The sequence below is a fragment of the Vanessa atalanta genome, chromosome 24 (assembly GCF_905147765.1).
Source record: "Vanessa atalanta chromosome 24, ilVanAtal1.2, whole genome shotgun sequence".
Classification (NCBI taxonomy): domain Eukaryota; kingdom Metazoa; phylum Arthropoda; class Insecta; order Lepidoptera; family Nymphalidae; genus Vanessa; species Vanessa atalanta.
In genome coordinates this window covers 3,714,638-4,002,995 of record NC_061894.1, presented here as the reverse complement: position 1 = coordinate 4,002,995, position 288,358 = coordinate 3,714,638, and the positions used below count along the sequence as shown (strand labels likewise).

General features: G+C 31.4%; 14 protein-coding genes across 17 annotated transcripts in view; 7 read left to right on the top strand and 7 right to left on the bottom strand.

The window, feature by feature from the left end:
• Positions 1–102,436, top strand: part of LOC125073555 (transcription factor Sox-17-beta.3) — a 112,451-nt gene extending 10,015 nt beyond the window's left edge. Inside the window, exons 2-5 of one of the 2 annotated variants that reach the window (XM_047684417.1) lie at positions 1–77; positions 19,631–20,019; positions 100,282–100,875; positions 101,128–102,436. The exon at positions 1–77 is cut by the window's left edge and continues 143 nt beyond it. In XM_047684417.1, coding sequence (XP_047540373.1) covers positions 1–77; positions 19,631–20,019; positions 100,282–100,875; positions 101,128–101,522 — 1,455 coding nt within the window. In that variant the 3' untranslated portion in view covers positions 101,523–102,436. Of the gene's footprint in view, positions 78–19,630; positions 20,020–100,281 lie in introns of both variants that reach the window. The other variant, XM_047684416.1, reaches the window with a different exon arrangement.
• A 35,453-nt stretch (positions 102,437–137,889) lies between these two features.
• Positions 137,890–145,567, top strand: LOC125073453 (BSD domain-containing protein 1-like). Its single transcript, XM_047684289.1, has 9 exons — positions 137,890–138,025; positions 138,706–138,805; positions 139,429–139,545; positions 140,320–140,377; positions 140,639–140,736; positions 141,184–141,395; positions 142,240–142,362; positions 143,238–143,317; positions 143,398–145,567. The coding sequence occupies exons 1-9, from the start codon at positions 138,015–138,017 to the stop codon at positions 143,733–143,735; spliced, it is 1,137 nt and encodes a 378-aa protein (XP_047540245.1). The 5' UTR covers positions 137,890–138,014; the 3' UTR covers positions 143,736–145,567.
• A 1,394-nt stretch (positions 145,568–146,961) lies between these two features.
• LOC125073448 lies at positions 146,962–152,770 on the bottom strand. The gene is made up of 10 exons (XM_047684285.1): positions 152,703–152,770; positions 152,000–152,170; positions 151,402–151,479; positions 150,793–150,934; positions 150,058–150,289; positions 149,397–149,586; positions 148,852–148,951; positions 148,454–148,579; positions 147,634–147,758; positions 146,962–147,155 (listed from the first exon to the last, which is right to left on the bottom strand). Exons 1-10 carry the CDS (start codon positions 152,766–152,768, stop codon positions 146,982–146,984), a joined length of 1,404 nt encoding a protein of 467 aa, XP_047540241.1. The 5' UTR covers positions 152,769–152,770; the 3' UTR covers positions 146,962–146,981.
• A 1,832-nt stretch (positions 152,771–154,602) lies between these two features.
• LOC125073404 (vesicular inhibitory amino acid transporter) lies at positions 154,603–157,756 on the top strand. Its single transcript, XM_047684222.1, has 4 exons — positions 154,603–155,126; positions 155,579–155,738; positions 155,827–155,956; positions 156,291–157,756. The coding sequence occupies exons 1-4, from the start codon at positions 154,988–154,990 to the stop codon at positions 157,473–157,475; spliced, it is 1,614 nt and encodes a 537-aa protein (XP_047540178.1). The 5' UTR covers positions 154,603–154,987; the 3' UTR covers positions 157,476–157,756.
• Positions 157,757–160,704: 2,948 nt separating this feature from the next.
• LOC125073388 lies at positions 160,705–167,821 on the top strand. 2 transcript variants are annotated; one of them, XM_047684201.1, is made up of 10 exons: positions 160,705–160,763; positions 161,143–161,313; positions 162,250–162,327; positions 162,754–162,886; positions 163,565–163,796; positions 164,334–164,523; positions 165,040–165,139; positions 166,060–166,170; positions 167,125–167,249; positions 167,634–167,821. In XM_047684201.1, exons 1-10 carry the CDS (start codon positions 160,749–160,751, stop codon positions 167,778–167,780), a joined length of 1,302 nt encoding a protein of 433 aa, XP_047540157.1. In that variant the 5' UTR covers positions 160,705–160,748; the 3' UTR covers positions 167,781–167,821. The 2 variants fall into 2 exon arrangements, with proteins under 2 accessions (XP_047540157.1, XP_047540158.1); XM_047684202.1 differs by lacking the exon at positions 161,143–161,313 and having other exon boundaries at positions 160,715–160,763.
• LOC125073390 (DNA polymerase interacting tetratricopeptide repeat-containing, protein of 47 kDa) lies at positions 167,813–171,257 on the bottom strand. The gene is made up of 3 exons (XM_047684203.1): positions 170,926–171,257; positions 170,055–170,245; positions 167,813–169,091 (listed from the first exon to the last, which is right to left on the bottom strand). The coding sequence occupies exons 1-3, from the start codon at positions 171,076–171,078 to the stop codon at positions 168,281–168,283; spliced, it is 1,155 nt and encodes a 384-aa protein (XP_047540159.1). The 5' UTR covers positions 171,079–171,257; the 3' UTR covers positions 167,813–168,280.
• A 1,332-nt stretch (positions 171,258–172,589) lies between these two features.
• Positions 172,590–179,177, top strand: LOC125073387 (N6-adenosine-methyltransferase subunit METTL3). Its single transcript, XM_047684200.1, has 14 exons — positions 172,590–172,611; positions 172,683–172,924; positions 173,265–173,457; positions 173,810–173,934; positions 174,204–174,295; positions 174,377–174,503; positions 174,600–174,759; positions 175,073–175,161; positions 175,695–175,790; positions 176,605–176,749; positions 177,104–177,251; positions 177,411–177,522; positions 177,851–177,917; positions 178,896–179,177. Exons 2-14 carry the CDS (start codon positions 172,726–172,728, stop codon positions 179,020–179,022), a joined length of 1,680 nt encoding a protein of 559 aa, XP_047540156.1. The 5' UTR covers positions 172,590–172,611; positions 172,683–172,725; the 3' UTR covers positions 179,023–179,177.
• Positions 179,178–179,323: 146 nt separating this feature from the next.
• LOC125073565 (dual specificity protein phosphatase CDC14A-like) lies at positions 179,324–189,340 on the bottom strand. The gene is made up of 16 exons (XM_047684428.1): positions 188,923–189,340; positions 188,673–188,848; positions 188,458–188,596; positions 188,241–188,370; positions 187,924–188,049; positions 187,735–187,787; positions 187,472–187,659; positions 186,802–186,877; positions 185,281–185,404; positions 185,117–185,203; positions 184,869–185,037; positions 184,183–184,356; positions 181,176–181,315; positions 180,703–180,770; positions 180,060–180,146; positions 179,324–179,456 (listed from the first exon to the last, which is right to left on the bottom strand). The coding sequence occupies exons 1-16, from the start codon at positions 189,297–189,299 to the stop codon at positions 179,360–179,362; spliced, it is 2,211 nt and encodes a 736-aa protein (XP_047540384.1). The 5' UTR covers positions 189,300–189,340; the 3' UTR covers positions 179,324–179,359.
• On the bottom strand, positions 182,691–183,903 carry LOC125073566 (protein NDUFAF4 homolog). Its single transcript, XM_047684429.1, has one exon. It carries the CDS (start codon positions 183,753–183,755, stop codon positions 183,102–183,104), a length of 654 nt encoding a protein of 217 aa, XP_047540385.1. The 5' UTR covers positions 183,756–183,903; the 3' UTR covers positions 182,691–183,101.
• A 230-nt stretch (positions 189,341–189,570) lies between the features above and the next one.
• On the top strand, positions 189,571–192,568 carry LOC125073498 (40S ribosomal protein S12). The gene is made up of 6 exons (XM_047684352.1): positions 189,571–189,594; positions 189,729–189,766; positions 190,357–190,491; positions 191,196–191,298; positions 192,052–192,153; positions 192,457–192,568. Exons 2-6 carry the CDS (start codon positions 189,750–189,752, stop codon positions 192,517–192,519), a joined length of 420 nt encoding a protein of 139 aa, XP_047540308.1. The 5' UTR covers positions 189,571–189,594; positions 189,729–189,749; the 3' UTR covers positions 192,520–192,568.
• LOC125073497 (zinc finger MYND domain-containing protein 10) lies at positions 192,568–198,177 on the bottom strand. The gene is made up of 10 exons (XM_047684351.1): positions 198,074–198,177; positions 197,622–197,730; positions 197,142–197,255; positions 196,503–196,642; positions 195,846–195,968; positions 195,602–195,756; positions 195,129–195,280; positions 194,751–194,912; positions 193,378–193,616; positions 192,568–192,929 (listed from the first exon to the last, which is right to left on the bottom strand). Exons 1-10 carry the CDS (start codon positions 198,175–198,177, stop codon positions 192,860–192,862), a joined length of 1,368 nt encoding a protein of 455 aa, XP_047540307.1. The 3' UTR covers positions 192,568–192,859.
• A 333-nt stretch (positions 198,178–198,510) lies between these two features.
• Positions 198,511–202,258, top strand: LOC125073382 (60S ribosomal protein L7). The gene is made up of 7 exons (XM_047684190.1): positions 198,511–198,584; positions 199,202–199,349; positions 200,046–200,165; positions 200,712–200,801; positions 201,327–201,470; positions 201,609–201,758; positions 202,091–202,258. The coding sequence occupies exons 2-7, from the start codon at positions 199,206–199,208 to the stop codon at positions 202,229–202,231; spliced, it is 789 nt and encodes a 262-aa protein (XP_047540146.1). The 5' UTR covers positions 198,511–198,584; positions 199,202–199,205; the 3' UTR covers positions 202,232–202,258.
• A 510-nt stretch (positions 202,259–202,768) lies between these two features.
• LOC125073380 lies at positions 202,769–205,927 on the bottom strand. Of its 2 annotated transcripts, XM_047684189.1 has the most exons (3): positions 205,212–205,381; positions 203,667–204,748; positions 202,769–202,975 (listed from the first exon to the last, which is right to left on the bottom strand). In XM_047684189.1, the coding sequence occupies exons 1-3, from the start codon at positions 205,234–205,236 to the stop codon at positions 202,865–202,867; spliced, it is 1,218 nt and encodes a 405-aa protein (XP_047540145.1). In that variant the 5' UTR covers positions 205,237–205,381; the 3' UTR covers positions 202,769–202,864. The 2 variants fall into 2 exon arrangements, with proteins under 2 accessions (XP_047540145.1, XP_047540143.1); XM_047684187.1 differs by having other exon boundaries at positions 203,667–205,927.
• A 2,436-nt stretch (positions 205,928–208,363) lies between these two features.
• On the bottom strand, positions 208,364–278,551 carry LOC125073399 (transcription factor AP-2-epsilon). The gene is made up of 11 exons (XM_047684214.1): positions 278,354–278,551; positions 263,328–263,444; positions 223,667–223,810; positions 223,147–223,305; positions 220,736–220,849; positions 220,268–220,322; positions 217,613–217,802; positions 211,680–211,798; positions 210,945–211,087; positions 210,508–210,675; positions 208,364–209,924 (listed from the first exon to the last, which is right to left on the bottom strand). The coding sequence occupies exons 2-11, from the start codon at positions 263,385–263,387 to the stop codon at positions 209,817–209,819; spliced, it is 1,260 nt and encodes a 419-aa protein (XP_047540170.1). The 5' UTR covers positions 263,388–263,444; positions 278,354–278,551; the 3' UTR covers positions 208,364–209,816.
• Positions 278,552–288,358: the final 9,807 nt, after the last annotated feature.

The following is a 288,358-nucleotide window of genomic DNA, read 5'->3' as shown; positions in this document are numbered from 1 at the left end:
ATGAATACACTCATGCTGACGACAGGTACAGTAGAAGATCAGCCCATGGACGGCAATATGCCATTTTCTTCTTACAAGTAAGTATAACATATATCACAGACTTATAAAATTTCAATAATAGTAATGCTGATAAATTGCATTCTGTATGAACTTAACATACATAGAAGTATACAATAATACGTTTATAATTATGTATAAATCAACATACGACACATACCAACAGAGAAATCTCAACATGGACCTAATTAAGACAGCCTAAATTATAATGACGATCGTCAACAAAAACGCTAGCTGCTTTCACATATCATATTATTAATTGATCAAATGCTTTGTTTTTCAACAAAGTCCATGTAAAGACATCATATCCATAACCGAGATGCAGTACCGTACGATCGAATGAAGACATTACGAAAAAGCGCAGGCAAGAACTTTTGTTCAATCGATGCAGAATTCGAATGATTACTTATACTTGGAAATTGTGACCGGCTTCGATCCGTCATTAACAGCATTATCCGAATTAATTAATCGCTTTTTACGTAACAACTATAATTCGGATAGTGAAAATTGTATCGAGTTAGATAATCGATTCTAAGTGGAGGATTTATGTTTAAATGTAGCAACGGAATCTTAATTTTAGTATAGGAGAAGTTGTTTTAGGTTGGTATCAGTCACTTATCTTTTAGTCCACCTTAACACATATTAGTATTCAGATTTGGCAGAAAAAACGAGTGATATATAAACTGGTATTGTTTTTGTTATATTTTCCAAGATGATTCAGTTTATGACTATTGAATTTTAAAAAGTTAAATTCCTAGGCTTGTTTGTTTGATTGGTATTTTCTTGGGCTCAGTCGAATTAGCATTTCCCTTCGTTTCTTGATACTCAAAAATATGACTTTTTAGTCTTAAATTGTCAATTCTTAATAATTCCTTTGGTATTTTATTAATTGTATGAAATTCTCGCTTACATCCGGCATGTATTTTTTGCCGTAATAAAGTAATTTGCGAAATATTTGAAGTCTGCAAAACATTGTAGGTACAATAAGTTAATTACTCGACGACGAAATGTTTTCGAGAGGTTTGATTCGAGTGAATATACGATTATCTTAACAGTTATTATATTTATTGTTAAACTGACATTCGCCATAAACGTTGTTGTACACTTAAGGATCTAAAAATTGGGTTTCTTAAAAAATTGTGCGATTTTTTTATAATGTCTGAAAAATATAGGTACATATATTTAATATATATACATACACTACATATTTAAGGGTTGATATAACATTATTACTCCTTGTGGGGGTGTTTAAAATCCTATATTCATAAACGCAAAGAGTCAGTTTATCTATCATAGTAAGATGTATTTTTAAATGAATATGTTACAAAACTAAGCAATTTATTGCATTATAATAATAGTTACTGTTAATATAGTACATCAAAAAGTAATAATAGTACCTTTGAGATTTAAATCGGTCGTGGAGTTTATTTGCGGTTTGACTGTAAATAAATTTTATAACCAACTGCTGTCCATGGTTGGTACAAAATGAGCTCAGACACATAAACACTTATTTAAAGGTCACAAAATTCATTCAGCAATGCAAATGTATCAATTAATTTCGCGATTTCAAGTAAATAAACCCACAGCAATTACGGGACGTAAAAAGCCGTTGACCAATGAATTCGTCAGGCGGTTACAGTCCTCAATCGGGCACCTTTCATTTTAAAAAAAGAACCATACGCCATTTCATGTCAATTTTTGAATAATTCATCGTGCGAATGCGCGAGCGCATCGATTGATGCAAGCAAAAAGCGCGCGCTCGCTAATCTTCGCCGTCTTTCGCGTCGCTTCGGCCTTCCTCGGGACCCAGTGCTGCCAACCGAAGCATTTATTATTCAACTAGTTTTTGCAGTCACGCTGAGCAAGGACATAACCGGGAATGCATTTATTTGATAAATGATGTTTTTTTTTTTCTAAGAACCCAAACCGGAGGTTTTTTCATATAATTTTTCGGTGTCAACATTGAAAGGTAATTTTTTGTTGTAATCTGTGGGAATCGTTCACGTGGATTCAATTAAAAGAGCGTTATTAATATTGTCTATGTTTTGATTTTGATTGAAATGTTAGGAATAACGATCCATTTAATTGCAAGTTTTGTGTACTGAAACATCCTAATTGGTGCATTTGTAAAATAGATTACGATCAGGCGTGCGCTGGTATCTTTTAATGATTCATTTAATACTATAGAGTAACTTTTTGTCGACTTAGCTTCTAGCTTAGATACGGTATGATATTATTAATGGTAATTAATTTAATTCTAAATTCATTGTCGTTGGCCGTTAAGCCAATTACAAGTATCATCATGATGCTTGGAGTGCAGAAAAAATATAGTATTCGAATTTCCGAGCGTTCATCCCCCGCGCCCGCACGTCCGCCGCGCCTCGACGCCGCGTCTCGACTGTACGTGATTGGTTTATTAATTAGGCGAATCATCGTCGGGTTCCATTTTTAAAAATAGGCGGGATTCTTGCTGTGCGACTTTTCTTTTTAATTTTGGCCGGCGTTGCACGCAATTAGAGTTGCCAGGATACTTTTTGTCTTAATTCCGTTTCTGACGATAAAGGTCATTATAAAGTCTGTTTAACATACCTAATTAACAAAATAATCTTGGACTAGTTTTGATTGCTTTCTAATGCGTTCAATTATTTGAAGATTCAAAGTATTTAATCTTTGATCTAAAAATGATGAATTAATAATTATAACATGATTTATATACTGTGTTTTGTACATTTTTTTTTTATTCCATGAGCTCTGAATGACCTGTTATTTTTACGTAACAATAAGAGTCTCATATTATCCATAATAACACTTGAAACACATCTGTGAAATTACTTTAGCTTTATGACAATTTAATAGAAATAAGTTGCTTGGCAATTGATTACAATCCTGCAGTTACTCGATGACTACACTCGGTGACATGCTTCAAATGAATCATTGATTTTGTAAATACGAAGTGATATTTTTTTCTTATTAACAAATACAACCTCTTTTTTGTTTAAATATTTGCTTAAAGTAAACGCATATAAAACTCCGATTAAAAAGTTAACATTCGAAAATCGAACGCGACGAAGTGAGGTCAACGTAAAAATAATATAAAAAGTTGTGTTCGCGGTCCGTCCGGAGTTATGTCTCCTGGTGAATACCGTTAGGATGCCTGCCGGGCCTAAAATGAGATGAAAAAAACCGAAAACTATTCCAATTGCCAGCGTACGGAATTCGTTTTGTCTGCCATAAAGTTTGAGTCGCTTTTTCTAAACGTGTTTAAACATTAGAGTTTACACTTCAAAGACCATTGACAACGGTGATGGGGATGGCAAAAATGTCTATTTAAACATGTCACGCGAAATGTTACATCAGTCTGTTACTTATGGTTTACAATCCTTCCCTTTGGTAGAAATAAATAGACTAAATGAGTTTTAGATAAAGGAAGTAGACAACTTTGGCGATATAGAGCATAGCTTCTCAAAGGTTTGAGAAGCTCCCCCAGTGGATGCTAAAATCTTTTCATTTCTAAAAGGAAATATTATATAGTATTATATGTAACAATTGTCATTATATCAATCCTGTCCTGAACATCTTATTAATATTATTAATACAAAAATTTGGATGAATGATTGTCTGTAACTCAATCACGCCAGAAAGGCTTTAAATGAAATTTCGCACAGATTATAGTCTGGAATTGCACATAGGTTACATTTTATCCTGGATAAAAATATCTAGCTTCTGCACCCTCTGTAATCTGTATGTCAAATTACATGCAGGCGAAGCCGTAAGTGGAAACTAGTTTGTTAAAAAAGGAGAGAGGGCGACAGAGTTGGGGAGGTCTAGAAATGTTTGGGAACCTCATGTAAGTGTCGAGAAATGGATCTCATTTATTATGCACTTTCGCAAAAAGTTACCTTATCCTTAAAATACCTTTACACCTTTTCATCCCTTTGAGTGAGTGGCATAGTAGGGGTCTATCGTTATAAAATTAAAATCGCGATTCAGTCAGACTTTGTCTAATCTATTCGAGAGACAATGACCATTAACAAAACATGTATTTAACATTAAAGGTATCAATAAGGTTCTTTATAAAATTAAATAATACACAAGTCTTAATCGTGATGGCGGACTCGAATCCGGACAAATACCACTGAATTTTTATGAGCTTAATTATATATGTAATTCATCCTGTGTTCGTCAATGAAGTGAAAAATGAGGTGAAACCACTTTAGGTTCTGTTTGGTATAGGAGGCCTGAGCCCAGCAATGGGACATTTACAGGCTTTTGTTTTATAAGAACTTAAGGCTTTTTGGGTGGTGCTGGTGATAAATGACTGGATATTCAACCACAAAATAAGAATTGTTATTGCTAAGCGATGGTATGGAGGATTATTTACCCAGTTGATTTATAGGCAATGATCAAATAATCCTATGAGTGCCTTTCAAATATCGATGTAATTCGATGCTTAGACTGATCGATAGCCTTCCTAAAAAGCCTTAATAAACAAATTTCCTCTCTTAGTACAAAAATATTCATCTTCATATAATTGACATTCAATGATAATTCCTAACCTCTAAATATTTACAACAATTCACGTCATTAATGGGAATATTCTAGCGCCAATTGCAAGATAAACCAACAGCCACGAATAAAAAAAAATGCTTTTTTTTTTAAATACTAATCCTGTAATTAATATCAATGTTAAAGTAAATGTCATTTTATATATTATATTGACAAGATTTACTTACGTATTATGTAGTATAATTTAAAAAAAAATTAACTGTCACAAAAAATTATATAAAAAAATGTTATATATATATATATAGATACAAAGAAAATATATCAATACAAAATTCAACGCAAGAAAACATTTCGAAGCGGGGCAGACAACTCGGCTGACCGCTACTAAGTAAGACGGGACATAAATTCTTCAAAGGCTAAACAAAATAAAAAATCAGAAAACCCCTTTAAGAGAGCTACCGAACTATAATTTATGGGCGGCCCAACGGCCATCGGTCCAAATAAAAAAGTCCACAGAGACGCAAAACGGTGAAATTGGAAATAATTTCGCGATAGCATCGTCCACTGGTAACTTTCAATTTTACGTTTGCAAATTTATACTTTTTTTATTATTTTACTTTGGATCGTAAGTTATGGGACATCGCTTTAGGTAGTAGGTGAAAAGTCTTTATTTCTTTGAAAATCGAATGTTATTGATTTTTAATAGATTAGATAAAGCGTTAACGAAAAAATATTTTATAATCTGTTACGGCAACTAATATTACCATAAACTAATTGTAGCATAAAAAAATAAATTTAAATATGACTATTTTTCTTATATATGTTCATAATGTTAGTTATTTATTTACTAACTAAGTACGAAATGACATAATTAATGAAATCAACTTTTTCTAAAGATTTTAAGTTTGTACAAACATAATTTCTTACATTTAAATAAGTCAACAATGGCTGCGACTTAATAAATAAACGTCAAATATGCATAATGAATAAAGCTCAGATTATAAAGTAACACATTTAATTCAACTTTAATTTAATTCATAAGAATAGACCCGTATGTACATTGGTACGTATTTAGTTTCTAATTTTGTTCCATATTGACCACAGATTAGGCAATAAACTCATACATTACCAAATCGACAGGCCACTATTGCTCCAGATAATTGAAGTCGAATTGCGAAGAGTAAATTAGAAAGCTGATTTGACTTTAGATAAATATTGTCTAAAATACATGTTGTATAAAATATTGCAATTGAGTTGATTAATTGTTTTATTATTAGATAAGGTTTAAATTATATAATAGATAAAGATTTTAATTTTAAAAGATATAGTTTTTCGAACCCAAGTTCGTTTTTTAAAACACATTTGACGTATTTCTTAAACATCGAAACGTCAACGACTGTCACTGACTGTGAACTGTGCAGCCTTAAATTTTTTTTATAATATTCTAGAATTAAAAAATGAGTATTTTAAAAAGTAGCTTGCGATAAGTGTTGTCGATTATCAACAATCATCAAAGATAGAAACACGATCGAACATCTTACATAATTTAGAATTTGATAGAAAACATTAAGTTGATATGTGTTGATGATAAAAGAACACAAGAAAACGTGTTTCTAGTAACAGCTATAGTTTTAAAACAACTGTCCTAGATCATAGATAAGATTGGCACATCCTGCGTACAAACAGATAAATAATTCATACTTAACACGGCAGATGTATATTAAAACAACTATTTTAATTGCCATTATTTCTTGCACTGCAACTATAAACAAGAGATATCTGTTACGTTAAAAAGAAAGTTCTGGATACAAAGTCGTAAATATTATCTATGTTATAAGTGTCACCATTAAAAGTCATAAAATTTTGTTTAAAGTTCATAATTTTAACAAATTTACAAAATCAAACGCTCCATCGAACTATTGTCGCAACGTAGTCACTAAAATACCGGTAGGGTTACAAAATTCTAAGCCTCATCATGCTTTGAAGACAAACTCACTTATAGATGCATCATCTTATCGAACACACACACACACACACACGTACACACAAAATATATCTCATGCACATGTACAATACATGTAAATAATCTACGCTTGCTTTAATAGTCGAGATGACATCGTAAGGAAACGCATTTGTCTGAAAATGTGAAGATTTATTTTAATTTTTCCGTTTTTCTTTCTTTTTAATATTTTTGATTTTTACATCGCATCGAAATGAGTTTTGTTCTGCATTATAAGTTCTGTTTATGTAAACTTAATAATAAAACGTGATACTGATTTTTTTTAAGAATAGGTTTGCGATTTGCTCCTTTTATAAAAAATCGAAAAAAATCGTCTGTAAATTTTGAGTCAATAAGGTTGATAAATTGAACAATCACAACTGAATGTGTGAAATTATATTTTCCTATTTATATAAAAATTATACGAAGACATGATCCGCTATTACTTTGATTTACGATATGATTGCGTCACGCACGTCCCATACTCACGAACTATCAATAACGATTTGTCAAAATCGTCAGCTGACCAGTTCAGTCAAGGCTGCAGCAGTGGAGTATTAATTTATTAAAACAGTAGCTAAGAAACTTAATGACATTTTTATGTTAAGTATCTGTGACATCGTACTTTTGATATGAAAAAAAAAACTAATCTTGAATCAGTATAATCAATAGCATTTCTTCCGTAGATTTCGATAGTGCACTATTGTAATATTTTTATTGATAAAAAAAAGTAAAGTTATTCTATTAGATAACGGGAGCTTCAGTGCGACGTTAGGAACACGTAGATCTATTCTGTAAGAACGAAATGTATACAGTGAACACAGATTTAGTAAACGTGCAACGCAGTGCTTGGCTAGATTTAAAACCGCTACATTTGGTTAAATATCATAACGTCTAAACCGAACTTAGCTTCTGTCTTGTCCGGTTAAAACTACCACTTAACAGCGCGTTAAAGAAAATCTGTAATGACCTTAAGTTTTGCATATAAATTTAAATTGTTGCTGTTGTTGCTGTAAACATAGTAATTGCCGGCAGTTTCAGTGGAAACGCAAGATGACATTAGTTCTTAACTATAGATTACGTAATATATATGTAAATCCATTCGAACGCATCGCTTTTCGTAATCAACGTTAACTGACTGTTAATTGTACAAACTGCAATATAATAAAAACCTGAAGTTAGCGATAATTACCGTCTCTCTGGACCAGATGTGGATGATTGCAATAATTGCGTTAAATAAAAACCGCATTGTCAGTAAATACGACGTAATTTTTTTTTCATGATCTTATAATTATTTTTATAGTAGCGTTAAGCTGTCATAATGTAATAATAAAATAAACTCATACTTCCTCTGGACGTTGGAATTGTAAATATGGCCGTTTATTGTTAACGTTTCACAGATTTTTATTAGTATTTAAGTTGAATAGTTGTGTAATTGATAATTAACTTTTTTCGAAATAATATAATATTTTAAGTACATATATGTGTTTTTCAATAATAATTTTTCGAAGACTTTTCTTTTTATTTATAATGGTTAGAATATGTTAGACTTATTAGCAAAAGGACCACCTGTCATTATCACATCGAAAATGCACCACCGACATAGCGAACTCAGATGTTAGTTAGTTTTAACACGGTTTTTGGGTCGAATATGTTGAGTGTGCGATACCCAGACAGGGTATAGAGCCTTACCACTTTGGTTGACGTAATATTCTTTTTTTTTTTTTAATTTATTCTGATCTATAACAAAATACATTGTCATTTGTATTCATTCATATAGAACACTAGCAGATCCGGCTACGCATTGCTGTGGTTTCATTACACTTTGAAATATACGGTATGATAATGTTTTGCTAAAAACCTTCTCCGTAACAAGCTGCATATAATGAAATTTCATGTGATAATAATTAGCGTCTTTTGCGAGGTGCGCGCTAAAACAACATCAACCTTTTTACAGATATACTAACTGCTCGTGCCGACTTCGCTCGGCTATGTTACAGATTCTGTCAGATATGATTGTGCTTATATTGGTCGTAGATGTGGAGTCTATAGCATACATTTTACATACATTAGCAGCCTGTAAATTTCCCACTGCTGGGCTAAGGCCTCCTCTCCCTTTGATTAGAAAGCTTGGACCACATTCCACCACGCTGCTCCAATGAGATGAATTATAAGCACAAATTAAGTACATGAAATTCAGTGGTGCTTGCCTGGGTTTAAACCCGAAATCATCGGTTAAGGTGCACGCGTTCTAGCCACTGGGCCATCTCGGTTCTTTGGCAGCCTTGCTGTTAAATGGGCTATTTAACACTGAAAGATTTTTCAATAAGAGCAGTAGGTTCTGACATTAGCGCGTTCAACCATACAAGCAAACTCTTCACATTTGTAATATGAGTATGAATATAATGCATTTGGTATTCATTTGTTTTATTCTGACCAATTAGTATATATCCTACTTTATGATCGTGAAACACATAAGTGATATTTAATAGTAAAAACCGTGACAAGGGCCTATTTTTTTCTCCCTTATTATGAAGGTATTTTGACGAAGGATCACCTGCTGAATAGCCCCGCCCACCTGGAGGCAATTATCCAATAATAAATTAGCATTATTGAGGATTCCTTACCGTTATACAAATGTTATTTATGTTTTTAATTGCTTTGCCTTATAAATATTTTAAAACTGGAACGTATTTATATGCAACTTTTCTATACGTAAAACGTATTACAGAATTGTCTTTACATTATAGTAAATTACAGTAAAGTAACAGGGCCCCAAATCTACTAAGAATATCGTAATCGTTGCCGTTCAAACGTATCCAGTTGCGGTGCTGTCTAAGTTTCATCGGAATATAATCGGGATTTTCTCGTAACCGATAAATAAGAAGAGGACCCACCTCAGTTACGATTAAGTTTAGATCTTTTTTTTTTGAGGAATAGTCGAAGTTCGACAGGAATAGAATCGGATATGTATCATTGTTATAGAATTGGATCCCTGTTACTCCACTCCTTTTTTTGGATGACACATGTGGACTACTTTCATTCGATACATGTAATTTCTTCACCACCGAGTACGAGAATTATAAACACAAATTAATTAATGGATGTAATTACCCAGATTTGAACCCGCAATGTTAGATAAACATGCAATGTGTTCTACAAAATGAGTCTTTAGCCTCAACTCAACTATGATAGACCCAAAGTTCTACAGAATTTATCAAATTATTTGTTTTCTTCGTCAAAAATAAGAGTAAATTTAACAGAAGAATTCTTGATGGAATCCTTAAGTATTCGTGATTAAAAGATGTGTCTGGCTCATTAAAAGCGTCGCAGTAATGCAGTTTATATGTTAGGTAATACGCTATCTGTGTATCCTTATCAATATCGCTGCAAGTGCGTCGTCCTTACATGCCTGATAAGAGATTTGCAATACAGTAAAGATAGTGTTAATCATCTAAAACGCACGTGGAATTGTTGATTTTTGCAATATTTTATAACTTTTCCTTTGTTTTTATTTTCATCTTTTGTTTTTATAAGCACACACACACATGCAACAGAACGCACACGCACACTGGCTCATATCTTTGTCTTACATGTAACCATATTTACTTTTAAATTTTAAATATCTATTGACTGCCTCGTTCGTCTAATGTCTAGATATAAGGCCGCATATCAAGACTCCTGGGTTGAACCCCTGTTCGGGCCGATATAAAGTTATTGGTTTTTGTATCGAAAAATTTACACTAACAACTAGCGGAGTCTGTATGTTTGAAGTGTGTACTCTGTACATGGGAGTGCCTCGGAGAGCACGTAAAACAGTTGGACCTGCGTCTTAACACATTCCTCTCTCTCAGTCTCATACTGATACTTTCGGTAGTTTTCACGTGATTGACGCACAAAGGAAATAATCATTATATATACATACATACTAATATTATAAATGGGAAAGTGACTCTGTCTGTTACGCCTTTATAGCTAAACCACTGAACCAATGGTAATTTAATTTGGCAATAAGTAAGCTGGAACCAAATAAGAACATAGGCTTTTTTACACTTAGGGGTAAAGTAGAAGTAGATAAATTTCACACGGGTGACGAGTCCGGTTGAGCCAGTAACATATAGACGTAAGTTACAAATTCGATCGATTAAATTTATCGTTTCCGAGTTATTTCGTTAAAATCTTGTAATCACTAAGCCTTGTTATATTCCGAGTAACGTATATTTTCTCAGAAGTGATTGTTTGCCGGCCGTGTGTGATGTTGATGATCGTTGACAATGCGTTGTTTCCACAGCACTGTTAATTTTTACTTGCGTGATTGTTTGATGTTTTAACATATTCGTTTGTAAATATCAAGGAGGCTGATGATAGTTTCAATTAATTCTTTTTTTTTTTATTTAATATTTAGATACGTTCTTCTTTTGAATCGTTGTTTGAAATATTATCAAATTTCTCTATTATTGATATTGTTCATTATAATATTATTTATATTAGATCTCCCTTTATATTAGATCCTTAAAGGTTATGGATTTTAAATCGGTTTCCAGAAATGAAAGGTTCTATGGTTTTCACGTTTGTTCGTGTGTGTGTGACTTTGTTGGAAACTACACGATCGCTTATTACTCATTCACTGAAATAATCTGAAAAATGTTTATAAAATCTATGCATATAATAAAATTGGAGTGTCTGTTATTAATATTAAAAAAACGTATGTATATACGGTACATAGATCAAAATGTTATTTTGTTCAATTTTTGTCTGTTTATTCCGGCTAATCACTGGAACGGTTGGACGGATTTCGACGGGAATTTCACTGGCAGATAGCTGATGTAATATGGATTAACTTAGGCTACAACTAGAATAATATTCTTTATCCCGGTTGCCCATTAATAAATTTATATCTTGTATAATATATTGAAAACCTTATTCATTTATTTTTTTTATTTTTGTATCGTTATGGCCTTGATGATAAAAATTCTTATGTAAATAAAATATGCATACATTAATATATCGTAAATACATATTAATTTTTACATAGTAATTACCATTTAATTCAGAAACGAAACTCAGCTATAATTAGTTCTTGTCATTATAAAAACAGACATGACAATCAAAACATTTATGTTTTGAAAATAATCGTCAGCTTCTAAATAAATGCAAAATGTTATAAACACTTACTAGATTAATTCAGTAAATTAGTCTTAAACTGAACCAATGCAGACATGAGCGAGCTGATAACGTATCTGATAAGCGATCTTTATCGGATGCAGCGGAGCGAACACTTAACAGAAATACCTTGTGATATTATTCTATTTTTTTTTAATTGCACATTTTTATATTAGGACAAGGTAGGCATTATTAAAAAATAAAAAATAAAGCATTGGTAACAGTAGGATATGTGATAGGATGTTTAAAAGATAACAAAAAAGTTTTATTTAATTTACACTTGTGACGTCATTAGAGAACTTTTAAGCTTGGTTCAGTTCAGTAGGCTGCAGAGCCGGATTTAAAGGTCTGGAGGCCCTGGAACCACAAAGGAGTGTAGGCCCTTTAACAACAGAGGAGTGAAGGCTCTAACAATTTTGTTATAAATTATTTGGAACATCTTATATCTGTCCGTCAGGTTTTTAAAACATATATTAAAATAACATTAAAATTGTTAACTCATCGGAATCTTTATAGGGGCTAATCTCTTATGGATGACCTAAGGCAGTTGCCCCGGTTGCCCTCCCCTAAGCCCAGCACTGGTAGTTTAGTAGAAATGAAGTAGCCCATGAACAGTCAAAATAAAAAAAAAACTTACCTACATTATGATAAATAGACAGAAAGACGTCGAGAAACAACATGTCTCATACTACTATTAACTATAAGAACCAGTAAATATCCCAGTGCTGAGTTAATAGTTTTCTCTCCCCCTGAGGACAATGTTTAGGCTATTTCTATCACGGCGTTCTAAGCGGATTGGTGAATGTGTCAGAATTACATTAAAATTAGATACAAGCAAGTTTGCTTAGGTTTATCTTAACCGTCGAGCACGAGCTGAATTATGAACCCAAAATGCTTGCCTAGGCTTGAAGGCATCGGTTAAGATACATTCTAACCTCTGAGCCATCTCGGTTCGTATTATAACATCCGTATAAAATATATATAAAGTTTTTCTGGCCTTTTGTTTTTCTGTCCAAAGTGAAACAAAGTCATCGCAAATATACGACAAACGTACATATAAAGATATAATAATTAATTATAATTTTCATCGATGTCATAATTACAATACACACAATATTAAACTTCATAATTTAACAATGAGTCACATTCCCATCTTATTTCGTGAAACGAAATCTTCGGAAGTAGGAAGCGGTCATCAAATCGATTGTGAGAGTAATCGTCGATACGTTGTTAATGCGAATGCTGACGTTGTATCGCTCACAATGGGCATTGTCTCGTGATATTTGAAAATATTCGACACATCATCTCTTGACGATTTAAATATCGATTTTTTTTTTCATAGCCAAATGCTTAATCACGTTTTTTATATCGAAAATCGATTGCTCGCCGATAATAAATCTAATTGACATTTAAATTATTTCATTATATGTTAGATTCATAAGTTTACGTCACTATCAGTTGGTTCAGGTTATTCGTAACCTCCTGAACCATTCGTTAATTACGGTTTATGTAAGCGGACGAGCAAATGGGTCACCTGATGTGACAAGTGGTCACCACTACCACTGAAAAAAAAATTAACCATTCCATTGATAATACGCCACCAACCATGGGACTGGTTAAATTACGCTTCAAATACAATACTAACACAGCAATGCTGAGTACTGCTGTTTGGCGATGGAATATGGATCTGATGAGTGGGTGGATTTACCCAGACAGGCTTGCCCTACCAACAACTAAAAGCATTAGTTGCTTCTGAATCACACCTCATATGTCTGCTTGAACCAAATCTTAAACCAAAACGAATCGTTTCTAGAAATTACTCGGTTTAATATCGAATAACGATATCAGTTGATTTAGATTAAATCGATTTCTGATTTAAAACTGTAATCATACTTTATGTTTAAGAAGGACAGTTATTGAGTTTTCTTATTAGATTCGCTTTATATAATTTTAATCGCAAATCTCAATACTCTGTATCGCTTTATTCTAGAGCCTGGTTACAATGTACTAAGCATAATTGTTGTGACGTTACTACGTGTTCATTGAAATTCTAGTATCTATCATCAACTTACATACTACTTTTTTCTTTTCCGTTATTAGTAGCCCTCTAATCCGAATGGCCAGTCTTTGGTAGCCTCTCAATCAAGCCTCGTGGAGAATTTTACTGTCCTTAAACAAAAAAAAAAACAAACTTTTTTTTTTAAATAACCTATTTGATAACAATTTTGAATATGAATTGTGATTTAGATTTTTTTTAAATTGCCTAAAGTAGATGAGACAAACATTGAAAACAATACTTAGTTTTTAATTTACACTAATAATATATTTAGTTTGTATGTATGTACATACGATCTCCGGACTAATGATCGAATTATAAAAATGTTTTCACTGATAGAAAGCTATATTATTTTTAAGTACTATATAATACATTATATTTATAATATAATGCCCACGTGCGAAGCCGGAGCAGGTCGCTGGTACAGTATAAAAATACAACATTTGTACATATCTACCAAAATCAATTACAATATATTTTCATATAAATCAAGATTCAATGGAAGCACGATATAAAACAGCACGTGTTAATAAATATAATATATTTTGAAGTCAACGCTTAATTCCATAAACATATCTACATACATATGTTTTGTTAAATGATTTGTTTTAACAGTTCGGTATGCGTTTTCTAATGAATCGGAACGATTGTGCGATCATATTTATATTTACACGAGAATAGAGAAAAACAATGGAATCTGAATGATCAACTGTTTATCTCCGTTGGTTATAAATAAAAATATCTTTGTTAGATATCATTCAACGTATCGCGATAAATAAAAACCGAATACCTCTTACCGGGGCCGGATTGAGTCACGTAGAGGCTTCTAGGCTGTGCAGTTCTATGCCCTTGTCCCTTAATTTAAAAGTCAAAAAATCCTTTACTAACACAGCTTCGGAATATGGATTCTACCAAAAAGAACCACCAAGAAAATCAGTAGTTACTATACGTTTTAGCATTAAGAGTACTTTGGTTTATTTTTCTTGCATACACACAAAGCAACGCCGGTCTTGTAAGCAGTATTTAATGTGGTCCATATAATTATCCAGATTGGATTCCAATGGTCGGAACGATAAATAAAAAAAAATGGAACGTTTAATTTTAAATAGATACGTAAAATCAAATGGTTTAATAAATATAAAATTAAAATTGTTTCATTGATTGTTTCATATGCGAATACTCGAGTGTTTTGTTCTGCGTACGCTCGCTATACTTTCTGACTTAGTACCGTCAACATAAAATAGGTGTAGCCCGAATCGTTTCCAATAATTATATACAAGAATAATTGAAAATTAACTATTACTATTATTTTATACAATTAATTATACATGTATATTTTAGGCCATATGTCAATGATATTACTTAAACGAATAGCTGAATTGAACGTACCTATATAGAATAGCATGCATGTACGATATACATATATATTTAACACGAGGCATATTACGATCAAATTATATAGCACTCATATTATCTCATGAAGGGCTATAAATAATAATCTTTGTGGAGTTTGACATATGCATTACCGATCGTCACATATTTTGCGAATATTATGATAAGTTGTTTTGTCATCTCCGCGTATTGTACCGTTAGCATCTAAAAGTTGACATTTAAATTTAATAGTATTTGTTTTTTTTTCTTTATAAAACGAAATTTTAACTTTGATTGATTTTTTATACGTTTTATTTTATTAAAAAAAAAAAACGGAAGGAATATTTTTAGTAATTATTAATTTTAGTTAATTATCCCTCTGATGATAAAATCCCTTTTAAGCTCAGTCAAGTTTGAGTTTGCGATTCTCACGTCGCTAGTTTTAGTACCGTTAGCGCAACAAGCGACCTGCAAATAGTATTCTACCATATTCCCGAGAATTCAGTTTGAAATTTGAAAAATTTAAATTCTATATTTAAAAAAGTTAGATCGCATTGTCATTTTTTTTATTTACATTGATCCATAACATATGGAATAGTTATAGATACGTACGTAATGTTGCTCCTAACCGTACGTACTTAGATAAACTCGTTAAACAATATACATGTTATTGATGACATTTTACCATAACTCGACTGTTAAACTGTATTGAATATGGATTGATTTGCATTTTAACCGTTAATATTGAGATAAGCTGTTCGTCAAATATACCGATGTTTTCCATCTGTAATTCATTTGACGTCATTTAATCATTGGCTGCAGTAATAAGTCACAGAGTGCAATTCAGGTTTAATAATTATTTTATTATTTACGTTCGATAGTTTTTATAACGCTTGTCTTAATAAAGGTATTTTAAGCGCCACTTAACAGTCTCTAAGTGACCCATAGCTCAGAAACAGGATGCCTCTCTCGATCAGATGGATATTGAACCAAGTGTGAATATGTTAGGAGCGAAGGCATATTTCTTCACTTTTACGTAAATTTGAAAAATTTTTTTTTTTTTTATTGAAAATACATCCTAAATAGTTGACAGAGTAGCAGATGTACCACTTGATGGTAACGGCACTGTAAAATTAACTATGCATTCCATAATCAATGCTCCACCTTGGAAACGAAAATGTTATGTTATTTGTACCTAATGTTACACTGGTTCACTCACCCAAACTAGAGGACAAAAAGTCCCGCCCCGAAGATCTCAGGACATAATTCATATTATACAAAGATAGAGACTCTTTTACTGTACACTACATAAGTAAGTAATACTCAATATACAATATATATTTGTATAATGAGGTTTCCTTATAATGAGTATTTTCTTCCAGCGACCTTAGGGTTCGAATTATGTAATGTAAAAAATGGGCAAGGTAATTGGTTCTTAGACTGCGTCCACCGACAAAACATATATTATATTTAATGGAATAGATAATACTCACCACATCTGCAACGCCATTTTTTTAAATTATTCTAATATTTTGCGCCCCTTCCGTTTTATGTTGATGGTACTATAAGAGATACTTTCAAGCAACTATATTGAACACGAATAAAAAAAAAGGCTTAAATTTTAATCTTTTATTTCGTTCACATTCGATTTAATTGTATAAAATCGAATAGACGTTTCGAAATTTAAATTGTTTTGAAAATTTAAGAATCATTTTATAAATTTCAGCACAATTTAAAATCTTGATTTAATATCTTTGTTTACGTATAGGCAAAATAGTATGCAAGTATTATGACAGACGAGCTATACTATAAAAAGCAACCAGTTACCGACTTTCTGATGCCGTCAAGAAGAAATATCAAAGAGAAAACGCTCCAACAATACCAATGTTCCCACAGTGGCGCCACTAGCGGCGTTCTTAGAAAACACGGTGTCGAATGCGGCGCCGGCGCGCTTTCCTTTAAATTTGGAATCGCGTAACGCGTCATGTTACTCTATGTGTGGCAATGTTTACCAGTAACATGTGGTAGGTATAAGGAAATGTGTGGCCTCTATTCCTAGAAATTTTATTAACGTACTCTAGGTGTTATTTTTATAAACCTCTGCAAACTAGTATATCACATTTTTAATAAAGATTGTGTTCATTATTGTACCAGCCTATGCATATTATCTTAATTATCTATTATTTTCAATATAAACGTATACATTACATTAGGAGCCTGTAAATTTCCCACTGCTGGGCTAAGGCCTCCTCTCCCTTTGAGGAGAAGGTTTGGAGCATATCCACCACGTTGCTCCAATACGGGTTGGTGGAATACACATGTGGCAGAATTTCGTTGAAATTAGACACATGCAGGTTTCCTCACAATGTTTTCCCTCACAGCCAAGCACGAGTTGAATTATAAACACAAATTAAGCACATTAAATTCAGTGGTGCTTGCCTGGGTTTGAACCCGAAATCATCGGTTAAGATGGACGCGTTCTAACCATTGGGCCATCTCGGCTCATAATAAACGTATATCATCCTTAAAAATATTACGATAAAGGGATGAAGACAGAAGTTTATCATAATCCAAATGTTATCATCATAATCCACTTACCCTGTTATTAATCTTTTATCTCAGTTACTCAATCTTATCTCAAGATCTGGCCAAAATGTTGGTCCAACCAAACTTTTTTTCATAACATAAGCTGACGTGCTATGCCACCTGATGGTAAGTGGTCACCACTGCCTGTTGACATTGTCACCGTAAATAATTTAAGCCATTTCTTACGTAACTAAGACGCCACCAACTCAGACAACTGAGATGTTATATCCAGTGTGCCTGTAGTTACACTGGCTAGCTCGCTCTTCAAATCGGGACAAGAACAATTCCAAGTATTGCAATTTGGAGGTACAGTATTAATAATAATAATAAATAAATTTGATATTTGTAAATAAATAAAGTTTACTTCACACCAAACTTCATCAAATTCGGTACAATAATTTGTCCGTGAAGACAGACGGACAGACAGAAAGGCAGACATTTGTAATATTAATATAGATAACAACATCAATGTGAAAATAATAATTGTTATAAAATATTATAAACAATTTTTTTTATAAAAAAATTGTTAACTTTTCTTCTTAAGTAGTTTTAAAATTAAGAAGCTTAAATTTACGATTAAGATTTTGATTGTTTCCTTTCTGTGTTCTTCTTCAAATAATTGTGAAACTTAGAATAGAATTATACTTTTGTTATATTATATTATTTTAATCAGTGTACACATTGTTGAAGAACCAAATAAAATAAATATAAATATAAAAAAGGTTACATTCAAATCAATTGGTCCCAAGGCTAAATCGGGCTCAGGCGTTCTTTTTGAAAATCGATAAACACTTGGTGGTAGGGCTTTGTGCAAGCCCGTCTGGGTAGGTACCACCCACTCATCAGATATTCTACTGCCAAATAACAGTACACTGTATTGTTGTGTTCCGGTTAGAAGGGTGAGTGAGCCAGTGTAATCACAGGCACAAGGGACATAACATCTTAGTTCCCAAGGTTGGTGGCGCATAGGTGATGTAAGGAATGGTTAATATTTCTTACAGCGCCTTTGTCTATGGGCGGTGGTCACCACTTACCATCAGGTGACCCATATGCTCGTCCGCCAACCAATGCCATAAAAAAAAACCACTAACTCGATTTTTTCGTATAGACAATACATCGATTCACAACTCAATGGCTAAGTCAAACTCAGTAGACTTAGTAACTAAGCTCCAGTATCGGGGATCAATTAGCCGGAGTCATTTAGTTCGTCTTACAATGTTTCCTCATATCGTTATATTCTCACTACACGATGTACAAGCGAATTGACACCAGGCAGAGATTTCACAAATACTCTGAATAACTCGAACATGCTTTCTTATCGTGTAATAAAATGCCTTCATCCTTTCTAGTTCTGAGTACGTGATAAGAAGTGCTTAATACGTGTTTTTTTTTTGGTTTAACTGAGTACTATTGTAATTAACTTTGAAGATCTTTAATCAGTTTTTGGAGATATTTCGTATGTGGTCGATTCATTTGTCAAGAAAAATTGATTCGTATACGGTAATTTATTAGTGCCACTGGTAACATAGTGGTTGATATTCGACCATAAACACTATTTAAATTTGAGGAATACGTTGTCTATTTTTATTTCTAATTTATTTTAATGATAACACTTAAGCTGTTCAACAGCTATTATATAAAAAAAATGATTTGTTTTTGTTTTTGACCATATTTTTTATTTATTCTATCGAGTATATTATTTATATTAATAAATATATATACGTTATAATTATAGATTTTAATTCTTTGAAGATTCAGAGCTAATTAAGAATTAGAGGTTATTATAAAATTTAAACTGTTGAAATCTTAATAGTTATTCGTGCAATGGTTATATGATATACGAGAGTCTGATTAAATCTAAACATTTTATTGATTTCTGTCTTTGTTCACAGCATGATGGACTCCGGAGGAGCAGGTATCGAGTCCCCACCAACATACCACCGAAGTTACGAACAGTACGTTCAAGGAGCTGTGGAGAATAGCACCGATTCAGTACAAGACCAGACAACTCCAGAGCTGGTCGTCTGGTCTACGCTACCATACGGCTTGGATTACAGGGCGCAATATGATTACAGAAGCCCCTACGATACATCAAGGGATTATTCCTCCCAGCAATACGCAAGGGCGCCGTTTACCACGAAGATGGGTCAGGCCAAAGCGCTAAAGGAAGCCAGAATACGAAGACCCATGAATGCCTTCATGGTATGGGCGAAGGTAGAGCGAAAGAAGTTGGCTGATGAGAATCCTGATCTTCACAATGCTGACTTAAGTAAAATGCTAGGTAAGTTATTTATACATCATTTTATTTTTTTTCTTCAGAAACTTATGTTGGTATATGTCCCTAATTTAATTTTCATTTTATTATTATATGTGTATTTTACACGGACATTTTGTCCGTGCCATTGGTGTAATCTTTATTTTTTTTCTACGTATTTTTATTACCAGTCAATATCACATTTTAAATGAAGATTAATTGTAATTAAAAGAACTTTCTACAGATCTTTCTTAGATAAATTGAATTCAAAAACGTTTGACTGATCACAGTGAAAGTTGGGGCATATAATATGTCTTAGTTCATAAAGAAGAAGGCTCTCACCTCACTCGTCTTCTATACCGTAAAACCGATCGAAAATACTATTGGTATATAAAAGTTAGACATCAGGGTTTTACTATTTTATTATAAATAGAAGCAAAGTTTTGATAATTTATACATATACCTATAGAAAACTAGTTATATTAAACGAAATAAAAAATCACAGGAAACCAACCCTTGCCCGATGACTCAGCGTAAACAGGCAATCCTCACTACGGAGCATTTGAAATTCAAATTAGAAGCGACTAGTTAAAAAAATAACATCTATCATACCGAGTTCTATTAGCATAAAATTATTTTCTATATTTAGTAATATTCAATTTACACGCGTCGAGTTTTTAGGTAGTGTTTTGTTTTTTTTTGTTTTTTATTTTTAAACAGGAATTGACATTTATTTAGATTTAATGTTAATTCTTTGAAATTTATTTACAAAAACGAAATATTTCTTGTAGAGTAGGCTCATGAAAGCAATTTAAAATCGTTATAAATAAATAAATAAATATTGGACAACAACACATACATTACTCTGATCCCAATGTAAGTAGCTAAAGCACTTCTGTTATGGAAAATCAGAAGTAACGACGGTACCACAAACACCCAGACCCAAGAAAACATAGAAAACTAATGAACTTTTTCTACATCAACTCGGTCGGGAATCGAACCCGAGACCTCGGAGTGGCGTACCCATGAAAACCGGTGTACACAATACTCGACCACGGAGGTCATCGTTATGTTACGGTGTTAAATTAAATGTTTGGAAAGTAGACTCTACCGAGAAGAACAATAAGTAATTCAGGGGTTTCTCTTTTCCACTATTTTAATTATAGGGTATCTTACCAAGAAATATACCTAGAGCAAGTATATCGATATAGTAGTACCAATATATAAGAACTTATTTCGTATATCGCTTGGGACAAACATTGACACGCCATTTTGATGCCTGTATCCTAGTAATACTATAATTATTAATGTCAATGTTGTATACCACAGTCGGGTAATTATTAATTGTCATCTGCGGTGAGTTTCTGGATTACAACTCTACGGGAACCGACTCCATTATTTTTTTTCGCTTAACTTTTTAGTCTTGTCAAAAGTGTTACGACTGTGTGCATTGGAATTATCACACACATTACTAATTGATTGATGTTGATTGATTGCTAAAAAATCGTTTTCTTTTCTTAAGGATACATGTACTTATATATTTTTTAATATCGTAAAAAACAACCAGCTTTCTTTTAAAATAATATCGTAATATCGTCTGTACGACCAAAATTAATGCTATATGACATAAGAGAAATATAAAATTACTATATTATATATACATATATTTGAAAAAAATGACTAAAAAAACAAAAATGTATAAGAACGTCCCCCTCCCAGTATGGCCAAAGTGAAACTTTATGTCAGTACATTACATATGGAAACGTTAAATAAACAAATAAGTTATCCCATTTAAAGAAAATTGACAAAAACCGTTTTTTTAATTCTAGTATAATATAAATTTTAAACTTCTTTAATTCTATTATTTCACCTCTGATATACAATGGCGGTAGAATATGTAACCTATCCAGGGTTTGCACAAAGTCCTATCTAGTAAAAAGCTTTTCGTTAAAACAACAAATCAATTTATTTAAAAGAAAAAGTCGAAAGTGTTTGAATATAACATTTCTTGTATTCCCTCTGCGACTTCATTGAAATTAATTATACATGGACGCTTTACAAAAAATCGTATGAGATGCCTGGTAATCCCTTATTGGCCTTAAATAACTTTGTCACATAGTTTTACTTACATGGCCAAGCGACATTACACTAACAACTCAATTAAAATGTACTATCTGAACTACGGTATGCACTTATTACAATCGGTCAAGTGTGAGTTCTTTTAATGTATATTTTTATTTTTATTATAAACTTTTTATAAATATAATTCGATTTTTTATTAAAGCTTACACACATACTGTGTTTATGTACGTCACAAAAAAGTTTATTCCAAAAAGAAGGAAACTATAAAAATAAACTACAGATTTAAATTCCATGCGGTTTGCAAATAACACTGCTATGTTATGAACGATAAATAGTTGTTGATAATAGATCTCTATTTACGATACAACATATAAAACTTTATATTCTCAACTTTGGATAACGACTTCGTCATTATTTGCAACGCCATTATTTTGCGAATATTAATAGTCATCTTAGATTACTAATTGTTTTTTGAGGCTTTTATTTGTACGTTATCGAATGGCATCACGTCAAATCAATGTCAAAATTGTTTTCGCCTTTACTTGTCCTGAGGTTGGAGTAGATTAAAGGTGTTACTTGTTCCAGGGGGGCTAAACATTTTTATTTTCAAAAAGTAATCGATATATTATCGAGATTATGAACTTTGTTATTGGAATATTGTTCAATAAATACGTCCATTTTTGGTCAAATAATTTTATCTACTTTTATGAATACTAGCTAAACCTGCGGCAACTTCCGTTTTACCCCCTAGGGGTAAAGTTTCATATCGTGCCAAATTTTAAGTTTGTAGGTGTTATAGATTCGGAAAATTCGTAATTATACAGTGATTGTTATTTCGCTCATATAAGTAGGTATATATAGAGACTATTTAATATATTTTGACCTTTGTACAAACGAAACCGATTATCGCTATTTGACTTTGTCTGACTATAATTCAATCGACAAACTATAGTTTGAGTAAATGAAATGAGACAAGGCAATGTGTTGATAACAAAAGTAACCTTCGTTTTTAAAGTCGAACTATACCTCATTATTGAAAAGTTATCATCAACCTTCCACACGATTTACTTATCTATGGTAGTGCCAATAATATTAATACGGTATAATTCTTTATGATTAATAGCAGTTTGTCCCGACTTACAGTTATTACTAACTGTATAATTATAATTTCTGAAGTAAGTTGTATATGTCATAGAATCTTATATCATTGCAATCTATCAGGTCTAAGCCATTGAGGAACACAGATAAAAAATAAAATTAAATCGGTCCAATCGGTAAGGAAGAGTTCAGCAATATATACGAGTGTAGAATCATGGTGATGCCGATTTTGACCGTTGCGGCCAATCTCAAGGGAGACCAGCCAACTTCGCAGGACATATTATCGTGCACAAGCGTATGTGCATGCACGCACTTGTGCACAGGTGCATTCTCTATTCCCTCACTCTTATAATACGATACGACGTCATATCCGACAGGACCGGAAAGAGTTCAGGCTCAGCACCAACTATACGCGCTCTTTGAAACACGGGACACGCACTTTCACCACCAGGCTGTTGCTGAGATTATTTTAAGGGATTATTGTCCGATACCTTAAATGGCCCGAATAGAGGTTTGAACCTAGGACCTTTGAATCCACGGTCATGTATCTAGCCACTAGAACAACGGGGCTGTCAACGTATATAAATTATATATAAAGATAAGAGCCGAGATAGCCCAGTGGTCAGAACGCGTGCATCTCAACCGATGGTTTCGGATTCAAACCCAGGCAAGCACCACTGACTTTCCATGTGCTTAATTTGTGTTTATAATTCATCTCGTGCTCGGCGGTGAAGGAAAACATCGTGAGGAAACCTGCATGTGAATTCTACTAACCCGCATTGGAGCAGCGTGGTGGAATATGCTTAGGCCTTAGCCCAGCAGTGGGATATTTACAGGCTGTTAATGTAATGTAAATGTATAAAAATGGATGGGCCATACTTAATATTAAAATTTAACTAAATGTATCTCAATAATAAAGGTATTTGATATAGTTATATTTATAATTACCGCGACCTTTATGGCTTTCTCCAACCGGGACATGAACTCAACTACGCAATGACTGTAATGTAACCCGAACAGTCGTGCACACAAGTGCTACAGAATAGTATTATATTTTAAAGATATTTTTATATTATCAAAGTTTAAGGGACACATCTTAGTTTCCAAGGTTGCATTTGTAAAAAGTGGTTGATATTTATTACAGCCCCAATGTTGATGGGCGATGACGGTCACTTATCATCCGTTTTCCGTTTAACAGTCTGCCTTCATATTTAATTAAAGAAAAAAGTATTATATTAAAAATCAATGTTTGACGGATTTCGGTGCAATATTTAAGTGAAATTGTCCTGACACAATAATGTGCCACCATGTGCACTGTGTTTTCTCACGCGTACGTAACACAGTACGCACCTGATAAAACATGGATTTCTACCACATTGGTTATTTTGATATAATATACAGTATATTATGAACATATATAGATTAGAGAGATTATATATAGCAGATATATTGTTATTACAGAAAAAAAAAAACATTTTATCACAGACTAAACATATACTTTAGTCTGTGATATATATATAGATATATATGTTATTCCAAGTAAATATATTTATATGTACACGAGAATTAATTATAAATAATACAATAAAGATATGCATCAAATCGCATTTGTCATAGTTCGAATTAGAACGGTAACGGTACCTTTTGTTGGCGACTGTCCCACCATAGGTTAGATATGGCGAGTCATTATGGCGCACCGGCGTGGGTGGCTGATCGTATCATTCTTAATGAAATAAAACTCGTATAAAAAGTTGTACCCCTAAATAGTAGTTTTATATTGAGTAACTAGACCACGCTTTCTTATGAGTGATCCAAGTAACTTATCGTTAAGAATATTTAATGATCGTGCCTGCAAAACATCACAGCTGGGCTTTTATTCTTCAGCGTTTAAAGATTTTTCCACGACGCTCAAATACTATCCACCAATTTGCCCACCAATCAAAACTATTCTATAAATCCCTACACGTGCAGGTTTCCTCACGAAATTTTCGAAACAAGATGATATACTCCCAAATCAAGTACATGATAATTCAGTGCTTATCCGGAAATTTTTGGTTAAGATTCAACCACTTCGACCTTTTAATGTTTTTTTTTTTTTTGAATAGACAAAAAGTTTAACTATATTTAAAACAAACAAAATCCTCTCTTACGCATAGATTTATATTCTTGTACATTTAAAACGATTAGAGTCGTTTTACGTTACATTCATACAAACATCAAGTACAGATGGAAAATGAAACACAGTACCTTAGTACCTTGTAATAAGGTCGTGAATGGTTTATCAGCGTATAGAGAGCTATGTCGTATGTTGGTACGCGACTATTATTCATATGGGTATGAGTAATGCGCGTAAGTTATCGGCCAAAATATGGAATTACCGATGGCTTACGTGTCGTGGTCCTTGGTGTTTAATATTATATCGTTTGCCATATTATGGTTTTGCGTTTATTGTGTGATATTATTACTAATTGTGTTTATGTCTGGATCAAACAAGCAAGCAGACTTGGGGTCTTTTTATACATGAAGGAGACACACAGAGTACATACTGAGACAACATTAATACTTTATACACAACAAGCAGTGTTCTGGCGATCTCTCCTACCTCATTGTAAGAGACTTGGGACAAAGCGCTGGTCCAAAATAAGTATGATCATCCAACGTGTGGTGCCCCAACGCGCAGTGGATTTTGTTCCATCACCTGTAGTGTAAGACGATCCTGAAAACATTAAACGTCTTATATAATAATGTGATGTAGAAATATGACAATTAAAAGTATATTTTCATAAAGTGTCTCTGGTTTGATCTGCGTGGATCCAAAAACATATAACATACAAAACTCTGATATATTTTATTCGTGGGTTCATTAATTTTGAGTAAATAATGATTAATGATGTACTTGTCAAAAATGATGTTCGTGTAAATATTTACATATAAATATAAACTTACTAATGAAAAGACGCCAAAAGAGGTTTAACAGATTTGGACTTCAAATTATGGAATAATTTCAACCGCTTTCAAATTCGAATAAGCTAGAGTTAGAAATAAGTGTTAAGAGAAAGCCAGACAGGTGTTAGGTAGCCTACACACTTTTTTGTACCCCAGAGAACGGGTATGCAAAATTGAAATTTTATGATCGGTTGAATAGTTAAGACGTAACAGAGTAAAAATTTACTTTTGAATTATAAATTCAGTTACGATGATTAGAATGGATTTTCCGTTCTTCTGCGTCTACGGAACCCTGTTATTTCCTCCGTCCGATAGTCGCTTGACCGAATTATTGTAAATAAATACGTATATGTTATGATTGTGTATATAATTGTATCTTTTATGTAATTGCTCCAGCTAGTGGGAATTCCTATACTGACGTAGATCACGTAACACTTAGTTTTAAGATATATTATTGTGGTATTAATTACATCGAATTTAGCTATAAATATACTATGTTTATATATTCGTTATATGCATCATACAATAACATGACGTCTATGTTTTTAATAGATTTTTATTGACTGCTTATTAGGTGAAGTTATTCGGTCACCTTAATCCATAGATACTGGAATTATATTCAGTATAAATAACTCCATAGAATATCAGATTTCCACTAACCGTCAGATCTAATATGTAATAATATATATATACTTGTAATTACGCTGGCTCACTCACTATGAACTGGTGATAGTGATAGTGACGGATACATTTAATATAATCTTGTGAAATTAAAAGTAAAAGGTTCCCCTAAAGCCTACTCGAATAAAGCATATTTTTTGATTTTGACCTCTCACAATTTCTCCGGTCCATCTCTTTATTTAAACCTTACACACAAACCAAATGTTATATCAATGTATTAAATTATATATTTGATAAAATCAATAAATATAAAAGTTACAGAATTTATGTATAGTAAGTATTAATTAGGAATTATTACTATACATACATAAGTTTGAAATTTTAGTTTTTAATTTTTTAATTACAAAAGTCAGTAGCTTTTTTAATTTGTAAATAATACATGATACATTTACATAAGTGTATTTCTAGGGTGGATGAACGAAATCAGTCATAAAGATTATTATTTCTAAGAAAATATATAAAAAAATTAAATATAATTTTCAAGTCAATCAGTTGTATGGAATCGGTTTAATATTCTAAGATTTGATCCTCACATACGAACAGATGAAATTAATTAAACGCGTTTAGTTACTGCTTGTTTTGCACTTATAAGCGTCCATGCATCGTTCAACGTATTGCGTTGAAACTTTCTACAGCTGTTACTGGAATTTATGATGGATTCTACGATAGACACCGACGTACAAAGTACGTCAGTACGTAAAATGTTTCTATAATAAACTCATTTAGCAAGTCAATATTCTGGGTAATGTATCAAAACAGGACATCGTAAATTACAGTTTATACAAATATATGTAAGTATATATATATATACATATTTATTATTTATGATTATAGAACATAATAGTTCTTCTTGTAATATGAATCGTATGCCGTAACGACAAACGGAACACCGACTTCATCACGTTTACCTACTATATGTTCATTGATATGTATTACATTAGGAGCCTGTAAATTTCCCACTGCTGGGCTAAGGCCTCCTCTGCCTTTGAGGAGATGGTTTGGAGCATATTCTAACACACTGCTTCAATGCGGGTTGGTGTAATACAAATATGGCAGAATTTCGTTGAAATTAGACACATGCAGGTTTCCTCACGATGTTTTCCTTCACCGCTGACAACGAGATGAATTATAAACATCAATTAAGCACATGAAAATTTAGTGGTGCCTGTCTTTGTTTGAACCCGAAATCATCGGTTAAGATGCAACGCGTTCTAACCACTGGGCCATCTCGGCTCTGATATTTATTATTATAATAATAATAATAAAGTATACGTATTTTCTATCTATGTTTACAATTATTATTTCAATAATAATCATTGTTAACGTTTAACGTAACCGTGTTAACTTAATGACTTTCCTCCTCCGTATCAATATACATATAAAAGCGGAATACCACTCACAGATTTATCAAGTAATCTCAGAAACTTACAAACTTGAAATTTAGCTGGTAGGTTTCTTATAGGGTGTAGACATCCGCTTAGAGCGAAAGTAAAACGGGGGTTGGAAATTTGTGTTTTATAAATTTCGTGCGTAAGTATAAATTTTAGTTGGTATATTTGTTTGTAATTCTGCGTCATCTATTTTTCTATTATAAGACCCCTTTTGATTGTCTGGAAGAATCTATCATTAAGATTGGATAAAGACATAAATAAATTCTAAGTATTATTTTGTAACATTTTCTTGCGGTTACAATAATAATAATAAATACACGATTCTCCTTTACTTTATTATAATAGAATAAAAAATATTAAGCCGCAGAATTTAACGATATATAATAATAGCTGACCATTGTTTTGTAAAGGAATTAAAAAAATAATTGCAATAAATATTACAAATATCAAATAACAATGTAAATGATTTAACTGAATTATTTAATTGGTAATAAATGCCTGGAGATGGGGTTAATTATTTTAAATGTTATTTTGAAATAGGATTTAATAAACTAACTGGCAGGTTTGAATATGTTTAAATAATAATTGATATTTTAAACGAATAATCGCTTGTAAACAAACAGAGGGGTTCCCCAAGACTTATCAGCTCGTTCAATATATGGGTAATTTATATATTTTAATAATTTTAAAAATAGCTTTATTTAATGTGTAATCTAAGTATATTAAAATAATTAATTTAAATTTTTACACATTACTTAGTTGTAAAAAAATTACGGATTAAAATATGTTGGTATGTTTTTATAAATGACGCCTCAGAGCGTTGTCGGCCTTTGTGTCAAAATCATGATTAACGCTATAAAGCTAAAACGTCTGTCAAAGAAGTTTTTTTTTTTAATGTAAAAACATTTAAAAAAGGCTCTGATATGAAAAATAATAGTTATTAAAAAAGAAAGATTTTTATTTTAATTGGACGAATAAATGGGCCAACTGGTAAATGGTCACCATCACCCATATACAACGGCACTATAAGAAATGTCGCCAATGCGCCACCAACCTCCGGTTTAAATTTAAGTAATAGTTCTATTTATACGGGTTATATTTTTAAATCGGTTAAACATAATTAGTTGATTTTGATGTAACGGTGATAATATCGTAAAACTTAATATCTTAACAATAAATTATTGTTATCATCGAAGCTATATCAAAATTTAACATAACCTCTCAAACATATCAACGCTCTCAATGAATAGAGACCAAGTTAATTTGGACATATTAATTAAGGAAGTTAATACGTTCTGTGATGAAAACAATGGGTTCAATTATAATATTATATAAGTTTTAACTATATGTAAAGTCTAATCATTAAATCATAGTATCCTTGGATTTTCTTATCATTAATGTGTTGAATTGTATAGGAAACGAACATAAAATAGGTTAATTTAATAGAAAAAAATATACAATATTTTATTAATTATCGAACATATATATATATTGGTGACTCTAATTGTTATAATATTGGCGAGTCTAAAGGTTCCTGTTAAACCGGCAACGTATTTTCAGCTACTCTTATGTTGGAGACGCCTTTAGACGTAATGATGAAATAAAAATGAATCTTAATTTAATGCATTAAATTCAGAATGTAGATTATAGCACAACAAACAAACACTTACTGTTTTATACTGATTGTAATATATCATCAGGGGAAGTATGTATACCATGACGTGAAATTGGCTTTGACAAGACTTTAAAGAATTATTCTTCGTACGCCTAAAAAGGTTCATAGTAAAAAAGATCTATATATTTTCAAAGCCGGGATGGATGATTAGTATAATATTAAAATTTAAATAATTAAATATCGTTAGGTAAGTCTACGGTCATAGTTCTGTTTTAGTTTAAAATTTATTTATAATCTGTATAATATGTAATTAATGTTTATTTTTTTTTTATGTTTTAATTTTTTAATTACTAATATTAATTGATTTTTTAATTCTTTAAAAAACTATTCTAGTCCTCATTACTTCCTGCTTCTAATTTGTAATAGATAACAGTGGAAACTTGATTGATTTATGTATTATTTTATTGTTTTTTTTTTCATATTACTGTTCTATTGTACTGTTTGTTTCCCGAAAAAAATAAAAATAAAAATAAAATCAACGGAGAACACGTCGATCGAGAAACTCGACGTGTTATTTTATCTCCGCTTTTAATTATAAATAATGTTATGGTATTACGAACAAATAACCCACAGGAAAATCAATACATTTCAACACATTTTATCACTAATTAGATATTGATTAGTTACTTTGTGTTTAATTTGTAATATATGTTTAAATATGAATAAAGATATTACCCAGAGATTATATAAGAAGAGCCGAGATGACTTAGTGGTTAGAATGCGTGCATCTTAACCGATGATTTCGGGTTCAAACCCAGGCAGGCACCACTGAATTTTCATGTGCTCAATCTGGGTTTATAATTCATCTCGTGCTCGGCGGTAAAGGAAAACATCGTGAGGAAACCTGCACGTGTCTAATTTCAACGATACAGCCCGCATTGGAGCAGCGTGGTGAGCATTTCTCTGATCCCAATGTAAGTAGCTATATCACTTGAGTTATGGAAATCAGAAGTAACGACAGTCCAACAAACAGACAGACCCAAGACAACATAGACAATTAATGAACATTTTTTACATCGACTCGGTCGGAAATCGAACCTGGGACCTCGGAGTGGCGTACCTATGAAAACCGGTGCACACTACTCAACCACGGAGGTCGTCACGGTGTGTCTGAAATAAGCTGGGCCTGAGACTGTTAAGATGTTTCCATATTTCTATTTAAACAGAAAAGTAATTAAATCAATATTATTACTAATGGTACATTTGTTATGTTTGTCCGTCCATCTCAGTACCTTAACTAGTATCCGTTTGTAATTTCCATAGCATTGTACTATCTCATTTAATTAAGTGCACTCAGTATGAGCGGTGGCACGTGGTGACCATCGTCGTAGCGGCCCGCCTTACATGGTGTGCAATTTAACCAATTAACGGCGAGGAGAACCCAAGGCCGAGACGTGTTACGCCTTGACTTTAAATCAACATCTCGATTATCACTTCCTATGCACATTTGAAAGATGTAATTACTTAACCCGTAAATGTTCGGCCTTCAAGGGTAGAACTCCTATCCGGTTAAGGAGTTCACTTTGAATTAGCAAATCAAGCGTGATATGCTTGGATGTAATAAAGTGATCTTCAATTCTAATCTATATTTTTAACCACGCAACCTCCTCTCGACGCCTTAAAAGTTTACCAATGTCCTTCTTATATACATTACATTTTTACATTAGCAGCCTATAAATTTCCCACTTTTGGGCTAAGGCCTTCTATCCCTTTGAGGAGAAGGTTAGCAGCATATTCCGCAGCGCTGCTCCAATGCGGGTCGGTGGAATACACATGTGGCAGAATTTCGTTGAAATTAGACACAAACAGGTTTCCTCACGATGTTTTCCTTCACCGCCGAGCACGAGATGAATTATAAACACAAATTAAGCTCATGAAAATTCAGTGGTGCTTGGGTTTGAAACCGAAATCATCGGTTAAGATGCACGCGTTCTAACCACTGGGCCATCTCGGCTCGGAAATTGTTAATTCATTTTATTATTCATAAAATCAATGATGCTTAGAAACATTTAATTACATATATATTAAAAATTGTCTTACAAACTAGAGGGTAAGTGAATATTTATAATACATTTTGATTTTGATTTTGAAAGAAATATTATTTAGTACATACTTCTAAAGCAACACTATCTAAAATAAACATAACAAGTCTTATTCATAACAGTTATTTCGGTAGTTCGTTATTAATAATAAATAAATTATGGAGAAAAAACTAAATAAAACTGTTTAAAACTAATTCAGTTTTCGTACGGACATAAAGTACAAGATAACTCTATGGTGTATGCACTGAAGTCTATTAAATTCAAATAATTCATTCTTGAATTTTAAATATGCAAGATATTATTATTAAATATATTAATATTTATTGACATTGTAACACTTTAATTGTTGTATAGTTATTAATAAATATGTTATTTCTAGTTGCAACCACAATTTATAACCTCATTTTAATACATTATTTATGTGATATAATCTGTGTACTATAAAAAAGCTTTTTTTTTCTTATGGCAATAATCTCTACTAATATTATTAATGCGAAAGAATCTTCGTCTATCTGTTACTATAAAAATCCAAACCACTGAACCGAACTGAAGTTCAAAAGCTTGAACTCTAAAGACCTTTCCTTGGCTACTTTTTATGCCTAACATCTCAAACGCGCTCAAAGTCGCAGGCGACACCTGGTATTATATACATACATAATGATAATTTCCAAATTAAACGCGTGATACAGCGAGACACGTTTTTATTTATTTTTCTTATTTTTTAACTAATTTTGTAAATACGAAAGTTTAGATGAAACGACGATGGACAAAACAGCAAATTAGATCTAAATTAAATTTGACACAGAGGTAAATTTATAGTCTGGAACAGTACATAGGTTACATTTATCCCAGAAAAATGTATCAAACACCTGAGCCCCTTAGATACACGGGAGGAATCCGCGTACGGAGACAAGTTACTATGATTGTTTTATAATCTGTCGTATAATTATTAATTCTTATTAAGATGTAACAATTATTATTTTCTTATTGACGTGTTATTTTTTTTTTATTATTTAACAGGAATCTATTTCGATTGTGGAAGAGTAACAGCCTGCCTTCTAATGGGCTAATCTAAACTAATAATAGATGTTTAACCACTACGACTAAAAATGCGAATGAAGTAAGGAAAATTAAACTTATGCGAATAAAAATTCACCCAAGAATACACATTGTAAAAATTCTTGCCATTTTAAAAGCACTTAACTTTTCTATAGGCGAACAATGTTGTCCTTCCCGATATTGACATATCTATAGTTATCTGCCGCAAAGTAATATGACGTGGCAAAAAATTGTGCACATCAAGATAGTGACATTCGAACATAAAGAAATCTTAAGGTAGTCGCATATATCACGAATTGAAAGTTAATCCGCTTGATAAAATATATAATTGTTACTTGCATTGAATAAATATTTGTTAGTTGTGGCAACATTGTTTCGCAAATATCACGTAATATGGAAAATATTGTTGCTATTCAATTAACTTATTCATTCTTTAGAGAAATAAAAATAATTATAGTGATTTAAAGTGTAATTTATGACGCAATTTACAAAATAATATTTCATTTCTAAACTCCAAATTAAAAACATTCAAGAAAATTTTGTATAGTGTAATTAAAAGAGCGATTGTAATTACTCCGAGTATATTTTTTAAGCTAAATTACCTTTTACTTTTAATGAAAACGGCAACTCGTTGGGTAATTAAAACGAAGTAGCATATCTTAGATATTTCCCAGCAGACTATTTTCGGCTTATCTGTGGTAAGCGCCAACGTTTTTGGCAAAAGACAACTTTTTACTCTGTGCCCAATATGGCCGCTGTCAACTTATGGTAATATTATCTTGATGTGTGTATAATAAAAGGCATAAATCATATTTTTTATCTGTCAAATGACTGAACTTAAACTGTTACCGATTAATTTTGAGTATTTCAAATTTAATGTGCATTGGCACTTAATTTTAATTTTGTTAAACTACAAAAAAAAACACATTGAATAAAATTCAAAAACTTGTCAAAAGAAATTTTTTACGGCCAAACACTATTGAACTTGTACTATTTTTTTTATCTACATCTTAGAATATCCCGTGAATGGTTGATGGCGTTGGTTACGAAAACTTTCTAGAATTGCCTTTATCGGCTTTTACGTCACAACATATAAAGATCTAGATTCCGTTAGCGCATATACGATATACGTTTATTGATAACTCATTTTAATACTTATAATGTCGATTATATAATATTTTCTTCTTTCAGTCATTAAGACTCGTAAACATCCGGTGAAACTCTATAACTTTTTACGATTTGAATTAATCTTGTGTCATAAGTTCTAAGCTACGTTGCGGAATAACATCCAAATGTTCTGTTAAGGCCTTAGCCAAGCTGTAGGACATTTACTTCACTTCATTTTATAAATTGATAAATGAATTTGAAACACGTTCTAAATCGCCATTATATATATCAATGCACATTGTACGTGTGAACTCGTTCGAATTCCAGACAAGACGAAAAAACGAGAACCTGAAACGCGTTCTGATCGACAAACAGTATTTTCGAGTAATAGCTAAGAAACCTAGGCAGGTAAGTCGATTTCCACGAACGTTACGTACCGAAATCCATATAGAATAGCACGAAACTGTTCTAAGAAGCCGGACTAAAAGCGACCGACGCGCTTATCAATATTCTAGTCTTGTTCTCTATAATAATACAATTAATTCTGTTGTCACATCTGATAACGAAGCCGCATAGTTTACAACTGCACTGACAACATTCGTATTACGTTAGGGATAGAGTGCAGATTTGCTTGAAGCAATTGTTTAATAAATTTGTAGGACTATATAAGAAAATGAGAAGTGGGGGTCATGTCGACTTGGGAGGTGATCCCAGAGGAAAATCGCATCTGCGCAGATCGAATGATATGATATTGTCAAGATCTGTCAAGAGAAAAAGTATGATGGATGTTAGAGATGATTTCGATATGCGAATTTCAAAATGTTCTACTCTAGCTTTTTGTCGCGGATTCCCTCGATTGAAATGTGTATAACGATTTAATATGGAATTAATACTTCTTAATGAATATAACCTTCCGTTACCGATTTTTAATTATTTATATGTACGAAATTCGAAACGAAACGAACAGATACATTCATTATTGGTGGTTGAGTAGTGTATGCAAAACTTTTGTTTCCTCATAACAAGTATTTATATAAGCCGTTAGACTTTAATTTAATTATTTCGAACGATTATTCTAATCAAAATCAAGATCAAAAACATGCTTTATTCAAGTAGGCTTAACTGTCAAACTTGTGTATTTAAAGTATCATTTGACAGGATTATGTCACTAATACCGGTAATGATCGGCATTCGTTTCACTGGCTCTTTAATATATTTATTGTTAGGGCCTGTGCAGGCTTGTCTGGTTAGGCACCCACTCAGCACATATTCTAACTCTAAACAGTAATACTAAGAATTGTTATGTTCCGGTTTGAAGGGTAAGTGAGCGCGTGTAACTTCAGCCACAAGGGACATAACATCTTAGCTCACAAGGTTTTTTCGCATTGGCGATGTAAGGTGCAATCTTTTTTACAGCGTCAATGTAGACATTACATGGGCGATGGTGACTGACCACTTACAATCAGATGGTACCATTTCTGCACAAATTAAAATGCACATTCGAGCTATTTATTGTACTTTAATGGTAAAAAGAAGACAGGTAGACAGATAAAAGCGTTTTTTATATAAGTTCATAAACTTAACCTACGATTTCTGTCAGTAAATTTTCGTATGAGATAAGTACTTTATAGTCGAGATCCAGTCGCTAGAATACATGAATCTTAACCGAAGATCGTGGGATCAAGCTTGCGTGTGCTTACGAATAGTCGTTTGCGTGGATTTGAATTTGTGTTTATAATTAGTCTCGTAAGGAAACATGCAAATGTCGGGTGAACTTCTTCCATATGCGTACTCCCCCAACTGTATTGGAACAGATTGGTGGTAGTAGTTCCAAGCCTTCTCATCAAGACGAGAGAGCGATTCAATGCTATTTAAATATTTTGAAGAGGATATCCCTCACTAAATATTTTTGTTTGCATAACAAAAAAAAATGCATTAAATAATAAAATTTAATTAATTAATTACCCTTTACAATCTATACAGCCAAAATACTTTACAACAGAAAACAAAAGCGATTTTTCCAAGACCGTTTCGAAATCATTCCTAACGATATGCAACATTCAACCTTAATTCTAATCACAATAGTGTTGATAATTTATTGAATTATTCAACAAAAATGATCGTATAATTTCGCCATATTTCTTACAATGTATCAACTAGACAACAATTAAGAGTAATTACCAAATAGTATGACATTACCCACGCTCTTGTATAATAGATTCGTAAACTAGCAACACTATGGCGTCTGTAAACTAGCAACACCTTTTGTAAGGCCGTCACTAGACTAACTGACGAGATGTCGTTCACACGATCAATCGTAAATCATGACTGAAGAGTATTTTCTCTATACTTTGCTATATATTAAATTTCAATACAGGAATTAATGTAATATATTTTAATTCAATCTCTGTTTGCACCACATTCCTTTTAGTTTTTGCAAACATCTGTCATCACAAAAGACTGGCTATTTGCCGCTTCTAGAAGCTGGAACACAATTCGTCTAAGATTATATATATGACGTCTTTTTATACTTTTATTCCGTCAAATGTTATTTTAGTAATATACATAATAAAATGCATATTTCAGAATAATGTATTAGTGAAAAATTAAGTAATGGTCGGTAAATATCCCACTGCTGGGCAAGACTCAAAGGGAGAAGAGTCTCCCTTTGAGGACAAAGTTTTGAAGCTAATTCCAGCAGACTGATCAACTGCGGGTTGAATTTGACACATGCACATTTTCTCGTGATAAAATGCAATGAATCAGAAAATTCAGTGGATTTGAACCCGTAATCATCAGTTCAAATGCACGCGTGTAACAAATATCATAAGGCTATCTCTGATTTGAAGTGTGAGTTTTATCTAGAATCTATATGTCTACCGTACCGTTCACAAGGACTAGTAAGCTGAGCATGGCATATTATAGAGCACAAGTATGTGCGCACACACATGTGCGCTCTCATATAAGGCGAACAACTTTACTTGCTACCGAGAATTTGTGTGAAGAAAACTTTTTACTGGTTTTGTTGAAGACTTCAAGAACTATAGCCATACCAGCGATCGAGCTGGTTACTTTATCATCACTTAAAGAAATACCGCGACCGAATTCGCGGGTAACAACTTAATTAATTATATATTCATATACTGCTACGTGCTTCGATGGCAGAACATCGGATATGATATTTGAAGGACGTTTGTTCAAATTCTGCTGTGTCGTCGTTATTGATATTATTTATAAAACAACCAATAAGCATTGAGAAATATTATTTGTACAACCTATATGCCTATACTAGTTTATATACAATATTATGTTAGTATATATATATATATATATATATATATATATATATATATATATATATATATATATATATAGGCGTATTAATCAATAAAGATTATATAGATGATTAAAAGCGTCGAATTAGTATTTTGTTTACTTTCGTGTAGGATTAGGTACATTATATATTTTACGATTACGATATATATGTATTTTCATTGATGGACAATAGTGACTACTGAGTTTCTTGTCGGTTCTTCTCGATGGAATCTCCATTCCAAATCCACAGTAGCGAACGAATGCTACAAAAATGTAAAATAAATACTAGGAAAATAAATATCATAGGTACTTCTTTTCAAAGAACCGAGAATACCCTAACGTCACGTACATACTTACCGTTGGCAATCGAAATAAAATACGAAATTTAAAATTTTAAAGTTGCGCACGCGCCATGAGTCACACACGCAATAGGGTCACGACTGCTCGGGCCTACTATACCGATATATCCATACTTCATACTGCCTTACTGAGTTTTGATTACGATATATTTACTTCACCTGAACACATTTGATACTGTAATATAAAATATATACTTAAAACATTTTTATTCATTGTATCTTATAAATAATACAAAAAATTGTATAGTGTATGTACATATATGTCTTTGTATGTTTTTGGTGATAGTTGATGACGAATCCGAATAAAAATATTTAAATTACATTATTAATGTCGTGCATTGTGTGCCGAATTTGTGTCAAAGTACTCATGCTTAGTGATAAATTCATTTGAATACCACCAAAATTGTTCGACACTACGACTTAATTTAAATAAAATGAACATTATTTAACTAAATAAAGGGTGTACTGTACGTGACGTTTGTATTAAATAAATAGTAAATGCCTACTAGATGTAATGTCATAGATTTTATTATTTATTTATCAGACGAAAGCAAAACATCTTTGTTTTTTTTATTATGTTTACAATATCGATATTAAGTTCCATGGTATGGACTGAGCCTGTTAGAAGAGATATGAGTAAGTAATCAGCAAACTATTATCGTATGTTTAAATTAATTTAATTAGTAAAATATTTAACGTTGCAAGAATATAAAATATCTTTACTAACAAGAAAAAAAAAAATTGTCAAATATCAAGACTAGATGTTCCTACTACGAATTCGCCTACGCTGTGCCGCTACGGAGGTTCGAGCGTCGAATACATTATTTTGTTGTAAGTAGGCGAATCGATAGATATGACCGACGACAAATTGTTATTGCGAATTAATCGATTCTACAGTAATCGATAGATTGAGAGATAATCGATTTTACAGCAATGAAAACAAACGCGCTCGAGTTAGTCGTAACATGTTTCGTATTATCTGTTCCCAGCCGATAGCAAATGTATAATCTACGCCTATTTAATTACAAATAGAGAGTTGCTTGAAGAATATAACTTTTGAAACAATGACGATGCCGACTGTTATTTTATTATAGATTTAACGCGATATAAAATCTAAAGTCCGAAGGAACATTAGTGGTTTGAAATATAGAATAAACTTAAAAGGGTCGTTAAATAATATGTTCAAATAAACATTAGTTCTAAGCGATAAGTATTTATAATATATGACTAGGTCAAAACTATTAAATCCAACTATTTTATGTTCGTCCGTAATGTCATTTTGTAGTGCGAATGGAATTACATAGAACATCTAAGAAGAATCGAGGACGGTGCAGTATTGCTTAGTTAGAATTAACGAACATTAAGAGCCGCGATGGTCCAGTCGTTAGAACACGTGAATCTTAACCGGATACGGGTTCAAACACAGACAAGTACCATTGAATTTTCTCGTGCTTAATTTCTGTTTATAATTCAGCTGTGAAGGAAAACATCGTGAGAACTCTTGCGTATGTCAGATTAAAGTATTACTGCAATAACTTCTATATTTGTTCATACAAAGACAGTTTTTTATATATTTATGCAATTTTTTCTCTGCGACAAAGGATTTGGTCTATCATCTTTGAATATTATTCCGTAAATTTCAACACTCAATGATGTAACGTTCTCCTTTATGGAAATCACTTTCGGGGAAACTTTTTCAGAAAGGACCACGAAGGTTTTTAAAATCTAAAACCCCAATATGATATAATGTCTTCAAAATATCGCAATGGATAAACCCTGAGCGAATAACATCGTTTGAAATGTTTGCATGCACGCACGACGTTAATATCAAGGTCCTTGACAGAGTCATTGTCACGAGGTCGCTACTATCATTATCTGTATCGAGGAGTGTGATTCTGTAAGAATTCACTTCGCATCTCACTCTTGAAACGCGACTTGTGATGAAACACCATTTTGATACGAGTATCCTATTAATGTTATAACTATGATGGTCAATGTCGGATATCACATTCTGATAATTCGCGCTCGTGTTCTGAGGTGAGTGTCGAGTTTCTTCTAAGAGAAAACGTTAACCGCCATTCATCCTCATCAACAGCCTCAATTAAATAGTAGACAAAAGTTAGATAGATTTATATCTGAACTTAACTTCTATGCGAACAGCTGTCTTTATCTAACTTTTTTTTCTATTTTGCATGCAATTATTTCTGAAATTAGTGCTAGAAGTGAGGAAGATACTATTCCAAAACCCAGGTTGTCCAGATGTTGACAAATGTTGTTTAAATATAACATTTTTTGACGAATAATTCCTCATAGAAGACTTTTCAGAAAAACGACCATTTTTACTCCACCAATAGTAATATCAATTGTCTCACTCCTCTAGTAACGCCAATACTATACACCTCCCCCTTGGCAACCAGCCAATACATGGGCGGTTGTGTCAACTGCACAACACGCTTTCAAGTTTGTCTTTCCGTACTTACTGTTAAAACTTTGTCAGAGTATTTATTACTACATATAAACACTAGGTATTTTAGAACAACTCACGTCTATTTTAAGAACTAAATAAGAGTTTTATTCTTATCTTGCAGATGGTTTTATTAGTAGCATATATGTTTATTGGTCATTCAAGTGTCAATTTTAAATAAAAACAATTGTTGATTATGTATCAGCATTTGATATGCTAAGATCCGGCAAATAGATTCAGGACTTGCACATTTAGTGATTTGCATATAAACAAAACATTGCAATTATGTATATCGACACTCTGAATTGCAAGTAAGGAATAAAAAGTGTTTATTTAAAATGAAAAATTGCATAGAAGTTAATGCCCTAGCTCACGTACGAACGACATGAGTCAAGCGAAATAAAATCAGTAATAAAGAGATTGACCATAGGCTCACAATCGGTAACTTAACGATTCATCGCCCGTACGACGACGCGTGCCAAACCGATGCTATTTGCAAAGGCATACTATTAATTTATTTATTGAAATCATTACTAATATCTGCCAAGACAATGGCCCCAAATGAAAATGCGTACTCTGTTATGGCATGTCGGAATGCTAAACGAAGCGGCGTGATTTCAATACGCCATTTTGCATTCGATTTTGAGGTTATTAGATGCAATCGGAATGCGTGCGGCCATGTTTGAATTCGTTCGGCTGTATTCGGACGTCTTCGGTTCCCATCGATGACTGCTTTTGGTGACAATTGACGTCTGTAACTGTCATACTTTTCTACGAAAATTGTCGTTAAATTAGTCACGGGGAAAATGAATTTACGATTAAAGATTTCGTGACACGATATCGTGGTTGGGTGACTTGCTTATGAGTTATGAGTTTTGGCTCAGGGGTTGAAGTGAATTTGAATTTTACTAACGAGGACTCAATAGTTATCAAAATATATATCTACTTACCTAATATCGTTTTAAAATGACTGACTGACATACGACGTTCACCCTAAATCTTAGGGTCTAAAAGGATGAAATTTTGGACAGGAATTTTTAACGAAACGATAGTGAATTTTAGGACAAAGGTTTGTTTAGAGATTCGTCTTATTACAATGCTTAAAATATGGAAACCGGTGTTTTGGGTTCTATTTATAAGTAAAAGACAGTTGATATAGTATTTTCGAAAATTCACCCCTAAGACGGTGTATTTGGAAATTAATATAAACCGATCTTTAGGCTCCTGTTTATGAGAAAGACAGTCATTTCAGCGCTTTAGAAAATCCATCGATTGGGGTACCAAAGTACAGATATATGCCTATACTATTGGATATCGTATCGGAATGGTGCTACTAAATGTTTATCAGATGATACAGGTTAATAATCAAAAATATAACTAAACTCCATGTTATTTTCAAATTCCTTATAATAATCAAAGCTATGTTGGATATTTGTCATTGATTATAGGATCGTCATAGCATTGGGAGGGTGTTGAGTTAAATGCCAATTGCCTGCTTACGCTGCAGTCAGTCAAGTTTTATTTCTTCGTTGAGATGGCAGCATCGCGAAAAACGTGGAACTGAACGATTCTAATTCTGATACGAACTGAATGTTTCCAATTCATGTGGATCTGAGAACTAGATATTTTGTAGGTACCAATTAGAGAAACCGAAGCAAATATGGGACCACAAATTAATTTAAATAGAGATAAGAATATTAAAACATTACATATTAATATTGTTTACAGACTATTCTAATTGAAAATCCAAAAGAATATCCTGATTAAATGACGAGTGGCGATTTAACCGCGCTTTAACTTCAGCCGGCTGGTAATTGGTTTCGCATACCAAAAATATAGAAAGAAATTCTATTCGAATTAATTGAAAGGCACTTTGCTAAGACAATTGACTCCTTCGGGCAGTTCGTACTACACTCCTTGTCTCTTATATCGATCTTAGAACATTCAGAATTAAGAGCAGGGCCCCTACGAACTAATTCATAGTTTATCGTATTCATGTCGAAAGGTAATCGTTCAGCTGAGTACATTTTCTACAAACGCAGTGATCCAGTTGCGATTCGGACAAAGTTCGGAAAACATCGGGAACATATCGTAAACGATATAGACAAGTATTCGAGAAATGATCCTCAGTTACGTTTGAGCTTTGGTTAATTTTTGTGAGGAATAGTCGAAGTTACGTAATAGAATGTATCATTGCCGTTATAAATTCGTGGAATTGTCAATCATTTAAGACAAAAAATTACAATTTTTTATAGCGAATGCTGACGCGAACTCGATTACGTAAATAAGTAAATTAAATTATGTTTTTACATAAAAAAAAATGAAAATGTAAATGACGCTTTAGATTTTTATCAACTATTTAAACTTGCCTTATACGTTGAGCTGATCTTGTTAAATTTTGAATAGTCAAACCTAATTTGTTAATTGAATTAAGTCCCTTACCATGTGTATTTAGCCTTATATAACGTTATGCTTGTCAAATTGTAACAACTTTATTTGTAAAAGTCGATATAAAAACTTGTACTTCTTTTTCGACTCTAATGGAAGTCTTGCTTAAATAGTGAGAATTCTTAATTTGGTATCAGCAATGCGCTTCTGAATATTAATGAAGATTTAAAAATGTTTTAGTTTCCAAGTTACATTAGTCGTGTATTTTTCCGTCAAAATTCTTAATGGTGATTTTTACCTTGAATCGTAATAAGCTGTTTGATGGATTTTTATTTTTTATTTATTTATACATTGCGTAGTGATCTAAAATAATTGTACAATGTATGTAACAGTAAATCATATTTATTGTTTGTTGTGTTTTTAACGGGTTTTTTTATTTAATTTGAAAATTACTTATTTTTTTTTATAATGTTGTTACAAAAAGTTATGTCAGGGTCGTATATGATTTGTGAGTACAAAAAAAAACACTTTTTATTAAGTGTTATGGACAAGAATTAAGGCTTTACATATTATAAACTCTATGTACCCATACTCGTTTCTGAGATAAATTAGCATTTTTTTTAGCATTAGCAGCCCGTAAATGAGGAGGCCTTTGTCCCACTGCTGGGATAAAGGCCTCCTCTCCCTTTGAGGAGAAGGTTTGGAGCATATTCCACCACGCTGCTCCAATGCGGGTTGGCGGAATACACATGTGGCAGAATTTCGCTGAAATTAGACACATGCAGGTTTCCTCACGATGTTTTCCTTCACCGCCGAGCACGAGATGAATTATAAACACAAATTAAGCACATGAAATTTCAGTGGTGCCTGCCTGGGTTTAAACCCGAAATCATCGGTTAAGATGCACGCGTTCTAACCATTGGGCCATCTCGGCTGAGATAAATATCCAAATCATATTCGTTCCTTAGTTTTTGCGTCAAAGATGAACAAACAAACATTCGCATTTCGGTATTACATCAATAGCGACTCTCATTCGGATTTACTCGTAATATAACAGATGGTATTTTTGTTGCATAGTATATATCGTATTCAGTATCCAATCCCCGCAGCATACAAATGATTTTCATCAATAAACAAGAGGAAAATCCTGGAGATCTCTCCTTGAACGACGCACAGGTGGTCTCTCTGTTACTTTGTCCTTTTGTGAAGGGACTTTTTGAACTAAAATAATAGCCTTCAAATAATGAAATTGATTACGTTTTATAAAATTAACAAGACATACATACTCCAATTCTTGAAAGTAAAATTAACTTACTTTAACGACCAATGTATAATTTTTATAAGTTTTATAGTAAACAATTATTAAGTCAGAAATATTGATATTTTAAACTTACTATAATTTGGAACAGTACAATAAAAATCATATATTTATGTATTTTAAAATTGTCTTACGTTGAGCATAAACAGCACACAAAGAACATAAAATAAAAAAAAAAAACAATCAACCTTTTTGTTTGAATATATAATATTGTCGACATTAATTGCGTGTACTTGTCAGAAATAAAACGGAGACAAAATGTAGAGCAGGAATGTTTGAATTAATCCGTTAAAAATTCAATTACCATTGAAAAGTGATACACGAAAGGCCAACAGTCTAAGTCACATTGTCACAATTTGTTCATTGTACTGGCAGCACTGACGGACTACACAACAGAAAACTTTGGCAGATATATAGATTAATTCAACAAGCAAGCATTATGACTTTCATTATTTTAATACAACATAAAGGTTATAAATTAACAAAAGTATTTAATCAAATGTTTACGTATAATATAATGATTATAAAAATTAAGATTGTTGTTCTGCAAGTAACCGTAAAAACCGATGGCGAATATGATACTTGAGTTGGTCTGATCTTACTTGTAAATTAAATTGCTAATGAAATCAATAGTTTTATAAAATTACGAAAATATCAAATAATTACAATCATAATGCATTAAGACCATCGACTGTTCCAGAACCGAATTATTCAGTCATTTGCCATTATATTGAGTGTTCTGATTTCGAATTAATAGTCAAACATTAAGTTTTATTGGTACTGTGGTTTTGCCAACAATTATTCAGCCAAATTAATAGTAGTTTATATTATTTAACCCATGCAAGTTTAATTGGTTATAAATAAACTTTTATGTGAGCGATATGAATTAAAACGCAGAGCTGTTTGTCAATTTTTCAATCAATAATTTGCATTTTTAATTATTAATGTCTTTAAATTAAGGCGCATGTTTCGATACAATTGCCATCTGTTTGTCGCACGAAAGGCTTCAAACCCAACTCATTGCTAGCAGTGGCACGTCACCCGTAGGTACGGTTGGACATTGTTTTAGTGTAATGTAAATACTATTAATATTTAATTGCCTGCACAAAGCGATCCAAATTGATTCATGCATTCTTTAATGGAATGGACGTAGGGCATCGGATGTCGGGGACGTGCACGAAATTGTAATTCATCTAGTTTTTTGTTACAATTTTAATTTTGTATTGCGTTCGATGTTATCTGTTGTGTTTTAAGGTTATGGGAACGTTATTAAAACTCATTTGTTTGTAATACAACCTTGTTATAAGTAATATATCATTAGATTCATAAATTAATTATCATCTATACGCGTTTATCTTGTTTTTTTATGTTCATGTAATTTTTTTAATGTCTGTCGACTTATTTTTATCCTTCGTAATGGAACTTATATTGTAACACATGTTTATAGATACTTACTATGAATTGAATATCGACATCGTTTTAATCTATTTTGGTAATTATCAACACTAGTAAAAGTTCATATACTTTTTATAACTAGGAGACCCCTTATTTAAGATATATTCGTTATTCTTCTAATCATATATCAGTATATTATGTATATGTTTGTGGAATTAATTGTTGAATTACAAAATATGAGCTGTTAAAGTTTTGATGGTATATTTTTGATGTTAAAATAATGTCCTAAATATAAATAGGCTTAAAGATCAACGTAAGCATGTTTTTAAATTTAAATTAATAGTAATTGTATTTATTAATAATATTTGATTAGTAGTACACACAACCACTATAACTAGTTTAGTAGTGGTAGTATATACTACCCACGTAATTGTACTCTAAATTAGTAATAATTTGTTTGGCTGTGTATAGGATTGAATTAATATTCAACCAACTACATATAGCAATAAAACAAAACCCTAATTTGAATGTTTTAATATAAACTCACATAATTAACAAATAGGATTACCATATCCGTTTATCATTAGAAATGTAACGCATTCGTTTTTAAGTAAATATTTACTTGTTTTTAATTTATTTTGGTTCGATTTAAATTCTAGGATTTAGCATTTTGGTTAGATAATAAAATATAATTAAAGAAACAATGGATGGATTGTGTGAAAGACGACATGATTAGAAGGAATGTTACTTGTGAGATGACGTCCGATAGAGAAGTATGGAAGAAGACATGCTGCGCCGACCTCAAGTAATATTGGGATATGGGCAGGAGGATGATGATGAATAAAATATAATTGATAGATAACACTAAATTATTATGCTTGCTGCCAAATTGCGACTTTTTTAAATAATTCATTCATAGAGTAAAATTAAAACTAGCGAGAAAAATTCGATGACGCTTTTCCATGATGCTGGTCGGATTTATTAATTCACTCATTTGAAATATTACAGATACTCTTCATCAATCAGCCTTTTATTTCTTTGCTCTTCAGCCCAGACGCGGTCGCAACCAGAGACTTAGGAAGGGGGTCATATTTATTAAATTTGAATTTACTGTTCTAAAATACTTATGAAAAATTAATAAAAATATTAATAATAATTTTTGTTAAAAAAAAATAAGGTCTTATTCTAATTGGCCAACCGGTTGATAATGCATATAAGTATTTGACAGGTCTATGGTTTTCTCTGTCAGATTTTCTTGTAACGTGCTCGCTCTCAATCAAGTTTTTAGACGCCTCAACGTAGGTAATGTTCGACATGGTTGGGCTTATTTTCGATTTAATTGCTAAGACAGGAAGGTAATATTATGAAATTTTTGTCAGGTAGGTAATTGTCTATTAGAAGATATGTCGAATTGAGGTCGGTTGGGCATGAACCCTATGACACCCCACTCGAACCGCGCCTGATTCAACCTTCTATTTGTAGGATATACGACAACAAAGACATTCTTGATTACAAATATCAGCACAAGATAGATAGAAGGAAATCCTTCTACCCCATAATATGATTGTCATAATAAGGTTATTTGTAAGGTTTTATTTATAAATACAGATAATATATCCAGAATATTTAAATGATATATGATAAATATAAAAAAATATATATATATATCTTTAAATACATTGTTCATGCAGCACAGCATACATATATATATTATTCGCACAGTAACTGAATACATTAAGCGATATCAACAAACTGTAACTTTAAAAACAGTATATATGTATGTATAGTCATATTGTGCAGTGGACAGGTAAACTGACAATTACAGCCTCTGTGTCGGACGCCGCCTCTCCACTGCTTTGTGATCGCCGCCGACCGACCGGCCAATGGCGGACGCGCGCACCAACCAATGGCCGACCTGCCCGTGCGCAAGAATTAACCGCTTAAACTGTATCGATAGAGTAATTGTGGTTACAGATTTCTATTTTCAATTTGTGTAAATAGTATCAATAACAAAATCTTATCAATTTTTTCACTTATTAGCACTCTTACTTGAATTATTGTCTGTTTATACAAAAGATATGTACGTCATTAAGTTTCAAAAAGAAATAATTTTATGGTAAATTTCTATTAAACTCATGACCATAATGAATAATTGCTTAAAAGTTGGTCTAGATATATATATGTACATATTTTTTATATGTAATCCTACGTTAACACGTTTATTTACGAGACATAACATCAATTTAATTCTAAAGAAATTCGATTTTTAAATCGGGAATAACCAATAAGTATCGATAGCATCGCGTTTTGTCTTCGCATGTCGTTCGCCCTTTATCGATATCGACTGTCCGATTTCCGACTCTAATTGTGTCGCGTATCGTAAATCGATAAAAAGGGAACCCGAAATGCAAATGAGAACGCTTTATAAATAATCCACAGATACTTTTAGGTTAATGCAAATTTGCGTTTTTTGAAACTCACTTAATTTTGTTAACAAAAGTGTCGATGATTTTTAAATATTTAAGATTTTTAAGAACAAGGACGAAGGCCTGATTATATACTGTTTGGATATCATTTTTACCACATGTAGCAGATATACATTCGGCAAATATAGATTTTCTCTATATTTTCCTTCAAATTAAAATTAACAAAAATTAGACGCTTGAAAACTAAGTCTTAATTGCCTGTATTTACCCCCGTCTTGATCTCGATTATTAATTAGAATTTTAATGATTGTTAAACCTAACACACAAAAAAATCTTCTTTATATTCATAACATATCCATAACGTTGTAAGCACCATCTTGTTAATCGTTTTTATACTTAAACGTGATGTATTTTGGTTAAATAATCGCTTAAATACCTTTAATGCTGGCTTAAAACTAAATTAATAATTAAATACAGACATGGTTCATATTATTAGCATAGGAATAAACTCGATTTCCTGCTACGTCACCTGGTCGTCCATTTTGAATTGCAAATGAATTCAGATTTTGAATTTTCGAACGCCTCTTGCGTAGGCGTTCGTTGAGTATGAACAACTTTTTTTATATAAAGAGATTGTAATTATCTTTTTACAGCCAACTTTATTTTTTAATGACTTAAAGTAATTAAAAAAAAAACGATTTATTTCTTGCGTCAAATTTATTTTATTATGTTTGAACTGAAAAGCAAAAAATAAGATGTGGGTTCATTTAAACCGATTTTTTTACTATTATGAAGCGTTCGTATTATATCCACTAAATATATTTATATAATGTTCAAAATCCCCATTTATATTTAATTTTATAACATAAACGAAGTAGATAATAATTAAAAATATAATAAAACAAAGAAAAATGTAACGGTCGTGTATTATTTCATGGCTATTTCAGAATATCATGTTTTAAGTTATTGTGCATTAGTAAATTTATTACGTAGAATAGAACATTAAAAATAATCATTAAAATCTAAAAACTAATACTTAATTATCAGTTAGATATATATTTAATATTAGGAAATATTAATAAACATTAAATACGACGAATTTTGTAAAACTATTTATCGTCATAGAATTAATATTCTATATTCAAATCGTACATCAGAACAGAGATCAAAGATGTGTTATTTACCTCCATTTCATGTTCATTACATCAATCAATATCTAAATAACAGATAAGATAAACACCATGTAAGACAAAATTATATGCCTTCGGATGTTATTTATTCCAGACGGAATAAAACCAGTACCGTTATACGAGTGGGTGGATCGTGAATGGTCGTCTTTAATGAAACTTATTTATTTCGAGTTCGAAGAACTCGACTATGTATTTACAAGGATGATACGCTGACATTTCAATAATTATTCTTTATTGTTATGTATTTAGAACACAAATTAGCGAATTAGTTTCAAACGCCAAAAAAGTATTTAATTGATTCGGTTAACGTTGACGTATGTTAATAAAGATATGCCTCTTCTTCATAGATTATATTTGACAGCTGTCAAATACAGTTTTAACAATAGGAACCATGTTTTATCTACATTAAAAGATGGCGGGTTTTACTATAAATCAAGCAAATACGTATTACTTACTTAATAAAATATTTTGATCTTGATTTAGTTATAAATATCTCAGACTTTTTGTTTATATCTTTTTTATGGCTTGGCATTTAAAACACAGACTAATCTTTTTTTTTTTTTGTTTCAGGTAAAACCTTTATATTTCATCGTAATAAGCTAATTCGTAAGTTATAATTGTAAGGTGATTCTTCTTAACGACAATTGGGTGTCGACTTTATCTCGAATCAGATTTAATTTATTGTTATAAGTCGTTAAAATCAAACATTAATAAAATATTCGATATAAACATTTTTTGGTTAAGGATACCAAATATGGTTACAAAGTATTGATATGTGTGTTTGATGGATTTATAACTTTGTACTTTTACCTTAATTTTTTTTTAAATATTTCTCTATATCAAGTAACTAATTTTTTACGTTTTCTATTTACCACGGCCACGTCACGGCGAGTTAATCAGCCATTAACAGTTTTGTATACATGACTTGTGTTATAATTATTATTCAGTTTTTTTCTTCATTAAGTTCGCGTGACTCGCGCGAGGTTTGAAAATGCTACAATTATATGATCTTAAGGTCAAATTGTTGCCTCGATGGGGAATAAAAATTCCATACTTAATACAAATAATTCCGTATCAAGACGTATCTCTCTAACACGAGTTCATAATTTGCTTACATTGTATTTATAGTTTGAAGTTAGAAATTCCCCGAAGCATTTTATTTTATATTCCATTTCAAAGATATACTTACTTAAAAATAAGGTACAAATACAAATATATATATATTATTATAAGTTGTACACTTATTAATTAATGATTAATGTTTCTTTGTTTAGTATTTAATTAATATCACATTGCGTCCGGTTTGTTTAATACCTTTGTAATTTTCTGTTTTTTTTTTTTAATTTAATAAATCTTAACTGGCACTAGTAAGTAATTTGTTAACGTTTTTAAATTTAGAATGCACGAGATGCAATGATCTACATTCATTTAAATATATCCTAATAGTTATATCTACATACTATTTCTTATTTACAAATTTTTCTCTATAAATTTTATTTAAAAGTACAGAGTTGTCTAAGTTTTTGCGCCAGACAGAGACATGACGTATCCATTCATATTGATTGTACGATGTCTGACATTAGTTCCTGTCACCCTGCGAGGCACAAAGGGCCGCCATTCACGATGCGCCGTGCGTCCGACACGCGTCGCACGTCACGCACGATGAGAATGGGCAGATGGCCTTAAAGGCACTAATTAATATTTAAATGTACACTCTTCAAATTGTTACCGAACAGGTTTTAATCGTGGATTGTATTTCAGATGATATAAATTAATATAGGAAATGTTTTATATTTCGTCTTTATAAATAATTAAAGTACGTAAATTTCGAATTCCTTTCACCGGAGACTCGCCGTCTCGTGGAGCGCATAATAGTGCAGGCGTGTATGCGCAAAAACATGTGTAGTGTATTCCTTCAACCTCATAATCCAATGGAACGGCAGCGCAAACACTAGCAATTCCTCGACTCCGAGCGGCTATGTGGAATTTCCCGACAGAAAAGCCCAGCGTTAGAATCTAGACCTTCGAGGTCTTCGACCTCATAAATCTCGAAATATGTAGTATCTTCTACGATTACGAGACTGTTTTGTAATAAATCATGACTTATTATTATAATAATTAGTATTACTTCATGCGATTGCTATTACTAACGAAATATTAGTTTACATCTGAAACACAGCAAAGATTATATAGAAGATTATCGTTAAAGTAGGCATTGTAGTTACAAATATGTACTAAATCTACAAGGTGAGTGAGCCAATGTAAATCCCAGTAAAAAATATATACAGATAACATCATCAGTTGCTTTTATTGCATACGGCGCGAAGTGTGAACGAAGGTTATTGAGGGCATTTAAAAATAAAACAAAATGCTTATAATAATATAAACTCTTAATTATGACTTATTAAAACGTAAGTCCATCAATTATATAATTAAGTAGGTATAAAATACGAAATTAAAACGCAATTTACTACGTTCGAAGGGAAATTAACGCGTAAAATCTCATTTTGCGTATTCATAACGCTTTGAAATAATTGACACGATCTATATTAGTAATATTAAAATCACTCACGGTGCGTTAGTGACACTGTGTGGTGGTTTCAAGCCATAAAAATGTGTAGCTATTACTATTGGAAAGATTGTCATGAATTTTTCACAATTATTACTGATTGACTGAAATTATAAATGTTGAATCAAAAGGTCACTAACTCCACTCTTTTTTGAGATGAGTTTTTTTTTGTGTGCGTGTGTATAATTTTCATGTATTGTAATAGAGATTAAAATTACATTCACGAATTTTGGCGAAACATTCGATTTGTTACATCTGAAGTTTCTATACCAGTAGGTACAAAGTTACAAGCTGTTATTTATTTTTTATTTTTTATTAAACTCATAGTTGAAATTTATTCGGCTTTTAAAATTTACGTTAGTTGTAAAAAAAGAGATTTTATTAGTTTTATTTATTTTCTTGCTTATAAAATTTATTCGTAGTTTAGTTGATTCAAGAAGGCTTTATCTTATTTAAACTTTAAAGTTACCATTATTGTAACTTTTCTGAAATGGACACCATTGTCAGAATTTGTTTGCGTATTAATTTTAATATAGTAAACGTCAAATGACGTACAATTTGACATGTAAACTTTTTTTCAGAAAAACGTCTAAAGTCTTAATTAATTCGGACATATTATTTATTAAAATTAGATATTATTTTGCGTAATAAAAATCGTATCGTAGTTTAATAGTAAAGTAATAAGGCTCGCGTCGAATTATCAAGCCGTACGGAATTGATTGATACAGTAAGTAACGTTATGGTAATCGCTGTATAATTTGACGCAATTATTATACGTCGCCATTTGACGCCAACAGATCAAATACAGATTTATTACCATCTATATCATAAGTAGAATTCGACTGAATTATTCATATTTGAATTAACTACAATATTTCGGAGTTATGTTATCGGTACTATGAAGACCTATAATGAGATTGGATTTTGCAAAAATTGTCCTGAAGGCATTAGACGGAACTTTTCTTAAATTCTAAAACTTCCAAATCCTTAACAGTAACATTACTGGTAATCTCTAAAAATAACACTTATTTTTTATCTGCTCGACCCGGGGATTTAATCCAGGACAATCGGTAGACCAACGAGGTAGGCATTTAAAAGGAGGTATTATTACGAACTGCATGATACAAAAAAAATATTTAAAAATCAAAGTTCAAGTAGTGCCCATTTTTTATTTCATTCAACGACTGATTTCACCTTCTCACGGTTATTTTAATATCGATGTTTAAAATAATAACATAAAACACGGACTGTAAGTTGACGCCTGTTTAGACTTCAAGATGAATGGGTGTAATGAGAGATTGTTTTTATCGTGTATATGGATTTATGAATGAATCGTGAACGTTTAAAACATAGTTTGGTCACCGTGTACTATCAGATCCGCTGTTTGTAGAGAGATTTACTTACTTTGACTAAGGTGTGTAGGACTGTGGTAGGACTTAGTGCAAGCCCGGGTAGATAGGTAGGTTATTAAGCAACAGTAATCAGTATTGTTGTATTCCGGTTTGAAGGCTGAATGTGCCAGTGTAACTATAGGCATAAGGGACATAACATCTTAGTTTCCAAGATTGGTGGCGCATTGGTGATGTAAAGAATGGCTTATATTTCTTACGGCGTAATTGTCTTTGGGTGGTAGTGACTAAATACCATCAGGTGCCTGTCCGCCTACGGATGTCATAAAAAAAACTTAAGCCTTATCAAAACAGAGGAGTAAAGGCAAATAAACAACTTTGGCATTGAATTGAGACGATATCATTAGTCGAGATCTTGAATAGTAATCTATGATGTTCATTATGTATTCATCACCATCACTAAAAGCTCCGTTTACAAATTTTCGCCGGTTTACACTCTCACTAGAATTCATAGTTAATAAAAAAAATCATATTAATATCGTGCCTATAAATATTTTTTTATATTGTCGTAAGTTTTCTATGTCTGGTTAATTTTTTTTTTGTTTATTTTAAACAAAATGTGATTATTGAATGCCAGCTTATCTTACATTATTATTTATCTGTAATAAATAATATTTTATGCTAACCGTACCACACTATGAGTACATATTGATGGTTAATATTATTTTTTATGATGACGCTAGAGGAACTCATTATCTTCATGATTATAGCTTATTAATAAAAAAGGAAGTAATTAAGATGTTCATTATTTCATATTTAATAATTTTTTTGTAAAACGTAAATCATTTATGAACTTTGAACTGTTTGATGGTAGTTAAATATTAATACGGAATACGGACGTAAGTGCTCTGAACTGAATTTTAATACAGTTTACATAAGGTCCTGTTTAGCATATTCTCATTTGAACGTTAATCTTTTTATATATACGCATAATACCACTCATCACAGGATTCTAGATCAGATTGACTGGAAATTTAGCATAGTTACTCCTTCCGCAATGCAGACGTAATAACAAATTGCTTTAGGAAATTATAACTTTAAGGGAAAACTAGATGAACTTTGTATGAAGGATAGGCAGTTATTAATAAAAGCACCAGCTTGTAAATATCTCAGCAGTAAGCTAAGTCTTCGTTACTTCTACGAATTTTCTTGATTCCTAAGAAGTTACGAAGTAGGTATAAGGTTGGTGATGTTGCAGAATTTTACCGAAAACTCAGTTGAAAAATCTTATTCAGATTTGAACGCATGACCTTTTGAATGGAAATTAATATTTCAACTGGGCCATATTGACTCACCATCAATCATTAATTAAAAACAAACTTTTATTATTAATTAAACGAATGATTAAAAACTATTATGTGTGAAGCGGACATAATGAAATTCTTATATATTTAAAAGTATAAGTTATGTATAATATATAACACAAGAATTTCATCGTGGAATCGTCAAAACGTGCCACAAGAAAGACTTATAAAAGGTAAAACGGATGCCATTATAGGGTTGTCGATTCGTAGTTGTACAAATAATTTAAATATTAATATCTCTTAAAAAATGTATACTAAATTAGGTACCCACCCTAAGCAATTAGGGTTAAATACAAGTAGACAATAAATTACACAATTACGTTATGTTAAGCACTCTGTCGATGACAGTCGATTGTTAAAAGATTTATTTATATTAGTAACCACAAATTGACATTTAAATACTTTCGGTAAATTTCGAAAAAAAATGTTTTCACAAATAAAAAACAACTAATTGAAATGGATATTCTATTTTTAAAATCATCGATTTCTGTTAGAATTTTTGACAGCAAAAATAATCAACTTTTTTTTTAATATTTTATAAACGGTGACCCTAACGTGTGGAGTTTTATGCCACAAATGACTGAGCGTTCTGTGTTAAATTAACGTGCAATATTTTGCTCAAAAACGGCAGGCGTCAAGTTTCTCACCGGTCACCGAGGGGACACACGGGCGAATAGTTGACCGAGTGAAAAATAAATAATAATAATACGACAAACATAAGACACGCAAAACGTTTACCCTTTAAATATACATATGCGTGTGTTCGTCAAACGCGTGGTAGTGTATGCGTATGTAATTTATATCTAAAGCATATTATATAAAAAATATTTACTTTCTGTATTCCTTCTCCATATAAACTTTATCTGTGAAAAATTTCATATTCCTCCATCACGTATAGTAAAGAATTAATGCTTAAAAACTATTAAAAAAATTTGAGCAATATTTCACCACTCTTCAATCGACTAACTGACCACGTAAAAATTGAAATAAATGATAAGATGAATCCTATTAAAATTCAATTAAAACATTTACAAAAGGAAATAAAATCTGTGGAATTATACAAAAAGAAAGATTTATTTGAGATCAATTATTCGAAAAGATAACAAATCTTATACGCAATAAAGAATAAATGTTCGACTAAAAATCGTCCCGTATGTTTACAGTAATATATAGACAGACTATATATCGATAGTAATCGTTCACCTTGCTTTACTTGCTGAATTAGGTACGGACTCGAGTTAAATGGACGAATGTTCGTAGGAATGTTCTTTATAAGTATAATTGTATGTTGCTTTTAACCTATAAACGTGTAGTCTCGCATTCAGTCTTTAGTAACAATTGAGTGAACAAACAAACAAATTGTAAATAAATATTTTATCAGACTTTAATATCCAATATTAAAATGGCGTAGAAGAAATATGAGTTTTAATTTAATGATATAGTCGGACGGGCAAATGAGCCAACTGATGGTAAGTGGTCACCACCGCCCATAGAAAATGGCACTGTGTGAAAATTAACCATTCCTTACAAATCCAATAAGCCATCAACTTTAGGAACTAAAATGAGATGCCTTGTGCCTGTAGATCCAATATTAAATAAAAAATGAACGGGCATCAAGCTAAGATAACACATGTCATATTATACAAAACATAGTTAACAAGGCCTCAATACTACAATTTAATAAAAAAACATAAACGGATTTTCGTTTATCTTCTGAAGTGTAAGAATTTATATTAGTGGCAACATTGTAGGTACAACAATTTCTGAATAAATGAAATCCCAAGTAACAAATGTACGAAATGTAAAAAATCTCAATTACATGAATATTCGACACGAGAAGATTTATTCCTCCTAAACCGTTGAACTCAAATTGTTCACAATAAATTTACATTCATAATCGTACAAAGTACCGAGCGAAATTGTCAGAACGCATACAGAATGTTGCCATTTCAAAATCGCGAAGTTCGCGCCGTTAGCACATGAAACTCCCTATAAATCAAGTTAGCAACAGTGTTGCCATCGTAAAAAGTACGCGTAAAATCCATGGAGATAATTCGATCGGTTCTGCGAACGATTTTGGCAGATTTTAAACGTTCCAGATTACATTTCTTGTATCACTGTTGAAAAAGAGCTTCGTAAATATACACATGTATAATTTATACTCAAATAAATAAAAAATAGTCTAAAAAATATTTGTCCTTGTCGTGACAAGCGTGATGTTTATAATCTTGTATATTATAAGCTACAATATATTTCTATTTTTATGAACAAAATCAAAATATTCCTTATTGAAAAGGCTCATAAAAGTCATTTTGAATCGTCATATAAATTTAAAGTTAGCACCGGTTCGGAAAATACATTCTACTCGAAAAGAACCCTGCGGTCCCTCCCTTATTTGACTGGCTTATTGGTCCAGTAGCTAGTACCTGGATTTGCAACCTTATATAGGTTGCAAATCCAGGTCAGGTTTATATCATAGGCCGGACTGATAACGTAATTGGATTTTTCTGTCATTTCAGTAATACTCGTAAAGCTATTGGTCCTCCGCTTGGACTCTTACCCATCGTGTTGGATTTGCCGTCCTATCGGATTATGAGGATGGCGAATAGAGAGTGCACCTGTATAAGATTTCCAAAAATACGTACATTTTTTTTTTTAAGCTTGATCTGGCACTAGAAATAATGAGATGATTGCGAGGAATTGAAAAATATAATTATTGGAGAATTATTATCAAACTTGAATTTATTTTGTCATCTTGATAGGTATATTGAAATTACACTAGCCTCCATGAGTTTGGAACCGAAAATCGAATTTATTTAAGTAGAAGCGTACCAGAGATGCTATTCATATGTTTCCCAAATATAAAATATATATAATTTATCTGAATGTACCATTTAAAGTTTTATATAACCATTGCTTAATTTTCAGTGAAAAAAAAATAATATGCGCAAAAAAGAACTTGAAATGAGACGAAAGCTGAGTTACGTTCAGCCAATAAGTTTTAAGAGGTCATGTCTTAACACACCCTGATCGTAAAACCAAATTTCATGATTACTCCGAGCTGCAGTTGACGTACGAATAAATTCATCAGCTTACGACATTTACGTGGTTTTTCACCGCCGTTTCGCTGCTTTGTCAATATCAAATTTGTTCGGAAACAAAATTTAAATTTACAATGTAACTAATATACACATTTTTACGATTGGTATTTCTAAACTTTAATATATTTGCAATCGTTAGATTTTTTTTTATTTTATGCTACAGATAATACTGAATCTATTTTCTTTATTGCACGCCATCTTGGAAGTGTCAAAAAGGAAATAAAGTAGAGAATACATGAGCGGTCCCGTAACCGCATACACTTACCGTTACTAGAACAATTTGTGAGTCAAGCTATAAATTTGTTCAAATAACAGAACTTTAGGGTAAGACTTTAAACACCTTTAACCATTATCAAACGATTATTTTGAATTTTATTTAGTTCTAAATCTTAATTTTACTTGATTTCAAGTCTTGGTTGTTGGATGGTCATAGTTAGAAAAAATCAAGTCACCCGTTTTTATTTTTTTATGTATTTAATTTACCTAAGCTATGTTCATTAATAACTTACTTTGATAACACGTTACTCAACAATCATATTTTATTGTTTATGTAGAACGTCGATATCGATAATGTGCTTAAGAATATTTTTAAGAAGCAACACCAAGCTCTATTCAATAATAAAATAATTAGAAAACTCGCTTTGAAAATGGAACGTGTAACCAAAAATGTCAACTGACGAAAATGTTTGCCAACATTAAAAAACTAAAAATGGATATCAATAGAGATTATCAATAGAAGCTAAGATTAATTTTTGTCATCATACCTTTTGGCGCTTCTATAAAGAAATATTTCTCTCAATCGTTATGTTATATAGTTTATAGAACTACTATTTCGAAAACAGTGAAAACTACCAAAAGATAATCCCATCTACATTGTAGATTAGTCACTCATTCAACAAGACACGTCAATTGAACACAATCCGTCGGATGTCAATTGAAATCTCAAGGACGGCTAGATGGAGATAAAAACAATTGGTAAACATGAACACGTGGAGATAATTGCGGTCCGGTCTAAGCAAACAATGTGCATTGTCTTGGATCCTGCAGGGCGTTCACATCGAAGAAATGGTCACATCTGTCGACTGCCGGTGTATTTAAGTTTTTCTGAAGTTATACACCCAAAAATAGAAGATTCGTTGTCGAATTTTGCTAATTATATAATAAGATTTACAATTGATAACAAAAAATAAATCAGTGAATATGATAATGAAAATAATTGTTTGTAATTGTAACAGCTAACACCATATGAAACGCCCAAAAATTTTAAGAAAAAATTAATTGGATTGGAAATCAATAGCTATAATTATAAATAGGTATATTTGGTGCTGTCTGCCAACTTTTCGAGATGAAAACGAAGATCGCCCAGTGTTGTTTGTGATGCGCATATATATCGCGCGGGTGTCAGCTCCGCAATGACTTGCCGTCGGCAGAATTCTTTGAGGACATTCAACATTCAACCGACGGTTCGGAAAGGAAGCGACATTCTTGAGAAGGCTGACAGTGTCACCTGCGGATTTCAATTTTAAAACTACGAACGTCGAGAAATTAAACAATCCACCTTTACCTTTTGGATCGGTTCCCTGAATCTTGTCCAAAATAAAACGTCTTGAACAATTTCGATTCTGACAATGAGAAATGATGATAAATACAAAAGTCATTTCATTTAGTACGAACTGTCTGCCGTTGTTGATGTATTTTAGCTATCTTTTTCATTTACACAAATAAGATTGTCATTCTTACAAATTCTTTAAGCGTTAGAACAATTGGGGTCCATATGCATTATTTATAAAGTATAGTAGTTCTTTATATGTACTGAAATTCTATTAAAATAAACAACCTTATTAATTAATAGCATAAGCCGATTTGTGTCCCAGTAATTATCGCAAGATAGCTGCACAAAAAAACAGTTATTGCCTCATATTGAAGAGCTTCAGCCGTAGATGTGCAAAAAATTTAAAATAATTCTTAATTGCAATTTTCTAAATTGTTACAATTTAACAAAGAATTAAATTTTAGAGAGAGGAAAAGCTAAAGTCATAATCAAAGAAAAATCTTTTGAAAAAACGCGAAGTTTCGCGGGACACCCCCTAGTAAATAATTGAGTCGCATTGATAACATTACGTTGAATCAAATACGTCATCACCAACTAAACCTTCAACTCGATTTGACCTCCGCACTATAAAAACGGTAAAATAGCACGGGAGGCTATACAAAAGACTCCCGCTCCCACGATCAGCTGATCGCCACATTCGGGCCTCTGACCCATATTCCGACCTATGACGTATCCGACAACAATAGGGCATTGTTCTTTTATATTTGCGCGAACATCAGGAGTCCCTCAAGGTGCACAACTGATGGTTCATTCACATCTAGCTTTCATTTAAATAGGTTCATTTGTTTTTCATTGTTAAGATCAGCTGTTTTCACGAGATTCGTATCTACCATTGATCGGTGAGAGGTGTAACAGTGAACTTAAGCATTGTCTGCACCGAGACGGGTATTAAATTGTATTGTTTTGGATTACGTAATGTAGATGTCTCTCAGTCGTTTATCGTTAGATTAAAACGTTTATCTGTGACTTCTATATTTAAATAGTGTAATGTCTTTATCTTTGGTGTTATCGTTTATTTTGAATCATACTTATTTATATTCATGAAATTCGATTATCAGTTTATATTTATTAGTTTCTTTCTTTAAACTATAGCAACACAGTTCCAATTTCAAATTTGATTCATTTTTAAAATCCGTCACCGAATGTCGCGTCCACGGAGGTTGGTTAGTCAAACGGTAGTGAATGAAAAAGAACGAATGAATGATAAATAGTTCAAGTTAATCCGCCCTTATCGCCTCGGCCTCCCGTGCGGTCCAAATATGAAAGATGGTCCCGTGTTGAGATAACAATTCCGAGTAATAGCTTTCTAGGGAGCGGAGAGGATTTGAAGAGATTATTGTTTTGATTGGCATGTTTCGTAAACATTATGAGACTTACTTGTATCTGTGATAAAGTAGAGCGTTGTACAAGTATCGAAATTGTATTGAGTATTTTTTTTACTTTAGACAACGAATAGTGTTACCATTTGAAATAAATATAAGATACTTTTTAGTGAAATTAGTAATATGTATTTAATTTTTTTTAAACTTGGCAAAGATTTGATTATAACTTTGGTAATACTTTAGTTTAAATATTTTTTTAAAAGATAATAAGTATTTAAATTAATACATTTTGTATTTAGAACAACATTAATAATGAGTTTGTGTCAAAGTCTGGCTGTTAATATATGGATATAATTAAAAAAAAAAAAACAACAGTACCCCACAAGACACCATCCGTGTCGGCCATGACAGATGTACCAACTGTTGAGTTAGCGCGCTCCGATCCTTGATACAGAGTAATTGTATCGGTATGCATGGTAACAGTGTTGTGATTTTTATCGATATTTTTTCGTTGTCTCGAACACTTGAGACATAATATCTGACGCTCAGATTTAAAAAATACCGTAAATTTAACGTCACTTTATTAATTTGATTCTCCAACTATCTATATAGTCACTCACTAACATTAACATTAAGAGCCTGTAAATTTCCCACTGTTGGGCTTAGACCTCCTCATCCTTTGAGGAAAAGACTTGGAGCATATTCCACCACGCTGCTCTAATGCGGGTTGGTGGATACACATGTGGCAAAATTTCGTTGAAATTAGACACATGCAGATTTCCTCACGATGTTTTTCTTCACCGCCGAGCACGAGATGAATTATAAACACAAATTAAGCACATGAAAATTCAGTGGTGATTGGGTTTGAACCCGCAATCATCGGTTAAGATGCACGTGTTTCAACCACTAGGCTATCTCGGCTCTCTATATATATATATATTCGCTTTAAATGTATCGATACTGGGCTGTATATTATCGATATAGTGTCTACATCACTAACTTCACTATTTGTCGACGGTATCAGCACCTCTCGAGTATCCATCACTGCTCCGTCCGGTGATAAACGCGCTACCTTATTAACCGTTCCGTTCCATCATTTGTAACACGGCCATTTACTAACAGACATTAGGTAACATTACTTATAGTTTGCTTTTAACCAGTTATACAAGTCATTGAATGAAATAATGAATGAATGAACGAAATATAAAACAATACCTGACTATTCATATTTTTTATTATGTACGTTTATAAAGTATTCAAAAGATCTTTTGCTTATCATAGAACATATATATATTTAACTATACTGAAGTCACTGTAGACATTTTAATTTTATCGTTGCCTTTTATATATAGAGCCGAGATGGCCCAGTGGCTAGAACGCGTGCATCTTAACCGATGATTTCGGGTTCAAGCCCAGGCAGGCACCACTGAAATTTCATGTGCTTAATTTGTGTTTATAATTCATCTCGTGCTCGGCGGTGAAGGAAAACATCGTGAGGTACCTGCATGTGTCTAATTTCAACGAAATTCTGCCACATGTGTATTCCGCCAACCCGCATTGGAGCAGCGTGGTGGAATATGCTCCAAACCTTCTTCTCAAAGGGAGAGGAGGCCTTTATCCCAGCAGTGGGACATTTACGGGCTGCTAATGCTAATGCTTTTATGTATGGATATAATATGCTGTACACAATACATATAGAATATAGTATAATGCATACTGTCCGGTCTGTGTATACGTCATAGTCAATTTGTTAAATTAGCCATTCAATGAAATTCCTAGTCACTATACTAAACAAAATTATCTTACGATCGTTCAAGGACGCTCCTGAAAATAGGGCTGTCCTTCGAAAATTTCGAAACTCTGTGACACGATGTGTCTGACCATTATCAAATAGGGCAATCTATTAAAAACTAAGCAATTATTAATTTTAACCAATTGACTGCGACATATATCTTTACCAATTTTATAAATGCTGAACTGATTTAGATGAAATTTGGAACAGAGATAGGTTAGTTTTTATTACGGAATTCGTCCCTTAGATTGTGAAAATATGGGGATTCAATGATTTCTTAAGTAAGAAATATGATATTATAAATTAACTTTTCTTACTAAAAAGTTTAAAAAAAATTAAGCTAGAAATAAAATATGTATAATTATCATCCCGATTGGTTAAACGGTATAAAAGTGATGTACTGAAGCGACATTTGAAGGCTTTTATAGTAAACCTTTCCATGACAAAATATAAAACCTTAAATATAAAATATAAATATATATAAAACCTTCATACCGTAATAAATATATCGGAGCGTGGTTACTTTAGTTGTTGATTTGGATAAATAATGAATCGAGTAGTTGGCAATAATGTTTGATGGCTGATTTACTTTTAAGAGCGGGTCACCCCGAATGGAGTTGTAAGTGTCATGGCAACGCGAGTCGTTATGTTTTTGACAGGCGATTCGAATGCGATGGTTGCTTGCAAATCCATTTGCTCTTAATCGAGATGAATTATTGTAATCCTTTGATATTATTGTGGTGTACGATTATTGAATCAATGAATACAGTGATTAGACGATATTAAATACGTTTTATTTTGTGAATATCTCCATTGCACGCCCACATAGTCTTACAAATGTCGCATCAATCCCCGAACCCAACTGTTCGGCATCCTGCTTCTCCGACATATATAAAAATACATAGATATCAGTATGTAGATTCATATTTCAATAATCGTCATTCCACATTTGATCAATATGCGTTGCCTAATTTGATTTTTTGAAACGGATAACCTTTTTTTTCTATATTCCAAATTCAAAATAATACTTCTATGTCGTTATAAGTATCTAGCGATCGATAAGCGAAGCGTGACTTTCAAATCTCGACTCGACGTGTGCCCAATATCGTTTATGATGACTGACAATATTATGAATTAACTTTTTGTAACGACTTCTATATGGAAATAATTGGATAAAATATTAATAAGTGTTACGCTCCCTTTGTTGTGTTCAAAGGATGACGTTTTTGACAGTTTTTTTTTTATAGACATGAATGTATATTTGACATGTTATGTGTAGTCGCTGTTTTATGATTTGATGTATAAAACCTTTTTTAGGTTATGGAACCTTACACTTTGGTGCTAAATTGATTTTAATCGTTTTGTTTAGTTCTAAAAAAAATACAAAGAGAACCCATATTAGTAACAAAATAATTAAATTACTGCATAAAACGAATATCCTTTGAAGTTATGTGTTATCAAATATTTTAAATAATATTTTAGGTAAAAAAAAAGACAATCGTCTACACTACGTTCGATATTTGTATTTATAATACTTATAAATAAAAAAAATCTTTTTAAAGCGCTAAGGCATTGAGTGAGCTTAAGATATAAAAACTTTTTTAAATAACCTTCTTAGCCCGACGTAGACGGGTAATAAAATTTAAGACGAAAACGTCAACCGCGTCACAGTATGCAAAAGCCTTGAAGTCGATGAAGGAAAAATTGTTACCCAGAAACGCAACCGCAGCCAGCCAGCTTGTATAGGTAATGGTAGCAGACGAAATATTTAAAAAAAAGTACTGTATTTAGCCGAATGTTTTATAACTCTCCTGTTTCTTTTTTGTTTAAGATTATAACAGTAAAAATACTTAAAGATAGTTCGTGAAATATAATATAATAAATATAACCACTTCTAATTGAACTTAACTGGAGGGCGAGTTATATCTTGTAATTTTTCGAAAAGCAATCGCTTAATAAAACACAATTGTGGGAATCAAAGGTATTATCTACTAAATATAAATTTTAACGGTGTAACAGCGAACCAAATATCACGCTGTTGATAGCGTATCAATTTAAATAACTTTATACGCTGTTAAGAAGATATTTCTTTGTTTAATTTTAAGTATTAATATGAATATTCGCTTATTATACTTCTTAATTATACTTGACCTCAAGAAAGAATCGTACCGACTTAAGTTTTCCTCAATCACGTCACAGCAGCGATTGTACTTGACATTAATGATTGTAATATAAATGAAATGTGTCAGAAGTTGTACAATAATCTTTATACTATTATATACCAACAATGTATTCAGATGAAACTATGAAGTGTAGAGGGAACGATCTTCGTGTAAAAAAAGTGTACCTCAATATTTGAAGGGAGCTAAAGTTTTAAATTTGGCAGAATTATTACGCTTTGGAGTAATACGGTATAAGTAAAATAACAGTTAGTTAATTAATTTGAGCTTAACCATTAATAATTAAAACAGTAAAATCTCGTTCAGGAATCAGAGTCACATATTATAACTGCATCTTAGCGAAATCTTATTATCCATAAAAAAATCTGTACACGGTTGATTAAGAAGTAAAAATTATATCAAAGTCTCCAGAGATAACGTTAATAATCAAGCTATCACATGGTGTAGAAGAGGAACAGCTCTTAAATGTCACACAGCTAAGACCTCATCTTAAGAATACGTTTGGAGTTCGAGCTTTTACTTGAGTTTTTTCCTTTGGGGCTGGACTTATACTAGACTTTGTTATTGAAATCATAACAATGCTTGACTGTACTTGAACCTACGTTCTTAATGTAAGACCTACTTGTTATATCCAATTAACCATCCCAGTACATACATACGTTTTTGTGTATAAATATTTATATTTGCATATATCAATGATTGACATGTTTCTGCTGTCTGTACTTAGAAGCAATAAACCCGGACGAAGTCGCATAAAACATTTATATGATTTACTATGTACTTAATGCAGCCACTTGCAATAGTTGTTTAAATGCATTCGCATATATAGTTACATGCTAGCGGATTGTCCCGACTTCGTCTGTTGAAATAACTACTAAAAAAGCCTACTAATTAACTTTCTAGAATATTCCATTTATTCTGACTGATTGTGGAACTACATGCACATTCTTCGGGGTATTCAACTTATTCCACTATGAAACTATATGTACATATATCAGTGTATTGTCGGTAAAGGGGATAGCACTTAAGTATTAAAGGGATTACAATATACCTACAAGGCAATGTATATGAAGCGATTTTTTAAAAACGTTTGCAATAACAACTTTCAAATTTATTCTAGAAATAAAAATGAGATTTCACTATGAAGTTCAACGTCAATTATCTTTATAGTATCCACAGCCTGGTAAACTTAAAAAAAAATATTCACCTAGTTCTTATATACCGATACATATGTATATATATGCATTACATGTCACCTGGGCGGGCATTCGCTTTAATAAATTGAATATGTTAAACCTTTTTTGACAACCACACGGTACAGTCAATGAAAAAAATGTATTCGTTGTATATAATTTGTTATAATCTGTGGTAAGATTGTTTCACGTTAATATATTTAATGTAAACATTAAAAAATAAATCGTAAAACTATTATTTAGTCAGTTAGTGTTAATAATTATTGTCATTAATTATATATTTATTGGTATTCATTCAGAAAATTAATTGATCTATTTGTATTGAACAAAATATGCAATTCAAATATTAATCAGGATGCAAATTTAGTATTGAATGCGTTTTTTTTCCATAAATAAAATAATATCAATAGTTTAAATCTGTCCGATTAAATGTTAATATACCAAGAATATAAAATCATAATCATGTCTTCACAGCTTATAATAAATGATATACTTAAAATAAAATAACATATAATATACTTTTGATAGAATACTCCTATTTAATTCTGTTAAGTCTAAATGGTCGATTGATCCCTTACAACAATGGATTAATGTGGGCACTGACACATTTCTCCTGGAACCAATCAAATATACTCATTGAATATTACTTATTTATTTTCGCGTTGTAAGGCATTGTAGAGTTCCATATTCAAATGGTAACTATCCTGATATAGATAAATATATTATCATCTATATAATTCCATTTAATTATTACTTGCTACATAGTCAGTTTTTTATTTATATATATTTGATGAAAAAACAACTTTTTTGACAGAGTTTTTATTTATATTATTATGTATTTATAGACAATAAAATCGTTGACTGTAAGAAATCATTTCTAAAACATTATTCATCTCGCTGTACAAATTATAATTTTAATATTCTTCACACCGGACGCGTTTCTCCGCCCACATCAGAGATAAGTCGATTTCTTTTAAAGGCGTATTATAATTTTGTACGTTATAAAATGACTACTGTCGAAATGTATGCAATTTTGAAGGCATCGAAATAAAATGTGTAATAACATGACGCCGTATGATAAGACTATATTCTGATTTGTTTTTGTTTTTGCTATAGAACTGTTTGTTTTTTTTTTAATGTCATGATATTACTGACTAAGGTGAATAGTCAAACTGACATGAATTATGTCAGTTTATAAAAATACTTGAAAAAAATAATTGAATTATTATATCTATCAAATGAGTTGTTATGTTCATTAAAAAGTTTAAATATAGTTCGCGTGTAAAGGTTAAATATATTTTTCTAATTCAAACATGTGCACGTGTCTTTCAACTGTGAATGAACGAACCGGTACTTTTACTACCAACTTATAATACTGACGAGATGTTTAAATACACAGAATATTAGACTCTATTACCGAGCAGTTAACGGTTATATTTTAAAATATTATTTTATTAATGGTACCTTAATGTTGTCAAAATAATTGTACTGTGCTAGTCGATTTCATTGATATTGAATGATAAATGAATGTATCGAAGTACAACGGATTGCGCATAGGCGTACAAAAAAGTTTGTTTGTGAAAATGTTAGGCAGTTCATTCACCAGCGATTGACATGAGCACAGATTATAAATAGACGTTACGATATATGCTATTCTTTTTTTAAATTTGACAGTTAACGACACTTATGTTTTACTTGTCAAGTATTTAAAATTAAATTAAAAATATACTGTTTCCTGCCACTTTCTAAAAGTAAAATAAACTCTGGTTTTAGGAAACAATAGCATTGTTCCTTCCTCTAATATTCGACGAGTATTCCCAAAAATATTTAAAAAAATACATGCTTTTATCGTTGTAGACAGAAATTTTAAAATTCTTTTGTACAATTTGATTTCATTTTACTATCAGAATTAAAATATGGATTTATTTCAAAAAGTTTAGTTTTATAATATATGAAAATATAATCCTACATTCGTCAAAATAAAACAAATAAAAAAAAATACAAGAAAGCAACACAATATTAAAAGGCTCTTCGCTAATCTGCGTTTTCAATAGGACCATTAGTTAAAAAAAATGTAGGTATTTAACGATTTATATATGATTTATGACATGTATTTAATCATTCATCATCAATTTTAAACGTTTGTCAATTCAATAGATAAAAACGAATACAATTATACGACAGCTTCCGCCCACGATCGAATCAAAGATATGATTAGTTACTTATAATTTTGCTTCAATATTTCGTACATTTAAGTATTTAAATGGTTAAAAAGTCGAAATTAAACATTCGATTAAATAAATGTATCTGAGCTAAAGATCACAAGTTCAAATTCGTGCTAACGCCTCTTTGTTTTTCAAGTGGTTAATTTATGTTGGCAGTCCAATCTCGTCGCTAAAGGAAAACATGACAAAAGTAAAGAAAATTATATTTGTCAATTGGAATTCGAGACCGTAGTAGATTGCTCTTTGAATATTTTTTAATCGTCTTAAAGAGCGGCCAAGTAAAGGAACCATCTACTATTCCAGATGATCCATTGATGTTTCTGTTGATAAATATGCATTTATAAATTATTTTGTGGTCGGGGTAACGGGAAATATCGTAGGAATATGTAGATACGTTATTAAATAATTTCCGAAACCTCTTAAATAGAAGATCCATTACATTATAGGTCTTTAAAGATTTATACCCTTTGCCTTTATTAATATACTGAGTTAATTTGCTATTTATGTATATGGAGACATAACGCCACGCGCGGTTAGGACCGCACCTCCACAGGATGTTAACATTATTTTATAGCCTTTTTTGCTCGTTGTTTGATGAGATCATACCGATTGAATCTTAAATATCAATTGGTATGAACATTAATCGTGTTATTTTGAATGTTTTAATTGTTTCACTAAGTTTTAATACCTTTTGGTGAATCTATATTTAAGAATCAAAGTTTATTTACAAATGGAAACAATCACGCAAATTCTCTTTAACCGGTATCGAAGGATTGGTCTTAAATACCAATTTGAGATAATTTGCATACTTGTTTCCATTTTTTAGATCTGTATCAGTCATTGAACATCAGTCATACATTTTGTTCTTTCTGAGTGATCTCATATAATATTAAGCATTATTTATATGATTTTGGTGGTGGTAGTGTTTGGTAACATTGCCAAGTATACCAGAAAAATACGGGATGTTAACCTACGCGAATAACTAGAAATGTCTGACGTAATGTCAAAATAAAGTCACGTCGCAACAATCGTTAAGATTTATAAAAAAAAATAAAAACTTAACTGTACTACGGTTAAATAAATTTGTTATTTGCTAACAAAAAATATATTTAAGTAAAAATCTTGAGATGACCAACAAATTATATTTAATAGTACTCAACCTGAAAATATCATCATCATCATCGTCATCATTTTATAATGCAATAGTCCCACAACTGGGTCTACGTCTGATTTATAAGATACTGGCATAATAACACGACCATCACAGATTTCCTTTCGAAATTTTAGGTTTTCATGATGTGATCTGCTATTGTCGGAAACCATAAAAACTTGTTAAGGTTTGAACACGCCAGGTTTATTAAATCCCTACTTACGATTGCGTTTACTAAAAACCTCTCAAAAACTGTAATTTTTTTAAATGTTCGAAAGCTCAGATATCCAAGAAAATCTGTTAAATAGGCCAATTTACTTTCTAGTGATACATTGAAAAATAATATATGTCCATGTTCAAAGACGACATCTAGCAAGTAGTTCCATCGTTGAATGTAACTTCGATTTATTCAAAATAAATTAAATACTTCTATGAAATTTCCAGAAATCTATAAATGGTTTAACCAGACTAGAAATCTTGATTACCTGATTGGACAGTTTGTCTCAACGAAGTGATCTCTGGTTGGCTCTTGGCTGTAGGTTTGTTGAACGAGTCTAGTTTTTATGTAACAAGTTCTTAGAAATGGAGCTCGTTTATTATAAATATTGTCATTGAGGTAAATATTGTGGTCCGTAAACGTTGTTGACAGTCAAATGATAAAAGTCCGCCATGTTGGATTTTTTATATTGTGTCTGTTTAAGAGCGTGTAGGTTATATACGTTAATACGTAAGTTAAACTTTTTTGTTACATTTTTATAAAAACAAACAAAATTAAATAAAGATTTTTATATTGAATTACTTCAACCATGACAGTTTGTACTTTTGCTTTAGGTAGAAGCATAAGAAAAGAACATTTAAACAGTCTTGTCGTCTTTTTTAAACTCACGACAAACTCATGATAAAGATGTCTAAATTTGGAAATCAAAATATATTTCTACTTAAAAGCTAAAGTAGTATGAATAGAAATACAAATTTAAAAATAACATACATAGCGTAAAAATGGAAGACATTTTATTTTATATTAGAAAATGTGGAAACGTCTGTTTTGGCAATATAAGAAGATGTGACTGTTGAATAATAATCAGATACAGTAATTACCATGTCTTTGATCTTACCGCAATGTAATTTAAAGAATAAAAAGACAATTTTTCGAAGAAATTTATGGTTATTGCGAAAATCTCATTATATATTTTGATTTTAGAACGCATAGACCAATCTAGAGACTTCAAAGAGGTTATAGTCATGAAATAATTCCAAGCACAGATAAGCTAACCAGCGAGGGCAACGTCACGGGTGGGTGCGCGGACTAATTGTGAGCCGCGACCCGTGACCGACAGTTAGTCGGGAGCGGCCGGTCGCGAGGTCTCCTCGTTACGGTGAAGTTGGAATTATAATTTATTTGGGTGTTACTTTTGATACGAGGCCTTGTCATAAGCGAACTGCCTTTTACTTGGTTCTTTGTTAAGAATTGTAATTGAATATTCGTATTGCGTTACATTTCGACAATTAAGAAAAATCAGAAAAAGTTATTTAAGCGCGACGTAACAAACGGACATAAATTGTTTTTATTGTCTCTTTTAAAAGTCAATGCACTTAAATTACGATCTTCGTCTGTCTAGCCTTGTTAATACGTACTATTATTTTAAAGTACATATTTAGATATTCTGCCATTACACATTACTCCATTACTACAACTGATTTTTGATATGTCTTCTACATCACTTAAAAAATAAATGAATACAAAATTAATAATAAATAACAATTAAATATAAAATTAAAACTATTGTTAATGATAAGAAATAATATACTTATTACACAACTGCAAAAGTAATTATCAATAATCTTTCTGTAACTAATATTTTGGGAGTATCCCAAAAAGATACTCATTTTGTATGATGTATAATTTCAAAGAGTACGTTTATAACGTCCAAAGTGTTATCATTTGTTGTAATTGCTTAAGTTCACAAATTAGATTTTCTGTTAACAATAATTTCGTTGGTTATAATACGACATCTTTACGACACTTTGCTTAATTTTCAAAGACTTTTAAAAATGTTTGTAAATACATTTTACATATGTGATACAAAAATAATACAATGAAAATTAATTATGCGCGTATCACATTAGGGTAATACGAACGGCAATCTATTTAATGTAAATAAACTCAGTGTTTGGAAATACTATAAAAGATAAAACAAAATAGAAGCAAAACTTCATAAAAGATAACAGCTTAATCTATGTTTAGTTATTTATTTTAAGTTGTGAATAAATGCAAATTAACACCAATAAATTAACGCCTCAACTGACCGCCCAATCCGGTTGCCCAACTGAGACGAGAAACAAAGCGATCGGCCGGAAGTGGCCAGTTAACCGGCAAAATTCAAACGAGCCAATGGCGGGTAATATCCGTTCCGTTTTCGCAATCCGAGGCGCTGGTGCGTTTCAGAACGAATTTAGAATTTGCATTCGGATCTACGGTTTCGATCGACCTGAATATCTATTGGTGGATTAAGAATTTTGGAAATCGAACGCAATACTGGTTATATCTAAATCTACTTTCATGTGGAACCATTTAATTGTTTGCTTAATGGCGTTCATTTGTGTCAATATTGCGCAACTTACACGTCAATCTCATTTCTTGGGATGCATGAATTGCTCCATGAAATACTTTAATAGATATTCGGTTTATCGATTTCTGTAGGTGGACTGGCGACTAGGCGCCCTGGTGGTTTTTTTATGTAGTAGGTAGGCGGACGGGCTAATGAGCCACCTGATGGTATCAGCACGCTGTATGAAATAATAACACTTCCTTATCAATGCGCCACCAACCTTGGAAGCTAAGATATTGATCTTGTGCCTGTAGTTACACTGGCTCACTCACCCTTTAAACCGGAACACAACAATAATAAGTATTGCTGTTTGGCGGTAGGATATCTGATGATTGGGTGGTCCCTACCCAGACGGTCTTGCACAAAACCCTACCACCAAGTAAAATGGTAAATGACTGATTGGCATTCAAGAAATTTTAACCATCCCTTGTATCGTCAAGGAACTACCAAACATGGGGACTAAGAGGGTATGCCCCATGTGCCTTTACTATGGACAATATACGCCGTACGTTAATGTTAAATAAATTTAAAGTTCATATACATTCAATATAAAGATATATTGATTTTCAAAGTTCAATTGATGTTATAATAATTGTAAATAATTAATTTAATGATTACTTTCAAATTCCGCCATTGGAAAGTTGTAACGTATGAATGTACTGTAATATTTCTATTGAAACAGGAATTGTAAACACTTTGAGTGTCAATATAACCAATTTGCTTAGTATGAAGTAATTATATACAAATGTGATAAGGAAAATAACACACACACACACACATATCCTACTGTAGGAAAAGGGGAGGATTTTCCGCCATAAGGAGAGATCACGGAACTCCTCCAAAAACAGTTGAACCCAAAAATATTGATAGAAAATAGAGGATATTTGATAAATATACATATTTATATTTACTTATGTATGTGGCCTTTTATTTAATTTTTTTTTTTTTTTTATTTCAGGTAAGTTGACAAGATATATACCGATATCAGGAATTACGAGGTACAGTAACAGATTAGACATGAGAGCAGCTGGTTCATCGCGTTTAACGCTTTAATATTAAATTCTCGAATTAAATAACAATATAGAACCTATATTGAAATAAAATCTAAACAAAAATTAGGTAAAACCGCAGTAAAAATTATGTGAAGCAAAAACGAAACGCGCCGCGAGATGGCGCGATAGTCGCTCCAATGGCGTACACAATTAATACCACACTTATCTCAGCTAATTAACGATTGCAACGACCTAGAATCTTTAATGAGGCTGAAGCAAGATCCGGTCGATTCGGTTGCGCGAGCGCATCGCGAGATTTGTTTTACACTGGTACGAGTTGCCGATAAAATGCGTTTTGTTTTTGCATACATTTGCAAGAGAATAATATGATATTGTCTGATACAAGTTATTCGGTGTTTCATAATATAATATAATATTTATTAAAACCTCTTTGTTTCGATATAAAATAATACATCATTAAAAATAAATAAAAATAAAGTTTTTATTTCAAAAATATTAACTACATACAAGCCACTGTCGACTAAACTTTACAAGTAAGGATTACAATATACGAATACATTGACTGTCAAAGATAAAAGACCTCCATGTTAATACGCGTTGTTCAATTATGTTTATTTTAATCAAGATAATGAAGGCGAAGTTGTAATGTGACGTGACGACATATCCATTAAAGTTGACGGATTTGGGAGATAAGTAAAAAGTTAAAAGAAAAAGTTACACTTCAACACGACAATACTCGGAAACTTTGATTAACCAATAATTAACCAATTAATCGAATACCTAAGACCTTAATAATAAATCGACGAAATATTTAAGACTTAAACATCTTTTTTTTTTTTAATTCGATGTTTTCGAATCGAGAAGTGCGATAATGAATTTGTTGTCGTTCAAAACTAATGAAATTGTTATTAGTTGACAATGAAGCTTAGAAATATATTAACATTGATATTATATATAATACGCAAATTAACAGAGGATTGTCGGTTCAAATTCGAGTAAGCTTCTGAATTTTCGTGTTTATAATGCATCTAGTGTTCGGGGTTGAAGGAAAACATCGTGCAGAAACGTTCATAAGTTGGAAAAATCTTCCAATTGTGGATCCACTGAGCCGCGATGAACGTGTTGGAATAAGCTCCAAATTATTTGCTCAAAATGAGATGAAGTCACAGAAGCGGGTACTTTTTTTACAGTAGATTTTGAACTAAGAATATGATTACACAGTCGGTATACAATTATTATTAGTTAGGTACTTATTTAATTTTGTGTTTATAATTGTATAAATACGTTAACATTACATTACCTACTAAATTATTTTAATTTAAAATTATTATTTTTTTATATAATAAAATACGTCATAGAATTAATTACGTCGACTCGAATCGTAGTTTTTTCACGTTTTATTAAGTTTAGGTATCGATTTATTCTTTACAATTGAGATATCATCTTATTATTAAAAACCAAATAAGGATAAAATTATTTATTTATCGAAATATTATCCTTCTGTCAAGTCAATGCATTATTTAATTTAATATCATTATTTTAGTTTTAGGATGACGAGTTTTCTCCTTACAAACTACAAAAGAAATATTTAAAAAAAAAACTATACGTAACTAAATCGATGTCTTTTTAATTTTTGTTTGTCATATATAATAACTTTTAGGTATAAATGACTTCAAAACTAAATTACACGTACAAATAAATGCTCAAGCAAAAAAATAATTTAAATAACGTGTTTTGATACGTGCGTTCGCTCTCTGTAAAATACCGACATTATTACATATACATTTTTAATTTATTCCTAATCTTACATACAACGCCATAAACGAAGATCGAGTTTTTAGCCCCAAGTTATAAGGAGCCATCAAAATCTAGACCGAAACATGTAACCAGTCCAAGGATCATTAAAATGACAAACACGCGCGCGATCGTTTTTGACATCTTTATCTGCGGAAGAAAATCAACTTAAAGTTTTTGCTCGATTCCTTAATAAAATCTGAAATTATAATTTAAACTTAAGAACAGGAATCATTTGCGAAGTTATAAATATGGCTCAGGCTCAGGTGAACTTGGACTTGGTTTGCGAGGAATGTGTCTTTTTTTTTTAATTTTTGTTATAACGCAAAGGTAGATTGGTAACATTATAAATTTTTAAACATAAACTGGAAACGACTTATCTAATATTTATGATTTAATTGAAGCTCCATTACAGGCCAATAATATCCCACGATTGGGCAAAGGTGGCAGCTCAGTTAAGGATAATATTTTGAGCTGATAACGCCACGCTACTCCATTACGGTTTGTTTACGGAGCTTAACGAAGAGATGATGAACACGAGATCATCTATTATTTCAAATTGCAAGTAAATATTCAGTAATCTTTGCCCAGATTCAAACTATGGGTGTCATCTGTTAAACCCACCATATTTAGGTAGTGGAGACAATATTACACTTAAGTCTAAAGGTTAATCAATCTCTCCCAAAATCCTTTACTTTGGAAGTACAACATTAAGATAATATTAGCTATATATAGCACTAGACTATTATAGTTAACTATAGTATATGCCAACCACAAAAGGCTTCATTCCTTTTAACAAATAAACAACATTTGGCATCGTATTGACGCGATATTCATTATGGATTCGCAGAAAAATGACGCTTTGAATATCGACGAATCTGTGATCGGAAGTTTGAAAGTGGATACAAGTAATTAAGTGGATTAAATCAATCAAGAACAGTTTGTAGTGTTATAATATATCAGAGTTATTAGCAAATCGCATGGAATAAGTAAAAAAACCCGCTAAGCTTCTCAGATCAGGGTATTTTCTTTGCCGTCGGTGGTAGTGTTTAATTTGAGAATCAACATGTGATGTTTATATATGATTTGATTCCTTCTCCGCTTGGCATACGCTACCGATGTTGTCGGTTCATTAGCTATAATACCTATATAGTTAATGAAACGAATTAACATCAGTGACCTTCTCGAGCTCGCTCACCACATGACATGCAATCATAATGTGTTTCGCAAGACATTTCGACATACGTGTACCGTAAGTTTTCCTTTTTTCGTGGGAAATACTGCCGTTTTCACCACACTATACAATGAACCTCTATAGAAAACCGCAAACATAGTTTTGCGTTAATTTTTTACCTTATCGCTTCGGATTACGGGCTATTTTACAATGATGAATAGATGATTAAAGTTGTTTCTTAGATATGATATTAACGGTGTTTAGAGTAATAACATTGTAAGGTCTAGTACTTAGTGTTATGAGATTATTATCTGTAATCATAAATTATTCGAAAATATTGTATTTTAAATTATGATTTTTTTGCGAAATTTTACTCACATCATATTTGTATATTTTGGATCACTATGAGCCGAAATATTAAGTTTTAAAATTAGTAACAGTAAAATTGAAACTGTGTATATTTAATAGTTGGAAAAAAGTGAAATGTATTCTACTTTGAGTATTACGTTACACGAATGTTACAAATATTTGATACATTGTCGAATTTATACGTAACGTGTACGTAAATATGTATGCACGCCACGTTAATTCATACTTTCTATCAACAAATACATTATTTTATTTTTTAAACATTCCTAACTGGCGGTAATATTTTATTTACCTTGTAAAGTCACGATTCAAATGAGCCTACTTGAATAAATTATAATTATTACTTTGTGACGATACTCAGCATAATAATTGATTGTATTCTGACTCATATTTAGGATACTTTTTATTCCGAGAAACGTGTGGTTCAATATTCGTTCAGACGAAGTCGCAGGCTACGTATTAATTATAGCACCTATAGTAATGCGTAGTCAAGACATGTTGTAATGTTATAAAATTTATTTTGTCTCAAAAACGTAGAAAGACGTAAAGTTCCCAACGGACGGAAGTTGCATCAGGTGGTTGCTTAATATGCGCGGGAGTGTGCACGAGGCTTAAAGGATGCAGAAACATTATGAAAACCTTGGTTTTGACGTTTATGAATAAACTTATGGGGTTAAAGACGACACAGTAGCCTCTTCGCACCGATATATTATTTACATTGACTTCCTTTTGGTCCTTTTGAAATTAAAAATACATAAAAATATCTATGTATTCACATAACAAATATAAATGTGGTTTAAACTTACTAGTTACTAGTAAATCATGTATATTATTTATATTTATTTCTCATCTGAGTAGTAACATAATTCTTTATTAAATTAAAATATATACATATTTTTTAGTACGAGTATCCGAATTCGAACAAATAAAAGATAAGAAACAATTAAGACATACCTATTTAGTTACCTATTTAGTAGGATTCTACATTAAATATCTTCGTTTAATTTCAAGGCTCTGCAGTTTTGTTATTCTCGATTTATTAGTTAATCGTATTGATTTGTATGCACGTAATGCCAACGAATTTAACGACAAACAAAATGTTTAAATATCGATTAATTTATTATAATAATTGATCCTTAATACAAACGGAGGTTTTACCTTAAGCTACCAATATGTTTTTCAATATCTATAATAATAAATGGGGCGACATTTTAAACCAATATACACAAAAACTATGTCAGATGTTGCAGCACGTTTCGGAGGAGGTTTTAGTATATAAAATTGCAATATAAGTAACTGCTTAGTTTGACAAAAAAAAAGACCCGCTTAGTTTCTTTCGCCGATTCTTCTCAGGTCAGGGTGTTTCTTTTTCCGAACCGGTGATAGTGTTTAATTTGACTATCAATAAGTAAGAGAAACGCTTCTATATTGAATAAAGTAATTTAAGTTTGAGTTTGCGCTCCGTAGTTTCACGCGCTTTTAATTTATATTGTATGTCAAGCGTGAATTACGTGTTATTTTTATAACATTTGTGGACTGCTTCGTTACACTAGTGGCTGGACAAGGCCGCGGATCCAAGCCCGATGTCTTGAGTTGGAAGTGTGCACAATCCCGTGCCGTGGAAAGCACGTAAAGCCGTTGGTCCTTCACCTGGACTGTGCGGTCAGATTTACGGTCCCGTCCCATCAAATAATGAGAGTAAGGGACTAGAGAGCACGTGTGATTGCACCCACATACTTGTGCACTAGAATGTGTCCTGCGTATATAAAATCGGTCAAGAGGACATCACATCATGTTCTTCCTGTTTGTGAATCAATTTATATATAAATGTGTAGCGTGTGACTGTATAAGTAATGTTATCGAATCTTGTGTCGCTATCAATGAATTCACAAAATATATCGAAAATTCATTAACTTTAAAACATTTTTTAGCATGTAATCAATGAAAATAAGCCTTATCATAGTACCCTGGTCCGATGAGTATCCAATGACACCAACTACAGCAATTATTTTATAAAGTAACATCCACGGAGGGCTGGCTAGTGATGTACTATTTCCTTCCTACGCACGTGCACGGAAGGACGATTCTTAATGCGCCAGCGTTATACACGTAACTATTACCTACAACATTAGAGACGTATGTTGACGTAAATTAATGTGTTGTCAATTTAAAAATAAATGTACGAGCCGTGAACTAAATATTTTCATTTAGAACATTTATTTAGAGATGGTAATATTTAAGAAATAATATTCTTTATTTGTAATTTGTGTTTATAATTCAACTCGTGCTCGACGGTGAAGGAAAAACATCGTGAGGAAACCTGCATACATGTATCTAATTTTAACGAAATTCTGTCACATGTGTATTCCACCAACCCGCATTGGAGCAGCGTGGTGGAATATGCTCAAACCTTCTCCTCAAAGGGAGAGGAGGCCTTAGCCCAGCAGTGGGAAATTTACAGGCTGTTAATTTATGTATGTTTATGTAAATCTTCGTCGGTATTTTCGAAAACTTTATTTCAGCACTATTTCGTACAGTTAGGTAAGACTCAAGGTTGATAGAGGCCCCGTTGTATTGCGAACTTATCAATTGCACAACTGAAAATTGAGTTAGTTATACAGGCTGTTGTATTTGATACATCAATCTTTGCACTTAACGGAATTGTTTCGTATGATTCAGCTTTTACTTAAATGTAAGCTAGAAATAAATAATAAACCGTAATTCCTTATTAAGTTAATTCAGAAGAAGATATAAAAATTTAAGCAAGATTTTTATTTAAAATTATAATTATACCAAAATAGAACAACCTGTATACACTACAGTTGCGAGCAAGCCGTGTGAAAATCAGATAACTCGATTTATGTATGTATAAGAATATTTTTTCCCAGACAATAGTCGGGCCATATGGGCCGTTTTCTTAATCGTAAACCTTTCTAAATTCTAGAGGTCGAATACGAATTAGGATGAGATCTTTGTTAATTAGCAAGCTAGATTATGTTGATTAATTATTTAACAGCCAGTTAGTTACAATGATAAGGCGATATAACTTCAATTAAATATAATTAAATTGCTAATGTAATGTTACAGAATGGAATTGTTCCATTGCTAAGTACATAACTCGTTTCTTGTATTATAAGCTTATTTAAGTTACTTTTGTAAGTTTACTCTGCCAATGACAAGCGGCTGTAACCGTGTAACATTACAAGTGCATTCTGTGCCTAGGGGATATCATATAATTTTGTCCAAGGTTCAAATCCCGGTTTAGATAAGTAACTAAACAGAAAAATTGTGACGATATTCGATATACTGTGTACCAAATTCATACATCACATCACATTAACAGCCTGTAAATTAATAAATGGGCTAAGGCCTCCTATCCCTTTTGAAGAGAACGTTTGGAACACCTCGCTGCTCCAATGCTAATGACATGAACATTCAATGTGCTTGCCTAAATTTGAACCTGTAATCATTGGTTAGGTGCACGCGTTCGAACCACTGGCCCGTCTCGGTTCTTAGTCAGCTCTTTTTCAGCTAGAGGTTACAATAAAAACGTCTATATTTATTACTATAGATATATGTATATGTAATGATCATTTCTGTTATATTACATGTACTATATGTACGGTAAGCTTAATGTCTTATTAATATGTAATATCATTCGTTTATGAAATGCACTGTTGACGCAACAATACTTCAACTACTAAGCGAACCTCCTTATAAAGATCTAGCAGCATAACACCGATTATTTTTACGCCAGTTCTTTTAATATGTTTATTATTGTTTTAGTTCTTATATCATTTATATACTATTGATATTTATTTCAGTATATTAGAGGCATTTTAATTTATTCCTTTGTCAATTGAATGAACGTAAAAACGAATGAAAATTCAAAATACTACGTTTATATCAAGTCATGAAATCTTGAATGATTGTATGAATAGAATGTTATTTCATTATCAAAAGTAACGTACATATGTAAATATATACTTATATACAATGATTATGTAATATCTACTAAATAAAACTATGAAGTAATTATTAGTAAGTTTTATTTAGAGCTACAATAGTTTGCATATGATAGGAAATATACTATCGCCCAGATGACAAACAAAAGACAAACAATTAAACATTAATAAAATACAAAAATACGTTTTTCGAACATGTTCTTAAATTTAATAAATTCTACAAAGAAGAACCGGCTTAAATCTCAGGAATTATGATTGACCTCCTGTCAATTATTATTATATTATGAGGTTACTATTATTATTGATATGAGACTTGTAATAATCACGACCAATTATATCCTGTATGAAAATTAACGAACCGTTTAAGCATATATTTAATTTTGTACAAACTAATATGTCTTATGTATACGAATATCATTACTGCAAAAGTAACTGTGTGTCTGTTCAAAGCCGAACCACTGTACTAAATTTGTATAATTTTGAACAATATTATGAGCAAGCTTGAGCCCCAAGGAAGGATATACTTCGAAGGACTACTTTTAACGAACGATCCAAAAAACGCTTCCAAAAATGATTGCTATCGCCGGAAAATAACATAGACAATTCAAGCCACAAACCAAACAACATATAATACATATCATAACAACACATATCTTACAGAACATCGACGTATAGACTCTATTGTAACTTATAAATAACGATAAACAATTGCAATACTTGTTATAAAGTCATAACTGAAAGGCACACTACACCATATACCACAGTTCGACAACGTTCAAAAACATTTCCTAACAAAATATTTAAATACAACAGAATAAAAAAACAGCTTAATTATACCATATATCTCATTACGTCCAACAAAAGGTAGGCAAGAAGTAACAATTCAGCCCTACGTGTACGTGGTGCAACTTTTTGCGAAATTCATACATTGTGCATAGATGCATAGCGCAATAGCATGGGAATAATGTGATCATTGTCACGTTCGAACATTTGTTTAGATTGGACCGTGATTACCGTTGCGAAACTTAATTTCATTGTTAATTCGCTTAATGTTCATATCTTGGAGTATTTACGTATTTTATCAGCGCAAGCGCAACTTATACTGACGTTGACGTGGTGGTGTTTCCGGTCGTGTAAGATTTTTCGTTATATTTGGTAGGAAGAGTTAATAGAGTGTAGTTATGTGCTCGGTTCAGATGAGATGAGATCGAAATCAGTCAGAATGACATCGCTTATCGCTTGGCTTTTAAAAGTTTTAACTTAAAATATGAAAAAGAAAATTGCTTACAAAACTTTCAGATGCACATACACGCAACGCATGTTGGGCATTGTTGCTAATAATAACATTATATTAAACTATAATTAATTATATATCGAAATAAATCTATAATTTAAAATCTATGGTTATTATAATTGGTTTAAACTTAGCAAATATTTGTTTCAATATCAAAATATACTTTATTCAAATGTACTTTCACAATCACTTTTAAATAAACATTTTACACCGTATTAAATTAAAATCTACCACCGGTTCGGAATTAAGATTCTACCGAGAAAAATCGGCAAGAAACTCAGCAGTTACTCTTTTCCAACATTTGAAATGCAAACTTACATCAATCAAATACGTAAGCATTTAAAAAGTTAAAAAGTACGAGTAGGTCAAAAATTTAATTCTAGTACATGCGTCATTTGTTCCTCAGTAAAAAGAAAATCGTATTTTTCTTTGACTATTCTGTCAGTCTTACTGAATTTAATTAATTTTACCCAAAAACAAGTCAAGATGTACACATGTCAATAAAAGTGTCGGTTTAATGAATAAACTAAATAATTTCGTATTCAGGTCAGTGCGAGTGTGTCTCGTAATTAGGAAACTTATTAACATAGGCCGCGAACCGACCTGGATTGTTTAAAAATAATATACGTATTTAAAGTAACGTCAAATAATCTTCATGTTGGTATCACTGCGATGTCATTTACGCGACTGCATTTTAATTTAAGATAATTAAATATATTGTTTTTAAATTTACTTCACAATGTAACGTCGTCGGTCTTATTTGTAATCCAACAAAAAAAAATGAATTTGATAAACTGACATTTACTGACATTATATTTATATATATGCAAAAAGTTAAGAAAGTATGTAAAGAATCGAAAGACAGTTTTCAACAGATAAAAAAAACTAACGTCAAAATACATAAGTTTTTTTTATGGATTAAATACATATTTTTCATGTAGGTAAGTCTTTATTTTCAAAGATATATTGTGTACCCTTACCACATAAGATAGGTACTAACACACTTATTACACTTATTTACAGTATGTCAGCCATGACGAATTTGTAACTTATTTATAGTTAAAATTTTATTATAAAATAATAGACATTATTGTGACTACTAATATCAATACGATACAGAATTCAAATGACTTTGTACAGATAAAAAATGTGCGTCAATTTCGACGTCATCTTTGTGCTTTGTTTTAAAACCTGGTATGTTCCATTTTTAATAAAACTGTTTCTAAATTATACACTGCAACATTACAAACCAACGGATTTATGATGTAAAATTTTTGCACCTCACGTAGATATTGCAAAATGAACCTTTCACTTGTTGATTAAAATTCATCCGACGCCCCCTGGCCCATGCGAAGGTATCATCATATTATTATATCATAATAAAGCTAATATCATGAATTATATCGATACGATAACACATTTATTTATTGATATACCGTCTATACATTAAACAATCGGTATGAAACCTTTGGCTGAATGAAGTTGAACCATAGCAGATTTAAGCGATCGATGAAAATAATTGATTTCAACATTCTATTATTCAAAAAATCATTACTTTTCAACTCTCAGCACACTCCTAGTTATGAAAGAAGTATTAGGTTACAAATTAAATAAATAGAACCACAAGGCAGATTTGAGATAAATATATAACCTGCGTGGTGGTCAAGAAAGATTTAAATAATTGACGAAAAAAAAACACTTAAGATATAGAAATATTCAACATTTCTTTTACAAATATTTATAATAACATGACTTCTATATTCATAATACAATTTACAAAATTCAGGTTTTAGACATTTTCTACAAAGTTATAAACCTTATTTCAACAACAGTTTCGCTGTTCTTTCACCTTTGATCTAGTTGGGTACCCACCCGCGACCACGCAATATAAACGGATCACACGTCTTCACACGACTTTAAACCATATATTGAATGACATAAGGGCTTGACTGCCTCGTGTGTATTTTTCGCTGGGGTGTTCAGAGCAAATTGCTCTCGTGTTAGGGTTTCCGTTCGAATATTAATGTCTTAAGTTGATTTTTATTCATGAGTTTCGAAAAATTGTTTGATATGTTCAATTGTAATTTGAGTTTCGGTCTCTTCGGATCAATTCTGTTATAACAAACTCGAAACTCGAACTCACCGCAAGTAGTGAAACATCCAAAAGTAATATAAAATTTACACTAATCAAAATAGCGTAAGTCGACTTTCAACAATTCTCGAGTGAGATACGAAATCAGTTCTTTCAGAACATTTTCTACTGTAGAATAATTTTGTATACAATTATCTATTAACGTCCTGACACAAACGAACATACGCTCATATTACATTACATTCAATTTTTCAAAACGAAAAAAAAAACTACATTTAAATAAAGAATCAGCTGATTTTTACACGAGCTGTCATTGAATAATTATGCTAAAAAATCGATTTAAAATACTCGCAACAAAAAGGCAGCAACAAAACCATAACGTACCATTTATAAGACCATCAAACGCGCTCATTCACGTTTTCTCTTAATTTTTTTGCAAAGACCATGATCCAGTTAGAAGTGGGTGATGCTACACCGTGAGACTCTCCCACAATTGTGGCGACTTTCTCGAATATCTTAATTATGTGTGTCGCCAATTCAAATTAGCTTAATGGTTATTAATACGATCACTATCTGAGCTTTAATTAGATTTTACCGTAATATTTTTTGTTATATATATATTTAGGTCACAATTGTGAAAATAAACTAAATTTTTAATATAACTTTTCTCGTAGATATGTACGTTCCGAGATGGCTTGTATCGTTGTTGAATGTTTTGAAATCTTTATAAATACAATAAAAAAAAAACAAGCTCAAATGATTTTATAGAATATAACGTATCTAGTCATATTATACATACAGTAAGCAGGTACACAAACATCTATTAAACTTACTGCTGAACAAAGGCGACCTCCTCTTGTAAAAAGGAGGTTTTGGATCTGATTCGACCACGCTTCTCCACTACAGATTGATAGCTATCGTATACTGTATATAAAATATTTTTTCAGTATCATTAAATGCTTGTATTGATGGGCCATACATATAAATTTATAACGTCAAGTGACATATATAATTTAGATATTTAAATTATATTTATTTAATTATAATATACAATGTATCTTTATTACAATATGTTATATGAGAAGGAACTATTTTAATGTCCTAATATAAACTATTTTATATAAAAAAATCACTGAAAATTTAAGCTCTGTAATTTCCTTTGCCTATTTTATAATCATTATTCTCATATAAAAAGAAAAGAAAACACTTATTACATGCTTGAGATAGGTACATTTTGTATAAATTTTAATATACCTAATGAACTAAGTGTAAAATAAATATTAATTAAAAACATACCTACGTTATTAAATCCACAACAGCCTTTATTGCTTAAAAGAAAATTATTCCAAATGAAACAGCTAAAAGTGTTTAATATACGCCTATAAATTAAATTAGATACATACAAAGTTTACGAGGCGTTAAATTAAATATTATGATATCTATCGCTAACAAAACTTCATATTGACACAACAAATAGATGCAGGATAAGATCACAACAAATATGACTTAACAATTCTATATTTAAAAATAAAAATCACCCCTATGTCAAACAATATAAGAACTATTTTTCTATCAAATACTTCACTTTAAAACTGTCTTTTCTAGTGTTGCTCTTAAAAAAACTATCTAAACGGAACCGCCCATTGATTTCCATAATTTCATTACATTCTGACGACAATTCAAAATAAACCTTATATCAAGACAATAACACCGGTTTCACCTTACACGGTATTAATGAATGAATTCATTAACAGATAACCATAACGCACTGATGTTTTTTTATTAAATACATACTCTATTCATTAGATATTACAGTACAGTTTCATTTAACATATTCATCAAATCATTTTTTGTGGTTGTAAATTAAATTAGTCGCTTGGGTGGTGCTAATGGTTAAACACTTGGCTTATGAAATATTGTGATATATGATAATTAAGTTAGAAGCATGTAATAGCTTGTTTTATGGTTGTAATGTTAATATATAAACGTGTTAACGATAACGACGACATTTTAATTACTAAATCAAAATGTATGCAAACCTTATTTTATCACGAACTAAAATTACTTAACGATTTAAAAATATTAAGTTAACTACCTATGTATGTTTTGAAAACTTGAGAAGAAAAAACTAGTAACAAATTATTGGCTGTTTAGAGTTATCTCTTACTAAAAGTAATAATTCTTTGTCAAAAAAAAAAAATACGCTGCCATTTGCTTTTTTATCTGTCCAGGTTTTGTTTTTGATTTTTGTGATTGTTTATATCTTACTATAAACAATTTTCAACGTAAAATAGAACATATAGTGGACAAGTCAGTAAATACTAGCTAGGCATCAGTGTCTATTCGTTTAGTCTTGTAGTCCAATGGGACGGCAATCTGCAAAGGCTTTAGGTATTTTCACATAGACGAAAATATAAAACTCGTAACCCCAACTCTTTTCTCTCGGCACCAATAATAATTAAATAAAAACTTTTTTATTGGACCCAATCGGGATTTCAGAACACCATCTGCAGCCGTATAAGCCGGCTAGACAAATGCAGTTGATGTTTGCCACTGATAAATATTTTTTAAATTATTTTATATTATTATTATTAAATAATCAAGGTTCACATAAAAAATACCAAAATATCGATTTAAAACAGACTCTTTTCGATATTTAAAAATACAATGTGTAAGAAAAATATAAATATCTATGACAAAAATAATGGCTCAAATGTAAAGTAACGTCATATACCTGCTAGTGAGTTAATGCGAATTATAAATGCACATATATTTATCGTCTGTGGTTACTGTTAGCGGTATACCAAGTATAGTTTTCTCACATGCGTTGCGTAGCCATATTTGAACGCGTTGTGAACCCCTGACTCCGGTAACACGGAAGTTACGGGTTCAAAGCTGCACTTGTGAAGGGTCACGCTTCAATTAATGACGAACTAATAAGACTATTATTTATTGCTATTTCATTAAAACATTTCTAATATTTTACAAACATTTAAACAAATATCGCCGTAATATGACATTGTTTCTTTTTTTTTTTAATCTGCTGTATTTTTTTTTAAATTACATAATTCGAACTTAAAAAAATGTTGAAGAAATCATCCCTTTAAGCATATTATGCTGCTATAATGTAATTTAGTAAACAGCGAGATTAAAAAATACTTAATTTTTATAACTCAGTTTTCCTCGTCTAATTAATTAATTAAAAAAAATCTTGGTAAAAAATGAATAAAGTTGTTCTTTGTAATTAAGCAACTAAATAAATATGGTAGAAATAAAAATGTATACATTTACTATTTTAATTTTAAATAAGGTTATAAACCTTCTAATTTAAAAACGTTTTCTCCAAGAAAAAAAAAGTACGGTCAAAGATCACTGACCTTGACTAATTAATGCTAAAAAAGAAATATGAAACTCAATCACGGCATACAGTTACGGTCATGGGAACTGACTTTCATGCATATTGCACTACTTCGATGCTAAATTATACATTTATTGCTATAATTAAAAAGGATCACCCAACGATGCGAGTAATACTTGCATTTTATAAGAAAAAATATGTTATCTGTACAAACGTCATTAGTACTATCTGTAGAAAAAACGCGCGAATTTGAATCGAGAGTATACGTCATACGTGTGATTTGTAATTATTTTTAAAGTGACAATAAGATGTTTAATGATGGTTTACATTACAGTTATACATCATTATGTTTACCTTTAGGCATCATCCCAATTTACCCCTCGAGAAGTAAATTAAAAAAAGTATGCCGTGCTCGGTTTATAACTTTAAGATATATTCTTTCCATCTATCCACATATATATGATCTTATTAATTGTACAATGTTACCTATTTGATTTAATGTGTGTTAGTCTTTGTTCAATAATAATTGTGTAATTAGTATCAGTGGAAACTTAGCTGGCGTATGTAATATTGTATATTATTATGCCATAAGTGTAATCTCATTATTAAAATAAAATAAATATTTTCAATACTTATTTTATTTAACGTTGACATTTTTAAGTCTTATTACAAAATAAATTCAGAGACCTCTGCCGGGATTAGTGAAGAAAATCCCGGAATTCAAATGCTGGCCATTATCATAAAGCCTAATTTGTATTTTCAATTATTGTCAAGTCTATTGTTTAAGGTAAATGAAATACTTCTTACAAATAATCTCTATCTTCTAGCTAAATGCTATAAGAACATTTTGATAGTTCTATTTAATTTTATTTCAGAATTAAACTGAATTTTTACTTACATTTATGAAGTATTGGTATAATATAATGAATCATTATCGACCAATTTTTTTTCTTAATATAAGATGAACGTATTTGTACCTTGTTCATTTTGCTTGGAATAAAAAATAATAATTGAAAAATTGGTAATGAGCGTTTATGATAAACAAAATGGCAGGATTCACGTTTCGATGGCATTAATTGTATCGATTAAAATCGAATGTCAGTGGAGCATTAAATGGGTACCAAAAATCGAGTAATTTCCTGTTTAATAAAAAATAACATAAAAGCGAACTTCTTCCATAGTGTAGAACATTTCTTGGGGTCATAGCACCCAACAGGAAGCGACGTCACGGGTCGCCGCGCTCGACTCTTACGAAAAATAATTCTTTCTAGCTATACGCTTAGTGTAATGTACCGAGACATTCCTATATTAATATTAAAAGAAAAATAATGATTAAATGGTTTTAACGATTAAAAAAGATTAGTAAATGAATGAATCTCAGTAGAGCCAAATGGCTTCGTGTTATAGTACCATAATAATACATTTATTTTTTTTGTAAATGTAAAAAATACAAATAAATATTTTTAGTTCTCAATTTATTTGAATGTTATGTTATTTGAATGAAATTTATATTATATTAACATTGTGACAAATGACGGTTCTCTATTTAAGTTTTTTTTTTTTACCAATCTCAATAAGTTTCGTCAAAATGCATACTAAAAATACAAAATAAATTTACCCATAAACGATTGCAAAGCGCAAAACGACACGCACATATAAAATAATGGAAAAGAAAGTTGACCTGACGTTTCCCATACTCTGCCTCCATATTTATGACGAAAGCAGAAACTCAATCTATAAATCATAATTGTTTTTTTTTTCACAATTATCGATAGCTTCCGTGTCACATGTTTTTATAAAGAAATAATAGGTTATAATTACTGTTCTCTGAATTAAATCATTCTGCCCAGTTAATTATGTATATAAGACTATTTTCCTTTCATGATAAAGTATATGTAACTATGTTTATTCATGAAAGGATTTAATATCATTTAATTTTAACGCGTCTCAAAAATATTTATGGTAAAAATCAACAACGATTTTACCGTGTATAAACGGGCTAATCAAAAAACGATAAATAAAATCACGCTGCTTTCACGACCCGACCAAAAACGTGTGACATCTGCTTAACGCTACATTTTTACCTGCGATAAATATTGTCCAGTTAACGCAATAAATAACTTTCAATTTTTAAATAATGAAAACTTCTTGAAAACTCCTATATAAATACGGCATAATAGTAGTAATCATAACGATTTAAAATTAAAAAAAGTCGCACTTTCGCGCTTGAACGTAATTTCATATTTCGAACACCCACATCGCGTCAAAGAGTCTCCGTCCCTTCGTCCCCACAGGTATAATTAGGAAGAATGATCACAGATTTTATGCACGACAGGCGTCGAAAGGGCCGGCCCGCGCCACGCAAATATATTACCGATTTTTCTTATAGCACACATAAAATACGCTCATAAAATTGTGGACCGTGCGTTTAATAATAATGTCCCATAGCAGAATGGTCTTTATTAAAAAATATTGCTACACTCATATTTTGCATCATTGTCATGATTGATTTCATTCATAAGTTCACAGATACTAATCAACTAAATAATATATAATCAACATGATATTGATATTCAATTATTCTTAGATATCCGACCACACACAATCGATATTGACCACAAAATTGATCGATTTATCGATTTTAGAACAAAACGGTTCCAAATTTGAAACCGGCGTTCTCGTGGTCTCTAATTCTGTTTTCCCGCCTATAATTGACACCGACACGCCTTTTTCCGTCCTTGTTCAACTTTCACTGATCGTATACGTCTGTCTCGTTCGACACGTCATGTCACGTGCGAGTCAGCGTAGTGACTATTTTGACAATTATGTCATTTGCTTGTCATGGGGTGTCATTTGGGCGACGAACGATTGCCCTGTAATTTTGTATGGAAACGTGGAATATTTGGGGTCATCGACATTTGTTTTAGTCTGGGAAGATCGGTAAAAAGTCAATCGTTCAAAGAGCGATGACATGTTATATAATTATAATTCAAAACAATTTATCATAATATCATATATTTTCATTTATCAAGAAATATATTTGAAAAACATCACCGAGCGTGACCGTGAGTACCGTAAGTACTGGTACTGTAGTTACTACTCATTCAACAATTAATTATTATACCGCTAAACACACATACTTTGTATCGCTGCGCTTGATGGGTGAGTGAGCCAGTGTATATTTGGGACTTAACGAGATAAATAACGCGGTTTGCGGCACATTGACCAATTGACCTTTTCCCCAGGTAGCACTATGCTCGTATTCCCTAATAAACTTAAAAAAATGCGATGAATTGAGTTATGTACTGAATATTTTATGTAATATTAAAAAAAAAACTGTCGCTTTCTTATGTGTAACATAAAAAAGGTTGTATGCTTTTGACTAACACAATTAGTGGTAAATGCAAGACCTATCTTTTTTAATAATAAAATAACACAAGTTTTACTTAGTGGTAAGGCCATCGCCAATCAGCAATACGTAGTATCGTTGTGTTCCAATTTAAAGGGTGAATGAACCAGTATAACTTTAGATACAGGGGACATAGCATCTTAGTTAACATGGTTGGAGAGGCATTGGAGTTCTAAGGGATGGTTATAATTTTTACAATCCAAATGTCAGGACCCATGATGTAGTCCGGGGCCCATTTGTAGTCCGTTTACATATTTAAAAGCAATGTATGTGACAACGTGTGAATATAAAATATTAAAATTTATACAAATAACGTCAGACTTTTATAAAGATTAAATTTTATCTCAACATCGTGACTAGGAATTTCACGATAGACTTCATCTCGTTATTGAGACGTAAACGCTATTGAATTAAATATGAGCGCTGAACTCCGCCCTTATACCTGTTCCATCGTGCTACGATACTATTGTTATTGCAAATTAAGGACATTGCCGTGAATTATATATAAAAAATAAACATAGCCATGAAAGACAGACATTTGAAATAGTAAGTTAAGGGTAAATTTTCCACTACCTCACTAATGCCGCCTGTCCTGTATGAGGAGGAGGCTTTAATCGAATTCCATCATTGCTCAATTGCAAGTAGACCGGAGAGAATTATGTTTAAAATACAATCCTATACATGGAAATTTCGATGATCTTGATGATTATAAAATATATATACAAATTCAGTGGTTAAGATTTACTTGCGCTAATCACTCGGCCATCTTGTTATTTGAATGAGATGACAGCTATATGTACAATACACAGATATACAATCGTGTATGCGACAGATATTATAATTATATTATGAATTGCTAGTGGGAAAATTGAGTACATCCGTCTGGGTACTACCGACATTCTACCTTTAAGAAGCCTGTGTTTGCTGTTGTTGTGTGCCTGCTGTTTCGTTAATAAAAATGAATAAGTGTAGTTACAGATGCGAGATATGTAAATAAATTTCATAATTAGATAGAAAATACCTATATAAGATTATCATTTTTCAAAGTATTTTCAAAGTACATTCTAAACACACAGTACTTACAACATTTTAAACTTGTTGCTGAAAAGCCATCAAACCTTCACCCCTCCAAAATATTTTTTTACTATATATAATACCTATATATATGTTATGTATATATGTTTAAATAGGATAAAAAATTACACGAATATTAGACGAACAGTTGAAAGAAGGTTCAGAATTTTCGTTTTATATTTATATTTGATCAAAAAATCAAACTTCAAACTGCAACGTCACCAAAATAATAATCTCAAGGGCAATTGAATCATTATCACCAGTAGCGAAGGGTTGTGTTTGCACAACGCATTCTAATGTCGCCTTTGTCTACGCCGCCTGCGCCCGCGCCGCTTCGGAGAACACGCGACGGACGAATATTGATCTAGTAAAGTTTCAAGTATGTGTTCCGATGTGTACGTGTTACTTGCTAAATATAAGTTTAGCTTTAGTTCGAATGGTGTTAGACTAACGTTCCATTCAATCATTCGTTTGAAGGTCATTTATTTTAATAGGTTCAATCCTAATTCTATGTGATTTATATTAACAATTAAAAATAGTACATTCCTTTTACAATAAGTAATAATGCTTACATTCTATAATGTATACAAAAATAATAATAAGTGTAAGCTCATAAATGGTTACGCATAGAAAAGATTTCAACGAGTAAGCTGACGAGATTTAATGAGCGTCATATTTTTTTTTTATAAGTTCGAATTACGTCAATTAATAATTACAATTGTAGTATCTATTCTGTAGTACAAACAGGTAAAAAAAACAAAAATATTGTCGGTTGAAAATTTTCTTATAATATTTTAATAAAAAAATATATATCCCAAACTATGAATTTCAACTATGACGTAGGTAAATTAAATTAAAATTCGCAAAACACGAACACAACTTATATTATAAATATCACACAATATTATGACGTCATAATACTTAATTCGTCATTACTTCTAAAGACCAGACCGAACGAAATCGTTTTAATTAAACTAATTAAATAACGGAGTATTTCTTTTTAATTACATCAAGACAATTATAACCATACATTTCGTTAATAACAGAGATATAATATTAGTGAGACAAACATCTCTTATGAACATAACACCAAGATATTGAACATTAGTCGCCATATGGACATGTTAATAATAACTTATAATAACGCACGAAGCGTGCGTGCCGCTATGCGAAAAATGCGCGTTTTCATTGTCGGTTGAACGTTACTTTGAACAGCAAAATACTACCGAAAAATTTAGTGTTTTACATTTATAAAATTTTTATTACAAAGATGAGGAGATTTCGTGAATTTAAAACATTTTTTAAAGAAATCATGAACGACGCTGATCTATCACTCAATTGTCTGATTCCGTTCGGCTTATTTCGGTGTAAAAGAATCACTTAATTTTTTTAAACCTAAATTGCAATATTTTCAATTGCCTTTGTCTCTTCCTCCATCCAACGTGATATTGTTGAAACAATCTTTAATCTACAAATATCCACATTATATTGTGTAAATAATTATTTTTAATTAATGACGTCACACCACTATATTTATTCTACAGCTATTCTACAGCTATAAAAATAATCTATTACAGTAGATTATTTTTATAACAAAAGACTTACAATGGGCAAAGATACCAGTGATGATGACGTCATGATCGATTTCGGTCAAGGCAGTAAATCTTAAAACAGACCAGCCAATTACGCAGGACATATTATTGTGCAAAAGTGTGTGTGCAAATATAGGTCTCTATTCCCTCACTCTTATTATAAGTATTGGACATCAAATCCAACAGGACTGGAAAGAGTACAAGTGAAGGACCAATAGCTTTACATGTTTTCTAAGATACAAGAGTGTACTTCCTTCCAACTTTCAGACCCTGAGCTGTTACTAAAAATATTTCTACAGAAAAACCTAATAACTTTTTATCGTTCCGAATTGGGATTTGAGCCCGGAACCTTGGGATATGCGGTCTTATATCTAGCCACTAAACCAAGGAGACAATCAAATGTTAATATATTATATCTAAAACACACTATCTTGTGCATTGGAAGGGGTTTATCTGCCAATAAATAATGAAAATATACTTTATTCAATTAAACTCCTACGAGCTCTTTTGAATTTTCATTTTTCAAGATAAATTAAGTTAAAAGCTGTAAACAGTTCCGCATATAGATTATACTGAGAACTTTTAAGGAACAAAGTATATTATTTTCTATTCGGAATGAACAGGATATGCATGATATTGTATTAATGCGACAGTAATACATACTTTAAATCACGTAACCATATAATTCTCTAATCTGTGTTTTGTCAAGTAATACACTGGCTTTAATTTAAGAAGTATTATAAAATCATTTAAATGTATGAAAATAAAATAACAATTTTATTAACATGTTACAGTTTAACCCCATCAAATGTCCGTCAGTAAAAATCGTATCGTGAGACAATGGACTCATTCGTCGGCGCGTGCTGGCGACGTGACGTACGCGCCGCGAATACTGTCCGCCTAATGACTGAACGCCTTTATGTCTTCACCGTAGTAACGGCCTAACTTATATCGTCAGATACACTAAAATACGGTAAAATATGTCAAATATTATCCATGACGTGAGACGTGCAAAATAATGACGTGACTTTAATCTAAGAATTTATAAAAATACAATAACATAGCGTCAATGACAACCTCAGATCTATTGCAGTATTTTTTAAATTAAAAGTATAAGGCTTGGATAAATAAACGGAACGGAATTATATTCTAAATTTAAATAATCGGGAAAATTATTACAAATAATTATAATTCTGTTACTTTTAGAAGATAATGCTAAAATAATAAATAATCTTAAAAACGCATCCTTAACTAAAATACATTATTCATAGTTTGTTTTGAGAACGACGCTGAACCATTAAATACTAATATATAATTATTATTTATTAACTCTGAACGCAGAATCGATTCCAAAATTGTTCGATTATTCGATTCGATGCGATCATTCGTTTCGGTGATCTTATTTATTTAGGTAAGCGGAAACTATTTCTTAAACGACAACCTTTCGCCAATCACTTTATTTTATAGTTTTTCTTGTAATCGAAAAAAAAAATCAACGACGTCGGGGCACGCGCGGAGTCGCCGTCTGCGTACGCGGCTAGAATCCTAACCCGTTAGAAAGAGATGCGTACATATAATTTCTCGACATCAGAGCGAGATGTATATATGATTAATGGGCACGACCAGTAACCGAGAAATGCAGTCAAATTAGGAGAAATAAATATCGATACGATACAGTATTGAATACCTGATATAAGTTAAAAGTGTAAAGCGAAAATTGAATGGAGCACGTCTCATATTGTTAGGTATGGTTGGAATTTTACTATTGATGTCAACGCAACGTTAGACTCACAGCGACTCGTTTGGTTTCGCTAACGTATATATCTATGACAATCAAAAACGAGATTTTTTTAATATTGCCTACTTAAAAAAAATCAGCCTGACCAATATACATAAAACTAATATCCGAAACATGCAACTCGTTTCGGAGAAGGGTTTCGTATAGACGTTTTTTGAAGTTTCAGTTTTACCCGTTTTTTAAATTTGACTATTGTCGTGACAAGCTTAAGTTTCATATTATTGTACTATTATACATAGACGTTAGATTTATTTGTAGCTAATATTATCTATTCAATAGTGAAAATTAGATCACTAGTTGTTGGATTATCGAGAACTGCAAACACACAGCGAGAGTCATATCGTTACGATTTATAAAATTCTGTAACGATATCCGTAAATATTTAAAACGTTTGAAACATAACAGCGTATAATTTGACGTAACTCGAATGTAATAAGAAATATCAAAACGAATTAATAGTATAGTTACAATACTTGTTAATTAATAATCTTTCTTGATTGATGAAGTAACTTTGGTTCAATTATTGTACACAAATTCTTTAATAACGACACCAAGGGAATAAAGCGTGTAAGAATAAGATTCGATTCGCTAAGTAACAATAAGATTCGAAAATAAAAAAAGGTTCTTTACGAATTACATAATATATACACTATTTTATGTTTCAATATAATTCATCACAAAATGATATAAGACTTTAGATATTTTAAAAACTAAATTAACGTGTATTTCATTGATATTTTATATGTATGTATGTAGTAAAAATTGGAACGTAAAAGGCTGAAAATGCTGGGCTAAGACCTCTCCTCTTGAAAACATTTTGATCTTATTCTACCGCGCACTTCAATACGTTTTGGTTATCACACACGCGGCAGAACTTTCCAGAGACATACGAATTTCCTCACGACGCTTTCATTCACTAGAATGAAATATAACCACAGATTAAAAACATCAATTCCCGCAATCTTCAGTTAAAGTAAAAACATATACCGTCTTCAATTATAACAAACGTTTACAAACAAAACCGTGTTACTTTAACAACTTAACAAACTATCAACCGAGACCAAATGATCATTTTTAACTCAAAAAATATTTACAATACAAAAAGTCTTACAATACATACTTTAGTGCATTACGTATTCTCGTGTAGTACATAAAATAGATTATAGTCTGCCAGTAACCTAGGGCGGTGGAGCGTTTAGGCAACCTAGGCACAATACCGGCTTGAGGCATAGAATTTACGGTGCTACAAACATTTATTACTTGTCGAAGATATGTACTGCATTTGATGCGTGGTACAAGTTCAGAAGAAAACATTGTCAAGAAGTTCATTCCAATTTATTATTATTATAATATATTTTTATAATAGTTTTATTAAATAATATAAATTTATTAAATATTTTTATGAGTATTACATTCGCTTATTAATCGACAAAAGATTTCTAGTTTTGGTCATTTAAAAAATAAATCTTTAATAGATAAATGAAAGCGTACATACATAGCAATATTTTTTTCGTTTAGATTTTATTTATACTAAAAACTTGGAACAAAGTCTTCCCTCGAACACTAAAAATATTATGACTTTTCTCACACATATCTACTTATTGAATTACTAACTTTCGCTCATAATTCAGACCATAAAATAAAATTTTCGTTTCCGTCAATAAAGTCTCCGAATAAAGCCTTCTTTATGGATTTCGGCAGCAATTTTATTTCGCTGGCCACTTCGCGGAATGCACAGATAAAAAATAAAGGAATTCTTTATGGTAGACAGTAACTTTAACGTTGGCACTACTGTTCCGTGGGAGGCAATGTGCGTTTCTAATAATATTTTGAATACTTGCGAGGTTTCTAAGTACGTGTAAAGGAACTGACGTCATCACGCTTACGACAAGGAATGAAAGCTTGGCTATTAAATTTTTTTATTACCGCGTAATAGCTACTAACGTTATTATTTTTTGATAATTTACTTGAATTGTCTTTATCATATATATTACGCCATACAATCATACTTACATCACTATTTTAAGTATATTCAAAATTCGAATACATTGTTTCAACATTGAGCTAAAGTAAAACAAGTCTTAAATTCAACTCGACATATTCAAAGTTACCGATAGATTAATAACCCGAGCCGATATAGTTTATTGCGAAGGTTTTATAAGCGAAGAAAAAAACAAAGAGTCCTGCCACTGCCACCGCAATACTAAAAGAAAAGCAGTCTTAAAAAACGACAAAAATGACAACGCACTTGGAATCGAAATGCAAAAAAATACCGAGGGAGTGAGACGGGTGTATACACCGTTCCAGATAGAGTGGAATGGCAGAAATTTCGAATTTAGAATGCAGCGCGTGCGTTGGACATCCGTTGCGGCAAAAAATCTGGGCTGCCATCTATCGGCACTTTGTAACACTATCGATTTTAACAATTCGTTAAAAGGAAAATGTTTTGCTTTTGCGTACCTACTTAATTGACAAAGCTCTTCATAAATAAATATACACTTACCTCAAATTTCTAAAAACGTTATTAAACCTCAATATTAATTAGTGATAAGTCTTGATACTTTTCTTCGCGAATCTTTAAAAATAATATTTATGTTGTATTTATTAATAACATTGCTTTCAAAATAAACACTAGTATTAACTACAAAATTATTTCAAAAATACTAAGCATTTGTTGAATAAAAAACAGGTATCATTTAACTTTTTAATGATACAGTTTAATTAATGATACGGCCGGACCACCGCGCGTCATAACACAATTGATTGATCGAAATCATTACGCCTTATCATTAGTGTATTTGTACCTCTTTAATTTTGCTTCTGTTTCATTATTTAATTTAACGAGTATTTAACAAGTACTCTCATATTATTTTTATAAAAGGATCGAAAAATTCCTTCATTTACACAGATAATAAAATCCAGTAAGGCATGTATCCATTTCGGAATATCGAGCGTATAAAAAAAGTTTGACAAGATGTCACTTTGACGGATTTGAGCCATTTAACGAAACACACCTGAATCCGAACCACCCTTAATTTAATGATGCTATTTATTATGATAAAAGCTTGGTATTTTTTGTGGTTTTCGACGAAATATATTGTAAAGAGTTTTTCTTACAAAAATCGGCTCCATATCGATATAATTGAATCGATTGCAATATCTCGGAAGATCAACGACTCGTCATTTATTTTGGGGAGATTTTTTTTTAATATTCTGGAATGTTCTGGATCATTTGTTATAAATAAAAAATACATAAAGAAGCTAACATATCTATCATGATTTAAGTATAATATACAAATGAGATATTATTAACTCCTTATATTGAATAAGCAAAACAAAAAGTACATGTAAATATCCCACTGCTGGGCTATGGCGCCATTTCTTTAAATAGGTTTGAAGCTTTCACCCCGTGGCTCCAATGTGGTGTATAACGGAATACAATTTGAAATAAGATTCAATTAAATAAGACACCAACGAGCACGATATGAATTATTAACACAAATTTAGCACACAACAATTCATTTGCACTTAGCCCGCAATTCTAACAAATAGGCCATCTTAGCTCACCCCCTATTATACAGCATTTAGCTTACCGCATCTAAATATATATATTTTTTGTTATGTATGAGTATATGTAGTATCTATAAAATCTAATTAACTTAACGTAACTTTTTATCAATTTTACCCATAAAATTTGAAGCTTATAATAATAACAACATTAAAATCACACTGAATCGTCTGAAATGAAAACAGTAAAATGCTTTTATATATATGTATATTATATACTAAAACCTTCACCGAAAAGCGCAGCATATTTAGATATAAGTTCTATATATATAGGTTTAGTAACCTCTATTGGTTTTTAGTAAGGCATTACAAAAAAAAAATTATGTGTATATACAGTTTGTTTGTTACACGTCCCTAAACAGAAATACCCGATAATTAATTACACATCTGACAATACGAACTCCTAAAAAGGAGACTACATACACTATTATTTTTATTATGAAAGCATCTCATATGTACTCGGTGCGCACGCGTCGGTTTTATCAACGACACTCTATAATATTGATAAGGGGTATTAGGTTTCTATACGCTACCGGTGGTCCGAGACACACAGACGGATTATTTATAATACATACGAAATACTATCAAGATTAGTTTCAACGTTCATGACGATATTACTAGTATGTTAGTAGTGACTTACCACAGATAAAGATAAAATCATTTGTCACGTTATTAATTAAATGTAAAATGGCGGCCACTAAATGTCCCACTACCGAACAAAGTTTATAGTTACGAAGTTATTTTCATATCATAAAAAATATATATCTACTAATTTATTTTGTTTTGATTACAAGCAGAATAAAATATTATTATTATTTGCTTTATTTATATAAGAAGTATTCAAATGAAGGTCTATATAACTGTAAAAATAAAAATAAGAAATAGTTACTGGACAAAAAAGTAGTTATTACATGTCTGTAATATATATCTTTTTTAATACATTTTTACACTTACCTTTTATATTTACCTTTATATGCCCCTAACCTAAGCCGAAAGAAAATAATACAATGAGTAATTAAATTTTAACAAATAATTAAAACTAGTTGTATAAAATAATTATGTAAAAAGAATTGAGTATGCTACTCTAATGAACAATTGTAATAAAATTATTTTTAATAACAATTAATTATAAACAAAGTACATAGACGTTTACCTATTTATAATTATACACTGATAAATATATTTTCTTATTATCTTCAGATACAAACATCATTACAATATTCAACCATTGTCGATAAAGAAAACATCGATGATCCGCGCAAGCACTAATGTATCGAACTAAGGAAGCCCTTACTCATTTGTCAACTTGACATTTGACATCAGTCAAGCAGGTTCAACTTCGTACCTGGGTTATGTTTTTGTTTTCGTCGAAAACGTTTTAAGCTTCAATTACTTTTGTCATGTTAACTTTTTTAGTTAATAATAAACTTATTATAATAATACTTATTTGTGGTTTAATATAACATGAGATATACAATGAGAATTATCCTTTTTTATAGACTAAATATTGTATAGAACGATTAGTAAGACAATAACCGTTAAGGTTCATAAATTATTCGAATATATTTATAAAAATAAAATTAATATTATTTTTATAAAATCTTGATGGTCCCGTTCATCGAACGAGTCGGTATTTGAATTAATTATTTTCAGTATTATAATAATAGACAATTTAACTTAAAATAAATTTCTTTAACATACTTTACTAAAGATGGATCAAGGAATATATCAATAAATCATTATTGCATATCATGTAATAAATTACAATAATTACACACGATATAAATTAGTTAGCAATTAAAATAATTTATAGTTTTTATCGACTCGACCGGCGCCTCACTAAAGCTGTGCCAGTAGCAAGTAGCGTCTCATTGATAAATATCCTTAAAGATTGTTAAAGCTCCCGATAATGCCTCCGCCAACTTTATACATTTCGTTTCAGACCGAAAAATACTTTACTCTCCATAAAATAGAGTTTAAATTTCTTTAAAACGTTACCAGTTGTTCGTAACCAAGTGTAAGGTTATTTATGAGACACTCACGGTAGGTGTTTTATAGTTATTTGATAAACACTATCGTGATTATTTAGCCTGAGTTTGTGACAGCTGCTGTCTATTTTGCATTCATAAAATTCCACTAATGTTACGTTCAGGAATGTTATCTTGATACTTTTCAGCGTTATTAGTAATGATAGTTGGAAATTTTATTATATTTTTTAAATATAAAAGCGTAAACGGTTAAAATCAGTTATTCCTGCGGAAAAATATCGTAATATTAAATACTTCCACATAGATTTTTGGCTACTGAGTTATAAATAAAAATCAAATATCTCCTAAATTGTCAAGGAAAATCAAATAAATCAATTCAATTTATGTTTTTGTTTTTCAGGTAAAAAATGGCGTTCACTCACACCGCAAGATCGGCGACCGTTCGTGGAGGAAGCTGAAAGACTGCGTGTCATCCACATGACTGAACATCCAAACTACAAATACAGGCCACGCCGACGAAAACAAAACAAGGCGAGACCGAACCAGCCCGCCACGCCATCTAGTGCTCCACCATCCGCCTCAGCAACTCTAGGATCTCCTTACGCCAACGCCACCGATTCTCCTGACACACGTTTTTCTCACAACCCAGGAGCTGGTTTCTCTCCTTATCGAACCTCACCTCTCGCTTCAGACTCGTACCAGTCTAACCAGTTTAACGGCCACGTTCAAACACCAGAATCATCACCCGCTAGGTCTCCTGAGCCCCAAGGGAGAAGAAGTGCGCCAGCCGAAGCCCCTTTGCCTACCCCAGACGCATCGCCAGTAGAAAATGAAAAGGAAAATTTCCAGTACGAGGAAAGGCGACGAGCTATTAACGCATCGTCGATGTCGGACTCGTATTCCTACAAATCATATCGGAATCCTGGTTCATTTTCTCCAGCTCCTGTTGCTGCTATGGGCATGGCTAATGGTATGTACGTAATGTGCACCCAGAGGACATTAGCTGAGCAGCCTCCATTGGTTACTGGGACGTTTTTCCCGCCAGTAGCAACGTCTCAAGACCAGCAAGCTTTGGGGTCATCTGCGCCAAGAGTCTCGTCCGCACCAAGTGGACCTCTAACTACGGAGTATAGCATTCAGTATCACCCGTACGACCAGTACGATCAGATGTATAAAACTGAGGATTCCTATGTGTCACACTACCCTGACCAGCCTAAAACTGAGTACGAAGAATATAATGCTGGTGGAACGTATTTTGCGGAGGAGCCACCGAACCAGCCTCAAGAAACGGATCAAGGTATGATGAATCCTCGATCTGAAATGCGGACAGGATCTCCGGAATCAGACCTGGATGCACGCGAGTTTGATAAGTATCTGGACTATGGAACGGAAGGGGCCATGGAGCAGTACAGATACGAACAACAGCAGCAGCAGCAGTATAGGCAGCAGTATTGCGGAGAGCCAGCACCTGGCCCGGAATACTGTTCAGAGAGAATGTACCCTTCTCCTTACGCTTCTGTTATCTCGGGAGCACCTCCCGCAGGGCCTTACACGCCGGCCCCTCCTGGTACAGATGTGAGACCTGACGATGAGTTCAGCGTCATACTCGCGGGCGTCAGACAAACATGCTACAGCAACTGACTATAAGAATAATCTAGAAATATAGGAACTCTTTTAAAGTAGCCCAAAGAGTTATTTTTTGAGATCGGTGATGTATTATTGTTATAAATATATAAGCTTTGTTATCATTGAATCTTGATTGTTCGAAAATGTTTTAAATAAAATGAAGTGTTATTAATGTAATGGATATTAACGTTATCATAAAATTCTTTAAATATTCGGAATTGAACGCATTGCCTTCAATTGCCACGTGATTGTTTCGTTAGTATGTCAAATATATTGGTATTATAATATTATAGGCAAATAAAATGGACTGAGCAAACGCCTTTCGAAATTGAACGCTCTACGAAAATGCAAAACGAATGTGCGGTCAATACGTACTTCTTTCTGTGAGCAAATTCATGGGCAAGTCCCATCTCATACACAACCTTGTAATTTCCAAACAGCCGCAGTTTCATTAGTCCATACCCTGCCATGGTATATCCCGAAGAAAATATCCCGATTTTTGTAATCATTTAATTGTAAATATAAAAAATAAGTATTTTTATATCAATTTTTATTCGAATAATCATTCGTTGTGAAAATCAAAATAAATGTTGAATTATTGAGCTTGAAATCTCGATCGTTGTTTCTTATTTTGAAAAAAAAAATACACTAGTATTTTTTTATTATTTTTCGCAAATAACTGTTGATTGTTATGTATTTGGTGCTAAATTCAACAGTACTTATACAGAACCTATATCCAGAGGTGTCGTTTCCTATGTAAAAGATTATTTATTTGTATACTATTTTTGTATATTTTAAGAAACGAAAAAAAAAATGTGAATTCAAATGAAAAAATTAGTTCTTCCATTAAGGCTGTAGATATAGAAATTCAATTATTGTTAGTTTATAACTTTGTCTGTATAAATCGTAAGAGCATATAATGAAAATATCTCATAGTTTATAATATAATTTTTACTAAAATTTTAGTTGAAATATTATTAAGCTTAAGCAATTTTTTAGTTTTAGTTCAATAAAAAACTCGCACTGCGAAACTACGATCTTCCTGTTTTGTAAGAAAATTTATAAGAAGCAATAAAAATTATATTCTTAATATATTTGTATTTTTTCTGTCCCGTCATTTAATAACTAGGTTCATTAATTATACTAAAAGTTTTTACACAATGTTAAACGTAAGTTTTCAATTTAATGTCTAACGTCCTCATCTCAATAAAATAAAATAAACAAAAGAAAGTTACAATATTACATATAGGTAGGTAGGTATATATATTAGAAATAGTTACATTTTTCAATTTTATCTTTTACACGAATAAAAAAAAAATACTTTTAATTAATTTTAAAAAGTAAGAATGAAATTCCAGTAACTCTTTCTATTTTTTTTTATGTGAAATGAATAATCGGCACTTAGATTTAACATTAAACAGTCTATGTTACGTGTAATCTACAAAAATATTATATTAATTCATAACTATAATAAAACATAACTAATGCACAGATTAATGAAGACTCAACTTTAAAAATTCATCCACATTTCCATTTGCCATGAAATTAAATTAAGTACACACGTTAGAAGAATTCTACACGATATTAAGCTGATACAAAATTAACAGCCGCAAGCCGCCGGCGAGAAAATAAGTAAGTAATAAAACAACAATAAGATCTAAAATCAATTCACAAAACGTTACTAAATTTCTTAATACGGCAATAATTCAAATCGCACGTAATTATTAGTTACACAGTAACAAAACGTATTAATCATTATAATACCTAAAACATACCGCACATGTAACTCGTAATCGCTAAGGAGTGTGCGAAAAGAGATACTAAGTCCAACAGAAAAGGTATAAGTCCAAACAAGATTAAAATTACTAAATAATCTGTGTGGCAAGAGTATACGCCGGCCCGCGGCGCAAGCGCTGTAATTATCGGACCGAAACCCGCCCTGCCGTGCGCCCGCGCCGGTATTGATGTATTGAAGGTCCGCCAAAACAGGATATATGCAAAAACAATGTTTTGAGTTTGTAAATCGTAATTCGTGCAATATGGTCCCGGTGATTTCGTGCCCTTATTTCGGTAGTTAACGCCCTAAAGTTGAATGAACCTTTTATGTATAATCAAATGTCCTATCAAATAGGATCATTGTTTGTGTAAAATGAAATAAAATGTACTGTAAAATGTATTGCTGTATTTTTATTTTATTTTCTGAGAATCACCATACAAAATTGTATTTACGCATTAACAACACTCTAAACCATTTGAAGCTTCACTAAAGTTGAAACAATTTAGCCCACAGAATTAGATTAAACTAGATACCACAAACCATCCAACTAAGCGTTTCCGAAGTCTGTGCTGTGCACAAACTCGACTCGCTTCTACTTTAGCTTGTGTTTTAGTAATTATGCCATTATAATCTGTAAAACTCTTCTCAGATAAAATCGAGTCAAAACTTTCGGTATGTAATTTTGTTACTTAAATAGCTGTTTAAATTCATTCTGAAATATTTCATGTTTTTTGTGCGTGTTCATACTATCTATTGAACATGCGGTATCTACCCTACACTAAATCTATGTTTAAAAACTCAAATAGCAGTAATGCATCTAGCGAATAATGATAAAAAAGCTAAACTGTCAAATGTACAAATACAATAATTATATCGCACGTCAATGATTGAATTTGCACTAATATTAATTTAAATCTGACACTCCAAATCTATCCTAAGCAGTACGCTCGTTAAGAAACAATTAGTTAAGTATATACCTCGACAATATAAGCTTTCGTGGGCGAATTGTCAACACTGACTAACGATACTAAATCTTGTTAAGCCAACGAAATTATTCATTACTAATAAATAATCTGTGTATATAATTTCGGACTAGTCTATTCCCTACTTTTTGCTCAATAAGCAAGCCAATTTTACGCAAACATCCAATAAAGAAGATCAACTATCTAACATTTTTTGCCCTATTCATTTAGAAATAGGCGCCATATTTATAATATTTCAATTATGTCTTAAAACGTCAAGTAGAAAAATAAATGTAATACGTCAATTAAGTCACAAATACTTATTATCACCTGAATGAATAAAAAAAAAAGAATATTAGCAATGCCCCATATACAAGAGTTACTAATATTCCAATATACTCTTCCAATTAAGCTTGTGCTTGGAGAGGGGATGACAAAAGTCCAAAGAGTCAGAATTGAGTTTGCCACTTGACACTTTTTTTTCAATATTTAATAGACATATCCGATGATCTCATAATACAATGGTGACATATGCACCTCATTTATGTGTTTCTTTCTAATAAAACTCAATACATGTATCAGAACTGACTTAATTTCTTTGGATGAAGTGATTTTGAATTTGAAGTTCTTGTATATAAAGTATCACGCAAACTAATGCGTCCAGTCTACCTATTATCAATATATATTACTACTAGTAATTATCAACCTAATTTAACACATTTAACATACATACACAACTTCTGTCTATTGTAATATATATCTATGAAAAATAATTGAAACTTATTTAATTCTCAATAAAATTGTGAAAAAACAAGTGAAATTCGTTTGTCTCAATAAAAAAATCGAATGTATATTGTTCTTTGTTAGAACTATGCGATTATTGAATAAGTCATTTTTTATGATATCGGTAGCCGGACGAGCTAATGGGCCACCTGATGGTAAGTGGTCACCACCGCCCATAGGAAATGGCGCTGCAAGAAATATTAACCATTCCTTACATCACCAATCCGCCACCAACCTCGGGAACTAAGATGTTACGTCCCTCGTGCCTGTAGTTACACTGGCTCATTCCCCCTTCAAACACAACAATACTGAGTACTGCTGTTTGGCGCTAGAATATCTGATGAGTGGGTAGTACCTTTATAAAATGATGGTTTGGAGTTGATACAATGTGTAATCTAAATGAAAATGTAACCAGCCGCATATCTAGATGAAAACCTAGCTTCGCTCGGGTAAAATAAAACTAAACAAACATAAATATAAAAATACTAACTACCACACACAGGAGTATGAAATAATTATTTGGAACACACTTTCTGAACGCACCTAACATAAACACCACGCGTAAACCTCAAACATTTGGCCGCCCGTTGAACATTCATATCATTGAATTTCAAGGATAATATCGAAAAATCTCGATTTTTATCGCGGTTCAGTGGTTTCACCGTGAACGCGTAACAGAGAGACAGAGTTACCTTCGCATTAAGAATTTCTTTTATAAGTCTTTTCCAAAGTGAAGATTACGACTTACCTTGGATTCGCTCATCAACCGATGCGACTTCAGCAATTCTTATACATATGAACGTCACACAGTAATCCCAAACACTATAAGCATATTTAATGACATATATTATAACTTTATTATTATGCAAATTTTGACGTTGTAAGCAATACATTACATTCATTAGCAATACAGTAAATACAGTTTGGTTTGTTATTCCAACGAAACAAACGCGCAGTGTATATCTTACCTTATGTACATCAGCAACAGTTTTAGCTTACATTAAACAAAAATAATCTTAGTGTAATTGATATTATAGCATCGTATGCCATTATTTCAGATTCCATAATTACTACCAGATAGGCTTGCAAACGCCCTAGCACCATGTTTTAACATCAATATACTCTGCCAAGATTGCAAATAGTTTTATGTCCTACGACATCATTATTACTTTGGGTGTTTCAAAATACCGTTGTAAGGATATAACTTTGGCACTTGAAACACCCTTCCTGTTTAACAAAATAAGAATGATTACAGTTTCTTCCCAATATATTTACAATAACTTTATGTAGATTTAAAATTAGATTGATTATTTTGATAGACTTAGAGACCATAATTGTATAAAATAACAGGCAATTTAAAAAAAAATAATAAATAAGGTTGCTACTCATATATAGTAAAAAAGGGTGCACATAAATATTCTTTGACATTTCTGTAATACTTATTATATTAATGTCTCAAATTTAATTAAGTATATAATAATTTATACAATCAAAAACAGTAACACGTAGATCACGCCCACGAAGGCGCACCCTTCTACGTTAAATCAATTATTTTTAAATAAAATAAACTTAACAAATACAATCTAATTTGTATTTTTACCTTTCTTGGTATTCTTAGTCTTCTAACTCACACTAATAGTAGGTCCACACGACACAGACTTGGCATAGACTTCTATTGATTCTGTTTTATCTGTGCAACTTAAGCAGCGCAGACAAAAGTTTCATGAAAGTTTGTATGTATGGCTGCGTATTATTTGGAACAAAATAATTGACCAGTGAATAATTATTAATTGATTAAATTTTTACTAAAAAATGAATGTAATACCCGAGGCAAAAATTTCTATTATTTTACCACCGAAACTAAAGCGATACTACTAAGAAGATTGTTTGAAAAACTCTGCATCTTCAAAACTAAAAGTCGGACCTAATGAAAAGTCCGTACAGACATTTTGTCGACAGAATATTTTACTCAGATTTGTTAGACTGTACAGATGTCTGTACCACAAAAGTCTGTGTCGTGTGGTCCTACCATAAATCATCTAAACACCAACGTCAATTACTCGAGGGGTGCGCCTTCATATGAAAATATAATTCTGTACTGAATTTAAATGTAGAGCACATCTATCTTAACTACGAGATTTTTATTTTTTAATATACTAAAACAATATACTTATACCGTAGATGCAGCGCGTTTCGGAAAAGGTTTTAATGTATAATATAATTACATAAGCAGGTGCGCTTTAAACACACTTTAATACATAGCAAAGGAAATCTAAGATTACAATTTACACATTAGTAATATCGAACACAGGGATCATTAGTCATCAACCGTTTCCGGTTGACAATTTTCTTATCAGACCATATGGAAGTTAAAGCTTACGTAAAATGGAAAATAAATCGTTTACATTTCATGGAACATATAAAAGTTCCATATTAAATAATCAGCATTTGATTCCTCCTCAAAATTTTCTGAATTAAAATCACATACGATTCAAATTGTAAAATTAACCTACATTGAAAAATAAATCTTATTTCCGAACGACAAAGTTCATAATACGATATTTTGCAACGCCTTTTGTACTAAACTTCGTCTCATTGCCCGTCCCATTCATAAATAACTCTGAATTGTTTATGATTTCAATACGACTTACGTAAATATATAGCGATAAGAACGAAAATTGTCTGAATGTATGACTATAATTATTAGGTGAAATATATGAATCGACAACATTCAAGTTTATAGGAATTTGAGAATTATGTTGCATAGAAATATTTAAATTAAGAGTAATGACTTTGTATATAAATATGTTAAGTAAATAGTTTGTTAAACCGGATCGATATTGCATTATGACGTATTTAATTCCTAATTACATTTTACATTTACTACAGTAACGTTTGCAAGAACAGATATAAAAAAAGTTCTTTAGGCAATTAGGTTTCTTTCAAAAACGTAGCTAATTGAGGCTAAGGATTAAAGTAAATTAACCATGTATGAATGTAATTATTCGATATGGTTTTTTTTGTAAAATATGTAAAGGAAATACGGAATTCTCTATGGAATACTATCGAAGCGTATTAAATAAAGAAGCAAAATTCACCATTGACATTAAACTTGTCAAAAAAAATATCTTTGTTTTTTTTTTAAAATACATATCTTATTATGGCTTAGGTTTATGTGTATAGTATTTATCGACATCCTAATCGTTTAATGTCTATTTTTTCGTTACCTTAAATCATGAACAGGAAATTAAAATCGCTCTATGAAATCAGCTAACGAACCGTATTATCGACCTCGTTCTATTTGTAATTGTCATTAAAAGTATTAATATTGTCTATAGTCAAGTCGATGTCTTAGACAAGTTTTTTTTGACATGATATTTATACCCTTCATAGATTAGCATACAGATTTCCTTTTTTTTTCAAATAAAATATGCCATATGAAATACCATTAAGAAACCCCGTGTTGTAAAAAAAATTTAATACAACTTGAGGGCAAGCAACGAAATAAAACATCTTGAGGTAACCTGTATATTTCTGATAAAATGTCACTTTTATATTTTTCACCAACCGGAGCATCCTGAATGAATAAACTCCAAATCTTCTCAAGAACAACCATTCGCAGACTGTCGTTTATTACCCACTTCAAAAAAAGGAGTTTCTCAATTCGGTTGTATTTTTTGTTTGTTACCTCAGAACTTTGCTATTTATGAACCTATTTGGAAAAACCTTTTTTTTAATTGGAGGTGTGGTGGGTGTTATACTTCCCATTAAATTCGTAGAAAAAATACGGGATAACTTATTTGTGATTTTTTTTTGTCAGGGTATTATTGAAGTCGTAATTTTTATTGATATATTATTTCTTTGTATTCCATTATTTACACTTCACTGATAAATGTATTTTAATATATTTCAGCATTTCTATATCAAAAAGTCACGTGATAAGCGACCATATATAACAATTAAACTTCGTACGAAATAAAAAGTAGACGTAAATTTAATTCTTAAGCGAAATTGTTGCCAATAAGTTTAGCATTGTGTATTGCAATTACAAATAATTGCTTGTTGACATTTGACGAGTGCTGGCTGAATGAAAAAAATAATAATAATGAACTAAAATGGCGTCTTCCAACTCGAAATAGTAATATTATATTACATGATGCAAAATTAATTGTATGGTCTCAAGAACTGCCAGTGGAATTTGAATAATTCTTATTGCGTTACATTAACCATTCATTGAAGAAGGTTATCTATAATAATAATAAATAATTATTTAATAGCATTAAAATAACAGAGTATATACGCCTTTATAGTGCCTATTATTTTTAAAAGAACTGCCCACTTCCTCTAGGCAACTCTGAAATTTCTAGGTAATTATTTTTATGAACATTTCAAATTTCAGACTTATAAAAATAAATATGATAGATAATATTGGAACTTGCATTAAATATTAAATATTACTCAATATCTACAAATATTTTTAGTGATCTAATGTGAAATGAAAATTAAAAATGACATGAAAAAAAAAACCTATGAAAACGTACCCAAATTTTCGCTATAGTAATCAATAGTATCATTTACTCTCAATATAGAGACTTAATAGTTCACTTGTATAGCACCCTGGAGATATGAAAAACGCAAGTTAGGTTGAGAGAAAAATAGGAAAATTGGGTATTTCCCATTAAACAGGCATTGCTAGTAAGTACACAATACATAGACACACACATACAAACAAACGTAACACACTGCTAAAAATCACAGAATATAACTTCGTAATACTCAAAATTATTCCTTTTTCTTGAAGTTAAAGGAAAAAGATGGAAAATGGAAATGTTCCCATATATTCGCCGTAAGTGATAAATTCTTACATATTTTAACACGAAAAGCTTGTGGTAGAAATGTTTCACTTTAACTAACGATTTGGACTGAACGTTCATATTTCAGAACATGTATATTTTTAAAACTAACAGCTTTTAAATCTTTAATGCTTTTCTGCTGCCTTCTCTTCCTTTGAGGTGGAGCTTTTGAGTTTGGATACACATGTGGTACAATTTCATTGAAATTATACACATACAGGTTTTCTCATCATGTTTTTCTTCTCCGCTGAGCACGAGATGACGAAAAGGCAAGACATAAACAAAAATGAATGGCATGAAAATTCATTGGTTGGAGAGTTACTTAAGTTGAACCCGTAATCATCGGTTAAGATGCACGCCCTCTAGCCACTGGGCCATTTCGGCTTATATTTTTTAAATTAATAATATCCTTTATTGTATATGCATATCCTGAGCTACACTACCGTCCCTCAGCGCATGCGCACGCGACAGGCGCGGCGCGCGCAAAGAGCGATCCGTCTTTGAAGATAGCGCCAATACATTTATTACCGCCGATGCTTTGCATAGCGAGCTTTGGACATTCACAATCGTTGGACTTTTAACAATCCGAAAGTATCGAACCGCTAATTATATACATCGGATGATATTTGAGATTTATATGTAATTATGGAAACATACATGATGTATAAGTCTTTTTAATAATAAAGCTTAGTACTAACAGCCGGAAAATGTTCCACTGTTGGGTGAACGTATTCATCTCTTGTTAATGAGAATTGCCTTATCCATGTACCCTGCTCCACAGAAAATCATTTAGAAAAACTTGATGATGAGACTAATCTCATGGGAGACCAATCAAACACACAGGACATATTATATTGCCCAATTATGTTTGCAAACACAAGTGTACTGTCTACTCCGTCAATCTCATAATCCGATGATACTCCAAATCCGACAACACGCGAGAAAGTTCAGGCGCAGGACCAACTGCGTAACGTGCTTTCGAGGTGCGAAAGTATATACACTTCCAACCTCCAGACTTCCAGAGTTACTGAGAATTTTTCTACAGAAAAACTCAAGAACTTTTTATCGGTCCAACTTGTGGTTTGAACCCACAACCTCTTGCGTTGACACATCAAAGGAGTCCCGTGTCGAGCCCCGACGGGAATTTCTTAAATAGTAGAGCTATTATAAAACAACTCACTTAATATCTGACTCGTGAAATGTTGAAAACCGACTTGCGGTGTCACGCTCTTCTATGCCAGTATTATTTAAATGCTATTATTATAACTGGTATTTGCGTAGTGTTCGAAATTTAATCATAAAGATTATTAAAAAAGGAGGTTGTACATAATAAGGTACCCATATGTTTTTTTTACCGACAATAGTTACCTAACTATAAAAAAAATGGCACAATGACAACAGTAACAGTTCATAAAAAACGTTTGAGCACCACGAATCTTATTGCTCAAGCACCTGCCGTCTTAATCCAGTTGGCTTGCGTTGAGGGCGGACCATAAGTGAGACGCCCCAGAAGGTCGAAGATCGTCGGCACACTGCTTGCACTTCGGCGCTTGTTGTGCGTAAAACGGGTCCGTGGTATCCTGGGACAGCTAATGTCAGAAAGAGTTCATTTGCAGGTCCCAAATAATTTACGTGCTAACGACTTACGAGTATGTACTATAAATAAACAGCATAAGCTAACTTCCCAACTCAAGGCTACTAGTGAGAATTTCTGCCTTATGACAGAAAACTCCAATAACTATACTATATCCAGGACTTGAACATAGACCTAGAACAACGCAGCAATAAGATTAAATATTTATATATATTTAGTCGCATTTTGTGTCTTCTTGTATTGGAGTTCTCTTAAGCGGCTTACAGTAAAGTGAACTGGCAGATATCTTTACGTGAGGAAAAAGCGTTATATTCCCTTTAAGTATACCTTTCTCTGTCTTTCCATTATATAAAGTTTTAAATTAAATTAAATTTTTGTTATCGTGTGTTTTAATAACAATTTTATTTAAATTAATATTCTTAGTCTGTATTCGAATACATATTATATGGCGAAGGTAACTTTTTTGTACACATGACAACGATCGTTTTTTTTTTTTAATAATTTTATTTTAAAAAATAAACCTACGTCATAAAATCTCATGTAAAAATATAAAAATCAGCAAAATCAAACCGCATATTCGCGCTATCGCTTCCTTATCAAAATCTCTTTTATTTTCCTATGTTTTGGAAACACGGATTACGTTTTGCACAATGGGTCGTTAATGAATTGTTTTGGTTGATACGCATGTGGGTTAAAAAGACATCTTCGATAGCGCACGTGGCAGCGACGTGGTTAGGCACTTGTGGATCTACACACGATAACGTTATATGATCATCAATCGAATCGATATCGATATAAAAATTGCTCACTTTCAATTTCACTCGTGAAATTTCGAAAACTGACTTCCGGTCATACTCTATTTTAGATCCATATTCAATAACTGATTATATTATTAGTAGTGTTCAGGCAGTGTTCGAATTTCAAACATCTTTTTCTTTTTTTTAAATTGGAGTTTGGTTTGATTGTCATCTCGATTGATATTGATTTTATTGATAATAACGCAACAGCTTTATGGTAAATATTATATTTATAAAAACAATACTCTTAGTTTTCTCTCAAATAAAATGAATTGTTTCTGTAATAATATTCCGCAGATATTTGTACCTATATCCGTTTCTATATATTATATTGTAATATTTTTAATTTAAATATCATGTCAAAGGAACATTACAGTAATAATACATCATATTATAATCCAATTGTTAGATTTTGTCGTACTTACAACGATTTACTTTTAAACACAGTGACATATTAGACACATTCAATCCCAATTTCCCGAAATTTAAAAACATTGTAAGGAATATTATATCTACGATTCAATGATCGACTTGAAATACTTAATAATTTATTGACAGATATTTCTGAATTTATGCATTTAAATCCTCTTTTAATCCTTTCTCTTTCAATAATTGTATTATTTTATGATTACATGATTTAATTTATTATCTTAGTCTCATAATTCAAATGGATGTATTGTTATTAGTTTAATAGTAATGAATATTCAATGTTATTTAGAAAATGAATTGCTGTAATTATTAATTTTTGATTATTACATAAAATAGTACTAGACTGCATTGATATATAAATGATACGAGTATGCCGTGTACACATGCTTAGGAATGTAATCTAGCTCAAAATTTGTAATTCCATAATTTTAATGTATTTTCTGATTGTATTATGTTTGTGTACCTATGAATAAACAAATAAATAAATAAATTAGAAATATTAATTCATATATTAAAATAAAGATTTTTACTCGATAGAAGACAGAAAGTCTTAATAAATGTACGCGAAAGTGATAAAAAAGCGTCGAGAGAAATGAAAATTTAAGTGCTATGTACATATATCTAATAATATCAGATCATTTTATGTAAATTTGTGGAAAAGAATACCTACTTTCTAGTTGATTATTCTTGGTAGTATCTACATTCAGAGCCGGTAGGTAGGTATTTCAATTCTGGGTTGAACCCTACAGAGGAAAGATTCCCAGTAGCAAACAGGAATTTAGAAGCGTGTACACTCTCATGCCTCGGACAGCACGTAAAACCGTTGGTCCTACGTGAACTCTTTCCGAAAGAATCGGAATTGCCCTCCCACCGGATTATGGGAGTTAGAGAATAAAGAGTTTTGCGCACACATAATCACCTGAAAATATATATATATTTTCCTTTATAGTAATAAATCAAAATCATATTATTATAAATGCGAAAATAAGTCTGTTTGTTACGCTTTTATGCCTTAACTCGTCAAATTGATCTTCATGACGATTTGCATATACTCGTACATTGTCCGGGGTACAGAAAAATCAAAGACCATGTAACACACGCGAGAGAAACTTCAGACGGCACCTTGTTGGTTACAAATATAATTTTAATTAAATTTAAAGTATAATCTCAATCGGTAAATGCTTTAAATGTTTTTTTTTCAATCGACTATTTAAACACTAAGCTATAGCAATCAGTGGGGCCACATAAAAACGACGTATTTGCACCGTCACCTCGACATCCTGTCTCGGCCCGTTCCGTCACAGCCTATCTCATTAACATAAGCTATGACTTATGTTTTTTTTTACCATGAATTATCGGAAGAGAAGACTACCTGCTCACGTTTTAAATATATATTTTAATATGTAGTATGAATAGTTTTATTTTATGTTACATCATATGCCACAGCTGGGCTATGGCTTCCGTTTTGATCAGAGGGCTTCTAGTTTGTACCCCAACGCTACTCCAGTGCAGGATTCCTTACGATATTTTCATTCATTGGAATCAGATGACACGTACCCTGTATTAAACTACACGTATCAAAAATAACATGATGATCAAACGAGTATTTAAGACATAAAAGCGTAACAAATAAACATACTTACGCATTTATAACGTTATAATAATACCTATTAAACGATTCGATATTCAAACATTATACTTGAACGATCTTCTTTGAGGAAACTTCACACATTACACGAACTGTCTGTCAAAACATATTAATATTCATAAATCGACACGTTGCATACATAAATAAATCAGGAATTCATAAATAAACAGACGGACCACCCCTAGCTTTACTTTTATCAACGCTTATCATGCCCAAGATTTTTTTAATTCAATATAATTTATTAAATAAAAGTATTACTTATTATGTACATATTTTTATATGCATTCTTCGTGATAGTTACATTTACCGAGGTAGAGATTAATTATAATAAAATTAAACACAAAAACTCGACACGTATTCGGTATTATACGAATCTATAGTTTAGATGTTTTGCCTACTGGATAACATTGTATCTTTTCAATTTTGTTTTTTTGTTTTTATGAAATATTTAGGCGGTCGGGCAATTGGAGCACCGTGTGTAAGTGCTCCGCCCATTGATATTAACGCTATGAGAAATTTTTATCATTGCTAACATCTCCAATGCGTCACCAACCTTCGGAGCCAAGATGTTATGTCCCTTGTGCCTTAAGTTACACTGACTCACTCACCCTTCAAACAAAACACAACAACTCTAAGTATTGCTGTTTGGCGGTAAAATATCTGAACAGTGGATGGTACCTACCCATACGGGCTTGCACAAATTTCTACCACAGAAAAATGTAAAAAGTAAAGTATTAAACTGTGTATGTCCTCTTTGAGGAAAAATCTTCAATCAGGAAGACCCATGATGTTTTCTTTACTGGAAATGAATTATGAACACAAATTAAGCACATAAAAATTCAGTAGTGTTTGCCCGAATTAGATGTTGGATTAGATCTTTGGTTAAGATTCACGTCTTGTTAATTCTGCATATATCACGGTTCTCTTGTAAAAAGTTCTTATTTAAAATATAAACTCCGCAAAAAATACAGGCCGCTTTTGACATTTCTGCTTTAAAAAATGTTAATTTGAGTACGTTAGCTGGCAAGTCAACTAATTAAATGTACTGTTTACATATATTTTTTTTAATTTTAATGTCTGAGGCTCGTGTAATGGCTAATTATTTCCCAGTGCATATTTTGGCACGATCACTCATGAATTTTATAATCAAATTACGTCTGTTAGTATTTTTGCTCTCATGTTATTTGTTTTCATAAAGGTTTCAAAATGTCAATAAAAGAATCTTATCAAACATTTTAGAAAATCTAAATAATAACAATATCGTAACATTCTTTTTAAAAAATGTTAAACTAAAGGGTACTGACACGTTTACTGATTGTTATTTAAATTAAATTTGAATTTCGAATGCATTTTTCTTACCTTCATGCCAGTAGCCAGTCCTATCAATAGCCTAATTGCGAGTGAATCCCGGGTATGCTAGGGCTCTTAGCTCCAGGAGATGTTAATGGTTACTCGCAGATGCCGCTGCGTAGCGGAGGCTAATTTAAACTGGATGTTTCGATGTACAGGCACAGGGTACTCTCTTTACGAGGTTATTACTTATTTAATTTAAATATATAATAGGGCAAATTAGGTGCTTTAGGTTATCCTTTTCTGAATCCTTGACAACATGTATGAAAAATTTCATAATGATGAATTTATGACGTAGAAGTGTGACGAAACAAATAAAAAAAATTTTTTTATGGCATAGGTGGCAAAGAGCAGGAGACTCATCTGATGGAAAGTGACCAAGGCACATAGTCACCTGCTTAACTTGAGGTATAACAGGTATGTAGCCGGCGTTTAAGCAATACGTAGGCTCTCATGTTGAAGGATCCCAGCTCGTAGCGGCATAACCGCCGGAGGCAGCTGGTTTCACAAAATAGTTGTGAGAGGCAGAACGCCTTAAAATCCCTTTTTTTGGAATTTCGGAGGTTGACCACTATTTTTTTCGACGAGCTTTTCTATCAGTTACTTCAATCTTTTTACTACCTATTTAAATGAGCACATCAATAAACAAAATTATTGAAGTTCTCGTTATTATGAAAAAGCAACTAATATCGTTATATTTTGCACTTAGGCTAAACGCACTTCTCGTTAGCCTGTACTCGTCATTATTTTATTTATCGTCGCACCCTATCAGCGATATCGGGCTCCGATAGCGCCGACGCAGGTAAATGAGGCTACACTGATTTATTCTACACTTATTAGCTCCCAAGTTTTTACTACGATAAAATTAGTAAAACCTATTACGTCACTGGCAACTTTTTAATTTATACGAAAATATAAAACCTACTACAATCAAACCTTTTTTGGAATTTTGTTGAACTATTAAGTATTATTGCTGTTTCGAACACTTTGATAAATAATATCATAATGTACAGTAATCACTGTTCTATTTTTTCAATCTGTTTAAAAAAAATACCAAGTTTATATATTTGTCTTCTATATAAAATGTATATAATGTATATAATTATTAACATAAGAATTATTAACATTAAGGCCTTAGAACAAAAATTAATAATAGTTACTGTACAAATAATAACCGCGTTGAATGGTGGCAAGAATGCTAGGAGAATTTTCTCGTTGAATCGCAATTCCGATTCTGAGCCAAAAATGAATGTATATAATAAGCTCCTGACTGAACTACCACTACGACTCGACTCCATTAACTACGGCTTAACAAACAACGCAGTATTAATTACCTCTGCAGACACAGGTGTAGGTACAGGGAGTACCTACACCATTCCATCACTCTCCAAGTCCGATAGAACGGGAACCCGACCGGAGAAAGTTTAAACGCAGAACAAACGGCATTCCTATTCAAGGAAATATATCAGCTTACCTTCATTGTCCATTAATGGTCCGAACTGAGATTTGAATTCTGAACCTCAGATTCTGCAACCATTTAAGCTTACCCAGAAGGCAAATTTTGTAGGTAAAGGTAAAAAGGTATACTCGCATACAACTAACTTTAGCGTATTCCAATCGAAGTAGGAATAAAGATAAACAAACCTTAGATTTACGTACTCTTACGTTTATGATTAATGTATCTTTATTTATAATACAACATTATAACACTTAACTACTTATATCCAATTTCATTTTACTTCCAATATTTCAATAACAGTTTCGTCGACGTTCAAAACGCCTTTTTTTCGCAAATCTATTGTGAATATCATAGATTAATCAAGCTCTCGACCAATGATATCGCATCAATTTGCTGTCAAATGTTGTTTATTTGGCTTTTCTCCTCTTATAGTTAGATAAACACTCACTCATTATAGATTTTCTGCTAACGGTAAGAACTACAAACTAAATACATTACAATACTTTGGTAACTAAGATGTTTTCCCTTGTACCTGTTGTTACACTGGCTTACTCAGACGTCAAATTGAAACAGATCAATAATAAGCATGATATATATGATTAGTGGAGTACCTACACCAGCTTACACGAAGTCCTAACACCAAGTGTAGTTGTTTCTTAAAAGCCATATAATTTTTATTGTAAATAATAATAAGACATAGGTACATTTAATTGTAAAAAAAAACGAACTCCGTTAGAGCTAGTATTCAATTATATCAATTTCATAAAGGTTCTTTAATTGTAATATTAATTATATATTTATTAATAATTAAAATAGTATGTATACCTACGTGATGTTCATTTCTTGTCGGTTCTTCTGTAAAGTCGACATTCAATTCATTAAAATTATTTTCATTTAATTTATTCGTTAAACATTACTGTTTTTGTTAATAATTATCATATATTTCTATAATTACTATTAAATTGAGTAAAATATTACAATGTCTAAGACTAAAAGTACCTTTTGTACTGACAAGAAAAAACTGAATATCGCTTACATACTAAGCCCATTTTAAGGGGCAGATAAAAATCAATAGATCTTATATTATCCAAAATCATCGGTGTTGATATAAATTAAAAAAAAACCGTTAAGGAAATATATAAAGATATAGTTCAGATATGCAGATAGCAAATCTTCGATATACGTATGGGCACATACGCTGCGGGAGCCGTCCCACAAAGCGCGACAGCCGACAGGCTACCGCACAGATAAAATATACCGATAATATAATATGTAACCTCCATGGAGTTTCAGTTTAAATGAGAGCTTTTATTTACGTCTTACGATTTATTTATGGACTTAACATTGTACATTACAAATATATGTTTAAATTGAAACTATTTGGTTACTTTAACTATTAAAAATAACATTCTAAAACATAACCTAAATATTTTTAAAAATCCGGAAAATCATTAGATAAAAATAACAACTTAATAGTAATAAAGCGTAAGTGCCTCGAAGGGTAGAACTCGTATATTAACAAACATTGCCCTTAAACGTTTTATCTTAAGACTTATCTTGATTGTGTATGGTTAATTAATTCTGCTTTGATTGTGCTCGTCAGATCGAGTAGATTGAAGAGGTATTAAACTGTTGATACGGGATGAAATTGATCTCATTGTCTCAACTGATCACCGTTGAAACGACCACACGTAATAAAAAACGTTTGTTGGACAATATCCTTCACGATTATATTGTTTTTTATTCATGTAGTATATGCTTTTTTTTTTTATTTCTAAATACAAACAAAGACCGACTGTCAAGAAACTTGGACGCAGTATTCAGAAAAAAAATAACTTCTAAAATTATCGATTAATTAACAATTTATATATAAAACAGACTGAAAATATATTAATATTGTTATATAAAATAGTATTTTAACCAACCGTTTAAATACGTGGAAAGGTTTATGTAGTAATTTTAATATACAATAATTTTACAAATAATTGAAGCTGTTATTTTCTGGTTTAGTGTTCAGGTTCATAATAAATTGGACATAAATAACTAGAAAATAAAAATTATATAATTTAAAACTAGGCCTATAAATAATTCAAGTAATCATATATGTTATTTAGTATTTAATGTATCAAATGCAATGATGGACAAGGATAGAAATAATCGTGAATTTTGTACCAATTTCATTGTCATACTAACACACGGCTCTAATCTCTGATTGGTTGATTCATTATGAATCTTCTTTTACAGCTGAAAAGAATTAAACAAAAGAGGTTTATAGATATTTACTCCTCAAAAAAAACAAAAAAGCCTCTTATATTTACGTTAACTATTTTTAAAGAAAATATATGTTAACCTAATTTTTAAAAAGATATATCGATAAAATAAAAAATAAAAAATTTCTGAACAAAACATTTGTAATAGGAAAAAAACAGGTATTTAAAACATACTGCTAATTTGAATGTAAATGTTTGCATTGACTTAAAAATGAAATCTAGAAATCTCGGTACTCGACAACAATCCTTTCTTCTATCCCACGGGCAATTACAGCGGAATTAAGTTTATAAATGCGTAAACATTACCCAATTCACAAGCACCTATGTTTGGCCACTGATCGACATACCCAATACACCAGATTCAGCATTAACGAGACACACGAGTATATCGTTATAAAATATGAACGCTACTATCAATACCTATCGGCTAATCAGTGAGCTTTTGCGAGTATCTCCCGCTATCAGATACAAGCGCATAAAGATGCTGCGGATAGCCGTATCTCAGATGATAGCCGCGATAAATGGACGAGCGCAGCCGAAATACGGCGGAATCGAACAAAAAGGTGCGCGGGCGCAGAATAGCATCATGCAAAACGTACTATGAATTTTATTTAATTGACTACTTTAACACTAATTATTAGTAATTTGTGATTACATTGAGCTTATTATCACGAAGCTACAGACCTATGTGTTTACATTTACGAAGGAACATAAAATTGTTTTTAAAATAAATAATTATATAACTACATGGTTATATATGACTTTTTCGTGTCATGTCTGTTATTTTTATTTATCATAAATTTAGACTTCCAAGAAATATAAACCACCACTTCTGGTATCTAAATTGACCATTGTATACCTTTGTAATCATTCCTCAATCATATTGATACTTTTAATATAAACTGATACTGCGAAGTCACATTTCTTTTATTTAAGAGATTTAGATTTAGATTAGATTTAGATTAAGAGAAAACTATTTTAGAAAATTAATAATGTCCCAATACTGGGCTAGGAGCTTATTCCAACATGCTGTACCATTGCGCTTATCTATATATTATATTTTCTGCTATTCAACAATCTCGCTATCTTATGAAATTTTACGAAAATATTTCTGTAACAGACAAACATACATTAAAAAAAGGGTCTAATGTATAACACAGGAGAATACATTTTTAAAAGCAGTAGTAAGAATATCTTTTATTAACACACACACACACACTCACAACTACACGCGTGCACAAACACACTTAAATGTATATTGTATGGGAATATGTAATTAGATAATAAATAATAATTTCCCTCTTGGTTCCGTCCGGCAGCAAGCAGTCCAGGCGGTGTTCGCAAAGGCTAGTGTGACACTCTTATTTAGTATCGGCGACCGGTAGCACACGCCTGTCGCAGCCACATGCCTGCAAACTGTCTTTTTGATATTGTGGACTCTGTGTAAGCCCTAACGTTGTACTGACTTCAGCAAAGGCTATAGTGTTAGATATGTACCAGACATTCCTGTTTTATTTAAGTCTTAATGTGATCGTTGTTATAATTGAACGACGCGATGGTCACTTCTACACCTTTATTTACTATGACTAGGTTTTGGGCTTTCGACTATTTAGGTTCGCGTATTTTTCCTGTTCTGTGTAAGTGTTTGTAGGTATTTGGATTCTCTGTGTTTCGGGATCAGCTCGCTCGTATTGCATTAGCGGGAATTTGTATTCGAATTTGTTGCTCTTCTATAGTACCCTGCCTTTTGTTTTATCATCTGAGATAGATAATACCGAAAATAGAAAAGTATTCGTAAATTTGAACCAAGAGCAAATCAAATTAAACTTTATTTTAAAATTAGAAACCTTGCACTTTCTTATTTATTGTCAAATTAAGACCATCGCTGGTTCGGAAAAGAAAATTCAGCTTACCTAAGAAAACCGGACGAAAGAAACTCAGTCTACAAGTATATGACGTCAAAATTTAAAATGGCGTCCATTACCTAAATGGTTACGTATTCAAAGTTCTATTTATTTTTTAACGTGAACGAAACAGACTCTATTGACCGGCTTTTATATAGCCTTAATCCTTTTTTTACAACTGTATCGATTTCTTTTGTTTATTTTCGATCCACTAATTACACATAAGTATCAACGTAGATCGAATCTGCTTACCTCGGTCCCTTCCTGAACGATCGTCGCGCTGATCAGAATGGACGAGAAACGAACCGAAAGATATAATGTGGACATAGTCGTCTATATTTATGTAATAAAGCTGAGTAGTTTGTATTAATAAATTCAAAGTAAGTCTTTTTTATCTTTATATACCTCCATCCCCTTACTCAAGATAGTTTAGTAATAATACAGTACATATTTAAGTGTCTAAATGTTGACATCACAGACACGTTACCTTGAAATCTGCGTTCTCGTGAAGACAATTATTCTTCATTAAAGCGCTCCCTAGAGCTAAGGGATGCGTGATAATATTTATGTGGCAGGAGAAAGATAATAACTTGCTACGCTAGCTGAATTTTAATTCCAAACACACACACCATTCGCACGTCTCCACCGCCGACACGGGAAAGTACGTACACGTCAAAATCACATTATGACATATGTAAGAAGCTAACGTATAGACAGACGTCAATTAATCTAGTAAATTGTCGCCAAGTACTTATCATTTGTGTGAAACAGGCACGTTTAATCAAAAAACGTGCAAAAACTGCGTGCATGCTAGTTTAAAATAAAATTAATTACAAAAAATTTACTTATTGGTAGGGCTTTGTAAAACCCTGCTGGTAAAGTACCTCTCACACATAATTTGTTCAAAAATACCTAATTTATAATAGGTAGCGCAGTATGTTTCATGTTCGACTGTCTTCTTGGACATAGCTTTAATCTATAAATCTACTGATTAACATACAAACAAACTTCGCTTGATTGAGCTCACCAACTTAGAATTAATTAGATATTTTATACGTTACGTTAAATTATCTATATACATATATTTCATTAGCGTTTATAAAGTGTTACCATACCGTTTAAATATTTTCTTGACCGTAGTGGCTTCTGTTCGATCTAAATAAAAATACACAAAGCATGCATTAATGTATTTCTTAAATTTTTAATAACAATGGTAAATTAGCTTTTTGTCTGAAAACAAAAAATGTTATGTCATCACTATTCTTTCCTTTGCAATTAAATATTTTTGTGAACGGTTTCACAATCCTTAACTTGTAAAGAATTCGTTTACAAAACTCCGCCTGTGCTAATGAAATACTAAAAAGCTTAATCTAATTTTACAAGCATATAATTTACAGTTATTTCAGAATTTGTTAAACAATTCGAATTTTATTGCGACAATTGATTTGATCGCCGATATAATTAATTTATTTTTTTAAACGTAGAACGTGAGTTAAACTCTTTTTTTTATTGTTGTAGAAGGCAGATGTGCATCAGCCCAACTTTGCCTATAAACATGAGCATTGTAAAAAGTAAACGCATTTCATAGACTGCAGTAAGTCTTGCTTGTATTTTTTATGTTTTTTATCGTAAAGAAGCAAACGAACAACTTGACTTCCTCGTGATAAATGGTCATCTCTGCTCATCGATCATTGGTTTTAAAAGAAGTATCTACTCTTCCTTACTAATTATATTAACTGGCAGTACATGGCACGACTTCGTCCCGAGAAACTTAAAAATAATTATTATTGTGTTTAAAGCATGACGTTTATCCATTTCCAAAAACGTATATGACCATATTTATCTGTCAATGAAAATTTTAACGGGTCGATTGAATAAATGATTCAAAATCAGTTTTAAGATATTATTATATTATAATCTTCTATATTTGTATATAAAACATACAAAACAAGCAGACAAAACAGTAAGTACTCTAATTTCTTCTCTGTTTGTCAAGCGACTATCTTTTTTCTTATTCATCTACAAGTATTCAATAATTATTACGATCTAATTCCGATCAAATACTAATAATAATGATAGATCTGCTGCCAACAATAAAAACTATTTTCACTTAGTTCGTGAAGCATATTTTTCGAAACTGAAAATATTCCTCCACGTTCTCAATTACTTGAAATTAATTGACGTTTATATTCTCGTTGTTTATTTAGTACTTCTATATGTCTTCTTCTTTCGTGTTGTTAAAATCTTACTGATTTTTTATTCTATATTCTGTCTTGGTAATTTTTCAACCGAATTCTAGGCTAAGTTCACCAGTGTTCCCGTCACAAGCATTGAATATCTTCAAAGTTTTTTTTGTTTCCAATTTCAGCCAGTGACGAAGATACTTTTGAGTAATTGCATTAATTCGGCGAAACGAGTTCCAACACGTTGATTTGTATTCTGATTATGACATTCCGTATGACAACCAAAATGGTTTTTCTGTGGGATATTCTGGAAAACTTGATTTATGCTTGGTATAGCTGTAAGTATTGGACGGTTCGGGAATGCTGGTTGGACTTCATTGTCAATATATATGAACACCACGGTGATGTTTTAAATAAAGTGATTGTATTATAATATTTTTAGGAACAAACAATTATATACAAATAAATATTGTCTAAGCTATTGATCGTTGGGGAGCCAATCTTAGGTGATACTTAAAATGCATCCTCATCGGAACCGAATCAGCATTTAAGGTCAGATGAGTTAGGTTATGAGGAAGTAATTCTAATTGAGATGACAAGATTCGACTCAAACAAACTCACAAACATTTTAAAATAAATTGGGTTAGATTTGAATCTTTATTATTAGCTTACGATAATTATAATAATTACCGAGTACTTGGATCCTAAATAATACCTGATATTCTATACTACTTAAACGAAGGGACATTTTTGTAACACCTAACTGGAAAAACTACTATTTCTATATGCATAGAGAACATGAAACGACAATAATCCGCGCTGATTTGTTTGAAGAATGTTTTCGTACAAATTCTTTTATATGAGTAGCCGCGCTTAGCATTTTCAATCATTTTAAATTCAAACTATTGACGTTTCAACAGTTATATTCATATTCTCGTAATAACTAAATGAAGCAAACGTTACTGAACGTAAAGTTTTAATATTTTTATACTCTATCGTCAATGCCATTATGTACTTCTAAAGTCTAAAATACAACATTAAATTTACATACCAATGATACTTAACGTTTAAAAACAAAGAAGCTATTCCAAGCGTTTTCGAACGAAACAAACGGGATGACCAAATACAGCCATTTCATAGGTCACGTTAGGGCTTAGTTAATTTAATTTGCTTTAGCTAGAGCATTCTCCATATACTCGTATTCAAATAGCGAAGAATTATATATTCAAATATAGAGCTAAATATCGAATTTCGTACGGCATATCTGACCGAATTGACGTACCTATTTAACGTGAATCTAGACGGCTTGTTCAAATCTGATTTATGAGTGGTTCGTACTTTAAAATAACATAGACAACTGTTTTTTTTTTCAAATAAAAGCAAAAGTGTTCAGTAGCAGCATCGTTTCTTAAAATTATTTCTTACGTATTTGAATTCAAAGCAAAAAGCCAAATACACCGACTACTGATTAGTAAACAAATGTTCGTCGCAACTATGATACAAACATAGTGTTTCTACATTTCTTTTGAAAATAGCTGTCTAGATATTATGTCGCTTTATAAAATAAATTATAAGCATTTTCTCGGGGAATGTATGTATATATCATAATTTTTTTTCTTGTGTGAAGTCGGGACTTGTCTCTTGTATTAATCAATAAATACTCTAAACGCCTAAAGGTCGCTGGCGTGCGCGGCCACGTAAATAATTAGATAGGACTAATTAAACGCAACTACTTAGACTTCGGGCCCGGTTTCACGGTCTACGATAACAAGAGGTTTAGAACACGCTAATCCTTTGTGGTGGGGTATATGTAATTCAATTTTTTGTTGAATGGCTTTTTGTTATGCCAACAGGGAACAGATTATTTCGCCAATGTCATGTCAGATGGAGAAGACACGTAAGGGATTGATCGGTTAGACCGAGTGACTAAAATTTTTTTAAGATAAGCATAATAATACTAATTCCCTTGTTAAATCCTTAACATTAATTTTATTAGATTCAATATTTTTACATACGAATGAACAAAATGGACTAAACACAAACGTTAACGAACATACATCACTTATAGGGCGAGGGACTTCACGAGGGAGAATGAAGTAAGTAGGCTGAGGTAGTTTTGGACAAATGAACAGGAGACGACTAGGCCACATTTGGGTATATTTGTCGCCGGCAATGTGTCAGAATTTCATTTGACATCTGCATAAATCTTACGATGTTTTATTACGAAATGAATTCAATACATAATCTTCGGTTAAAATAGACGCGTTCTAGCCATTGGGTCGTATTTGCCGAACATTAGACAGTTTTAACCATATTGTCTAGAAAACTATTGGATTATTTCCAAATAATTATTAATCGAAATTATTGTCTATAAGTTGTTTTTTTTATGATATCGGTAGGCGGACAAGCAAATGGGCCACCTGGTGGTAAGTGATCACCACCGCCCCTAGACAATGGCGTTGTAAGAAATATTAACCATTCCCTACATCACCAATGCACCACCAACCTTGGGCACTAAAATGTTACGTCCCTTGTGCCTGTAGTTACACTGGCTCACTTCTGTAGTTACACCCTTTAAACCGGAACACAACAATACTGAGTACTGCTGTTTGGCAGTAGAATATGAGTGGGTGGTATTTACCCAGACGGGCTTGTACAAAGCCCTACCACCAAGTAAAATTAGTAAAGTTGTAGTGAATATTTTTGACCCTTCGAAAATTAACAATATTCGGATATTAATCATTTATAGAACTGTAATATTCTAATCTAAATTAAAATGTATGTGCTGTAACTTCGGCTATCCTTACGATCAAAAATAATTACATGAGTGTTATTTTTAAACAGGCTATAGATAAAGGCATTAAATATACGGGTAATTAATAAATACTAATAAAATATCTTAAATTCCAGTCGTCTTTTTACGTTTAAAAAAAAGAAATTAATTACCGATTAAAAACAAGCGTTTATGACGCTAAGCGTACGGTGTGAATGGTCTCAAGCCAAATGCGATGGTAATGTACCGCGGCGGCTGCTAATTCCTATTCGATACCACTTAAGCGGTATTCTGAAAGCTATCTAATTTACTGCCTCCACGTAACTAATGTATTTCGTTAAAATAAGCGATATTTATTCGTTATGATGATGATAAAATTATTGTTTTGACATGAATGGTATTCGAAATTCAAAAGTTTTGGATTACAGATGTATTTTGGTGGTAAATGGGTATTGTATTTGGTTTCATTATTACGAATATAATATGTTAAATATATAATATATCATTTATTTTTACCTATTTACAGAGTCGTGTGCCAGTGGTTAGACGGGGTGAATTTTAGCCGACGATTGTGAGCTAAAACCCCAGCATGGCTCGCTCATTTTTCAAGTGCTTAATGGCGTTTATTATTCATTTCGTGCTTGGTGCGCAAAAATGTGAATCCACCATCCGCGTTGGATCTGAATAATGAAATAATGTCCTAAGAAAAGGCCTTATCCTAGTAAATTTACAGTACTTAGTTTACGGTAAGAAAACGAAGTAACTGTTAATTATTTATATCATATCGTAATTAGTATCACCATCACTTCTTACTACAAAGTGATCTGTCGAGCAATAAGACCGATTTTGTATAATATCTTCCCTTGTATACATATATATATATATATATATTTCCAACGATATAGATAACTTATATCTAAATTGTACTTGAAACAATGAAACGTACTTTTATGAATCTGAAAAGACATCGACTGTAACACAGTTTACACTAGTACAGTCGTCAACGTAAAATCTCTAATAATATTATAAATCCAAATATGAGTTTGTTTATTTGCCTGTTAGTTACGCCTTAACTAATTAACCAATGAAATTTTGTATACACAAGGTACGAGGTTGCTAAGACAGTCCCTTTGAGACCTCTTATAACAAAACCTAAGCTAGGCCAGTAAACGCTCTATTAAATTAATACGTGAAACAATTATTTTTATACATGAGTCTTTTATACACCTTTAATCGCTTGCAGCTGCGGTGACTAATCCTATATTCTGAGTTTCGCTCAGTACCCTTATATGTTTTTATATCCAACGAAATTAATGTGTACGGAAATGTAGAAATGAGAACTTCGTCTGTGGGAGCACCACTGCTAGTATTATACTGCACTGTTCTAATAATTTAAGACTCAAAGTTGAAGGGTATTGAATTAAACAAATTTGATCTGACTACCAACGTTTATAGAAAATGATTATAATATGTAAACATCCATAGGATAGCGCGATACATTGTACTTCTAACGCCATCTATTATTAGATTGCGTAAAATAATTAAAATAATAACTTTTCTTTATTATAAAACATTAATGTGTACATTAACAAATTAAAAAAAAAAACAAATGTCGATGTTCTAATGAGTTCTTAATCGCATTTTAATATAAAATAATGAAATAGACTTTCTTTATAAAATGATTCAATAAATTTTACTTTAAGCGTACTTTTCCTTTTAAATGTTAATTTAAAACAACATATAAGACCTTATTGCAAGAAACTTTTTGCATTCATGACGAAAGTGTCTTTACTAATGCGGACCAGAGTCTCCTTAACCAAAAATGGTTTTCAAAGTAATTTATTTTGTATAACTTTTAATTTGCTTAATCGTCAAGCCATATATATCTAAGTAAATTACTTTAAGCCATCACCAGCCGCAATGATACCGCACATTACAGCTCCCTGGCCATTTTACAGACCTTATACGGTACATCTGTACTTCTATCTAATCTAATCCCTTCAGTTTACTTAACTGGTACAATCGAGATTAAACCTTTTTTCCAATGAAATAAAATACATTTTTCAATGCCTTCAGGCTAATTTGTTTCATTAGATATGTACCAATGATTATAGACTTTATTATTGAATGTGTTAAAGTAGATTATGCTTTGAGTAAATATTTTCGTTAAGACCCTTAACCTAGGCGTGAGCAATCGAAGGTACATTTGTTTAACTTACTGTTTGAGAAGATCTTTGGTTGGAAGAAACGCTAATTTTCAGTATTATAGAAAGCCTAATGGATTTTCGATGGAAATTGGAAATATTTATTAGGTGAAGAGATTAAACCTTTCATTTCGCTGAATCTCTACATGGACGCGAAAAAAAAAACGATTTTTTTTCTCGCGGTCAAATTTTATTGCCATATATTTATGAAAGAGAGATAAGAGTTTATGATTAATATATCTTTATTTATAATACAATACTATTAATTAACTACTCATATCCATTTAAAGTTTACTTCCAAAACTCCGATAACAATTTCGTACAAGTTCAAAGCGTCTATTTTTCGCATATCTATGGTAGATATCAAATCATCTGTCAAATGTGGTTTATTTAACTTTTCTCCTATTATGATTGGAATAGAGTGTAGTTAAGTTAACATTGTTCAGTCCGGTTATTTTATTTTATTTTTATTTTCGGGAAACATACATCTTTATAATACACAAACATTTGACGCCAAAATAAGTCTTACATAAGTCGACAAAGTTTATACTGTTACATTAAACACATGTTACATGGATCAATCTATTTAGAACACGTTATTAATAGATAATTAATTAATCAAAGTATATAAAATAAGGTTATTCTTTAAAGTATTCTAATTAACAAAACAAAAAAAAAACAAAGGATATTTATGACACATATATATAGGTATGTTCTTTTTTGGGTTTCAAGTTAAGTAGATAGCAATACTTCATATCTAACAACCTAGTTTGGAGTGCGTTTTAAGTGTTAGGAGGGATCGAAGGTTCTAGTCGAATATTCATTACATTGTTTAATAAACTAATATTATGAATTATATGCCGTAATTCTATTATGTGTAAATAATTAGCGCACGCGGCTGCACTCGCGTTTTATGGATTGGTCGTCATGTATTACTTATGACCTTTCTTTTGGTTCAATTTTGCTTCATAATTTTTTTTATCAAATTCATTTTATTGGCTTAGCCATGAAAGCGTTACAGACATATGGAGTTACTATTTCATTTATAATATTAGTAATAGGATATATTTTTTTCTGTTTTAGTACTTTTCGTGGTTTTTTTGTTCTATTGATACTAGGAAAACATGAAGGCAAATTTAGTAGACTTACCTACATAGAATGATTACCTCTGTTAGTAGACAGTGACTGTATGAATTTTTTTACAATAGCAATGAATAATATGGAGTCAAAGTTAACACAAGTTTTTAAAATCCAAATATTGATAATTTTAAAATTAGAATTTTTTTTTATTTTTAATGAACAAAACGAGATAAATTATGAACATAAAATAAGCACATGAATATTTAGTAGTTGCCCGAATCTATAATGATCGGATGAGGTGTGTTGTTATCACTGGGTCATATTGGCTGTTCATGTCCACTCGAGCGTTTATAACCAGCATTAAAAAATATATAATACAGGAATACAAATTCGTAGGAATTTAAAATCATAAATAAAATCATTTTTAAATGTATTCTCGAAAACATAAAATTAACACAATATGAGTTAGTGAGTTATAACAATTTCCGGTGCAACGTCTATCCATCATGCGGGACAGAAAAAACTAAAACGCTATTTACGAATAAAGAGTTCCATATTCAAATCGTGGCCGCGACGATTAGCATCCAAGATGGCCGTCTGATTTTCGGCCAGTGATACAGATTTCAATTTCCTGCCTACGTTATCACACTACTGTCATCTAAGTTTGACAAATAAGTTCATTTTGACGAGTCGTTTGGTTGTAGCAGGCAATTTATTATTTTAGAATGATTATGCAGTAGTTGAGACTGTATAGTTTAAATATATTCTTGGTCTGCCTAACAATGTGTCTATATATTTTTTGTTTTGAATAATTTAATTTAATAGTTTCGAAGATTATTTGAACTCCTTCCAGGAGTCACTTTCGAATAAGGCACCTATTAGAAATATTTAAATATTCTTTAATAGCTATAATCAATTTACATTTTGCGATATTCAGCGACGTCTACAAAAACAAATGATTAAACCGCCAGTTTTACACACGTAATGGTCATTTCCTTCTTTTAATTAACATAACAGTGACTTTAAAAAACAATTGACAATCGGCAAAGACGAATACCCTAATTTAATAACTTAATTAAGTACTCGTTGTTGTCGCAAATATTTCCAAGTGGTTTTAGTTCTTCTCAAAATCTTAAGGATGCTTTTTCTATAATTAAGTCCTATATAAATAAGTATCTTATGTAAATAAGTCCTTACCGCTAGAACGATTTCCGCACGATTGAATGAAAAACCAGAAAATACACTTTTGTAAAACTTATATAATTTAAATGATAAATAAATCAGTGGCTCAAATACAAAGATTCTTTTAAAAAATTAGGAGACGCGTGGAAATGCAATAGGAATATGGATGACGATGATGAGGTGAGATAATCTTAACTAAAATAATTAAGAATAAAAAAAATGATTAGACGACAATGCATGATATCAAGTTATAGTTTAAAAATAAACTATCTATTTACGTTATAAAAATGCAACATTATTTTTAAATTATCTACGATTTTCATTTTTATTTTTTATTACACCCGTAATTGTTAACCTTTCATAAACTTTCCATACAACACTTTGATCATAATAGGTATCGTAACAAAAAAAAGACAATATTTTAACAAGTTAAATATTAATAAGATGAATGTAATTGAGCAAGCTTAGAGTTATTTATATTGAACGACATTAAACGCCAAATAACTGACTAAGATGCTTTACTCGTAGTAGATCCCTAATAAAGTAGATTTTAACTTCCAGAAGCTATCACCAGCGCATGTAAGCATGTAAAGTAAAAAGCCGCCTCGGCTGCATCGAAATAGCAAAATAATTGCGACGCTCGGCCTTAAATCCAACATCATTTGTTTATTAAGGGCCACCGCGCGCCATTTTAGCATAAATACGCACTATAGGGCTGACTGGATGAATACTGGTGGAGATGTAACAATTCAAGAGTATAAAAGACTAAACTTACTCTGATCCTCTTTTCAGTGACACGAATACAATACACATAAATTACAATTAAAAAATATTGAACGGGTTTCAATTGGGTACTTTATATAGGATAAAATTGAAAAATGATAGTTTTTCTAGACTTTGGGAACGACTTCGAGGAATAATTAGCATACATAAAATAAATATATATTATATTAATTATATATGTAAAGTAAATATTATATGTAATACGGTTTGCCAGGAAAAAGATTTTTTTAGCCATAATAAATTTTTTTTCATTAAATACGGGGAACCAGGAAGATTTTAAATACCGAAAACTACCAGGCGAGCATACCGCGTAGAGAAGTGGCCGGTCTCTGTCCACTTGTCATCGGTTGCGAGCACTCGCATAAATCCAACGACGACATTCTTTGCGGCCACCGCCGCCGCGTCTCTGTGCTCCTGGTACTCGGTCCAACGAGACAGGCTTTTCTTTGTCATGTGTAATTTTTATTAAAGTTTTTTTTTTATTCATTTACATTTTAAATTCATTCTGATTTATATGTATGTAAAGGTGATTTAAATAAAAAGACAATATTTTTGCTTAAATAAATAGTAAGTACATTCAATATATTGGTTTGTTTGGTACAAAAAGAACATGCAGAAGGAAAAGTTCTCCAATAACTCATAAAAAGTAAAATAGAAACTGGGGTCAAACTAAAATCTAAGTGTAAATCTACATATATACAAATCTAGGTAGGTACAGGATATGGATCTGATATAGGTACCAAAAAATTAAACTTTTGACTTGGTACATTGAAAGATAATTAATAACATTACATCTAATAAATAAATGCAGCATATTGTATTAAATTGTTCAGGTAATCTATACGAATGCACAGGTTGCAGGAACAATCAAATTTAATGTACATCACATAGAGATGCGCTTACCCACGTTGCGCCCACATTGTAGTGTGACCATCTTTTGAATAGAAATAACTTATTTATAATTGGAAAGAATAAAATTTCTTAAGAGACTTACTCTTTTTGTTTACAATTTTAGCCAGTGACAAAAAATTACTTTTTAGTATTTGTATCAATTTGACGAAACGAGTAACACATTGATTTGTATTCTTGTTGTGACATTCCATATAACAGACAATCAAAATTGTTTGAGGTGGAATATTTTGGAAAAGTTGATTTTTCTTAGTGTGTATCTGCCTTGGCTGTTGGCCGTTAAGGAGAAGTTTCTTAACCTGGACACAATGCCGTATGTAGAATCGGGTCATTCTAACTAAAAAAATGTAATGTCATCGTAACTGAACAACGTAAAATACCAACTCCTTAGGACTATATAATAAGTGGCTCTCATTCAGCTTGTAAGATTTGACCTAAACTAATAGACATTGAAAGTTAATTAAATCTTGTAAAAAGTAGTATTAATGAAGTGAGTTCCCAAAATGCTATACAATCAATGCTTTTTTTTCGTACTTTATTATTTTTTAATATATTTAACTATTAACTACTATCTTCGTCCGCTTTGCTGGGTAAAAATTAAATGATTTTTAAAAAGCGGGAAAGATCAGCGTGTTTCAAAGAATTACCCTATAGAATTTCGTATACAGTAGATGCCAATATTTTCGCATACATTCCTACACTAAAGTCAAAGCCTAGTTATGGACTGTCTGTCAGTCAGGTTTCTCATTAAACATGTTACTCTTTGTATCAGTAACTTATAAAACAGTAGTTAATGATATGATTATAATTTGACTATATCTAGATATCTAAACATATAATATTACATTAAACTTGTCGCAATCTCTCTTTTGATGGCCCCAGGGCAGTTGCCTGGTTGCCCTACCCAGAATCTGGCCTCTTGAGAGCTACCGTAGCCAAAATCACTTAAGTTGGTTTTAATAACTTAACTAAAGAACACTTGGTCTTATAATCCAATAATTCATGCTAACCCTTCTCCACTAAGCACGATTTTTCCTGCCAATCAATAAAACGATCGCGGTGCAGCGAACAATCGCAATGCATTGCACTTAATATAACGTTAAAGGTAACCTTGCTCTCAATGAGCTATTATTTAAGCTAAGATTTATTAATATTCAGATGTAAATTAATTTTATATTACGTATTTCAAGATTACCTAACTGACATAGGGTCAGTTACAGTGGTAACCAACAATAATATAAATTTTAACGAAAACAAAAAAGAAGCAAATAATACTATGAGGAAATAAATTATAAATGGCACCCGTATTTTCACGACATTATTTCTTAAACAGATGAATTTTCAAAATAAAATCGAGATCAAGCGAGTAGCAGTAGGTAGTCTCAAACAAAGAAGAATTTTCCGTCTCAGATAAGAAATCATTTTAAAAAAAAACAACCATATTGAGAATTTACCTTATTTTCTTGAAGTCGTAAATGGAACACTAGTAGACTATTATTAAGAAATTAAAGCTGGAAAAGTCAGATAGTCTGCGAGGAGTAATTAAAGAGGAGAATGCGTTCATCAGTAGAAAAAAACGGACTTATAATTCAAGGAGGTTATAAAGGCTCTTGAATATCTTGTTAAAGGATTAAATTAAATGTAAAGCTACTGGTTCGGAATTTAAATTATATTGAGGAGAATCGACAGGTTAGTATGTAGTGATTCTTTTTCTTAAATTAAATATCTACGTAGTCATATAGTTGATATTTTTTTATTACATTTTAAATATAAAAAATTAAATTTTATAGGCAATGGTAAAAATGTAATGTAATTCAAAATTCAAGCTTTTATTTTAATTAATGATTAATATATATGTAGAGACATCATATTGATATCAACACACGTTACTAAATAATATTTCTGTGAACATTGGAAATTATTTTTATTATTCAATAGCTACCATCCTTATATAAATAAAAGGTTTTCGAAAAAAGCAGGTTGCGGACAGAACAAAAAACTGACGATTGACGACACTTAATTTTCATTTGTTCTTTTTTATAATTTAGTGGAATAAAGGCGAAGTGAAATTTGACAGGCCTTTGATATAAGTGATATACTTATGATGTTTAATTTGTAGAAAGACTAATTAACAAGATGCCTTTATATGCGTTTATATTTTAACAGCTTTAGTAATTTTCTTACGTAAGCTATTTAATTTTATGCGTAATATATACGCTCCAAGTCGGCTGGCTTATATTACGTAAGAACGAACTCGAAACTCATCGCAGAAAACGATCGTGAAATGTCAGAAAGTGATATGCGCCATTGACTTTAATAACAATTATTATTACATTTGAAGGATTAAAATAGCGTATCACTGTAACTCAAGTTACCAACTGCGTATAATGCAAATTCATATCTCTCTCTAGCCTAAGTATCTGCCAGCACTCTTCAATTTTTCCGCCACTAGTTAAACTTTGTTTATATCTCACGTATTATAGACAAGAGCGTTAGTTTATTTATATTTTTTATTATTAATTGATATGATATATATAGAAATGGATCACCTGATGGTAAGTGTTCGCCACCGCCCATAGACACTAGCGCTGTAAGAAATGTTAAACAACATTGCGCCACCACAAAGAAACGGTATTATAGTATCGCTGAGACGAACGATACAACAAGTTTTAAATCACCCCAAAAACTGAACTCAAACATCACAAAAAATATGTCTAACATCTAAATATCTTTATTCTTCGAAACCTGGGCCCTGGGGGAAAAGCGGTTTATGTGGATTTATTTACCACTATGATATGAAATATGCCACTAAAAACACGGTTTTAGTGACATATCATCTAAACTTGTTCCTAAACATATCTTTTAATATTCACCATCATCGTGATTTTAATGGGTAAAAATTCCCGCCACGAATGCGATGGCTCCATGCTAGATAGTGCGAAACCAAACAGGCATTCTTCTCAGGGCCACCTCAAACGGGACTGGCAAAGATATTAACTTGCCTGGCACAAGTAATTTTTTTTTACGTGAGTTTTATAATAATTACAAGCTCTTATTAAACTTGATAGAATATATCCGCGGGTTAAATCTCAGTAAATCTCGCCTGATTGATTAGAAGATTTGTACTCTGGTATGGCACTTTTGGCACAAAAAAAAATAATTAATTTCAGTACATGAATTAAATAAAAGTTCGTTTTCAAATTTTTATGTTGCTGGGTTTATTGGTAAGTACTTAAGTATTATAATAATAAAATTTGGACATTAGGTATATATCAGTTGTGTATATAGACGACCTCCGTGGTCGAGTAGTGTGATCACTTCGATTCCCGACCGAGTCGATGTAGAAAAAGTTTATTAGTTTTCTATGTTGTCTTGGGTCTGAGTGTTTGTGGTACCTTCGTTACTTCTGATTTTTCATAACACAAGTTATTTACTTACATTGGGATCAGAGTAATGTATGTGATGTTGTCCAATATTTATATTTTTATATTATATTATATTTATAATTCGCACCAACTTTACATACCGCGGCCTAATCGAATTGGGATATAAATGAGCTTGAATCGATAACTTTCTTAATATTTTAGAATCATACCAGTTTCATTGTATACGTATTAGTCAAATTTAAATTACTATTACTTTACTAATGAAATAACCCTTGATGGCCTAGTTGTTACAAAACTTGAATCATAACCGATGATTCTGAGTTCAGGCAATCCTTAATTTGTATTTATAATTCATCTCGTATTCGCTCGTAAAGAAAAACATCGTGAGGAACCTGAATCTGGTGGGTAACAACCTGCCCAATGCACCTACGAACCCATACTTTTTTTCCGCCCTAGGCCCAGAACTCACGGGCCTAGTCGTAAATCCATCACCAGATAGATCACTTAGGAAATGAGTATGAGACCCCGTCAAAGGGTTATCAACCCCTAAGTTAACCACACACAGCGACAGGATTAGTCAAGTTCGGTCGTTAGTCGATCGTCGAGCGCCATCTCTCGTCGAGGCGTGGCACGTCACGAGTGTGACGTCATCTGATTGAGCGATGAACTCGGCCCGTGTCGATCACGGCGTATTATTACAGCGAGGGATTATCCATTCAGATTTTTATATACAGGACGCTGTAACTTGCTTTTTCAGTTAGATTTGCTAATTGATAGTCAACCTCATTGAGAATAACTTTCTATTTTAATTTTATCTATTAGTACATTGTAAAACCTGTGAACTATTCACATACTATTATCCTAAAAAATTGCCTATATCTCAGTTTGCAAAGATCTTATATATATCTTACTTACAGATTTTAAGAAAACTATATTAAATTATAATTTGAGTGGTTATTGCATTTAAATTTTTTTGTAATAAAAATATATGCAACAGCCTGTATATCACGGTTGAAGCACGGTTCGCAAGCTCTTATTAATAATATGAAGAAAGGCAAACCGAATCTGATCGAAAACTAACAGTGGGAGTGCTTGAATTTAGTATAATGCTCCACACAAGTTTTGCTTAGTTCCTACTTAAAATTGCAATCTAATCATATTCAATTTTTAACATTTTTACTGATCATTATTTATGTGAAGATACGAACGTTTGCTTACCTACTTTATTGACTATTTATGGCTTGTAAGTCGTAACTATAATAATAATTTAGATAACATAGTGAAGAAAATATTGCACTAAAAAATAAGGAACAATGACAATAAATTACGAATATTTAATTAAATAGAATAATCTTTGAACAGATAATGTCAAGAAAAATATAATAAGTACGAAAAATCATAAGTATTTTAAACGACAAGTTCTATTTAGCCTAGTGTACGTTTAAAACAAACACGCCACTCCTATACCTATCATAATACCGATATCTTAGCGCTAAGCTCGCGAAACATAAAAGTATTCCTGTAATACCTCATTCAATAATAATCCACGAGAGAGATTGAAACGATACCCAGCTTCGCAACGTAAATTAATATTTCGCAAGAGAAATTATAATAATTACTTCTTAGCTTAACATGTTGTATCAATAATTTTCTCTGAGAAAATATTGTTGATGAAGCAAAGTTGATATTTTATCATTTTGAACAATTATTTTAAATATTATTATATTGACTATAGAAAAAGTAAAATACAAATGGCTGTTGATAATACCTCTCTATGTAAATTTTATTGATTTCTGTCTCCGATGAAAACAACAAAATATAAACTACAAAGAATTATTTACGTTCAAAATAACCGCCACCAGATAACAACAAATATTTGACCATTTTTTTATTTTACATTAAAATTACGCTTTTGTCTAAAGTATTTATAAATTGGAATTAGTTTTCATACATATTATTATTACAGGATATTTGATAATTTTAAATACATCAAAATATTCTTCAATATTTTATCTGTGCTAAGACATTCTAGATTAAAAATAAAACCTTATGTCAACGCAAACAAAATTATGTCAAAAATATTTCTAAATTTCGTGTAAAAACAAAAACATTCACACATTCAATACTGCGCTATATTCCATGTAAATTATTAGTTTAATCAATTACATAAATCATAACGTAATGGCTGAAAAGTAAGTGATTATATTTTATATTCGTTGGAGACAACAAAGTTATCAGATAAGATATTATATAAATAAACATTGTTCTCAACTTCTCATGTATATTAAACCAGAAACAACAAAATAGGTTAATTATTTCCTATTAATTTATCGTTATTTGTTCAAGCTACAGACTAGCCATCGCTATTGTATATCTAATTCATGTGCTATGTTATTTTCCTTGATTGTTATAAGGCATTTTTTATCTTGATAACGGTGCTACGTATTTTTACAAATGACCTTTATTTTTTTGCGTTAAATACGCTTCCCATATTGAAAGATTTACCATAATAATATAAGGATTGTTTGTAATACTATATGTTGTATAAAAATATAATCTAATCCAATCATTATGATATATACAAAAATAGGTCAATCGCGATTAATTTTGCCATTTATCTACCCTTCCCAAAGTAAACCCTTAAATTATAAGTGTTAAACATGTCTTATATATGTATATATATTAAAAACTGTTCAAGTAATAGAATATTTCATCATTTAAAATGATGAATGATTCCAATATTATCATACTTGCAATATATGAAGACATTAATAATTAGTATATAATTAGATTTTATTGGCACAAATTATTACATTTCATCTGTGATACCTATAACTGTGAACTATATAAATAACATAAATTGTTTTTGAAGGTGCGATCCGAATCTCTGCGATAATGCTAGTTCACCCACAGAAGATGAAAAGCCTTCCGGTAACTGGTGGGATTCGTGGATATCATCTGCCAAGACAAAGGTAATAACCGTTTTAAAGGCGTTTTATATTTTATATTTTTACTGAACATCTGAAGATCATCGCTGGACTTCTAGCTTGTCATCTTCTTGGAAGATGTGGCCCATACTGACTTTCTTTTTTCATTTTGAGATAATATATATACATACTTATTTGCACATTTTTAACTTTATATTGGAAGAACGTGCATATATATGTCTTCAACCCTTACTTTACTTAAATTTTTGGTCGAAAATTTTGAATAAATCATTAACAAAAACCTTCAGGGGCATATTAAATGCAAAATGTATTTAATATGCCCCTGTGGTCACTTCCTTAAATTATTTGATAGTGATTGATAGATATTAAAGTAACAGCCCCCCCATTAGTGGCTTGGATGATGGGATAGCCACCATTTTGCTTTTTTTAAATATGATGCTTATAATAAGTATAAAAAATTTTCATCTGACACATGCAGGTTCCTGACAATATTTTGAGAGATGTAAAGCCAAGCATGTGATTAATCACATATTTAATTACCTCACCTATAATTGATGATATGACACTTTGACTCAGTTAACACTGGGCCATCTGTGCTCCATTAATTGTTATGAGTATGCTAACATAATTATATATATTTGCTTCAGTCAGCGGAAGTGTATACAATGGTCAAGAAGGACTTGGACGAGATTGGTACAGCAGTGAAAAGCGAAGCCAGCCATGTGTTCAGCTCCACTTCCAATGTTATTGGCAAAACATTTAAGGTAAGAACATTGTCTATTTTAATTTCTACAAATAGAATTCTTGTTGTGAAACATGTATTTGCGTGGCTCAGGGTAAGACCGGATCGTACGCCGTGACGGCAAGTGTCATTACACTCTTTTACGCCCCCCTCCCCGCCATCTATACTGATGTTATTAACGCGAATGTTATTAAAACTCAGTCTGTTACCTCTTCGGCTTAAAACGCTGAACCAATATAAGTTATATATAATACGGAGATAGTTTGAGTTCTGGGGATGAATATAGGTTACTTTTGTCAATTTATCCCCCGAGGAGGTGATTGGGGAGTGAAAGTTTGGGTGCTTTAGGTAAAGTGTTATAAATTATGTTCAAGTAAAACCGCAGGTTCAGCTAGTACTATATATTTAATAGCTTCATACTATACTATTATGATAATAAGATTTTTATATACTTTAATTGATATTTATTAATTTATAAATATCACATTAGCCAGATCTACCATCAGGGTAGGTCTGGCTAATGTGACATAGACCACTTTTATTTTATTATTTAATATGGTCATAAACACATACTGATTTAAAATTTATTAGTAATTATAATTGCTATTTATCGTCGATATAAAAGTCTTTATTAAATAATATTGTATTAAAATGTTTTGTACAGACAAACGCTAGATATTATGTAATATTCATATGTTTTATTAAATAATTGATGAGTTCTGGACAAAGCCATCATATCATACTAAAGGAATAAGTGTAGATGTCAACCTTTTGTACATATTTATTTTCATTTCAGTTGGATGTCCCCGAATCACCAGCTAATGTTATGAAGAAAAGCTTCAGTAGTTTTATTGGTATGTATTTATTCTTATTTAATGTAATAGTTCCCCGGTATTTAAAGCTAAGACCGCAAAGGCTTAAAATTTTTTTTATTGAAAGATATGATAAATAAAAATGTATGTTTTGAGCTTGTATGTTGTGAGCCAAAACCATCAATGATAATATACATTTGGAAACGATGGTAGCTTTAAATGTAACATATAAAACTTACTTAATAAAAAGTGAGTAAGTTGCCGGACAAAGTATGATTTTATATTTTTTAATTTTTGTTTAAGGTCAAGTCAGTACAGTTCTGAACCCCGAGCCAGATGACGAAGATGACACGGAAGTGATTCTTTCGTCTGGTGATACTACAATGCTGTCCACATACAAGGTATTATGAGAAATTATTCTCTTAATGGAAATATTGCGCGCCTCGATGCCAACGGCTGCAACATTTTCACAACATAATATCGTCCTTATGAAGCAGTAATCATGATACCTAAATGACCAAGACCAAAGTTCAAAGACCAAGTATTCATTATTTATTATTTACAACATAGAAAAGTAATGGAATTTTTCTACATCGACTCGGCCGGGAATCGAACCCGGGACCTCGGAGTGACGTACCCATGAAAACCGGTATACACACTACTCGACCACGGAGGTCGTTATACATAATATTATTATTATTGTATAATCCGGTTTCCCTTTAGTTTTTAATAAAATAATTATAGGTTATTCTTGTTGTGTAATGGGAAGACGATACAAATGTGTTGTTACTCTTTCCGCTGCAAATATGTCAAAGTATTTTTTTACATTCTATTACTTTCCATAACAGAAAGAACTCGAAGCCCTCCAGCGTGTTGATGCAACCTACATAGTGCCAGCCTACAGTCCTGAGTTCGAAGCCTGGCGCTCCAGCCTAGAAAACTCCGAGACCATTATAACACCGTCGTCAGCGATCAGACGCTTGGACTCCAGCCCATTGCTGAAGGCACAGTATGACAAACTTGTCCCCGATGCCGTTTCGCATGAGGAGTTCTGGGAAAGGTAATAAAATAGATCCTACATTAAACAAATATTTTTAAAATTATAAGTATCAAATAATAAATGATCCACTGACGATCTGTACTAATATTATAAATGGGAAAGTAACTCTGTCTGTCTTACTCTTTGACGCTTAAACCGCTGAATCGATATAGATTAAACTTTTTTATAGAAATAGTTTTAGTCCCGGGGAAAGACATAGGCTACTTTTTTAACCGACTTCAAAAAGGAGGAGGTTATCAATTTGTCTGTTTTTTTTTTAATTCACCCCTCGAGGGGGTGAAATGGGATGAGACGGTAAAGTTTTATAAATATCGCGCATGTAAAGCAGATGGTACGCATATAAATCAAAGAATAACCGAAGTTCTTATTTCCAAGTGCTTTAGCTACATACAATGGGATCAGAGTAATGCATGTGACGTTATCCAGTATATATTTTTTTATTATTTACATTACACGCCCAAATTAAGTACATGAAATATCAGCAGTACCTACTTGCTCGGATTTACCCCGGTAATCATCGACTTTTTTATGTATACTTTATATACTCATATTTATTATATTCTTTACTAAAACATACAACCTGTTTGTGTTTTTAGGTACATATGCTTAGAATTAATTGGACGAATGCGTTCTCGCGATTTTCTCATTGAATCGGTACGAGAAATATGAACGTTTATTCGGCACATAAGAACTTGCAAAATGCTTCTTTTAACGTCTCTACTGCTTGTCCTAAAATTAATTCTTATCTTTATAATTTTTTTTCGAAATCTCCTACATCTATATAAAGACGTATTTCCTCCTTCAATTCTCGTTCTTATCCAATAAGTAATTGTTCGTATTCCAGGTACCTGTTCCGCGTGGCGTTACTGCAGGACCGCCTGGCGGCTGCCTCCCGCAAACAGCCGATTGAGGAACCCACCGCAGATCCCGTGCTAGCTCATCTACCGCTACAGACACCGATAGAACAGTTCGTATTATACCAACTAACTAACTATACTTAATGTATACAAAGGCAGACCGAAGATAGGGTCACTTATTTTAGTTTATTTTACTTAGTTTCAAACATACTAACAAATGGACCACCGGATGGTAATTGGTTCTACTACCCATATAAGTCGGCTCTGTCAGAAATATTAAACACAAGCTGTGCCCGCGACTTAGTGTGCGTTATTGTCGCAGCCTATGTTACTCTTTATTACAAAAGAAGTTCTGTCAAAATCGGTCCAGCCATTCTAGAGATTAGCCGGAACATACAGACAGACAAAATTTGAAAAAAAATGCTTATAACGCAGAGCAGCTATAATATTTGATGAATGAGCTATACTTACCCATAATTGTATAAAGCTATACTATATATACTATGATAAGTTTACCATAGACATTAGCGTCGTTAAAATGATAAGCTAACCCTTATAATTTTAATGCTGTACCAACCGTGGTACCTAAATCAAAATCAGTATAAACTATATTCAAGTAGGCTTTTATAAGCACTTTCGAATCGTCGTTGTACAAAACTTATTAAGACGTTATGTTAACCAAACTATTAAGTATAGTTTATTTCATTGGAATTCAAAAATACAAAATAATGTTGTCTGTCGGTAGGCTAGCCGTTGTTTGGCTATATTATTTTATTTAATACTCAACATATTATCACTATGACAAGCTAAGAGAAGCTTACAGAGCTTAACACTTTAAAATACAAATGAGACATTTTACTAATGCAAAAATAATTCTTATATAAACCTTTTTTTAATATAGAAAATATGTAACACAAGTATTTTGGTTATACTTTCATAAAAATAGTCAATGTCAATTCAACGTCTATAATAATTTTCTTTCCAGAAGTCCTAAAAAAGTACTTTCCGGTATAAATACAGAAGCAAATGAAAAAGACATAGACAATGTCGTCGCTTGGGATGATGGTAAGTAGTAAAGTAGTAAAATGAGTCTTATCACGTAGCATTAAGATTCAATCCGTCAATCGTCAATTTAAATTTCGCAGAAGATTTCGCAAATGACGTAGAACTAACAGAAGAACAGCAGACTCTACTTCTCGAAGAGTATGAGAGAGAAATAGCCTCGAAGAAAATAAACAAAACGTCGTCACGCGATATCACGAACAATAACAAAGAACCCAGAGACAAACTGAACAACGAGACGGATAAAAAACAAAAAAATAAAATTAAAAGTCCCATAAAGAAAACAGATGAATGTGGTAACAATTTGGTAGAAGATTACTTCGGTGAGAAGGACCAGGTTAAGGACGACGCGAGTGCAAATTCAGATGAGAGCTGGGAGAAGGAGTTTGAAATTGAAGAACCGGTGCAGCAGAAAGCCTGATTGTTAGCGTATATGTCGTCTATATATACACTGAAATAGCAATGGAATGTAGAACGATTACAACATATAATATATACATGTCCCTTCCACAATGAAAGGGAATAAAAGAGACGACAAAAGGGAGTTACTACATCTAATAAATTAAGTATTCAATGTGCCTGATCATAATACATTGATTAGAAGCTCAAAATATACTTTTTTATGAAATCAAATGGTAATCCTATGCACAAGTATACACACTGGCAACACTGAGGATATATATATAAATAATGCCTTATTCAGCCTGCCCTTATTGTTTACACGGCCCTATTATTACATAATAGTATATAAATGCTAGTACGATATTCTATATAATCACATGTACGATAAACATAGGGCTATATATACATATAAAGTAAATAATAAATTGTAGAAATAGTGTATAAGAGACTAGAAAGTGACATTTGAATCATAAATTGACGTTTGGGAAGTGAAAATATATGGCACTGGAATAGTTTGGAATGATCCATTAAAATAATAAATAGATGTTGATGAAACTCTGCATCGGGGACGTGTAATTTAAAATTAGGTAAATGTTGAACATGCTCACAAATACAATAATATTAAATACAATATAAGCGAATAGTCGGCATCGAAATGAAACGAATCATACGCATATTAGGCAAATACATTAGGTGACAGATAAAAAAATATATTGTAATTTATTTTAATATAGATCACATGGCTCTATTTTATTATGCCTTAGTTCGAAAATTCAGTGACTGTCAAATTATGTTTTTTCCAAATCTGTCTTATGCCAATCAAACGTATGTCAAATAAAATAGTGTTGATTCAAACTGCAATTGAGATTAAATATCGGTTGAAAGATTGAGATATTTTGATAAGAATTTCGATAAACACAACTCACAACTAATACTTGTCAAACTGGCGTCTAAATTGTTAGACGAACTGACAATTTGCAATTTGTTTCATAAATTTGATTTTAAATATATTTTATTAATAATGTTTTGTATTATGCTTACGAAATTTTATTTTGTTTTACATTTATTTTTATTTAATATCAAATCCCTTGCGTCTAGTTTTCGAAAAGCTAAACGACGTAACTAAATACTGAACGATCTGTGCTCACTTATTTTGGTTGCAATAGATTGGTTGCATCATCCATATTAAAGTTAAAAATTTGGTAATCTGACTTTGATTAGCGTTTAAATTCAGTTGAAAGAAAGCTACTGAATTAAAAAAAAATATACGTGCACAGATAATTAATCGAATAAAAAGGAATATATCAATTGTGACTATTTATTTTTTAAATAATAAAAACTTATTTTAAAACACATATTTTGTATGTCTGAATTAAAGTATGTTTTTATTAATAGTGTATATTTAGTTAAATTTATTTAAATATCGATGGAAGTCGAATATACATTTATTTGCCACAAACTAACCTATCTAACTGCCTTAAGATTAGACGTTAATTTTAAAAACGAATTATTTACAACTTCTCAAATTACTGGCAAGAAATTTCTCGATTATCGATAAAATAATAATTGTTTTGATTCGTATGTGATAACTGTTATGAAAATATAATAAAACCTGTATTGCATTTAAACACATTAGTAAACAAAGGTATTCTTTGAGAAATAAATTTTAGTCTCGATCGACGTTGAAAACTTCTAATGCAAAAGTTTGTCATGTGTTTTGATCCTTCAAATGTTTGTTCTTACATAATAGAACTTGCTTAATTCAACATACAGATTGTGTATGAATCTATTCTAAAATAAACTAGAAAAAAAATTTTTGTTATATTTTTGTATTCCTTTCATTTTAAAATTCTTATTAAATTATTTTAAATTAAAAGAAATTTTTTTTCATGTTTGAAAAAGTTTTTTTTTGTTTTATCTGTATTTGAAGAATTTTTTGTGTATAAAATTACAAACATATTATAAATCATTGATTAATTACAACAATATATTAACTTTTGACTATTGATACTACTAATACTACATGTATACACATATATTACGATACGAGTATATAAAACCTAAATGTTTGATTTAGGATTAGAGTTCGGTAACACAATATCATTGAATTACAGTATAATCCGGAATAATAAGCTAAACAGCGAAACAAATGAATGTCGTGAAGTGAAATGAGTACATTGAGGTTGTGTATTTAATTGCCCGAACATATAACAATTTTAACCATTCCAATTCATATTGTCATAGAGATCCATAGAGATTGGACTGAGCAACAGTTTGAAATAATTAACTTTAGAAAGATACATCTGGATGTATAAAGCTTGATCCATTCTCTAGGTCTATGATTAATACACAAAATTAAAAAAAAAAAACTTTCTCTATGAAAGTATATATTTTTATTTGACGATAACTGTTGTCACATAACAAGGATTAATTTTTAATTTTATGTTAGCTTTATTTAAGCGATAAATAATTAAGATTTGTTAGAATGTTACGATTATAAATTAAGAGTGTGATATCCATTTTCGTTTATTTGATAGTATTAAGACATTTAAAATCTGTCAGCTTATATTTGTCGTTCGCAGAAGGAAATAGTTTAGCAAGTATTTATCGAGACAATACACATGATATCTATTTTATATGTTTTTGGATATAATTTACCTATAAGTATAGGATACGTCACAGCTGTCATTTGAATTTGACATTAGATTTCGTTATGTTTGTGTAAATTATAATTATATTAAGAATATGAATAAAAGTTATTAAAAATAGCGTCTTTTGTTTTATTATACCTTTATCTTTTGTTTTATAATAAACGTTAAATTTTAAAGAATGATTTTTAAATAAAGTGAGTTTGGTTTTTTGCTTTTGTTGAAAATACTTATTACTGTATAAACTCGTATTTTTCTATTGTATCTGATTTCATAAAATCGATTTCAGAACGTCATTCGTGTGGCTTTAAAAAATAATACAAGATGTTTTCCCGCGTAAATTTAGAAATAAAAAATATCTATCACAGATTTAATGTAAATTTTGTCAATTTCGATTTTATATCAACCTCGGGATTATAAAGTTATAAAATTAAACAAATAATAAAAAAAATATATATTCTGTGTACGAGTGTTTTATTATTTGTTAAATTTTAGGGTACTGAAAAGGTCATAGCTGACCTGAAACTGACACCACCCTCTAAGAATGTTGTATACATTCTTAGGGGGCCTATAAAAATATAACGCGCAAATAAATAGCACATGTTTTTTGATAATATTTAATCGTTTCCATTTTTTCGTGACGGTAAATTTAGCTCCGATGGTAGTTCTCCTTGCAAGTGTGGATAAAATGCACCTGGCACGCCTGCGTTTAGTTCTGATGGGGTGTCTCCAGAACGTTGATACGGATGATGAGGGGGCGCCCCCATCCATTGAGGATACCAATATAGACCCTGGTGACATCATTTATTTTTAATTAATCTATTTTTATATTTTTCAATCTATACACATTATGAGTTATAGATAAAAGACAATATTGAAATTGAAAATAAATAAACTGGCCAAGTGCGAGTCGGACTCGCCTATGAAGGTTTCCTTATCATAATGTAAACGAACGGCAAAAAATCATGTCTATTGTATGGGAGACCCATTAAATATTAGCCATTAAGAATTTCTTACTACAGCGACAACAGAAATACATCATCTGTGAAAATTTGAACTGTCAACCATCACGATTCATCAGATAAAGCCTGGTGACAGACGGACAGCGGAGTCTTAGTAATAGGGTCCCATTTTACCCTTTGGGTAACTTTTGATTGCGTCTTCTCCCGGTTAAATATTATAGCTTAGTACCATTAGGTTATATCAATTTAATCCTAGTAACAAAACAAAATTGTGTATATATGTATATATTATATATACAATGATCACCTTATTGTTTCCTGCTCCCGAGCATGTGTATCTGTACTCGTTGACGGTGAGCGGGTCGAGGTAGCTGACGCCGGCTATGGAGCCGTAGTTAGGCGGGAACATGAACCAGCAACCGTCCAACGAATCTATAATAAACGTTACGATTTATTTTACCGGTAACATTTATCTGTTGTTATCGACATTTATTGGTTTAAAATGTTGCCAGCCACCAGGTATATGTAGCATATTATAACTACTTACCGTATGAAATTTTATTGTAAATCTGCGTCATTGACCTTTTGAACTGGAATGCACTCGTACCTAACTTTTTTTAACATAGTATCTACTATTCATCCTAATAAAATTTTAACCTTTTTTATATATATAGAATTATAGATATATGATAAAGTAGCTTGTCTCAGCTTGTTTTTAAAAAAACATGTAGTCAGCATTGTTTACGTCACGAATTGTTTACGTCAGGGTTTGGATTTCTATCCATCCTCGAAGGTATGAAGCTAAACGCAGGAAATATTCTTGTTTGATTTATTCCAAGCTGAGGATGTCCGATCGCTTCGACGGCTCGAACAAGCCTTTCACTACCGGTGGGCGATTGGCATTTTATAACAAAATTGTATGGGGGAACTATTCACTCAATATATATCATAAGTAATTATTATTACTTATATATCCAATATAAACCTTACTCGTACATAGGTTATGTAGTTATCTGGCGCAATATCAAATACAATTGGATTTTCCCATAGACATTTACTACTCTTTTTTAATTCGTAGTCATTTGTCATTTGGAGGTAAATGTGAAAAGTGATGCCAAGTAACTTACATGTAATATTTGCAAATTCATGTCCAGGTGGTTCGGTGGAGAGATGGTACGCTTCTGTAGTCTGTTCGATGAATGGTGGTATAGGGGATAATCCCGTACCGGGATCTCCCGGGATAATAAAGGGACCTGAAAATGATATTGTATATAATGCAATATTATCGTTTATTATTCGTTTGTTAATTTTAAATTGAATTCAAAATTCCTACTTACGATTGAAATACTTGAAACGCGGGTCCAATATTCACGTGTACCTACACGTATAACCTACTTGCCATTTAAATATACATATAAAATTTATACATTTGTGGTTTCAATATATATATATTTTTTTATAATTGCACTATTGATTAAAATATAAATTTAGTCTATGATCTGAAAATTACGCAATAATTTCTTACCTCCATAAAAGTTAGTGTTGTTCCACTCGCACACGTGGTGGTCGCATACTAGAGGGGTGAACTTCTCTTTCGTGTAGTATGAGTGTCCGTTTGGTAAAAACTACAAAATAAGACTCGATTTGTGAATGGAGTGCAGAGATAAAAAAAAATAGCCTTGTAAAAACATGCTAATTAGCTTTCAACAGTTACGAGAGAGGTCCAAAATTCTGCAGTATTATAGGCTTGAAAATTTAATAAGGAAGGTGTTAATTATACGTCTAAATAGTTGATATACAAAAAGTACCATCACAGGTTTGTTCATTCATGACGAGGAGTCATAATAGGCTTTTATTAAATCTTTATTTATAAGTAACGGTAGATAATAATTACACAAAACCTTATTACGTTATTATGTATAGAAATAAAACGTGGTATGTATACTTTTAATTTCCCCTTCTCTTCCATTCTCCTCTCCCTACTATTTTTTGTCAATTTATTTGTTAATATATATAGAGGATTATCTCTTCAGATTCCTCTCTATTAAAAAAATACCATCGAATACATACCAACATGTAATCATAGTGTCTAAAGCGTATGCCTTGAACATTGAAGTCCAATATAAACGAGCCCGACGTGATGATACACGAAACAGCGGTTAATGGCGGTAGTTTGTACATCACGAGACCGCATTTAACGATCGCCTTTGGAAGCGATGACACGTCCCTAACGTGCTGGAGGCTCTTCTTGAACGGAAATCTGCAATATTATTATAGAAGTTTTGATACTGGATTTGTAGTTTTTAGAGTAATTATGTATAGTCTATATAAATATATAAAATGGAAACTAATTAATAATTTACTTGGTAGGTAGTGCCTTGTGCAAGCCCGTCTGGGTAGGTACCACCCACTCATCAGATATTCTACCGCCAAACAACAGTTCTCAGTATTGTTGTGTTCCGGTTTGAAGGGTGAGTGAGCCAGTGTAACTACAGGCACAATCAAACATCTTAGTTCCCAAGATTGGAGTTGGCTTTGCGATGTAAGGAATGGTTAATATTTCTTACATCGCCATTGTCTATGGGCAGTGACCATTTATAATCAGGTAGCCCATATACTCGTCCTCGCTCGTAAATCAATTAAAAAAAAAATTGAGGCCATTATATCTGTAGTTCTTCTAGATTTTATCATAAGGAATGCAGGAGGTAATAGGATATGCAATTTTACATACCTAAATATGCAAATGCCAAGGTGACATTCCAATCCGTGTATGTAATTGTCCATTTCGAACGCGACACTCGGATCTTCTTCAAGAAAGTACTTGTTATCGTCCATGAAGTGGACAAAGCCCAAGAAATGGAAGCCTCGACCCCTACAGTGGGGAGTGATACCTCTTCCGATGTTATATATATCGCTGTATAGCTCGGATATAAATATATATACATTCTTACCACAGTAAAATTCTGAAAGTAGAAGATATAATAATAAAATGCAACTTAAAAAAAATCTAAAAAAGGAGATCTTATGGAAAAGTTTTGAAGGCTTCTTCAAAAAGAGCAGAGAATACCAGCCAGCAGTAGGATATTTCTGAGGTGATAGTTTACTTTTGAATAATATCGTTTCGTAGCCTGTCTTCAGTCTCTCTTGATTTATGCATTCATGGTCGAGTAGTGTGTACACCGGTTTTCATGGGTACGCCACTCCGAGATCCCGAATTCGATTCCCGGCCGAGTCGATGTAGAAAAATTTCATTAGTTTTCTATGTTGTCTTGTGTCTGTATGTATGTGGTACCATAGTTACTTCTGATTTTACATAACACAAGTGCTTTAGCTACTCACATTGGGATCAGAATAATGTATGTGATGTTGTCCAATATTTATTTATGATATTTACAGTATATAATTATGATGTTTAAGCAATCTAAATTAATAACAATGGTATCTAGTCGATCGATGTCGATTTTACCTTGACTTAAATAAAATTCCGAAGGAACAGCACCTCCAGCTCCAGAGTTATACGTGGCAACCCTTTCTGTTTTTATAGCATTGTGGTTATCGTACATCGTCAACATATTGTCTATTGTATCGTCCAAAGCGATTAATAATACCTGTATAGAAAAAAAACTAGCTCAGCTACTAAAACATAAAAAGACCTAATTAAATATTAATTCTGTAAAACCTATGCAGGGGACCAAGATACGTTTCCGACCTTATTCCAATCCAACTTCGACTTTTCCTCACAACCTCAGCTTAACCGTAATTAAGGACCAATATTCTGCTGATTCATATCGATTACGATACGGTCGTTGTAGAGTAGGAACTCGGCTTAAACGTAAACGTTACCGCGTTTACGTCTTGATTCGACTGCGATAGCCTTTCGATTTGTTAGAAGAATTACACCTGCACTTTTCTTGCACTTTAATGCATGTTAAGAAAAAGTTACATTTAAGCGAACCGCCATTCAGAGATCAGTCATCAATATTTACCTCCATACAGATAATATATTCCAAACTTAAACAGAAGTAAAAGGGATGTTACGGTATGAACATGGTTTAAAGCTACTCAAAAAAGTTACCTTTAATTCCTTAATGTGCATAGTAATAAATCTTGCGAGATGATCCGTTGCAATATGCACGTGTTCATTGATTATGAACTGAAAGACAAATTTTAACAAAATAATTATTTTTATTAGTATTCAAGAGTTTGTTTTTCGCATGCGTTGAAATTTTATGCAGTTATTGTTGACACGCGCGTAAAGATTTCTGGTATAGTAGCATAATAGGCGTGAGTTGTATCAAGATAATGATTTACGAAGAAATATAAGAAGTATTGCAAAGCAGCATCTGTTAGACAAGTAGATGATTATATATTAGTTCGGTTACCAAGTATCTTTGTATGTATTTCTTTACATTTATTTGCTGTAACGATTCACAACTCCCAAAGGGCACATACTGACTAAGAGCATGTACGAGTAGTTAGATGTAAGGTTATTTGTAAGTATTGATTCTTATGGTCGCAGATGGCCTACTGGACAAATTAAGTTTATTTTTCAGTTTATATATTAGTAGATAGTATATTTCAGAGTTTTATTTTAATTATATTGCTTTTCCTGGAAATTCATACACAAGGAGATCAGGATATCTGGAATAGGTACTCATTTTTCCAAACGGTACCTGATCAGGAGCTCTCTTAATCTTCATCATTTCGATCTGATAATGCGCCAAATGGTCCAGTTTATCAGTGGGATCGTGGCCGTAGATCTCATAAGCGTCGATGATCATAGCCAGGGATATATTCTCGCTCGGTTCTTGACAACACGGATGATTTCGTATGTCGTAGGCATTCTAGAAACAAAATTTAGTTAGCTAAAACTAGTCGTTGGTAACAAAATATAATAAAAACCCGGTAGGCACGTTTTAAAATACTGGGTAGATCCAGTTAAAACTGGTATATCAAGGATTAATAAGTTTAGTGTTTAAACATTAACTAGATACAAATAACGTCGAGTTTCCTAAACAGAAACGCATAGGCCTTTTTATTTTATATTGAAAATGTCTATTTTAAATTGCTTGTCTACCCTGAGTCCGACTAAAATAGAGTATGTTTTTTTATTGCCACGATAAGTATCTTGTCTAGTATATCTTTTGATACTTTATATAACTATTTATTATTGAACATGCGTGCAGCATAGTCCTTCCTGACATATGTACTTTTTTGTCGTACAAATTATTTAATCCAGAACAATAAGACATTTTCATAGACAATTAATATTTTTATTAACAAATTAACGTTTTCCTCGTAAAGTTTATAGGAAAGTAGATATATATTTGATTTTCGATTAATTATTTTTAGTGAACAAATAATTAGAATACTCACTACAATTCTGGTAAAACATGATGAAAAAAGAAAAATTACTATAAGCCGAACAATGCGTAGGTACATATCGTTTCAAGCAACCATTTAACTAAAAAATATCGTTACAAACATCAATTACTTTATTTGCTAACGACCAATTTGTAAAAGGTTTAATTTTATGACTTCGGTAAAATATTTTCGCTTGATATTTCTTCCTTTAAAACCGGAATGTAAAATTAGATATTCCATACAATTGTAAATAGATCAGTCCACTTTATAAATTGGTTAATTACGATTGACCATCATACTCAAATTAATTTTCCTCAAAGTACACATATCGTAGATGTCCCATATCTAGGCAGAGAATTACACGCAGGAAGTACAAAATTAGAAAAAAATAACTCGTGGAGTTTCTTTCTCTGATTCTAGTTTCTGTTTAATATATTACTAACATATTTACATACAAAAACGTCGTGCAAAACTAATTTTAGGTGGGAACAACGATATGTATCTACGCTATTTTTGTTAGGAACAAACATGATATATTTTATTGAATTAGGTATTATAAGTAGACTTTTTCCGGGATATAGTTTCATATTGGACGGTACCTACACTCTAGACTAGGAATGTTATTGATTTATAATTTCGGATCTGGATATGGATATATGAATAATATTTTACCGGTTTCAGATATGGTTACGGATACGAAATTATTTCGGATTATCCGATTGTTCGGTTACAGATATTAGATTGTTTAGAAATTTTAAAAGAAAAAAAAAATAAGACATTAATTTGAATTTATTTGTAGGCTATTATTTAGTATTAGGTATACTTACAGAAAAAATCCTGATAGCTTTACAACACAATTAGCTACTCTCTTTAAGTATAAATATCCAGAAAAATAAAAATATGTTTCTTTTTATCGGTTTCGGTTACAGTTACGAAGCTCCATAACACCCCGGCTCTAGACACTTGTCGGTTGTGAGCTAGGCCGATATATGTTTTTTTATACTATGGGTGGCGGACAGCCTAATGGGCCACCTAGTGGTAAGCCTTTACTACCACCCAAAGACATTGGTGCTATAAGAAATATTACTGGTTCAATCTTTGGAACTAAGTTTATTATATTCCTTATGCCTGTAGTGACAATCTTACCCTTTAAACCGGATCACAACAAACAATATATGATGATTGGGTGGTACATACACAGACGGACTTGCACAAAGTATCACCACCGAGAAAATTCTAGAAACATTTTAGAAAATTATCTGAAGTCGCCTTACTAAACCGGAAATGATTCAATATACTACGCTTATGTACTAAACATAAAGAATACTTGGACGATTATTTATCCATTTAAATACATATGTAATACACAATAATATTATAAAAACGAAAGCATCTCTGTCTGTTAGCATTTCACGCTTAACCCACTGAACCGATTAAGTTGTAACTTGATATGGAGATACTTTGAGAACTACTACGAGAAAGGGCATAGGTCACTTTTTTAATTCACCCCTCGAGGGAGTAGAATTGGGTGTGACGGTTTGTGTGCTATAAGAAAATTTTATAAATTTCGCGCGGGTAAATTCGCAGGTTCAGCTAGTTTTATGTTATTATAGTTATTTGTCTCCGTTGTTTTGTCTTTATAGATGAGAATGATTTATATGTACAGACATTACTTGTTGAATTAACAATCGTACATTAATCTTATACGATTAACTGAATTTGCTCTGTATTTTATTCTTAGTAATGACACAGGTAGGGTCTATATAATAGGGATAATTTAATGAAAATTCTCATAATGTTCACCTAATTCATTTCGGACATCTCGTGGGAACAGTTGTGCCAAGTTTGGCCGCGTATCGATCGCGGTACCGCGCACCTCGGGCGCGTCGAATTCAGTCCCAAACGAGTCAAACTGTGCGAGCCATTACAATAAAGAAAACCATTTAAAAATGGTCTAAACCAACTCATTTCCTTTCTACTAACGTGCAAAATACAAAAGTGTTAATAACAAATCAAAAAACATATAAAATGTTTAATTATAGGGAAGAAATTTAATATCACAAAAATGGCTGATCAAATCAACGGCACGGTGAAACAATAATGTAAAGATATTTATATAGCTTAGTGTAAAGAAGTCTTCCATTGTAGAATTAAGATTAATATAATTATAAAATAAATTAATGTATATCTGTTGCGTCAATTTTGACATAGTTTTAAAATTCGAATATTGATTATATTGATTCGAAAAAGTATTGGAAAAGAGGTTTAATAAAAATTTTCTGAATAAAAAAAAAAAAATGCTCAACCTCGGGCGTATCAAGTTACCGCCGCTCAAAAATGTACTGGATGTGGCTATGCAGACTGTTAGGCAGCAGGTGCCTGAGAAGCCTGGCCCTCCACCACGTCCTCCTCAAAATGTTCGATTTGCAAATATGGGTAAGAATTATTTCAATAGATATTTATCCTCATTTTAGATATTAATTAATTATAATTGCAACGTTAAATAATTTAACAGTTTATTATTTTTATTTTAATTTAATGAACTAAATACTTTTAATGATAGTAACACATATTTTAAATAATAATTTCTAATAGATTTCATAAATAAGCCGATACAATGATAGATACAAAAGATGTCTTGAATAGGCTTTTATTATTTCAAGAAGCACTACGATCCCATTTAAAAGTTTTTCCCATAATAACAAGGCCGGAATAACCTAAATAAGTTCTATATTATGTAATTCATATAACAAAGGTTAACCTTTCCGCCCACCCTAGTTACAATTGACGTGCAAACTAAAGTACATTACTTCGATGGAATTTAAAGTAGACCTTATTTATACCATACGTTGAGTTCATATAATTTGATCATCTTTATTTGCTATCAGACATGGGAGAGAGCTGTGAACTGTCGACCATGAACGAGACGACTTCACCGACATACCAATCTACTAATCCAACAAATCCATTCTTGAGTGGAGAACTGCAGGCTGAAGATTCTTTTACCAGTTACCAGAACACCTACCCTCAACAAGATGGAGCTCCGAGGTATACTATTACAGAGATACATATAAGCTAAAATTAAAAAAAAATATAAGTGTAATAACAGTTAAACTCGATCTCGTCTTTGTTACAGGACTCAAAGCATGCAAAGTGTTGATTTTTACGCTTCATCTGAAGAAGGAGGCTTTGAAGAAGGTGGTGGTAAGCCAGGTGCAAAGATTAATGAGTTTCAAGCCGCTTGGAACGTCACCAACGCAATCCAGGTATAAAATATTTTTTTGTAAATAAATTAATATTTAATTGCAGCTTAAATATAACTTAAAAGTGGAGATAGCTCAGTAGTAAGTACACGTAAATTTACAAAATGAAATTGCATGTTCTTAAGTCCTTTAAGTGTACCTTTAAATTTCACGAGTTAATTTTATGTTAATAATTCATTTTATGATCTACGGTGAAAAAAAAATCTACGAAATCTATCTCTCTCGGATGAGTCTTCCATATGTGCGCGCAACCGCAATAGGAAAAGGAAACACAACTGGACGTAGAATATCTACAGACTTTCTTTATTTAAAATATAACTTAGCTATATCTTTACAGGGTATGTTCGTGGTTTCGTTGCCTTTTGCAGTTCTACAAGGTGGATATTGGGCAATAGCTGCTATGATTGGAATTGCTCACATCTGCTGTTATACAGGTAAGATTCTGGTTGAATGCCTGTACGAAGATGATCCAGTTTCCGGCCAGCGAGTGCGTGTTCGTGATTCTTACGTTAGCATTGCTAAGGAGTGCTTTGGAAGGAAATACGGTGCAAAAATTGTGAACGTCGCTCAAATTATCGAGCTCCTCATGACTTGTATCCTGTACGTCGTTGTCTGTGGTGATCTTATGATCGGTACCTTTCCTGATGGCTCTATTGATACCCGTTCTTGGATGATGTTGATCGGTATATTCTTGTTACCGCTTGCTTTCTTGAAGTCACTCAAAAGTGTCAGTATGTTATCCTTCTGGTGTACCATGAGCCATCTTATTATTAATGCAATTGTACTCGGTTACTGCATTCTTTATATCGGTGACTGGGGTTGGTCAAAAGTCAAATGGTCTTTAGATTTTGAAAACTTCCCCATCAGTTTGGGTGTTATTGTATTTTCTTATACGTCACAAATTTTCTTGCCCACGCTAGAAGGTAACATGGAAGATCGATCTCGCTTCGAATGGATGTTGAATTGGTCGCATATAGCTGCAGCGGCTTTTAAGTCTATCTTCGGATATCTGTGCTTCTTAACCTTTCAAAACGATACCCAGCAGGTTATAACAAATAACCTCCGTTCTGCTGGATTTAAAGGGCTGGTAAATTTCTTCTTGGTAGTCAAAGCAGTACTAAGTTACCCATTGCCATATTACGCGGCATGTGATTTGATGGAAAGAGTTTTGTTCAGAGGCAAGCCAAAAACAATATTTCCTCCAATTTATGCTTTAGATGGAGAACTGAAAGTATGGGGACTGGCTTGGAGGTTAGGAGTTATCATGTTCACGATTCTAATGGCTATATTCATTCCCCACTTCGCTATCCTTATGGGTTTTATTGGCAGTTTCACGGGCACCATGTTGAGTTTCATATGGCCGGCCTACTTCCATCTTAAATTGAAAGGTAATCAATTGGAAACAACAACTATTGCCTATGACTACTTCATCATAGCCCTTGGCGTATTGTTCGGCATCATTGGGATGTGGGACTCGGGGTCTGCCCTCGTAAAAGCATTTAAAATCGGCTTGCCGTTCTAAGTTGATGTAGTGTTTTAGATGATTGTTGAACTATTTTTAGATTAACGCATTTATTTCGTGTATGTTCATCACGGATGCGATACATCTTAAAATTTTAACCGCCAAATAATGTCTAGTCTGATGTGATTTCTTTTTTGTATTTTAGCCCTTTTAGATATTAAGAAAAGATACTAGCTGTTACGTTACGATGTTCAAACGTCTTCCAATAATAATAATAATATATACATTTATGTATATACGTATATTAGACAGTTAAAATTATATTTACAATATATTTAAAGGATCCAATGTCTTCCAAATAGAATTTACGTTTTAAAATTCTTCGACAACGAAGTCTTCCATATTCAAATGTTATATATAAGGATATTATTAAATTCACTTATTATATAAGATAGAATGAAAAGCATTTACTAATATTATGTGCGATGATAATAATGTGTTTTAAAAGTAACTACTAAAAAGTTTTATTAAAAAGAGTTCATACTTGTTGTTGTGATAGCAGATATTTTGTTTGCTTCTGATATTAAATTTAGTCAATAAAATATCCATTGTGTTAGTATCGTAGATTAAAAACTTTGTGGAGTATATTATACAATAATAGATTATTCATAGCAAATACATTTGTTATACATTTTAATCCAAAACCAAGTTAACTCATGCTGACGTAGACATACATGCTCGTTTCTATAATACGTCATTGTCATATATAAACATACGTCATACATACATACTTTTGTGTTCAATGACAATGTAGTAGCATTATTTTGAATAAAGATGAGATTAATAAATCCAAGAAAAAAACTGATTTACAATTTAAATTTTGAAAATTATTAAATGGCGCTTACGTTTATTCACGATGACAATAGAATAGCATAGCATATTTATATTCAATTTTTAATAAACTAGGTCTAATTGTTGTTAATTATATATTTTAGATTTAAATATATGTAATACTTACATGGTCATAACTAGTATTGTGAAGTTTCACGCTATGTTCTAGGTAACATTTAAAAAAAAAAACAATAGAATCAAGGCCTTAATTTATATCCTGATATTTACTCTCAGAAATAATTATAAAAACATTAGCAGTATATTTTTATTTATTATATATATTATAATAAATAAACCACAATATATAAATTACAAAATAAAAGCAATGTTAAATATATTTAATAACCTAAAATTGAACCATATATATCATATATATACCATATATATATCAATTACTTTATTTTTTATGTTCTGTGTAGAATTTGTATTATTATCAAATGAACTTTGATTTTTGATAAAACTATTGTTTGATTGAACAATTTCCGACGATTCCATATTCTATGTAATTGCGTTAAAAAAAATGTATCCCTATATGTATTGCTATAATTAAAACGTCTTCCTATAAAAATTAAATTATGTAAATGTCAACAAAAAATGTATATCTATTAATGGAATTGATTATTACAGTATTAAAAAAAAATCAAATAAAATGACAGTTAAATGTATTACTTATCTATGACAATAAATAATTGACAGAATTACGGAGGGCAAGGAATAGTAAGATGGCGTTTCAGTAACATTATTCCAAATTTGAAAATAATATTTTAGATGGAAAGCATTATTAATTTACTAATAAATTTTCTCCACTTACATTAAGAGCTCAAATTTATAAACCTACTTTTTGACGCTATTGCCCCTTGGCATACCTATTTTCATAATTAATGGAAGAAAAAAAAGTTATCTGAAATAATTATTATTGAATTATTATCCTGCACCTTTAAGTGAACAATGAAAATGCTACTCTTTAAAAAAGAGACCTTACTGCGGCTGTCCTCCATTGTAAAATTTAAATATCGAACAAAAAGAAATTTCATGTCATATAAAAATAATGCAGATTATATACTAGACGTAACGATAGATTAAAAAACCTTTCGTCTGCACGTGCAGTGTCCGTTTATCATGCTTACGTTAAAAATGTTTAATTAGAAATGTAATCAAATGCAATAATGTTTTATATAAAAATACTCAGTACGCATTACGCATGTATTGTGATGATATAAATTCTGTGTGTATTTTAAATATTATAAAATGTTATTCTATCTTGTGTTTTATTTCAATTTCTTTATAATCCCGACTGTTACAAAATTGTCTTTAAAAGAACATATTATACCTACATTATTAATTTTGCCAGCTTATGAGGCTGATCTTGAGATTCTGGGTTCAAATCCCGGGTTGGACCAAAAAAAGTTACTGTAAACTAAAGTAACAGCCTATAAATGTATCACACCTTTTAGTGGAGAAGGCTTAGAGCTTAATCCACCACGCCACGAATACCCATGTATCTTGCACTCATCACACAAAATCAAGTTTCCACATGATGTTTCACCAATAAGCCTGAAATGAAATGAAATAAACACAAACCAAGTACCTACATGAAAACTCTGTGGTACTTGTCCGGGCTTGAAACCGGAATCTTCGGCTAGGATTGACGTATTCTACTGGCAAAAAAATACGATAGCAAACGGTAGTAGCAGGTTGTATATCAGCTGTGTTTATACCAACGTGCCTTGGAGAGCACGTAAATCCAGTCCATCCTTATATGGACCTTATATGAACTGTGCAGTTGGCTGGTCTCCCTTGGGAGTAACTACCGTGGCGGAAATCGGTCACAAGAGCACCATAAACTATTAGAAGTACGGATTAGAAGTACTACATAGGTAGTATGAAATACAATTGAAATAGTAGGTATTTCAATGTTTCATTGGTTTTAATCTTCTGGAAAGATTTTAAATAAAATTAACACATTTGTTTAAAATTGTTTATTTTGTTATTTTAAACTTTATTAAAACATATATGTATATAAGCCATTAGGTTATTTATATGTCTCTTAGATAGACTGTCAGAGCTGAGAACTCGTCGACAAAATAGTGCCCAACTCTTGACCTACACGCACACTAGTATAGAATGAAGTTACGCGAGTGTCAAGCTCATTTTGAAGATCATTCTTTCATTTTAGTTCATTTGTAGTGCGACACTCTCGACTTATAAGTAATATATGGATATCATATCGACGTCTTCGAACTCTCCACCTAAATAACTAGCAATTAGCTTAAAACAAAAAAAAAACATACGCACCTACATTTTTAATGACCAATTAAAACTTAAAGTTATTAAATTAGAGCAACCAATCAATTAATCGAAAAAAATCAAAATAGCCTTGGCCATGATGGAAGAATGGACGGTTCCACACACGCGCGCGTTTTGTTTGCAATATGCATCGCTATGTTACAGATAACGGTAAGATTTCTTTTTTTTTTAATAGAAAATTAAGAATAGAAATAATAAGAACAGAATCTATTATAGAAAACGGAAATGCCTAATGCTAATGTTAAGTATGGATTAATTTTAATTAAGGTAAGTAAATATTCTTTGGTCAGTGTATTTACAATTAAAAATTTTATGTGTCTATCTGTCTAGCTGTATATTCATTTATTTAGGAAATTGCAATTGTCATGTAGTTTCAAGACGATCTGTATTAACAGACTGTGAATTAAATATTTTTCGACTTTTTTTTTAAATACTGTGATCTGTGATATCTGTAAGAACGGATTAGAAATTTATAAAAATAGCAAAGCGGAGAAAATTGCTAGTATTAAAAAAAGATTAATTCCCGCAGACTCCGTACAACATCCGCAATCATCCATGTTGCCTGGAGCCAAATGAAAATTTAACTCTAGCGATGATAATAGATGCGTTCGAGATATACGGACACGACCCGACGGACAAGCTGGATAACTTGTGGCTATACCAGAACGAGATGTTGAGGATAAAGACGGCTGAGGATCAAGTATATTCATTATTATTTATTGTAATAAATAGTTAGTCTGGTTAGGTACCACTGCTTCATCTGATAATCAACTACCAGACAGCAATACGTAGAAATATTGTGCTCCGGTTGAAAAGGTGAGTGAGTCAGTGTAACTACAGGCACGAGGGACATATAAGTTTCCAAGGTTGGTACTTGATGACGCATTGGTGACTTAAGGAATATTTAATATTTCTAGCGCCAATTTATATGGGCGGTGGTGACCACTTATCTACGCCTACCTATAGCATGAAAAAAGAAGAAAAAATATTTTAAAATTACAAGATTTTTTTGTGGTGGTATTTCTTTAAGGCCTTATGTCCAAGAGATCAAAAATGTCACGCTTCTTATTTCTGTAATTTAACTGACTTACTTGACCGAACGAGCGATACAAAGTATTACTTAGTATTTGGTAGAATGAATGGTGAGAGTGTAGAAACAGCAATCACTGAGAGAAGAGAATTTTTTTTTTAAAACACGCGCACATGCACACTCTCTCGCTCACACACCCTTCCAATAAGCAATCAATTCTAATTTTCCTTATAAAGTTCCATTTAAAGCAATAACTCCGTTAGAAAGACGGTTTTCGGCAACTAATTTACATAGGTACTACCTCGCCAGTGTCTCGCTTGTATACAATTTTAAATTTTTAATTAAAAGCAGCTCTTCATTAGACCTCGTGAGGCTCGTCAATTATCAAAAGGATGTTTTATTAAACATGTCCGCTTACTGAATGTTTAATTTTATACTTATATTTATTATTTTACGACTATTTAAAGTTTTGTTATAACTATACAATAATCTCAAATAGGAATCATTAAAATCGAACCGATGACAATGACTTCTGAATGTGAAAGACGAATTTGTGATAATACGTGATTTATTTCTTATCACTCGTTTTGTGTTCTTAAATTGCAGTATTTAATCAATGAAAGGGTCCACATAGCGACCGATCACCTGGGTCGCTTCATCAAACTACACATACAAGAATTAAAAGTAAGTTTATAGAAATAAAAAAAAAACACCTTTAATAGCGACCATAGACTACACTGATGCTAAAAAATAAATAAACAATTTTAAAAATAATAAAATACATTAGACATGCCTCGCATTTTTACATTAGCAGCCTGTAAATTTCCTACTGCTGGGCTAAGGCCTCCTCTCCCTTTGAGGAGAAGATTTAAGGAAGAGAAGGAGCATATTCCACCACGCTGCTTCAATGCGAGTTTTTTTGGAATACACATTTGGCAGAATTTCGTTGAAATTAGACACAAGCAGGTTTCCTCACGATGTTTTCCTTCACCGCCGAGCACGAGATTTATAAACACAAATTAAGCACCTGAAAATTCAGTGGTGCCTGCCTGGGCTTGAACCCGAAACCATCGGTTAAGATGTACACTGATCTCGTTAAATAAAACTCAGGTCCTTCTCATAACACTGGACGATGTCATAGACAACATGCTGACTATGTATGAGAATCACAACTCTATAGCGGCCGAACGAAAAGCTACGTACACGGGCGGACCAGTGCCTATGGAATTTTATATTAGTCAAGGTACTGTTACAGGTTAAGCTAGATATTATTTACATATTTAATCCTTTGACCACAAACGAAAAAAAAAAACTGCCAACGACAATGATATTGACACTTATTTTAAAAAAATATAGAAATTGATTATGTTAACAGATTTTTTTTATTAGCACGCTCGTCTAACGCTAATCTAATTGAATTAAATAAAATAATAGCTTTTTTTTAGACGTATAATAAATTTGAATTTATTTAAAATAATTAGTAAACGCGTAAAACGATTATGGTATCCATAGACCATAGTCGCTTTAAAGCGATGAATAGTGATGAGGTAAAATCGATCAAAGAAATATATATAAATATACTTATATTATATACTATATCTATATATTGACGTGTCGTATGTGTGCCAGACTGAAAGAACTAAAGCAATATTTATTTAAATGAATTAAGATAACGACCAATGCAATAATATAACTTTCTAACTGTTAAATTGTAAAACTGTCCTTTATCACACGAAATATATAAAAGTCTTAGTATGTAACGGACATACGAACACATTTATATATTAAGCATTTTAAATTGTTATATATTCTATTTTTTTTTAATATGACAATTTTATAAAAGTCATTTTTTGATATTCATCCAATCAAAACTAACCTCATGTTATTGTACTTACCTGTAAATTTCTTCATTTGTTTACAGAATTTTACTGCGGGAAGAATGTTTATATTTTTTTCTCGGAGTTGTACAGCGACATATACAATATGGGCAGAGGAATAGCGCCATATTGCAAAGACCGCTCATTTGTTTTCTTAGGATTCCTACATTATCACGACGAGAACAAATACTATCTTATAGACGATCCGAGCATATCCTTCCCAACGGACAATTACTTACATGGCTTAGAATGCCATATTGGCATTTGTATATTTAGGTAATAATAACATGAAACTAAATCAACAGAACAGTAACCTGTCAATGTTCTACTACTGAGCTAAGACCTCATCTCTGTTTATGGAGAAAGTTTTGGAGCTTATGGCACCACACTACTATAATGCGGATTGGTGAATACATTGGTGACCGAACGAAAAATCCGAGATGGCCCAGTGGTTAGAACGCATGCATCTTAACCGATGATTGCAGGTTGAAACCCAGGCAAGCACAACTGAATTATCATGTGTTAATTTGTGTATATAATTGATGTCGTGCTCGGCGGTGAAGGAAAACATCGCGAGGAAACCTGCTTGTGTTTAATTTCAACAAAATTCTGCCACATGTGAATCCACCACCAAACATTAGAGCAGCGAGGTGGAATAAGCTCCAAACCTCCTCAAAGAGAGGTCTTAGCCCAGCAGTGGGAAAATTACAGATAATCACACAAAATGATCAATTTTATTTATTTGTTTTTCCTAATTAACATTATCTTTTTTTTAAATAAACTTATATATCAATAACACGATTTAATTTAAAGGTTCCCATTCAAAAAATTGATGCAAAGGGAAAGAGACGTGACAACTCTGCCAAAAGCAATTGTGAAATGTGGTCTCGTGATGTACAAGCTGCCGCCGCTGACCGCCGCTTCGTGTATTATCACGTCAGGATCATTCATATTAGACTTCAACATACAAGGACTGCGGTATCGACATTACGATTTTTTACTAGTAAGGATCCCTTATTATTTTAGTGTGGTATTATAGCTTGCACGTAAAACTTTAGTGTGCAATGACTTATCTTTGTCTGTGTTTATTGGATAAGGATTGAGTGTTACGTATATATTTATTGAAAGAAATATTGGACGTCTCAAGTACACGTGATAGAAGTGAAACTTCTTGAAATATATCATCCTCTTTCTCTCTTTCTCGACTTCTTCTTTTCTCACGTGTATCGAAATGTGCCTTAGCATGCGACCTTAAAATTTTTGTCTCAATTCTCGTCTACCTATCGATTTTCGAATCGCTGACTGAGAAGTTTTATTTGAATAAACGGGAAATTACAATAAAACTACTATGTATTTACAGATAAAATGAACGAGGAATGATGTCCCAGAGTAGATAAAATATTTACTTGTATTAGGTCACATTTACATTGCAAAATCTCGCCGTTACCTCAAAAGTGATTACCACAAGACATCACCATTGAAAGCCTAAACACTTAAACTAAGTTTATAATTTCAACAGACTACCCCAAACGGTAACACATACTATACTAAAGAAGAACACACGCCATTAGTGTGCGACCACCACGTCTGCGAGTGGAACTACACCAATCATTACGGCGGTAGGATTTTTTGTGGAATTTATATTAGTGTTTGCTATTCGCTGTGACGGCGTGGCTTAAAATCTAAGAAAAAATGCACTTTTCGTCGTTCGGTACTATTATTTTTTGTACAAATCTTTATAGCCGATGAAGTCAATTAGATATATACATTAAGACAATATTCATAACAGCCTGTAAATTTCCCACTGCTGGGCCAAAGCCTCCTCTCCTTTAGAAGACAAGGCTTGAAATTCATTCCACCATTTGAAGCAGAGCCACATGTGGCAGAATTTCGTTGGGTTTCCTCACGATATTTCCTTCACCGCCGAACACGAGATCAATTATTATTATGAACACAAATTGAGCACATGAAAATTCGTGGTGCTTGCCTGGGTTTGAACCCGTAATCATCGGGTGATGATTACGGGATCGCACGGAACGACGCACGCGCTCTAACCACTGGGCCATCTCGGCTCTACTATATTATTAATATTCTAGTTAATTCTTGAATATAAAATAAATTAGTGCAATAAAATAATTAATTTTCGTATATAAGTAATAAATGTATTATGTATAAAACAAAGAATTTATTATGCAACCAGCGATCACAATTAAATTATCAAATTTCTTTAGATGCATAACCCACCTACGCGACAGCAAAAAGTCGCACACTGCAGATCCACGCGCGTTTATGATACGCGACGAAACGCGGCCCCAAAGAACTATATAGAATTGCACATTTCGCGCGAGACATGCCTCGCAAATTATAATGCGACGATGAATATAATATAATTAAAGAAAGCAATATGATTAAGACATGAGTCAACTTAAATAGCCACTATCTAGAACTGTCATAAAGAATTATACATTTGGAAACAAACAATCGTTAAAAGAACTCACAAAACATTTCAGTGATTACGTTTTAATAAATTTTCTTCTAGGTCCATTCCTTATCCCGGGCGATCCAGGAACGGGCATCGATCCGGTGCCGCCATATATAGAGCCTACACCCAAACCCGAAGAACAGGAAGAGGACAATATAACCGTACCTTGTAAGATTAGGAAATTTCGATAACTATACTATTACATAAAGCCGAGGAGTTTTTTTATCTCGGTATGTACCAGTTTAAAAAAAAATTTGGTTAGATAGACTATTTATTGAGAAAGATAGTTTATAGAACATCAAACGGGCTCAGGAACAATAAGCTTGTCTAACATACGATTAAATCTTTATTAAAAATGCATCGCGTCTGCAAACGCCTGTTTCAAAAATGTTTCGGTATTATTAATATAACAAAAATCTCTGTTTTCACTTATTATTGTATTTATCACCGAATAACATTTAATCAGGATATACTTCAACGTCCGGTGTATGGATGTAGGAACTGCAGTATTCGCGAAACATGAGTATTCTTTAATGTAACGTTTAACAATAATACAATGAACAATTAATTAGTTTAGTAAGCTAATCGTTTTGTAATGAAACTTTTGTCATTTACTTGCGACCCGGTACGACTTCGCACGGGAGCAATTCATTAATAAAGGAAAATATATATGTACTTAAAAATAATTTATACCCTTCAGCACTATGGAATAATGTAGCTTTATATCAGTGAATACATTTTTAGATTTGGATTTTAAGTTCCGGAGATTACCACCTACATACAAACAAACAAATTTTACATATATAATATTACTATAGATAAAAAATTACCTATAAATAATAAAACCTAATAAAAGTTTTTGAGTTGAGTTTAGTACTATATTATGTCACTAATCATTATAGTCTTTATCGAATATAATAGTATATCCTTATTGTTGAGAACTTTTTCTACTCTATCCAATACAGAGAGCGAAATAATTAAAAATAAACAATCATAAACAATTTAAGCTATTATTAAAAACAACATTTAGCAATTCGAGTTTTAGTCAATTCAGAAATTTGTCATTATTAACCGCCAATTATGTTTATAAATAATCATTAATTATATAAACATTTTAAATAGATATTCTCGACGGCTGTCTATTCATGTACCCGCCTAATTACGGTTCAATAGCCGGCAAGAGTTACTTAGATCAAGTTGAACTACACGACCAGAGATTCACGTGCAACGCCGGAGGCGGTAACAAGGTGAGACGTTGCGTTTATATTTAAACTTGAAATTGATAAGTATTTAGAAAAAAAAAAACTTTATAAAATATTTATTTATTTTTCAATGGAAACCCGATTATTTAGGAGATAGTATAAGGAACGAGTGTGTGTTCAAATATAGGTTCTCTTTAATCCCTGCCTCTCATGATCCGGTGGGACGCAGGAACAGCAGTTTTACGAGCGTACTAAAAATTTATTGATTCCCAATAAATTTTATACAAACCTAAGATTGGTACCTTTACTTTGGTATACTCATGTACAAAAAAAGTCAATTAACTTTTTTTAATAGCTCTTTGGCTCTTGGATTTTATATCAATAATATTTAAAAAAAGTTACGTAGTAATTGTTAAATATCTTTAACAGGGACTCTATTGGTATCCGCAATGGATGGGCGCTGTGCCCCACCACCCGTATCCCTCGATAGTGGAAGAAAAAGGGGCTTTTGAGCCCCCCGGTCCCTTCTATCCACATCAAAACTACGAAATGAATGAAGAGGATGCGGACAATTAGGTATAGGGTACAATTTTAAGAGAAATAAAAGATATTGTCAACATAGTATATTTTATATAACCCCTCCTAGCTGCTAATCTCAAGAGGAATGGTATTCAATAATATCTAGTTGTCAAGCCCCTTCATGGTAATGACTGTGAATTTAACAACATATTAATAGAAACAAAAATAATGATTTTAGAATTTTATAAGATATTATCAAGCTATCAACCACAGCAACGAGATATCTTAATAACTTTTAATCTATGTACATCTTAATTTTCTTTGTTCGAAATCTGATTTCACGATTTTTATTATTTAATAATTTTTAGCAACTATATAATAATGTTGAATGAAACAAACACTATGATTAACAAAATATATTATTATTCTTATGAGATAATTTCACGAGAATTTGCATACATATTGTATCAACTTACGATAGACAATAGCTTAATGTCAAAGTGAAAAAGGCCCTTTCAGTCTAAATAACTTTTATATATCTAATAATTTACATCAAATCAAATATGGCACTCAATATAATTTCTTTCTATGACGCTACCTCTGGGTAAAATGAAAAACGCTGCCGTACCACCTTTCAGTTCAAAATACTTCGACACTAAAATGTCACCCAAATTCTTCTTTGGGTCAACAATATGCGGCATTTTATCGTAGCCTTCATAATACACATTAACATTATTACACTTGTATTTATCCTCAGTATCCCACGGTGCTGGAAAGACCTGTTGTAATTGACTGATAAGAGGTGCATTTTCCGGGCAACCCTTTATAAAATCTGTCATTTGATGCTCTGGATATAAGAACAAAATTGGCCACATTAATACCCCATTCTCTATATGAACTATTGCATCATGAGCACCAGGCAACGTTGGTTCCAGTTTCGACAAATCAATATCATCCTCGTCGTCACATTTTGATATCTTAATGCCCCTTTTAATAATAGTTTTAATGAGTTCATCTTTATCTTCGTTTTTCTTAGCCTCAGATCGACCTTTCTTCCTTTCATCTCGCTCTTGAACCATTTTACTTTTCTTAGCTTTATTGAGAAGTTCAATGACTTCTTTGTCGTTTTTGCTTTCTAAGAGTTTCTGACAGTGATCAATACATGTGTCATATTTTTTAGCTTCGAATGCTGATTTTGCGGCTCGTGTCCGTGCTTTGTTATGTTTCGGATCAAATGTCAAGGCTTTCTCGCTATCGAATAAAGCTGATCTGTAATTCTTCAAATACCAATGTGCGGCTGCTCTATTGTTATACAAACTTGCATTTACGTCAGCATCATCACATCTTACTTTGATTCCTTCTGTGTAGCTGTAAAGATATGAAACTTTGAGATTTATATGTAAAGATATAAGGTACTTAAGGAAACAGAAAACAATATCAATATATTGTAAAATCTTTATAAATTTAAGTTTTGTTATCATCTGTTCTTTATTACCTTTAAGACTATTAAGAGGGTCATATAAGTTTATTGGAATTTTAACATATTTTGTTTATACTATAAATAGTATAATAAACTAGTGTCTTAGTCTAGTAAAGAATTTGAATCCTACCAAATTACACATGTTAGCAACAAAAAGTCAATAATGTTCATGTAGATTAATTCACATCATTAAAGAATAAACTTAGTATAAACAAATCTAGTAAAACAATATAAAAATTTAACTAGTTAATATATCATTAATGATATATTAACTTAATATATCATTAATGATATATTAACTAGTTAAATTCTTCATTTTATTAATGATATATTAACTAGTTAAATTCTTTAGTTAGATTATCATTAAAAGTAATTAATTACTTTTAATGATAATCTGTGGTAAGGAAGGTAAATTATTTAAAATATTGAAATTATTTGTCCAGTGTAATCACAGGCACAAGGGACATAACATCTTAGTTCCCGAGGTTGGTGGCGCATTGGTGATGTAAGGAATGGTTAATATTTCTTACAGCGCCTTTGTCTATGGGCGGTGGTGACCACTTACCATCAGGTGGCCCATATGCTCGTCCGCCAACCAATGCCATAAAAAAAAAACACATTTTTAAAAAAATATTATTACAAAATAAACAATGAGAATATTTTTTATTTATTTAAATAAGTAGGTGGAGCTTATTTATTATTATAAAAACCTTAAACCATTTTCTTATCCATCTGAATAAACCTATACATGTTTAATTGTGAACTATGAACATTGTTAATGTTCAGTAAGTTTAATATAAATATTAACATCAAAAATAAAAAAAAAGCTGAATTAAATAAGCTATATTTACCCTAATAAAGCCAGCCTGTAGTTTTTGTGCTTAAAGTTAAAATTTCCATCTTCTTTGTAGCTGTTTGCTAATTCTAGTGGTGTGTTCTCTTCAGGATCATATTTGAGCTTCGCCAAGCCTTCTGCAAGAGGAGAGAGTTCACCGTCGTTGGGGACTGACTTCATAAAGAATGGATGTTTATCCATTTCTTCCTAAAAAATAAAAAGTATTTAATATACTTTAATGAAATACGAACGACATTCATCTGATACGGTTGTAATATTGGCAAATAATTCAGCCTAAGACTGTTCAAATTTCAAATGAATGCTTTAAGAAACATAATCAGAAAGCTTGTGATCATAAATTATTTATATACTTAGATAGAGCTCAATACAGAATAAATAAAATAAAATGTCCGAGTTTTTATTTTGGTGTGCATGACATCTACCCTTGGTACTCGGCAAACATCATACTACTTTACTAGTACGTTTGCTTAGTGGCTAATTATTGGACACAATTTTTTTAATGCATTCTCAGCTTTGAAAGTTGTTTTAATTTGAAAAAAGAAATACATCATTTTATATTCTTTAAAAACGGCAACACTAAAATTTAAAAAAAATTAAAATATCTATTAAATTCATTATAGTAAGATTACTAAACAATAATGGCAGTAGGGTATGTAAGCTGCTAAAATTAGTTATTTTAACATTAAACATACATACTTTGTATGGTTGAAAGCTATTGAGTGCTAATAAACCAGAGTACGGGTAAATGAGTTTGTATTTTTTACAGTCTAAAAATAGTTGTACCCAATAACCATGGGATAGTCCATAACTAAAAAAATTAGTAAAAACTAAGAATTTTACGAAAATTGATATAGAAAAATAATTACCTCCCAGCGATCTTCAGGCCATCCATCAGTATACCTTTTCTTTTCTAAACTATTTATAAAATCATCAAGTTCTTCATCCAATTTCTGACAAAGAGCAAGCCTTTCTTCATCAGTCATAGGCGCCTTTTTATTTGTTTCTGCTTTATCACTCATTTTTGATACTGCTTTTTTCAATTTAAAACAATGATATTTACGACGTTACTCGAAAATCATATCTCACCTAAGTAACATATCTCACTCACTTTATTAGATGCAGAATTAGAATTTTTTATTGTTCCCTTTTACCATGTGGAATCTGAGGAATTGACATTGGTCATGTCAAATTGACAAAATTTAATTCAAAACAAATTATGACTGCGAAAAATGAAAATAATAATATATTTTTTTTCTTTTAATATATTTATCGGCTCTGGATACAAGTTATTAACAGCCTCTCTTAAATTCAGAAAAAAAATATAAATGCTACATTTCACATTGAAATCCGTTTATTTGTTGCTCGTTTTAAATACTACCTAATTGTAAACATATATTTTTGTTTTTAATTTGAATATAAGACCAACTCTAAGAATTTGTATAAATCATTAAAACAAAAGTAATTTGAAAAAAAAAAAACAAAAGCACCAGCTGATAAATTGATAATACATTTTTAACATAAACACTACAGTAACTTTTTGTTCTAAGTGTACTTTTATACTTATTAAAAGAAAGTAGAAACAAATCAAATTTATCGAAAACTTTGATACGTCTCTTGCAAGAACAATACAGGGAACGGAACAATTACGCGCGTAGTAGTAACTTTACTTTTAAGACACATTTTATACATATTATACATCATATTTACATACAACTTTTAAGATACATTTTGTACCTTACTTATCTATTACTACATCATTAGAATTACTTATATATAGTAATACTACTGCATAGTTACTGTATGTATCAGTTACACAAAGCCGAATTAACCAAGTCAGGACACCGAGACAATGTCTTTTTATATATATATTATATATTTATAAAATAATAATTTATTTAGTTAACATGTTTTTTTACTATATTGCGCAATTATGCGTTCACCCTTATCGAATAGTAGAAATATATAACTCTAACAATTTTAATAACTACCTTATTCCCAATTCTTGGTCAGTGTAAGGGTTTCTGCCGATGTATCCCACCGGTAATGCGTAATAATGCGTTTCTGTGGTTACAGCCTATAATGTCTTACTGCTGAAGAGAAGGCTTAAAATTAATCCAACACGATGTATTGCAATTCGGGTTGGTGGAAAATAATCATCCGACATATTATGTAGGTTCTGTTATGATGTTTTCCTTCACAACGAAAGACGAAATTTATCTAATAAGCATAAATTAGCACATGGAAAATTGTGTAGTAATTGCCTGAACAAGAAAATATTCGATTAAGACACATGTAGTGTTGTGTGGGCTGTCTCGGGTCTCTTAAATGTCTAAGATTTTTATAATTGTTACGCTGGCAAATTATAATATTTCTGCAACCGTATTAGATATAAGATTAGAGATAAGGATGCATGTTGCTGGCGACACTAAGCAAATTGACGTTTAAGTCTTGACGGCTTTAATTGACATTAAATTTCTTCCAAGCGAAAAATATATTGTTGCGGTTTTTTTTTATTTTGATAATTATTTACGTTATTGAAAATGTATTAAAATGTAAGCACAATTGACCTTTCGTAAGTGGTACTTGAAATGAAGTATTGGTCCTTTAACTTTGTATACTATAGGTAATCAAACTTGAAGCATAACCGGTCTGTTTGAAAACAAACCATGTCGGACGCATGGGAAGAGATTCAAGCCGTCAAAAGCAAGAGAAATAGTCTGAGAGAGAAATTGGAAAAGAGGAAGAAAGAAAGACAAAATATACTAGGCGCTACTTTACCTAGCGATAAAAATGACGGTTCACAAGTTGCAACCAGCAGCTCAAAAGATAGGGCCACTGGAAGCCCGGCACCTAGTAAAATTGAAAGTAATTGTTTTTATATTGATTTTAGGTACAATCACGTCAGTTGTTGAATACTTTAAATTAAAAATATATTTGATGTTATTCATATAAAATAACTTATCTTAATGTAAATCTTTAAACAAACTAACACTCAACTCATGGTACATAATTTTGTGATATACAGTTACTAAATTCTTATTTTTGACAAAAATATACATAATATATAGCTTATTAGAGAATATATCCAGTTTACCAATACTATTCTAATATGCAATAATAATGTATATGCATTTTATATATGGATAAAATATTTGTTAAAATGTTTAATTTTTACATATTAATAAAATGTTTAATTGTTTCACAGCTCCATCTCAAGCGGAAAAACCGAAGCCCCTAGTGCCGTCAGCTTCATTGGAAGTGCGCTTGTTACAAGTTCTGTGCGACATGCAGCTACAATTACCTGCAACTGCAAGTGCCCTTTTACCGGGACTTGGGGATGTTGATACTGGTATTGTGGCTAGTTTGTTGCAGAAATTTGCAACACAAAAACTTATTACGTGAGTTTTACATTGATGAGAATCATTAATAAAATGAAAATGCTGGTTATTATTTTTCAATACTTTTGTATTCAGATAACAAAGATACTTTGTTCATAAATTATTTAGGCACTTACATAATATTCTAGATCTATATAAGGTGTATAAGGTTTGTTTAAGCTAAGCCTAATTTTATTACTATGAATGTCTCTGATAAGGAAAACCATTTAAAAAAAATCAAATCTTAAAACAAATGCATACTCAGGGCCGGATCTACCATATGGCTTTTTGGGCTACAGCCCAGGGCCTCGTGGATTCAAGGGGGGCCCAGTTGTGCTTATGTGTGAAACTCTATATTTTATATTTTATTTAGAATAAAGGAAAGAACTGAGAGCACAACTGACGCTAGTATTGAAGTAGTGAGCGCTGAATCTGTGAGATTGGCTGCAGTATTGGCCGCTCTAATGGAAGAACAATCTTCCACAACTAAGAGAAAAGGTACAAAACTTAGTATAAAAATATTTTATTGTAAACCAACATAAAAATAAAACAATGTTACAAACCTTCTCCTCAAAGGGAGAGGAGGCCTTTAGCCAGGCAGTGGGAAAAATTTACAGGCTGCTAATAATAATAATATATTACAAAATATGCTATCTTCAAATAGACTTTGTTTTTATTGCTAAATAGTAATTTTAACCAGACTAGACGAGAATAATATTTTATTATCTGTGGTTTTTAATTTTTAACAGACAAGGTTTTTTTTTCAGGCGACAGCACTACAGAAGAAGGTCCAAATCCAAAGGTTTCAAAATCAACAACTGATGAGAAAAAAGCAGGAAAAAATGATACAGATATAATGGTGTATATTTTTACTTTTAAATTATTTTAAAACTTAAACTGTCTTTACTTTATTAATGCATATTCTTCTCTCTCCATTCAGTCTCTGCTGGCAATGCCGTCGAGTCGAGAGAAAGCCGTCAAAAGAGTGGGTGAAGAAATTATGGACCTGCTCAGCAAGCCCACGGCTAAGGAAAAATCTCTAGCTGACAAGTTCAAAAGTCAGGGAGGTAAGAAATTACAACTCAGTTTTTAATCGTTTTCAACATCAACGCGTTTAATTATGGGCTACGAAAAGATTGAACTGTGTGTGTGTGCCCCCCCAGGCGCGCAGGTGATGGAGTTCTGCCCGCACGGCACGCGCGGCGAGTGCGGCGAGGTCGGCTGCCGCAAGCTGCACTTCAAGAAGATCATCCAGAGCCACACGGACGAGACGCTCGGCGACTGCTCCTTCCTCAACACGTGCTTCCACATGGACAGCTGCAAGTGAGGACCCATACCATAACATCTGACTGACCTGCCAGCTGCACAGGACGTATTAGATAGCACTCACACTGCACTCTGGACTACATATAATAGTGCACGCCTACTGCAGCCTGCACTAAATAAAATCAGCTGCTTTATTCAGTATTAGGTTTGTTGAAAGCAAAAATGCACGCCTTATTACAAAAAGGCCGGATAGCTTGCCTCAATACTGATTATATTGTTTCACGTCACGAAAAGAACGTTGAGTATCTAAAAAAGTGATAAACAAACACACACACCAGCATGTAAATAACTAATAATGCAATTTTTATAGATATGTTCATTATGAAGTGGACAATGCGGACCCAAACGTGAATGCAAGCAAAGCGGCTACGGAACCCGCTGCTAAGGCTAGTCACAATGGTAGGTTCAAATAATAAAATGTTATTCGATGTACATATACATAAACTATTATTTAAATTAAATATTTAAAAAAAAACAATCCGATACAACATTTACTAATAATCAATTACAAATCCACACACGCACACACATGACACAAACATATGTAATTGAGATCCCAGAATGGAATGGAATATTTGTGTTAAAGGTCATTATAAAACTTATAACTTGGAAAGTATAGTTTTGTTATTATTGTGAAACATATGAACTCCTAAAACCTCTCAGCCCGCTGAATCTCTTTTGCTGGTTCTTCTCATATCTGAGGTTCGAACCATTACTAGATTATTTTAAAATCATTACTTATTACAATAAAGATTTAATTTTAACTCAATATAAATTGGAGTAAATATATATGGCCGAATTACAAGATAACACAATCTTGTGTGCAGTTTTTAAATACTTACTTTAACATGTATACAGAGGATTTTTTGATAAGCTTTCTTTTTATGTCATATGTATATTTATAAATCATAGTTTTTTTTTTTATATTTCAGGTACAAACGTGGTACCAAAGCCCGACGGAGTACTGACTCTTACCCCTCCGCAGTGGATACAATGTGATCTCCGATATCTCGACATGACTTTTTTAGGTAAGACATATATATATATATATAAAGTATGTATTACACGACGGCACATGTGATTAAATTGGCATAAAATTAATTAATTTCAGTGGCTTGTGTGCGTGACAGCTACGCTTTACACTCGTCAAACGTCATAATACTCTACACACACACTGATGCGTATATTAAGAGGTCAACAGTCTATCTAGACATAAATAATCAAAACCAGTAACAATAACCCTAACTTTTGATAATCCGAATAGAAACAATGAACATATTCCTTTTTGCGTAATATTGTTTGTAACAATATTTGAAGGGGCTTTAGTGTTGTCATTAAAAAAAAAGAAATAAGTATAGAAAAGAATCGAAAAATGAGAATTCTTAAAATATTTCAATAATACCTAATTTTAATTTGCTTTTCTTCAATGGACAATTTCCATTGAAGAAATTGCCCCGCTGTATTACTTTAATAGTAACTTAAATGTTGTACTTAGTACCTTAAAAAACGGTTTAAATTTCTTGGGTGTCACAGCATACTCAACCAACGCCCTAAGGAGGATAATAAACTAGTAACATTCAGCAGTCGGACACAAACCTACTTATTTATCATGCAACACTATTCCGTACACCTGCTCACATCAATTTTGATGTTCCGATAACAGCTTGGTCGTTCAAAACGCCATTTCGAATGAGTCCTTAGGTTATTTAAGATCTCGGCCAATTATTTCATTTACTTGTTTATTGCACTGCTGACATTTTAAGCCGTGCTATACGTCGGAACATTTAATTTTATGTATATTATGTATGTATGTGTAAGTGTATACTGTATCTTTTTCCCCAGGTAAATTCGCAGTGATCATGGCGGATCCGCCGTGGGACATCCATATGGAATTGCCATATGGTACGATGTCTGATGATGAGATGAGGTGCTTAGGAGTGCCACAATTACAGGACAGCGGCTTAATATTCCTTTGGGTTACGGGCAGGTATGATTTGAACGGCTACTTGTAGTACTTTTTGCAAATTATTTTTCAAAAGTTTACTTCACGATCCTTCACTCGATTACATTTAATGATATAGTTAAAGTACTTGATATGTTAAATAAACGTCAAGTCGTTCCTTCAATGTAGCAGGTCAACAAAAAATAACAAAATAGTTTTTTGATATTATCAGTAGAATTTCTAAGGCATTTTTTTTTTATAAATTCCACAAAACATTGGATTAACACTACTATATTCTTTACCGGCAAAACTCAAAACGTAAACGAAGGTAAGCGAGTAAAAATGGAAGTTTTATTTTGTAGTGAAATATTCTGGTTAGTAAACAAAAGAATCTCACAGGGCGATGGAACTGGGTCGAGAGTGCCTTAAGTTGTGGGGCTACGAGCGAGTGGACGAGCTCATCTGGGTGAAAACGAATCAACTGCAGCGCATCATACGCACCGGACGGACCGGTCATTGGCTGAACCACGGCAAGGAACATTGTCTGGTTGGTCACTTGAATATGTTTAGTCAAAAAAAGCTCAAATTTGATACTTATGATTAGTGTATTACATCATATATTCCATTGACTTAGTCCAAGTTGAATTTATTTTGGTCCAGATTGTATGTTGGAATGATAGCGATCTTATTTACACATAAATTTCAGGTCGGTATGAAAGGTAACCCAGATAATTTGAACCGAGGCCTAGACTGTGACGTCATCGTCGCGGAAGTGCGCGCCACGTCACACAAGCCGGACGAGATTTATGGCATTATAGGTAACTGTGGTTGAGAATTGATTTTGATTGAGTCTACTCATCTAGTATTATATTTTTTCTAGAGTGGTAGAAACCGTCACGTGAGGAAAAAGCGTTATCCGCCATCCCTCTCCTCCTCAAGGCAACCGTTGTGTCTCTTTCTCTTCTTCTCTTTATTATATACGGCTATATGACATAATACAAACTTATTTTTGTTATTGTTTACTAATTTATTTCTATGTGTATGTTTAATACATAATATATAGTCTAACTTCAGTCCAGCAACAATTCTCGGTCTTTTTTTATTATTATTTTTCTGTGTTTAATTTTTGTTTTTTTTTTTTTTCAGAGAGGTTGAGTCCAGGCACGCGAAAAATAGAGCTGTTCGGGCGACCACATAACGTACAACCAAATTGGTAAATATGTTTTATATTACAATACATTACAATTACAATTTAGTTTGATCATAATTTTTATCTTAATTGTAAATAAAACGAAGCATTCATTACTAATCGTTCATAAAAAATATCAACATCAATGTTCTGAGCTCACGGCTATTGTCGATGACGGTTGTAATCTAGTTTATAGGTCTATCATATATATTGTATTCTAGTACATATAATCTAAAATTGAGGATTAATATCCACGTAAAAAAAAAACTCATAAAATTTACACGTCTTGGATATTCAAGGTCCCAAAATCGGTTGTAAATATATCGCTTCCTATGCCTTAATTACATTATATAAGGTTTATACAAATTTATAAAGTACTAGTTATCGCTCGCGGCTTCGATCGGGTTTTAAAGGAAAGGGTTATAAAAAAGTTCATCAATGTCGGTTCACTGGTTTAGCCGTGAAAGACCAACAGACAGGAGTTGAAATAAAACTAGTTTTTAACGGATTTAATCGCGTATATTAATTATTTTAACATCCCGACGTTTCGAGCACTTTGCAGTGTTCGTGGTCACGGGCAGACTATTAAATCCGTTAAAAACTAGTTTTATTTCAATGTGTAATAATCGCGAAAATCTAAGACAACATTATGTGAACCAGACAGGAGTTGCTTTCGCACTTATAATATTAGTTTAGATTACTACGAATTTAAAAGGTGTGAATTTTCAAAGACATTCGACAATCTTTTACTCATGAAATTTGAAGGCAAAACAAGAATTTCCATATTTCAAACAATCAATTGACAAAATTTTCAAATCGGTGATAAATTAAAAAAAAAATACGTTAACATCTGTCTTTTACTTCTGAACAGAAGCTTAATCACAAAATTCCATAATTCTTTCAAAAATGACGACCTTCCATATAATTTTTCATCCTAAGTGTAAGTAGAAATTTAATCGCGAGCCGAAACATCGAATATGACTTGGCTTTTTTAATTTTCAGGATAACCCTAGGAAACCAAGTAGACGGAGTGAGACTCGTAGATCCAGAACTGATAGCGGCTTTCAAGAAGAGATATCCCGATGGCAACTGCATGGCACCACCCACTCCCGACCCTGGACTATCATAGACATTGAAGGACATTTTAAAATGTGAAAAAGTGCAAGAGTGCTAAATAATCGTTCTCCTCATTGCCTTTGTGGAAGTGCACAGAATTATCAAAGAGTTGAAATTATATTATTGTTATTTAAATAACAAATAATTTTAAGCACATATTGTGTTAAGTGTAAGTTTTTAAACTTGTAAATAAATATATTTTTGAAATTATAATATTTTTATTTCGATTAAAAAAATATAAATATGACAAATCAAAAATAAAAATATTTGTATAAAATATTAAACTTTATAAGTACACGTAATTTAACAATACGACAAAAGTTAAATAGTTATTCAATACATCAAAAAAATTAGTAAAACGCTGGCTGGGGAGACCTCCTGCCTTTGGGTGAACTCGGACGAGGATTGGTGGGAAAAGCTCTTGGCATATTACCTAAATTCTTGTCTCTGGAAATAAAATATTTATAATTAATTATAAAAAAGTGCATTAAATGGACAATACTACCGTCAGGAATCGGGACACAATAAACTTATTTATAGAAAATTAATTCTTAGAATTTTCACTAATTTAAAAGTATAATTTGAAATGTCTTTATTGTCTATGGGCATTGATAGATGGAATGAATAAGCATCAAACATTTATTATAAGACAAATTAAATTTAAATAACCACATAGTGTGACCATAGAGTTAATCGTGTTATACTTGTTCGATTTTTTTTTTCTCTAGAAATTCCACGAATAAAAGTCGATCCTCGAATAGCAAGTTAAACTATTGGTCATATATCCGATCTCAAATAGTATTGGATTGCTATATGGGGTTATGAGGGCGAGGTAATATAAAGTACGCCTGTCACACATCTGCGTAGTAACCTTGTCCCAATGTTGGGATATTATTTTGCAATCTATTTTACCTATGTATAGGTAACTGACAGATAAAATATACATTACAAGTAAGTCATAGACAATAATGAGAATTTTATAAATTTAATATTGTATTGAATAGTATTAAAAAGCAAGTTGCAAGATGACATAGAAGTTAATAAACGCACCTAAGCTCTTGATTAACACCTGGCTTCGTTCCAATATTATTCGTCTTAGAGTTTACGTAACGACACAACTTCTCCTTTGGTGGAGGGCTGAAATCATACTAATCTTAAAATGAAGTTCATTTCGTTTGTTTTTCTTCCAGACTAGAAGTACTATTCGATTTAAGAGGGAAGTTTCAAATTATTTCAAGATATAGTTTAACAGTTGGAAAGAAAATTATCGACAAACAGATCTTATGAATGTAATCTGTAGTTTTTATTTGTTTTCTGTAATTTAAAAAACTTCGGTTATACAAGGTTTAGATATAGGTATATATATAAAAAGACAATTAAAACGAACGGTAAAAATTCAAGAGATGTATGTAAAAAGTATTGTATTCTATTAAATACTTTACTAAAATTTACATATGTACAAAAATCTTTTGTGTCTATGAAGGGAAACTCCTAAACGGTTTGACTGAGTTCGATAATTTATTTTGTATATATGAATATGTACCTGAATTGTTTAGATTAGACTACCAAATTACAAGGTAGTTCGTATATTATTAAAAAACAAAAACAAGCTTGTAACCTATAAAGATAGATAATGTAATTGTACATTACTAACACTCTTACATTTCTATAACAAATAAGAATTAAAAAATACCTTTTCATATCATTCAATTTAGTTCCCTGTCTTTCTATCATTAAACTTTCCCTCAGTCTTCTTTGAAACTAAAATAGGAAATACAGTATAGACAAACTATAATATAAGTATATAATTATTATTATGGATACAAACGTGTAGCTAAAACCATAAAGGCAATTATTCATATAATATATTAAATTCATACAGGCTTAAACGTCTAAATGGAAAATGTTGCTTTTCTCTATGGTCTACACCAGCATTCCGCGAAAATTATTTATATTTTATATCTCAAACTTCAAGATGTCGTACATATGACGCGTATAATATTAGAGTCAAATTTTAGAAAATTATGTTCTTGCCCTTGTAATAAATTTATCGACGTCACACTGTAAATCTACATACTTTGAAAAAAAAAAAACGAAAATAGTCCCCCCTATTTAATAATAATAGAAGATCAATAATAAAATATTTTTTTGTAAAACGTGCATTACCTTAATGCTGTTCAACATGTCACCCTGAGTAGCGAGTGGCCTCTCGTCCGAGCGGACGGAGGGCGCTTTACGGCCAGCGGGAGCATCGCGCTGAGCTCCCAACGAAGCCGCGCCGATAGATGCATCTCGAGGAACTGACACTATTAAAATTATTAGCCTTTACAACTTTCCTATGATTAAAAAGGTGGATCACCTATACATATAATAAAATTGGAGTGTCTGTTTGTAATCTTAAAATAACCGCTTTTTACAATTACTTTTTAAATAACAACCAAATTTTTTTTTTCATCTGTCTGTTTGGTCCGTCTAATCTCTGGAACGGCTGGACCGATTACGACGGGATTTACACTGGCTGGTAGCTGATGTAATAAGGAGTAACTTAGGCTAAAACAATAACTTATTGCTAAATTCAAACTCTTCAAAATTCAAGTTCTTGGGCGATTCGTGCCGCACATGTAAAGCTAGCTATTCATTGTTCCACTATCACAAAAGTTCGCGTCTTGTAATTCGTGGACCTTCGAACAACACAAGAACTTACAAAGTACGTCTAATGAGCCGAAATAGGTTAACACAATTTTAAAAACGTGACTGGCAAAGGATCATTAAACTATTTTTTGAGTTTATTAGGTAATCATATTATTTACTTATGTATTATCCCTATCTCATGCACATATTATGGCATAATTAACGACTACTAAAATGAAATCAATCGTAAATACACATTTTTGGTGGTTTGGTATACACAAAAAGAAGTTTTTAAGTAATTTCTAAGAATAGATGAGTGCATGGGATGTATGTTTTTATTTTACACAGATTATTAAAAGATATCATCATCATTACATAGTATAAAACGATCTCGCTTACCGCTGTCTGTCCCTGTGTATGCTTAGATCTTTAAAATTACACAACATATTTTGGTGCGGTTTTTTTTAATAGATAGATTGATTCAAGAGGAAGGTTTATATGTATAATACATGCACAATAGAGTTGAGAAACACTGATAGTTTTAGAGGTTTCTGAAGTGGTGTCGTAAATAAACACATTTTTTGCGCTTACATTGCAAACGCTGGCTGAACCCTACGAGATAGATCAAAAATGTATGTACATACTATAGTATTGTACACCTTAAAAAAGTCTTCAAACAAGTCCGCGATGATATATGTCTGTCGTTTAGGGACCACAACAAACCATTTTTTAACCTTTACTTTTTACGAGAAATAATGGCTTATTTTCAAAGCGATTTTAAGCAATACAGCATTAATCCTTATCCAATTAAGTACCTAAAATACATTGTGAATTTAATACAGATCAATATCGCCCTTTACAGCATGTAATATAAATGAATATTTTCGAAGATATTACAGATTTAAAGAACAGGGACTTAGCAGTTTGTATTGTCTAATGACTGAGAAACTGTGAAGGTTCTAAGACATTCTGTAGTATATTTAGTATCAACAATACACCCGTGGGAAGACGGGGCGGGTCACTAGTTAAGAAATAAAATTAATGTACTAACAAAACAACTTTATTTATTACTACAACTAAATCACATTATTCATATACATATTGGTAAGCACTGCTCGTCCCAATTTAAGACAATCCTTTGAAGAATCCAATTTCTAGATCAAATTCCTTCCCCAGCCATTATTAAATAAATATTATCATAGGGGCTCCTATAATACATTGAAATCAATTGTAAAGAATAATATAGATACTAGAAATGGATAATTATTTGAAAATTTTTCTTTTAAAAGAAAGAAAAAAGCATAATATTTACATAAAAACAATGTTTTTATACAAATTGCCCAAGTAAAAATCATAAATTTAAAAATACAATTATTTTAATGGTCTCTAGTATTTTTTATCATATTTATCTTACAAATAACAACAACTGAGGTAATTCATAATAAACTAACTACGACTGAATTAATTTGATATATTTTTAATCTGTTCCGGTTTCTCTTCCTCTGTACTACTTTTACCTTCAATTTTTTTTACATCTGATTTGTATAGCTGTTTCTTCAATTCTGATGGACCAGCAAATACAGCAGGGGCTTGCTTCGTTTCCGGCAAATAAACATCATATGTTCTAAAATACTTTAAAATATTTTCTACATCTTCCTCTTTCATTTTATATTCGTGAGCTATTTTCGCCGCTGTGACCTCTTCAGGATTCACTTGGTGAGATGATATATAATCTATGGCATGTCTTAATGTTGTTTTGCCATATGGAATCTTCGCAGGTTCCATCAAACCAAAGTCGAAATCCGGTACGAGACCGCGGTTTTGGGGTAGCGGTCGCTCCGAGCCTTTCTGTTGCTTCTCTTTGGTGACATCGTCTTCTGGTTTACCGTATGACGTTACATAAACATCTTTGAGCCGAGCATCTAGTTCGGTATCTTTTTTATCGAGTTTCGAATCGAGCTCCGGATCGATTTCATGCACCCTTTTTAACTCTTCAGCCGTCGAAGGATATCGGGGCGCTACTTCCGGCTTTTCTTTAGATATAACCTGGTGAGCCCGGTTTTCTATATTGAAAGATTTAATAGGACGCAAAGCCTTCGATACTAAAGCACCCATCTCAGGTGGCGTTAGTAGTATTATTGAGATATTATGTATTTTTACTCAGAAAACATCGTTCTAAGAAAGATTGCGCTAATAAAAACATATTTTACATCACTCGAGGTTATTATTGCGAATTTGACTTTTGAAATAATTTTCAGCCTTATGACATGTGTCAGTCTTAAATGACATATTATAAACAGTTTTTTAAATAATTGCCAGACAAAAATTTAAAAATAAAATTGTTAAAGTAATAGTATGCTTGAATAACGCACATTTAATTAACTTATTTATATAATAATTAATTGTATTTATCAATGTAGCTTAATATAGGTAATATACGTCTAAGATATTTTATGTATTAAGATATATTTTTTAAATATATTGTGGTAAAAATATGGCTTTAATTGAATACGTATAGTTTCGTAATAGTTCAGTTACTTACATTTTAGCTTAGACAGTGCCTCCTGTATTGTAAGTTTTGAATTTCGAGCGGAGAAAATTCCTAATTGAGGAGGTGTATTAGTAGCACGGGACTGTTCCATTACTGTTCTTGGTGCTGGGCTTGGACTGCGACCAAGACGACGGCGGTATTGTATTTGATTTGGTGCTTTAGGCACTGTTTTAAATAAAAACTGTTAATTACATTTTGTACATACACTTATGAAGCTAATGATGCTATTAATATTAAATGGTGAAGGAATTAATATTCATACGATAGACCGTTTAATTTTATTTTGGATTATTTATTGCCCGTCATAAGTACCGGAATTAAAAATGCAACGTCTGCAATATTATATTCAAAAAATTACAATATTAGCAATTACTGTTAAATACGACCATTCGTTTTTAAATATCGAGTCAAATAAAAAAAATAACAACTATAATAAAAAAAATACAACTCATAAATGAAAAGACTAAGCCTTTTACAATCACAGGAGGTATAACGACAAAAAAACAACGTTGACATTAATAGATGTTACATCGTTGGTTAATACCATGAGCAATCGGCATGGAATTTTGCAAAAAATTACGGTGAAATTGTTTTAGGAACTGAAAGTAAATTTAAAGTGGACGATATATTTTATGTATTAATTAATCCATATGTACATAAAGACCTTAGAACTGTACCTGAAGTGAAACCTGAGGGTATATTTTTTTGAATGGTTGCAACATTGTTAATTAAACGTTCGGTAAAAACATTTGATCCTCTAAAGTTGTATTGCGGTTTGACCAATATAGAAGGTTTCAAATCTTTCATTTTTGGCTCATTGGCTACTGAACTACGCATTAAAATGTCCTGAAAAAAAAACCAAATAGTTAATTCATGAAGTCATGACATACTATTAAATAAATACAAACTTAATTTTATTTTTTACCCTGGCATCTCTATAAGTTCGTACAATGGGAGGTGGGGATATACGAAGCGTGTTGGGAGAGGCAATCTCAGCATTCTTAACAGTATCCTGAAAATGTAATTGTTGTAGTAATTTATTATTATTCTTTATCACGTGTGTTGTATGTCATTGAGTCTTAATCATACGTTTGATTGCATGCTATATCTTCCTTGTAATTTTGGAGTATTGCATCGAGATGATCTAGTATTACGCGGTTCACCAGCACCAGTTCCAGTCCTCGATCCCGTACGACTACGATCGCTTGAATTTCTAGAATTACACAATAGAATAAAAATTATATAATTTATTATCGTTAATCATTTAAAAGAAAACTGATAACATTCACAGTTACATAGTTTAACTTTTAAAAATACTAATTGAAAAATAAAGCGTGAAAGTAATATTTATCAAATCGTAAGAATGAAAATAATATGTTATATGTTTGTAACAATATTACGTATACATCTTTAAAAAACATTTACGGAGCTATTATTATCACACTAAAACTTCAAGTTTCCGTTATGTATTCATTACTGTACGAGCTGAACTTGCGGTTTTCTCTGCGAGAAATTTAGAAACTACGCCTATAGTACACAAACCTGTACACTGATATATACATTTTTTTTGTAAATAAAAGTAGCCTTTGTCTTCAAGACTCCAACTATTTCCACACCGAATTTCATCTAAATCGGTTAAAGCGTGAAGAGGTACAGACAGTTACTTTTGTATTTATAATATTAGTAGGGTATTTAACATTATGAAGGCATAAACCAAAATCCTTCTCATATATCCAAACGCTCCTGGCTGTTTCTACTCATATACAATTATGTATATAATTAATTTGACGTAAAAAAAAAAAAAGTTCCGCTGAGTTTCTTTTGCCGGTTCTTCTCAGGTCAGGGTGTTTTCTTTTTCCGAACCGGTTATAGTGTTTAACTTGACAATCAATAAGAAAGTGTAATACTTCTATATTGAATAAAGGAATTTGAGTTTGACTTTGAGTTTGGTCAAATATACTCATAAATACTAAAATAATGCCACGCACAATTACTTCGTTTAGGATATATAAACTTCACGTTTATTTAAAAGATTTTTTTCAAGAATATCGAAATCTATGACAGGTTTTATTTTGATTTTATTTAATTGTAAACTGCAAGTAACTTCGCCAAAATGATGAAACCTTGATTTCAATTAAATTTTTAATGTCAAATAGTATATATTAGTTCAGTTAGAATTGGAGTTTGTCGATAACTATTTACTTTAATTTTGTTTACGTTTTTTACTTAGTATGGCTATCAAACCGCTCTCCGCTCTCTAAAATTAGTTCTAATAAATATATTAATTTATTTCTCAGGCACGGTGGGGTGACGACTGGCAGGAGCTGGATGCGAGTTGCCGAAGAAAGACCACAGTGGCGTGCATTTGGAGAGGCCTATGTCCAGCAGTGGACGAATGTGGGCTGGTGCTGATGATGATGATGATGATGAAATTTAGTAAATTACAGTTAAGAATTCTCTTTATTTTTCTGCACGTCTACGGCTGGAGCTCTTCAAAATGAGACAATGAGACTCTTCAAAATTTTTTTATGTGCAACCATCGACAAAAATCGGCTTACACAATTTACATATAAGATTTCTACTTGCACTTATATAATACAAAGTACATACCCTCTTTTTTTATTCTTTTCGATAGTCATCTTCTCGTTGCATTCGATCTGGTTCTTTTCGGTTGTTTTACTAGGAACTGCCTCAATGAAAAATAATATTGTTAGTGGTAAACAATGTACAGTTACATTATAAACGTAATGAACTTGAGTTTACTAACCAGATTCAAGAGAATACAACATTTATTTGAATTGCATCTATTTGGTGTTATTTTTGCACAACGTACTGCCAACCACCAAAGTTTGTCATTGAATCTCTTTTTACACGGCTTACAGCAAAGATATTTTTTCCATATGGATACATTTTCTTCCGAATCACGATCATAACTAGTTGATTGTTCACTTAAAACACTATTTTTTAAAATACAGCCTTTCATCTTTATCATATTTTGTTCAGACTTTTGAACTGTTAAATCACACGACGTAATGAATTTTTCGTCTTCGAAATTTTCATTATCATCTGAATGTAAATGGAAAAAGTGCTAAATGTTTTGACAGCTTTCCGTTATTATATCAATAAAATGGTTTTAAAATAACACTGTTTTCGCGTGATGTTGGCAGTACATTATACATAAATAACACGTTCAAACAATGTTACTTCAAAATCACCATAATATTATGAAAATAACACTGTCTGAACTACAACTGAAAAACAATTTAACTCGGTGATGTACCTTCTCTTATTCTGGAAGCTTGAGGACGTACCGGAGACATTTCCGAGTGGGTCAGTCTTTGCATTGGCGGAGGCGGTGATGGCGATTTGCTCAACACCACTGGCCTATATCTACGAGTTATCTCAGCTATGGAGTAGATGCCAAATTCGTGCACTGGGAACTTATCCACATCCTGATAAGTTCGTCTCCTGCCACAAACTTTATAAATTTGAATTGGCTTAATCTTTTCGATGAAATGTATTATTTGTTTAATGTAATATTACCTGTACAAGTTTCCTTGTTTTATTAACCAAGCTTCCAAATCCTCAAGCCATCTCTAGACATTGTAAAAAATCCTTTTTAATGTGATTTAGAATACGTGCTTTTTAGTTGAATTTTAAACATAGACATTGGATTAGTAATGGATTAAAACAATTACGTTATTGTTTCAATAAGGTGTTAAGCCTGTATACCTGTTGGTGTCCGATAACTGATCCCGGTCTGCATATCCGCATCCACGCGATAGCTTCATGAGCTGTCATATGATAGTGTTTGATCAAATAACATCCTATAAGTGAACCAGTGCGACCTAGACCTGCCTGAATCAAAGCTTTATTCAAATTAATAAGTTAAAATTTTGTTCTAATAAATATTTTTATAATTATTTTTCATCAGCTCAAGAATCAAAAGTACGTATTTCAAGATTTGATCCAACTACGATAAGTAACGAATCTTTTAAAATGATGACAAAGTATTTTCTAGCCACGTGTGTTTTTATTAAATTCATAACCTTGCAATGTACAGCAATGGCGCCCTCAATTTCTTCACTTAGTTGTAAAAATTTAAATAATATATGTTGCGGTGGACACGATCCGTCAGGAAAAAATAAATTGCAGTGCTCTATACCAGCGTCGGTAAAACTATTAATAAACAGGAATTAAATAAGTTATTAAGAATATTTCGATTTTCATTTTCGCAAATACCTATGTATTTATACGGTCACTCACACTTTAGCGTCGTAAAGTTTCTTGTTTAATCTTACAACAATTTTAACATTGCTTTCAAGGAAATAACTAATGTAAATTTCAGGTGGATGATAAAAATATCCACTGTATTCCACGGGTCCAATAAATGCTAAAAACTTTCCTAAAATAAAAATAAAATAATGCACAATACTTACATGTATGCGTAATAAATAAATTTTAGTAAACATTTTAATTACCAGGAACTATCCAGTTAAGATCACCGCCATGAACTCTATCCCATTTTTCATATTCATCATAATTAAAGTCTTGGAAGTTAAAAAATCTTAAGTCACGTGCTTTAGCTAAGCCTTGCAGACAATCCATTAACGTGATTGTAAATAAGGATTCACCTTGCGATGCATCTTGAAACGGTCTTAAAATTTTAAAGGTTTGCTCTTTAATTATAGTTTGAAAAGGATTATTATTTAATGTTTTTTTTTAAATCACCTGTACGTTTGTCCGTGAACCAATAATGGTTTTATAGCATCTTTCGGCTGTAAGCCTAAATTTAACACCCCGTAACATCCTAAAAGAAACGCAGCATTGGCCTTCTTCTTGGGATCCACGGACGTATAATGCACAATACATTGTTTATTTAAATATAATTTTAACTTTTCATCTAGAGCTTTACAGTACTTATATACACATCCTAAGTTTAAAGGTCCAAAATCCCCATAATAGTTTTCGTATACCAATTCATTATCAATTGAAAAAAAATGTGTATCACTCGTGTTTTTAAGGAATTTTCCTTGTCTTACTGTAGCAAAATATAAAACGTTTTCTATATATTCAGTTACAAATAAAATATCCGAATTCCGTGTCATGTTCCGCAGAGTGAAAATATTTTTCACATAATGAAATAAAATTTTGAATTGGCCTTATCCATTTCATTCAAACAATTATGACAACTAGATACACGTAATAAAAAATTAAATAAATATAATATTAAGCGTATAATTAAAATGACGCTGTCGGTTTTAGTTTTTAATTTTAATAAATATCTGAGTCATTATGTATTGCCAGTATCGTGTACTACTTTTTGTGGCAACATCTAATATATTATCATAAGTCAATGTAAGACAGAAACATGGCAACCCTAGTCTTTTTCCGGTGCGCAAGGTAAAGTGTCAAAGAGTTTATTGAAAGTTTTGCGAAATCTGTAAAAATTTGTGTGATCTTTTCAACTTAAGTGCATTTTGAAATTGTGCCAATATGTTACGAAGTCATTCTACTTATTTTATTCCATATTTCAGGTTTACTACAAATTTTAAACCATGGCCGATGTCGATGTGTAAGTATTGTTTTGTTTACTTGTATTTTGACTGTAACTATATTTAATTAGCACGTGCATTCAATCTTTAAAAGATAAAATATTATTCAAATCATAGATTCACATTTATTTTAATTTATAATTATTTTACAAATAGTCAACATAACCTAAAAAATCGCAACTCGTGTTAATAAGTTTCTAGTTGTCATAGTTAACATTCTTCTAAATCTGTAGTATCCCGTTCACCTTCAGCTAACTCTTAGTATTTAAATGCCCTAGCCGTTATTTTTACAACATCATTTAACTCCAAATACAAGTCTTTAGTAATAACTATTCAAGAGAAACATCATTATGAATCGTGTTCAAAATGATTTAGAACAATAAATGTGATAAAATATTTTACAAAGAAATCTTTGAATGTCCCAGTTCTGGACTAAGGCCCCCTTTCGTTTAGAGATGAAAGCTTGGAGCTTATTCCACAACGCTGCTGCAATGCGGGTTGGTGGATATATTGTTTGATTACACCTCCTTAAATTCTTATGTTAGGAAATTTCCTCATTGTATTTTACGGCACATGTATTATATTTTCATGTTTCATTTCATTTGTACAGCGAGGTCCCCAACAACCCCGTCCTGAGCGGAGGGGCTATGGATGTGAACACAGCTTTACAGGAAGTTCTTAAGACTGCCCTCATCCACGGCGGACTTGTGCACGGCCTCCACGAAGCCACTAAAGCTCTTGACAAGTAAGAACATTATTCCTTTATTATGTTTTAAGGTTAAAAATTAATCATAATGTCTCAATTCAACCCCATTTTAACATACTTCTCTAATAATTTATTACTGATAGCCTACTTAGTTGTACATTAAACTCATTTTGTTATTTTGTTGTCCCTGAGTAATTTCGATTTTTTTAACAGGTTTAGTAATTTGTAAATCATAATTAAATAATTAGGCTATGGACCTCACTAAATATTCATTCAACATGTGGCTGTTTTAGTCACATGTTGAGTGGAAATATCTGTCACTAACAATGTAGTGCCGGATCAACTTTATAGCCAACAATATTGCATACACATAGTACCGCAGTGCTTGTTTCTACAAGATTGTGGCCTCCCAAGTGTGCGACATATTTATAAAATCTTTAGAATTTATTTTTAATCTGTACTGGACCAGTGTATCTACTTTATTACATATGTACTCGAAAAAATCTGATTAAAACTTTCTTTAGATGTTTTTATTTAGTAGTTGTCTATTATCAGTAGTAAATATTTTTTTTGTATAAAATTTAAGATAAATATTTTAATATATTTCTTGGTGGATATATTTCCATGGAAAGCACATTTTGCATAATTGTATATGAATAACTATCCATACTAAAATAATTGATATTAATGAGGATAATTTACTGCAAATTTGATACTATATACATTATGTTGTCATTAAATAGGAGGCAAGCAGTACTCTGTGTATTGGCTGAAAACTGCGATGAGGCTGCATACAAGAAATTAGTGCAGGCCCTTTGCAATGAGCATCAAATCCCACTTGTGAAGGTATGTTAACAGTATGTTTTCCTAATAATTTGGAGGAGGTGAGGATGATGACGATGACAATGACAAAAAAGATAAATCTCACCTAACCTGCTTAACAGTATTATTTTTATACCTATTGTATATATATTATGTCCATCAAGATTTTGTCTTCTCTATTTATCTCATACAAGGGTGGATCTCCTACAATTTTAACTAGGTTTAAAAGTGTATATTGCTCCGCACGAGCCACTCTGTTCTAATAGCAGAGAAGGCCAAAGGAGCAAATAGTGAAATGTATGCCCCTATGGTGACTTACACCATGTGAGTCAACTTTCCTAGCAAACAAACATTTATTTAGAAATATTAATAGAATGATTATATTTCTTTAAGAATTTAACTCATATAGACATTATTTCCTCTTCCACTAAGGAGGTGGGGATAAATTTGTCATAGTTAATTTGAACACAAGCTCTGTTTTATTTGTAAGTGTTTTGGACACAATTATATAGAAGAATATATGCTTAGGGAAAATGTATGTGTATCTAACAAGATGTTGAAAGATTAATGATAGAGTTATTTTTATAAGCCTTAGTCCAAATGTTAATCTGATTAATTTAAAAGATGTTTTAAATCTATTTTTTAAATTGTAAGTCATTATTAAGTAATTGTTGCATTCTATTGTATAATTACATATTTTAAGTGAAGATTTCGTATAATTATTTTGGATTTATATAAAAGTAAACATACTACGTAATATGTTAATACTCTGTTTAGGTGGACAACAACAAAAAACTCGGTGAATGGGCAGGTTTATGCAAGATCGACAAAGACGGCAAGGCCAGGAAAATTGTTGGATGCTCATGCGTAGTTATCAAAGTGAGTATATCAAGTATAGTTAATAACTTTGTCAAATAAATGTTTTAAAATGCGCTTGCACGAACACTAGCAACTTCATAGTTGAAAGTGAAAAAAAATTCAGCGCAATATAATATTGAGCGACCCTATGGTGTCGTGTTATTTGCACAGGCTACCTTCCTATCGCACAAACAAAATTACTACTACAACTTGTCATTTCCAATTCCATTCATCTGAATGAAATTATAAATTATCTAATGAAATATTTGACTTTGATTATCAAACTTTATTATTTAGAAATTAAATGTATACTTTTGTTTACAGGACTTCGGTGAGGAGACACCAGCGTTGGATGTGCTCAAAGACTACTTGAAGTCTTCAAGCTAATCCTTAGGTCTAATGTCTATAAATAAACAATAAAAAGCCAAAAAAATTATTCTTTGTTTTATTTAATAAATATAATGTCACTATTTTAACTTAAGCTTGAAAATCTAAATAATCCACAAAAACAAAAAGTACATTAATAATTAGGGCGAGACTACTTCGTCGGATAAAAATTAGTTTAAATCAAAAACACCCCTTTACTCTGGTTTTTAATAAAACAGGTATATTTGGCGGAGTTAATTGTAATAAATACAAAAAAATTAAATCTGTCGCCGTTTAAGTTCATTATTTAGTTTAAATTCAGAGTTAATTAGTAATAGTCGTTGGGAAAATTCATTAAATTTCACATGCATAGACTTGAAAACTGATCACAAATTTCCTTATGTTTCGGCCATTGTTGTACTTGACATTCTCTGAAATAACAAAAATATATTTTACAAACATACGAAACTAAAACAATTTATAATCGTAGTTTAAACTGATTATAGAAAACGTACATTAAAATGTTGCTTTACAATATATTATTTGAATAATTATTTGTTTTTCCATTGGAAAATACTGTCTAGTAGCCCGGACTCCGGAGTTACGAAGTTGAGTGTTTTTGTTTACACTCGTATCTCGAAGAGCACGTATATCATAGATATTGAGATGATTCCATAGACAATAACTAATTGTATTCACTGGTAACGTGCATTCTTAACAAAAACATATGTCCTGCTCAATTGGCTAATCTCTATTGTAAATGTCGACCGTAGCCGAATCGGTGAAACATCATCATCATTACTTCAATACTTTATATTGTATTGCAGACTACTGTCTTTATTTCCAACAATAATTATCTGAAACATATATTAGCCTCACCTGCCACAGTACCACTCAGTTTTGCATCTTGAACACTTCTTACTTGCTTTATCACCACATTTAGCGCACTTTGCCCCACCACTATCCATCGCAAGTGCAGCGTCACTAGTGTAAGATTCTAGAAGCTTTTTCGCCATACTTCTAGAAGATTCGGAACCGTCCATTTTGAAATGCTCAAGTTGTGCTTTAGCTAGCGACTTGGTGCGTTTATGGACTTCTTTTAAATATGATTTTTTTATCTGGAAAAATAAACGTAAGTAAATTATTCGAATAACAAATAACATAATATCATTTTAAAATATTGTTGTTTAAATAACGTTTCTTTACTATTTTTCGTGGAAGACTATATATAAACTTGACATATATTCTAATGGAAGTAGAAATAAAGACAAACAAACCTTAGATTCACGTATTTCATGCGTTTTGCTAATTACTCAGCTATATTGTGCAATACTAAGAGCTTGTGATTAATATATGTATCTTTATTTATTAGGCCCTTACATATGAAATTAGCGTTTTGCCGTACTGACCACTTTGATCTAAATTATCTCCTCCTTATAAATTCATTTAGACATTTATTTGGTTTTTTTTCTCATTTTTTTTTCTTTGGCGTCGCTCATGGTAAAATGTAATGTGTCACAATGGAAAATGTGAAATATTTACGAGAACGAGTTCTACCGTGACACCAGTGCTGCAGAAACAGCTTGAAGGCACGGTGGCTTCAACGTTTTTGTTCTGGAAATTTTGACCTTCAGAACCAACTTGGAAACTAAAGAACTAAGGCTATTGTGGAAGTGGATCCATCACAAAGCACTTCAGGGATAGCTACAGGCTTCGGGTTAAGTGATAAACTGTATAAATAAACTTGAACCTTGGACCCGGACCTTGTTCCAATAGATTACCATTTTTCCGGCATTTGGACAACTTCAAAATTTGAACAAGGAAAAAAATTCAACTCTGATGCGGCAGTTCAAACCGCCTTCAAAGAGTTTATTGATTCTCGTCTCCATGGTTTTTTTAGTAAAGTGATCTAATAAACTACCTATGAGATAGAAAAAGTTCATAGATAATTATGGTGCATACTTTGATAAATTAATATATATTTATTCTTCTCGTATAAAACGCCAATTTCATATTTAAGAACCTAAAATAATATAACACTATTACACTTAACTACTTATTTCCACTTTTTAAATTACGTCCAAAATTCCGATAACATGTTCGTCGTCGTTCAAAACTCCATTTGGTCGCAAATCCATAGTGAATATCATATTTTAATCAAGCTCTCGACCAATGATATCACATCAATTTGCTGTTAAATGTTGTTTATTTAACTTTTCTTCTCTTATGGTTGGAATAGAGTATACACTAACCTGTGGTACTACTTCAATAAGCGTGCATCCCGGGTTCTTGACGCCATTTGTACGATTATGTAGGCTAGAGTAATCGCCCACGGCTAACCGGCACAGGAACATTTTCAAATCGCCCAACGGTGGTACTTGATCTAACATTGCATCCGTGATTTTTGCTTGAAGCTAACATTATTATGATAAAATTATTGATTACATTTGAAGAGAAAATTGTCTTAATGTGTTTAGAATATGTCGTTATTGAAGCTTAATAAACTCATCGAGTCATGGACTGTCTAATAATGTGAAGGCCACAATCGATTCTGATTTTTTGGACTATCATTGTTGTATCTACAATTGCCAATACTATACTACGAGAAATCGTAAATTATTTAAAATTACCGAACAGAATGAAAAGCGACGACACTCGTCGATAGTGTAGTGATGAGGTAATCTTGGCTCTAGAAGCAATTGGCGAAGACAAAGCCAAAGTTGAGCTTCGCTACGATGCAGTTGAGAGAGATCCTCTGCGGACGGCTTGGACCAGCGCCCAACTGAACAAAAGTTTTTTTAATCGTGCAGAGAGACGAGAATATAACTAAAGAAAACGATTTCTTTGAGCATTATTAAAAAAAAAACCGAGTAAGCTCAATCAGAAAGAACACGTTAATCAGATAGCAAACACTGTGCGTTCAAAAGGCGCATGATTCCTTGATTTATGTTTATAATTATTACTTGTATATTTATTGTGAGTCAAGAACATATATAGATAAAATATATAGTGGAATAAGCTCCAGACCTCTTTTTATGAGGATAAGGCTGTAGAACACTTAAGAATACTATATAGTTCTATTGAAAAGCAACGTATTACGCACAATTAAATATCTGGATATCTCCTTTGTCATTAACTTTCCGCCAGGGTTGAAGCTGTATGAGATGGCATAGAATAGAAGGAACATCATAGGTCTTATACAAGTTGGTAGATATTGATGCGCCTATACCCGCTACCTCCATATGCTCTGCCAAATACCTGAAAAGTTGACTTAAATTATAGAAAAAACAAATGAAACCAAATTATAGAAAAAAATGTAGATACACAGACTGTAGCTTTATATTTACCGAACAATTGAGATACATCTCATGCTGATGTCGAATTGTAAGTCTCTTTTCTGACGTTCAAGTTCCTCGACCGCTGTCTCACTGTCTAACTCTTTAGCAGATAAGGGTTTCAAATATCCATTACTGAAAACAAATTGCTTTTTAAATAAAATACGTAGTATTGCAGAAAAACGAATTAAATTTACGTCAAATATATTAAGCCCAAGAGTCTTGTTATCTAGAACATAGGACACTGAAGACCTAGATCTCATCCCGCAAAGAAAGTGGGTAGATATCCATTAGATTGGAACGAAACGTATATCTCGAGAAATCCGAATAGGTACAACAAAAATTGGCGGATGTCTCAGAACAAAACGTCCACCGTGAGATTAGTTCAGACTTCACGTTTATAATTAATCCACCTTAAACCATCCGGAATATAAATACGTCTACTTTAAAAGAAAGTCTTGGAGAGGGTGATATTATGATGGTATTCCACATATGAATGATATTAGTTGGTATTTCTACTACTTATTGTTGGTTGGTATTATGTATTGTCCATAGTTGCTTTTTATTAGCACATTTAATATTTACCGAAATACAAATCAAAATGCTAAATACTAAACAGCTGAATATTCGTTGCAACTCAAACGAACACAAGTACCAAAAACGCCTTACTTTATTAGAGCTACAAGAGCCGTTAGCTGGTCGACGGCGTAATGGAGTAAGTCAATAGCAACTTCACTGACGCACTGAGCACCGTCTTCATGAAAGAGAACCGTTTCTAGCAGACCTATAGCCGCTGCTTCGTGGTATAGCTGGAACATTGAAAAATACAAGTGCATGCATAAAATTTGAACTTTAATTCTATTGGTGCGTCAAGGGGAACCGATAATAATGTTGAGAAAAAAACTTGTTCAGCTTTTTTAAATTATACAGATAATATAAACCATATACAAAATAATTCTTCCTACTGTACTCTATTCCAACCAAATTCCAAATGGAAAAGGCCAAATAAACAACATTTGACGCGATATTATTGGTTGAGACCTTAATTAATCTATGATACTCACTATGGATTTGTGAATCAATGGCGTTTTGAATGTCGGTGAAATTGTTATCGGAATTTTGGAAGTAATGTTAAAGTGGAAATAAGTAGTTAAGTGTAATTGTGTTATATTATAAATAAAGATACATATATTCATTATAAGCTCTTACTAGTGCACAGTATAGCTGAGTTATTAGCAAATTTCATGAAATACATTAACCAAAAGTAAAATTTAAGTGTAATCATAACTGTCGAATATCATAACTTACCACCATATACACACCAAAAGTATTTGTAGGTGCGGGTTCCAATTTCATTATTTGCGGGTAGATTTTTAAACGCCACACTTGAATGCAAATTGCTTCCTGAACCAAAACCGGAAGCTGAAATAATACTAATACATTCATAATTAATTGGGTGTATTCTTAAACATAATTTTTAACTAAAGCTTTCAATAAGCCAAATAAATGTGTTATTTGTTTCTTAAAATACATAATCAATAATACAAAACAATTTTACCCCGTCATCGTTTACGACATTTGATATTTTAGCCTGATATTGATAGTAAAAAATGAATTAGGTACCATTTCATCGGCAACTTTTGAATAAAAAAAAAAGTTAATATTTCATTAATTTATATAAAAATATACACCTAAATAAAAGCAAAATCGTTAAAAACTGTTTTAAGTATGAATTAATAATTTTATTTTAAATATTATGGTAAAATTACACAATTATTTTATTCGTACCTTTCCGTAAGAGATAAGCGTTTCTTTTGTAATTTCTTCTTGCATAGAAGAGGCTTCTAGAACTGCTTGTTGGTTCAGTTTTTGCAACCGAATATGCCAGTCAAGCCATCTAAAACAATAGTGTTCTTGTTGTTATGTGTTGTGTGTTATTTTTGGTACTTGTACATATTACTCACTGAGGTGATTTATTAAGTGTTGTGCTCATTACTAATAAAAAATTTAAAAAAAAAAACCTTTATGATTAATGATATTATTGCTGGTTTAGCTATCCCTCATATTAAATGTGAATTTTACTGATTAATTATTGGTAGCCCGACGAAACCAATACAAGTTCAAGTACCTAGGATGAAATAAAATACATATCCCTAATCCTTAACCTTACAATATATTATGGTTATTTATTACACTATATCATTATTATATTTCGTCATTTACATAATATAAAAACTTACGCTTGGTTTCCAATGGCATCTATACACCAAGGTTCCACACTTTGGACGTACATATCGAGTTCACCAATATCTAAAGCACTAAGCTGAGAGTCTTTTTCTACCATCGTTTAGCTTATTACCAAGTTTTGCTATAAAAAAATATGACACAAATATTTCTTTCATTCAACTGCCTATTACCAATATTAATAAATTAGCATATCAACTTCGATCTATTTATTTTTGTTGTTATAGAAACCGACAAGTTATAAGACTTTTTTTTTATATTATCATTGTATTTTTTTAATTCTACATTTATTGTACTCTGGAATATTTATTTTTATTATTAAATTATGGTTTATATTTTATTTAAAGTTAGAACGGTAATTTTGTAATATTTATTCATTTATAGTTTATTTTTAAGATTTTGTTGCCACATAAAAATTTAATAAATATGGCGATTACCGGAAGTCTATGGTTTCTGTCGTTCTTTCTATAATTTGACACACGTGCCGCGTGGAGTTTTGCCTCGCAGGTTGCTAATTTTTTAATTATTTATTGATAATTTAGTGTAAATCAGGTCATTTATTATCAAGGAATAAAGTTACAGTGACAATCCATCAAAAAACTTGAAGGGTTTTGTGAAAAGTGATACACCAAGGAGTGGTTAATATCCGATGCCAGTGATCACTAACTTATTTTTAATAAAACTTTAATATAACCCTTTTAACTTTCATTTTAAGGAAATATAACTAAGATTCTAGTATATCCACCTTATTCTCGAAATTATATGTATTTCTAATAACACTATTGACAATTTTCTAACCTATAACTGATGCATGCTTTGACCAAATAATGTGTAAATAAATATTACATTAACTGCATTAAGGTTTGCAATTGAAATATCAATCTATCAATTATAAACTTCCGACTTTCACATATGGCCATTGTTTTGTCTTCGAAACATGTTTTCATAAAAAAACATTCTTTCTAACCTTATCGGCAATCTCATTAAGCATTAAAAAACTATTAATAATATACGTAGAATTGTATATTCGAAACTAATAATGTAGACAGATTTTTATTTTAATCTAATTATGACATAGCTTTCGTGTTTTCATTGTTTCTTATGCTTTGATATTTATATCACAGCACAATGGTGGCGACAACAGACAAAAAGGCTCCGGCCGAGAAGAAGGTAGTTAAGGGCAAGGAGGACAGCAAGAAGCTTCCCGCAGTCCCTGAGTCAGTTCTCAAGCACCGCAAACGCAGGGAGGCTCTCAGAACCCGTCGTATTCAGGTTATTATAATTGTCTTATTTTTACAAAAAACAATTCTATTCTTTAATAAATTAGTTTGCTTCAGTTGTCAGATGTTGAAGTTTTTAGATATTCTATTAAGAAGTGCCCTATCCAAATAGCACACATGATAACACACATAATTCCCAGGACAGGGAATGGGTTAATATTGTCATAACAAACAATTGAGCTAAACCTAGGAGACTAATAGTTTTTCGAATATTTGATTCAACCACTAGTTGTCGCTCGCGATTTCGCTTGTGTTTTAGGGATTAATCGTTATGTATTAGGAATTAAAAAGTAGCCTATGTCCTTGTAGATTTCATACGAAATTTAATCTAACTTGGTTTAATGGTTTGGGCATGAAAAACAACAGAGTCAAATTCCCATTGATATTATTACATATGTGTTCCATGTATGCAAAAAAAATGTTATACTAAAATTATATACCAAATTTGGTTTTACCAAATCACTTTCCAATAAAGGTCTTACTAATAATAATAAATAATATAATATTTGTATTAATGCTACTGTAAATATATTTCAATTTGTACTTAGTCATTTCCATGATGATAATAAATTGAAAGGCATAGTTCATCTGATTAAGATGCTGTTAAAACAATTACCTGATCTACTTTAATGTTTAACTTCTCTTTAAAATGTTAATATGAGAAAATTAAAAAGTTTATTATATTTAGGTAACAATCAAAAGGCGTTCCGCTGCCCACAAGAAGAGGAAAGAAATCTTCAAGAGGGCTGAACAGTATGTTAAGGAATACCGCATCAAGGAACGTGATGAGATCAGGCTGGCCAGACAGGTAATGTAACCATTTTTATATATTTGTACTTTTACATTTAATTGATTCATAGAATACATTTGTATATGTATATGTTGGATCTTAAAAGAAAAAAAAAAATGGTTTGATAGTTGTACCATAGTTGTACAATAGTAGTAACACAACTTTATTGTGTAGCAAAAGAAAAAAATATATACAAATATATGCTGACCGTAAACAATTTCACAAATAGGCAGTCTTCTTGTTAAAAAGCAGTTTTTATCAGATATCCCAGTAAAGAAGAAATATTCCTAAGTATGTATATTATTAAAATACTGCTATGCTACTTATGAAAGTTTTTAGATAATTTACAATTTCATTTTATATTCATATTATACAAAATGAACAATTGCCATAGACAATGTTTTTTATTAATAAAATAATAACTTGTGAAATTTTCATTGTAATTAGGTGAAATATTATCAAAGACAATAGTATTAAAAAGTCTAAACTGAAAGATTGAACCTTTGACTACACATATTTTCATAATATTGGGGGGAAATAAATAATTTTACATAATCTTTTCAGGCACGCAACCGAGGCAACTACTATGTTCCCGGTGAAGCCAAGCTTGCTTTCGTCATTCGTATCCGTGGTATCAACCAAGTCTCACCTAAGGTATGTTATATGATTTATTATTTATTTGTAATAAATGTATAAAGAAGTACATGATGTTTTCATAAAAACCTTGCAAAGGGTTAGTCATGTTAAAGGGCTTCCTGTGCATGCTTTCAATACTAAGTATTGTTGTGTTCTTGTTTGAAGGCTGAGTGATCAAGAGTAACTGCACGCACAAGGGATATAACTTAGTTCCCCCCTGGTTGAGAGGGAGGGTAAATCAAATAGTATTTCTTAGTCTGAAATCCTAGAAGCGATGACACCTGATGAGGTTCAGACAATCTACCTATGTAAACAAAATCAATCACAAACAACAACCACCTGATTTATTAATATGAGGCAAAGGGAACAGAAAATTTTTGTATTCCATAAAGTTTTGTATTGTGTAGATAATCCCACTTTAGACATATTTGATTGCGTACTATTTGGAGTTTCAACATAACAATTTGCATTTTTATTTCAATTTTTTCCTTGTCTTTTAAAAAAATGGTTTTCCAGAAATCTAATAAAAAAAATATATTTTAGGTACGCAAAGTCCTCAAGCTGTTCAGATTGCGTCAAATTAACAATGGTGTCTTCATCAAGCTGAACAAGGCCACAGTCAACATGATGCGTATTGCTGAGCCCTACATCACTTGGGGATACCCCAACCTGAAGAGTGTTCGTGAGGTAATGACTTTGCAACTTACCAGGAAATAATTTAAAAAACAAAATTGTACGTTCATAATAAAAGTGAACTGCTAAGTTACACTAAAAAAAAACCAATTAAATAACTGGGAATTTTGATTCATTAGTTTTTATTTGCAGCTGATCTACAAGCGTGGTTTTGCTAAAGTGAAGGGACAACGTGTACCCATCACTTCCAACAAGGTCATTGAAGAGAAACTTAGCAAGAGCAACATCATCTGTGTTGAGGACCTCATCCACGAAATCTTCACTGTCGGTGATAAGTTCAAGGTATGTGTTTTTTTTACAACTTGTACATACTGTAATTTAAAAATTTCTATAACAGTCTTGATAAGTAATTTATTTTGACTGCTTGACTTATTTTTAAACACCTTATGTTATTTACTTTAAATTATATTAGGTTAATATACTTTTAGGAAGAAATTCCTCTACATAATTATTCAAATATATAAGTATTGATTTATTTCTTCCGAAAACACATAGATTTAGATTAGTTTTATGAAAAAAAACTTCTTTTAAGTTTAGTACTTAATAAAAATAAAAAATTGTTATGAAATGTGCGATTTGCAAGCAATGTACATAAAACTAATTAATTGTTTCAGTATGCAAGCAATTTCCTATGGCCATTCAAGCTGAACAACCCGACTGGAGGCTGGCGTAAGAAGACCATCCACTATGTGGACGGCGGTGACTTCGGTAACCGTGAGGACAAGATCAACGAGCTCCTCAGGAGAATGGTCTAAATAAATAGATTATAATTTTAAAATTAATCTCACTTTTTTATTTATCATCATTCGGTATCCTACCCAATCCTGATATGGTTTCAAGCAAAGTGGGAATTAAATAATTATGGAAGGGAGTTACATTTTCATGTTTAAGTACTAAGTTGATCATCATGAAATTTTGGTAAATGCTAATGTTGAAATGAAGCAACAATTGTATTAAATACTATATTATTAAAGTCTATAATTATTTTTTGTTATTCTCTTCTCACTAGTATTAAAAATTCAAATTTTACTATGACGACTAATGTTGAATTTGGTAACTTTATAATTTTGGCTTTTAATCTAAATGTTGTACATGATAAACCGTTGTACTTAATACTTGTGTCAAAATAGAGCTTTTCTTTAATAAACATCAATAAAAATATCTACTTGAGTTAATTTTTAACAGAGGTCGACTAATTCCTCGTAAAAAAACTGACTTACTTGTGTTTTGTTGAATATTATTTAACAAAAGCTAGCCACCAGAAAAGACAGGAAATAATTGAAAGGCAAAAATCTGTAGTTAAAAAAACAGTGTAATCACATAAAAGGCAAAACATTTACAATACACCCACAGCAATAGACAATGTGACTAGATTTATAAAGAATATCTTATATAACTAAAGCACCAATGATGTTCCTTTGGTATTGATCAAAAATATTGATGAATTCTTCATTTGAAATTTTTTTCAACATGCACGCTTTAATTTTCCTTTCCATATTCTGAAATAGAAATACCTTATTAGACTTAATTTTAATACATGTATAAATAAACGTTAGTGAAATTTAATTAAAAATAAAATCTGATAATAATGCACTATGATTCTGCCTTCGAGGTTTGTAAAAAAGGGTAAAAATAATAGTAATTTTTATAATGCTTATTTCATAATTATCTATTTTCAAATAAAGCTGATATAAAAGGTATTGCAGCATGTTATGCCTATTTGAAAAAAAAAAATCTATTTCAAAAATTTTTTTTCGTCTACAGTGAAATATCTTATCGCGTTTTCATTATTTACGGATTAAAAACACAGCTCTACTATTCGCACCTTTAAAAGGTCCTGGGAGGCTTACACTTGGCAAATGATATTAGTGATATTTTCATGAATCATGATCCGTTCATGGTAATAAGTCTTAATTTTAAAAGGTAAAATATGAACGCTGCTGGTAAATAGCAATCTGAATTTAAAGCTCTTGGAATGCGACTAGTAAGTTCTTTGCCTGGTAATGGTTATTTAGTACTATTCTCATTCAAATTACAATCCTATCCATGGTTTTTATACTCGCTGCATATTAACAGAACATATCGGACACTAGTGAGGATACCATGTAAAGAACTTTTTTATTTAAGTATCTGTATTTCTCGCGGCAAAATCACAATCACAAAGTTTCTTATAAATAAAAATATGATTACCTCAAGAGAATCATATAATGTATTGCTAGCAAATTCGTGTTCGTTATTCCTGAAACCGTTGTAAGCGAGACCAGACAAAAAATTTCTGATCCCAAAAGCAACTTGAGCATTCTGTGAGGTCACCTTTAATATGGGATCAAAAAGACCATCATTTAAAATCTCTAGTTCCAATCTTTCATTGTCTATTATGAAGCAAAGATAACTCCGTGATTTCAGGAATTCCTCTGATGATAATTCATTCAATAAATATTTTGCTTTGCTAATATAAAAATTTTCAAAAAAGAAATTTCTATTTTTCAATGAGTCCTGATAGTTATTCGGTAATTTGACATAAAATGACCATTTAAACTCTGTTCTTGTGTTTGGAACTCGGTTAATTTTAAATAATTTCCCATAGTGTTTGTAACTTGTTTCATAAATTAAATCTAAGATGGACTTTTTTGGTTCTTTAATAAATTGTATGTTACGTCTTGAATTATTAGTTTTAATAAAGTTTTCTGGATTTAAAATAATTTTAACAGAATGTAAGTTTGTCCTCAAAGTGTCTTTTTCATTTAGAGCACCTGGTATATGGGTAACCAACTGAATGTGTAAAGTAACTTTTGTTAAGTTCAACATTTGTGTATTTAATGGTAAGACAATGTTCATGGTTTTCAACTGTTCCTGAACTGTTATACTGGTTGTTTTTAAAACTTTGCTCTCAGACAGCAATGTTATATGTATCTTTAAATTACCAAAAAGGTTGGATAGGATATCACTAAATTTTTGTTGCAAGTGACAAGTTGTAGTGATTTTTATGAGGAAATATAAAGTATCAGTATGAAAATATTCACCAATATTATTCGTCATGGTTAACGGAATATCTTCATTCAATATATCTTCATAATTATCTAATATTGTAACATTATAATTAATAACTTCATTCATTATGTCTTTTCTATTAGATAGAGCTAGAGTCATAAGATAATTTTCTTCTTTCTTGATACTTTTAATTATTTGATCATTTTTTCTTATTTCTTCCATAATTTTGTCCAAATAATCACAATTATTTAAGAGATCACTCGCTGAACAATAATCGCCATCTGTAGTAGGATTGTTTAAATAGCATGCTTCCTCTTCAAGTGGTATTAAATAAATCAATTTTGAATATGTTACACAGACAATTTGGTCTGCAACCTTAATAAAATCTTTGACATGTCTAACAACAAATTCTCTAAATGTTATACTAGTTTCAGAATATGTGTTTTCAGATTTCCACATAGAAATTCCATCAGTGTATATCATAGTGCTATTAATAGCCAGACATTTATTTATAGCAGTATTTAAATGTATAATATTAGAACGTAATTTATATTCACTAGAAAGTGGTTGTTTTATCAGTGTACCGGATGCTAAACTTATAATAATATTCAAATGGTTTTCGTAAATAAAACTTATATTATTGATTTGAGACGGACAAGTAAGTAATTTTATTGGCGATACAATTTCTTGAGTCGATTTCAAACATATTAGAAAAGCACACAATGTTAAATTATCAAAACTTACTATCACTAACAGTTGATTTGTCCATTGAACGTCTTTTAGCTGGAATAAATCTTTAATGTCAATAAATTCTGATTCACTTAATACGCGAGAGCTAAAAATCATCTTTCCACAAATAACATTACTTGCACATTGTATGTTTTCATTGGAAATTTGAATTTTCTTCTCCAAAGGAAACACTGAACTTATTTTATGGACACAAAAGTATAATTTTGTTGCTTCTTTTTGTATGCTGAATGTAACATTGTTATTTTCGTTGTATTCCATACATAAAATTCCCTGTTCTCGTAGCTGAAAACTACTCTTAATTCTTTTTTGAGCGGACTGTTTAAATTTTAGTGGTGATACGTGAATAATACCATTGTTATCTAAGCAAATTAGATAGTTAACTGATAATATTACTTGAGCCGTACTGAATTCAGTAAAATGTATCCACTGGCAAACGTTATCCAAGCTTTCATATTTCAGCTCATCGAATAAAAATATTTGATATTTATTCCAAAACACTATTGACCGGCTGGACACATTGTACACTATGTTTAAGTTGTCAAATAACGGATGATGAAATTTGATGACCTTCAAAGAATCCATATTTATTATTTTCTATGTATTTTTGTTTCAATAAAAAGTTATAACTAGTTTGTCTTGAAATCCATTTTTTCCCGCCTTTTCCGTAGTTAATTCTAATTGTATCAATATTTTTTGGTGTCAATGTCATCTATCACATCAAATCGCCTTACCGAATGTCATTTTCTAGGAGAATGGTGCTGCCAGTTCGGATTTAAATGGACTTATGTATATAAGGTTAAAAAAATATTTAAAAAATCGAATTAGTTGCTCATAAAAATAGGTGTTCCACAGGGATCAATTTTGGGTCCCTTTCTATTTCTAGTATATATAAATGATCTTCCTTTCTATGTTAAAAGTATTAGTGATATAGTGTTGTTTGACGATACTTCACTGATTTTTAAGGTCGACAAGAAAATAAACTGACTATGACGATATGAACAGTGCATTATCACAGATATACGATTGGTTGACAGTAAATATATTATCTTTGAATGTTCAAAAAAAAAACAAAATGTTTGTATCCTACCAAATGTTAGAAAGCAAAATTATAATATATCTTTAAACGGTGGCTGTCTTGAAGTAGCAGATACTAGAGTGTTTTTAGGAATAGCATTGGATTCCAAACTTCAGTGGAGTCCTCAATTATCGTCCCTGACAGGAAGACTCAGGTCCGTAGCATACGTGGTTAACAAAGTTAGACAAATAACTGATATTGATACCGGTCGTCTAGTATATTTGCTTATTTTCATAGTATTATGTCATATGACATATTACTTATGGGTAACGCTGAATACGATATTGAATCTGTTTTTATTTTACAAAAGAGAATTATAGTCCGGTCTATTTATAATCTTGGAAGTAGAGACTCTCTTCGGGATGTTTTTAACAAAGTAGGAATACTCACTGTTGCTACACAATATATTTACAACAATATTATGTATAAGCATTGATCACTTTGATAGAATCAGTGACGATCATTGTATGTGCACGAGACGTATTGATAAGCTTATAACGTCAAGTTTCCGACTCCACAAAGTCAATAAATCCTTGGCCGGGGAAAGTATCCGTTTCTATAATAAAATTCCGCAGATATTTTTAACTTTACCGTTTCATAAATTTAGATTATTTATAAAAAATACACTGGTAAATAAGGCATATTATTCAACAGAAGATTATATAGGTGATAAAAAAGCGTGGAGCTAATACTTCTTAACTTCTAGGCAGGATGTACTGTATACATACATATGTAATTGTTTTTACTAACATGACTTTGTATTTTTAAATGTTAAAAAAGAGTAACTACTGAGTTTCTTGCCGGTTCTTCTCGGTAGAATCTGCATTTCGAACCAGTGGTAATTTCACTTAATATAATTGATAAATGACGTTGCAGAAATGCTTGTAAAAGCCTACTTGAATAAAGTATATTTTGATTTTTGGATTGTTTTTTATGTACTTTTTCTACATCAATGTATGTTTATTGATATATCTACTATAGAATGAAGACAATGAGGTCTAAATAATGAATGTCATACAGGATCTTTTGTCACAATTGACAATCTGATTCAAAATCTCATGTGTCTGTTTATTCAAAAAATTGATAGTTTTGACGTTTTCTGGTTCATTAATATTTCGTTGTTGGCAGTTAAAGGGTTAATATATTTTACTTTTACATACTACAATTTAAGTCAAGTAAGATAAAGAATAAATTAAGAACAAATACAATTTTTAAATATTTTATTTTAATAATCTTCAGTAACATACATATTTACAAAAAAAGTATCAAATAATAATAAAAAGGGACATCTGAAAAGAATAACGAAAGTAAAAAGCAAAATCTCTTTTTATTTTAATTTCATTTGTTTTACTTGGCACACCGTTCATTCATTAGAAAGGCATATTTAAATAATTATTCTTTTTTGTTGTTGTTGTTATGTTACTTGTTCATTTTGATATTACGGTATTATATAATATTATCCTTCTAATTTTAGATTTGTGCTCGTCAAGGATACATAATCGATAATATATAAAATCAAATTTCCTTTCACGGTCGAATTCATTTTAATAAGTTTTCTTTATTGATAGTATCTGTTATTTTAATGCAGGTCAAATTTTTAAGTGCACGTGGACATGTGGCCATTGGACAAAGTTATTTATGTGTTATATAAAAAAGCTGGGGAGTTTTTAGTTAGAACGTGTTAATTTCTGGAACTACCAGCAGTAATAAAAAAAAGCCTTTTTGAGTTTAATATTCTTGGTGAAGGGTTATAGGCTATTTGACATCTACTTCGGCCCACGGGCGTCGGGTGGGAACGTATGTAAAACCATGCAGAGCGGCCTGCAGCTGAATATATAGGGTGATAAACACTAGAAGTAGTCTTGGTTCGACTTTGATCAATTTACAAAATTGCCCCGAGACTCCAAATACCTTCCATTTTGGCCTACCTACGTACACTTTAAAAAAAAAACCTTGCTTTGTATTTAACAAAACATATAATTTAGGACAATGTCTTTTTTAACTTAGCGTTAGTTTTTAAATTGTAGCCAAAGCAATGTGGATCCAAAACAAAACAAACCCTGTATAATATATATTTTGTGCGATATATCTGTAAAAGATTATAATTTAAAACATTTTAATTGTTTAAATGTAAATTTATAATAATTAATTAAAAAGATATTTAAATACTTAACCGTCGGTACACGGTTAATCCAACTTTAAAATCTAATTGGCACACTTTCACAATGAATCACTAGCAACACTATTACTAATATAAAAATATTAACTAAAGAGGTTTCATGTTAAAATTAATTTAAGACTGAGTGTGAAATTCAAATTCTACATTAACTATATACAAATTTCATTTGATATGTGATTTTATTGCGGTGGATCACTGACTTTTTTCGGTGTGCTTTTACTTAATAAAAATACTATTTCAGAAATAAAAACTGGCAATATTATTATTATCGGCCATTAGTTTGGTCTTCAGTGTGTTATACTTAAGGCTGGATAATAAGAAGCTCAAAAAACTTTATGTTCAATGAACTAAAGAAAGCAAAAATAGTGCAGGTTTCATATTTCCAGCAACAAGAAAGCAATCAATAGTTTAATTTGTAAATATTATCGCAATACTAAGCTACTGATTGGTAAGGCTATTGATGAAAAAAATCGATATGAACGAAGTTATCGATACTATCGATTTATTATTTTGCTGTGTCACACTAATGATGGAGATTAAATTATTGGCCGATAATAATGTACAATGTGCGTCCTCTGTTACTATTGGTCTTTAAATAGAAAATGAACTACATCTCACGCGGCAAGTAAATGCTTAATTTATCTATATATAATCCTATATTTACAAAATTCTCACAAACTTGAGTATTTCATAATTGCACTTTATTTTAATGCGGTTCGGTTCATCATAAAATTAACGATTTCACTGTTTGATAGTTTTGTACCAATATAGTTGATTGATGTTTTATTTTTTGAATTTCGAAATCAGTTTTTTTTAAGACAAACAAAAATGCACAAGACTTTATGATAACGAAAAAAGTAAGTTTTAATTATATTAAGTAAATTATTGTTGAATAATAATTTAGTATTACGATGTGAACTTTTGGTTATCGTGAACGATTTTATTGTTCTTGTATTTGTTTGTCCTTTGTGTTAAGTCATTAATTGAATTAATTTTCTTATGGCAATAAAATTAATCTGTCATAATATACTGATGACACATATAACGACTTTGAAATGCTTTCCGATGCTTATACTGTATTGGCATAATATATTATATATAATAATTTAATTACAACGAAAGAGCAATACAAATAAAAACAGACATTTTAAATTTTACGTTGATTTTATAAAATGCCAATGACTTTTTTTTTAATAACATCATATCGAATTAGAAACCGACATTGTGAAGAACCTAGTCTAATATATCAAATGTTACCATTACGAAAAATTTACAAGTTTATGTTTACTATTTTTCGTAACGTGCGCGTTTTCCACGTATTGAGGACGCCGAGGTAGTGCGTGTGTTACTTTTTGATATCTGGATCCATTTTTGTTTTGTCCATCGTTGATGACACCATTCCACTTTGAGGATATAACTTGTCTAAATGTTTTAGAGATTCGTTTAGGAAATTCTGAAACAAATATATGTTTGATTAGTATCTACGTTTAATTCTTTTTTTTTAAGATATCGGTAGGCGGACGAGCATATGGGCCACCAGATGGTAAGTGGTCACCACCGCCCATATTCACGTGTACGAAACGGAATTCCCTGCGTTGTAACAAATATTAACCATTCCTTACATCACCAATGCGCCACCAACCTTGGGAACCAAAATGCTATGACCCTTGTGCCTGTAGTTACACTGGCTCACTCAGCCTTCAAACCGGAACACAACAATACTGAGTACTGCTGTTTGGCGGTAGAATATCTAATGAATTGGTGGTACCTACCCAGACGGGACACGCACAAAGTCCTACCATGTGTAATGATCCAATTCAAAAAATCACTGGTCTAATAATATTGTTTTTTAACGAATAGCTTGAAGGTAACACGCTTATAGATATAGACCATTTACTGATTAATGGTCATAAGCAACGTCTGCCAACAGAAAAAGACACTAGAAGAAATACAAAGCATTCTCTAAATTTTAGTTATAATGATAACAATTATTATGTGTTGAAACTTATATATATGAATAATTAGCGTTATGTTACCTGTATAGCGGTGAGGGCAGCGACAATGGCTGGACCACCGAACCCGTGCGAGATAAGCGAGAAATGCGTTAGGTGTCGCTGAATAGCGGGCTCCAGCAGGTGAGGCGGCCGCGTGTTGCACAGCGGAGACCGGTCCTGGTTCAAAAGGTCCATCACCTCTTTCACCACCTGGAAATAGAGGGAATTTATGCGATGACTACTTTCCATCCGCGACTTGCGTGTAATGTGGGGGGCTTGTGTCTTGCAAGCGTACCTACCGCTTGAACAATTATCATGTCAATTCAATGTCAACGTTGCTTGTTTTTCTACATTCCTCCTGTGATTGGACAATATTATATTATAGAGCCAAAAATATATAGCCTATTTAGCTATATTTTTCTATAAATTATGGCTTGTACGTTAAAAGATAGACCAACGAATGTAAGATGGTTTCTCACCTGCTTGGTTGCCTGAAGCAAGTCCCTCCGGCGTCTCGCGTCGTGTTCGGCGTATTGCCGCGCGAGGTACTCGGCGAGAGCGCGCGCTGGGAATTCCGTCTCGCACACGTAGCCGAAATCGCGCGCTAAATGCACTGCCTCCGCTGTTAACAACATTAATGATGATTTTATTTTTTTATAATAGGTAAATAGTACCACCGTAATAGTTACCACCTGATGGTAATTGTTGCCACTACCCATGGATACTAGCGCCGCAAGAAATATTAATGTTTCCCCACATCGCCAATGCGTCACCAACCTTGGGAGCTACTACGTTGTGTCCTATGTGCCATATACCTACAACTTACAACATTGCTAAGTATTGCTGTTAGGGTGAATATCTATTGGGTAGGTGGCACCAACCCAAACGGGCTTGCAAAGGCTTTCAACCAAGTGAAGTGCAATAATGTACCTATTTTCTAATAGACCATGATTTTATATAATTATTTTAAATATATAAACGTAAACGAGAGTTTGAATATTAAAACCAATTGATATCTATTGTGAATTAATTAGATTATCCATTTATGGCTCTCTTACAATCCATATGCAAGTATAACCCATACTTGCATAAGGATTGTAAAAATATTACCATCGGTTTGGTAATAAGCAGCTCAGATTTCAGAAGTACTAGTGAATGAAATGTGGATGAGTCCATAAAAGAGTAAGAATTTGTAATCTGCGTTCGAGCCTCACCTTCCACTAACGAGGTCAGTAAAGTGACGTTTGCAGCTTTCCGTCTCCCTGCTGGCAGGTTAAGACCGATTTTCTCTAACTTCTCACGTAGTAATCGACCGCCATTTTTGCTCTTTGCTCTGAAACAAAAACAAAAAATACAAGTTAGATGATAATTTTAAATAAACATACACTAAGTAATAGTTTATACTAAAAATATATATGTATTTATGTTAATTTTAAAGTAAGATTTCTCTTCGAAACTAATGAAATCTTGTTACGCTATCTAATCAACGATCGTCTGATCTGACTTTTGAGTTTGTTTTTACAGAATAGCTCTTTTGGTCTTCAGTTGGATAAGTACGTGGTAAACTACCGCCGTAGCCAAATTATGGTCAAGAGGACATTGTTTATTTATTTTTATTTATATTTAAGATAAATATGCCATCACATAAGAGAGCACATAATAATGAAATACAAAAATGAAGCATGCTTCTATTAAAAAGATATGATAACTTCAAGCGAAGGTTGTCATAATAATAAAATTAATTTGCATCTATTATTCTATTGCTTTTGACCGGTCAGTCGAAAAATAATATAGTATTGTTGCCATAACGAAATATGAACAGATCTGTCAATTAAAAGCGGTATAAAAATTGAGTACCGCTTTAATATTTGGACAACTGGTTACCGCCTAATGAGCGTAGAAACCACATTTATCATAATGGTTGATTTAAAAACACAATGATAAAACGGTACTTGAATAATGAAATCTTTTTATACAATTATTTTCCTTTTAGTTTTGTTTTAATCAATCGTTTGAAATCCACGTCAAGCGAAAGGCAGAAAAAAGTAAATGTCAAATATTGACAGATCGCGTGTTTGAAGTTCAGCTACTAGCCGCTAGATCGAGCTACAGATAACTATCGATTACCGTCAAGCTAGTAGTTCCTGATTGACGCATAGAAAGTTACTTAAAATTTTGTTAATGCTTTTAAAATTAGAACACAAAATTTTGTCTCTTCGATATTAAAGCTCAAATTACTACGGCATAAATATATAAGCCGCATAAATAAAATTGGTATTTCTTAGCGTTCGTAACGCGCTACCAGTATTAAGTATTAACCTTCAAAAAATAAAAGCTCGTTAATGAAATTGTTTTTATAAACGATGGCGTTCAGAATTTGAATTGTAAGCCGAATGCGCTGGCTTGTTAGGTTGATTGATCGAAAAAAGTTGATAGTTTTTTTTTTAATTAACCGGTTTTATCGGGTTAATAGAACAGTTAGTTTAATGTAACTATTTTTGCATATCACTGTCATAAGATAGTATTATATGTAAACGTTTGAATTACTCAATTTATTTAGAAGAAGAATTAAAGTTAATTATTTTTCATTGTTATGTTTGGTGTAAATGGTTTTTACATTACATACGTACTTTTTGGTGATTAAACAAGTTAGACAGATAAGAAGATAAGAAGACCTTAGGTCTTGATTAGGCAAAACACTAATATTATATAGATTTAATGCAGTGTCATTGAACCCGCGATCCTTAACAGCAAAATCATAGTAGTTGAAAATGTCAGAAATACACACCGTTATAATAAAATATGTCTTAAAAGCCAGTACTTTAAAAAGTGAGAATCTCAAATATTTTTACAATTACCAGATTATTGCGTGATTTGATTAAATCTGTGTGAGTATGCACGTCACCTAAAGCTGTAAATGTAGGTTAATTGCCAAACATATTCACAATCACAATCGCATTTAAATTGAATCCTATCCTGATTAAGAGCTTAGTGAAAAAATATATATTGTGTTTGGTTCATATCCTTGTATCGATCTTTAAGTCAGAATTAAGTATAATTCGATTCGAATATGTGTTTAATGGCTCTCATTGTGTCAATTTTTTTTAATTGTATTAAAATACGAAAGCGAAGGTAAATATTGCAATGTGTGTATTATTGATGTATTTCTGTGTTTGAAATTAAAATTGTCTGCGTGAATTCTTTAGAAAGTAAGCAATTGGAGGGTTAGCTACATGTGAAATTTTATAAGACAGACGGTGTTACCCTTTTAAAAAAATTGTAACAGATAAAATAAGAAGAATAATATATCACCTTTTCTTGCAAATAGTATTAATTATTTAATAAATAAAGACTAGTGACGGCCAAAGAATGGTCATTAAAAAATTTTCGACTGTTCCCTATTAATGGTGGGCGGGATTATACAACATAATAGGCTCAATTTGATAAACCAACGTCTGGTTTTGAATTCCCCTTTTAACGGAATGCGGATAAATTCTTCGATACAGGGAATGAAATTTGATGTTTGAGCAAGGTTCGATTATTTGAAATAATGTTTTATAATTTAGTATATATAATAATTATATACGTAATATAATTACGTTTAAAATAGTAGTAGTATTTTATTGCGACTCTTTTATTGTAAAGACTTTAAATTCATACCAAATTTGTATAATAGTTGTCTTAAAAAAGTGTTCAGATATTATGTATAAAAAAAATTTTTTTCAATTGTTTGTGCATTTCTACTGTTGCATTGAAATATATAAAATATAGTATATAATAGAAGTATATTTGAATTCTATGTATATATGTTTGAAGTGTATAATATATTTTTAAATTTGAAACAAAAGCATGCAACAGATAACAATATTCCAAAGATAAAACTTTTTGGTATTTATTATTCTTATAAAAATAAACGATAATATATAATAATACAAACACATCAATAAGAAATGCTACCAAAACCAATGATTTCCATTTATTTGCAAATAATCCCACGAAACCTTATCAAAACTCTTCGGTCAGTTTTATTCAACAATATTTTCACACGTTCGCTTAACCATGGACAAAAGAAACGAGAATCACGCGCAGCTAACGAGTCAAACAATGATTTTGAATTTGGAATCAATGGAAAACTAAATCGGATGAATCGACAGATTGGAAACTAATGGGCAAGAAATATCGAGTGCGTATCGAATAGACTGTCCGATAGATGAGTTTATCAATCATCTACATGTCTTTGATTTCGTTATGATAATTACTATGCGAGTATCGAATAGTACCGTTTACTATAATAAGGGTACTTATTATGTATCATTCGATATCGAATTTAATATCGATGAGTGCTTCATATTAGACCCTGTGCATGAATACAATTTATGCGCAGCAAAATATACTCTAATTTATTTTAGTAGTACATATGTACAAGGCCAGTTTAAAAAAAATGCGATTAATTACTAGTACCACAGATTTGCATACCACAAAAATTGCGACCAAGCGTGCCCGAAGTCTGTGCTATGCACAAATTGACGCGCTATTATTCTAGTTTGTGTTCGTGTAATTGTCCCATTATAAACTCTTCTTGGGCAGTATATAACAAATAGAGTCCATGGAGAACCTACCATGAGTTAGTAATTTGATCACATAGATGTAATTAATTTTGAAATTTATATATACAGAAGCGAAATACCACACACTGATTAATCACGAAGAAATTATAACACATACAAACTTGAAATTTGGCGGGTATGTTCCTTTTTCGGATTTCGGATGGGGGTGAAAAGGAGTTGGAAGTTTGTTTTTCATAAATTTCGCGGGGGTAAAGCCGCAGATACAGCCAGTCATTTTATATGAGTGGTTGAGTGACGTAATCAAAATGAATAAAAATGATAACACGTTCGGTTTACATGCTATGTTGTGAACATGCATCGAACACGTATCTAGCTTGTGTGTACTCGAAATCTGTGGCCTTTGTTCGGTTTAAAAAAGAGTGAGTGAATAATATTTTTAAAATAACAATTAATAATAGAAACAGTAGTTAGCTAAGCAATCAATCCGCTCGTACAGCGCTACATCTTACGGTCTACTTGTTTTATTATCTTTAGTGAGACTCATTGGTCTAAATTGCAAAGTGTAAACGGACGTTTTATAGTAAGGAACAATTCTTAAAATAATTTCTATAAGGATTACATTTATGTAATTATATTTGTATCTATTAGGGTCCAAGCGGTATGGCTGTTTAGATTAATCGATCCAGGATAATATTATTAAATCTTATACTAATATTATTTGTATGTTTAGATATACTGTCAAATATGAGAACGCGTCGAAAAACTAGTGGCAAACAGTTGGACACTAAGTATACGCACACTATTAAAGTTTGACATTTGGCGAGTTTCAAGCGTATGTAGCTGTCACGCACACCAAGATAATAAAGTTGGCTTTAGTTTGTTTGTTTTAGTTCTTTTGTAGAGCGACACTCTATCTATAAATATAAATAATCTAAGCTTCTATCAATGAATGGATTTTCATATGCGAAATGATTTATTCAAAGACTTAATTTTGATAGATAAGTGGGTTCAAACGAATTGAACTTCCAGCTTTTTAATATTGGGATGGATAAATAATAAAGCGATAAAACTTAGTTTAATTTTACTACCAGTGTAATTACATTTGCAGGGGTCATTTTAGTTCCCAAGGTTGGTAGGACATTGGCGATGTAAGGTATGGTTAATATTTTTACAGTGCCAATTTGGGTGGATGTACCATTAACCATTAGGTCGCCCATTCGCTAGTTTGCTTTTTTTTATAAATCAATATTACTAAACGAAGACGTTTATTTTGTTCTCTAAATTAAAAACTAGTAATATGCATAAAACAAAAGTAGGGCGTTTCCGAGAAGGTTTTATATAAAATACATGCCAGGCGTCTACTGCCTTTACTTATAAATAAATCAACCGTTCATAGTTTTCGTTCTGTATATCTGTTGCTCTAAAAATTCCATCGAATTTTCGTTTTTAAATAAGCATAGGTATACCTTTAAAAAAAAACTTAATACACATTCCGAATGCGATCGATTCGTGTTCAATTACCCGAATCAAATACTAACTGATTGAAAATTAATATATCTTGCGTTACTGTATAACGATCCATCAATAAGCCTCGATTCATTAGTCAGATATGAAAGTTACGATATCACAATCAAAACTAATGTCATACATGAAAGAATGAATGACTTGTGTTCGGGTTTTGTAATATTCACATTTCTTATTATATGAAATGTCAAATAATTTTTTAATCTGTTTATACTTTACACTTATAACATTTAAGATATTTATTACACAGATTATATCATTTTAATGTTTTTTTAACTGTCACAGCTCTAATATTTTTGTTGTTTTTTTTCTAATATTATTGAATAAATGGTTCAGTGATCGGTCTCGTTCAGACAACAAAAAAATTTAGGTAATTTATGACAATTGTCAAGATTGAAATCGTACTAAATTTTTGACGCTAAAGTTTTGATTTTATTATTGAACTAATACATACTTATAAAGTTACAATTATTTTAATATTAGCTATAAATACATTACGAGTTTTTACTAACAGACCACAGACCGCTATAACTTTTACTGTTCAACGCCTTGCCACAGATAAAAAATGCTTAATATGTAAGTAATCGTTGATTTTATAAAACTCGGTATAGTTTGCGGTTACCGCAAGAGATATTATAAGCAATAACAGTTATGAATAACTAGGGCTGCCTAATAGTGATTTGATTTGTACGTTAATGTTAAAATGATTACGTTTTATTTACTTTGTTAAGAATTTTAAATAAATTTATAATCAAAAACTACATACATATATACATTTTTTCTCTTTCAAAGTATAAGGCATAAGTGAATAATTAGAAACATGTTTGTGTAAAAAATAGATCCTATAGAGCATAAGATTTTCTTTTTCTTTTTTTTTTAAAGAATAGTAGTACCCTTTTAAAAAAAGTATAAAGAATTACTAATATTTCAATGTATCCCTCCATTTAAGCATAACCATTGTGTTAGGAGTGGGTACGACAACAGCCCAACGGGTCAGGATCATGTGACTTTTTACATCGCTATAAGCTATTATTTGAAATATATCATAAACATACCTTCTTAATACGCCCCCCAACAGAGACGCGTTCAAGCACTCTGGTGGCGACAACCTCCTCTGCACTTCCGCTACCGTGACCTTGTACTTGCTGGTGGAAGATAGCAGTGACAGTCGCCCGGGTACGGAGCAGAAGACATCGTTTGGCGCGCATGTGCCAGTACCCCCTAGACCGTCTCGACCCTTCATTGCTGTAACAATAGAAAATGTATCAAAATGTAATTATGTCTCTCAGTTAATGTACTGACTTTTGAGTAAACATCAAATTGTTTTTATCACAGGTTCAAACTCGATAGCCATTAAGATGTACATGTGTATATTTGTACTATTACATTACATAAGGTATATTAATGTGTGTATTCAAAATTGTATGTGTGTTTGTGGGTGTGTGCGAATCTTTCTTAATACAAACTGTATGACTTTGTGTCTTTGTTGACACTACGGACTTTTTACTGTACTGTATTATTTATATGTACGATCTTATAAAACCAATAATTTGAAAGTAGATTTTTTATAGAGGAATTGAACTGTTTAACATCTGTCTTTTATTTGTCAGCATAAAATATTTAAACCCGTAAATTATTTGTACATACAGTAAGTACAAATGTTTCGCATCCGATTTCGAGGCATGGTGGAATAAGCTTGGAAGCTTCTCCTAAAAATGGGAGGGAGCTGCAGCAGCTGATTAACAGTTAAAGCTGCTAAATATCTAAAATTACATTATGGTACTTTATTGTAAGAATAGACCTATAATCACAGATGAATATTATATTTAAATATTATTATTTTAACACGTTTGATAAGCTACCGTTGCCAAATTAAAATTAAAAAAATGTCTAGAATTACACTCGTGAACCGTCTCTGTCAAAGCAGCGAGTGAGAGAAATTCTTTTTAAAATATATTTGGTATTAAAATAAATGTTATTTATTAAATGTTCAATTCTTTATAATTATGTAGATAAAATTGTATAAGAAATCGTTAAGCGCAAGATTTTTTTTTTGTTTCTCGGCTAAATAGATTTTTATACAATGTTTTATCTATATACCAAGAAAAAGGAAAAACAGGCGCTATTCAATAGTTATTTTACAAGTTAATCGTGTCAAATGTTAATCTACAACTAGATAATCAAATTTATTTAAATAATTTTAAACATATAAAACCTCTTTACTCCGTTCATTGTACGTGAAAGTTTGCAATATGAAAAAACCGCTAAGAATACGGGTGTTTCAAATTCCCCGCGTCGAATACCAACAATGGCAATCGTAACAATTAGCGCCACGCCCCAAACATGTGCTCAGCGTGAAATCCATTACCATTACAATATTTCTCTATGGAAACCTTAATACAATAAACATTACTGTATCATTAGTTCTGCACCATGCTGGCTGGTTGACACCGTGCTTTCGTAGAATGAAAATTAACACGGGTAATTTTTATTTTGTAAGTTATTAGCCAGTTACACTTTCATTTAAAGACTTTATTGTTAAATAAACATTGTTATATTTTAATATTATTTGTTTCTATGTGTTTCAAATATATTTTAACATTTAGCACTATTTATAATATTATTTTATAGAAATTAAATAGAAAGATGCATTCTCTATAAAATTAATCAGCAGAAAAAGTTAAGCTTCTATCTTAACAAGTCATTTCCGTATCCGACTTACGCTATTTAAATATCGAATGATTGATCGCTACTTTTATTTCTCTGAATCGATTTATTCGGTTGAATGAGATCGATTTTTTTGTGTATGAAAAATCGATACACGTATCCGATAACTGTATGATGGCTAATTATCGCTTATCAAGCGGGTCATCGATGAGGAAATGAGTTAATAACTAACTTGTTCTATCATTTGATTGTCTTTGTGATGTCTATAGAGACGTTTTGCACGCAGTAGGAAGTCTGAAGACTTATTTGAATTTAGAATGTATTTAAAAAAAGAATAATTGGGATTCCATAATTGCCTTCAACAATTATTTGATGCTTTAATAGCTCGTCGGTTGTTTTTTTTTATTCGTGCAGTTGTTAGCGTGGCACTGATTTAGCAAGTAATATGACCTCTTAGGGTATTTTCATACTATACGCTCTTATTAATATTTTCGTTTCATGTTTAGATGGATTTTTCTTGTTCTTGCTTGTATACAAAATGCATATTTTTTATTTGAAAGTGGCGATCTGAAGGTATGTTAATATGTAATAATTAATATTAAGTAATACTTCCTGCTTTTATAAGAATTTAGAAATTATTTTGAGTGTTTTTTTTTTTTTTTAAATAATTCTAAAGTATAATAATTAATTTTTTAGGCAAAGAGCAAAATTTACAATTTTTTAATTTCAATGTTGAATTTCCTTGATATACATTCTAATAACACATTCAAAGTTATTAAAATTACTACTTATTCGTTTTTATTAAACGGAAAACCAAATGTTTTGAAATAGAAATAGAAATGTCACGAATAGATCGTTTCGACCGATTATGATGTTCATATGAAGTTTGTAACCCTTGTCGTAAGCAGTCGGAATAGGCACCTAGGACCTAGTCGGAATAGAATCCTCATTGCCGGGGATTAAGCCAGCCACTTGGCCATCTCAGGTCTCTAGACATATATTATACATAATTAAAAAAATCCTCAAATTCAATATAAACTTACTTTTTAACAGAGGAAGGTCTGTCATAAATCCAGTGGTATCATCCATGCCCGCATTCTGAAAAAAATATGCATTATCAAAATGATGGAATGTCATAATATCTTAATACCACTATTCTATTATGGAAGGAAAATTCCTTGAAAAAAAAAATCCGATTAGGAACGCGTCCGGCGGAGGGTTTTAATTTATTAAGATTATTAAATTCCGATTGGCTGTCTGACATATTTCTCGATGTTTTATATCGAATAAAAAAAAGTTAGACGTAGCGTTGATAAATTGCTACTGTTTACTCGATATAATAGATGATATAAATTCTGTAGATTAAAGTATTAGAAATATTTTAATTAATTAAATTTTTATTACATAAAAACTCTATTATACATATAAAACTAAACGGAGTGCATATAATATAAAAGCGTAATTAATTGTTTGTATTTAATTACTAAAACGTGATTCTAGAATAATCTTACCTGTGTCTCGTCGGTTGAGTGAAGCGCGTGGTGCAACGCAATCTCATGTTGTTCGCGCGCGCCGTACTCCGCCCGCCTGTCGCCACCTCCGTAGCTAAACCCGCCGTGTGACAACTACAGACAAAACAATACATTGTTTAAACAAATCACTGCTAAGAATATAACAATAATTAATATGTAGATAAATTGTCTATATCTAAATCTCATTGTCCTTGATTAGTACATACTATATTTGACAGTACGTCAGTTGATTATGGTAGAGTAGGGTCTATGTCGGAGAAATCTGTATTTATAGTTAGTATATGTAGTCTATTCTAATATATTATAACAAGAGGACAAAAATTAAATAAAATACATTTGGAATCGCATTGACGCGATATCATTGGCCGCGAGCTTAAATAATTTATGATATTAATTATGGATTTACGAAAAATGGCGTTGGAACTTCATCGAAACTGTATCGGAACTTAGTTTAGAGGAATAGTGTTGTATTATAAATCAAGATATATTAATCAAAAACTGTTAGGAGTACACAATATAGCTGAGCTATAAAATCGCGTGGAATACGTAAATTTATGTTTTGTTTATCTTTATTCCTTAACTATAGTGTAATTAGTAGTTAACAAGACAATATATTTTTAGTGATAATGATACAGCCATAGAAACTATGAGCATGAAGGTAATTCGGGGTGGGATGTCAATTATTATCAGTCTGTGGTTGTAACGATTCATTCAGCAACATAAATACACGATGCAATTGAATGAATTGATATTCTGGTATTTTTCACTAGTCAAAGGTATTCGGATATCTTTCGGAACAAGGGTAGCAAAAAGTTTGTATATTTGTATTTAATTTTTTTTATATTCAATAGACATTTTAAATTTCTGAACAAGTTAATGAAATACTACATATATCTTTTTTAATTTATGATATTAATATGACTTTCAATTTTATATTTTAAACAATACAATAATTTAAGAGATAAAGTTTTATTTTTATAATAAACCTGATATAAGAGATAAAGATTCGTTTTAAAATATAATATAGTCATCATATGGTACGTATAAAAACCTCTTTAGATAAAATTCTTATAATAAATATGAGTATCATAACTTCATGGTATTATCCAACGACAAAATATCCGTCTAAAGTTCGCATTGTATGGATTCCCGGACGTTCCGGGACATTAGGGGTTAATCTACTAAAGCATTTCCTATATAAAAGTATTGTGTGTTACAACATCATGAAGTACGTTTCTAATTGATTAGTTCATTGAAAGGAGCTTGGAAAACATTTTCAATAAGTTTGTATATATTTTTTAGAAAAGAAGTATAAAATATTCTCTATATTTTTTTCTTGTTTATGGCATTTGGTAATGCGACGTTAGATCGCTTAAATTTCACTATGTAAAAAATATTTTAAATGAATCAAGTGAACACATTCCAAATTTAAAATTAGCCGCGCCCCTTTTGGCGTTAATATGACATATGTTTTATTTGCCAATATTATTTTCTCACAAGTTCAAACGAAAATATTTCTTTTCTTCCCAATAAATAGAGATATTTATACACATACGTTATATCTAACCAAAGTAATGTATCGTAAATACAATAATTTCGATATGGAGGGTTATTTTAATAACATAATAATTTAGGGTAAGGTTACAAGTATGTCAAGATTTCGGAGCTGGCACGCGGCGGCCGAATAGTTTTATAAGACCGTTGCGAATCGATTTCTTAACGTTACTCGTGTATTGTTAAATAATAATAACCAAAATGGTAGAAATATTCATTACGAGTTCATATTTTATAATCTATTCTTAACGGTTTTACGGCTGTCAGAGTACTTTTCATTGTGTAATTAGAATTATCTTTAGTATCTCCGGTGTTAATAAAATTAACCAAAGGCTGTCGTTGATGTTTTTTTTTTAAAATAATGTTTTGTTTTGTTTTAGAAAAATGAAAAGGAATTCACTATACAGCCTTTGAACTGTAATTTTTTGATAAAAATGTACATAATTTATTTTGGGATTAGTTCTTTTTTTAAAAGAGCTGTAATAAGTATTGTATTATTTTCCTAATATACAAAATTTAAAGTTATACTGATTTGCATTTCAATAACAATATTGGTTTATTGGCTAAATGATATAAGGACGTAGCGCCCTAAAACCTCCTGAGTTCAGACCCCAGGCCGGGTGGAAAGGTTTTTTTTTTTGTCAAATTATTATATGTACACTTCTGTACCATGGAAAGCAAGTTAGGCCATTGTTCCTGTAGGTACCTTAAACCTCAAAGAGTCCGGTCGTATTCGATTCGCCGTCTACCGGGTTATGAAAGTAAGGGACTATGTTAACAATGACAATATAAAATTAGTCAGTTGTAATAATAAGTACAAACATGTAAAGGCTTACGTGGTGTGAGTGTAACGCGTCATGGTGGTCGCGGTGGTGACGTAAGTGTGCGTGTGGTTCGTGGTGGCCGTGGTGTCGTGGTAACAGCTGCTGCGGGGCGTAGTGCTGTGCGTATTCTGGCCCACCGCCACCTCCGCCGCTGTATTCCATACCATGACTCTGAGGATCACAGAAATTGTTAGATTTTTTCTCATGGTAAAGACAAGAAAAGTGAGAATGGTATCTAGGTCATTTTTATAGGTTTTATATTACATATTTAACGACTATAAATTTAATAAATGCCTTATTTTACTTTAAAAAAAAAAAAAGTATTAGATATTAATTTACATAATTTAAAAAATATTACTTTAACGTTTCGTAAATTAATCAAGTCAACTCACTTGATTAATTTACGAAACGTATAAGTAATATTTTTAATAAATAACTAGTTTAAGTAAATATACCATTATTAAAAACTAGTAATATTGAGCGTCAAATTATAAAAACTTTTTTGATTAATATAAAAAAATAGTGTTTAGACCTGTTGTTGATGATGTGGGCTTGCGGGATGGGCTGTCGGAGCGAAGGGTGGCGGGAAGTACGGTGGCTGGAAGTCGGCGAGCGAGGGCTGCGCGCCGCGGAACCCGCCGCCGCTGAGCCCGAGCCCGCCGCCACCGAGGCGCTCCTGAGTACAAGAAACCACAGATTAATTAATAAACAAAATAAAAAAATGTTCCTACATGGATTTATTTCAGTATATTAAATTGTATCATTAGCAAAAGTGGCGAATTTAGCGCAATACTTTGGCCGGAAGTAATTTTAAATTCAATTGTAAGATTTCACCGGTACATTCTATAATAAGTAGATTTTAAAAAAAAAGCTACATACCTAATATGATACGGAGGTAATAATGTATTTGCGAATAAGGCCTTTTATTAACAATAAATAAACAAATAAAGCGTGTTTTATTATCGGAATAATTATGGGAAAACGTCTAATTTCTTTTTTTTATTTTTTTTTTTAAATGAGACCAACACAACGTATAATATATATATATATCTGTTGTCTGCCTCTTTAAAAATAACAATTTTAAATATTGAGACATTTCAAATATAGGTTAATTTATCATGCAATTCTGCTCACTCCAAGTATTTATAATAAGTATCCACCAACATGCATTGGAGCAGCGTGGCGGAATTAGCTTCAAAACTTCTCTTTTCTTCTTCGTTAAGGGGCTTAGCCCAGTGGGACATTAACAGGTTACAGGTAGGAGTTACATATATTTTAGTAAGTCTAGCTCTACCATTAACTATTATGCTGTCAAGTTGAAGATTAAGAGGAAAATATAGTTTTAGCGAATAGGCTGATTCTTTTAGATCATTGTATTTATACTCTGTTCGAACTTTTAAAATTATTGCGTGTTATATAATAATTATAACTAGGTTATGACTGTACTTGAATGGATACCACCCACACTCAAATCATTCTACCGTTAACTTATAAAACTAAAACATTATATAAACCAGTACGAATGATGAATTAATTAGATTAAATGATAAGATCGTTATAATTTTGTCACATGTTTCATGTTTGGCAAATTGGTAATATCCGGTATAATTTTGGCATATTGGGAATAAATATTACAATGCCAATCCAATATCATAGTCAATTTATTACCAATGATATGTAACAGTTTTTTTTTATTATATACCCAAGTTAGTATTAGTTAGTTAGTAGTTAGTAGATAAAACTTTTCACAGCTGTTTTGTTTAGACGTAAATTGTTTATCGATTGAAATGTTTTAAGATTTTTTTAAATGTATGTGAGATATTTCGTTCGTATCTCAAGTATTAAAAGACGTTGTGCTAAAACTATATTCCAGCAGGCAAAATATAATTAAATCTCAGAATTACGTAATATTTTTAGTTTCTCGCGGTTGTAGAGCACTACAAGGCCGCTACGAGTTGGAGACGTGCAGTAAGAAATAAACTTACTCACTAGACTTAGAATATTTAAAATTCAAAGTAATATTCTATCATACACATGATTTTATTAAATTAAACTGTAGGTACCTTTTTACACTTTACGACATAAACTAGTCTTATTAAAAATATACTTTATTTAAGGAAGCTCTTAGAAGTACTTATTAATTTTAATTTTGGAAGGTATTGTGCAGCATGCAACGGTTCAGTGTGTATATTCTATTGAGAAGAAGAAACTCAGAAGTAACTTTTGCATCAATCGAGAAATGTACCGAGAGTTATCCATATACAATTTAATTCATGCACTAGTTGTCGTCTGCGCCTTTGCTTGCGTTTAAGGGGTTGGTCATCAGTTGTTAGCCAAGCTTGCTTCATACGAAAAAGACAGTTATTTTCGCATTTATAATAATAGTATACAAGTATGAGAGTCATACTAAATCAAAGCTATTGTATCATCGTTAAGAATCTTGTATATTCATTACATTAGCAGCCTGTAAATTTCCCACTGCTGGGCTAAGGCCCAAGCCCTCTCCCTTTGTGGAGAAGGTTTGGAGCATATTCCACCACACTGCTCCAATGCGGATTGATGGAATATACATGTGGCAGAATTCGTTGAAATTAGACACATGCAGGTTTCCTGACGATGTTTTTCTCCACAGCCGAGCACGAGATGAATTATAAACACAAATTAAGCACATGAAAATTCAGTGGTATTGATGCACGCGTTCTAACCACTGGACCATCTCGACTCTTGTATATTCAAAAGACTTAATTAAGATCTAAGTATAATTACATTACTTTGTCTTAACGTGTTCAAAAATATCACTTCAATGTACCAAAGTGTGAATTAAAATTTTATCAACAGTAATAAGACCGGCTGACATCAACGAGCTAATAGCCTTATGATTAATGTTATTATCAAATCAACATTTCTTTGTATTAAAGCTTAAACATTATTCTATTGTATTAGTTAAATTAAACGTGAATCACTGCGGTATCGAAGACCACGTGTAGCCTTTGATAGGGTTAATTATAGGTCCAATTAATAAAGAGCTTATGTAATCCTTAATGAGATACACATTATATGTGAACTATGGTGATGATGATTATGTCTTTTAAGGGAGATGAGCTAACTACCCAGGGTTTTTTTATGGCATTGGTTGGCGGACGAGCAGATGGGCCACCTGGTGCTAAGTGATCACCACCGCCCATAGACAAAGGCGCTGTAAGAAATATTAATCATTCCTTACATCACCTATGCGCCACCAACCTTGGGAACTAAGATGTTATGTCCCTTGTGCACACTGGCTCACTCACCTTTCTAACCGGAACACAACGATACAGAGTACTGTTATTTGGTGGAAGAATATCTGATGAGTGGGTGGTACCTACCCCGACGGATTTGCACAAAGCCCTAACAACAAGTGATATTATAGTGCAAAAGTGTGTGCGCAGACACAGGTCCACTCTCTGTTCCTTCACTCTCATAATCTGATGTGACCGGAAGGTCAGGCGCATGCCTAATACCAACATTGCTCTCCGAGGCACCGTATTTTTGTGTCGTTTATGTAGTACTGCTGTTAGCTACAGGCATTTACAGCGTCACCGGACGCTGGGGCGAGTACTAGACTCAGGCTTGAAATTGAGCCCTATAGAGAGAGACGTTCGTCTTGAGGGTGTCTCCTATGAGATCGCACCTCGGCTCAGAACGTATTCGGTACCGTAGTGCAAACTTCAAATTTCCAGACTCCGGGCTGGTACTGAGAATTTTTCCACAGACAAATCAAATAACTTTTATTGAGTCGACCTAGGGTTTGAACCCAAGACTTCGGCAAATACTGTCTTATATCTAGCCACTAGTTTAACGAGGCAGTGAAGCATATAAAATATATGTGTTTTATTTTGTTAAATATAATCAAATATAATGAAGAGTTTGATTGGACACTGCGAAGGTACTTATATAATTAATATTACATACATTATATTTATTAAAAGGGCCGCGTCTTCTTATATACGTTTTATATATTTAGGGATTGTTATTAAACATTTGTTTAATTTATAATTTAATCATATAAAATAATGATATATTACTATTGGTTTGAATTAAACGAAAGTTTTGACATTTGATATGTCTGTCTTTGAGTCGTAAATAAGAATTACAGATTATAATGAAATCACATTGTGATTACAAGCGCACGCGATGTTCGAATTATATACATATAATATAATTGTAATGAGCGTCGGTATGCACTCGAAATGATTTTTAAATTAATCATTCTAGATAATAAACTAATGTGTTTTATAAATCTGTCCGTCTGTCATTCTGATATTGGTATTTGTGAAATTATAATTTTTAAATTTTTTGTGAAATTAAAATTAATTCTGTACTAGCAGACCCGGTTACGCGTTGCCGTTGCTACGTGATTTATTTAGATAATGATTATGTACCTTAGAACCTTCTCTAAATCACTTTGAAGACAACACAAAAGGTGTGTTAGTTTAATGAAAGTTCCAAAAAAAAACAGCGACCTTTTTTTAATATAGATATGTATCGTATTTTATAATATCAAATGGTATTTAAATTAATAATAATTGTATATTATGTTAGTTTTTTAATGTCGTATTACACTGCAGTATTCTCTATTGTTATATTGTATTGTGAATGAGTTAATTTTACCATATGTAATTAAATAAAACGTAACAGTATTAAAAAAAAAAAATTACTTTGACATAATTATGTTAACTAGATTTTTTATTCGAACGCATATATAATGAAGTAGCAATTTAAAACAAGATTTATATGTTCAGTAATCAAATCTCCATTTTATACTTGATCTGAGATTAAAAATTGAATTTAGATCAATTGCCAAATATCGAGTTACGCGTGCTTAAATAGTTGTAAACACGCGACAGTCTTAAGACAAATATTAAATATTTATATGTGACTGAAGTGAAACCTTTTCGCGTCAGTGTTGCTCGTAAATATAAAAAGCAGAATCTATAATAATTTACTATTCATAAAAAAACTAACTAACTAACTTATATTCATAAAAAAAAGAAAAAATATTTTCATAAAAAAATGACAATTATAACGTTTTTAGGAAGTTCAGTGGAGTTCTGTAATGTTTTATTTTTACAGTGTAGTTAGACTGTAGAAATAAAACATTACAGATATTAAAACTTTAGAACACGTTTCAATATAGCAACATTTTAAGAGTGAGTGAGTTCTCACTCTAAAAATGTCACTCACTAGTCAGACTATAAAAAATAGTATAGCACAGTAAATCGTATTTTGACAAACCAATGTTTAATATAAAACGTGTTAATTTAAATAAATAGAATTTGATTCATACTCAAATATTACTAAGTTTAATAATATTGTTCATACTGTTGTGCAAATATTTATCATTTAATTTTTCTACATATTTTTTTCTTTTTTATATACAAGACAGTTTGTCTCGTGTCTGCGCTAATCAATAACGATTGCACTCGATCAAGTTTTGTTTAACTAATATGATGACCGGATGTGGTGAAAACTAAAACAGGCAGGTACATTACGCAGTGAGATAATTACCTATAGAAAAGATAACTGTCAAATAAATATTATTATTTATCAGTAGAAGTAAGATAATATTTATTTTTATAGTATTTAATAGTCAAATGGTAACTTATTTGTTAATGGTTCGGATACTCCGCCAAGTTGTTCTAATGAAATATATGGCTGAATATGATTGGGCATTGTGCTAGTTTTTTTTTCATGTATTTAAATTATTTATTCCTTATATACATCCTTACGTACATTCTGAACTCTTGCCTATTTGTATATTAATAAATTAACTTTATCTTTGATTTTTATAACTAAATTATTTTTTAAAGCGTACTAGTTTAATATAATGAATTTGTGATTTAAGATATTTTTTTAATAACCATTTTATATACGAAAATAAGTCGCTGAAATTTTAAAATATATACTTTTTTAATGAATAATGTTATTTTTTACAAACTTTTGAGATCTAGGTAATTAATTTTATAAAAAATATGATAAAAATAAAATTATGCAATGACTGATGGAAATAAATATACAAAAAAACAAATTCCGAAGCGATTAAATGAACTTAAAATTAATTAACGTAATTTGGTTAAATGTCGCCATTTTTCATTGCTATAGTTAAAAGCTATTAACGCCATTTCAATGTCGTAAGCGGTCTAATTTTTATAAGATTTATTCATTATACTCTCTAATTACTTGACATATTCTCATTGACACAGATAAAATAATTAATCGTGCAAAATGGTTCGAATTGCAAAAGGTTAAAACATGTCGATCATTTTATTACGTGATTTCGGTATTTTTATTTTGAAATTAATGAACCGGTGAACATTTTATAAATGATGTAGTTTAATTAGTAATTTGACCTTTTTACAGAAACTAGAAAATAATAAATTCACTAGAGGATCTGAGAGATATTTATTTTTATAATTGAGAAGACTATTTGTGCTGCCAGAAGATGCAATGCGTTACGGAGAAGGTTTTATTATATAATATTATTATTTAAACAGCTGATCTTGGCAGTTTCACTCTCTTTAATTTAAGTCAAAGACTAATATTAGTAGTAAAGTTTCAATATACGTTTATATTAGAATGACATTAAAATTTATGTTTGACAATGTTTTGGAAGTATTATGTAGTGCAAAAAAGAAATATCTATAATAAATAAACTTTAAATAAAGAAAAGAAATAAAATTGTAAGAGAAACTTATTATACTTCAAGTACCAAACACTAATTCCATCTTTTTTAATCTGCATTCAATATTTCGTAAATATATATTTTTTTACAATATAAGTCATACGAAATTGAAAAATATACGAGAAAGACGGTATTTTATGATAATAATAATAAATTGAATGTGTATACCAGTTATACTTCATATATACACATACATATGTATGAAAAAAGGCACAATACTTACAAAATAATTTCCTACATTATCTCTGTAATTAAAAAAAAAGTAAAACCACTTTAAAAAAAGAACGATTACTAGGTCCTTTTTATCGAAACATATTTTTCTTTATAAATGCTACCTTAATGAAGAGTTACTTTGATTTCCATATTTTTAAAAATAGAACATTTTCTACAGCGTAGGTAATATTTATGTGGGTGTAAACATAGGTTGCTAGTGCGGTAACAGGCTATAAATTATCGATATCGATACGTCATTTAATATACTGTTATATGTCTAAATCAATCAATCAATAGAGGAATGTGTAATGGCCGATGTGTCTATATTACAATGCAGTTAAATTGACCAATATGTAAGTCTCATTAATATACGGAATAGGCAGAGTCTATTCGTTAGCGCGTCTATATAAAATGGTTTTCCGCGATATAATAATGATGTCTGGGTTTAGTTTGTAGTATCTTATTACTTATTATACAATTGAGAAGTATGATATGAAGTTTTATCGATTATATAGAGAGTAGTTTAAAGATTCGAGTTTGGGCTTCGTGACTACTTTTCTTTATATAGTTTCTACCGCTACTAATATTGCAGAGGATAATTTATTACTAACTTTTTTAATTATTTTAAATAAATTTTACAATAGGAGATTTAGCTTGATTTTAAGTTTATAACTTAAATTTTGTTAGTACTTGTCGGTAAACCATGTAATTGAATTTCAAAGCATTTTTAACACAACCGATAGATCTGATATTTTGTATTCATTTTACCTTCTGATTCAAAGAAAGTATATAAAATTAAACTTTTCAATGGTTTGAAAAGTTTAATTTTATATTAGTATCATTAGCTTAATCAATACAAGGCTAATACTAATGTGTTAACATTAGTGCATGTAATGAAAATAACATGAAATAAATTAAACCCTAAAATGAATCGGAACGAAACGAACCAATAATAGAAACATTCAAATTCTAAAACTAATTTATACAAACTAGTGCTAAAAAAGTTCAGACGAATGTAAAATGTCCAGTCATTCTTAGATAGGTTTGTAAAAAAAGTCAGTCAGCTAGTCATTTTGACGAAGAAGGTTTATTAGATGGTATAAATGCTTTTATTACGTTTCAGAAAATAAATTAATAATTAAAATACGCTCATATGATACCGTTAAAGATAAATGAGTCACTATGTAAAGTGTACGTTGAAGTTTTAACTTTAGAGGCAGCGAATGAAACTTAAACCGACTCGACCACGAATTGTGCTTTAAAATTTTAATATTTTGTTTTGCAAATAAATTTCATTAATTATTTTGAATGTGACCCATGATGGTAAAGGAACGATGATAGTAAAACTACGCCTTGTATTGATATTATCTTTCACAGTTTTAAAGAAAATATGTGGTTACCAATGCAAACATCTTGAGTTTTAATAATATGTTTAATTTGTGTTTAGAATTTATTTCTGCTCGTTTGTTAAGAAAAATACCCTGAAAAAATATGTAGCTATGTAGAGCAGTTTGATTTGTACGCTAACTATTTTTTTATTTGTGTATAATTAAGGCCTTATTATTAATAATTCTTATGTGAATAAATGTTGTAGAGCATATTGACATAAGTCTAAATCTTTCTTCTTAGCATAGGACTCCTCTTTTGCCCAACATATTTGTAGTATTTTATGATTCTCACCATAAGGTATATTATGTACTTAATATATTATATTAAATGTTTCGAATGTATCCCAATCTTAGTACATAATACCACTGTCTTATTATCTAGTTTCTATATTATTTGTTTATCTTCATATATAAAACTTCTGTACGTGTATGTAACTGAATTCCTAACGGTTTGACCGATTACGTTGTTATTTATGTGTATTTGAATGAATCACTGGATGGGTTAGATTGGACCCGGTAGGTGTCTCTACAGTCGGGAACTGTATTAAAATGTACAATTCTTGAGAACATCGAGTTTTTATATTACCTACAAAAAATTAAATAAAGTATTTGAAGATAATCTTACTAATATAAAGAATGTGAAAGTTTCGATTGAAATTTTACTTAATGACGCCAGAACGGCTGAAAATAAAAATGAAAATAAAATTAAGCACAGAGATAAATTATCGTCTGGAATAGCAAATACGTTTTAAATTTTTTTATCAATAAAAGCTGTACGCCTTCATCATACTCCTTCCTATCAACCGGGTGAAGACACGGACGGAAAGTTGTAAGTAATATATGCTCGTATGAGTACGCGCATGACCGCGAGTTACTAGATATATAAATATATAAAGCTTACATGTGTAGCTTAACGAGTCAATTCATCAACATCGAATTTGCATTTTCCATATACTCGATGATTCCATTGAAGTTTTTTATCGCAAATAACACCAGTTTTAATGAGCGTTCTGAATGATATAATATATTTGATTTGACAAGTTGAAGACTACTAAATCATTTTATATAATAATTGGCCATGTGTTACGGGGCGGTTGATATTTTTAAATTAATTATACTTTGTTATTACTAAGAAAGATGTAGGTATTCTTTACAAAAAAAAAAGACAAACACATTAATTCTTCCCCTTTTTTAAAATGTAAAGGTATAAAGTAATATATTAAGATTAGCCTTATATATTCATAATAAAAAAAAAAAAAAATTATGTATTACCTGCACCTCAATCACGCTGGATAAATCCACGTACGCCACCGCCAGTTTTTTATATCTTCCCAACAAAAAGAAGGTATAATTTTTTTATTCGTTAACAACACAATTTTTATCGCACCATCTAATTACATTAAACTCACTACGAAATTGTCCCCGTTTTCTTGTAAAGTTCAAAACGTTAATCGAAACGCTGAGAAAGCGAACTACAAAAAATAAAACAATATGTAAATTTTTATCCGAATATTCGATAATTACTGGCCCCTTACAAGGCGGACGATTCCGGCAACGATCAGTAAGTGATTACTTCTTAAATTACAACCTTACGTTCGAAACTCGCTTCGACCCATTGGACTACCGGATCCAATGTTATAAGTGATCGACAACAATTTATATCTCGTATTAAATAATCGATTGAAATTATAATGAAATTTTGACACACGTGTGCACTAAATTCGAAAATCGAACCGTAAGCGAATATCATTTAAATAAATATCGATAATTTCATATCGCCACGTTAAACATCCCTAATGTTTATTAGAATTTTATTATGCAAATAACGTTATAAAATCGATTCTGCATGGCGATTATATCCGATACTCTAGAAATAAAAAATAATTAATATAGAAATCGTTTAGGCGTTGTTTTATTATGCCTTCTGTAACGGTATATTTTTAATTACAGAGCTCGTACGTTTTTTTCTAATCGAACTTTTAGTATGATTACTTTGCTGTAAAGTTTACAAATAAAAATAAGATTGTGATTATTGAGGCACATGCCTAATTGCGTTTATCGTTTTATATTTAATGAATCAATCATCAAAATAAAAAATAAAATTCAACTGAAAAACATATGCAGCCACATTATTTATATAATAAGAATAATTTAATTAATATTAATAAAAATAAGTGGAATTTAATTGACGTTATACATGTAATTCACAAAGCACTATCGAGTTGTTTACGGTAATTTTTCACGAATGACCTTGCACTAGCGATCGTGCGCGTCGCGTGCCAAACGGTGACTGCCGAGGGCGGTCCTCCCTCGGGGTATTTACTATCGATACTCGACTCATGTTTGACCCCTTTTACTCAACTCCGTTGCTAAGGAGAGTAATGTATTTAAAAGTTTTAAAATTATTGAACTTATCACAAAACTGTTTTTAAAGAATGTGCGTATTGAAATAACGATTGAAACGGCATTAAAATCTAAAAATAAGAAAAAAATCACATAGCGACTTTTGCAGCCGCAACGATGATACGTGATTTACTAAAAAAGTTTAAATAAGTTAAAAATAGGATTTATATAAAAATAGAATATTATTTTTTAAATTTATATTTATGACACAATAAAACTAAAATGGTGGATAATTTATGTCGTCGATCGCCGTTCATAAATATTATAACAGTGCATTTAGAATTGTGTGATTTGAAATTTGATTTAACTAAAATACGTCACATACGCAACAAAAAAAGCTTTGTCAGAAAGAAAAGCCCATGCGCACTGTTTCTTTTATAAAATTATGCTGCTTCCAGGATATCTCAACAGAATTCTCCGAGCTCTATATCCCAGGTATACACACATATTTGAATTGTTGTGTGACATATACATATACATCGTGCATCTTAACCGATGATTTCGGGGTTAAACCCAGACGAGCACCACTGAATTTCATACGCTTAAATTGTGTTTAAAATTCACCTCGTGCTCGGTGGTGAAGGAAAACATCGTGAGGAAACCTGCATGTGTCTAATTTCAACGAAATTCTGCCACATGTCTATTCCACCAATCCGCATTGAAGCAACGTGGTGGAGCATGCTGCAAACTTTCTTCTCAAAGGGAGAGGAGAACTTAGCTCAGCAGTGGGAATTTACAGGCGGCTAATGTATATGTATATATACATCAGAGAAATATATCTGAATGGTAGCTATGGCATAGGATTGTGTAGGAAACCATGTTCACTGTTAAATTTTATTTCATCTATAACGTCGTGCTACCGAAGCTGCCATTTTCACTGGCAGGTTCGATCCTAGATCACACTTAATTTGAGGAAAATGAGAATGTTATAATTCATTTGAAATAGATAATATAATTAAGAATTTAACTTCATTTCAAATTAAGAATAAAAATATTATTTCTAATTTTAATAATCTTATGTATTAATAGCGCAAGCCGATTTTTGTCCCAGCGACTATGGCACGATAGTAGATCGGTGATTATCTTATTTTGCAGAAAATTAAAAAGGATTCTTGGTTGCAATTTACTAAATTGTTACTATTTAACAAAGAATTAATTTTAGAGAGAGGAAAATAGGTATGAAAGTCCTAAAAACCCTTTGGAATAAACGCGAAATTTCACGCGCGACCCACTTTTATAAATGATCGTTCCATTAAGTGAATTTATGAATGTGAGTTACAATCGAGAAACAGTGTTAAGGGTTAAACCACGTTAAACCCCACCCCGAGGCGATAAGTAATTAGTAGGTACTACGATCGTACTACGATTGGTGACCATTCGACTGAACAACTGACTTTATACAGCGTACCAACTTACAAAAGCACATTGCACGGCGAAATGCCCTTTATTTTTAAATTATTAAGAGCTATTAAAGCGTGTACTAAGTCTTATTCAGAGTGCTTTGTAATATTATGTACATGCAGTTAACTAAGCAGAAAATTCAATATATACGAAATTTAAAGGAAAGTAAATGAAATACTTTAGTTATTTAATAAGAGAATATTTTATGTGTAACCATTGTAACATTTTTAAAATAATTAAGTAATAAATTAACATAAAAAATGTAAATAAAATATGTGCGTAATAATAATTAAAAAAAACAGTCACAATGACAGAAGACAGCCAGTATTGAAAGAGGTTTTATATGTCTTTGTTAAAGAAATAAATATAATCGAATACGTTTTCTTCCTCAGACACAAGATACATACTCTTAGTTGGAGGAGCGTTGATGGAGTAAGGAATGGTTGTTTATACTTCATATAAGAATGTGCGGAGGATCTATGGCAAAAAAAACACACATACATACATCGTGTTAAGTATAATAAAATGTATGTATGTGTGTGTTTTTTTTTTATATATTGGAGGGCGTAGGAGTAAGAAATATTAGCCATTTCTTACATTGTCAATGCCCCGCCAACTTTGGGAACTAAGGTTGTGTCTGTGTATTGTGTTTACACTGGCTCACTCATGCTTCAAGCAAGAACAAAATAATATACCGAGTATTGCTCTTAATATATGATGAGTGAAGGACGTTCCTAGAGGGTCTTGCATAAATTACCAAGTAATATAGTTTTGGATATGATTTTAGAAATTCTTAACAAAAATCAGATAAATTTATAATCTCATTACACAAAATATAATGTTATTCGATAGAGTTTTCTGGAGTTCAGCTATGAAATACCGACAGGAAATACATGCTCGAATGATTTTCAGACACATGTGGGTCTACTACGCCGCAACGGGCTGCGTAGTTGAATGGGTTCCAAACATTGCCAAAAGAAAAGGTATGTTCTATGTTCAGTAGTAGAATATTTAAAGATTATATAAATTTATTTCACATTTTATAGATAGGATTAGCATACGACGATATATTCATTAAAAAAAAAGTGATGTTAGGTTAGCTGACGACAAGTTATTTTTTTTTATTAAATCAGAATGGCAGCAGAATGACAATGAAAACGTAATTCTGCCACGTGACATATTATGTTGTGGAGATATTTTATAAAAAATATAATACTTGACATCCAATTTATAAAATTTTGGTTTGTGAACGTATGAAACGAACGCGTCGCCAAATTCATTCACATTTGTTCAATATCCGCTATTTAGTCGCCCCAACGTAAATGTGCATTTGCCCCGGGCTATTGGGACATTGTATATAATACATATATAATATATACGGAGAAGGGCTGGAATCGATTTATCTTAACGTCCTTATAGCGAATTCTTTACTTTCATTAATATGTGTATAGAAAGATATAGGGTACATATAATGATCAATATAAGGGATTTTCAGGTTTTTCTAACTAACCTAAAATTAAGACCTATTAAAAGACCTTTTACATTTGTAAAAGGTCTTATAACAATTTTAGGAACTAAGGAATGCTTGTGTCTTACTTTGTGTGTGTCGTGTATTTTATAATATATTTTTTTTTTATTAATAAATAAAACAAGGTAATAAATTAATTTGATTTTATAAGATAAATCTATTCGAAAAACTTAAATCAAAGTAATTCGGTAAATTTACTAATTAAATATGAATGTGAGTATGATGTATTCATTATTCTATTGTTAAAAAAAGTACTCTTGAAATTACTGGCCAATGAATAAATACAATATAACAAATAAATGAACGGGAAAAAAATAATTATGCCAGAAGTTTCTTTTTGAATTTCGAATAAAGAACGCGCGCCAATTGGTACTATCGCCCGAGGCAAGATGGCGGGGTGCCTATATGGCTAGCGTTTCGTCCGGAAATATGAATTCTATTTGTCTAATCACGTTCAGAAATTGTAACGAATGTGTAACTTTTATACTTTATATGTATTCATATTGTAAAAGTTAGTCTGGAAAGTATAACAAAATAATAACTCTATGAACATTCGTTATAAAAATAAGGAAAAATTATTATGGAACAATGTAGTCAAACATTTTATAATCTACTAGCTGTTGCCCGCGGCTTTGATCGCGTTGAAGTTAAATATATTTACAGATTAACTTAAAATATAACGTTAACTTTTAATTTTTTACACCTTTTTGTAAACCATATTGGTGTTTGTGTTGTAGAATATCCAGAAACACTTAAAATACGTATCTACTCATTTTTAATCAGTATACTAAAAATAAAGTTTCACAATTCTAATTTAGAAAACGATGGACTTCCATACAAACTTCCAACCCCTATTTCACCACCTTAGGGGTAGAATTTCCTAAAATTCCTTCCTTAGTGGGTTTCTACTTAATAAAACGATCCTACTCACCAAATTAAGCCCCTAGCTTTAATAGTTTACGCTCGGCGATGATGCATCAGTCAGTCAGGACATATTATTTTATAAGTATCTTCTATAGATTATTTATGGATATGTGACGTGTACTTTGAATGATTGTAAAGTAAAACATATAATGATAAACAACTCCTAAATGACAGAACACAATTACTTAAAGCTGAGATCAACCAATTTTTAGTTACACGGTTACTTATCTTACAAACTTAAAAACTTGAAGGAGAATTCTAATGCTATAAAAAATCGGTTTCGTTTATTACTTTTTTTCGGGAACCTCGTAACTAATAATAATCTTCATATTCATCTTTCATAATATGATTGTACAGATTCAGGACAGTTAATATAGACTAGAATAATGTCCTTATTTTTGAAACGAAGCTTGGTGGTAGGACAGTATTATTTAGTATTGTTATTGTTGTTGTTGTTTACTGTGTATATCGTAGCTCCCAAGGTTGGTGAAGCATTCGTGTGATGGAAGAAATGGTTAACATTTTTGACAGCGCCAATGTGCGCCAATATGTGGTGGACTCACCGTCAGGTTGTCCATTTTCTCGTCCGCTCATTTTATATATTACGCTAATGTGGCTTGAGAGGAAAGAAAAAAATAAATACGGAAGATTTTCTTACCACATATCTGTGAATACTATAAAAAAACACGAAAACTCTTTACTCTGTATTTCCAAAACTTATATAAAAGTTTGTTGTCTCGACCGCTAGCATCTGTCATTAATTGTCATATAGATATTATTTTGTTTAAGCAATTAATAAAATAATAAAGTAATTTACTTTATAGTGGTAACACTGAGTTTATCATAAAAAAGCGGCTTGAATTTTAGAGACATAAAAATTGTTTGTGTCATGTGACTCAAAACCTACTCCTGAAGCCTAAGCCCAGTTATGGAAATTAATGTCTATTAAAGACTGTTACTTATATTTATTTAACGAAAAAATACATGATTACAGATTTATTGACATAATTTAACTCAATATTGTTCCTTAAACAAAAATACTTGTTAAACTAATTTTCCGATGAAAGTTAGGGGCGATTAGCTAGTATCGCATATACATATATAGGTTCAAGATTGATAATAATTAAATGCTATAAGAAGAAAGTTAACAGCGCTATATCAACCAGTTCCGCGTAATAAGGCAAAATGCAATTGCTGTCAAATTCCACGGAGATTAATATGCAATACTTTCATAATTTTTTTTACAGATTATTATGAACTAAATCAATATCCGAATGAATGATATTTCGTATATAATTTTTTTTATAAGGATTCCTCAATATTATAAATGTGAAAGTTAGTTTGTGTGTATGACATGCATTGATCGGTGTGGAATTTAGCACAGACAGGTGGACGATTCTACTAATTTAGGATATGTTCCCGATTCTATGGCGAACGAACTTTGAATACCCTTCACAAATCCTTAGCCTCACCTGTATCGTAATGGGTGAGTAATTCTACTAATTTTTAACATATTTATTCAAGTAGACTTTTAATGGGACTTTTGAATCGTCATTTAACAAGCCATATTAAATGAAGCTACCACCGGTTCGGAATGTTGATTCTACCGAGAAACGACAAGAAACTCAGTAGTTATTTTTCATCAACATTTAAAAATACAGAGTTATGTTAGTTAAATATAAATATATATGTTTATATTACATCCTGCCTGGAAGTCAACAGCTATTAGCTCCACGCTTTTCTGTCATCTATATAATCTTGTATTGAATAATATGCCTGCTTTACCAATGTATTTTTTACAAATGATATGAATTTATGAATCAGTTAAGTTAAAACATCTGTGGAATTTGATTATAGAAACGGATACCTTGCTCCAAGAAGGATTTATTGACTTCACGCAATCGGCCACTTGGCGTTATAAGCTTATCTTTACGTCTCGTGCTCATACAATGATTATCACTGATTCTATCAAAATTATACTGTCAGTATAATACGATACGTTCCTAATTTTGTTCCGAACCAACCTCAACCGATCTTAACCGTATCTTAACCGATGATTTCGGGTTCAAACCCAGGCAAGCACCACTAAATATTCATGTGCTTAATTTGTGCTTATAATTCATCTCGTGCTCGGCGGTTAAGGCAAACATTGCGAGTAAACCTGCATGTGTCAAATTTCAACGAAATTCTGTCACATGTGTATTCCACTAACCCGCATTGGAGCAGTGGTGGAATATGCTCCAAACCTTCTCCTCAAAGGAAGAGGAGGCCTTAGCCCAGCAGTGGGAAATTTACAGGCAGCTAATGTAACAAAAAAAATAAAATATTGCTACTGATTGACTGATTGAAGTCAACAAAGCCGTGTGAACAAAACGTATAGCTACTAAAGATGTATTTTTCTAATATATATTTATATATGCCGTATAGTCTCTCTCTTTTAAGATAAGCTTTTCTACGGTGTAGTTGATTTGTGTTTATAATTTATTTCGTGCTCGTATAAGAAAAGCCACTTTGACGAAAACTGTGCCTAATGTCTTTCGAACGTTGGGATCATCTCTAAATCTTTTCCTCTACAAAAACTCTTAGCCCAACAGTGGGGTATTTAAAAGCTTTCATTAATGTTAAATAAAGTTTTATTTGTTTTAAGAAAATAGTGCTGTAATCATAGTAATCGTGATTTCAATGTTATCAGTAGTCAATACGGTAGGCAAATGGAGCTAGGTCCTAGGGTCAGTAGGGTAATCGTGCACGCATGCGCAGCTTAGACATATTGCGCGGGCAATTTGTATTAAGAACTTTATTATTGAAATTAAAATGTGTATAATATTTTTTTTTTTACTTATTATATTTGAAATAGGTAAGGGTTTATATTTGAGTTGATTCATAATTGAGCTCTTTAATAAAATACGATTTTTGTTGATGGTGCTTGTTTGTATAATATTAAATTTGTAGTTGTACTTTAAAGTTTCTTCTTTACAATAGTTAATACAAAATTTTACGCATAATAAATTCCAAATGTATTTATTTTTTCTTTTATATAAATTATAATTACATGTTAAATTTTAAAATAAGAATTCAGTGTTCTTAATTAATAGTGCAGTTAATATTTTCCATCAATTTACATAGCTATGCTAATTGGTCGAGACGAAAACCTTAATCACTGTACAAAATCGCATACCTGGCAACATTTGTAGTGATGCATGGTAATGTTGCCAGGTATGCGTATGTTTCCCGGATGAATCAGACTTCCGATTTCGCGGCGAAAATGAATCATATTATTGGTTGAGGCAATCAAAAAAGTGAAACCTTATTATTTGCAATTGACAAAAAAAAAATATTTATTTAATAAAGTTAATATGTCAGCTTTATTAGTGATTATTTATTTGATGAACGCATTAATATCTCGAATTACCAGTGAGATTTCAAAAAATATTTTTACAGTTGACAGCCAAATTTTTAAGGAAAGTAGAGTAAGGCTTACAGGGGCGGAGTAGGAATTTATCGCGGGTAAAACTAGGTTAAGCAGTTTGCTAAATCAAATTAGTGTATAGAACTCGTGGATCTCATATTATATTATCTTAAATCAAACACCCTTTTCATGTGATTAATTTATGTTTATAATTCTCAGCGTTTAATTTGTAAGGAAACTTGCACGTGGCTCTCTTCAACAGACCTAAAATACATTACATACAATAATACATTTTTCATAATTCAATCATATCTTTGATTTGTAGAGAAGGCGTCTGCCCAACCTTTGCTCAGAAGAAATGAAAATACTTGATGATGAGTTATAAGTTAATAAATATTATTATTAACTCTACTTAAAAATGTTTTAAGGTCGTAATTAGATAAACAGCTCTATCTTCTTCTTTCGAATGTCAAATCAATGATCATAGAAAGAGATAAATAAGTGTTTAACTAAACAACCGCTAAATATTTCACTGACAGCAGGAAACAGGTAAGAGCTCAAAGATCAAGACCATTTGATCCGCTGCTTTAATCTTAATCACACGTTATAACAAATGTATAAACTCTTTATAATTGTATTGTAGTGTTGCACGTGTAAAAAACTTTTTAATTTTTTTATCACATATGAAAAGAGCATAGATTTCCAATCAAAGTAGGAATTAACATAAACAAACCTTAGATTTACGTAGGTATTTCATGCGATTTGCTAATTAATAGCTCGGCTATGTTGTGCACTACTGACAGTTCTTGATTAATGTGTCATTATTTAAAAAAAAAATCGATAACAGAGATGTCAATTCAAAGCGCCAAATTTTCGAAAATCTATAATTGATTATCATAGATTTTATTCAAAGTTCACCAATGTTATTGTGTCAAATTAATTTTGTTTATTTGGCTTTTGTACCTCTTGTGTTTGGAGTAGACTATTTATAAATATGTAAATTCATTTTTTGTATCTGTAACGATTTGACTCAGATTATGTATTTACCTTCTTTTATAAATAATTATTATTATCCCAGATAAACAAAATGTAAATAAACAACGTATTTTATTATGTAAGATATATGTTTTTTATTTTATGATATTATGGAAACTTTTTAATCTGTGGCTGTTTATTTTCGAATGGGACATGTTCTATAATGGTTTTTTACGATATTGTTTGCAACAAAACTGCTTAATTATAAAGAAAAAAATAAAAAAGGAATGTACAAAAGATGCCGGTACTGGTCCGTTATCTTCGTGGAAGTATGTGATTGATTCTGTAAGGTTTATCTTCCACTGCGATCTATCGCTTTGGATATTATATATATTTAATTCATAGCGAGAGTAATACGGGTGTTTATTTTAATACAATTTGAGACGAGGTTATGTGAATTTGATAAAATTAGGTATGAAGCAAGTTTGAACTTAAGGAAAGGACATAAGTACTCTGGTCTTAATTTACCAATCTTGCAGATGAAACGTATCCAAGTTTATCTGTGGCTTTGGTGAAAGACAAATTCAATTGCTTTACATTAAAGACTATCAACAAAAACCTGTTCTTTACTTAGTGTGTTATATACCCGGTTTTTTTAGTAAGTATCTACTTATAAACTGTAATAAGACTATTTTAGTATTATGTATAGGAAAAGGAAATATATGGTCGACAACAACATTGCGTGTAATTCTTATTGTAGAAAAAATATAAAAAGATATCGCTTATCATATCCAGTGGAATATAAACCTAAAAGGCTATTGTGGTCAGATGTACTATTACGGAGAGGTTTACCGCATATAATGGTTATTGAAAATGAATCTTACAACCTTAGTAGGTTGGGTTTAAATTCGTTTGATTGTTGTTTTCGATTACTGCTGTTTGTTTCTGAATAAAGGTTGACCACGAACTAATATTGTACAAATATAAATAATATTATTTGATTACGTATTCGTCTAGATAGAGCGTTGCGCTTCAATTGCAACCAAAGAGACATACAGCTGAGCGTAAAATGCATCCAAGTATATGTAACTTTTTTTTTATTGATATAAGAGTTGGTACAGACTGAAAAAAGTATTTGTAACTGTCAAGTTGGTCGGGGTACAGCCAGAAGGGAGAGCTCACTATAATAATTATGAACAAAAATATTATTGAGATCAGATGACGTTAAGGTCAATCATTTTTTTTTCATTGCGTGTAACATATTAGCCAGGGAGGTCGCACTCGGGGCTTGCGCAGGCTAGGCCTCGGTACTATAAGACACTTCCACTACATGGCCAGTACGACATTTGTATACAGCTTATGAGCCTTACATTTGATATTAAGTAATATGTGACTGACTCATCACAAGATCTTCGAAACTATTGGTCCGATTACTTGGAAAAAAGCATAGTCATACTCGACATAGACGATCATTAAGAAAGGATGTGTGAAAATTCAACTTAACTACTTGTTTTTCAGCTAGTTAATATTAAAGTGACGTGTTGTATAAAATTTTAAGCTGGAATATGGATGCAACGTTTTCATATGTAACCTTTATATGAAACGTTTCTGACGCAATGTTTAGCAACGAGTTATACGCGCTCTCTTTTATGTATGTGCTATAATTATCTCTGACGTCACCATTACCTGTATTAAACAAAAAACTTTTTAGTCAGGTATGAGGATAATAGAATACTAAGATCGCGCTAGAAATAATGTAATGTAGGAATATTATTTTCATTGATTACCCGTTAAGTTTGTGGTAATTTTAATAAAACCATTTATTTCTTACGCATTGAAGGCTCTATTGACCTTAATTAAAAATTCCTGTTTAGTTATTGTGTAATCTGTCATCTCAGAACAGTGAGCGCTTTGGAAGTGGTGTCGTGTTACAAATGAGATCTTTTTATGATAATTAATGTCGTAATATTGTATTTTGATTAAATAAATTCAATATTGAATATCGAAACACTATAAAGAACCTAATTTTCTTTTTTAATTTTACACATTATACAGAAAGGATAAGTTGTCAAGTACCCTGTTTGTCATCTTTAAGATTAGATTACATATGTTAATTAATTAATTGTTAAATATTCAAGATACAATATAATCCTTACCAATATTATAAAGGCGTAAGTATGTATGTATGTATGTCTGTTACACGTTCACGAATAAACTACTGAATGGATTTTAATTAAACTTTACAATAATATAGCTTATACATAAGAATAACGCATAGGCTATAATTTATAAAGATATATAAAGTTAGTTCAATAATATTTAACTTTTTTATAACAAATCATATCTATATCTATATGTAAACAAGCAAAGATCGTTCAGTATCTTTATCTCCTCAGGGTGTTAATCGATCATCTATATTCAGTGCGAAAGTTTATAATTGGCATTCTTTTTTCATAATGTGACATATATATCTATATACCAGTATTACAAGCTATAAGTAGGTAACATTACCATTGTTTTTATTGTAACTTTATTTTTATTTTTAGAGGTTTATAATTGTTACGTTTTTATTAAGCCTTAAGCCGTATCTTTTGCCAAAGTTTATGCTTGTTTAGTTTCTTTTATTATTATTATTATTAATTTAAGAGTGTATTACTTTTTATTGTAATTCATAGTGCTGTAAATACCTGTAGTGGTGTATCACACTGCATTGGTCCGTGTACTTTTGATTGAATTGTTTTTGTGAATATGCCGATGGTGTTTCAAATAAATAAATAAAATAAATGTAAGTAAGGAAATATCTTAAAATGTTTAATATATAAACTAAATGTATATGTATAACTAGAATAGACTTGTCTTCGTCTTAATGTATTTATGTTTTGAATGATATCATTTTCAAATCCATATTAATCTGTGAAAGGCGTGCATGATTTTGGAGCAACTTTCTACACAAATGTATGTGTTGTTACATGTCGAATTACATACATGCCAATTTTCGTCTTATTTATAGTGCAATAAAAAGTGTAATCGCATGAATTGTTTCCGATGTAAGTGCATTTACGTCCTCATGTATGACTGAACGTAACATTATGAAACATTTATGTGAAACAAGTTCTATAAATTTAAATATATTTGGATTTATAGAACTTGTTTAAGTTTTATTTCTTTAAATAACTAATGTCCATTATTAAAGTTTAATATAACATACATAACAACGTTTGTACTTAACTCGGTGGTAGGACTTGTGCTAGAATAGGTAGCCTAGACTAAGTAGGTATCCCCACTCATCTCGTTTTCTACCGCCAAACAGTAATACTCTGAATTATTGTGTTTCGGTTTGAAGGATTAATGATGAGTATAACTACAGGCACAAGGGTCATAAGATAAGTTTCCAAGGTTGGTGGCGCATTGGCGAAGTACTTCCTACAGCGACAATGTCTATGTGTGATGGTATTTACCATCAGGTGGAAAGAAAACATTAAGTATCAAATTACGAACAAAGTATAAGTAATAAACTTAATGGCTTTAATTATGAATGTTGCTCTTGAACAATTATTGAAAAATAATACGCGATTAGTTAAATAAAGCTATTTGCTTCTTTCGCACGTCAAATCAACGGTGACAGAAAGAGAGAGTCAGTATGACTGAACCCTAAGCAATGTTTATATGGTATTTTAGTTTTTTTTTTTACAGTGATGCTACTATGGCAGAAACCCTCACGTAAGTGCCAATAAGTGTTAAAAGTTTTTATTAAATCGGATGAAAGATGCGCGTTTGCAATTAACACGGCCGACAAAAAGTATTAATTTTAATTCTTATATAATATTTTATAAAAGGAATTTGGTTTTATGGATTGGTTAAGTCGAGTTCATCTATTATTAGAAAAGATAGATGAATCCTATTCGATCGAAAACATCTTCAGGTATCCTGAGCACGTCAGTTGAAAACCTGCCACATGTTCAGCAACACGAAATTAAATTAACTCTTGTTACTTATTATCGTTTTTTTTTTAAAGATATTAATAAAAGCTATTCAACTAATACCGAGTCAGCGGATTTCAACCCGATGTTAATTATTACAACATCAATCCAATTAAGAGATAAAATTGTGCGACACGACTCGAGCAGATACAATGGAGTTACGAATTAATGCTTTAAATATTTTAGGTATGACTTCCACTCAATGGATCGCGCCATATAGCGCTATATAGCGATAATAGCTTTATTAATCTCAGCTTAAAATAACTGTTCTGGTGATGATGTTGATGATAGAATGGTAAAATCAATTATTTTTTTTGGTGTTTGTATGTAGTCGTGCTGTTGGCCCTACTGGCCTTTACAGTGTCACCGGGCGTTAGGGCGAGTACTAGATTCAGCCTTGAAGTTTAAGCCCTTTCGGGCTCGAGAGTGACGTTCGTCCTGAGGGTGTCTTCTATGAGATCGCTCCTCAGCTCAGAACGTAACGAGTCGTAGGGGTACAAATTAAAGGGCGTGTCTAATTTATATAGCATTGACAAGCAAACAGAAGGTCGGTCTATGCTCTATGGTTGCATTTTGTCATTACGCCCATGACATTAGACATTACGACAATGCGAAAATTACTTATTAGTGTACTATATTCATATTTGTTCTTAGTATCTTTAAAACTAACATTACTGTAATAAAAAAAAATGCTATGAGCATTACATCCGGTAAGCATATATTGTATAAGTTTCAAGTGGAACATTACCTTAAAATCTGATTCATAAGTGAACGGTCAATGGAGCAAGACTCCAAAAAGGACTACGGCATGTGACATTAGTAAATGTCGGTTACGATTCAAGTGAGCACATAAAGAGAAGTCTTGTTATTGAATATAAATCGATGTATAATCCATATAACGAGTATTTACTGCAATGAGCATCCGCTGAATATCAATTCAAAATAAGATTTGATTTTTGTTTCGAATTATAAATATATTGTTTTATTTTTATTTTCTTATGACAATATGGCTTATGGCGTAAGATATTCTGCCAATGTCGCAATTTTAAGAATCGTAGACTCATTCTGTGGTAGTGCATGACAATTTAATGAAATTTAAATAAAGAACGAAGTCTATTAATTCACAGATAAAGACGCTTTTCTCTAATTTCGTACTATAATTTATCAAAGTTTTATGTATTAAGGTTTATCATAGCGATAACCAAATTCGCTTATCGGTTTCGTAACAATAGAAATTCTAGATCACTTGTCATGTTACAGTCGTGGTACCATTAGTAAAGGTCAGGTTATACTGGTCGCCGCCACCCACGCGAGAACGCCTTTACTTTGTAATACGTTTGAAAACAGTTAGCTATTACCATGGTTGCTCGATTTCGACTCATTTCAATGCGAGTTGAAAGTGAGAGTTTACAAGACAATTATTTTTTTTCATGTTATGAACTTTTAGTAAGATGTGTATATAAAGACTCTTTAAATTGAAACATAAACATACGCTCGCACATTATTGGAAAGAATACTAGATACTTTATTTTATTTGTTTTTGTAAAGGTTCAATAAATTTCGATCTTTACAATTTGCTTTTATATATTATATGTATGATGGAATAAGTGCCAAGTCTTCTCCTCAAAATGGAGAGGAGGCCTTAACCCAGTAGAGGAACATTTACAGGCTTTTTCATTACTTTTTGTATTTATACTGCAAAATTTTGGAAAGTACCTACATTGTATAAAAATAAACAAAGATAATTTGATTATTATGAGCTATGTAATTGCCAAAATTACATTTCCAAAAAACCAATTCAAATAAAAAAGCTGTACTACTATTAAAATTTCCAATCGAAACTTTTCACAAGTCCAACTCACTCTAATCGATATTGAAACGAGAACAAATAGTATAGCTCGTTTTTATAGACTATCAGAGTTCTTACAATAATATATATCCCCTTCATTTTGTATACACTTCTATTGTATTTTTTACACATAGTTAGGCACGTATTGATAAATAGCCCCGCAGTATCTCATCTGGTTGCTTCTCCGTTACAAAGGAACCCACTTGCCGCTAGAAACGTTTTGACAAACGAGTTTTATATTAAAAAATTAGATGTACTACAATATATTGTACAAGTATGATTTAAGTTACTATTGAAACGACTCGAGGTGTACCCCTGTATGTATTGAATGTATGATTCGTTTTCGATCGATTTTAATAAAGTTGTCATGATATTAATACCTAGAATTAAATACCTAGTAATCTATTTATAGAGAAAACTATATGATATTAAAATAATTTATTCATTTCGGGGATTACACCCTACATACAAACTGACTAAGGTTACGGCCTCCTCTCCCTCTGAGGACTGCTCCTCAGCACAGTATAAATATAAGCGAAGAGGTTGGTGGTATACACATATGGCAGTATTTCGTTGAAATTAAACACGTGCAGGTTTCCTCACGATGTTTTCCTTCACCGCCGAGCACGAGATGAATTTAAAACACAAATTATGCACATGAAAATCATGTGCTGGTGCTTGCCTGGTTTTGAACCGGCAATCATCGGTTAAGATGCACGCATTGTAACCACTGGGCCATCTCGGCTAACTGACAAATTTCATCGTTTTTATAATATTAGTATAGATTTACGGCTTATTAATTTCCTTTTAAATTTTTATATAGAAATTATAAATTGACGTATTCGTTATCTTTTAAAAAATATTACCTGCCAGTATGATAAAAAACCAATTATTATTATATATAAATAAATTATTAATCATTTTATACTTAGCAAGAACATATATAATTAAACTTGCTAGCTGTTTATCCGACAGTTGCTCAGTCAGTATTGGCAACGACTTCAATTGTATATATATTTTTATAAATAACCACAATGATCTAGTTAGTTTGAAGACATGCATCTCAACTGAAGACATCGGGTTCAAACCCACGCAAACACCACTGACTTTTCACGTGTTTATTTACGTTTCCTAAATATGCATGTGTGGGTTGACAAATCTATCGCATGCACAACCAACTCGCGTTGTAGCATAGGTTTTTTATGTCATAGGCAGACGGACTGACCGACTGTAAGTGACTGTAAGTCTTCACCGCTGCCCATAGACACTGGTACAGCAAGAAGTATTAATCATACCTTATAACACCAATACCGAACTTACGAAATAAGATGTCATGTATCTTGAACCTGTGGTTACACTGTCTCACCCACCCTTCAATAGAAACACAAAGATACTAAGTAGGTATTGCTATTCTGAGGTAGAAATTATGAGTGTACCTACTCACATGGCCTTGCACAAAGTCTAATACAATGGCATAAGATCCAAAAATCTCCTCAAAAGGAGAAGACGTTTGGACATTTGAAGCATCTTATATCTGTACTAAAATCTGCTGTTTCATAATTGAAATTTTGTTTATTTTGTCAATGTGGTTAGCTGTTACAAACAACATTTGATATAATACAGACTCTATAGTATTATTTTATTAGGTATTTTAGACGAAAATAGTAAAAAATTAACATATAATCAAATTGATATATTATAATTAATTACTGCATTCTCGTAAAGCTCAAACTACACTGGTTTCACGAGAACAAAAAACTGTCCCGTCAACTTACGCTTGACACATTTACTTGGCAAAGGTCGTCGAACCCTGACCGAAAGTAGCAAAATTTTTTCGTTATGTAAACTCGCTTATAAGGAAAACTTGTATGATTCACGGTGTAGTCTCGAGGCATATAAAAATATCGGTAATGAAATTTAATAATAGTTTTTTTTTTTTTTATTATCGATTGGTAGTAATACTTATAAATGAGTCAAAGGTACTGGTCAATTAGGTTCAAAGTTATCATTACTCAATTAAATTTCTATCAAAGCCCGATAAAGATCCTCAACTATTATGCTGAGTATGTTATACGACACTGTCCATTAAATAAAATGACAGGATGAAAAGATTTGCTAACCCTTTCCAAGAGAAAGAGATAGATATAAAAATCCTGTCAACTGTCAATCAGTTTTGACTTTTAAGCAGTTAGGCTTTATAGTTATTTTGCATTAAATTAAGAGATTTAAAATCCAGTTTTGTTACCAAATGTTGACAGGTGGGATTTTTGGTCCAGGGAACTGTAACTGCAATTCAAAGGAGAAACCACCATTCCGCGCGATAATTTTTCTTAAAGAATATATTATGTCTTATGTCATTATAAGTTAACACCTACGCCCACTTTTTAAAAAAATAAAAAGTTCTCGATTACTAATTATAAACATAGAGAATGCGAAATGAAGCGTTAATACCACCGCAAGGTGCTAATAAAAAAAGTCGAATGTAAGATATTGTTATCTCCACATGAACCGAATATATTTGAGATAATATCGTGACTTAAGAAAGCTTGGTGTACATTATAATAAAACAAGGATTATCTGTACAGAAAAGGTCATTCGTTTTCATTTAACCACTAGGTTTTATATAATGTTAATGATTTTTGTTATAACGTAACGTAATATTTTTTATTTACGATATTAGTCCAAGACACGTAGATATTAATCGTTTGTCAACAACAAACAACACAGAGATATAATATTTTTATTTTTAAATTAATGTATATACTGAAGTTTAAAATACAAATAGGGTCTCTCCAATCATTAACCGGGATTGAATGAAACTGTGGCAAAAATGAACAGCTTTAAATTGCTACACAGAACATATTTAGTTGCCAACAGACGTGGGGGCGGAGAACGTCCGTTTTTCAGTCTGAAAGCGATATACTCATAATGCCGAATGCATTTTCCTACTGTTTTTTACCAGTGGAAGGAGTGATTCACGAGCTAGTTTTTGGTGTATAATTCACATAAAGATTTCGTGTAAATTGACTGAAATCGATGGTAATCGAAGATGTCGAAAGAAATCATACCAATTTGGAGTTTTACTGGCGAGCGTTATAAATGTTTTATATAGGGAATGAATCTACTGTGATACTTGTGAAGCCAGGAGCAAGCCACGCCGGGTGGCTAGTATTCCATAAATGTATACGTTCTCCTGCTCAGTCTGAACAGGCTTTACGTTATCAATTAATCCCGATCGTAGAAAGCGATAACTGCGTTAGCGGTTCACCTGCAATTTCACCCTGAAATTGCAATATGCTAAGCATTTATAACAGGTGCTTATAGTAAAACCGATTATTTAAAATAAAATGGTTACTTTGACATCAGGAAGTGTTTGAATCAACTGAAGTGTATAATTTTCTGTCCTCTGCAACTTCAGTTGAAATTTTGCCACGTGTGTAACCTTCAGAACCAGCAGGACTGGACTTACAACCTTTTTCTTTTACACACACAGATACTATTGTCTAGCACTTTAAATATCTATTACTGACTTGATTCGATAAAAAAATAAAATGGAAATTAAATTACCTCGGCAGCTATAATAATATTTAGATTAGACTCTTCGCATTTGACCTGAATGTTCGCTAATGTCGTTCAAAGAAATATAGCGTTAATTTGATACTATTTATTTAATATTTCTCAATAACGATCACTCACGATGATGTATGGTACTTATGCCAATTTATAGAAAAATAACGTTAAGTATTATTAAAATAAACAGATAATAACCGAAATCGTCTCATTATATGCATTCTATAAATGAACGTATTTTCTTTAATTTGACAGCTGTCAAATAAAATAAAAAATTAGAGTTCGAAGTATTTGTGTTATTCTTTGTTATGAAATCGGTTTGTGTGAAGTTTTTTAATTAAACGCTTTTTATGTATTCGACTTTTATTAAATAAATGGACTTTTATTTCGAAGTACAAAAAACATTTTTTATATTAGACTTCTGATAATTAAAAATCAATATACATATGTATTTACCATTATACTATGCCAAAATTGTTTCTTTTTGAAATTGGTTTTATATGGTTGTCAAATGAGCTATCTTTAATTGTTCATTTAAAAACTTTAATTATATTATAAATCCTGAGCATCTTGATGAAATTGTCTGTGTACTAGAAAATAAAGATTCTTAGAGCTCAGTAATTCGAAAACACAAGTGTACATAAACGGGAGACATTCCAAAACTTTTCTATGGGTATGAAACGAACGATGGAGAAAAATCAAGATTACAACACCTAAAATAAAATAAAAAACTTTAATTTTAATAGCTACATTCTTTTCTTTTGTTTTTTTTTTTTTAACTCAAGTGTATATAATCGTAAGTCGTAACCCAGATGCGGCACGCTTTGTGCCCAATATGGTATTGAATTTAGGCACTTGCTCCGTGACGAATACGGAAAACAGCTCATTAAGCGTGTACTTACATGCGAATACATCGCTTATGGAATTTTAAGATAGAATGTAAAGCACCTTTAATCTTATTTAGCCTTAAACTACACAAAATAATTTCCGAAAAAACAGAGCTCCTTTATTTTTTGGCAATACAACTAAAATTGTAAAATATTTCGTTTATCGTTGTTTAAGAATAATACGACGGATTGTTGCCTTTCTTTAGGTCGCGCCAAACACAAAAAATGGAGGGATGAATTTAATTCTGTTGCAAGTTCTATTTTTGTTCACTTGAATAAATAATATTTATAAATCAATAGGTATAGCATGAATTATTAAAAAAATATAATGGGATAGCGTAAAACACTTTTTATTCACTAAATAAATTAAATCATTACGATCTCTGTTCACAGATTAAATAAAATGTCAAGACATTTGAATCTATAAAAAATAGTGCAAACGGCCTAAAATAAAAAATTGCCATTTTTTTAGTTTTATTCATTTTACATTTTTATTGCTCGTAATTACCTGACAGGCCCACAGACTATGTAAAAATGTAAATAAATGATTGAAAACATAAAAAATAAATAAGGAATGTTCCGTTACAATGAACGATTACATCTTCATTAATGAATCGTTGCAAATTATTTGAATCTTAACGAACCGCTCGATTTATGTTGGAATTAACCTAAATAATTGCATTGCATCGCAATTTAATTTGAACAACTTCTTTTTTTTTTGCTTTTTTTTTGCATTTACAAAATTAGTGATTATTATATTTAAAAAATTAAATAAGGATCATTTTGTATCTCTATTTATATAATCTAATATTTTATGATTCATCTAGGTATTTAAGTTGGACCTTAACTCTCTTTGTTAACACAAATGTAGACACATTTGATCTAATAACCTAAACGTATGTAATCTGAAGCATTTCAGTATTTCGTCCTAGGGACCAGGCTGTATTTTACGCAAATATTTTGGCAAAAAACTTAAAACTTGCAACACCAATCGTTATGGCTAATCAGCTTGTACGATACGTATTTCATAACACTGACATGTCAGTTTGACAGCTGTCACTCAGTGACCGAGTGACTTATTGTTCTTACACTAACACGTCACGAATTATTAGACCGATCCAGTTATCGTTTAATGAGCGTTAAGTGTTTAGATGTTAAAGTAAGTTACATTGCAGCTACTTTCACTGTTAAGATTGATTAAATTGTCATAATCAATGGTTACAAAAAAACCTGTCATGATTTTGAGCGGGAATATTATTGATACAGATAAAAAATACATTATTGATAAAACTATTAGGTGCGTTTTACATCCATATATTGCAATCTATTGACCTTCTTACAAAATTTGTAATTAAAATAAATTTACCACGCGTCTCTTCTGTCGGGATGAATTTGTGCATTTTTATTTCATTAATCATCGATTATGACTCAGAAATTAGGCAATTGAAAGACATTCTCCGGCTTTGAAACAAATTATATAAATAATATACATAACAGGTATATTGTTTAAAAAATAAATGAATGTAGACATCGTACTATCAAAGTATGGATACGAAACGATCACATCAAATTATAAGTATTCAACGAGTACATATATATATTAGAACTGATTTAATAAATATTTCCGGCGAACCCAGTTCAAGACCACTTTCTAAATATTAAAATCAAATAGTATTATCAGCGCTGTGACGGTTAAAAATTAATTAAAATGGACGTGCTTTTTACATTCCTTTATATAATTATTCTATATTTTGTCTATGTCTAATACCTAATATACAGTGACGCGTACGTACGTAACATTTCATATTTGTATAGAGTAACTATAATGAAAACGATGTAGCTGGCATGAATAAATATAGATATATTTAATAAACTTACTTTTTAATATACTAGAATAGACATAAAGTATTTAGACATTATGGAGGCTTGCAGAAACTATCTTGAATTCTTGAAAACAAGCATTTTTATATAACATTCTTTAATGAAGATAGATTCAAAAAAATTTTTATTTGACATTAACTATATTGTTAAATAAAAATTATACATCATAGAAAAAGTATAGTATAGTGTAAAATAAAATAAGTAAAATTACATGAAGTGATAGCGTACGATTTAGTCATTTCATGATTTGTCCAATTATTTATCCGTTACCGATTTTTTTGATTTTATACATATGGTATTTGAGTCAACCTTCTATATTCTAGCTAACTTAACAAATACTTACATAATAACTAACTTATTAAAGCATTTAATATTTTTTAAAGGTGGCAGCACTGTAAACGTATTCCTAAAGAAAAATTAAAAGAATCGAAACAAACTTTATTACAAGCGTAGCCAGAGGAAAATCTAGAAGGGATGAGCTTATCTACTTCTTTTTTAGTTAAAAATCATATTTTATGTTTGCTCATAATTTGCTCAGTTACCTAAGGAAGGCTTTGTTGAGTGGGCTAATAACGAATAACACGATACTTCTTTTCCTCTTAAGAAGAAAGCTGGGCTTTTTCCAACACGGTGAACTCTGACCAGTTGGCGCCATCTTGATATCGTTAGATATGGCTTATATTCCAAATGATCCAATCTCTATAGTTAAGTTTGACTTATCAACGTAGTCTTCATTTTCTCATCAATATTTCTATGACGAATAAAGGATAAAAGCATCTATAAAAATCTATACTATTATTGTAAATACGAAAGTAACTTTTCCTGTCTCTTTGTGTTGCTCTTTCACAGCTAAGTAAAAATAAACTCCAATAAAGGACATATGCTTTATTATTTTTTTATGCCTCTGGAGACTACACCCTATGATGCCAGCGAAGCGAAGCGAAGTTTGTCTTATAAACAAGCCGATGAATAGTTTATTTTATTAACATTAGATTGAAATTGAAGAGATTTCTTAATTTTTTCTACGTATTATTTCCACGCCATTTCACAGTAAACATTCGATAAGTCAGATCGCATTGATGTTTATCTCGTAACGGATCTCAAATCTTTTTCATTAATCTGGACAAGAATCATTACGAAACCTAAGAGTACAGTTTTAAATATACAGAGAAACATATTGTGTACACCATAATGTTTTTATCGATGTTATATTGACTTTTGTCTATGGCGGTATTTCAAAAAAAGAATTCATTCGAATTTCTTTTATAATTGTTACTTTCGTCATGATTATTTGATATTTTATGTATAATCTGTGACAATAAAATTAAACTTATTATATTCGATAAGTATTCGTTTTGTAGAAACATTATGTTTAATCTGTGGTATAGTAACTTATGAGAGTGAATCTAGACAGATCATTAGGGATACATTTATTTACATAAGAATTATTAACATTAAGACCAGGGCCGGAACGTGAGTTTAGGGGGCCCTGGGATAATACTACTTAGGGGCCCAGCTTAAGTCACACCTGTACGAGGACTTGAGTTAAATTAATTGAATATGTTTGATTAATTGCAGGATTCGCTAGACTGCAAACCATACGATTGGTTTAATTTAATAAAATAATGGATTCTTTCGCATCATCGTCTATTTTTTACTTTGACTTGACTTAGCTGGGTGGCCCTTGTATTCACGGGGATCTGGGCTGAAGCCCAGAGAGCCATACGGTAGATCCGGCCCTGATTAAGACTTTGACTGTATACAAATAAGAGAAAATAGTTTATTTCTATATAAATCATGATCGTATGAAAAGAAAGCAAGAATGCCAGCAGCATTTTAATTTTGGCAAAAAATTAATCAGCCCTCCTGTCATCAGTGGAGGCTATAAGGCGATCACTCATTTGTTAATATCATAATAAAATTTATTAAACAAATTAGACTCGTAGCGGATTCCTTCAACAGCCACGGGGCATAGGTTGCCATATGATGTCAATATGATTTTAACCTAATCTGCCAATTTCATAAATTAAGTCAATACAATAAATAAAGAAAATATGTCACAAACCTCCCCTTACCCTCTCCCCCCCCTCACATCCGCGTTAAACTCAAAAACTTATGAATGGATATTCAAATCAAACCGCGGTTACAATTTATTGAAGTTTTGCGTAAATTGGACAACTGGGAGTGCCGCGTCAACCGTATGTCATAATTCTACTAGCAAGTGCGTTGACGGTATAAAATTGAGACTACAGTTTATAACTAACGGATCGCGTGACCTCAGATCAATTTATTAGATAATAATGCAATACATACTTCACTATTTATAAATTGATGAGCTCAACTCTCTTATGATCTCGTATTATGTATACAAAGTTTGTATTCAACTACAATACAATGGCGTTGCGGTGAAATCAAAGCCGTGACCTTTCGTTGCAAGCCGACCTTTTCACCGGTAGCCCATTACGGCTTCTGATTTTGTATTATCTTTATTCCTTGTGGTATCTTATCAATTTATTACTGTGATATACAATTGATTTTACTATCAGATAACGGTAAGTATATCATGTAACATAACTAATGAATATACATTAATTTAAATTTAGAATTGCCGTAGAGGTTTTTGCAAGCCCAATGTTCTAGCGCTTAATATAACAACACTTAAAATTGTTGTGTTCCGGTTTGAACACCGGCACAAGGGAACATCTCCCAAATTCTCGAGGTTGCGATTAGCGATGTAAGGAATGATTAAAATTTCATGTAGGTGTCAATGTTCATGGGCAGTGGTGGCTTACCATCAAGTAGCACATATGCTAGCCGATCCAAATTAGAAAAATTAAAATAAATTTATTAAATTACTTATAATATTATTTATAAAAATACTTTATAGTATATAAGATTTTAAATTAACATGGTTAATTTTATTACTAACAGTATTTAAAACGGGATATTTTACTTTACGGGATAATACTTTAAAAATAAAAAAAATTATTAACGATTTTCCAGGAAAATTGTTTTTTATTTTATATAGGAAGTACGAGTAGTTGGGCCGTATGATACTAAGCCTTGGCCAAAAGATTCCTTAAACTAAGTACTACATAAACCATCAACGTGTCTTGTTCGGGTCGTCATCAACTCTGACGACCCGATTTAAGTAATATTAGTTATTTTAATTAAAGTTGCGTGTTAATATATTTAAAAGTGTAAATTCTGCACTTAATATTATATTCTGTCAAAGTCAAATGTGTCAAATAATGTACAGCTTATTTTTTTAATTTTTTTTTGGCACAGGCAAAGATACGAATGACTGCGATAACGCTTTTCAATATTTTATTATTACTTGACAGATGTCTCAAATAGTAACAGTTCTAAATTTGAAAATAATAACCGAACAAAATAAGACCTTGTGGAATGGTGACGAGAATGCTACAAGCAACTTTACATTATATAATACGAATACGATAGTAAAAGTTTATTTATAAATTATGTATATGTATGTATGTATATATATGTAATGGTTGGTTGGTTTTAAATGAGCAACAATGCTTCTTGCCATTTCTTCTCGTTGGAAGTTGCTTTTCGAAATGGTTGTAGGGTTGAAAAATTTACGATTCAAAAATGCTTTAGTGTATACTTTACTTTAATAAAATGTATTATGATTTGGGTTACAGACTTACAATATATCAATTATTATAACCATACTATTATTCAATGCATATTATATATAATATAAAGTACTAAACTTTTATGAAATAATCTCCCTAACGTAGAGTTAGTATTTTTATTTTCAATGATGTTGGGTGTTTAAATACTTAAAGCTTAACTGTAAGTATTGACATCTAAGGCACGGACATCACGACTGTTTATATTGTCAGTTTAAAAATATGTTCATAACCTTAGTTTCCCAATTTAACGATATTTTTTCTTTTAATAACCACTATACCTAGAAGTCTTGTAATAATTATATATTATATATTATTATATAAATAACTAAAACTTGTTATGGTTTATACCGTTTATTTCTTATTCATGGCATTAATTTTATTATTTTACTATTAATATCTAATAATAATATTTAGTTGATTTCGAGAGATGAATATTGCCCGTTGCAAATATTTGTATAATTTGTTTTAATTTAATTATTATTATTCAGAGATAATTTTACTTACTTTATTCTCTTCATCATTGCCATTCGTATAATCACCGCTGTTATGATCATTTATTTCATCATCATTTTTATCACCGTCCATTCTCAAGTTATCTTTTAAAGAGTAACCGTTCATTTCTTCACCGTCCAGGGCGAGTACAGCTCTGACGTCATCACTTGTGTCATTAATTTTATAATCTGTGATTACACATTGATTATCCGGATGTCGCAATTCCAATCTGATCGTTTTATTCGTATCTTTGTCTATGCTTATGTTTATATTCGGCTGAACTATTTTGTCTATAGCGAAACTATCGTTCATATCGAACCTAGCTTTCCTTTTAAGATTCATATTGACCGATTTATCGATTGTTTTACCTTTATTGTGTGAATCGATTTTCGCTTCCTCGATTATAAAATCGATTTTTTTCCGCTTGATGATTAAATTTTCATTAAATATGTCGTCGACTGTTAGATTCTGCTCGGTCATATCGGACAGGTTGGTTTCGTTAATTTTGGTCATCCCCGATTTGTACGACGAATTTAATTGGTCACATTGTGTTGAACGGCTGGGGGTCATCGTGGGCCATTGTCGGTTTAACACGGCGTAAATCATCGAAAGATCATTATCTGCATCGATATGACCGCTATTTACATCAAATATAAATTGACCTCTGATTTCGTACAAAATAAACACATAAAAATGTCTACTAAAGCTCCTTTTGAACTGGACGGCGTATTGTTACAGCGTTGGGCAATCGTGAACTTTTACAAGATTATTGGTACCATTACCATTCGTATGAGAATTCTATTTTCTTTGGTATGATTATTTCTTCTATCTCTGTCTGGCACGCGAGCACGTCTCTCTCTAATGATGTTATTGTTTACTCTCCCGATAATGGTATTAGGAATCGATCCAATATGTCATTAGCTGCTCGTAGATGTCTATAATATAACACAATAAAAAAACTGACGCAATACAAAAGCACTTAATTAAAATTGTCAAGTTAAAAATTGTCTCTCATGTTTTAGATAAATAAAAACTTAGGATCTCGCGCACAATTTATTCACAAAAAAAATATCTGGCTGAACGTAAAAGTAATTCTTCGAAATTCAAAATTTCCCGCGTTCGGCCACGTGAGCGAGCGCGCGTCGCTCGAGGCTATCACATGGAGTGGGCGCAGCGCGCGCGCCGCCACCAGACATGATAAAGATGGGGATTGCGCAGTATACACTTAAATATCAGATGAATACACCCGAGACGACCACATCTCAGTCCGTTTTAGTTTACTGCATATAACCTAATTAACAATAAATCTTTTGAAAAAGAGAAGGTTTTTATTAATGACAAAACCATATTAATCAACAGTCATTTAAACTATACGATAAGTCATTAGAATAATTAAATCCAGCAATTAATCGGTAATTAAAAGAGGAACATATTTTTATAACCTTTATAAGACGTGAGCTTAAATGAGATTAATCTGAAAGCTTAGCATATACTGTAGAAAAAGCTTCCTCCTCGCACCACGTCGCGAATCTATAACATTATTCCTTTCATATATCCAGTTTGATTGTGGTGGCCATGTGTGCGTGCAAGTAGGTCTCTCGTTTCCATGTGTGAGTGTGAAATGATTTTCGTCTCCGCGTACGCATTCTGATTTGACCTGAACTTTTCGACAGGCCTTTTGTTTATTCAGTGCAGGTTTTAACCTTAGTTTCAGAGTTTTAAGCTCGGATTAATAAAATAATTACGTAAATTTTTATTTTAAAGAGGTCGCGTAAAAGGTTAAGAGGTTAAAAGGTTATTTAACGTTTCTGTAAAAGCTATCGTAAAATGTCGCACGGGCCCTAAAAATGTATCTGTTATATAAGAATTGGTACGTGAAATCGCTATGAAGGAGTGTCACTTGATTTCGTCTACATATACGAGTGTGTACTAATCTTCGAACGCGACTTCACTCCAACTATTTGATATTTAAATATTTAACGATTGATACTCGCTGAACGTCATCTTTTTTACTAGTATACGTACTTAGTAGCCAACCCTTGGCCACTATTTTTTATCAAAGCGTTTAACATTCTATAAAAATATATAATCAAAGCTAACGATTGGTATTTGATTCTACCGAGAGGGCAAGAAATTAATATACGTATAAACTAGTTAAATACATTACCCTCCCCACCTGTCCGGTCGGGTAACTACTTCATAAGACATAACATTCGTCGGACGATTGTCCGTCGGTCATTAATATAGCCGAGATACAATCAGATATTGTAAAATACGATGTCAGGTAAGCGAATTGTGGAGGCCATGAAAATACTAGTGACGTGGCCCGGTTTCTCTTCGCAATAAACAAAAGAAATTGCTTAGTCATTAATTAAAGCCACTTGAATTTATAGTATCGTTTATATAGTTAGTAGACGAGTTTTGTCTCCTTCTATCGCATGTTTGTTTGCTGATGAGAGGAAGGGATGTTTGTGTATAGTGCGGTTAAGCAACTTTGTTTCAATCTTGACGAAAGGTTGTGGGTTCTAATCCGGGCAAACACTATCGACTTTGCATGTGCTGAATATACTGTCTGTATTTAATTTGGTGGTGATAGAAAAAGTCGCGAGGAAGCGTTAGCTTAGCGTATTATTAGGAACATATAAAGAAAACTTAAAAATAATATTTGTTTAATCTAATGTTTAATACAATTTTGTCGGCGGTAGTGAATATTTCTATCAGACCCTTAAACATAAGAACTTTTTTTTTTAATTTAGCGTGTTGACAGAACCAACTATATAATAGTGCAGAGCCAGTGAAAATAGTTTCACTAATCGTTATAAGTATTCCTCGCCAATCTCGAAGATTAATATCTAAATTAATATTATAAAGAGCAAAAATTTGTTTGTTTGTATCTCAGTGAGAGTGGGAACTAATGGTCCAATGCTGAAAAAAATCCACTAGTAGAAAGCTACAATATTATTAATGAGTGCTATATGGTACAAATTATATTCCTATCTCTTCGCTAGTGTGTGTATATAACAGAAGATATACATATATGTATATATGTATATAACCTAGTCAAATTAAAGACGACGTTAAGATAACAAATCTTAGATTTGCATATTCCTTGCGATTTGGTTAAAACTCTGCTCTATTTGCATTACAAATAGTACTTGATTAATATATGTACCTTAAAAACTAACATAGTTACATCGACTTTAATATTACAAAGTTTCTCAAACTCAGCAATTGCTACATTTTAATCACTATAAACATTTTTCCAGCACTATAAATTAAAAAAAAAAAAACTTATGAACTGACAAATGTAAAAATATTTACAGTAACACAATATGAAAAAGTTCTCTAGTCAAAAATTCACAAAGTATTTCACCTAAGATAGTACTTAATTAGTAATAAAAAAGTAACGTTAGTTTAAACTAATGAACTTATCGATTTCAAATCGTAATTGTTGGTTTACAAAAAGCGCCTAATCAGTTTTTATTCACATTGTAATTGGTACTAGTAATAAAAATGTTTTTATTTATTATGGACACAATAGTGTTGCCAGGTTTTTTTTCTATGAGCACTGGAATTTTATGTAATTAGCGGTATTCAAGATGGCCACTAAAACAAATTATATAATAACTATTCAATAGTAGCTATAATGACTTGTATTAGCTCCATTTAATTTATTAATGTTGATAATAATACATTTTAAGGAGATAAAAAAATGATTCCAACGAAAAGCCCTTTATAAGTATTTCATTACTAAATTCATTTTTGTCTTAACCAATTAATGAATTTTAAGATAAGGCGAAACGAAAATTATAAAGTAATCTACAAATCTGTTTGTTAAATTTGGTGTTCAACGTGAAATCTTCAAACGAATAGAACGTTTATTTTAAACTAATTTCGACACAATTTTCACTCGATGTCAACTTGCATTTGTTACGTATTTTTATAATCTGTCTCGTTTTTTTTTTTAAAATAAATATATAATATATTTATCACTAACTCTGTCTATCGTATGTACTACGCATGGGTTTACAAAACAACTTTGTTGTTATTTTTTTGGGTGAATGTTATTCATACAAATTAATAAGTCGGTCGATATAATATCACTCTGTCAAACACATGTACCTATAATATTATTGTGTAAGAGTAGAGGAAATTACAATAATCTCGTATTTCAAAATCAATGCGTTACGAATATACAAAATTATAGATAAAATATATTATTATGATATGATGATTCATGAAATTTTCCTATCTTTATTATTGACAGAAGTATTGTGTTAAATGTTGGCGAAGCCTCAATTCCTGCACGTGGGCGGAGGTCATGTGTTTTGACATGTCAACAGCTTCCATGGGTCAACGACTTGAGCAATAATAGACGGTTCCAACGACACTTTACACCTACGATACACTTCATAAAAAAGTTCAAACTTTCGAACACTTGACATTGATAGGCAAAGAATGTTAATTGTTGTTATTTTTATTTGTAATTGATCAGCTTGTCAAAGTGATTTCAATCTTTTTAAGTACTCAAGTTGAATGAGTTGTGACTGTAATTTAGTAGGTTAAAATAATTTTATAAAACTTTATATTAAATCATATCAAGTTATCAACGATAGAAAAGTTATTTATTGCCCTCTATCTGTTAGTAGCAGAATTATTTGCTGACTTGACGTAGTTCTAAAGTTGAACAATAGACAGCGCTAAGATATTATATAAAAAAACCTAGACAATGTACAGCAAAACTATTTAACTTTCATTTTAACTATTAAAGCTAATAATAATTGCAAAAGTTATAGTATTATAAAATGTACACTTAAAAAAAACTTAGTTCGAATGATGTATTTATTCAAAATACCGCCACCTAGCGACGAATAGTCGTACTTTTATGATATGGTCTCAAGATCACTCACCCAGGTGGCATTACTGTCGTTAGACACAGTTTGAAATGCAGGAACACAACGAAAAGTCATTTTCTTCACAATATTCTCTTATTTCGGTCATCAATTAGATTTCTTCGGGCAGCTTACCTGTTAAACAACATACTATTTTTACATTGGTTTATATGTATGTACACAAGCTTTAATAATCTGTCGTTGATTACAAAACGACAATTCTATTACATTAAGTTTTTAATTCACATTTTGTTGTATGAGTATTAGCAGAATCTTCGAGAGTTTATAGTGAAGTTAAGTGACTCAAAAGTCAAATAAAAAAGATTATTAATATTAGACTTAGCTATTTCTTCTGATAACCCTGTTAATCTAAAGCTGTAATACTAATTTTAAAATAAAATTGTTATATTATAATATTTAGTTATTTATTAAGTTTATAATATATGTGAGTTATAATAATTACAATTAAAATTAAAAAAATAAAATATGTTGAAACATAAATTATACTTTCATATGTGTATATATTTGTGGATAGAGTGTTTAATCAAGATATGTTATTAGACAGTTATTAAATGTTTGAATTCTTCTAGTGTGATCTAACAAAGGCAAAGGTCCGGTGTATGATTTATAGAGGTCTGTATTGACGAGATAATTGCAGCTTATTATCGTCTGTCTGAGCGATGACTCTACGAGTGGTTTTTTTAATTGTTGGCACGGCAATGTTACTATTCTTGTGAAGTTATTATTAATTTTTTTTTCAACATACTAGGAAATTTTGTTGTAATAAGATTTACATTGTTTTAAATAAATGAAATAAGACGAACACATAAAGCAATATTGATATTTAAAGGGAAGTTGAAGAATTCATGATTACGTTTATAGATTTTTTATTTCATGTTTTCATATGTTTCCAAAAAATATTTCAGCCGTCTATATAAAGTAGTTAGCACAATTTCTTCGTTTAATTAGCTCTTTTTTGACCTTTTTTAGCGACATGCTACTTCATATTATAATCTATTTTTAAACACACAATTTTAAAAATAACTTAAAAAACGAACAGGAAATTTATTGACAGTTATTTTTATGCTGTACCGAGCACAGATTATGGTAAGATTTCTAGGCATTCCACGCGGCCCGTGCCACGCCTCGGGCGATCGCTGGCCAGCTTTTTATAGCGGCAAAAAATGCTTTCACAGCAATTTGAACTTTATATTTGAAACATTTGGTTTATTTTTATTCGTACTCTTTTATCGTAAAATATTTTCGTTCGTACAAGTGTTTTATGTTTCATTGTAGTTTCATGATTTACACTTCAGTTTTTTCGGTTCTCGCTCTGTAACTATGAAATTAAATTTTTGTGTACATTATTAAAAATTTTAAACGTAAAGTAAGTATAATTCAAAGTAGGTAATTATTATAAATAAGTAATGTTACTTTCATTTTTGGATTTTAATATAAAATATGTGTACGATATTTTTTTTTAGAAAATTGAAACTTACAATATTTTCAATTTGCATGCATCTTCATAACAATTAAAAAGGTATAGTAACAAATTTTTATATGATGAATGATTTGAAAAATGAGTAATAATAAACTCCCATGTTCTAAAACTATAAATAATATATTTTTTAATCTTTTTAATTTTTTTTTTAACGTCTATTGACCAATTACTTTTACGAAATTAACTAACAACATTCCGGCCCATGTTTAAGCTTACGATTAAAATTTATGTAAAAACGGAAGTCAATATGCATTACATTTCATCCCAAAAGGTCCTTCTTTGAAACTTTCTTCAAGATAAAGTAACTTTTATCGCTTTTATAATAGCGATTGTTTTCGCTAGAAAGTTTGGAATGCGTATTAAAAATTGGTAGCCCCGTTCATTTCAACATTCCATTCCCGCCTGTTCGTTTTTTGAATCTGGGCTTGTATTAAATTGCCAGTAATTTACGTTTTTTTTTTTTCGTGACGGGTTCAGACTATCAATAAAAGTGTAACAAAATGAATATACAGATTCATAATCTTAGTTTAAAGATTTATTCAAATTAATTTATATAAAGAAAATATTAAACAATTAAATTAACATTTGCATTAAAATTTCGCATTATTGAAGCTTAGACTAATTGAAAACATGTTCTCCACGCATTAACTTGCAACAATGGAATAAACTTGGTATAGTTATGATTTTTAAATAATTATATTAAATTATGTTATTCTTTTAAATACTTTAAGTAATTCAGATGGTAATCTGAATAACCAATCACAAGATGTAGTGAGAACCATTCGTTGTTTATCGTATCTTATTTTAAAGAAAACTGGACCAGACCTTTACATAAGAGTTTTCTTAAATTTTATTAGTAAATATTATATATTCGCTATGTCCATAGTCACAAATGCATCTAAGGGTATAAAGAATTAAATTCGCTAATAAAAAACTCGTTTTTATTTCATGATGACATACCTACATAATAGGCGATCAATGGGAATTCCATATTTAGTCAAATTAGTTAATATGAATTCCATCGTCGATTTAGAAACAGGCGGTTAGCCTCAGACAACTTTTCAAATAGCATCTAAGAGCTTTAATACATTCAAGATTTTAATCACTGAGTAAATGTAACGAAACTGGTGAGGGCGTGGCGGTAAGATTGATGCTCAGTGCTCACTCGCCAGAGATTGAATGATGACGTGTATAATATGGACTTGGATACTCTGATGCTGTCCATCTATTGACAGAGAGAGACAGATAGATTCGTTTTTTTTTTTGAGAAAATTATTATTAATATGATTGTCACGAATTCGTTTAAATATGAGACATGTTTTTATTTCATTTTTAATTTGTCATTTTAATAAAAAAAAATATGTACATATATTTTCTAAATAGCCATTCAAAAAAAGAACAAACGATCATGGATTTTAGATAAGAACACAGCAAGTTAGGATGATTTTTTTTTTTTTTTAATTTTAGATACAAAATAAAACGGCCAAAGTCGATGTTATAGTGATTGTAAGTCATCGTAATGACGGCACGAGTCAGTCTCGCTCGTAACTCGGATACTTGTAATTAAATACAACATCCGAAAATCATGGACTTTTATCGTTTAAGACTGTTATTAAATATACGTACTTCGATGTGTTAGATGATGCGATTATTTTATTTTTATTTATGCTATATCTGTTTTCAATACTTGAATAACCAGTTATAATCTACGCTTCGGCCCTTCGGTAGTCAAAATTAATTTAAAATGTTATTTGGCCATTGAAACTATATTCAGAAATGTAGAGATAGAAAAAAGAGTTAATTATAAAAATGCTTTTTTTGTGTATAAAATGTTTTAAATCCATCCATCTTATATAGGTATACAAGATGAATGAATTTTAGAATGTGTACTCAGAAATAATCTTAAGACTGACCATTAAAAAAAATAATAAATGTGTATACATATTTAAAAAGTATGGTTAACAATTAAAACCGATTTAAAATAAGAAGTTCTTAGGATAAAAATAAAAACTTATTAAAATATATTCAAACTAAATTCTACCTAATTTTCTGACTAAATAAACTAAATTTCCCACAAATTTAACTGCTTTGACAGTGTTTGCACTCACTGGGTATCTGACCACGGGTCGTTTTCGTGCCGCTGGAGAAAAAAATTTTTTTTATGATTGACAACTACAAAATAATATTACTTACCTTGTTTAAAGGTTATCAGTATTATATTATAATATTAAAAAAATATATATATCGGCGCAAATTGCTGGACATATATTGGGTTAAGAGGATTTGCACAAAGACCCGAAGCTTTAGAAAACAGTAGTCCTTACGAAACCACCCCTTTTCGCTTTATTAATCAATTGTAACTTTTTTTTTTGTATTTTAAACGCAATTAATAAAACCCAATGGTAGCTACTGTATAATCGATAATGATAGCCTCCCATCCATGGAGTATATCCCTAATGAAATACGTGCGGTTACCGCGTTACGAGGCGGGGCGGCGCGTGCGACGGTCACGACTCGTGTAACCCAAGCTTAACTTTAATTAAAGAACAAGTTGAACGAGTAAATTTTTGTGGCTTTGGCAAATTTTTTTTTTAAATAACATGACCGATAACTTAAAATCGTAAATATAGTGCAAGGAACACCCACATGCAGCCAAAACCCAATAGAGGACTAGACGGGCAATCATTTTTTTCATACATTATGAATGTCCCTACTAATATAAATTATAATGTGTGTTCGTTTTCCTTATTTCACGCAGATAGCATTCATGAAGCTTCCCAGCGACTTAAATTCGAGATATGTACCGATATACCGTAGAGTGATGGAATTACCTATACCTTTTATGAAGAAACTATACAATTAAGTTTAAGATGTCGAAAGTTAAATCTAGTACGTTAGGTTAACCGGTGAAAACCGGTTATTCATGATAATTCCTTAGTTCAGTAATATTTTCGATCATTGTCTATAGTTTACGACGCCATTTTGAAGTGTACCACAATTCAGTGCCAAAGCAAAATATAATGGCTAAGCTATGAAATAATTGAGAGATTTAATTATATAGATTGTATTGCTCAATGAATCTTAAGCGCACGGCATTAAGAATGGTTTTCAAATGTAAACACGCTTTTCCGTAATAGTACTTATGTTCTAAAAAAACATAACTATAAACCGACTTTGATCATTAACCGCTGATTATATTAAGTTTAAATGTATGTAACTTGTTAATATATGAAATATAAATTCAATATCGTTGTATGACTCGTTTCTTGCAAGAATTCCGCTGAAAATCAATTATGAAATTTGAGAACCTGTTATTTTTTTTACCTTAATAACCTTTTAACTGAACGTTAGCTGAGTGGGCTATCCTGTTTGTGACGTCACAATGTTGTGCAAATAACCTGTAACCTGATAGTTTTATTTTATAAATTAAGTTAAGTTCTGTCATTATTTTCCAAATAAATATGTGTCTCTTCAATTTTAATATGGATATAATTAGCTTTCAGACTGGAACACGGCAATACCCAGCAATACGTCTAAGTTGATGCATCCTGTCTCATATATACATTTTTTTTACATAGTTTTTTTTTTATTGACATTTCTTTTTAAGTAGTTTTAAAATTAAGAACCTGCATTAGGTTAAGATGTTGATTGTTTCTTTTTTTGCACGCTGTGTTCTTCTTTAAGTGTTTGTGACTCTTGGAATAGAATTTTACTTTTGTTATATTATATTATTTTAATCAGTTTACACATTGTTGAAGAACCAAGTATAAAAAAGTAAAGTACAGGTGAGTGATTGGTATCGATCCAGATTAGATAGACAGACAGCCCTACCACCGATGGTAATAGAATGCCATTTATTACTTAAAATAGGCTGGTGGTAAGTTCGGATGGATTTTATACGAATTAAGCTAGATATCCTAACTCAAATCAAAGTACTAACCATGATAGTTCAGTGGTTGGAACTCATGAATCTTAACCCGAAATTAGGGGTTCCGCTGATTTTTTATGTTTTAAATGTATAAAAGGCGGTTAAGGCATTGTGAGAAACCTGCTGCCAAAAAAGTGACGGTTGCCGATTTCGAGGTTTTAGATTTTGTAATTTTGCTTCATGTGAAGCATCGTGGTAGGATAGGATCAGAGGAAAATCTTTGCTTATTACATATGAATTCCATTTATTTATTTTTCTATGTACGTATCTATTAAAGCAGCTATTCTTCCAATAATGACCACTAATATATTTTATGTTATAATTATATTTTAATAAAAACTAAGCTAATGAAACCCATTCATTATAATATTTCTTAATCATTTTCCTTTTAAACAAAAGATCGTTGAACTATCGGCAAATAGACTACGAATGGATAGAGACAGAACTATTCGTTCGAGGGAGATAGAGCGACTATTATCATAATTGATGGCTGTAAATCTAGAGGTGTCATGGTTTCCGGTATAGGAAAAATATGAAAGAGTTTTAAAACGTCAATTTTGATATATGAGTCTATGAATTAAAACACAGAAATATTTATTGAGATTAATAATAATGATCAAATTGTTGTTACAACGTTTTTGTGGTGAATCAGCTAGTAAAGTTAGATAATCTACCGGCAAGCAGTAATACTTAGTATTGTTGTGTTTCTCTTTGGAGAGTTAGAGAGCCAACGTGACTCCAGGCACAAGAACCATAACAGGTTAGTTCACAAAGTTGGTGACGCATGGGCGACGGAAGAGGTGTTTAATATCTTTTCCGCCAATGTCTATGAGCGGTGGTGACCCATTACTATAAGGTTTGCCACACTGCCAACCAATTTACTTACAATACGATTCGACAGCAACGTTTTTGAAGCCAATGGTTTTCCTTCAGTAAAGTCATTTGAGGTATCAGTGTTTTGCTTTAATAAATAAAAAAACACGAAAGCTACAAGTCAATCGGAATCTCATACTGTGGTTTTGCATGCTTTTATTAAAGAAAACGAAAAAAAAAACTTACCACCAAACATCTCTTTAGAAAAGAGTAAAAAGTATTGACATTTTTAATCTAAATAAGACTGCGTGTGCGCACGGAATACAAATTTTAAAAAACGACGTGTTCGAAATTTGAAACATTTAAATTGCACGTTACTGCTACCGTGCGCGCGGTTAAATCCGATTCTTTTTCCAAATTCCATTCGCGGGTTGTTATTATCTCCGCCGATTTGCTCAATCAGTGTTACCAGAACAAAAATCTTTAGTCTAATTCGTGAGAGTTCGAATTTTGTTTAGCGTGAGAAAAGTTCTGGTAGATTTTTAGAGGAAATCATAAAGTATAGGCTGAATGGATATGGATTAGAGGTAATTTACCTAATCTATGGTTTCAGCTTTCCCCGAATATCCTAGCCAGGAATAATGATCACATCATTTGTTCAATTTAATATCGGACTTATGTATTTTTTATGATAGCTAATAGCAGATAGCGTGCGGTGAGAAATTGAAATAAAGGCTAAAGATCATGAGATGCCTGAAATCGAATTAATAAATACGGCATATTTTTCTAGATATGATAAAATGGCGTCGAGTTTATATTTGTTGATGCAGGTTATATAAATATAATTCACGAAGATATGTATCTAAATTAATTGGAAAACAGTAACTTACGTATCGAGTTTCTTACCGGTTTTGTCAGTAGATACTATATTCCAGTGACAGCTTTACATATATTTTAATGTTGTATGATTATGATTCAAAAGTCCTTGGATCTAGTGGAATAATGTTTTGATTGAAATTTTAGATCAATTGGTATAATTATATTATATTTAAGTATCTATTTAAGATGAGATTATCATATCAGATAATTTTATTCAGAAGATGAAGCGTGCAGTGAAATTTCGTCGTTATTCGTTGAGCGATTAACAAGTTCTACACAAGAACACCCCATTTTGCCGTGGTCAGAAAACTCCAGATTCTAAGTTAATAGTTGTACTATCTCCATACTATAAGTTTCTGTCATGCTATTTACAACTAGCTAAAACCTACTATGTCTTCTCTCTGATATATAATAATATCATAAATTATATTAAATAAAATTTTAAAAATATATTTCCTTCAAATATTTAGATGTTAGCAGCTAATATTATTGCGGTCCTTAAGTTGTGTAACGAAATATCATTAAAGGAAGAGCGCGGAAAATAATTAAATTGAGATAATTTAAAACCCAACGGTTGCTCGAGCGACCCGCTGCGAGGTCGCACTTCGAAAAAGGAACGCGTCAACCGAACTGTCAGTGAGAGACCGAGAATGAAAAATGTTGCCAACCAAAAAAAAAACAACCATTCATTCATTCATGGGCACTCGCGTTTAGAAATTAGTTTATTTTAATTACTCGGTGAGCGTATTGTTATATTAATTATCATGCAGTCGAACTGGACAATATATTTTATTGTCTTATATGATTTATTCGTCTAGTTAGTAAGTTATTCGAATTTTAATTTGGACGAGTTTTAATGGGTTACGGCTGAATGGAGTTCTAATTAGGAAAACAAGCGGACAGCTATGAGTAATGTCAGATATAAATTCCGGTTATGATTTAGAAAAGCGATCTTCTATCGAAACACAACGGCTTTGTGTCCGTAACAAATTGCTTTTAGAAAAAGTTGAATGTGAAAAATGGCTGGATAAGTTCCTATCATATATACAAACATCGCTTGCATTAATTAAAAAAAAAAACTGAGTCAAAAATGATGAACCTATTCGATTTATTGTTGTTTATTGTTTATAAAAATATTATTTCAAAGCTTTGCCTTTATCGAATTTGCCAAATTTAGTTCGAAATCTAAGAAAATAATTCATTTAAATAATACTTCTATTACCGTTTAGTATTGTAAAAGTAATTTTTCATCGTAGGACTTGGTTTTTTTTTCGTTATTCCAACGTCGTAAACTATTCCTATATTATTAGCAGCCATAAACCCTTTTAAGGGTATGTATCTATCAATTCATACGATACTTCATTAAGGATCAATGTCTGTAAATCAAAGGGCAAAACGACGATAAACTCATTTGGCCTTTGCCGCTTCTTCATTCGAAATATGATTTAAAATAAAAATTATTCATTATTTAAATTCAAATACAGAATATATGAAATAAATAACGGTATAGATTAATGTAAATTTTCGATTTGCAGTTTTTGTTTTGTAATATTATATTTTTTTAATTAATACTTTAGACATAGATTATTATTTTTTTTAACTTTAAAATTCGAAATAATTTATTGATACTGATTATAATCTGTATGTATACATCAAAATTATTTTACTGAACATGCAAAGTCAGACATTTCATGGGTTTTTTTGTACTCGCTACCTACTTTATTATTTTATAGCAAATGAAGTAAAAAAATCTTACATTTTACGTAAAAAATAAAAAAAGTTTAAATGTTTTGTTTCAAGCTCTGTAAGCAATTATAGTAGCAAAGATCAAACGGATGCTAAAAAAACGAGTTTAAAAAAGGCATTCTCATTCAAAAATCTAATTTTGAAATAAGCAATTAAGCCCCTTGTTTGAATAATTATGAATCGATTTGTGGGCGGTGCGTTTATGACATGTCGCATTTATTTTTGACAAAATCTATTACCAAAATGAAATTTATTGTAACAAAATATACAAAAATATTATAAAATCTTATTCCAAGATCATATTTTCTAAATGTAATATAAGATTGGATAATATTTTGATTAACTCTGGCTTTGAAGTCAAAACAATTTCAATAAAAGCTTTTTTATCAAAAGAATAGACATGAGCGAAATTAATTTGTACATCGCATTTATTAAATGTGGTCGCGTTCAGTTCGGATAACTTGCCAGCAACGCTCCCGTTCCAAATTCAAAATTCGAAATTAATGGCCGATTTGACAGGAGCTTTATTGTGCGGCTAATTTTATTTTTTTTAATCTTATCAACGCGATGACAGCGGCTTAATGGGATCGCACCGGTTGTTTTAAAGAAATCCTTTTCATTTCATTTGAGATTATGATATTTTTTTTAATTTCCTTTGAGACGAAGTCGCAATGGCCGACAGGTATCCTATTATTTTCACAACATTGTAAAATCGTGGATGAGGCATTCAGAATTGATTCATTTATTCGTAACTATAATAATTACTTTATAATGATATCTCAATATATAGAACATACGTAATTATATTTTGTTCTTTATGATGTTTTACCTACTTTATAATATATTATAGGTATTTTTTATTTCTCTTTGTATAATTTTATTTATCTCATATTTTTTTCCAATATGATGTATCAAAACTTACCTATTACACCTAATATTAAGAGATTTACCAAAATATTTTGTCAATTATTGCAGCAATTTTAGGATTTATGTCATAATACTTCAGTCATAGAAAAAATAAAACTAGGTATACTGGTGATATAATATTGTGATTTATACCCTTTGAAAATTATAACTAAGCCGATGTCGCATATCATTTTCTGATGCTAGACGGTCGAGTTCTATATCTAATTTTTGAGCCTGTTCTTATAGAAGAACCATATCGGTAATAGTTGATGCTATGATATCCATACCTTTTTTAGATTTGAAAAATTAAAGTTTTTTTTACTATATGACACTTATTTATTTTAATTTAATCAGTCATAAGCATTGAAGATTATGGATGACAATTGACAACTAATATTTTTAACCATAATATATGGTTATGAATAATGGTTATTCATAAAATTTGTATATCATGAAGTCATAAGGATTGTTTTATGGTCTTCGATCATCAAATGTCGAATCGTACCTAATGTTAACCTATAGTAACATCCCTTAAATATACCATAGCATACAACATCTATATAATCACATTATTTCATATAAAAGGGAAACTGTCCAACCACGCTACACAATTTTGGGTTTATACGTTTATTGCATTGCTTAGTACGAGATTGTAAACACATATTAAGCACAAAGATACTCGGTGCTTCCTGGATTTGAACCGATCATATATAGATACAATCTTATTTCATCTCTACTCACGTTTATATATCTACGTAACATGAATTCAGCTTTGAAGAATATGAAAGAACTATTATCGGAGTTTTGATTTCATTTCTCATTCTACATCGCCAAACATGAGAACTAAGAAGTTCAGTCTCTTTTGCTTGTAATTACACTGGCTCACTCATCCTAAAAAGTAGATTACAATAATACCAAATTTAGTGGTAGAATCAGCGATGAGTAGAGGGTGTCTACCCGGATGGGCTTGTATAAAATAAAGATTTCAAGTAATCATTCGTCGTTGGCTATCAAGCGTGTACACGATACGTGGAAAGATATATAAATACATTACAAATTAATATTCATTAAATTATAAGTTCGTGCCGCGATCGCGTATTATGTTGATTAAATTAAATTGCCTCTATTAACGCTATTTAACATAATTACAATTACATGAACGCAATTATCGATTAAATTGACTATAATTTTTAATTTAACATATGTTTTTTTTTTTCTTTAATCGCGTGACATTAACAGTGTCCTGCTCGCAGAGGACCAAGAATATATTCGAAGAATTCATTAGTTTAATTGTTTTATACTTTCGAACCTTTAAAATAATATAAAATATATAAAAAAATATATCTCAGGTTGGTACCTATGAACGTTATATACTTAAAACTTCAATGACAATCCATCTAACCGTTAAGTGTAATTAAAGGACAACCATCTAAGCAACTAGGATCTAAAAATATAATATCATCAGTTAACCAATCGAATGTATATTATTCGAGTAAACTCTACAACAAAGCATTTTAAACCATCAGTATTTGAACCCTACCACCGTTTCGGAAAGAAACCTCCAGCGAGAAGCGATAAAAATCTCGCATAGTTCCTTTAAATATTGCTCTTTAACAGTCCTGTGTAGACTGGAGCCTAAATCTAGGTATCCAAAAAGTAATATCAACAAATAGAGACGTCCCTCAAGATTACTTAAACATTATTGACCAATAGAAACAGATATTTTCTTAATACAATGCGAATGTATTGTATAAGTTTATAGATGCCTAAGAACAACTCAATCTTGTTAAATATTTTTGCATATTTCGTTGTACGGTAATGTTCTAGTCAATTTCGGCAACGGCGGGTAATTCAAAGAGCAGCTATGCACAGGAGATACCATAGAGCACAAGTGTGCGGGCAAACCGACTCACTGTGCACACTATACGTACCCTCACTCCCATAATCCGAAGACACGGAAATCTGTCACGACATACGTGAACGTCAAACACAGAATTCTTGCGTGTATTCCGAGAATGTCATTCTGACAACTTTCTAACGCAATTATAACCTAATAACTTTTTTATTGGATTTAAAGCTAGGATCTCTGATCTGCAGCCTTATAATTAAGTCACTACAGAAACCATTAGGCGATTTATTACAATGTATGGCATTGTTTATGATGTCTGTGTGTTTAATGTGGATAAGGAAACTCCGATCCATCAACTCCTTAGACTAGATCATCACATGTTTATATAATAAGTATATTAAAAGTTAAAATTAAGTTCAGCAATACATACTATTGGTAAACTTATTAAGCAATACATACGTAGGTATTTCATTAGCAAATTTGAAATGATAAAATTAATGTATAATAAAGTTTACCAATACTTGACACTACAGATGAAATAATAATAATTTATTTGTTTAAAGAATAAGGAATATTTTGTCTCCTGTGTATGATGACATGTCTTTTTTTAATTTTGTGTTTCTTTGGGAAAGTCTGATTTTGTCCCTTTTTAAGGTTTCATATGATATCCAGCGGCGTTCGGATCTCGGCGGTCAAATAGTGACTGCAAGTTGCTAGTGTGTTATTATAAAATTAATGAATAATTATTTAATATATAAATAATATCGTCTCAAAAATAATAATGAAACTATCACAGAATGTAGGTACAGTTATTTTTTTTAATTTAAATATTAATCATGGCAAACATTGCGCACTATTAAAATTAAAACTTATTTTTAATACACAAGTTTCATTATAGTTCATTTTGTTTTACCCTGCAATCATTTTAGATTATATCCGGTGTCAACGGGTTTGTACTTTTTTATTTATAAAATGGTTTCCAATAAATAGTCAACTGTGCCTTAAAGTCGAGTACGACGATACGAGAGGTTGTATATTATTTACGACAATGTTGTCAAATCATTCACTCATTACAAATAATTATCTGCAATTATTGTTAACCATGTAGTAAAATAGTACCAACTTAAGAAAAATACGTGAATCAAAAAGAGGTTTAATATGGAAAAATTATGTTGTTATTTATAATCTATTGCTTTTGTTTGTATATGTCAAAAAACTATATAAAATAGGTATATCAATTAAGAAAAAACTTAACCTATAAGGACATAAATGTTTTCAAACATTTAAAACGACTATAAGTGTTATTTTGTTGTTATGTAAGTACATAAATATTAAAATTATGTATCTTAAATACAACTTTGTTACAAGTATAAATTATATTTATTAAAATTTAGTACCGACGGATGAAACATCATTGAATATATATATTATTTAGTAATAGATAGATATTTAATTTAATTGGACGTATTGAATACGCCAGTACGTTGTAATTAAATACTTTATTCGAATGTTAATTATTTTAGGTTAAATCCGGTATCTATCATTTCATTATGAAAACTGTTTTTATTTTATTAACAAAGTCGATGAACAAGATTTAGTGATATAATAATATATATAATAATATTACACACAAAAATAAAATTGTTCGAAATTCGTCCGAAAACGAAAAGAAATGAACGAATTTCAAGCGCACTCGATAAATAGGAACCTATTTAATATAAATTATGTTAAAATAGTATTGTATTGTCGATTCAACAATGCCTATAACAGTCTCCAATGAAGTAGGTAGGTATATTTTAAATTGTTGTGTAAAAAGTCTGATTCTGTTACAATTTTATTAATTTCAGTTTAAAAAATTATTCTGAGTCGATTGTATTTTACTGTGTAGCCTGATTATTTTATATGTTATACGATGTTTTTCTTAATCAAATAAAACAAAAGCAAAAACAAAAATCGTCAACCCGTTTTAGGACGTGTGGGGTCATTTAGGCATTTTGCTGATCGAGTTAACCGTACTCGTCGGTACAAATCTTATATCCATATTAAATGTAGTTTTTTTTTCTATGTAGATATATCTCAACATTATCATCTTATTCATAATCGATATTGGTGTTAGCTGAGGTGGATCCTGTGAAGCTTAACTAGTGAGCCAGTGTTTTTAGACAAGGAAAACGCAATTAAGATGCTCGGCAAAACATCAGTAATAATGGAACTTTTATTGATGTTATAGTCGTGTATTATATAAATATTTTATGTTATCCAACTGCTTTGTTTGGCGTAACTTAAAGATCGCTTCTTCACTCCAGGACCACGAGCCAGCGTTCTCATTACGCCAACGTCAATGTTTTAAACCCCTATGCTTACTGATTATAAGTACCTAACTATTACCTAGTAAAAGATATGATATTATTATCATAAGTATATTTGTTTTCATAGATAAATCTATATATAGGAGTTATTTTTGATACGTCCTCCAAACATAAATTATTGAAAAATTTCTGGGACAGGTAGCATTGCCGATGTTTTTATAATATATTTATGCTTGGTAAACCGTACACAAAAGCCTAGGTCTAAATTTTTAGGTAAAGATTGAACGAAATTAAGTACGACGCCGTCGGTGCCGCTTATTATTATAAATATTTAATTGTAACCAATCATAAATCAAGCAGACGTATCTTGGACGCAGGCCGTAATAGTAGCCAATCACGGTTCATTGTTATAAGAAACAAGACAAAGGTCAATTTTATTATGCCAAGATCGTGAGCCTTCGCAAACATCACTCATTGAAAAAGTGATTCATTGATTATTATATAAATTAAATAGGAAAATTATAAATAATTATAATACCTAACTATACAAGAAAAATAGGTAGATGAAGTAACGGTTCTTGAAAAATATGTTCTAAATAATAAAGATTCATTGCTTATTTTTATTCTTCAAAGTTTGTCTCGAGAGTAATTTGTTGTGGCGCTAATTATAAAGTTGGAACTCAACTCCGTCCCGAGGGATCGTAATTATATACTCTGTGGCACTTTTAAAACATGGTGATATTTTAAGTTTTTTTTATTTAGTCTTCGATACGTCGAAAGTAAATGTTTTATTTAAAAAAAAAAATGTGCTCGTCGAATAAGAAAAATAAAATAGAATTTTCTACAAAATATGTAATAGTCATAAATAAATAAGATTTAAACACATTAACTCATATACTAATAATTTTATTATATTATAAAATATTAAGCACATTTATAACACGTAATTAGATCAGAAGATTTAAAAATTCTTAATCCCAAGGATTATGAATGTTGCATTGTTTTAAAGATTAAAAAAAAAAAACTTTCATAGATTTAAAAGCGCGAATTATATAAATATCACTGTCGATGAAGAAACGTTTCACAATATATGTATTAAGTTGTCACTCATACCTCACGATGGCACTGCATATAAAGGTTCATACCGTATCTATAAGGCAAACATATCACAGTACAGAGTCTATCACATGTAAGTTCCGCTTCGAGTCCATGGCACACTGCTCATCGCTATCGATTCGGCAACGCCCGGGGCAACGCGTAGATCACAGAATCACGCGTACGAAATGTAATAATAATCGACCATCCCGCGGGCTTATCGGTAAACGACTGCAGGCGAAAAGGTTTTAGCTGGGGGCGAAACGCCGTGCGTAGCTCGAGGCTCCGCCCCGGGCCTACGTCATTGGCCCGAGTGCGGCGCACCGCGGTCACGTCGCCTCCCCATTGGCTACTAGGCCCCTGTCGCGTGGGGGCTCCGTGGCGGACAATATTTTGACGTTTTTTTTACCGCGGTGGCATTTCTCATCGAAGCGATTAATTCTAATTCGCCATGGCTATTGTAGGGTTAAGTGAGCAGCGTGATGTGCTGTATTTGTCGAGTGAGTTTTTACTTGTGTCAGATTTTGTATTGACGGGTACGTTAAATGTTTGCATAGGTTTGTATAAACGTTTTAAATCGTAACGTGCTGTGAAACACCTGTTTACATTTGAAGGTTGTATCGATTGTTAATGCTGAAGCTGCTCTTTGAGATGAGACACAATAGTTTACAATGCTAACAATAAAAGTGTGCACTTTAAGGAAAAATGTTTAACGTTTTTTAATCCAATTTTGCCGTGTTAACAATGAAATTTCATGGGAACGGCAGTATGTTACTAATTTTACTTTTTTTATTATCAGAAAGATATTGTCACAAGCCTTAACATGTACATTCTGGAGATCTGTTATATGTATCTTCTAAATTTGAGTCGGCAAAATTGTATGTGAAATTGTTTGGTATCTTATAATTTATATTTCACTAACAATTTAATTGTTATTATTAAAATGGTTTAAATACCATTTGAAGTTTATTACCGATTACCTATTTAGTATATTTTATACAAACGATCTGGCTAGACATACAGTTGAAATGGTGCTTTTTGAACGATATTATTAAAGATCCAATCATCTTAAAATATCTAAGTATATCGCCAAATATCTAGAAATGTAAGAAAATTATAAGTACATTTAGGTAGTATCAACAGTGTTTTTTTTCAAATATTTTTATTGTGCTTGTATCGTGGAATCTAAAACAAGTAGGAACAACAAAGAAAGACTTCAGATGTATCTATAGTATTATTATAAAGTCTACTTCTGATAATTTAAAATTACAGGTAACTTCAAGTAAGCTGTCATAGAAATAATGTTTCCTAAATAGTATAGTGTATAGTTTTAGGGTAAATTCTAAAACATAATTATTATTAGAAAGCTACCTCATAACTCATAACAGTTTATTTCAATTCTAATTATAAATGTATACCAAATTGTTTTCAATACTTTTTCTTTTATTGTAGGCTGTAATTTAAGCAACCTGTGTCACTAGCCTCAATACAATAAAAAAGTATCCTCAACAGCTGTCAAACCCTGAAACCATTGTGCGGTCGAAATTACAAAACATTGAAAAACTCAACTTTCCCGATATAATTTCACATAATTAATTTCGTGTGGATGTTTTAATAACCAGCCTGAGGTGTTTGACATTTGGTGTGCGGAAACCAAAAATGGGTGTTTTAATAAAGTATTGTGTATGTTGAACTGTTAAATAAAAAAAAATAGAAGAAAGTCTGTTTAATCTTCAATAATTGCTACTTTTTTTATGCTGATTTAATTAATATCTATAGATTATAAATGTCTAATTATAATACTAAATAAAAAAAAGTTAATACTTGTCTATAGATTAATTAAAATAATTGTTTATAATAAGTATAATTTATATTTTATAAAATTTAATGGATAAATAAATGCCTATTACGAAGACGTTTTAACGGACCTTCAAGATAAATGACGTAGATTAAGAAAATATATGAAATGAAATAAAACTTTGCACTATGTTAGGTTAATATAGAGTAGGTATTATATATAATACTTAGGTTCTTGTCAATCGGAAGAATTACCATTACCTATAGTCAAGAACCCTAATTAGTAAATTCTATACAACCAAAGGAGTTTTTATATTTTTGATTTTTATTAACGTTATTCGAAATGTACTGTTACTAGCAGCCCAGTGTGTGGAAGTTGGCAGTGAGATACCTCCGTGTCTCGGAGAGCACGTAAAACTAGTTCCTAATATGCTTCCAGTTTTGTCGAACTTGCCGTCAAACCATCGGATTATAAGAGATACACAAGCGGAGTTGGTTATGCGCCCTGAGATTAGCAGCCGTGGCCGCCATCGGGCAGGAAGACATCAGCATTGATTGATGTCACTTAACATAATTAAACCTATAATATGATATGAAAAAAAAAAAAAAAAAAATTTTTAGTGTACTTAATGGTTTTTAGTTGTGGCAAAGGTACAGATTATTTCTCCGGTGTCGTGTAGGATGAAGAAGAAACATAGCAAATGGATCGAAGAAAATATGTTGGAAATAAAAGTTTTAGTTTTGACTTTTGACACTTATAATTTATTTTTTTTAAAAATATCATCTGTATTTTATCATCAAGTTTGACCTAATTTTACATAAAAAAATACATTTCCGAAACAATCTGCATTAGGTATAGGTATTAAATTTAAAAAAATCATCAATCATAAAAAACGATAGACAATTTCATATTTCGCCACGGAACCCTAAAATAGTATTTCGTCTAAAATTATCTAAGCGCAGAAAACGACAATCGGCAGTTTCGGAATGATTCACCACGGTGACCCGACGCGTATTAAAAACATGTTAAAACAACGTCAGCCATTTGATAAATTCACGCTTTTTTTGTCAGTCTTATTTTAATCGATTTGTCGTGGAACCGTTATTTCGAATTTCGAAATGGAACCAACGGATTTATTTTAAATGATATTTAAAATTGGAATTGGATTTGTTACGATTTGCGTCTTTTTTTTCTTTTGTTTTTATGATTTTCAAAACGTGTAATAGGACTCATAAATAACATTGTATACACTTTTTATTATGCAATTTATCTATACTGTTTTTGATAGAATCATGTTACCTACCATTTGCTGACTTTTACTAAGTATAATTAAGTAATAATATATATGTTTCCAGTAATAATAAAATACATCTGCTTATGTATTACAGATTATAAATACCTACAAAAGTATGTTATTTACATAGGTATAAGTAGCCTACTTACTTTTTTTAAGGATAATTATGACAAATGCGTAAAATAAATAAAAATGTATTAAAGACTACTTATTCAAACATTAATTTTAAATAATATTTATATTATATTCAAAGTCTCTTACAGATAATATAATGTTACAACAGTTAATACATTCTTAATTCAAAACAATAAAATTGCCGTTGACTCAAATTGGTATACTTACCCTAATTAAATACTATGAGGACATTCCGACATACCAGAAGGTTGACAGATCGATCCTTAATTTGTAAATGATGAGGTATGAATATTCAAAATTATATGTTGAGAACTGATTACTGACTCACGTGGAACAAGTACATTAAAGTGTAGGTAATGTATTTTTCGAAGTTTAATGTGGCAAAGGTATTACAATAAACAGCTTGTAACTATTGTTTCAAATTTATTCAGTTTACTATAAATGTAAAAATAATTATATTTGCAGCATGTGTCCTACTGCTTGACAAAGACCTGAGTTTTGATAAGGACAAAGTTTGGAGGTTATTTCTACGCGTTAGTGGATATTTTGATAGAATTACATTCGACACTCGTTTTCCGTGCGATGTTTTCCATGAACGCCGTTCACGAGATTTTTTCTAGACATAAATTAAGGGCGTGAAAACTCAGTTGGAACTAACTTGACTAAAATCAATCTTCAAGGCTCCCGTGATTTGCATACTGGACCATATCAGCTAAAATATGATGTACTTAATAAATTTATTAAATTTTGTCCATTCTATAATAACTTATGTTTAATAGTAGCTATGAATAGTAATCCAATCGATTCCAAAATTATTATTGGACACATTAACATATCTTCAAAGTTGGTACCCACGTGTAAAGTCAACGTGCCCTAATAATAAACTTAAAGAAAATTATATGGTAACTTTAGACTCGCGTGCTGTTTGAAATACCTCAATAATTGTGATAGACGGACAAATGCTTCGAATATTTTCAAAATTACTAGTCAGTGTTGAGGTAATTTTATATGCCTTGTACATTATTGTGGAATCTATGTTAAAAAAAGTTAATGACGTCATACGGTTGTTACCTTGCTTAATACTGGTTTGATTCAAAATACGTTATTATAATATGTTTTAATTAATATTAAGTATACTGTAATATTTTTCCACCACTATTTTCTTTCAGTCATCTGCTGTCCTTTTGCCAAGTTTCTAGAACTCTCTTTTAACTGGAACAGGTACGGTACAAAAATTACGATATTTAATACATTGTATAACTTATAAAAAAAAAAAAAATCAGTTACCTAATTTTTTAAAATCACTTCAACTTTTGAGACCGTAGTGGTAGGGCATTGTGCATATTGTAGTTACTTATACACACCAAAAATGTCCCAAGGACATCCGTTCATATTATTACCTTATTAAAAATTTGCCAGGGGATTTATTTAGATATTAAATAACACTGAATGAAAGATACTGTAAGTACTTACTTAATTTATGTGATCAACTTTAAAAAAACAATCATATATATAAGTATATCATATTGGGGGTCAATAGGGTGAGTCTCTAGCCTTGGCCTGGCCTTCACGAAAAAGGCTTCTACATAACATCAGTTCTATTAAAGGCAAATGTTCACGTCCACCGATCTAATGTGGGTTGCATTGGATCCACCAACCCGCATTGGACCAGCGTGGTGGAATAAACCCCAAACCTTCTCCTCAAAGGGAGAGGAGGCTTTATCCCAGCAGTCGAAAATTTGCAGGCAGTTTGTACTGTTTCAAACGTTCACATAAAAAAAAATTCAAAACATTTAAGTTTCTCAATTTATCTAAAGTGCCCAGTTGAGATTAGACTTCCAGATTTTTGCGCCATTGATTTACATATATATAAGCAAATGTTTCATGAAATCAATAACGATGATCGACTAAGTATATCAATTATTGTAAAGCTGAACAATGGATATCTCTGCTCTAAGATTTAAGTTAGCCCCCATTCCAATAGAAGAAGGATTCATAAACAAACCTTGGATTTATATACCATGCGGTTGCCTTATTGCTCTGCTATATTATTTTGTACAGACAGTTCTTGATTGATATATCTTTAGATGTAATATAATGTTATTTTACTTCACTACTTATATCCACTTTAATTTTACTTCAAAAGTTCCGCTAACAGCTTCGTTGACATTCAAGACACCAGTTTTTCGCAAGTCGATAATGAATATCATAGATTATTATTTATTCAAGATCTCCTCAATGATATCGCGTCAATTCAATTTCAAATTGGTTTATTTAACTTTTACTCTTGCGTTTCGAATAGAATATAGTTTATTTAATTTAACTCGTCTTAACTAATATATTTCTGCACTGCCACTTGCGACTACAATCGACAGGCGAACTTGTACTATTTAAAAAAAAAAACAACATCAATATCTTTTCCAAATTTAAATTTGACATTTCAATTAAAATAGTTTACTTTCAAGAAGTTTCTATATTTTGACAACAAAATGTGCAAGTATAACCGTCTGATATTTATGACATTCGACTTTTTAAAAAAATATTCTTTATGTATTTTCATCCTAACAGCATCGTACATTTCAAATCAATCACAATTAACTTTCCAGATAAACGTTCGAAATTATAGCTATTTATTATAAAAAGTAACAACACGAAAGGAAATTATTATAATTCGGTTGAAGGATCACATGGCTAATCCGATAATCGTCGAATCTTGGGCGATTTTTGTGTCTTTTATTTTCGATTTCTGTGATTCGAAACACGAGAAATAAGATTTATTATTTGGAAGACTGATTGAAATATTTGTATTATTATAAAAGCAAAACATTCAACTGCGATCTAAGCGATAATTGGCAAAGAAATTATGAATTAATAACAGCGTTATTTTTTTCGTTGCTCAACTAGATATTTCAGTATTAAAAACCTTTATTACAGTATGTCCAATAATAATTATTTAGCAAAACGTCCCATTAGTAAAATGTTTACACAAAACAGCCACTTCTGAGTTCTTACAGTTGTAATTATCAATAGAAGTTGGTAAATATTACTTGTATTTATTTAAATGTGATACAAGTTTCAAACTGATATTGCCAGGGTACAATGAAACAAACTAAACAATAATTATTATTATAATAAGTGGTATAGCATTTATATACAAAATTGGACACAGGAGATCGGTGACTGATATAGGTACTCACTTGTTGGTGTAGTGTAACGCTAAATAGCTCTAGGTATTGCTGTGTACAACTTAGAACGCCAGTGAGTCAGTGAGTGACATCAATTTCTGTATAAGTTCATGATTCAATTAGTAAATTCTTTATATATAAACTTATTTGTCATTACTAAGCAGGTTAAATTAGAAAAAGTTTTAATAACATAATGCTTAATTGATTTATCTTATCTCGCTCACTTGATGTCATCAACAAGAACACGGACGTGAGGTATTACAGCATGGAGCGTAATAGAGTCACCCCTTGAAATAATTGAAATAAAACTAGTTTTTTAACGGATTTAATCGCGTATATTAATTATTTTATTTTAACATCCCGACGTTTCGAGCACTTTGCAGTGTTCGTGGTCACGGGCAGACTGGCGAAAATCTAAGACAACATTATAAGACAACATTAGAGTCACCCCTTCTCAGCACGTGGGCGTCATAAGAACTGATTGAGAGTACAGTAAGGATTTGTCAAGTTCTTTTGGAACAATCATTATCGTCTGAACCAGTAAAGTGACGAGATAATAACCCATCAATAAACGCAACACCGAGAAGGGTTGGTGTTAGTTGGCTATTGGTAATATGTCCATTTTTTTTTAAATTCTGTTGTGATGTGTTGTGATGAAATGGAAATGATGATGTGATGTGCAGGCGAATGGTGATGATCAAACAAACATATTATACAACGGTAGATAGAGCGCATGGATCATATTGCATAGTGAATCAACAAAAGCGAATACAAAATCAAAACCGAATGTCAATATTTATTAATTAAAGTAACGAGTATTTTAAAGTATTAAAAATAAGAGTATTCTTTCGCAATCTGCCTTGGCTCATATGTTTTGTATTCGCTTTTGTTGCTTCAGTATAATGTTCGATGCGCTCCATCTGGCATTATGATCGGTCTTCTACATCGTAAGACTAGAATATTTTATTTGAACTGGATAATTGTTTTCGCTTAACAAAGTTTTTACGCTTTGGGAGAAATCGTCCAGAAATATGAGTACGTTTTTTTAAACAATTACAAAATTACAATATTTTTTTAAATAATGATGGAATTGTAATAGAACGTATAAATTCTCGACATACATTTTTAGGTTTATTTAAACTAATTTCATCCAACTATTATCTGTACGGCCGGGTCAGATCGTTTACACCAATTTAAGCGGAGTGCACATCACCCGCCGGACAATTTGGACCGATCTCTAAGACAATATAATTTGACTGATTGATTGCCGCGACGGATACACGCGAAGCGTTCGAAAATCGAAATCGAGAAGGAATTTTTGAATTTTATTATTTTTTTAAATTTAGAATGGTATTTACCTATTTATCCGATTTAATTTTTTTTAAAATATTTACTATACCTATTAATCAAAGATACAAAATTAATTTAAATTTCTGAATTTGCTTCACTGTCTGATACACTGTCGATTTTTTTTTTGTTTCGCTTATTTTTATTGCACCAAGGACCAACTTATATCTGTTAGATTTTGATATCCAACTGATTTATTATATTATTCCTTATATTGCCTTCTTATTTTAAAATAGAAATTGATAAACTATTATGTAGATATTTTATAATGGTACAAAGTAATATGTCAAACTATTTCACCGCAATCAGTAAGGATTTGGTCGATAGTTTTTGTTCAGTTAAAAGTACGTAAAATATCATACAAGTATTCCATTGAAAGTGATAATTGAAATACATGAAAAAAATACCATACATAATATTTACTCAAACCGCGGTAAAGTATCAAAAACATGTACAAAATTACGACAGATTGTTGCTAAAAAACCTGTAATTTATTACAATACGTTAAGGCGCATCAAAACGATTCGGTTTAATAGAGCTTGATTGTTACAATCAACATCGTGTGATTTATTCGTATGAACCGAAAATGATTCGACAATAATAAACATACTCAGATTTAATTCAATGCGAAAAAAACAAAATAGAATCGAGACAGGTCATTCTATTATGTTGTAGGTACTAATTGTCGTCCGCGGCTTCGTTCGTATTTTAGCGGTCGGTAGTCAGGTGTTAGGTATATACAACTAGCCTATGTTCTTCCTTGGGATTCAAGCTTGCTTCATGCCAAAATTTCATAAAATTCGGTACAGTGGTTTGGCCGTGAAAGCGTGACAAGCAGACGGATAATAGCGACTTTAACATTCGTATAGATTTATTTGTTTAAAAAAAAAACATGTTATGTAAAACCTATTTTAATTTGTCAAAAAAAACATTTATCATTTTTTTTATTTTATGACATGAAGATCTTTGATTGATGTGATAATATAACAGATTAATAATCATTCATAAACACTTATACGTTTTATTTATACTTCTTATTATATTATTAAGTGTTATAAATCCGAAAGTCATTTTAACAATATTGTAACATTAATTATTAAATTATCCAAAAAGTATTTACTGTAGCAATTTAATAGCGCTTATGTTCGAACGTGTAGAGACGACATAATATGATATTCAATTTTATTTAAAAAAGGCTTTTGTAATCTATGATTTATTCCATTTATTTCAAATTTCTACGTAACACGTAAACACTAAAAAATATTAGTGAACTTAGTTAATTCTTGAACAATCTGCTCTTTTAAGCGCTGAAATCAAAATACTGCAGCCTGTAAATATACCACACAGATAATATAAAACACATTAAAGATAAACCATATTGTACAAGGGATGTTTGAATTATGCATCGATTATATGCAAATCGTTTCTGTATAATCGGGAACAGGTGCATCGATGTTTCCGATAAAGAAAATGGTGAACGTCCGAGAATTGTTAAGAATCTAAATTAACGTTAATTTTAAAGTTTGTTAGGAGATTTTTAATATGTAATCTCTTTTTTATTATATATTTCCTGCATTGTTATAATTCAAAGCATAAAATAATCTTTATAAAATTCTAAAATGACATTTGAATTCGAATGAATCTAATAACTATAAATAGAAATACCTTATAAAAATAATAAATTAAATTTATTTCAGTTTAAATTCTATAAGACTTTTTTAAAAGTACAACACAGATTACAGTAACATCATAGAGCCGTTCGGCGTTCATATCTGTTTGGAATTTTGAATTGAGAACGGAATTTGATTTCAAGCATCGATCCGCCAATTCGCGCCCTCGTGATCGCATGACGTGTAATGACAGCTCTCGTAAGGGTTAGTACTCACGTTGGTTTCAATTTCAGTGATGGATTACATGCTATTATTACGTAATCGAATTGCAGTCAAATATAAAAGCAACGTTTGAATGAAACATTTTATGCAATAATATTCATTTTTATTATAATTATGTACTGAGTGAAGTGCATGTTAGCGTTTAAATGTTTGCTTAATGTTGGGAAAAGTTAAACAGTAATATACTTTAGAAAAAATTGAGTAATTGTTTTTGTTTTTATCATGTATAAATATTAACATGAAAGCAATTAAAGAGGAAATATAATAAGTTTAATTAAATTGTGTGTTGTTTTTAATTTATGTAAGAAATATTATTAAATTGTATGATCACGTGCTTTCGATTAATATAAAATAAAAATAAATATTTTTATC

What these genes read in the sequence shown, in the direction of transcription:
- LOC125073565 (XM_047684428.1), bottom strand. Translation starts at nt 189,299, where the DNA reads ATGACACGGAATTCGGATATTTTATTTGTAACTGAATATATAGAAAAC. An exon ending in CAGTTATCGGACACCAACAG is followed by an intron (nt 187,788 to 187,923) that starts GTATACAGGCTT and finishes TACAATGTCTAG; the next exon opens with AGATGGCTTGAGGATTTGGA. An exon ending in ACATGTTGAACAGCATTAAG is followed by an intron (nt 180,771 to 181,175) that starts GTAATGCACGTT and finishes TTCCTATTTTAG; the next exon opens with TTTCAAAGAAGACTGAGGGA.
- LOC125073404 (XM_047684222.1), top strand. Translation starts at nt 154,988, where the DNA reads ATGCTCAACCTCGGGCGTATCAAGTTACCGCCGCTCAAAAATGTACTG. An exon ending in TGTTCGATTTGCAAATATGG is followed by an intron (nt 155,127 to 155,578) that starts GTAAGAATTATT and finishes ATTTGCTATCAG; the next exon opens with ACATGGGAGAGAGCTGTGAA. An exon ending in ACGTCACCAACGCAATCCAG is followed by an intron (nt 155,957 to 156,290) that starts GTATAAAATATT and finishes ATATCTTTACAG; the next exon opens with GGTATGTTCGTGGTTTCGTT.
- LOC125073497 (XM_047684351.1), bottom strand. Translation starts at nt 198,177, where the DNA reads ATGGTAGAAAAAGACTCTCAGCTTAGTGCTTTAGATATTGGTGAACTC. An exon ending in CGCTTATCTCTTACGGAAAG is followed by an intron (nt 197,256 to 197,621) that starts GTACGAATAAAA and finishes GTATTATTTCAG; the next exon opens with CTTCCGGTTTTGGTTCAGGA. An exon ending in ACTGAGTGGTACTGTGGCAG is followed by an intron (nt 192,930 to 193,377) that starts GTGAGGCTAATA and finishes TTGTTATTTCAG; the next exon opens with AGAATGTCAAGTACAACAAT.
- LOC125073566 (XM_047684429.1), bottom strand. Translation starts at nt 183,755, where the DNA reads ATGGGTGCTTTAGTATCGAAGGCTTTGCGTCCTATTAAATCTTTCAAT.
- LOC125073388 (XM_047684201.1), top strand. An exon ending in TAAAGACGGCTGAGGATCAA is followed by an intron (nt 161,314 to 162,249) that starts GTATATTCATTA and finishes CTTAAATTGCAG; the next exon opens with TATTTAATCAATGAAAGGGT. An exon ending in GGACAATATAACCGTACCTT is followed by an intron (nt 166,171 to 167,124) that starts GTAAGATTAGGA and finishes CATTTTAAATAG; the next exon opens with ATATTCTCGACGGCTGTCTA.
- LOC125073453 (XM_047684289.1), top strand. An exon ending in TATCATCTGCCAAGACAAAG is followed by an intron (nt 138,806 to 139,428) that starts GTAATAACCGTT and finishes TATTTGCTTCAG; the next exon opens with TCAGCGGAAGTGTATACAAT. An exon ending in AAGCTTCAGTAGTTTTATTG is followed by an intron (nt 140,378 to 140,638) that starts GTATGTATTTAT and finishes TTTTTGTTTAAG; the next exon opens with GTCAAGTCAGTACAGTTCTG.
- LOC125073399 (XM_047684214.1), bottom strand. Translation starts at nt 263,387, where the DNA reads ATGACTTTTCGTTGTGTTCCTGCATTTCAAACTGTGTCTAACGACAGT. An exon ending in ACGACAGTAATGCCACCTGG is followed by an intron (nt 223,811 to 263,327) that starts GTGAGTGATCTT and finishes TCTTGTACTCAG; the next exon opens with GAGCGCCTCGGTGGCGGCGG. An exon ending in CTGCCCTCACCGCTATACAG is followed by an intron (nt 209,925 to 210,507) that starts GTAACATAACGC and finishes TATTTGTTTCAG; the next exon opens with AATTTCCTAAACGAATCTCT.
- LOC125073380 (XM_047684187.1), bottom strand. Translation starts at nt 205,799, where the DNA reads ATGGATTCTTTGAAGGTCATCAAATTTCATCATCCGTTATTTGACAAC. An exon ending in CATTATATGATTCTCTTGAG is followed by an intron (nt 202,976 to 203,666) that starts GTAATCATATTT and finishes TTTCTATTTCAG; the next exon opens with AATATGGAAAGGAAAATTAA.
- LOC125073498 (XM_047684352.1), top strand. An exon ending in GCCACTAAAGCTCTTGACAA is followed by an intron (nt 190,492 to 191,195) that starts GTAAGAACATTA and finishes GTCATTAAATAG; the next exon opens with GAGGCAAGCAGTACTCTGTG. An exon ending in ATCAAATCCCACTTGTGAAG is followed by an intron (nt 191,299 to 192,051) that starts GTATGTTAACAG and finishes TACTCTGTTTAG; the next exon opens with GTGGACAACAACAAAAAACT.
- LOC125073382 (XM_047684190.1), top strand. Translation starts at nt 199,206, where the DNA reads ATGGTGGCGACAACAGACAAAAAGGCTCCGGCCGAGAAGAAGGTAGTT. An exon ending in AGATCAGGCTGGCCAGACAG is followed by an intron (nt 200,166 to 200,711) that starts GTAATGTAACCA and finishes TAATCTTTTCAG; the next exon opens with GCACGCAACCGAGGCAACTA. An exon ending in CTGTCGGTGATAAGTTCAAG is followed by an intron (nt 201,759 to 202,090) that starts GTATGTGTTTTT and finishes TAATTGTTTCAG; the next exon opens with TATGCAAGCAATTTCCTATG.
- LOC125073448 (XM_047684285.1), bottom strand. Translation starts at nt 152,768, where the DNA reads ATGTACCTACGCATTGTTCGGCTTATAGTAATTTTTCTTTTTTCATCA. An exon ending in CATGTTTTACCAGAATTGTA is followed by an intron (nt 152,171 to 152,702) that starts GTGAGTATTCTA and finishes TTTTGTTTCTAG; the next exon opens with AATGCCTACGACATACGAAA. An exon ending in CAACACTAACTTTTATGGAG is followed by an intron (nt 148,580 to 148,851) that starts GTAAGAAATTAT and finishes TATCATTTTCAG; the next exon opens with GTCCCTTTATTATCCCGGGA.
- LOC125073387 (XM_047684200.1), top strand. Translation starts at nt 172,726, where the DNA reads ATGTCGGACGCATGGGAAGAGATTCAAGCCGTCAAAAGCAAGAGAAAT. An exon ending in CAAGTTCAAAAGTCAGGGAG is followed by an intron (nt 174,504 to 174,599) that starts GTAAGAAATTAC and finishes GTGCCCCCCCAG; the next exon opens with GCGCGCAGGTGATGGAGTTC. An exon ending in CGAGATTTATGGCATTATAG is followed by an intron (nt 177,523 to 177,850) that starts GTAACTGTGGTT and finishes TTTTTTTTTCAG; the next exon opens with AGAGGTTGAGTCCAGGCACG.
- LOC125073390 (XM_047684203.1), bottom strand. Translation starts at nt 171,078, where the DNA reads ATGAGTGATAAAGCAGAAACAAATAAAAAGGCGCCTATGACTGATGAA. An exon ending in GGCCTGAAGATCGCTGGGAG is followed by an intron (nt 170,246 to 170,925) that starts GTAATTATTTTT and finishes TTTATTTTTTAG; the next exon opens with GAAGAAATGGATAAACATCC. An exon ending in TACAGGCTGGCTTTATTAGG is followed by an intron (nt 169,092 to 170,054) that starts GTAAATATAGCT and finishes ATATCTTTACAG; the next exon opens with CTACACAGAAGGAATCAAAG.